The sequence below is a fragment of the Pseudopodoces humilis genome, chromosome 7, assembly GCF_049639895.1.
Source record: "Pseudopodoces humilis isolate 2021_Gansu_Grassland_sample_001 chromosome 7, ASM4963989v1, whole genome shotgun sequence".
In the NCBI taxonomy this organism is placed as follows: Eukaryota; Metazoa; Chordata; class Aves; order Passeriformes; family Paridae; genus Pseudopodoces; species Pseudopodoces humilis.
Window position 1 is genome coordinate 28,387,965 of NC_142206.1, and position 286,133 is coordinate 28,674,097.

At 40.5% G+C, this 286,133-nt stretch overlaps 5 protein-coding genes and 1 long non-coding RNA gene across 16 annotated transcripts; 3 read left to right on the forward strand and 3 right to left on the reverse strand.

Annotated features, from left to right (window-relative positions):
- Positions 1-2,112: 2,112 nt before the first annotated feature.
- On the reverse strand, positions 2,113-5,587 carry LOC148183995 (uncharacterized). Its single transcript, XR_015772933.1, has 2 exons — positions 4,246-5,587; positions 2,113-3,403 (listed from the first exon to the last, which is right to left on the reverse strand). It is a non-coding gene; the product is annotated as an uncharacterized LOC148183995 (long non-coding RNA).
- A 14,234-nt stretch (positions 5,588-19,821) lies between these two features.
- PCNX1 (pecanex 1) lies at positions 19,822-113,810 on the reverse strand. Of its 11 annotated transcripts, none has more exons than XM_088058301.1 (36): positions 113,737-113,810; positions 100,990-101,198; positions 94,970-95,075; positions 92,271-92,316; positions 91,336-91,425; positions 87,950-89,650; positions 77,365-77,497; positions 72,714-72,898; positions 65,505-65,595; positions 63,756-63,813; positions 61,401-61,618; positions 60,144-60,297; positions 59,361-59,393; positions 58,137-58,308; positions 54,546-54,656; positions 53,987-54,078; positions 52,599-52,708; positions 50,814-50,919; positions 48,935-49,027; positions 47,255-47,405; positions 45,554-45,695; positions 43,997-44,174; positions 43,508-43,616; positions 42,773-42,902; positions 41,649-41,707; positions 40,651-40,866; positions 40,010-40,263; positions 38,832-39,062; positions 37,424-37,524; positions 36,069-36,219; positions 34,175-34,405; positions 33,533-33,807; positions 31,624-31,862; positions 30,126-30,562; positions 28,623-28,763; positions 19,822-25,215 (listed from the first exon to the last, which is right to left on the reverse strand). In XM_088058301.1, the coding sequence occupies exons 1-36, from the start codon at positions 113,785-113,787 to the stop codon at positions 25,075-25,077; spliced, it is 6,945 nt and encodes a 2,314-aa protein (XP_087914427.1). In that variant the 5' UTR covers positions 113,788-113,810; the 3' UTR covers positions 19,822-25,074. The 11 variants fall into 11 exon arrangements, with proteins under 11 accessions (XP_087914427.1, XP_087914429.1, XP_087914426.1 ...); XM_088058303.1 differs by lacking the exon at positions 113,737-113,810 and adding an exon at positions 108,905-109,163 and having other exon boundaries at positions 88,982-89,650; XM_088058300.1 differs by lacking the exon at positions 113,737-113,810 and adding an exon at positions 108,905-109,163 and having other exon boundaries at positions 77,365-77,494.
- Positions 113,811-127,729: 13,919 nt separating this feature from the next.
- Positions 127,730-189,671, forward strand: MAP3K9 (mitogen-activated protein kinase kinase kinase 9). Its single transcript, XM_005522608.3, has 12 exons — positions 127,730-128,030; positions 133,018-133,431; positions 155,538-155,718; positions 162,950-163,098; positions 166,521-166,696; positions 168,736-168,976; positions 170,114-170,236; positions 170,989-171,142; positions 176,887-176,999; positions 177,655-178,470; positions 178,822-179,616; positions 183,708-189,671. The coding sequence occupies exons 1-11, from the start codon at positions 127,730-127,732 to the stop codon at positions 179,301-179,303; spliced, it is 3,150 nt and encodes a 1,049-aa protein (XP_005522665.1). The 3' UTR covers positions 179,304-179,616; positions 183,708-189,671.
- A 28,369-nt stretch (positions 189,672-218,040) lies between these two features.
- Positions 218,041-246,335, reverse strand: TTC9 (tetratricopeptide repeat domain 9). Its single transcript, XM_005522531.3, has 3 exons — positions 245,969-246,335; positions 224,322-224,504; positions 218,041-219,200 (listed from the first exon to the last, which is right to left on the reverse strand). The coding sequence occupies exons 1-3, from the start codon at positions 246,333-246,335 to the stop codon at positions 219,121-219,123; spliced, it is 630 nt and encodes a 209-aa protein (XP_005522588.2). The 3' UTR covers positions 218,041-219,120.
- Positions 246,336-263,543: 17,208 nt separating this feature from the next.
- MED6 (mediator complex subunit 6) lies at positions 263,544-275,336 on the forward strand. The gene is made up of 8 exons (XM_005522532.3): positions 263,544-263,644; positions 268,757-268,916; positions 269,933-270,024; positions 272,197-272,279; positions 272,998-273,106; positions 273,566-273,681; positions 274,422-274,449; positions 274,826-275,336. Exons 1-8 carry the CDS (start codon positions 263,623-263,625, stop codon positions 274,951-274,953), a joined length of 738 nt encoding a protein of 245 aa, XP_005522589.1. The 5' UTR covers positions 263,544-263,622; the 3' UTR covers positions 274,954-275,336.
- A 5,289-nt stretch (positions 275,337-280,625) lies between these two features.
- On the forward strand, positions 280,626-282,869 carry LOC102112178 (disintegrin and metalloproteinase domain-containing protein 20). The gene has a single exon (XM_005522609.2). The coding sequence runs from the start codon at positions 280,626-280,628 to the stop codon at positions 282,867-282,869; it is 2,244 nt and encodes a 747-aa protein (XP_005522666.2).
- Positions 282,870-286,133: the final 3,264 nt, after the last annotated feature.

Below are 286,133 nucleotides of genomic sequence, written 5' to 3' on the forward strand. Positions count from 1 at the left end.
CTTCTGCTGCTGGGAAGTCTGAAGAACCAAGTCCAAAAGGGTTTAGTTCACACCCAGCCCTGCAGTGGTTCACTCATTAGAAGCAATTTCAACCCAGTCTCCAACTTCATGCTGCCTTCTCATGGATGGCATGTTGGAGACCCTTGTCTTCTGCTTTTGTTTTTTTTGTGATCAGTTGATTGTGATTGCCAGCTCCCAACCCCAGTACTCGCCTTGCCAGAGTCCTGCAGGAATATCTGATTTCTTCCCAGCCCTGGCAACTATTGGGGGGCTCAAATCAGGCAGGTGGGCAGCATCCAGAGGACCTGCCTTGTGGGATAGAGACTAGGCTACAGATTTACATGGATAGCTTTCTAGCATATTCATCTGATGCCAAAGAAGGCATGCATTGTTTTCTTTAAGCACTTGAAGTATTAGGAAAAAGCTCTGGACTGTCTGTAAATATGTGCAAAATATTAATTTTTCAGCCTTGCTGAAGATTTTTATTTTTTTAATGTGTTATTCAGGGAGTAGCCCAGTTCAAAAACCTCTCCAGATGTAAAGAAATACCAGAACAGACAAGAATAATTGGTGACTTAGGCTTTATAAACAGTGCATTATCAAAACACATGGTAGGTCCTAGCCCAAGAGCAGCTGGCTATGAGTACATGCATGTTGAAGTGGCAGCTGCACACCTCACGAGGTGAGAGGTATTTGCTTGCCTTGTGCTTCCCTCACTTTGCAGATTCCCAATCAACACAATTCTGTTTGATCCCTGACCTTTGTAATAATCTATTCCATGTGCCAGTATCCACATTTGCAGATTTCTCTGAAGCAGGTATCTCTGCACCATGTGAGGTCAGGGTTTGTCAAGAATATGGGTGTCCTAGTTGGGAAGCAATAGAAAGACTGAGAGGGTTGCAGAAGGGAAGGTGTTTTATTGCCAGAGAAGAGCAGATCACAAAATACTCAGATTCAGAACAGGGCAAGGGTGAAAAATCAGTGACAAAAGGGATCTCTCTCCATGCAGACAGCAACTGGTGATGTACCACAGCCAGTGATGGAAGATAACCTTTTAGATACCCCCAAGTCCTCTGCTCTTCCCCTACAGCAATTCAGGGCATTCTGTTTGCATAAGTAGATTTGTAGGTAAAGACCAACTCTCTCAACCAGCTACTGCAGTGAGTGTTTAACAGGAATTCCTGGATCCTGAGACCCCTGGTGCCCTTCAGCCCTGCCCCAAGAAACACGGCACATGCACCACTGCAGGGATGTGTCTTTCAACACGTGCCAAAAGCATGTCCTCAAAGTATTTACAATCATCTACTGTGGCTTCTAAAGCAATAAAAATGACAAAGAAAGCTTTCCTGCTGCAAGCATCTTCAAAATGCTAGAGAATTTGGACTATTAACCTTCTTACTTTTGGATGCTGCAAGCATTTAAAGATCTGCCTGGCTAAGCAACCTTTCATTAGCTAATGTAGCTGGAAGTTAGTGGAGGTAGATGAACTAACTAAGCAGAATGCAATGAAGGACTGCAAAAAAGGTCAAGGTGGACTGCTAAAAACAAAGCAGCCTTATTTCGCAATTTCTCATCAAAGCTAACATTGATTGCATATGTTATTTCTCCAAAGGAAGCAAATTTCTCTGATTGTGCTGACATTGTTCTCTTTTTTTTTTTTTTACTGGGGTGTTTCACAGAATAATTTTTACTCTGTCTATGAGGTAGGTTCAAAGATTTGAGGTGCTGTCTCCTAAGCTGTGGGCAAAACTTGCATCACTTACAAACAGAAGACTAAGGCTCAAGGGGTTAATGCTTGTAACACAGTCCAGTGATGACAGGAAAGACCTGAGAGGGTTTATATGTTATGAAGAGCAAGGACACAATTAGCAAAATACACCAGGATAGAATTAGCATTCAAGGGTAAAGATAGGAAAGAGTTTGAGGAAGGACTTCTTGGTGGTGAGGTATACAAAATGATCTCTCAAAAGTAACGTGACAGAAGCTCTACTGCTTGGTACGTTTAAAATTAAGTTGGACAAAGCGATAGTGAGTGAATGAGAGATAACAGTTCTGGTCCAGCAGGAAGGCAGACTCAGGCTATTTTCATCCTCAGCTCCTTGGAGCTGGCTGTTAGCATGATTGTTTCCAAGCAGGAAACTAAAAGTGTTCACAGAACAGCAGATAGCAGAGAGCTATGCCTGTATCTACTACCAGCTCTGGCAATTATAGGACAGTTTGCCAGACAGATCTATGAAAAACAGGAAAAAACAGGACTGAGACTGCTTTTGAACTCTATGCTAAATCCTGAAATATAAAACACAAAACAAAATTCTGAAATAAAGAGTGTGTGAGAGAGAAATTTCAAAGTACTTTTTTACTTTGCTTTGTAAAGAGATGTGTCATCAATATTTTCTGGAGCCAGACTAAATGAGGCAATTTATTACAGGAGATGATGAAAAAAGGCTGTACTCTTGTGGCAATAGAAGAGTCAGGGCTGGGCTGGGCTGTGATGGGTTCTACCACTGATTTCCTGCAGGACCCAAAGTCACCTCCTCTACCTTCCCCAGAGCAACCCTGATAACATGACAGTGGGTGGGACTGTTTGCCAGGTTTGCTTCATCTTATATTTCTTGCTCAAATCCCTCTGAAGACAAACCTCTCCCATCTGGGCTAAATGTAAGTCATGCACAGAAACAGGGACTTTGCTGAAGTGTGGTCAGCAAAATCAGGAGAAGCATTGTTTAGGTACTAGTCTGGGTCTTGAGATCTTGGTCAGAGTCATCCCAAAGCTGTAGGATAACTTTGATCAGCAGCAGCTCCCAGGGTCCAGCCAGGTGACAGCATCACTGACCTTGCAGGGAAAGGACTGACAAAATGGAAGTGTATTTCATACTTGACAAATGGTTACTACTAACAGTGATTGTCATCACTTTTTCTCAATCCACACTTTGAAATCTCAGGCTCACATTGCAATCTAGTTAATGCTCAGAAGGGACAACCAGTCACCTGCACACAAATTCCTGTGTATTTTTCCGGGAAAGTCACACAGTTGCAACAGGAAAAACGGGACAGAACTGAAACATTTCTCAGCTACAAGCCCTGGCCAAGCAGGAGGAACTGAAATTATGGGACAGTTTTCAGGCAGAAAGGGCAGATCCCAGTTTCACGTTTCATACAAAACTAGGTTATGTAGAGCCCACTGTAGGCAACAGTCTTGAAGTTCAGAAGGCAAGAAAACAGAACAACAAAAAATTCACCATATACACCCCTCATTTCAATTTCCTAAAGTTCCACAAAACCATGCATGTGGAAGCCTGGTTTATGCAGTGGAGGCAATTTTGTCCATACCATATCTGTGCTTGTTCTCCTGGAAAACCATCTGGAAGTAGCTGGTACTGTGTTTTCTGCTTGGTTTTCATGGCTGAAAGAGTAAAAAGACATATTTGTCATATATATTGGCATTCTTATTACCTTTGCAATTAATCTCACTACCTCTCCTGGCTAAGCAATTGCTTTCTGAGGCAGCTGACTGTACCCAATTAAGGAATAAGCTGTATATATGAAATCATACATTCTCTCAGGAAAGGGGATTTTAAACTAAAGTTTCTATTAAGTGAGGCTGGAAGGAAATCTATCCTGGCATTTATCTTAATGGTCTTTTGAATGTCACCTTTCCATTTAGATCCTTTTGGGATAATCAGGGGCTTCCCACTGACACACAGAGGCTTTGGCAGCTCTTTTCATAATACCTGTCCCTTCTGGCAGTGCTCTAATTCAGGCAGTTTGAGTGTCTATGCAAAGAAAAGCGGCGCTTATTAAAAGGAGCACACAAACTTCATCCACTCTGAGCCTCATACATTAACCCCTGGTGAAAAGGATTTCCAGTTCCTCTTCATGGAAGTGGAGGCTTATGAATACTGAAAACCCAGTGGACAGTCTGTTAGTTATGCCATGTCCCCTAGCCTTCCTCTAGGACAATAGAAAGCCTCAATTAGAAACAAAATGAATCAGTAAAATATCAGACAGTAAAATGATCAGGCATCAAATATCTGTGTGAGAATTATTAATGATGCACAAGTAATTTCAGAGCCACAGAATGGGTCAGGTTGCAAGGGACCACAGTGGATCATTTGGTCCAACCTTAATGCTCAAGCAGGGTCATTCTAGAGCACAGGGCACAGGACTGCATCCAGGTGGTTCTTAAATATCTCCAGTGAGGGAGATTGCACAACCTCTCTGACACCTGGTACAGCGCACACTCACCCATAGAGTAAAGAAGTTTTTTCCTTTTGTTCTGCTGGAACTTGCTGTGCATCAGCTTCTGCCCCATTACCTCTTCTCCTATCGCTTCGGCACCCCAGAGAAGAGCCTGGCTCCGTCTTCTTGGCACCCTCCCTTCAGATACTGACAGACATTGATGAGGTTCCCTCTCAGTTGCCCCTTCTTGAGGCTGATCTGACCCAGCTTCCTCATAAGAGAGATGTTTCCATCCCCTCTTCATCTTTGTAGCCCTTCCCTGGATCTTCTCCAGAATCTCCCTGTCTCTCTGTACTGAGGAGCCCAGAACTGGACACAGCACCCCAGATGTGCCTCACCAGGGCTGAGCAGAGGGGCAGGATCCCCTCCCTTGACCTGCTGCCAATGCTCTTCCTGATGCACTCAGGACACCATTGTCATTCCTGGCCACCAGGGCACTGCTGGCTCAGGGACAGTTTGTCCATCAGGATCCCCAGATCCTTCTCTACACAGCTGCTTCCCAGCAGGCCTCCAGAATGAGGTACCCTTTCCCTTTCCAGGGACTAAGATGAGGCTGAATGGCCAGTAGTTCCTTGGGTTCTCCTTCTTGCCATTTGTGAAGGCTGAGGTGACGCTCATTTTCTTCCAGTCCTTCAGGAGCCTCTCCTGATTGCCACAAAGGTGATGGCAAGTGGCCCAGTATGGTATCTGCCAGCTCCCTCAGCAGTTGTGGATGAATCCTGCCCAGGCCCATGGATTTGTGGATGTCCTCCAACCCTCTTCAGCCGAGGGAAAGTCTTCCAACACTGTTTTACCCTGGGATCCCAGGTCAGGGTTTCCTGATGGCTGGTCTTGCCAGTGAAGACCAAAGAATTCATTCAGTGCCTCTGTTATCAGGGCCCAGCCTTCATTTGCCAACAGACCTGTGTTATCCTTAATTTTCCTTTTGTTATTGATGTATCTTTCCTGTTGTCCTTGACATCCATAGCCACAATTAATTCCAGATGGACCTCAGTCTTCTTTGTCTTATTTCTACTTATTCTGCCAGCCTTTCTATATTCACTGCAAGTGTCCTGACCTATTTATTTTCATCTAGAAGGGTGTATCCGATGCAGTTGCATGGAATTACCAGTCCTGCCTGACATAACCTCTCTGGACCTTTAAAAATTTTGCATTAAACTGCTTCTTAAAGGTAATTTTCTTCCTGTTCCTCCTACAAAGACAAAACAGCAGGTACTGCCTTTTATTAATGTATCCATTTTAATGTGTCTGCTACAAGATCCATTGAAAACACACCCTCACTGGTAGCAACAGTGAGTTAAAGCATCCTGCCTTAACCCTCCTCCCCATCACCTCCTTCTATGACTTCTGAAAAAATACAAGTAAGCAATGGAGGGTGGGCAGTAAATCCTTTTATACCTCCTATCCGATTTTCTGCCATTACAAAAACAAGTTTCCAGGGATGAGTGCTTACCCTAAAGAGGGCAACGAGGCAAAGGAAGAAACACACGTGTTACTCCTTCAAGCAATGGTGTGGTCAGGATGGCTTCCCCTTCCTTCTCTTCAGAGCCTCACCTGAGAGTGATTGTGTTGATCATTGAGAGCTGTGGGCAATTAATCTATCAGGGGCTTATTTTGGCAGCACTTTGAAGCACACAGCATTTGCAGGGCCCCTCACCCAGCATAAACTGATGTAGCTCTGCTGCAATGTGATGGTCTGGCCTAACACAAATGAAAAAGTAAGCGTGGCTGCATGTTGAATGGAGAGATCATGCTGAATTGCAATGTAATCCTTCTCTAATACTGATGTGGAAGCACAGTCCCAGCTTCACAGGGTACAGACAACCAAGAGCACAGAGTTGCTGATTAAACAAATAAACCAGCTCTGATGAGCAGAGAAATGCTGAACTCTCCCATCAGCAGTTCACTGAAGCAAGCTCTCAGCACACAAAAAACCAGATGCTAGATGCCCCCCAGAGCAGTGCAACGATATAGAGAAAAATTCAGGTGATGGATGGATATCTAAAGCAGTAAAAAAAAAAAAAATCTATTTCCTTGCACCACTTTAGAGCAATAAAGGAAGCACATCTGACACAAAAACTGGCCACCAACACTGGAATGTTGCACTTCTGCCTGCTTCCTGCCCATTTTAATTCATCAGCAGGATTGTCATGAAGGTCAATGCATTTTAATAATGTCATCCAGAGAACAAACAGTTTCCAAATTTCAGTAATTGCTCTGTAAAATCTCAGGATAGGCTTCCCATCCATTCAGAAAACCGTCATTTTGTGAGAGAACCTTAAATTGTGAGAGGTTTGATGATAAGCTTATGATGAAAACTCACAAGGCACAATCTTCATTGCTCTTTGCAAGGAGAGCAGACCATTTCCTGCTATTCCCACACAAAAGAATGCATGGGGTGAAGCTGGCCCTGCAGCACAGCAACCCTGCACTGCTGCTTTCACCTGCTGCCTCTCAGCCCTTGGGCTGCCTCATCCTGCAGCTCCTGTGGGTTGTCTGTGTGGAGTAATGAATGTATGGGCTCCAGTCCTGCACTTCTCACTGCACCTTGTGTCATAAATTATGGCAGCATGATACCACCCCTTCCTATCTAGTTGTGCCATGTCCTTTCCCAAAAGATTTATTGCCAAATGCTTTCCTTTTTTCTTAGCATTAACATGCTGTAAACATCCATTTATCAGAAACTGTCACCAGCATTTGGTCCAGCCCTTGGCATCAGTGTCTCTCTAAGAGACCTGCACTAAGTATCAGCCTGACAAGTTACTCTTTGGGGTTTTTGAAAGGGTTTTTATATGATTTGAGATAAGAATTACATGGGAAAAAGTGGTTACATCATCATGTCACCCACACGTGGCATAAGTATTTCAGTCACCAGTGAAGAAGCACAAGCTCAGTTAGCAAACCCAGGAATTTTACAAGTGGAAATAAATCATCCCTTTCCAACCTCAGCTCTCAGGAAAGCACAGCTATGAAATTACATCTTCAGCATTTATCCACATGGAAGACTTTAGCCCAACTTTCCAAATAAGCTGTCACCTTGGAGCAAGGGAAAGAAAAGCCTCTCACACCCTGACTGAGAGACACACAGACTTACTCACTGGAGGTGTTCACACCTGACATGTCCACATGGCCTCTGTTTTTCTTACCCACTGGCATTTTGTTACAGTACAAAACATGACAACAAGGATGAAAGACCCTGCATATTTGAATAGGTTTCAATCTTCCCAACAGATGAAACAAATGCATGCTTGCATAAGTCACATTTACAGCCCAGTTCTTATTCTTTTTATGAACAGCTTGCATTATGCTTACATTGTGTTTGAGCTACCCTTACGAAGCCTAATGACTTCACTTATAAGGTACTAGATACAATATTTAGTTTAAATTGACAAAATGTATATTAATGATTTACAAATCCTAATTCAACTACATGTCCAAGCTCATACAAATATTTCTCCATTAGCAGAGCCGTATAAGCATCCTCATGCACATTTTTCCCAACCTTTACCTTGTGATATAAGCACTTTATGCAAAGTGTATGCACATAAAGGTACGTATGCAGATGTATATGCAGATGCAGCACTGCTGACACAGGTTAGTTAACAGAGGTGCATGCATCTGAAAATTGCACAGGAACAAACTGAGAGCTTTCTGTGGTGCCATAATTCTTTCTCCTAGTGTGTGTCTCGTGGAACTCTTAATAAAGCAAAGATCTAATGGAGCAAAAAAAAAAACAAACCCAAAACATCTCTAACTGGATCGTTAAAAACGTGATGTCTCAGTGCACAGACAACATGTAGAATCCAGTCCTGACAGCTATTCAGCCTGGACTAACACCTTGTGCCATGCAAGACCAGCTGTGTTACCCAGCAGCCAAAAGCCCCTTCTCTAAGGGAATGAGAGTTCAAAGATGGTCATGGGAACCCTTCCCATCTCCCTGCCTGCCGATGGCTGTCAGGATGCGGGCGTGTCCCTCAAACTGCGTTGCAGAGAACTGCTGGGCAAGGCTCTGACTGGTAAAGTTGCTCATGTTGACATGCTTTCTGTTCAGCATGGAGCTCATGGTCATTGAGCTCATGGTGGGTTGATGTTTGAGCTACTCTGCTGGTCCAGAGAGAAGAGAAAGCTTTAACAATTGCATTAAGAAGACCCTAGTTTTCCCTCCAGCATATACAGTATTTGCTTTAGAGACGATGTGTCCCTACCCTCAGAAAGCACATTTGGTTTTGTAGGAGACCATAATTTTTCCAAGATATGCAAAGAAAAGCAGGGAAGTAGTTAACACTCTTAGTCTACCAAAGCATAATTGTATGGGGCAGGTGAGGGCTCGTTCATACTTGCACAGCACAGCTGGGAGCTTCTCAAAGAGAGAAATCACAAGAATGGTTTGTGCTGAAAGTGAAGGCACCCTGAGCATGGAGACTGTCATGAGACTGAACACCCATCCTTCAACTCAGCTTAGTTAAAACTCATTTACAAGCCATCAAATAAAAAAGGGAAAGTATGTTACAGCACTACACTAAGGAAATACTGGTTATACTCCAAAAGTGCTAAAGGGTCATGGCAGCAAAGTACAAAGGGCTCAGCAAACACATATTCAACTAAATTGCATCTGTGGGAAGGTAAAGAGGATGATGCCTGAGGGGCAGGATGCCATCCAGAGGGATCTGGATAAGCTCAAGGTGGGCCCATGTCAACCTCATGAGGTTCAGGCTGAATAATAAGGTTAAGTGTGAAGTCCTGCACTTGGACTGAGGTGACCCCCAGTTTCGATGCAGGCTGGGGGTGAAGGGTTTGAGAGCAGCCTTGTGGAGGAAGACTTCGGGGTGCTGGTGGAAGAAAGGCTGGACATAATGGACAATAGTGCATCCAGCAGGACCAGGGCAGTGATCATCCTCCTGTACTCAGCACTGGTGAGGCTGCATCTCAAATCCTGTGTTCAGTTCTGGGCTCCTCCCGACAGGAAAGATATTGAGGTGCTGCAGCGTGCTGAAGACCCCACCTGCAGTGCTGCCTCCAGCTCTGGGGTTCCCAGCACAGGAAGGACATGGACCTGATGGAATAGTTTCAGAAGAGGGTCACAGAAATGATTAAAGGGATGGAGCACTTCTCCTGTGAGGAAAGCCTGGAGAAGACATGGCTCTAGGGAGACCTCATTGTGGCCTTCCAGTGCTTCAACAGGGCTTAGGAAAATTATGGGGACACACTTTTATACTAAAACCTTTACCAATAGGAAAGATTAATGGTTTTAAACCAATGGAGGGTAGATTTAGGCTAGATGCAACAAAGAAGTTTTCTTACAATGAGGGTAATACACTGAAAGAGGTTGCCCAGAGAGATGGTAGATGTCCCGTCCCTGGAAATATGAAGTCATCTTGGACAGGTCTCTGAGCAATCTGATCTAGTTGATGTTCCTGCTTATTGCAGGGAGGCTGGACTAGATGACCTTTAAAGGTCTTTTCTAACCCAAGCTATTCTGTGATTCTATGACTTTGCTCTGCTCGTTTCCCAGCTCTGACTACAGAGGAACCCTCCAGAACTAGAGATCACTGCTCACTGCAGCAATCTAGTGGCTCATGCTGAGCTTTGAGCTTCACTGGGTAACCAGATAACCGGCTACTGCTGCCCAGAAAAAGCATGTTGGTGCCTGTGGTGTGTGGGGGAAGATGGGTCCTCTGATGTCACTGGGGAAGAGCCTGAACTATTCAATGCAGGCACAGGATTTTCTCCAGAAGGTCTGGGTTTTGAAAGCCTTCTGTAGCTGTCCCTTCCTTGGGGAGCGAAGGGGCATTCAGGGAGAAACAACCTCCTGGTGAGCAGGTTTCTCTGCTCTTCATCAATGCCTGGAGAATGTCTGTGTGCAAATAGTTCTCTCACCCAGAACAGGCCACAGTAAGCAGGACAGCTCGTTCTGCAGGCACTTCATTTTGTGCAGAAGAGAGTTTGTGTGTTGTAGCTTGGGCAGTTAATTAAGAACTGAGAGCACTTTTCCTGGGGCAATGTGCTTGTTCCTTAGAAAGGGTAGTTGATATTATTTATGGCTTGCATTGATCTAACAGCTTGCTGCCAAAGAGAGAAGTCCTACTTTTCCCTCCCTGCATTGACGCTAGCCCTGGCAGCCCTCTGAGCTGGCTCTGCTCCCTGAGCTGGCAGAGGAAACCTCCTTAAGGCCCAGGGGAGCAGAAACTGGGAGCAAGAGAACTCCTTCACTGGGAGCCATGGCAGAGGGAAGGAAGCAGAGAGCTGTTGGATCACATTGGTTCCAAGGTGCAAATTTCCTTTTGGTACTAAACAGAGGTGAGATGAAACCTGCTTGATGCACTGATCTGTCTTCTTGGCATACACAAATAACAATAAAGCTGTTTATGGCATTGTTGTCCTGCAGAACACCTGCATCATTCTCTAGGCAGAATGGGCTGTCTAAAACTCAGTTTCATTCACCACACAACACGAAGCATATTAGGCAAGAAGCATGGGCCAAAGAGACACCTAATTAAGTAATGAACCACCATTGTAACAAATAGGCACTGACTGTCAAAGTTAAGGAGGAAAGCACAACTTTATTTCTGTAAGTGCTTGAATTTGGAGCACTTCCGTTAGTAAATGCATCCTTTTGCAGGTAGATCTTAGTGTAAATTTGGTTTTACTATGAGAAACTGCCTCAAACAGAATGATTTGCAAAACCAAACCTATGCCCAGTTGTGCACAAGTTTATATGAGGGTGCATCACCATGGCCCCCTCTGTCTGATAAACAGTCAGGTGTTTTAGCTAATTGGTCTTGTGCTGCCTGCACCACTTTAGGGCCAAGGAGTTCCGCCAGCACTGTAGCTCTGGTTAATGGTTATAAATTTCTGCACATGTGCCAACTCAGCATCTTGGCACGGGTCTTGAGGCCTGAAACTTTGAACTGAAACACTTGTAGTGACCAGTAGTGTCATGTAAATACTTTTATGGATCAGATCTCTGCTCCTGTTCCTATTTCTGTGACCTAGAAAACATGAGTTTTGTGCACAGACAGCATAAGTGTATCGAGTATCAAGGTTCATTTTTTTTCTGAATATTTGGTATTTTTCTTAAATCTCTTGCCTGTGAAGGATGGGAACGTCTTAAATTCCATCAAAACCAAAAAAGTGTGGATTATTCCAAGCCTAACTTGGTTTGGTTGTAAAGAAAATCTCTCAGCTGGGGTGCAGGCTGTTGCCGCAGTAGCAGAAGGCACCACTCCCAGCACCCTCTCTCCCTCTTCAGCCACTTGCTGTACTTGTAACTTCAGTACCAAATAACACAAAGTGGTTTTAACACCTCGCACAAACCCAGGATTTAGCAGCAGGAACTCAGCCCATGACAGGAAGTACAGATTCATGCAGACACATCGTGGCATGACAGAACCAGGAAGAAAGTGGGTGCTCAGAGGCAGTGAATGGCACGCAGCAAGGCACCTGTCCCACACCTCTGCCCTGAGGAATTGTCCTCCTGGAAGGCCCCACAGCCCCACCAGCCAGCAGGACCTGCAGGCACTGGGTGTGGATGAGCTGGGAACCAGACAGCTGCTACAGGCAGCAGCAGGCTGTGCCCTGGGCCATGCAGATGCAGCAGCTCCAGATGTGCAGGGGTGCAGGGGGGCCTGGGGTGCACAGTGCACCAGTGCACACCTTTGCTGATGCAGTGGCTGTGAGGGGCCTTCCAGCTTCATCCCATCCCCACGGACTACACCGCTGCTGGAAAGCTGCTGCCTGAAGCCTGGTGCTGCACAGAAACCCTGACAGGCATCACCTGTACCTTGGTGCAGCTTGGATTTGGAAAAGCCAGATAGCATGGAATCGTGGCTTTGCTTGTGATCCTGATTTCTTGCTGCAGTGATGCTGAGTCTGGGGGCAGCAGCCAGAGGCTCTCTGAGAGCGTGCTGCCTGCACTGCCTGCTCCCAAAATCTCTGCCTGGCTCCTTGGCTGCACTGGCTTCCAACCGGCAAGGACAATACACGTCACTCGTTTTTAACACAGATGGAGTATTTATAGTTTAGGGCTTTTGTACTCTCTTCCATAGCTCAATTAGCAATATAATTTCCTGTAGCTCTCCCTGTACTTGTGGGAATGGAGGAGAATGGCAATTACTGTGGAAAGCCAGGGGCAGCAGGGGGAGAGGAAGGAAAATAGAGAGAGACACACACAGAGCCATTTCTTTGCAAGTGGCACAACAAGGAGATGGCTCTGAGCTGCTGCCAGCGGAGGGGACTGTCTGCAGTGGGTTTTTGAGGGAGTAATGACTCATTCCTACTTCAGGAAGGTTCCCGTATTGCATAGGAAGAAATCTCATACATATTGAAATAAACCAGCTTGAGTCTGCATTACCAGCACAGCCTGCATTAGCAATACTTTCACATTTCTTCACATTTGAAGAAAAAGGATCTAAACAATACTATAAAGGAAATCCGAACAGCTGTCAATACCTTAAAATAATCATGTTACCATAAGTGTTCAAAGGCCATATTGTCTAAGGAGCTGTACAAACATAAAAAACCAGATTTGTGTGCTGAATGTAGCCTATGGCAAAGTACAATAAGGGAGTTGAAGGAAAATATGAGAAGCAGTGATGCAGGGAAGGAGGTCCAGAGCAAAGAGTTCACGAGGCAGTGCTCCTGTGGTGAAAACAGCCTAAGCATCTCCCCTTCCCTTGGGCAGGTATTTCTCACAGAAAACCCTTTTCCTTTCTCCAGCCCTGTCACAGGCAACCTGACTTATGCTGGCACATGGGATGATCATTTCACTCCAAAAGCTTTTCTCCTGACCCCTGTGAAGTGCATGGGCTGCAAAGTAGCCTCCACCTCAGAGCTGTGGCTCTGCTACGGTAGGGAAAGGGGCCATGACTACAGATTGGATTTTCCCTGGGCATGGCAGCGTTCATGGAGCTGGGCTGCTTTCCTGGCTGGCTTCTGGCTAAGTGTTGACTGAGTTAATTCATAAATCCTGCCTCCCCGCAAAAATGAGAAAAATCCAAAGCCTCCATCTACATCAGTTTTAGAAAAATCTTCTAGCACAATGTATTTTTATATATATATATATATATATATATGTGAATTGCCTCCCACAACACTTCTCCCTCATGAGGTGGATAAAGCTGTTTTCATCTATGAGAAGGCATGAAAAGGGAGGTGGAAACAATTAAAATTAACCAAAAGTCACCATAGCAGCAGAGTTTTGACAGCAATCCTGCACCCCGTGCCTTGCTGCTCAGCTTCAACCTCTGCACAGACACCTTCTCCCACAGCATCCTTGGCCCCTGCTACAGCAGCTGCCAGCTGAGTTAGAATTCATATTTTAAGCAGTTCTTGCTCAAGCAATTATGTGTTTTACTTGACTGTTTTGGAATTATCTGCAGAACGAAGGCACAGCTCCCTTCGCTGCTGCCTTTCACATCCTCCCAAGTGTCATTTAGAGCTGCGAGGAAAACATTTAGAGAACAGTTTAGGAAAGGTGAGCCATCTGCATGTTTATGAAAGACAGAGAGACCTGGTAAAGCCATGCTTGTCCCCAGGCACTGTTTGCAAAACATTTTTAGGATGAAAATGAAAAGGCAGTTGCAGCGCAGGTGTGAGCGCCCTGTAGCAAATCCTCAAGCTGGGTTTAGGCAGGATCACTGAGATACAATTTTCTTCCAGCTTCCTGCTCATGCAACCCACATGCTCTGTGCCTAAATCTCTGTGTGATGCCTGGTTTGCTGCAGACATCCCAGGTCACGGCTCTGTAAGGCAGACTTCATTTCAGGAGTGTCTCTATAGATGCATATGCACACACATATGCAGAATAGTAAGGGATCGCTTTAGCAAACCTGGGCTGTCCCTGCACTACTCTGAAAGGTCCAAGAGACAAACCACAAGGCTGAATGATTGTTCATCCTACCCCAAATGCCTTCTGCAGCTGGGCAAGCAAAGGCTCTCTGCTTAAACACGCTACCCAGTTTATACTTTGCATGGTGTGTGTAAACCCTCTCTCCTTGTCCTCCATCCCCCTGCCCCTGACCACAAAAACCCCTCAGCCAGTGACACACTAGAGCTAGAGGCAGTTTCCCAAGGCACAGACAGGGACAGATGTGCCTTGGGCACATCACACATGGAGATGGAATTTGGGCATCTTTAAGCAGCAGCACTCAGGCTGCAGTTCCCTTTGCGTGGGCAGCTGGGCCATGGGTGGCCCACACAGCTGGAGGAGGGCAGGAGGTGATGGGGGTGAGGGTGCCGGGGTAGGGGCTAGGCAGCATTTTCAGCTCCCTTCAAGGCACTCTTTATATAGCTGGTTACATAAGGCTGTGTAATTTGGCTCCTGTTGGGAGAGAAACGTGGGTGTAGGAGTACTGGTACACCAAACCTGACTGTAAAAGTCATCTGTGGGGTTTGGGTTTTCTTTCCCTGTCATTCTCCACTAATCTCTAGAACAGCCACTGCTAAATAGTTAATAAAAAGAGAATACATTAGCAGTAAATCATGGTGTGCCTCCAAAACCTGAGATGGCAGCTGGAGAATGATCCCCATGCAGCTTTCCAGACATGACCATGCCAATGGCTCACAGGGGCAGCACCACAGTGCTCACCCCCATTCCTGCAGTGGGAGTACCAGGCATGGAAGGGGGTAACAATGAGCTCAGGGGGACCCATCTGCTCCCACCCCTGAGGAACGGTAGTAACCAGGGGTGAGAGAAGCAAGGGACTGTTCCCCTCCCTCCTTTTTCCCCTGGTGCTGACAGTTCCTTTGCCACAGAGAAGGGTGAGCATGGGGCTCTGGGCTTGGAACAGCAGTGGAAAAAGCACCACTTCCCCCAGACTTGACTCTGATATGTATTTACATGGGGCATTTCGTGCCCAAGGTGACGCCCAGCTCTGCTGTGCCACCTCGCATCGCTGCTGCCGTCTCCTTCGGGGAACGCATTTTCCATAATGGAAATCAATTGTGTTGAAAACAGGGAGCTGTGCAGTGCAACATCACGTACAGATGAACTCGTAATCGCGGCCAGTGCCGCGCTCTGAGCCAGTTCCTCATTACACGGGTCGCTTGCAGCTCTCATTCCACATGAGGGGCTGCAGAGCGCCAGGCGAGGCCGTGCAGCGGCTGGGTGCTCACAGGGATTGCCCAGCACACACTGAGGGCTCCAAGGGGCTACAACAGCAAGGCTGAAGTGGTGGTGAGGCTCAGGCAGAGATGTGCAGGGCTTTCACTCAATCACTCCTCAGGCAGGTCCTGCTTGGTTGTTTGAAATCAGTCTCGGTTGATGATCAGCTTTGCTGTTTCTGATGTCTAGAGCCCCCAACTTCTCACACCCATCAGGTACCTCATCTTTCATTGTATTAAGGGGGCTTAAAAGAAAGAGACATTTTACCAAGGTCCCTAGTGACAGGAGGAAGAGCAGGAATTTTAAGCTAAAGGAAGATAGGTTTAGATTAGATATTAGGAAGAAATTCTTGACTATGAGGGTGGTGAGGCACTGGAATGGGTTGCCTAGAGAAGTTGCAGATGCCCCATCCCTGGCACATTGGAGAGAGCTCTGAGCAAGCTGGTTTTGTGGAAGCGGTGTTGGATGAGATAATCTTTGAAGGTCCTTTCCAATCCAAGCCATCCTATGGTGTTACCCCACACAGGTACCCAACCGGTACAAGTTATCCAGGTGGAAGCTCTCAGGTGGCACCTAATCCTTACCTGGCCTGAAGGGTCCACATAACAGATGGAAGACCTGCCCAAGCACAGGGTGCCGACTTGACTCAAATATCACCAGTAGAGGCACTTTCATACGATGTCAGGGCTGTCTCTTCTCACAGGTGCTGGCTTCCTTAGTCCTAATGCACTCTGCATCACACCAAACCAAATGTAAAGGATGTCTCAGACGTCAGACGTGGCCCCCTGTGAGCTGGCAGCAGGGAAATGGGCTGGCAGGCACTGTGGTCAAGTGTGCTGGTGGGTAGGACAAGCAGAGGGGGCTGGGGGAGGTGGATACAGCATGTGCAGGCATGGGATGGGACAGCAGCAGGCTCCCTGGATGGCAGTGAGCTGTACCTTAGCCAGGTACTTCCCTGACAACAACTACCTTACCTTGAAGTACCAGGCCTTTTCTAAATACAACTTTTTTGTTGTTTGTTTGTTTGTTGTTTTGTTTTTAACTCATATAAGGTACCAAGAAAGCAGATCACCCAGACCACAGTCAAGAATCATTTTCAGGGATCATTTTCACAGATTCAGTTACAAAAGACAAGAGTGCTGCAGAAAGCTACTGCCCAGAGGTTTCCAAGCCTTAGGAAAAGGAAAGTGAAGAGCACTAAAACCAGGATGCAGCAAGGAGGTTATCTTGTTATTCATAGGAAAGATCCTGACAAGGTAAAAAATAGAAGCTCCGGGCTTTACCATGGCTGGGAAAGAGAGCTTGGGAAGGAGGTTTTGCAGCTCTAGGGCAGGAAACAAGCCCAGTCTCACTGTAGATATACACAACACTGTTGGACCAAAACTCTCCATTAGTAGCAAACAAGAATGACAAGAAGTGTGAAGCCGTGGTTTATAATTGCCCTGAATATATCTGAGCACTGCTTCTTCCAGAAACAGCTGCTGTCTTATTGCCTGCAGAGTGACGGGCAGAACTTGCAAATATGCCAGCAAGGACAGATGATGCAAAGGGCACTGGCTTTTTCCCTCAGAGGAAGTCAGAGAGCACAGAGGGCTGACTGCTGCGGGTGCTAGTAAACACAAACGGTACAAGAGAGAAAACATTAATGTACCACAGCAATGACAGTACAGGGGAGGGGGAGCTGGTCTGTTCCAAACCTCTGATACTCCCACGGTGACAAAGGAGGAGGGCTGGAAGGGTTCCTGTTGCTGGGGAACATCGCTAAGGTCTCTCCATCCCTGCCAGCCACTGCTGGGACATGTAAAATTTGCACCACTAGCAAGGTAAAAATTGTTTTCTACAAAGACAGTGTTGACTTCCTGGCAGCAATCTCCTGCCTCCCTTTTCTGACACCTGCATCAGATAGCACAGGTAGGCTAGCAGGAGAGCTTCACAAGTGCCCACATCCCAAGTATTTCTTTCCACAGCTGAAGTAAAAAAGAGGTACTGAACTCTGTAGTGACCTGTACCTGTGACTCTCAAGGTCACGGTACACTGCTCTGAGCCATCCTGTAACATCTGCCATGGCAGAACGGATGTGGGGTCCAAACAAATAGGAGAGGCTACTCAGATCCTCATCAGCTGACATTTCTACTGCAGTTGCAGTATGGATACTTATTCGGGTTGCAGGAGTTAGACATGCATTCCTAAGAACCACATATGGAAACAGCAGCCATGTCATTCCCAGCATCACGAAGGGGCAAGAACACGGTGCCCTTTAACCAAGGTTTAATTTGCAATTCTGCCTGAGCATGACAATGCATTATATTATATACAATACACTGAGTAAAATAAAGGTGTCCATTATGACTTATTTTAGTAGTTTCTAAGACTGATGTCTGCTAAATCAGAATTACATTCAAAATTAATTTGCACTTTTGAGGAATTCACCTCTGGTTCACTTTGACATAGGGGGCTGAAACATTATATTGGGGGTGCCTAATCCATCTGCTTCAGCTTCTGGAAAGACAAAAGTGGTCTTTCTCTTTCCTCATGTATCATTTCCCCAATATCTTTGTCTTCCTTTTACTTATTTATTTTCTTATTTGTTCCCTTCTTCTTACTCCCCTGGCCATGGGATCACTGATGTGAAAGAAAACAATTAGATGGGTGGTGTCTTCCTTTCTTTGTGATATCTTAATAGACATCATGAAATAGTTCCAAAAAATAAAATGGGGGGAAAAAAGTCAAATTAATTCATCCGTCGTTCCCTCCCGTGCAGAGGGAAGGACACGGGGCCGGGCAGGTTCTCGGGGCTGCCCAGCAGGGCGGTCTCACGGCTGGGGTTAGCGGGAACAGCTGGGTGCTGCGGTGAGGGTGGCGATTGAAGCGGCAGCACTGCGAGCACAAGCCCGGGGGCAAGGCCGGAGCGGAGGAGCGGAAAGGCAGGTGCGGGTCCCGCGGGGCTCCGCCGCCCCCGGCCGGGCCGGTTCCCGCGACACGGCCCCACGGGACACGACACGGCCCCACGGGACACGGCACGGCCCCACGGGACACGACACGGCCCCACGGGACACGGCACGGCCAGCCCGGGACACGGCACGGCCAGCCCGGGACACGGCACGGCCAGCCCGGGACACGGCAGGGGCCCGCAGCAGCAGTGCCCTACGGTGCTCTGTCACAGCAGCTCACAGAGAAACCCAAACCACTTTCTGGTGCACAGAGGAAAATCCACATAAACTGATTCAGCCAAGGAGATCTAAAAAGTGCTAGTACACAAATATCACCTTTCTACACAAGAATTATGGGTCATAGGAAGTGCTGTTAAAAATAGGATAGAGGAGCATGTCTGGCAGTAGAAGGAAGCATTCCATTCACCCAGACGAGGTGTGAGCTGTGGAAGCAAAGACACTGCTCCCAGGTCCTACACAGGCTCACAGGGATACATTGTCTTGGAGTAAGTAAAGTGAATTTCTCTCAGGGCAAACTATCCTACGAAATAGCCTCCAATCACTAACCAGGGTTCCAGTTCCCCAATTTTTACCAGTTGCAGGCCTTTGGCTGACACTGACAGTAATAAATGGTGGACTACAGCAACAATCTTACTCTTTGCCACCCCTAAATCAGTCTGGAAGCGCTGCTCCTCCTTTTTTGGTATTGCCAGCTGAAAGCTCAGCTGCTTCTTATAAACGCAAAAGTTACAGAACTTTTAATCTTTGTACTAAGAAGCACTTGCTCACATTAAAAAATAAAAGGAGCTGTTTTTCCTTAGGAACACGTGCTCTATTAGTGATCTCCTCTCTCATTCTTAAATTGAGGCCTGAAGCACCTATGGGTCAAGTGTAACAGGCAAGCAGAAGAAACTTTCCAGATGCTTTTTATACAAAGGAAACATCCAATCATCACTGTTTATGTTGAAAGTGATTTTTTTTTCAAACCCTAAGGGGCAAGATAACATTTCCTCTGTAGGAGTGTGAAATACTTGAGAGAATGGAGAGACAGCAGCTGAGTATTTTTCAACTAGTACCACTGTATCAAAAAGTATTTCATGTAAGCAAAGTCATAATGAGGACCACCCAATGCTGCACTTGGCTATCAGATCAAGGATGGCAGAAAATTAGAAATGACTGATTAAACCACGCTAGGTAAGGTATTTCCCAGTAAAGTACGACAAATGAAAAATTACTGAGCACAAAGACAGTAACAAGAGTGTTTAGGGCTTTGAAAAACGTTCAAGAGAAGTGAAATCATTGATAGAGAAAATGCTTTAACAAAGACAAAACATTTTAAATGAGGGCATGTAGCACTTATTTATGCAAAAGCATGAAAACAGGGATGATGCTGGCAGTAAAACAGGAATAGCTGAGGTTATTCTTTGTGTAGTAATAAAAGACAATTTTTAAACAAGAGAATCCTTCATTAAAGGATTATTTGAGTAAACTTAACAGTCCTTATAGGGAATTTGTGAGAATGACATCTTAAGAATGTAATCGTGCAATAAATGACAACAAGTGAAAAAAGTTTTTTTTATTTCTCAGTGTTTCTCCACTGTCAATACTGTCCTTTTGCTGCAACACGTTGCAAAAAAACTCTCTGCCTTTTCCATTTTAAACAGCTACAATATTTACAGGCTGTTTCCAGTAACACACGCAGACACATACACGCTCACAGACACTCAGGTACATATATCCCTATCCCTGGCAAGGTAACTGTTTGCTGGTAGAGGCAATATATATTTTCATTGTCCATTAAAAACCAAAGCCATCCTCTCATTTATGCTCTACTCCCCTCTCCATTTCCTAACCAGCAGCTATTGTCAAGCTTTCAGGGGCATCTGTGTAAGAAGTTACATATCCAGCTATTTGATTGCCATCTTTCAAAGTTGTGGCCTAAGTGTACTGGGCTTATCTATTCAAACTGTACATACCAGAAGTCATAAAAATTGCTCAAATTCAAATGTTCATGACCAAGTGATGTAGGTATACTCCCAAAATCTTTTGGGGCAGCCATCTTAATCACCTTTTTAGAAATATGCTTATCATGCTGGGGTGAAACAAGTCACATGCTTTACCTTCCACCAAGGTGTTATGTACCCACTTTTTTACTAAGGCACCAGGAATTACCTGTACAATTTCTGAAAGAGTCCAGCGCCACTGAATGTACTGCATTAGAATGTCAAACAGTAAGCCAGACAAGAAAAAAATAGATGCCTATATAATAGGTATAAAATTCCTTAATAAAATTAAGTACATAAAACCTGTGGTGGTGCAACCCCAAATCCAATATAAGTTGAATAGTATTGTTAATGGTAAAAAACACAATCTATCCAGCTCCATTTTGTGAATGGAGATCTGTAATTGAGAAAGGTCTTTAAAGTGGTGTCTTTGTTATCCACTCTTCTAGGTCGTATGGTGGTGTGTGCATTATCAGAGAAAGCTGAATCAATCATAAGGCATCTCCCCTCTTGCCCAAATCCAGACAAAGTTTTATGGTCTCTTGCCAAAGGGCCAAAGGCATGGACCTATGCCACAAGTCTTCATCTGTCATCTCACCAGTCATCCAGGCTTCTCAGAGAGTTCTTCAGTTCCCAAAGGCATTGAGGCCATGGGATGAGAAATGACTGCTGATAACTGCGCTCTTGACCAGAAAACTGACATCATCACTCAGAAACATGCCCAGATGTCCCAGGCAAAGTGGCTGTAGGACCATTCAGCATACATGGAATTACCTCAAGAAATAAACATCACCATCATCTTCCCCAAACTCTGAAACTATTTCACACATACTGGACCATGAGAGAGATCCCCAGAATCCAGCACTAGTATCATCCACTGCAAGTAGCACAGAAGTCTGGCTGTCATCACTGTCAAAGACAGTTTCAGGTTTTTGGTTTTTTTAATCAGATTTTAATTTTAGAAATCTGAGAGAAAGCAAATAGATTGGGATCTACCTGGAAGCTACAACAGTAGGGCTTAACTGGAATGTTCTTATGGAAAGAGACTATCATAATGCAAGGGGACAGAGGAAAAGCAAACATCTGTAAGGGTTTTCATAAAAGTCTAGAAAGACCTAAAAAATTCTGCTATATGGTAAGGTTCAATTTGGACTGACAGGACTAACTTGAAAATACCCATCTCCATCCTTACAACAGAAGAAAAATAGTACACATCAAGACAAAGGCCAAGAAAAAAAACCCAAAAGATGAAATAATTTCCACCTAGAACAGAGGTTTCCACAGACAGGTCTACCCTGTGGGGAGGTGTGCCCACATGGCCAAGACGACCAATGGCATCCTGGGCCGTGTGGCCAGCAGGACCAGGGCAGTGATTGTCCCCCTGTACTCAGCACTGGTGAGGTCACACCTGGAGTGCTGTGTCCTGTTCTGGGCCCCCCAATTTAGGAAGGACACCGAGATGCTCAAATGAATCCAGACAAGGGCAACGAGGCTGGTGAAGGGTAAATCCTGTGAGGAGGCTGGGGGAGCTGGGGTTGTGCAGCCTGGAGAAGAGGAGGTTCGGGGGAAACCTTATCACTCTCCACAACTCCCTGAAAGGAGGGTGTAGCCAGGTGGGGATTGGTCCCTTCTCCCAGGTAACCAGTGACACAGTCTTAAGCTGTGCCAGGGAAATTTAGGCTGGACATCAGGAAGAAATTCTTCACAGAAAGAGTGATTGGGCATTGGAATGGGCTGCCCAGGGAGGTGGTGGAGTCACCATCCCTGGAGGTACTTAAGAAAAGACTGGATGTAGCACTTCGTACCATGGTCTCGTAGTTGACAAGGTGCTGTTCAGTCACACATTGGACTCTAGGATCTGAAGGGTCTTCTTCAACCTAGCTAATTCTGTGTGATTCTGAGTTAGAAGAAAATACACATTTTTGTAACTTGCACACTGGAAACCAAAGAAACTCTGTACAAACCAACATACAATCATATGAATCTTAATGAGTTCGGGGAAAAACTAAAGAGTTAATTTTCCAAAGCCTTATGGAAGACTGAGATTTCAACTAGGTGGCTTCTGTTGAGCAGATCTGGAACAGGTACGAACACTATGCGAACGGCTTCACAACAGATGTTAGCCGAGTACCTGAAAGGAAGTGTTAACCTGTTAGCTGTCACACTAAAATCTATCTCCTGAAAGCAGCACACCAAAAGCCTTATGTTTTATAAAAAAATAGAAATATTAATAAATTCTCTTTGCCCTTAAACAAAGTCTCTATTTCCCTATCTGCTGTTTGCCAATCTAATTCCAGGCAGATACACATATGCACTAAAATTTCCACATTAACAAGCCATTAATTCCTGTCACATCTTTTACCAGCAATGGACATTGTCCTTACCTTGCCCCAAAGAGAGTGAGAGATGACGATTAACATACTGAAAGTTGTTTCAGTCAGCTTAAAAAAAACAACAAAGCAAAAAGCCTAAACTATATATTTTGGTTTTCAGTCATTTGTTTACCTCAAGGCTTCAGTCCAAGGAAAAAAACAACCCTGTGCAATTAATGTCAAGTAGGGGCTTATTTTCAAACAAACTTCTCCCTTTTAAATGAAGCAATGTTCCTAATGACACAGAAAACCTGGAAGGTTAATTAATTAAAGCAGTATTTACCTGAAGGGAAGGACACAGAATAAAACCTTAACTAAAAGGCCTTCAATTCAAGACTTACACATTTTCTTCATTCCTGATAGCAGTGTTACCAGACCGCTACAGAAGTTTCATCTACTGTACCACATTTTCACATATGCAGGAGATTAATTCAACCGTTCCATAATGTGATACACATGATAAATAATTTTGCTGCTCCACTTAGTTTCAAGGCTGGCAGATCTGCGCATTTATACCATGATTAAATGGGACTGTGTATGAATAAAGTGAATGGTAATATGCAACTTTTAGATGCACAGCATTTCAAGGACAAGTTTGCATAGTCTATGATGCAAGCAATGTCCCAGTATCCTTCACTGGGAACAGTAACTGGGATGGAGTTGCTACCAGGCACACAGACTTACCCTTTCATGGCTAGATGGCATATAGTGATGAGCTGGAATACCAGTGTTTCTTAGGTAGCTGTTTCCTCCTTTTTTTCTTATCCCATGTAATTTCACTCTCACATTAGGTACATAATGGACAATGTTTCTCTGATGTCAGAGAATTAATTATAATAACCTCTGTGGTATATCAGAAGTCTCTTCTAGTTACAACACATATAAAGAAAGTGGAGGTGACTGGGAAGAAGATGGCTGCTCCCAAAAGCTAGAACTGTAGGCAAATTCCCCACAGAGTCCTATATAATTACAAGTCAGAAACAGGAAACAATCACAACAGGTACATTTCTTTCTTACGGATTAAGAGAAGTGAGTCATAGGAACGCCAAGTCAAGAACAAACCAGTTTCCCTCTCACACTCCCATGATAGTTCTGAGTTACTTGTTTCCCTGAATACACACTTTTAAAAAAATACAATAAAACCTAGGATATGTAACACATGAATAATTCAACTTCACAGTTATAAATACTCAAATTACACTTACATAGAATATATAATCACAGAAAATAAAATTCAAGTCATAGAAAAGAATGAAGACTAAAGGGAAAGAAAAGGCAAGGTGGTAAAAGTGATACAAGTTTAGGGCTGTGCCTTCTATAAAAGATCATTAAAAGCAGAAGTCAAGTTTTGTTGGGCTCTTTTTTCATTTTGATTGGGGAGTTGTTGCTGTTTTTTCTTTTTAAATTGGATAGAATAAAAAACAACCTTCAAGCATCCGTGAAGTAATCATGGACCTGCACCTCCCACTACAACACTAAAACCACCGTGTTTGCGAGAGAAGAGCCAATGAAACAACACAGCCAGCTCTGAGTGTAAAGAAGCAAAGAGCGCATGGCTAGTGAAGGGAAGACAGATGGAAAGTCACATCGAGGCCCACTTTAAAGCTAGACGTGTTGTACAGGCTTGAGGTACCACTGCCACCACAGTAAAGTCTGATGTAGTACAGGGATACTCAGGTGCTTTTCTACACATTTGTTATTTTACCATTTATTGTGAAGAGGATGCAGCAAATGCACTTGTACGAAATACAGAACATAGAACCAAACCCATGGCACAGCCCTTACCATCAACATGTATATGGAGAGGGAGGGGATTAATCCCAAAGGCAATTTAAATAATGGTATTTTATATACTTATATTTATATATATAAATAAATGTTCTCAGCAATCTCAGGGTTGTTTTTAGTGCATTGCTGTAAAAAAATTAGTGCAGTTCTCATTAATGTTTAGCTCATAAGGAATAAGAATCTATACATCTGTTCAGTCTCTTCTTGCCACACCTGAAACCCTTACACTGTTTCACCAAACTGAAGGTTTGTAGTCAATGTCATTAAAATAAGGTGGATGAATTCCACGCACTCTGTGACAAGACATGGCAATTTTTGGCAAAACAATTAGAAAAATATGAGGTGCTCTGATCTTAGAACTGAAAAGTTTGTTGATTTAAAGCATTACGCAATGCATAACAAAATTTATAAACAAAAGATATGTCTCAACAAATCTATCCTTCATGCAAGTGTTTCTTCAGCAGCTAACAACTTAAAAAAATCTCTTACACTTGTTTATTTGGGGAAAGGGACTTAGACAAATCTGTGTTTCAAGTCCTTTCCTACAACCGGACCAAAGTTTTGTGTCCTGGGAGCTGCTTCTTCTGGACCCTTCTCTCTTCTGAACCATTGGAGAAGGGGAAGTTTCAGTCTAAAGAGATTTATACTTCAGCCCCAAGTTCAAGGACTCCAGTTTCAACAACAGCAACATATTTATCTTCAATTTGAACCAGCAGGATGGTTTTATCTATATGTGACCGACTACTTGGATCTCTGCTGCAAGGCACCCAGCGGTGAATCACCTGGGGGGGAAAAGAAAAAACCAAAGTATAATAAATGTAAGCTCCAGGGGGAGAGCTGTCATATCAAAGTTATGGCTGATAACTCAAGACCCTTACAGGGCCAAAGAAGCAAAAATACAGGTGCTATACTGACTTAGTTGCCCATTTTTCAATGACAGCATACCCACAGATCAGCTGCACATTGAAGTCTTCCTAAAGATCTGCAGCTTAAAATTACATTTAGGTCTTTTACAACCATAAGAGCAGCCAGTCTGATTTAGATTTGTGTAGGAACAAACAACTTTACCCAAATTAGAATCAAACAGTTCATCCAAAGTGAGCAGCAACTGAAAAAAGTACACACAGATTTGGGATGTTTTGATGCTCTATTTGTAATAATCTTAAAATACCTCAGTGATGTGCAGCAAAGAACTGCTGTTTACCAGGAGTCACGTGTAAACTACTTGTCTCTTGCAAGTTAAAGCTCTTGCCCTGATTTTGTCACCTATGCACTGTGAATTCAACATTGATCTTCTAAATCAAGTTATTCAAAGATAATTTTAAATTAAAAACATTACAAAGAAGAAGGGGTTCAGAAACAGTGCTACAAACTATTGTACCAAACTCCCTTGTATCTACAGAATTCAAGTAGTTTGATCTGCTAGTTCCAAGGATCCTGCCTGATATTGACTGCCAGAAGGTCCCTTTTTAATACCTTGTATGTCTCTACTCATCTGTCCCCTTAAAAACACACCCTTAACTTCTGGGTGCCCCAAAGGAACCGTAAGGATGCCTCATTAACATGGGTATAAGTACCATCAGTTTCACAGAAATCAAATTATCTTAAGTTTTCCAATTGTGGTAAAAGAACCCTTAATTCAAGACAAAGTAAGTAAAACTAATTTTTACAAATTCCACAGCAGTGAAGTTTTCAGGAAGGGAAAAAAAGGGAAAAAAATGTCAGAAAGCCACAATCTTCCAAAATAAAATCCAAGAGATTCACTTAATCTTCATTATATACAGCTGGCTATTTCTCTTAACATGGGGTGAAGGACATTTAGCTTTGTCCACTGCATGAGATCTATGCTGCATAGATACAGGGAAAGCATTTCAGCCAGGGAAGCATAGCATCTTTAGTTCCTCTTTGATGCAACAGTGTGATACATAAGTGTCTGTTCAAATCTGATTTCAAAGTGTGTCCATATAATTTTTACACTGCTTTATGGAATGAGACCAGGAATATCTTGTCCCCAGACACAACAAAACATTTTCCAATGAAGTCCCAAGTACAACACCCTTGCTGTCCAATTTAACACTGGTGCCTTTGAGATAGCTACAGGTGTCAATATCATGGCTTCTTGAAAACTGTGTATATGCAAAGAGTTGTACACAGATTAAAACTCATCACTGCCATATTGCCACAGTCCATTTTACCATCTCTTCTATCATGACTGGCATTTATTTGGTACATGCAAAATGATGTCATTAGGTAATCAGGAGGTGGTAAGAATCTCTTGGAGGAAAAGGCTTCTTCTACACCCCAGTATCATGCATCATAGACAGATAATGCTGGGCATACCATCTCAAAACCGGGAAAAAGTAGTTACATTCCAAAGAGAACTACTAAATATAATTTCCTTGAAGAAACCTTATAATGTCTTTCTGCCTTATATACACATTGCACTGCATACTTAGCAAGATAAAAAGCTAAGTTAGGAAAAAATATTTTTTTCTATGTAGCAGCAAAGTTTTAAACTACTGAGTGCTGAACTTCATACTGAGAGCAGACATAAGGTAAACTGCTTAATGAGCAGCAACTCAGCAGGTGAGAATAATTTCTGCCTATTTGCAGAAAGGACCACAGGCACAGGATCACAGAGGGAAAACTGTCCTAAGAGCTTTATTGATACTAGTATGTTTAACCACAGGCAGCTGAAGCAGGCAGTTGAAACTATGCCATCAAGTTAAATCCTTTCCTCCTAATCACACACAGGATAATCTGGTGCTTTCCCCCCTTTCTCGTTATGTTACAAGATGCTCTTCTAAAAAAAACTGCCGATATGTTGTACCAAAAATAGATGAGAAACATTCAGAACAACAGCTTATTCTGACCTTTGAATCCTCTTGTTTTAATCTTTCTATAGCATCAATCACTGTACATGTCAGCATGCTGCAATTCAGAAAACACTCACTAAAGCCTGAAAAAAATTGTCCAGTGATACCAGGGAAGAGGACATGTTTCGACATAACCCTTTACATTCACCATCTTTACCACATTCTTGATCTGCAACAGTATGTCTAAACCAAACATAACTGGGAACATTTACAACAGTATTCTACTCACAGGTGTTACCCACAACATAACCCTACTGTTCTAATCAACCCTAGTAGATTCCTTCCATGAATAATTGTGTTTCCAGGACCTTTTCTTCATGTAGATGCAACAGCAAGGTAGATACAGCATACACTGTGTTACTGGCATATCTCTACTCCTTACCTGAAGCTGGCACATATATCCACAGTGAAGTGGACTTTCAAATGGCAAAATCTATCCCTAATAGCAATTTATAAATAATGCCTCCAAATGAGTTAAGCAAAGAAATTTCTTCCAAAATGATCTATTTCAAATTAAAATACAGTTGTATTGATGAACAAATGCAGACACAGTGTCAGTGACTCTTCCCTCTATCACTGAAAGAATACTGGAGCACCTTTACAGACATAAAGATCTTAAAAAAAAAAAAAAAAAAAAAAAAAAAGGGTACGTCTCAGTAAAAATCTAAAAGCTTCAAAGACCACACTGGGTTTCTTACTCTTAAAAGGAGCCTAAATTGGGAGATAAGTTTTATAGCCAATGAAGTGAATGTTTGTAAACTACAGATAGGGAAGAAACAGAATTTCAAGTCATGGGCTTTCACAAGTTTTAGTTAGAACAGATTTCCTTCTTAAAGGAAACATCTATCATGTATCTATTATATAATAAAAAGACATCTAAAGACAATCTTATTTGGCTCTATTTTGATCAGAATAATTTAAAACCAAATACTGTTAATCTTTCAATTAAGGACTTGTTAGTAAATTGATCTTTATTTGTTCAGAGATTGAGTTTAAAGAAAGGAAAAATGAATGCTGGATGAATGACAGCAATGCCTGAGAGATCATGATGAGCTGAAAGAAGGCAAGGAAGGAGTGGTGTCTGACAACACTTGAAACATCATCCTGCATCTTTTGCACAGAGTTGCAGAAATAGTTCTCTGCCTCAAAGTAGGATTCTAGACCTGCTCTTCCAGCAACAGTGACTTTGAGGACAGCTGCTGATCTGACTTATCCCCTACATTGATCTTTGCACTGACACATAGGCAGACTGCCACAGAATCAAGACACTGCCTTTTTTAAGGTTAGCTTGTCAACTTCCAAGCAAAACTTACATGGCCTTCCATGCCTTCCTGAGGACTCCAGTCTTTCCAGCTGTTTCTTCCAGCTTTTAGCCGTATCACCTCATCTGGCCACTGCAGCTCTTTCCTTTTTGACACGTTGATCCCTTCCAGTACTTGACTGGGATCCATTAACTATAAGCAGGAATTGAGTTTTGACTGTTAGTTCAGCCAAAATTTAAAAGAAACAGATAAACTGTAACCTTTTGCATAATTCCAGGTAATTGACTTCAACCCACTGAAATTGATTTCTGACCAATTTCAAGGTTGGAAACTTGATGTCCAGGCTCTCCAAGCCCAAACAGCACTGAATTTGGAAATGATGCTGTGGTTTCAGACACAGCTGACAATATGCCAGTTCACTGAATCAACAGGTCTGTTTCCCTTCCCCACTTCTTTCAGTTATACTAGGTCATGGCAGGGTTGGGGAGCTGGCACAACAAAAGCATTGGTAGCACACAGTCTAGTAGCAGGGAAAAGTTAAGTGATGATGAGCTGTTAAAATCGGCTCATTACTTCTTATAGAGTATCTTAAGAAACTTGGGGAATTCACTGTCAGGCAGAAGAAGTATTTATCTACTAGCATGGTTAGTTGAGACCCACCCTGTGTTTTGAAGAAAACTAGCCTTTCCACAGGGCAAGCAGGAGAAAACTCCTGAAAAATTCTTCCTATTTAAGGACAGAGAGAACTTCATAATGTCCACTATCCAAGGGCACATACCCATTTTATCCTCCCCACAGAGGGGATTAGTAAACAGCTTCATAAAAGGGCCCTTGCCTGCAAACAAAAGCTACAGACCTGAAAAATTAATTTAATTTTGCCCACTGTGATGCAATTTACTAAGGATTACTCTCAACTGAGGTGGCATCAGCAATGAAATCATGTTCATTATGATCTAACCTCTTAAATACACTTCCTGAGGTCTCCCACAAGTATAATGCCAAAGAATGTGTGTGGGGCTAATAAAAGCTAAGAAAGCAAGAATACACATTTCTGGATTTTCACAGAGCAAGTAAGGCTACCATGATTAACTTAATAAATAGTGAAATATTTGCTGCTCAGTAAACCCTGAAGTGGATATAACCAAAGAATAAATACATATGAAAGTGAAAGCAAGTATTTTTACACTTACTTTTGTGGAAAATCTACTCGGCTTCAAAGAAAAAAAGCTTTCTATCCTGCAAATGAAGCTGTTTAGCTTTACCTACTATAATGTATAAAAGGTAAACTAAATATGAAGTGGAACTGGGTTCCACTGACATTCTCAGAGCTGCACTACAGCAAAACATAAAAACAGTAAGCAAGGAACATGCAGGAAGGCTGCTTGTCCAGAAAACCTTTCCTTTACATTAATTCTCCAAACACAGCTGCACAGAAACTGTGTATCAGATATTCCAGAATGTGCACTTGCAAGTAGCGATTTCAACAACACACAAAGGAACAACTAATAAAAGCATGTGGAAACATAAGTTAAGTTGTTCTTCTAGACTATTCACCTGGATTCTGTAAATAACGTCATCCTTTTTGGCTTGCATTTGATTTGCAGGGCTTGCACTGCCACCTGACTGAGTTTCAGCTGCATTACTCCCTCCTTCTGTCCCTAGAAAGCCCACAAGGGCATGCTGTTTACAGGCTGGGATGCTTTGGCTGGAGCTGCTAGAAGAGGGCAGTCCATGCTGCACGCTGACCCCAGTCTGGCCAGTAGGTTCCATTTGGTTCACCATAGAGAGGCGGGACTGGATGGATGATGGGAGGTTACGAAGGGATATCTGACTGGTGGAAGAGCGCCGGCAAGGCACAAAGCCCGTGGTGGATGTGCGAAGAGATGAATGACGGCTGCCGTAGCAATAGGATGAATGGCTAGCTACTGAGGCACGGGCAGGGGAATGTCTGACAAGGCTGGACTGCACAGAGTGAGAGCTGTGACTGGTGCCTAAAAGTAAAAGATACAGAATCAGGAAAGTTCGATAAAGCCTCCCCCACACAACAGACTGCCAACACATAAATGTTTTAGTGCACAGATACACAAAAGTGATTGGTCTAACGAACATCATCTGAAACAGATGTAGTGCAGAAATCTCTGCTGCATCTCACATAGCAGAACATTTCAATACATTCCATTTATCTTACCTCAGAATTTCATATTCTGTTCAATTCACAGTCTCTATCAGACAAGTATCTTGAAAAATGCTTCAGTCTTGCACTTTCTGCATTAACAGTTCCTTACTTAATATTATCACTTCAGTTTACCATACTTAAGGCAGTAAGACAGGTACAGATGCCCATGTTTCAAAATACTGACTATTCTTTCTTAATATGCTTGATTACACATTCAAAGTTTGTGTCAGAAAATTTGTTAGAACAAAAGCTCTTTTAAAAAAGTTGAAATTTAATACACTTAAAGTTAAAAACAGAAAATGCAGTTCATGAGCATTGGTGTAATTACTTTTCCCATACTAAATATTTGCAGATACCTCTCCTCAGCTGATAGATCTAATTATGTTCATTTAGTTACATACATCTGTATTTTCTTTGTGAGTAAAGGCAATGTTTGAAAGACTTTTATCTCAGCTTTAGTATTTTTCATCTCCTTAACTACAGATCACTATGGACGCTTGGGTAGATTCAGCTAGAATACTGTGCAAATAAGAACTTGTTTCACTGCACAAAATAGAAATATAAACATTCCCAAAAAATTATGAGTTTAGCATTTGCAAACAATAAAACAGAAATTAAAAGATCCAGTCTGTAGAAGCCTGTTATAAAAAGTTAATCTATTTTGTCAGCACAACTACACCCTTATTTATCAGATCTGTTTGTGAACCTTGTATTGCATAAAACTGTACTGTAGTTTAAGAAGAATCCAACAGCTCTTAACACAAAATCACGTCACATTTGTTTGCTTCTTCTTTTAACTTAGGCCAAAGAGCTGAAAGGCCTGCTCTGGCTATAGAACTGAACTTGTATGAAGTTGTTTCCTTGTTTTAACTTTACCCAGTGTGGAGGGATGAGTTGGTGGATGAGCTGCAGGAAAAGTGGGATGAGCTGCAACAGGAGGGTGCTGTACTGCTCCAGGTCCCTGCCCTGTAGTTGCAGTCCCTCCTCCTTGGGACATGCTGCTCTGTGACTCATTGATAGTTGCATTGTTACTTGTGCAAGAAGCTCCACCTCCAGCATCTGAATCTTCAATATTTCCACCACTATTGCAGCCAGCTCCACAGCCTTTCCTTAGTCTGGAAACATAATGCAAGTGATATATTAAGGCACACCTCCTAATCATTAGGATTCTAAGAAGTGCTTCATGACAAGCTTTACTCAGCACAATCCACAGCACTTTTTAAAACCAGTTAAAACTTGACTTTATTTTCTCAGAATATGCTTTGCAAATATAAATACTGCTTTCTAAGAGATTGCAATTTTCTTCATGACAGCTTCATTCAGTAACAGTTATTTATGACAAGTCAAATGCTCATATAACTTAGCTTTTTTAAAATTATGCCACCTCTGAAGTACAATGAAGTGATAAAATTCCAACTCAAATGCTCATAGAACATCCTAGCTATTTTGGAACAGTTTAGTAAAACTCATGCTACTTAACACAGTAGTCATATGTAACTGTTACGCGGCAAAAGCTTTGTCTACACAGACAAGCAAGGAAAGAATGTTTGCTGTATTTTTAATGTATTTAGTTTCTGTTGTGTTCAGTAATGCACTCACAGTAGTTTGAAGCACATACTGAACATTCAGACAGTAGGTTAGCCGCCATTTTCCAGTACACATAACCATATAGTTTTTTCATCACTTTGTTTACACTAATAAACTTCAAACAGACACAAAAACTACAGCACATTTCCTCCTCCCTTCAATTCCTACTTTTTATTTTTCTTTTCTGTCACACTCAAGTACACTGAGCACTCCTTTCCAATTTTTATTTTTTGTCCCAGGACCAGAATCCTGAAGCATAAACACCTTGGATTCAAATACTCGTTGGGTGTCATGCTTTCACCTGTTATTCTATTAAGTTGGACATGCTGATGGCAATAGGAGACAAACACCACAGACTGCAGTAAATGTGGTATTTTTGGCACTCTGGGTGAAGCAGCATGTTCTGTTCTGATACGCTATAGAAATCTAAGATAAACACAACTATCAGAACAGCTACAGGACTGTTCACACCACGGCACCAACCCCTGGAACTACTAAGAACTGCACATTAAGAAATGCACATTTCTGAATGCCACACAGCTGCCACTGTTGCTTTTGGAGCCACATTAATTGAAGGCCAGAAGTGCAGTAAAAGTTCTCACAGCCTATAAAACACAGCACAGCAAGAGTTTGTACTGGATTACCAAGGAGTCACGTGGAGAAATAACTGTATCATTCCAGTTACTTGTTCTGGCACTAACATACAGCATTATATAACATATAAGCATCTGTGAGATTTTGAACAGCTAAAGCTTGCATAACTACATATGAGCCTGCCCTAAAACATGAATATAGGCACTTTCATGCTAAATATCTGTCAGACAGGAACCCTACCAAACAGTCCTGATTCTGTAAAGATGGCATTATAGACTGCAGAAGCCATCACACTGAAAAACAGTACAGAAATTTCATTGTCTCTCAATATCAGACCTAACATTAGATCTGAAGTTGCAGCTCCTGCATCTAGACTTTGTCCTCTTTCCCCTGAGTTCTCATTTACATAGTTTGTGGTCTATTACTCAGCCTTGGAGATTAAACCCTGTACCAAAGCAGATGTCATATGTTACTGATGTGCCTAAAGTAAAAGTCAAGATTTATTTTGATGTGACTCAATATTATAAATTATGCTGTGCATGACTAATTAATGGAATATGAGAGCATGAACACATACTAATGAGAACCCATTTCCTCAGCTCACCTGTGCCATGTAGATACTATGAAGTTTCTGATGTTTCCTAAGCTGATGGCTCCCCCAAGAATGTCCTTTAGCTGTTCGTGACTATCTGAATAGGAAGTAGTCAAAGGAGAGACATAGATTGGGTATCCAATTGGCTGGTCACAAGAGGAGTTGATCATGTTCCTCAGAGCTTGTTTAGCGTTTTGGATACTTCCTCGTTCTGGATTACGATTACGCAGGAAGACAAGCTCCTGCTGTTGTCCTGCCCACAGGCCACGTACACACTCCTTATTGACCTGCAAAAGCCAAGAAGAGAGGCGGTGTCAGAAAGTGAAGCAACAAGAGCAAGTGGTGACTTGTGTTACACCAAAGCCTTTGTGAGCACTACAGAACTGCCAGCATTCATATGCAGTTCTTTTACAGGCTGAACTTAGGGACTTTTACAGGCTGCAACAGTGAGGATAAACAAATCTAAGAATGAGATGAGAAATAACGTTTTAAGTGAGAAGGAACTGATTTTCTGATACAATACTTGCACTGTATGAGATGAACCAGCCTGATTAATAGCAAACCAGTAAATATTTCAGTTGAGGCAGCAGTTTGGTATAGTTATTAAAATACACCCCAACTTCTGTCACATTGCAAAACGTACACAAAGCTCACCTTAATGACCCTGAAACTGAGATAGCGCTTATTGAGCATAATGATTTTATATTCATTGGTGCCATCATCCATCACGTGACGCAGAGCAAGAAGGGACGGAGAATTGGAAAGAACTGCACTCCGCCAAGCAGGGTCCCCTTCGTGTGCTATAACTAGATTTTCTTCGTGAGTTGTTATAGCTTCATAAAGGACAGAAGGATCATCATATTCATCTGGAGACGTGAAGTGATCCTGTTTCAAATAATGCATGTTCAATAAGGTATGATTAATATTTCAGATGTAACTACATATAAAAATAGAACATTTCACACCTCAAACTTTTGAAATGATCAGTGCATTACACAAAGTTAGCTATCAAAAGTATCAAACATCTACTTTAGAACACTGTTAAAGATGACTTTTTACAACAGATTGGTTCTGTTTGTGGGTGTTTACTTCTTTTTTAACTTAAAACCAAAATTATTAGTAGGACCTGCCTATCACTGATCCAAGTATGTTTCTAGGTGAATTTTACACTAGATTCATATCTATACTGTTGGCAGAAGCTTTTTAGTTTTACCTTCTCATAAGCTTCAAATTATAAAACACACTTAAAGCACTGATTATTCACTGAGACTGTACTATATGAAAATAGTAATAAGAAAAAAACCAATATTCACTATTAAAATGTTCACATTAATACTTGATGACAAACTTTTTAAGCATCAGATACTATCAAGACACATTACTGCCAGTCAGATAAAAACACAAAACCTGCAAATTCAATTCAGTATTGGGTAACATTACTTTCAGGTTAAAAAAGGATTGTGGTTAACAGCTAAATTTCCACACTGACTGAAGCCTATGTACATGCACTACAAGTGAATAAAATCAGCTTTCATAGACTAACAGAATAATGTTCAGAACTTTAATTTTTTCATAGTTAGCGTGATATGTTTTTTTCTCACTTTTCGTTCTCTGACTTCAATCAATCCCATTCTGCACAATAACCCTCTGAGAACACTCAGAGAGCTGTTCAAGTGGTACTTCTGCTGGTTTCAACAATGATTTGGTAATTATTCTGCTTTGCTACATGTACTCCTAACACACACATTCTCCTAAATTCAGAGAGTTTGTGTTACATGAATGAGTTAATTCAATCACTGCCAGTTTTGGGGGACTCCAGACTGCAATGAAGGCAAAAAAAAAAGAAACTTTAATAATAATTATTAAACTGCAACTAGGATTTGTTTACTTATTATGATTTTCAAGCAATATATCTTTCCTGAGTACCAACATTTCTCCTCCCTTATAGAGCGCTTATTACTAAGTACATGTTTTCTTGTACTCACTGAGTTAATACATGTGCTGGACAGGATTTGAGACCCTTCATCTTCACCTGCACTTCACTACAAAGACAAACTCTAATTTCAGCTTATGGAAAAGCAACCTTCTCATTCTCACCTGAAACCTGTGATTACAATACTTCAAAGCAAAAAGAACAAGAAAAGCAACTCCCGCTGGAGGAGAGGACTAGACAGCTTTGAATGCATAACCTTTTAAACCAATTACATATGTGTAGGGAGGGAAAAGAGAGGGAAAATATCAGAGAAGCTGATCATAAGGGAAATCTCTAGTAGGTATGAAATAGGGCTTGACATGTTCTCTGATCTACAGTTAATGTAATTTTCAAGCTCTGAGCATAAACAGCATTCCCTGTTCCTCTGTATCACCTTCCACAAAAGCTGTAATAAATCAAAGGACAAGACATGATACTCCCTCGTTTTCAGTTGTCAATTTCTATCACAGTCCTTTTATTCTCATCCTCTTTTTCCTTTCTCCCAGCCACTAATTTTTAAAAGAACAAATGGACAGAAGTAAAAAACTGGACACATCTTTCTGTGTCATCTCTCACTTGATGTAGCTTCAGTGACATCCGTATTCCAGGGACCACTACTTTCCTCAGTAATTCCATGTCAGCAAAGATCCATTCATCTCTAATTGAAGATATACGGAAGTCACCCTTAAATAGGGCATGCAGACCATACAAGAAGGATTCCAGGTTACTGTTGAGGGGGAAAAATATAAAAACAACCCAAATATTAACAGAAGTACAAACATATCCACAGTTATCACTGAAAATAAACTACTGAGCTGCACAGAAAGGCACACAATTCCTCTCTATCAAGGTAAGCTACAGGATAAGACAGGGAAAAGATGTGTGTGTAAGAAAATTTGATACATCAGATGTCTACCTGCACTGAACAGGTAATGAACAAACTATACATGCAACAAATTATTTACATGGACTAATGCAGACAAATATAAGGAGTGCCTGATTTCATTCTGAAGACTTTTAAAGGCAAAACTTTTCAGGGTATGTAACACAACAGACCAGTTAAAGAGAGAGGGTATGCAACTTCAGTTGTCCATGCTTTAGTACAAAATAAAAATCTTGTCAAATTTTCATGCTTAAAAGGCACTGTTTTCAATTACTAAGCTAACTTAAAAGTGAAAAACCAAATATGCTCTGATGACTCTTGCAACTCTATATAACAACCTTCAAGATGCAATTGGCTGGTACTTGGAAGAATTACTCAACAGTTGCACTGAAATTGAAGTAGAACAGGTTTTATAGTCAGCATCCAGCTGACCAATAGCTTCCACATCCAATTATGCTTCTTTTTAAAGACATCACTTTGTCATTTCCTGAATGTTATAGCTGTATTTTACACTTGCTTTCTAAAATTGAGGCTGTCAGTCTGCAAGAAAGTTGCCATATGACAACAGAATTGAACTAAAGATTTTTATAAAACACAACTGCTTCCCACAGGGCCAGGTAAACTGTGAAACTTACTACAATGGTCTCATCTAACATCCACCAAGACATATCAGGTTTTCATTTTAAAAAATTTTCCTCTTGTTCCCCTTACTTCCATACAGGACATCTAGCTGGCAGGAAATGAAGCTTTTAGAACTCACTCAGTTCTAAACTGGTTAAAACCAATCCTTACCCGTACCAGAACTCCCATCTTGAATTAGTTCAATAAAACAATATGTTTAGCTGCAAGTTCTCCCCAGTTTGCTTTTCTTTAGGTACATTTCACTGGCTGTTGTAATGAAGACAACTTACACAGCAAATCTGCCCAGTTTAAGGAAAGATGGTGTTAATTATCTATTTCTTCTATGAAAAGATACTCATCTAAAACTAATCTAAGAACTCAGAGGGATTTTGAAGATAGAAAGCTTACAGCAGCAACATTTTATTACCTAGACATATGATGTGAAGCTGTTCCCAATGCTCTCCGCCCCAGAACACACAGTCCATAACACAATGTCACTAGGGGTGAGTCTTTACTTGAATCCAGTGGCTTGTAATAACAAAAGAAAAAATAATAGGTGAACGGATTAAAGAAATGGCTACTGAAAAAGAAGATTCTGCCAGGAGGAGTAAAAAGACCCAAACACAGCATGTTTCAAGTGTGTGTATGTACCTACCACAGCAGTCACTCCTAAAAAAATCAATTCTTGTTCAAAGTCTGAGCAAGGGTTTTACACAAGTACCTAAAAATACTTGTAAAGGTAAACACACATGATTTGCAATAAGACAAATTTTAAGCTAAACAGATGCATGCTACATTCCCTATGGTGTGTATCTTGCAGGCACACTGCTGATTTGCTAAATATCAAATTTAGGGGTTTAGACAAAAGTATTTTCAGTGAATATAGTGGATTATCACTGGTTAGGAATATGTAAGCCTGATTTACCTGACAACTTCCCTGGTCTACGGCTTTAGTCAAGGGGTTAGTTAACAGAGACTAGCCCTCAGTTCAAAGCCAAAGTTCAAAAGTATAGCTAGGGTATATAATGCCCTAGCAAATGGCATCATTCAATTAAGTGATTAAACCTGATTTTCAATACATGTACAAAATATTTCATGTTCATTTCTTGGAGGGAAATAATTTTCTTTGGCTTTTGTTGGTCCTTTGATCACAGGACACTAAGTCTTACCCCTGTTAAAATGGGCTTTACCTGATCTTTTACCTCCAAAGCAAAACTGAACCCTTAAGTCTTGGATCCCTCAAACACAAATTCCAATTTAGTGTCCCTTTAATCTCAATCACTTTCTCCTTACTCTCAAACACTAATTTGATACAATTATTTGTTATAAACAGTAAAATGTCAAGGCATTCATCTACAAACATACTAATGCTCCTATTCAAAAGGTGGAATGATTGTGAAAAGAAGAAAAGGTTGAATAATGTATGACTGTTTTCACAAGCCAACAATTCCAGTGGTCCAAAGGAATGGTGTAACGTGAACACTGAGAAAGGAGTGAGTCTGATAAGCTGGAAACAGTATCTTGGGTTTCAGGGATTTTTGTTTTGATGTTTAAGTTAGGGTTGATTTGTGAATACTGATATCTAAGTACAAAACATCAGTTCTGCAGACATACCCTTCTGCATGTAGATAAATATCTAAGATTCAAGTGGTTGATTTGAGCTGGCAAAAAAAATTCATTCATGAATTGGTTAAACAATACACTACTTACAGAATCTATTAAATTTACACCTCAAAAAAAAAAAATCAGCATTAAACCTATCTGTAAGTCAAACCAACAGGAAAAAAAAAGTGACAGCATCCTAGAATAGTGAAGGGCTTTCCTCACATACTTACCTTCTCTCTTCGAGAGCAGCAATATTCTATCCAGTTCAAATATATCATACAGAAGCTCTCGCGTGAGATCCCTGCCAGACGGTGGTCATAATCCTCATCAATATTGGGGTTAAATGTTGGGTCTACATCCACATAATTGCGGTCTGTGCACAGCCGTAGTCCTTCCTGCATTGTCTCGTTAGCTAGCCATTCCTCTAGCTTGGGGGATGTTGTGACATAATAGATGATTCCCTGAAACAGTAGCAGTTAAAAATATGAGTCAACATTGCAATTAAAAAAATCCCGGTCAGCAATGTCAGTTGTTTCAACTTATTTGCATTATTTTTGTGAAAATTAATGAAAATTACACACATCATTTTATACAGCTCACAGGTACAACAGATTTGCACAGAAAACACTATACAGGTGGTGTATAGGAGTATTTTTCAAAGACTGTCAGGATTTCTGAGGCCTACACTGAAGGAGTAAGGAAAGGAAAAAAAGGATGGGATAGGATCCTCACTGTAATTTTTGCGGAAAAGAAACATAAAATTTTTTATTTAGTTAACATGGAGGGTTAGATACCAAATTTCTAAAGAACTCTAAATTAAAAAGAAAACAAAACACAAAACAGTTTAAGACACCTGTGCTAGGGAACGCAACTTGTGTGCATGTGTGAGTAAGTATCTTGGAAATATTTTAACCTGAGAATTTTCGGCTCTCAGAAAGAGGGTAGTTTATGAAAGATCTCAATTAGTACAATGATTATCCAAAAGGATCTGAGTCCTACAGTCATCTTAAAACTGGAGGAGAGGACTTGTTTCTTTTTTAAGAACCAAAGATGGGTTTGGACAGCTTACAAAGATCAAAGCAGCTCAGCTTTCTCTAAAGAAACAAACTACCCAACTTTTCATTTACAACAGAGCTACTGTATCTGGGTAACAGTTTTAAAGTTTTGATTCCAAGCTTCAGCTAGGAGGTGTCCTCTGATCTGGAGTGCAGGGTCATTGTCCTGCTCATGCACCAGAGTACTGAGTCATCATAAGTACAACAAACTCCTTCCTCCTCTTGTACATCTGTAATTATCACCTCATCCTATGATCCTCATGTGAGAGACAGTATGAGCTCAAGACAGTGAGCAGTTCCCAGGTGCAGCCCAGCTGGCCTCCCCCCACAGGCTGCACTGAGCCAAGCCACACCTTCACGTAGTAAGTGGTGAGAATTTTCCGGAGATCAAAGACTTGAAGCATGGAAGCTGCACTGTTGTCAGTGATGCTGTAACCCTCCAGAACATACTTCGTTACAAGCACTTCCCAAGCCAGCCAACGCTGCCCAAAGGCAGCATTAAAGGAAAGCATGTGAGGAAGGTGGCCTGGTTCACAGCAACAAAACCCTTCATCTTCCTCTACACCTTCAGTGATGGCCTCTACTTCTCGTTGCTGACAATAAGTTCCTTAGGAGAAAGCAGAGAAAAGAAGAAAGAGTTGAATGCTTTATACGATTGGTTTAATGTAAACTTGTGTTTGGAAGACTAAAATTCAACCTATTTCCAATTAAATTATTTTAACACTAAGTGAACTATCTGCCAACAAACACCAAAGATTTAGATAGCTTAATTTATCACTCTAGGATCCCATTTTAGTTACGTTTCTCTAACTAGTATCCATGTTGCAACTAAAATGGAAAGAGGGACTTAGCATCAAGTGACAGGAGCACTGAGACTCCCTGAAGCCCATTTTCAAAGCAATTTATTAATACGATAAAACTGAAAATAATTTCAGTTTCCAAAGCAGAAGCCTACTTTTTAGTGCAGGCAGCTAGGGACATCTAAGACACTCACCTCTGAATTCAAGCCCCCTCAGCTGGAAGGTGACCAAGCCATTTCCTATCTCTATAAGGTGTACTAGTGCATTGAGGTAGTCAGAGGCTAGGATGAAGCAGTCTCCAGTACTGTAGTTTCCCCAGCGACCCAACAACAAGTCTCCACATAAGCTGTGCTGAAGGGAACGGGTTAAATGCTCATAGAAGATAGAATTCAGGTTGTTATCATCTGAACCTGCAGGAAGATTGGATTTAGGTTATCTGAAACTGCAGAAAAACATCAAGCTTGAATGTCAATTTTTACTTCACATTGAATCCTATCTTTTTCTTGACCACAATGCTGTTTCAAGGTCATACTCTAACCCCCCACTTCCCCTTTTTTAGGGGACAACTACTCCAAAGGAATGTCAAGTGACATTTGTATTTTGAACCAAATTTTTTCTTCGTCACTCCTCCATTTTCCACATTATTCCTTTGGCTCCACTCATGCATTTCCCATCAACCTATTCAAGACAATGAAGTGCAAAAGCAAATGAGCACAGACATATCTCAGTGATGTCTGTTGTACCGGTCATTACCATGATATTGAGATACCCTCAAATAATACTCAGCACTGTTTAAATTATTCAAGAATAAAAAGCAAAACACTTTAATGCCTGCTACTTTTATATATAAAAAGTAAAGCAGTAACACAAACCTAAGAGTGAAATCAAAAAACTTATGGGAGAGCCTAAAGAATAAAGCAAGAGATGATGGAAGAAAAACTAACAGTAGACAAAGCAACAGAAATGTTGGGCATGGTTAGACAAGATTAGAGGGCAAACTGATCATGAATCCTATAAAAATTCAACGACAGCCAGTCACATTTGAAAAAAAAAAAAGCCACAATAAAAAAAATCACCCCTGAAAAAAAAAAGAAACCCACCAACCCACATCCCAAATGCCCCCCTCCCGCTCAACAAAAGTAACCCCCAAAAAACTCCAAACCAACTACCAAAATCCAGCTAGGAGAGCTACCTGGATTCCGATCCAGCTGTGAAGCCAGTCTAGTATTTGAATGATCCACACGTTTTGTGCTGAAAATAATAAAGCATAATTAATACAAAATATATTACTGTAAGAGTGTCTAAGGAAAGAAACTACTAATATAGTGTTAAATGTTTTGAGTGAAATAGTTTCAAAAAGTTTTTTTAAAATAATTTTACATGCATATTTGCTGCTCTTCTCATATGTAAAAATATTTTTATGTATGATTAGCATTTTAATGCCTAATAAAGTTTGTCCACAGTAAATAGCCATAGAATAATCTTGCACTTTAGATAAAAGTGCATAAATTTTCTTAGGTATCATAAAGGCTTAGCTGTGAGAAAAAAATTAGACCAGTTAAATTAGCACAGCTAACAATTCAACAGACTTTAGTGAAAGATTAATTTTTAGACAGTTCTTTCATTGTCTGAAATTACAACCATAATGCTTTCATCTAAGATTTGGAACAGTGCATTTAAATTGTTGTAATGTTAGATGGGAAATAAGAAATACCAGAAATATCCATTCAACTTGCCCTATGCTGTTTATACAATATTTTATTGATCTGATACACTACCAGCAATAGGGAGTTTCACAGAAAGAAAACAAGCAAGAAACAAACAAAACAAAAAGAAACTAATCTGGCTTGAAGATTCTACTACTCATCCCACCTTGAACAAAAAATACATACTTGGAAAGATTTTTGTATTAAGTTTAGCCAGTTTTGCTGTGAGCAAAACAGTAACTAACACAGGTAAAATACAGCTATGGAATGTTCCCCAAAATCTTTTTATACATAAACTCTCTTTTTGATTAAAATTGCACTTCACAATACCATAAATTCCATGTTTAGAAACACCAGTGTGGCCATACCTCTAAGTAGAAATTACTTAAGCAGCTGAAGCAAATGATCCTAGTGTAAAAAACAGCTGCTACAGTATTTCAGAAACAAGTTCAGTGAAAACTTTCAGTGCTTTATACTAGTTTTCTGAGGGAAAAAAATAGCAGAAATTTTCAAGTTAAAAAAACCCAAACGAACAAAACCCCCAAACCAACACTTCAGACATATCTATTCTATTAAAAACAATTTTTTTCAACTTGATTATTTCACCTACTTGTAGTCTCTTTCCCAGAATTTGACAGGCCTGGCATATGAAGTGATGAATATTGCACTTCCCAGAAAAGGATTCAGTGGAGTAGAGAAGAAAGCTGACACAGCTGCTTGGACAAACAACATGGCAGAATCTGTAGGATGAGAGAATTAAGGAAAGCAAAGCAACAACTGCTTTTTTTTTTTTTTAGCTTCTGTGATCGTGTTCAATACAGACAGCAACACCAACAAAGGGCAAAACAAGATCTCTATGAATTTCTATGCAGCAAAGATGTTTGTAGTACTTCCAGCAATAAGAGGATTCTTTTTGTTTTTAAAAACAAATAGATGGAAATCCAGCACTAAACACAACAGTCATTCCCAAAAATTCTGTTGAAAATACTAACTCAATACTACATTCAAAGCAGCCTACAGAAGTTTAAAATGCAAAACTCAAGGACTAAATTTATTATTAGTGATTCCTGTAAAAGGGAATGACCAGCAAAAGAAAAGCTGTTTGATTTTCAGGATTACTTCTGGTCCATGCTTCTTTTAAGTCAGGATGCTATTTCTACTATTACTATATAATTCATAGCATTGTAACAAGGCAGAAAGTGTGCACAGCTTCTTTGTAAATACTCACTAGACAAACCTGTTCTTTCAGCAGTTTTTAGCCCATAACATAGAATCCACTATAAAGCAGTACTCAGAAGTTATAAATACACCACCTCAGGAGAAAGTTCGCGTTTCCAAAGGATACGTGGCACAGCAAAGGGCTGGGCAAAAGCATGGAAGGCAGACCCCCATGTGATCTGCCAGGGAGCAATGTAGGTATATACAAATCTCAATTTATAAAAGAGTTCCCAAAGCTACAGGGGAAAAAAAGAGAAAAACAATTCAGTATTTTGGCTAACAATCAACATGTTTTGCATCCTGAGGAATTTGCTGGTCATCCTAGAGTTCTTACTGATTTACCAGAACCTTTGAGACTTAGAGAAAGGATGTAATCGTAAAAGCAAGTAACGTAACACACACCTCATTGTTCTATGTACAAACTCAGGAGATGTTGAGAGAGTTACATATGGTTTCTCAAGCCAACAAATGTTTTGGCAAGGAGAAGTCTTAGTTGTCTTATAGCATATCTATTACAGTACAAAAGACTGAGAATATGCAAGACTACATATCAGAGAGGATTACCCATTTTCCCCTTTGGATAAACTGAAACACCTAAAAACAGATTAAAAGTTACCTTGCTGAAGAGTATGGACATGAAGAAGAGATCTAGCAGCATGGTCTCAGTAAAACTTTTGTAATCAAAAGTAAAGAAGAGCACTGTGAAAATAACAGTGACATACTGGCACGTTGGGCTACTGAATGATGAACGCAGTAACTTCAAGCCAGCTATTGTGATCATTAAAGCACCCAACCTGTGTAAGGAAGCCACACAAAAGAGTTATTACCTGTTATCTGAAATGGGTTTAAAGACCACTTAAGTTGTGCTGTCATGCAATACCAATCTCTTCAAACGTTGATTTGGGTTTGCTTCTGGAATCTGGGGCATTGAGCGGGTGTGGAGGGGTGTGTGTTAATGATTTGTTGGTTTTTTAAAGACAACTTCAGGTTTCTTCTTAAAAAGGTTACTATCTAAATCTTTTCATCAGTACTCTCAAGCCAATCAATGTTCAAGAATTAGCATTATTTTTAAGTGTCAAAAAAAAAGAAATAAAAAAAATTAGAAGATGAAATATCCTTGTAGTCTGAAGACAAACCTGGTCTTTAATTCAGGCTATGAATACTAAAATGCGAAAACACTAGATAAATCATCAAGAGGATGTTAATGAACAATGGATTATCATTTCCTGCATGACTACAGTGCTCTAATTTCTGTTGAGGGAACTGCAATTTTTTTAGACATAGCAACTGATATATCACAGGGTTTTTAAAAAATGAAATTAAAGTAACATAATGGCAATATTCCCCTCAAAGGTCTCATAGTGATTGTGATAATGAACCCAAAGCTATAATTTACTAGATGCAGGAACTAAAATTAAGAAAGCCAAAAAGCCAGACACCACCCCACAAAATTAATCTAACAACCTGCCCCCTAAAATATTTTCTGCTTCATTTCAATGCTTGTACTCTCTTTTACTCTAAACAAATTGAACTTCAGATCCAAAAAAGACATCTGGTTACTGTTTCTTGGAGGCAAAAAATTCAGGGCCTATTATTGAGCTATCATTTGCTGAGACAGTCAGATACACTGCTCAAGGGATTATAACTAAGACTCAATTTAAGAAGCAGTGTGCAATTCCGTCTAGGTATGGATTATGCTTAGGGGCTAGGAAGCCTAGGGAATTCCTTGACGAGAGAAGAAAGTTACAGAGGGGCAGCACACTGGCACACCAACTCAGGGAACAAGTCTGAAATTTACACCTGATAAAATATCAGAATATATCAAGAGTATCTTGAACTTGCCATCTGGAAAATCATATTAAGACTTTGTAGCTCAACAAGCAAACTTATCACACTTCAAGGTAATTCTGCAACATGTCATCTTCACAGTATATGGTAGGAGTTGAATGATTTATCTTTGTGGAAGTGTCTAGTTCAACAGTGTAATACTCAAATCAGTTTAAGTCAGCTTTACACAGGCTTTCAAATGAAGAAAAGCTTTATTTATTCATTGCCTTACCCTTAAGACAATACCATTAAGGTGTTCTGTCTTCCCATTGACACCGGAAGTCACTATTTAATTTTCCACCAGAGCAGACATACTCAAGATTACTTAATAGCCTTTTATACTTACTCAGTATCCAGTTTCTTTGGACTAGCAATATTCTTAGCGCTGCTACTAAGCTCATTGAGGACTATCAGTGGATAGATAACATTCTTCTCTACAAAAAGGAGCCAAATGTGAAGTTTCTCAAACCACATAACATGGGCAGCATCTGTCAAGATTTATTAAGAAGAAGAAATCAGATGGCAGTGTCAAATCAAAAATCTCTGGTTACAAAACAAAGATTGTTCATCCAATTAACTTGGATTAACCATTTTTTCACAATGGACTTCTGTAGTTTTATTTAACCAAAATCAAGAGAAGCTCCTGTCAGTAGCCCCAGTAGTTTTTGCTCTGTTCACATAGCAACAGAAGAGTTTGCAAGCGACTTGCTTACTGTACACAAAAGGAAACAAACTGGGTTCCACCTCTTCAATAATTTCAATATTGCTATTGATGAAGCTGTTTAAAATGATGCATTTTCTCACACAAAAGGATGCTTTTCAACCATATTCAATCTGAAGGACTCCTGGTTTACCACTCTACAATACACAAGAGCCTATGTAACCTACCAACACAAATGTCTGTCACTTGAGCAACTTCTTTTCAACTGCTACAAAAATTGTAAGGTGTGCTTCAAATTAACGTAAATTAAGATAAAAAAACTTCTGCAATATAGGCTAGAAGATTTAATGTCAAAGGTTATGGTAAACATCAATGAATATATAAAGGGCACCAACTGTAGTTTTTCTAGTTTTACAGATTAAAGACTTAAGGCATACAGTTGCACTTTTCACTTCTCCCAGATAACATCTGACATTGTACTACAATTGCTGTTCATATTTATCCATCTTTACATGCAATCACTGGGAAAAAAAAATCCCACAGGTTAGACATCAATGAAAAGACCACATTGAATGGCTGCTACAAAGGCAGAAAGTCTGCAAATCAGTTCTGATAATCCTCTGCTCCTGAAAGCAGCAGAATGTTTTCTTGTTTTAACAACGATTTGAAAAGAAAAATCAAAATAGATTCAGTTGTTTCCAAGGCAGTTCAGACAGGAATTTCTTAAGCCTGCTTAACAATAAAAACATACCAACAGTGAAGTCCCCACAATCTATCACACCATTTACCCATTCTGGAAAACTGATAAGCAGTATAACTTCATTTTTCTTCATCTCTGGGCAAAGATTCCATGAAAACATAGGCTGCAAGCACAAGCTGCAAGTACATAGCTATACAGATCAAGTTGTAAGACTGGTCCTTTGGTGTCTTCATCCAGCAGTTGACCCCTTGCACTATTTTCTATTGTTAAACATGTCAAGTCAGTACCAGAATGAAGTCTCCATCAGCATTCATCACACCTAATCCTCTAAAACATCTGAAAATTTGCAATGTTGAAGAAGTACATGGTGAAACACACTCGATCACTATGAAAAATTCTTGAGGCAATCATAAGCCCAAACTTTACCATTTAAGATTTTGAAGACTATGTTTTAATGGAACTGCTCTGAGATAATGTTAACACTTGTATTACCATCATCAGTTAAGAGATACATAAAATGTCATGGAATCAAAGCATGAGGAACTGAGAAGCAAATACATTTACAGATCAGATATAATTAAATCCTCCAGTGGTGAGAATAGTAAAGAGATTAAGTATATCAATAGGTAACACAAGTAGGTCAACAACCACAGCAAGCTCAAGAAAGCGTTACAAACAATACTTACTCCGGACTTCAAACTGATGATATTCCTTGGTTTTCAGCAGTGGGTGGGAAAAGCAATGCCAAGGAAGCTGCTTTCGGAGTTGAGGCAGAACATAATGGGTCACAAAGCCTACCGTACCCACCAATGCATAGAGAACATAACTTAAAATAGGCTAGAAAGAAGAATTGAAGAAATTAAGATTTGTGTTTTACAAACAAAATAAAATATTACTTTGTATTTTCCAGCATAAGAGCAGGTGATCCTGCAATACTAATGCATTTCTTCATGAGAAACTGAACTACCAATTTTAAGATAAAACAAGAAACCCTGGGAGGAAAAAACCCCTTCATATCTAACAAATTTTCACTAAGTTGAAATGTACTTTCAAGTAAAAATAGTACACCAATCTTCTTTCACAGTCCATTGCTTCTGACACGTATGCATTTCATTTTATAAAGGTATTATTCTCTAAAGGCTGAACCCAATTTACCATTCCATCTGCTGGATAAAAGGAGGTATAAGCATAAGCAAAAACAAATCATTAATTTCATATTCACTTGGGAAAGTAAGAAGCCTCCCACAAGACCAATCACTTCCACAGAAGTCACAGAATACTGCAAAATTAACATGGGATGATGCTTGGATTTCACTATGCTTTCCACACATTAAAATTTTCTCTAAATTTCTACATAAGTCCAGATAATTGCAAAACTAGGATTGCGTTATCTTGCCATAAGCTCTTTGTGAATTCCGTGAAGCCCGAGCCTATAGAAATATACAGCTGGTGAAGAGCATATAGCCAAATCTCTCAAAGGTGGGAGAAAGCAACATTCAGGTGGAGTGCCAAAATCCAGCCATACAATAATAGACGAGATATTTTCCTCACAAAACACAAGTACACATGATTAAGTAATCTTGTCTTCACCTGAAGACATGAAGTTACCTAAATGCATATGCTTTTTAAAATTAGTTTCTTACTTTAACTTTAGGCAGTAGCAGGAAAGTAAAATCCTTCTAAAATACATGGCAGAAATTTTAATTTGCCTTACATAAGGCTATTCATAAGCTAGCCAATGGCTCCATAAGAATATCAAAATAAGAAACTCAGTAACTGTAGCTCTTGAGGGAACTGCTTTACTTCAATTCAAGCACATGATCTAGTCCCATGCCATTACCATCAAGAGTCACATATAGATATTGAAAGTATCCAATGCAGTAGCACTAGCTAGACTGACAAGTCAAAAACTTGAAATTCAAATGATCTTTGAAGTCCTGTAAAGGGATACTGCCCTATAGTAAGGTCTACAAAGAGCCATGCCAGCATGGAACTGCTGAATCAAGGCTCAGCCCCTCAAACTTTAATGGCTAAACATTTTTAACTTTTTTTTAAAGTTTCATATTTCCTTATTTCAAAATAATCCTGACACTACTTAATTGAGATAGAGAACTCAAAAGAGGGCGTTTTGTGTCAGAGGCTAAAATAGAAGTCTCGAACATAAGAAGAAACTAGGAAAGAGCTAGGGAAGATGATCTTCTGAGCACATAAAAGTGAAGACCCTCAGTCATGTACTTGTCACACTACATGTTTAAAGACCATCAGAAATTAACCAGAAGACTCAGTGAACTACCAGACCACACTTTATATCACACCAGAGTATTTTCACACAGAAAGCAAATTGAAGACATGAAGTAACACCTTACCTGTAAAACTGTAAATACTGTACTGACATGAATTGCAAAATAGAGGACACCAATGACTATACACACAATCAGGTCAGACTGCAATCGTTCACTCTGTGGAGACAAAATAAAATAATTTTAGAAAATACCAGCTTTGGTTGACCTCTTAGAATCATTAAAGTTGGAAAATATCCCCAAGGTAGAGACCAAACTTTTACACATTCTTTTATATAAAAATACAGTAACACTGAAACTGATTAAAGATTTAAATTATGCCAGTGTTAACTACTTCCACTGAAGTTTTTAGAAATTTCACAAGACAAATCTTACAGCTAAAGAGCATCAGTTCAACTAAGTGAAAGGAAAAGACACATACTTATACCAAATAACTCTCTAATCCTTGACTGTGAGGTGGTGTAAGGATCCCTTTAAAGAATCGATGAAGGGACAATCAAATTTCCCCTTTATAATCTAAGAATTTGTTTAAACTGCAAGGCAACTAAGTGCCCTGGAAGAGTACTACCTGGTGAAACAACCAGGCTCTTTGACCCTTTTCTGCCTTCTTTGCAGAAGGATAAAAGACAGCTTTGGAATGACCCCAAGGAACGAGTTCCACTACTCCTAAAAAAATGAAAACAAGCTGTTGATTACAAGCAACTCCCCCGCCCCCAAACTAGTAATGCCAGACTCAGCCACAAGGGGGCAATGCGTACTTAGGGCTGTTGCAACTCTAAGCCTCAAGTTTCGGCTTGTTCCCACTGCAAAAACAGCACCAGTACTTACAGCCCAGAAAATCATTAAAGGATTATCTGCTCCAAAATTGGCCATATAATTACACACGGCAATTAGTGCTGCAAAGCCTTAACTTCGGGGCTATAACTTAGTTTATTTTAAATCAGTTGTCTTTATTTTAAAAACCACTGTAAGAAAGACTATGAAAACCTCCAGCTCCTCTGCCACCTTGGAGACTAACACCACATTTTCAGAGCTAAAGAGGAGTTTGCACCTCCCATGATCACTGCCTCCTGCTAAATGTTAAAATAATTGCAGTTTCTCTGTTCTAAATATTTATTTGCAATTTCTACACACTGCACCTCATCATGCTTTTAACTGCTGTATTATCAAAAACCCAGCTATACAGTTCAGCCTACAGTTGAGCCCTACACAAAACAAAATGAATATTCAACCTTTTGTACAAACTAAACATACTAAAGCTTCTTAAGTTTCTTACTTCTTGCTACATTGTGTGAAAAATAATGTTTAAATATTACTACTGCCATAAATATTTAGATTAATTTGTACTAAAAATTCAAAGTAGCATTTAAGTAAATGTAGCAGGTTACATCTGCTTCCAAAGAAAGCAAAGAACAAAATAACTTAGACCACCCAAGCAAGCCACAAAGACCTCCAAAACACTTTGCATCATTTTTATTTTCCACTTCTGGAACAGCAAGCACAAAGCTCTTCCTCACAGAAACACTGAGTTAATATAGTTTTATTAGTATTTTTAGTTAATATTAGTATTTATAGTTAATATATAGCTAATACAGTTTTGCCACCATTAAGTCTTTCCCACTAACTTCTGCACAAAAGCAAGCATCATCTAAGATCATCCATGAGCTAAAAGAAGATCCTCAGTGATACTTCACTGAATCCACACTAGGGAGCTCCAACTCTCTCTGCTTTTAAATAACTTCAAATTGCAGTAAGAGCATTATATTCCTAAGTGTAGCACATGAGCTCAGCTGCAGATCAAAAGGAAACGCTAAGTGATATCCATTCTAACTAGAATCATGCTAAGTGACAAGTGTGAGCTAAGCAAGACCCAGACATGCTATATAAACCAACAAAACAAATGCTTAAATGGAATTTTAAAAAACATAATAAAAATCCTACTTACCACAGAATTTCTAAGCTTCTCAGGTAAAGGATCTTTTACTTCAGACAGAGGATCCTCAGGGTTTTTGTCTTCAGAATTAGGAAAAAATTTTGATTGCACTAAAGAGCTTAAAAGAAAGACAAAAAAAACCCCACTGAAAAGCATGTATTATTCTATTATTCTATGTGGTTTTATAATAACAAAGTCAGAAAGTCAGTTCTATTACATATTGATCACAAAAAATTAATTTGGCACATCACTGCTTTCACATAGCTGAGCAAACTTACAGAGATCTCAACTTGATATCTCTGTTGTACTATTGTTGTGACTATTAATGGTGACTATTAAAGAGCAGCAGACAGATGTTCAAACTACAGTTTCTCTAGTAGCAACACAGGAGTAATTGAACAAAAACTGAATTTTAAGCGAAATTTAGCCATCATGAAACAAAACTTGAACTCATAAATAACTGAGCGGAAATATGCAAAATTTAGAAGTTCTCTGATTGTCAATGCCATTTAAAAAAACATTAATTCTTTGGTTTCATTCAACAGAAACAACTAAAGAAATCTATTGTAACATGATTAATTAACAAATTAGCCATGCTGACCCAACTTCTAAATTCTTAGCCGCTCTTGCTGATAGTAAAGCCCCAAAACCTTACACTTAAGCTTTTAGAACTCCATGTGCAATGTTACTAGTCATAACCAGTTGCCTGGCAACCTCTCAGTGTATTTTTTTTTTTACAACAGCCGATACAGTGCAGAAATATTATTTCATTTTATGTACAGCAAGATCACTACAGAATGAGCCCCAGCTCTTCAAAGGAAATTACATATTGCAATGTATTACAGTGCTCACCTGTGCCACATCTGGCTAAACAGGTGAAAATGCAGGTCAAGCATAAACATCCAGACCTTAGTTTTTTGAAAGAACAAAAGAACAAGTATCTAGGGAAAAGGACCTCATATCAACTGAACTAAGTAATTGGACAAGGTCTAGTGATCAATCCAAAGATAAGAAATTTCCTCCCAGGTAAACATGCGTGAATCATTAATTTTGTTGTTCACAGAAGAGGTCCTTCACTACCTACCCCAGGCCCCCAGTTATCAAATTAATCCAACATTATGGCTACATTTAAATCCAAGCTCAAGCTCTGCCGAACCTAGGTATGTGGCTGAGCTATTATATAATATAACTAATATTGGCTATTCTAAGGGAGGTGTTTCTTCTATTGGAACTATTTTGTTTTACACATATCATTATTAACTGTATCAAACACCCTCAGCATCAGATCTCTACTCCAACTCAGAATAACATGAATACCTGTTTTCCCATGCTAGATGATTTAGCATAATTCAGCATAATTATCTGAACAAGTGTTTGGAGCATGCATTCAATGTAAGAACACATCAACAAATGAAGTTGTTCAAGATGTCTCCCTGTGGGCTTCAGCTTAAACCAGTGCCTCAAGCACCTCTTTAAGCACAGAAAGGGTACATGTTACTCCCAACAAACCCACCAGCAGAAAGATGGCACCTGACTGACATTTTGGAGAACATCAGCAGGCAGCAAAATTAGATTTTGGCATGTAAGTGATTTACCAGAAGCCACAAAAACAGTCAATGTTAGAGAAGGAACTAGATGCAAAATATAAGAATTTCTAACTCTTGAACCAAGAAAATACTATTTTTTATTAATGCTGGTGAGTACAAGTTCAAACAATAGTAAGTAGTAACATTATTTGTAATTTTTCCTTGCAACTTGCTTCTTCATTGTGGAAGAGATCCAAACTGAGTCACTTACAAAAGTACAGAAGGGTCACTGCTTTGTCTGCTGAGATGATACGATATTGCCACTAACAAACCACAAAATATGGAGAAGAGAACTGGAATATGCTGCCCATCCCAGGAATCCTGGAGACAGAAACAAAATGTTAATAAAAACGAGACAAAGCACACACCACTTACCTGACATACAAGAATTATGTGTATCACAGAGACCGGAAAAAATTAACTACAATTCCAGAAAAATAAGACAGGTAATTTTGTACAAAAGTATTATTCCATCTTTACCTATGTCTAACTATAGATCAGAAACTCTACCACAGTGTACATATCTCAAGTCTACACCATCTTAATCATTAAACAGACATCATTTCTCATAACCCTTAGGAAGCATTTCCTTCATTCCTTAAGACCACAGGCTCTTAAAAGCTGTATTTAGTCACTTGTTAATTTTGAATGTTACATGTATTTTGACTCAAGATTTATATTTTCGAATGTGCTGAATGCAGATTAAAGAGTGACTTTGTGTTTTCCTGACCTGTACTGGGTCTGCAAAGATAAAACAGTTATTCTTTGCTAAAGCTTGTTTGGCTTAAATGGATGTGTTTACAAAAAGGCTAATGAGACAAGTGTAGAAATTCACAGAAAGCTAATGATGTCCTGCAGGTGACAGCATCATGGGAGTAACTCCTTTAGGAACTTTCTGCTCTCTGTGATAAAGTGGAAAAGCCAGTCAACTCTGAGTTGGACCCACACATGCTACAATTCATTGTAAACTGAGCATGTCTGATTATTGACACACACCTGAAATGAATAAACAGAACCAGCATCACATTCCATACTGTTCTCAAACACTTCAAGTAAGAAAAACAGGCTATGTGTGGGCTGTCTGTGTGTCCCTTTGCCAGCAAACTCTAACTCTCCCCTTCAGATAGCCACACATCTTCACTTTGACACTACAAACTATTTATTAGTTTCTTCTCAAATAAATACTAATTAGAAAATACTGTTTCACTTTTGCAGCACCAGAAAAAAATATTTACACATGTGCCATTTTAAGAGGTTAACATACAAATACATGCTGACTCTGCTAGAAATAAGTTATTTGCATGATATTTTCAAGAATTGATGTAGGACAGAACTGATGGTAAATGCCATGTGTTTTCAACCAAAAAAAAAGCCTGTTAGAGCAGGCACAAATCACACACCTTTCAAAAGCAAAAACATCTGTTTTGCTCCTGCATTGCATCTCCTCTATTGACATCACAGCTGAGCCAGTATAAAATCCTAGTACATCAAGCTAGTATTTCTAATTCAGTAGTTGCATACTTTAGTTACTTAATACAGAAGGAAGCAGAGAACAAACCCCAAGACATTAATATTTACTGTGTATAAAATTTTTCTCACCTTCAGGGCACCATAACACAGTCCATACAATAATGCTACTGCCACAATACTACAGATAAAACTGTAAAGTGCTGCAAGCAGGCTTGTGGTAGCTGAATATCATAGAGATGAAAAGAAAAAAAGAAACAACATTGTTATCTTCTTAAATCAGAATACAAAATACTTCAGTTTAAGCTATCAGCTCCCCAGTTTCCTCTGATGGAAAAAAAAAAGGCAATTCAAAACAGAGCAGCTACTTCTGTTTTCCCCTAGAAGTGATTTTTATCAAGAGCATTTTATGTGGCTTTTATAATCTCCTTAGTTATTGAACAGCTTTACCATGGGAACAGTTAACTGCAATAGAAACCAGTTGAAGAAAGTGACAGACTTACTAGGACAGTAATTCTATTTCTCAGTAGTCAATCAGAAGACTCTTAGGCTTTTTAAAAATCCAATTAAGCACTATGTGTTTAAAGGGTAGGAATGAAAACAGTATAACCATTAATTTTTTAAACTAACATAGTGATCTTGGCTCTCCACATCTCATACGTTTGCTGCTGACACAAAACATATCACTCACCATTGCCACCAAAGACATGAATGTCCAGCTGTTCACAGAGATACATCACAAACGTATTCACCTGAGGCAGGAGACCAATGAAGAATACTATAGGGAAACATAGTGTAAACACTACAGGGGAAAAAAAAAAAAAAAAAAGAGTTGAAAAAGTGGTGAATATGAAAAAAACAGCATGGTAAGATATTTTTCAGTTTAACTTCTAGGGTATTACACACCCCATTTTAACTCAACATCACTAAAGTATTTCTATTAAAAATTTCTAAGGAAAACACACATTATGTAAAGTTCTACCTCAGTGACTCAGAATTGACTGAATACAGAGGTCATACAAATCAGTAGTACTTTCCTTTTAATTGCTGTAGACATGGACACAGGCCAATTCAGGCTTTCCATTTTTATTTAGCAAAGATCAGCCAGGAGTGTTTACAGATTAGACTTGTAAGTTTTCACTTACTGTAAGTGAGGCTTATCCGAGCCTAACTGCCTGTCTGGAGTTCCAGGAGCAACCCAACACCAGCCACTCTGACGTAAGGGAGGCCAAGCACTCCACCTCTAGGTTTTTTGCTACTAATAACACTGACAATTTTACTAATTTTCCCACACCACTTCTCAAAGTTCTCATCCTAAACGACTGGGTTTTGTTTGGTTGGTTAGGATTTTGTTAAAAAAGGACAGCTGTATGAATCATGAAAACACCTGCAAATTACAGGATTTCAGAATGCAAAGATAAATGAATGCCATCTAATTTCTATACAGAAAATGGTATGTCTCAACCTGTACGTATCATTTACTTTCTGTCTTAATAAAAGATGCAGAAATATCTTCTACATTCAGATATAGTAGTTCAGATCTAATGCACATGCAACAGCATATTATAAGTTCTAAGTTCTGAAGGTTAGAAAGATCAAATAACAAAAATAACCTTAGCAGACAAAATCTGGCAGTTTAGGGAGGATTTTCTATCATCTTATCGACTTGTAGCTTCAGTGACCAAAAGAAGAGACAGACTTGAAAGTATCTTCAAACACCACAAGTCTCATTTGTTTAGTTTTTATATGCACAGTGGTTGGACACTAAAGGATATCACATTAGAAATATCTACAGTGAGATAGATAAGGAGAATCTGATTTATTTTTTTTCCCAACTCCACAGTAATGCTAAACAACAATATCATTTAAAAATATGCAGGTTGCAAGCCCAGGAAAAATATGAAATTCTGTATTTTTTACTGACACTAATTAGGAAACATAGGACTACAGACCAGCTGTTCAATACCTGAAGAAAATCCTTTTTCAAAATTCTCAAGTCAAACCTCTATTTCAAATCATTACTCAAGGAAGCCAACATGGAAGGCAAATACAGTGCTCTTTCACTGACAAGTTAAAAACTTGATTTCCAAAAGTCTGCAAGTCAAACTATCTTGGGCCCATTGGAAACAAAATTCCTACACAGATGGTGAGGGGGGAATACACAATTTTTAAAGAGTAGTCCAGCAACAAGCCACTATTTTTGGTACTTTTACAGTGCATAACATCATTGTTTTCTAACACTGACCAACTAGGTGAAAAGATAAGGTAATAATTTTAAGTGTGGAGTAGATTTAGAGCAATTCATCAAGTGTAGTAGGTGGGACACAAAGCATTTATGCTAATCCTCACTTATCTGTTGGCAAGAAGACAACATTTACATTATCTAAACACAAAGTTTGCCTTGCTCTGCACCTGTGCTCTTCCAGTACTTTTGCCTGGGAACAGGAAAAAAGGCAGCTGAGATTTTTACTTAACAATGTAAGTTTGCTAGCAGCCAGCCTAAGTCTGCAGTACACACAACACTGAAACAGTGCCTCAGCAACATTAAGAGTTACTCCGAGGGCAAGTGTATCATGTGGGAGGGTTGGGGAGGGATGTGCAGTGCAGGTTGGTGGGGTGGTTTTTGTTTTGTTTTTTTTTGCTTAGGGTTTTACCATTTTGGTTTTTGGGGTTTTGTTTAGGGTTCAGTTTGTTTTTTTTATTGTTGGGAGGATTGTTTTGTTTTTTGTTTTTTTTTTAATAGGTAAGCTGTTCTGGTAATCTTGATTTTTTATTGGAAGAACTGCCAAGAAATATGAACCACATATGCTGCTGCAAGATACCTCAGAAGAACAGTAAAGAATAAAGTTCAAAGTCCACTTAGAACTCTTGAACTAAGCACCTTGAAAAGCTAATCCCAACATGGACATGGCCTGGTGAAAATGCCACCACAGAAAGTACCTCACTAGGCACAGAAGGACACACCACCACCATGTACATTTATGTATTATCTTATGGGAATCTGGGTATACATTACGGCAATGACTCCACAAGGTAGAATAGGGAAGAAAATACTTCCAAAACTGACAGAACATCATCAAGAGAAATTAAGCTAGTTTTGTATCATGAATGAGTCAAAAGTATCTTCCATCTTCTTTTTTTAGTACTGATACAGAATCAAGTATGCTAGTACATAAAGAGAACCAAAGAATTTGTTCATAAAGCACCTGTGAAAATGTCTGGACAATTTCTGTTCAAAAATATGCAGCTTAGACACTTTCCCTCTGGGCATTTAAATTTAAATACAAAATTATTAGCATAAAGTTGAAGGGGAAAGCAGTATGAGGCATAAAATACAGGATGTTCTTAATACCAAGTAATAACAACTAACACCCAAAATGTTTGAGTCAGTAATTCTTATTAATCAACAAAATTTTTACAAAACCACACTCAGACCAAGTTTTTATTTTTCTTGGACAGAAAATGGTCTGGGGGCACACAGACATAACATTTAACTGCTGTAGTATTTCACATACTGGTTTTCTGACACAACTGAAGAGCAACTGCATTCAGTCTAGATGAATTCTTACAGATTTGCTTACCCCACCTGAAGCAGTGATCAACAAAAGATCACCCAAATAACTTTGCTCCATTAAAGCAATGCACAAAGGTCCCATGATAAGATAGTCCTCAAATGTTTATGACTCTTTCTCTTTTCTCTGGGCTCTGTTTGAGACTACAGGGCTGTTATTCTTTTCATAATAGGGGAAAGGATTGTTACTTTGGGTTTTACGTTGTTGGTTTTTTGCATTAGATTTAGGGGGGTAATGGAGTTAAATGTCATCAGTATTCTAAATGCACCGTGCTGTTCAGAAAACAATGGGATTAGCTCAAAATGGAAGTACAGCTCAGAAATTTGTATTTCTGGTATTGTTGATAGGCCTGTTCTGTAAAGAGGTGCATTAAATAAGATTTAACCTGTGTATAATGTTTTTTTAAAATTGTATCTGTACTGTTCTGCCAGATTGCTAAATACAAACAACCTGAGAAAACTCCTACTCATTTGCCACAATATGCCACGCCTTCAGAGAGTGTGAAACGGTCAAAATCAAAACACATATGCAGGTCCAAGTTAAATAAGAATATTCAGGAATAAGGGCTAAGATATTGGATAATAAAAAATTTTAATAGTAGAAGGCATCTCTGCCATTTGTTACAGGAAAGCTACAGAAGGGGAGAATGTTCCCATAAACTTCTACTGTTAAAAAGCAATCAATTCAAATCCGTGAAAAAAGTCACTCACCTATAACTAAGTCCCTGGCTGAGAGCAGCAGCAATGGGTTGGTGAAAGCCATTCCATACAACCTGAATCTTGTTGTAGATATGTTTCTGCTGCCATAATCCAACAGCCAAATCAGACCACAACATAAACAGAAATATACAGGCCTACTATAGGCTATGATACGATTGTGACCCTGTTTAAAAATAAACCACAAAAACACCAACATTTGTTCATTATTAGTGGATAAAGTAACTTTTACTTTTCTGCTACAGATAGCTTCAGAACCAAAATTCATCACTGGTTATCAACTAATATACCTATACCTCACCATATCCTAAAGTTTTCTTCATAAAATCCTTAATACATTGCCTTGCAGTAATACCGATCTGTGCTTTTTGTGGCTTTGATAAAACAAAAATACAACAGTTCAATTAAGTTAGACTAAGCTATATATACCCTTAGTTTCAGCTATATTTTATGCTATGTTGAACTACTAAATGCTAGAGAAGCTCTGACTAGGCTTTGTAAGCAACTGAGAACAAATCAATTTTAAGGAAAAAGGGATTAAAGTTTATTACTCAGATACTGCTTCTGCTGGATGGGGGGGACAACCTCTATTGGTGTTTATCAAAACACAACTTCTTACACAAAATTAATGACTTGCTGCAGAGGAATAATGCTTTTATACATCTTATCTAGAACATAAAGGTAATATTTTGTCTTGGCAATCTAGTAGATGCACAACAGAATATAAACATATTGTGCAATACTAGAACATTAACATTTCCATGGTCAAACATTAAAGCTCACTAGAGCATTGCAAACTCAACTTATTAGAGTGAAAAAATAAAGCAGTGCACACTAGGACAACTGAATGATCTGCAAGACTGAAACAGAACATCAAAGATGTGTCAGTTCATGCCAGCAAAGCAAATGACAACATTAAGAATGCTTCTCACTGTAATTGCTAGAATAATAAAGATTCATCAAAAAGCTTATCATGACATGGCTCCCTAGCGAAAGCTAGGCTCAGAAGAAGAGGACATGATTTGCTAAATACAAAGAGTATGGCAGGGGAGAAACAGTATCAGTTCCCTTGTCACACACTAGGACAACTACAAGCCTTTTGTGCCTTATAAGAAGGAACATTGGAAAATTGCCATAAAAATCAAACCATAATGATTAATTCTCTGTGGGAGTTCTGCATCTGCAGGGTTAATACAGTGGCACATGCCCATGACTTACATGTCGAGGGGAAGAAGAATCTGGCTGAACGCTCTGAAAGCAAAATGAAGAGGGAAGTTACCCAACCTACAGATAAGTGTGTTTACCTCCCTACACACACCTTTTTGGTTGAAGTCCTTTTAACAACATCTACAATTAATTTTACAGTTGTCAAACCACATTACAGGCTTTAAATAGCATAAACCATGAAATCTATTTAAAGAGTAGATAAATCTGTTTAAAGAGTATATGTCTATAACCAGAATTCCAAAAACATCCCCACCACCCTTATTTTCAGGACTTTTACTGTTTTCAACAGTATTAGGAACTTTAAATTTAAATCTAATTTCCATCCTAATAGTAAAATCATAAAAAATAATCAATAATTCTTGGATTACAATAAAACATTAGTCTAACAAAAATTAATAATCTGATTAAAAATATATTTAGATGTAATTGCCTCAATATGAATGCTCTGAGGTGTAGACACTAGAAAAAATTAAAACCCAAACCAATAAAACTTCAAGTTTAGCTTGTAGTCAGTTTTCAACGAGTAAGAATGTGTTCCTCTTTATGAAACCAAAAAAAATGCATGAGAACAATAAAGGATTGTTTAACAAGCACAGGCTTAACCATTCTAGTGAAGTGACCTTGCATTACCATCTATCAAACTTTCCATGAGGCCAAGTTTACTCATTTCTTTATAAATGATAAGCATGCACGTTTTTCCTTAAAGCTCTAACCTACAACACCCAACTGGATTTTTATCTATTGTTTGCAGAAAGTAAAGAGAAATTAAAATACCTTCAACAGTGAGTACTGGCAACTGGCTATTACCAGGCAGAACTGGAAGACCCAAATATCCTTGAAAAAGCCCTCTATAAGAAGTACAGAGCCCAGAAATGCAACTAGAATAGCTAGGATGACAGCTAATACATTTTCAAGGATCTCACGATTCCTGTTTTAAAGGGAGAGAAAAAAAAGAAAAAAAGGAGTTAAAGGAGTTCTAGGCATAGTAAAAGCTAGCTAAGCCTAGAAAATGCTGCAAAAGAGCAGTTAGGGTCAAAAATTAACAACGGTTATGCTACTAGTAGCAAAGTAATTAAGAATAGATTTGAACTTGCATAGTCTACCAGCATACTGTCCTTTAGCTAAGCTAGGAGCTACCGGGATTTCAATGACAGCTGAAAGTAGTTAGTATCTTACAGCATTTTACTTTAAAAAGCAGAAGATAACTTCAGTAGATAATTTTAGAAATAATTCAAATGTTCCACCAGAAGCACAGTCCGTAACATAAACCTATACTCAAAGCCTATCCAAGATGATTATGAGCCTATGAGAAACACAAGCATGATAAGTTACCTGTGTAAGTAATCTGTCATTCACGATTTTCTAATGAAGAAACTAAAAATACTCTTGCTTGAGTAAGATATTCAAGTGGAATACAGATAATTCACTGTGATACAGCCAGTGCCTCGGAACAGAATTATGAGTACTCTTCCCTGGACAGAATCATGATTATCTTGTTTATTTCAAGGAGGTTCACTACCAAAATTTAAATACTCTACATATCTCAAAAGCTGGTAACTGGAGATCGCCTTAATTTTATTCTTCTTGGTAAATGTAGCAGGGACAAGAAATCACAGTATTAAATGACTGTTGAAAATAATGTTTTGAAACAGCAAGCAAATTCTTCCTATTTACCAAAACACTAACTGCATGTCAGGTTGTAGACTCTTCGAATTAATTTTCCTTCCAATCCAATGCCTAGCATTAAAGATTGGCATTAATCTTTCTATTTCACCATTCAAATATGGTACTGCCCCACTCAGGTAAAGTGAAGGTTGGTTGCCTTTTTCCGTTTTTTGACTGCTAGAGAGAAAAAAAGGAGAGTACTCTCCATTACTTTAGAAAAACTACATTCAGTATTATTCTTTCATTTTTCAGAGTACAGTAAATAAGTACCATTCTCTAAGGATAGTTTTATCATCTTTATTATAGTTTAGTAAATGTTTTCATCTTTGCTTTCTGACATCTGGTAATGCACAAGGATCTTCTCACCTATCAAATAAAGCCAGAAGAGTTAATCTATCAAAATTGATGCTAATCCAAAGTTTAGGCAGGATCCAAAAGCGATAGTACTGCTTGACTTTTTGAGCTGCTTCCTCTTGAGGTTGCATGTGGTCCTGAAGGTCAGGGCTCAGGTCAATATCTTGCTGCTCCAGCAGATCTGTATCCATTGTTAGCAGCCTGTTCAACCTGATCTGAGGAAGAGAAAGCTAAAAGAAAGTTAGTATTAACAAAAGCTTGTTTATATCAAATCACTATATTATACCGAAAATTACTTTAAAGAAAATTGCCAGAACTCTTTAGTTTCACTTTTGAGGAATTACATGTTAAGCACTGTCACAGGCTCCTAACTTACTTTTTCTGTCCTTACTGCACATGAATAGGACTAGCATACATAGTTTGCATACAACACACTATGGCATTTCAGCATATGCCTTACTTCAAATGAATGTGTCTTCTAAGCACATTATCCCATTTACTCTGAAAACTTCAAATTTGAAGACAAGTAAACTGATACATGGACAACACACTACAAGAATAATCCAATTATTAATTTAAATAAATTACAACACATTTCTTATAGTGAGCTAATCTGCATGCAAATCCATGCTGAATGGTTCTTTTTGCATGACAAAGCAACATACTCGTGCACCAGTGGTCAAATTCAAACTCACTGAATCCAGATACACTCAGAAATGAACCAAAGAAAAAGCTGTGCCCTAAACAGTCGAGTACTTTTCATGACTATACTTATATTTATGATACAAGTATTTGTTTAGCATTCTCACGAAAATCACAGTAATACTAACAACCATGAAAGATAATTAAGAAGAGTACTCAATGCTAATAAGATACTATAGTACATGTGTATTCTCTAATCCAGTTTCTAAATTCCATTAACAGGCCAAGAAGCACCTTGATATACTGGCCTTTATACTCAGGCAATGTAATTGTTAAGATGTCCTTTAATGAAAAAGCTTCACAAATGTGAAGTGCAAAGAGCAAAATTTCAATATTCATGCCACCTTCAAGTGTCAAAACGACAGGTTTAGTGTTTGGAGGGGCTTTTTTCCTACAATTATCTAAGTTTCAACAAACAGTCATCTAAGTTTCTAACATTCAGTTTCTTGATTTATATGATGTTTTCCATCACTCCTCAAATCATCAGTGTACTTAACTATGCTTAGGCAGCTTTTCCTTCCTAGAAAAATACTTATAAAAAAACAAGCAGGAACACTTCCTTTCTAAAGGCATTTCAAAAATACAAATCATATTATTAAAGGTAAGCTGTGTTAGGAAACAGGTCCCTTTTTGACCATTTTAAAAAAACTTAATTTCTTAAAAGGTAGAATCAGCATAACATGCATGACACTAATAATAAATTTCAGTTGAAATTTCCATTTAGGTGCATGGGCTGTGCTTTTACAGTCACAAATTTGCCTTAAAACAGAATCATTCCCTCCAAAGGGACTACATTGGCAAACCAAAAGAAAAGAAGTAATGCAGCCTCTTTTCTAAAGGCTACATGTTGAAGGGGAACTGTGGAAAGCAAAGTTCCTCTAGCAATCACCAAGTTTATAAAGCACATTCTTGATCAAAAGCATGGTCAGGCAAATGGAGGTCTCTTACTCCCCTGCCAAATCCTGAAGCTGTATTTAATTTTCCTCTCTTGATAAGGCCATTAGGTACTTCAACATACTTTTCTTTGATTTTCCATCCTAAGAATCACGACCATTTGCACTGTTTTCATAACATATGACTTCAGAATCAAGAGTACAGGTATGACTGGACTTGACAATAATACAGAAGTTTTGAGATCATAAAACTAAGGAATTAGAAAGCTATTTGCAGTATGAAACAGTGTAAGCTGCCCTGTTTTATCAGTCACTCCCTGCATATAAGTTTAAATTTTTTACAGCAGACTCCAATGACAGATTTCTAAATTCCTTTCAGGGAAATTACTCAAGTAAAATTTCTTTTGGTCAGAACACAGTATTTAGTCTTTCTGCTGCCTGCTAACCTCAGTAATGCATGGAGGAAAACTCCAAATTGTACACATTATCTCTGGAACTTTTACAAGGTATCTTAGAGCATTCAATTTCTGTGTTTTTAAATCGCTAGGTTTTAGATCAGAGGAAACCAATTAGGTTTTAAAGTGCTATGCAAAAAGATTGATTTGTATTATATATGAAGACACTACAATACTAAATATTTTCTCTTCATTAATCCAGACAAAATTCTTTCATATGAACAGAGAACTATCACACAGAATGATTAATCAGTGCTACAAAGTTGGATCGTCTTCTGGTTCTTTGCATGCTTTAAAAATAAGTAAGAAAAACTTACTAGATCATGCGGATAAAAGCGAACTGAGGTAGAACTCGATACGTGAGAGTCCGTGTCACTATAAGAACAGGGAAAATACTTCAGATTATAAACTACATTTTATTTCAACAGGTTGCTCTAACATTCTGATCTCTCAAATTAATTTTGATACCTTGTAAATTTTATGTAAATATCCTTAAGCTTTCCCTTCAGTCACTTATAAATGCAAGTAGCTTCATAGTCTCATGTACTGTGGTACATTCCACAGCTATAGTAAGCCAAAAGACTCTTGAATCTTACCCTTAATAACATTTTCTCAACACCCAGTCCCTAAATTGTTGAAAAAGAACTTCAATGATAGCCATTATTTCACTTGAAAAAACAAAAATATTTTATAAGCTGCTAGATACTGATTTGTAAACATACATCACATCTCCAAAGAAGTGCAGAGGCCGCTAGGTGTCCACATGCAGTTTCTCTTAACTCTATAGTGCTTTTACCAAGATCCCAAAACTGCCAAAAATATTACATACTTAATACAAGTAAAGTGAGCTACTTAAACTGCTTTTGAAAAACTTAACTTTAAATAAAAGTTAAACCTCTGGTAAGAAGAGCAAAATTACTTTGCAATTCCCATTCATTAGAGATGAAGAGAAATTTCTCTTACTGTATGAGAGTCCATATCCAACCATTGCTTTTTCCCCCAATTTTGGATAGCTTTTGGATGTTTGTTTTCCATGTAAATCACATGGTTGTAAGACTTGTATCAAATTTATGCAACTTTCCTTCAGTTCCTTGCCTTAAGATAAAAACATTCTTTGTTATCAATTTTACTTCACTGAAACTCAAGTATTCTCTACAGCCAAGATCTGATTATCTGAAGTGGCCAGTTTGTTCCTTCCATTAGCACATACAACTTCAGAACAGCAGCCATCAGCAAAGCCATTGCATCTGGAACATGCAAGCAGCAGAGGCAGGGATTGGCAGCTTTGTGGAAGGAATGCAGAACTTTTTGTCAAAGTTCAATTCTACAAAAGGCACTTGCATCCTCTCACAAGAAAGATTTGAAGATGGGACGTTTTATATTCATTACTCCATAATTCCAAGAGCTACACCTACATGTGGTAGGAATTACAGCATTCAGCACAGCGCAATAGCTGAGCAGAGCAATTCTACATAGTGAAGTAGATTTGGGGCACGTGGAAAGCCACAGGAGGTTTTGGGTTGATTTTCTTTCTTCTACCTCCTATCCCTTCAGAGAAAGGAAGGACATCTTTCCCACAGTAGATGAACTTCCCAGTATGTAGCTGGCTATTTCAGCTGCAAGTCAAATTTTAATCTCAGGCATGTTAACACTTCCATGGTACTGTTTGATGTCATCTATGAACTTGAGAATAAATTTATCAGTTTACAATGGCTTCACAATTGGAAGTTCAATAGCCATTACGGTCAACAGCCACCTACTTTCTCAAAAATGGGTTACATTCTTTAACAAAGACCTTCTATAAGCCAACAAAAAATGCATTAGTCAAGTTCTCAGTTTGGAAGTGTACTGCTTAAGCTAATAGTAGTCTTTATATTCTGAGATAATAGTTAACTTAATGTCATCTTCTAGTAAAACTCACTTGGGTCGCAAAAGTGTAAGTATATGGTTAAGGTATTGTATTGGGTTTTTTAGTAGTCCAGACTAAATAACCTTTTAAAATTAAAATAAAATATTGGGTTGCAGTAAGACAAGAATCATCACTCTTGACTGGCCTTCACACACACCAGATGTTGGATGCTCTTCTTGCAGCTGGCTCAAAGTTCACAAGTGACATGTCGCAGCCCCCTGTCTCGTAGAGCGTAGAACTGAACTTACCTATTAAAGAAAAGTTCAAAACCAGGTCAAAATTTCCTCATGTTTCATCCCATTGGCAGCAATTTCTATTCATTAACTTACTACAGAGATCAATTCAGATATATGTATTTACATCAGTGTCAAAATATAAAATGTGATTACACATGAATGTGTCACCCGTGCAGAGATTAGCTACAGAGTTCTCTTTTGTACCATTTTACGTAACATATACACTGTAATTGCAGTACCAAATTAAAGAATTTGTATTTACAAGATACCACCATTAACATAACAGGACAGCGTAAGCCCTTTTTTCCCCTTGAAGAATAACCACATGAAAAACTTGCAGTGACCAGTTTCTTCAGCTCTTCCCCACCCCCAAGAGAACCATCAGTAAATGATTCACTATCAACATTTAAGAACAGTAACTACAACAGAGATAACCCAAGTATCCTGAAAAAAATTATTTTGAGAAGTCCATGTCTATTTGAAAAGTAACACAAAGACTGAAAGAAGTGGCTAGAGATGCTTCATAAGTTACCTCAGGAAACTCAAAAAAAGGAACATAAAACAGAGATTTATTCTACAAGCTAGAAACAAATGCTTCAGTGTAACAAAGGACTGCAAACTAACTTCTTAGATAAACCATTTGGACTTACTTCCAAAACACAAAACTTTAAAAAGTGGCCGAAGATTATAGCTTAAATGCTTAACTACCTTACTCTCAATCTTTTCACAGTACCCTCCTCCCAGCATTGGCCTGATCAGAGAGATAAGCATTGCAATTTTCCCTGAAGGCCAGGTTCAATATATTTCAGCTCCAAATGCAGGGAACCCAGTTTTGAAACTGATCTCATGTGAAATTATCTGCCAGCTTCTCCATATCTTCTAGCTTAAAACCCCCTTCTTAAGTCATGATGCAAAACATGCAATATTCCCAAGATCAAGATTATGTAAACATAAGAAAAAATCCTACTGTGGAGCATGTGAAAAAAACCTGTATACACCTCTCAGCTGTATGTCTTGCAGCTTTTCCTTCTGCTGATACAAGATACCAAGCAGCCCCCCCAGAAATACCTAACAAGATGAGAGCTTCAAATCTTTCCCATTTCTGTGAGAATGCAACCTGCTTCTAATACCATGGATTTTGAATATTTTTTTTAACACAATATAATCCTGCTCCAGCTTCTCTTTAGATCCACAGACAATTAAGTTGGATTCAGAAACATTTGAATCTTAGCAGGTTAAATCCCTCAAACTAGATGCTTAAAACCAGTGAACCAAAGCAAAAAATACTGGTACATTGAAAATATCTTCATAAAGCTTTCTACTCTCAGAAGGAGCACTTCAGATGAACCAGGCAAATACCATAGATGTGCTCAGAGCCATCATTATGACAAGACAGTCCCCTTCAGAGCTCAGGAGGCACGAACAGCATGCGCCGGAGCTCAGTAAAGCAGCAGCTCTCCTCGATTCAATTACATATGCCACAGACATAAGGACAAAGCTCACTTGTCAGGTCTTTTTCCTCAATGGATAAGATTTTAACAAAGTCCTTTAGCTGATTATCTTTTGGTTTTTCAATGCAGGGTATAGTACACAGTTGACACTGAAGCTTCCAATTTAAGCTATTAGGCAACACTGGAATCTTCCCACAATTAATAAAAAACCTTGGTTACAAAGGTTTATTTCTTAACTACATCAATAAAGAAGTTTCAAGAGCAAACATGGAGATACTGGACAACACAAATACACTTCAGGTTCTATTCAGGGCAAAAATGTGCATAAATTATTATGGATAAATCTCCTGGGCAACCAGCCCTTTAAAAAAAAAATAAATCTGGGTTAAATTCTTTATAGTTTTGCATTACTGAATAGAGATACTGGAAATTAAACTTTTTAATTCTTACTTAATGAAATTCTAGTCACAGAAGTTAGAATATACTACTTGGACATGTAATTTCCCCTTCCCTTGAGCTGAGAAAACACATCAAATATTTATTTCAGAAGTTTACTGAACTATTATACTCTCTCATATCTACAGTTCCCTGTCACCCAACTTATCTTTCAATCTGTCAAAATTTACTGCATTTATATTGCTCCTCTAAGTACTGCACTGAGATATAATGAACCTGATTAATACAGGTAGCAAGCAAACAGAACACTTAATTCCCATGGTTTATACACTAACTACAAAATGGACTCAGGATATGTCAGCCTTGCAATTTACCCACCTACTTAAATACACTTCCTACTGAAAGTTAGCTCCCTGGCAAGCAAAGCACAGCTTCACATTAAACCAAAATCTTTCTCTGCCCCCTTTTATTGTTTTTCCTTCCCCATTTTTGATTTGCTTTGGTTTTGTTGTTCTGTTAGGGTTTTTGGTTGGTTGATTTTTAAAAGAAGATTTTTCAGAAAAGCCTCAACTCATCTCAGTAGAAAAGCTGACTGGACTGTTCATTGCTGTTGGTGACACAAACTCCGAAGTGCGACTGGAGATAATATGTCTGTGCTACAAAATCCGTAATTTTTCAATTCTGTGAGATAGGAACAGTTCCCTCACAGCACACAGATTCTCACAAAGAATTTCAATACTCAAGATTCAATACATATGGATATACCCAGCATTTTTATTTACTCTAATGACTCTCTCCTATTCCTGTCTCCCACAGCATTCTCCGTGGGATACTTGGAACAGCATCACATTGAATAAGCCTAAGAATGTATTTTCTCTCTCTGAAGCCTGTAGCTTTATCAAGCTGTGAGCAAATGGGAGACACCAAAGATTATGTTGCAAATCAAGAAATATGATCAATAGCACGTTTGCCAACTCAACATAAATGTCTAACTACTCTGGACACAAAAAAGACATGTACGTTATTAGCAAATTAAAGTCACCCCAAAAATATTCAATTTGGATCAGGTTACAATAACGAACAAAGACACTGTGATACTCAAGCACACAAATCCAAAACACATCTTCATTCTGGCATGGAGAGGAAAGACAAATAAGCATTCTTTGAAGCAAAAGACCAAAATTCCTCATCACCACATCCAGACGCAACCATGTAACAGTTCACACTGTAAAAACTCATATTCCCACAGTTAAGGGCATCAACAGGCAACAGCAACAGGCTGATAAGCTTACACAGACAAATCCTGGAAGACTTAAATGGCTCAGGATCTAACTAGAATGGTGCTCTGATGGTTCCCTCAGCTAAGTTATCTTCAGTTTGCTTCCCAGTTTTACATCTAATAAATACTACTTTTTTATTTCAAACCTCTCTGACTACTTCACATGCAAAGTCTTACAGATATGTTGAAATTACATCATCATTAGATCAATATATATTTATCTTCTGCTTCAGTTGATATGTTTTAACTCCTAGTTAGCAAAACCAAAGTAATCAGAATTTGACTATTTGGTAGACTGCTAGGAGCTTTATTTGCAAAGTTCAAAATTCTACTGTTACCTATGGTATGAAGACGTACGTATTTTTAGTTAGAACTCTTCAAAGTAGTTCATTTTTTGTTCCAATATGAAGTTTGTCAAGAGCAACTTACCTATTAGACCAAATTCCAGACCACAACATAGATATTTTCCACAGGAATAATGGGAAGTGAATATTTATTTTCTACATGGACCTTTGCACATGCTCCTACATTCATCCCAAATAAATTACAACAATTTAATTATCAAAAGATACTGTGTAACTCTTCTAAATTGGTTTTAATCAAATAAGTAACCAGGGTATACATTTATCTTCACATAAAAGTTTTGATATTCTAAACCATTCAGCTGCCTTCATAAATTAAAATACTTGAAACTGAAATATTATTGCTTGTTACAACCAGAAGTCCACCATAGCACCATAATAATCTTGTAAAGCTCTAGATGAGCAGTTCTCTTCAAGTACAAAAGCAATTAAAAAAATAAAATAATCTAGCTAAGGACAAGAGTTTGTTATTTTACCCCAGCTTCAGACACTGGGCATCTATTCTACTAACTCAGTACCTGGATTCCTAACAATTTGACAAATTCTAATTGAATTTAATCTTCACTGCAAGGGCTGAAAAACCCCACTTACCTGTCTAAAGAATCAGATATTAGTGAGAACAAAAAGCATCAATACTGCCACACTCCACTCTGAAAACTGTCATTCATTTAAGTCACAGCACATGTTTTGCTGCTTTTGAGATTTGTATTACATCAATCCTGCCTATAATCATGGCATTTTGTTTGCTACATTTCCTTTCTGTCCTGCATTCCTTCTATGATTTAATACATGTTTAATGCTCCATTATCAAGCTCCTTTTCCATCCTTTCAAGTTCACCCCCCCCCCCTTCAACCTTCCAACAGTATAACTGATAAAAATCTTCCTCCTTTGAACCTGGAAGACTGAAGATAATGCCTCAAATGCATCTCTTGCATTATTCCCGAGGCAAACCCCAGTTAAAGATAACTCTATCGTCACCAGACCAAGTGTGGGGCAGGTATAATACAGTGAGCCTCATCCTATGTAAAATAAGTCACCACAATCAAATTCACAGACAAGAAACTTTAAAGCAAACAAAACCAAAAACTGTGTGTCTTGTTAAGTGCTGCAACTTGATATCAACATGAAAAGAAAAAAATGTAGAAGCAGACAGTGCACTGGTAAAGGAAAACATGAGCCCTGTAAGTGAGGGCTTTTAAAGTAAATGAATATGTGCCCTGCCTGCCTTTCCAAGAGGATCTGAATTAAGGAAATTAACTCTTATATGCACTGAACAGAGATATATAACCCCATCTATGTTTGTCACTGATATTTTGAGTTGGTGAAAACGAGGTTTTGTTTCCATATATTTCCCTAGCCACTATTTTCAAGATTTTTTTTTTTTTTTCCCCCTGGGCAGTCACAATGATTTCCACAGCAAAAATGGTCATATCTCCTTCATTGCTTTGATTTTTATTCTGATGCTGATCAAGAAAAAAACAAACTACTACCTTCTCCCAACCCAAACCACAGACAATCTAAAGTAACATGGTCATGTTTCACAGTAAGATATCTTGGGATAACCTAGCAAAACCAAGAGCCTTAGACTCAACAGAAAGAGAAAAATAGTCTTACTTCATCCCTGACTGAGGGTGTAAAAAAGAAAAAAAAACCAACAAAAATGCCCCAAACAAACTAACTTGAAAGATCCTTGAAAGATACTCTCTTGTCAGGCCTGGTTAAGGAATCTCACACACAAAAGCATGCACCATTTTGCCAACTATTTTGCTCTTAACAAACAATAGCACCTGTTCCACAAAACCTGCTACACAAATTGAAAAATTTGATTTTCCTAAAATAACCCAAGAAGATCCTGCCTGTAATAGCTCCTCTCTCTCAAAGGATTCTAAACTAGATGCTCAAAGTTTCAAAATGGGAAACAAATCCCTATTATACATCAGGTTTCTATCTAGCAAATCCTGGAAGTTTTGTGCCTCCCAAAGACAACATGATGTCCCATATAACTGTAAACACAGTACAGGAAAAGTTACAGAAAAATGGATTCATATGAATATCTGAAGACTCTAATGTACAAAAAATGCAATGAATATGCCTTTTTCGAGAGCCTGAATGCCATGCTGAATTTTATCTATGATCTACTTTGATTTCTGCCAGAGCAAATAATATAAACTCTTAAATAACATAGACCTAGATTGTATATTAAATGACAAATTCTACAGAATTCAGCCGTGTTATTTCAGGTAAGATGAACCAAATTCTTCAAATAAATAATGGCAGCCTCAAGAATACAGCTCAACATTAACCTTGGACAGATATAACCTGTATAGCAGTTTCAGAGTTATATTTGAAATATATTTTTTCCAAGTAAGAGTCCAAATTAAATAAAGAAAATGGGTTTTGTGTGACAAGCTTTTATAGTTGAGAGAAACATACAAGCACTGAAATTGAAATAATAACTTCTATCTAGAAAAAAGTAAAGCAACAGAATCTACAACAAAAATTATTAGATAACTAGATCATGTGTATTTTTTACATCTGCAGTTAAGTCTTATAAAACATCTCAGAGTAGGTCAAGGTAGCTGTCAGTTTTGCTTGTATTCCATTTTTCCTTATACCGCAGCTAGACGATGCAGAAGAATGAAGACTCAGTCAAACTCATATTTAAAGGGTTACCACAGACTGGCAACTCACGTAATCTTCCCCTCTAGTGAGGTAAGAAGACAACTCATTTATCTTTTAGTACTGGTTTACAGAAAAGTCCGAAACAAATGTTTTGTCAGTGTTCTGATCAAACTTGTACTTTCAGGTTATTACAGCCAACAGCTGCTCAAAATCCCATCACTAATAATTGTCAGCGCTCAAGATGCCCATTTTAATAATTCAAGGAAGACTTATATATTAATAATGAAGTCATAAGTAATTAGGGCCATGTATAGATAGCTGCAAAGATCCCTGACAGGAATTTTTCCAAACCTGCCCCCTGCACTATGTGGCAGATCAGTCATTTATTAAGACCATGTTAACTTCTTCCTAGCAATTTTATTAGCTGCACAGGAGTTAATTAAGAACTTAATAATCGGGAATATTACATAAAACGGACCATGAAGAATGAAGAAGGCACTATAAAGCATAAAATGATGATGTTTGACATACCAAAGAGTCCAGATTTACTTCCAATACCAAGCTCTTAAATTAAGGTGTACATTAAAAGCAAAGCATTCATTTATGTAAGTATTTCTTTTTCGAACAACAGCTAAACAACTCATCTAAAAAAGGTAAGATCAAGAATTCCTAGAAGCCATAGCAAGTTGTTTTTTTTTAAGAACCAGAAGATGTCCAAAGTCTGCTCAACTGCCTGCAGGACCACAGGGAAGATTTATTGCTTGTGTTACATTACTCAAATCAAGTTCTCACATCATCATTACTTGCATCTATGCCTCCATATTTCCCATCATTCATTTGTTACAGAAAGTACCTGGAAATGTGATTGAAAAAGGCAACAAATGGATGAGCAATATGGCCTTCCTAGAAACACAGCTACAAGATTAAGAAACAAAGCTCTTTTCACTGCATATTGCATTTCCAATAAATCTGCCGTATTAAAACTTCCATGTCACCAAGGTTACATAAGGCCTGCATACCAAGTTCATCGTGCAAACTGCTACCGCCTACAGCAGATGCAGTGGCATGTGATGCTTCTAAGTGGACACTCCCATTTCTCACCAGCAAGGAGGCGCTAGCGCCGGGCACAGCTGCCTGGGAAGGGGGGCGGGACTGCACTCTGACCTGGGAGGAGCACTGCTGGCCTTGCTGACCATCTTGAAGGCTACGAGAAAACACGCATTGGGCATACATTACCGGAAGAAGTGAAAAAGAGCCAGAAGTGAAGTAAAACAAGATTTTTCAGTTTAAAGAGGAAAACTTTTTTTTTTTTTTTAAAGTGTATAGTAGCATTAAGCAGCCAACAGTTAGGGTTAAAGTAACCCCTAAATTTCGTGTAACAGTGTTTAGGCCCTAGTTACATCATTAATCTAGAGATACTGTTCCTGTCAACTTCTTAGAAGTAGTACTGCTTTCAAAGATCTCCCCAAGTCACCCAACAGGTATGTTCTTCTGAGTCTTAATTTGTAGGTGCAAAAGCAAATTACTGCTGCTTAGTTTAAGTACAGACTAACCAGAGGTATCACCTATATTTACACTGACTATTCCAGTCTTCTCACAATAGCTGGGGTTCTTTTTGCTTATTCAAGTATGACCTGATCAGCTGTTTAGGGCTTTTTTGTTAGTCACAGAGACATGACCCTTCTTATTATTAATCCACACTAACTAGGAAACATCTTTAGGCTTTGTTGATAGCCATGTACTACCACAGACCTTGTAGATAACTGAAGTAATACATTTGGATTCAGAATTACTTCGAACATATTAAGACTCTCTATAGAAAGTTATTAATTGGCAAAAGTTGATTCTGAAGCTACTTTGAAGATACAGAAAAAACTTTATTACTCACCAAAACACAGGTTTTAAAAGTCAACCTGGCTTTCAGAGAAATTTGTACATTTATAGGCATGAGTAGATAATGTTTCAAAAATGTTAATTCTCCTCTTCACAAACTTCCAATGCAAAATTACTTTATAAAGCTATTTACCAAAGTTAAGATTTCTTAAACAGCTTGTTTAATATTAGGTATGACAGTGTCAGAGTACATGATGTTTACAGCTGATATCATATCATCTTTGCAAGAGCAGTTTTATCCTTTATTTTGTGTATTTAAAGAAGTTACATTATACAGTCATTAGCTGAGGCATTATCTTAGGTGAAAGATTTTGTATTTTAAAGACTGGAAAACAGCTTAAACACTGTTTTGAAAAACAATATGTATCACCTGTTGCTTTTAACATTTCACTGTTTACAGCATGATGCTGGAGTTGGCAAATGAGGCAACTAAAAAAACAAGATCTTACTAAGAGTTGAAGGGTTATATCTGATGTACTTGCTTTTAACAGTATTTTCTACATCATCTACTTTTCAGTTCTTTTGTTAGAGCATCACTGGAAAACAAAATATGGATATAAGAATAGGTGTTAAGAAAAGCTCATGCAAACTAATGCAGACATGCACACATATCAGGAAGAAAAGAACTGCAATTCATTATTTATTGTGTTCTAACATTTTAATCTGAGATTTAAATTCAGTATTTTGCTGCAGTATACAAGGTTTCCAGTGAGCTATGCAGCAAGAAAAGCCCTAGGGAAGGTCACAGATGTTCCAACCTTCACTGTCTTCCTTAAGCAACACCAAACCAACTACCAGTAACCAAGAGGTTATTACACAGCTGCCCTTTGAATAGTTATCCACATCTGTCACAACTAAAAAATCCCACCAAAAAATCCATGGCAACCAATTGTAGAATATGCAAAAAACATGTTTATTCTCTGCCTCATTATTCTAAGAATAAAATTCTGCTTCATACATTCACTTACACACATGCATACACCATTGACTACATGGGATGCCAATGAACACTCATTTTTCAAGTGCCCAAAACACTACTGACATTTAGACAGGACAAAAGCAGGGGTGGACAGTGTTTTATGGTGCATTTTGGGTTTGCTTTTTAGGTTACCAGGCAAAATAATCTTGTGTCTAATTTAGCATCAAACCAGCAGAATTTACTAGACCAGGTTTGACTTTTCTACCACTGCCGAAGACACACATAATGTCATAATGCCAATGTCTATTTACGAAATATTTCAGAGAGGAAGTGAAAAGTAATTGGATAGAAAATTATAAATTATATCAGGTTTAACTCAACAGGTCCTAGGGAACATTCCCCCAACATCCTGTTTTATGACAGAGTTACAAAATTAGAGATTAAGAAACACATAACATCAGGGCAACTAAAGATTAGTAAATCTAATATTCTTAGAAGTTTAATATCTGAAGTCATAGATTAGCAATATCAGAAACTAGACTGGGGCAGCTCACCAACAGCATACAGGAGTGATTTCAGTACAATTGTAATGATATTTTGAAAACTTCTTAGTGGTGACTGGCTAAAAATGTCTCTATATTTCATCACATTTGCTCCTTAGGCATGATTTCTTCAAAATCTTTCTTAAGGGTTTCCTTCTTCCAGTAAAACAGAATTTACATTAAAATTAAGATACCCATAAAGGAAAGGGGGTTTTCAGGCTGTTCACCTAGAAATTAAAATATTAATACATATATTTTTTTCAGATACATTCTACAGTTGATAGCTCAAACTGAATCTGTGCCAAACAAATATGAAACACTTAGCTGTTTGGTTAGACTACGGCAATGTAACTCCACTCCAAGGGACAGTCATTTAGCATCATGAAAAGTACTTTGAGTAAATTAACCTCACTAAGTATTCAATTCTGAATACATTTATATTATAAAGTATTTTTGATAATGTATGTCATTAAGTTAGAGAAGTAAAGCGAGCCGTTTTGGTTGTTTTTTCTAATTTAGAACAGAACAAATTTAGATAACAAAGATGCTTAGAGGAAATCCAAGGCTAGAATATTTAATCTGCTTTTTTACCCTTGAACATCTTGCCTGATTAAAGAGTTACTCCCACTTCACAAAGTGAAATTCATGATGCACAAAGTTCATGAAGTTACTTCAAAGTCTGTCACTGAAGTCAAGCTTAAGCCACGGGAACCTTAATGACTGCACTAGCCTGTGGAAATGCGGCAGCTGTCAACCAGTTTAAAACAGAGTCCTTTACTTTCCTTACTTTATACCTACATGAAAGAAAACACTGTTTTCTAACTAATACACAATTAAGAAGCTTTCATTAGTCTGCACAACCTCTTATGCTGCAATACACAAAGCTGCACTACCCTCCTTTATTAAAAAAAAAAAAAAAAGGAAAACAAAAACTCAGAGGCAAGTGAAGGCAATCAGGTAAAGCAAAAGTGATCTGAAAGAATGCAAAGTTTTATCATCCTTCACTATGAAGCAAATCACTAGCTTCAAGTTTAACACCCTATGTTCAGCAAGACCAAAAAAGAAAAATCTGAAATTACATAATTGCTACTTCATACTGCACTAGTCACTAAAAACACACCTAACTAGTTTCAGTCCTTGATATGATAGATGTCAGTCCCTCATCTGTTAGATTTCTAGGTACCATTCTTGCACTCCCCCTGCCTGAGGAAAATTTGCAAACATAGTCCTCAAATATTTTAGTGGTGTGACAAAGACGACAATTCCTCTGCCATTCTCGGCTGTAAAGTATTTTCTTTTTATTTGTTCAGTTTCTACAGCTTTTCCTAGTTCAAAAAATTACATAAATATTCCCAAAACACAAAAACAGTTTAACATACAAAGGATGGTCATTGAGAATATGTAACATATGCAGTTACTCCTACGTATTTATCATGTAACTGAAGGAAGAATTACTTCAATACTGACAGGGGACTGTTCCTTCTTCTACAGGCCATGTTCTCCTCACAGATTCTCCAATACCATAAGCAACTAAGAAAGACTTGAAACACAAGTCTAAAAACTTATTGTGGCTGCTGTTTCTACTGTTCAGGCTGATCGATCAAACAGAACTGCTGCATGTAAATCACTAGGCTCAGCATTGAAAACAAAGGGGCTAGTTTTCAACTAGAGGGGGGACTCCCGAGATAGATGTATACAGTACATTTTAAACATTGCCAAGGCATGCGAAGTGCCACTCAATCAGATTTAATACTAAGCAATACTGGGCATTTTACTCACTTCATTATTTCTCTTTTGCTGTAAAAAGCTGCACAATCTTCATAAAGGTTTACCTGTATTTTAGATTTGTAGCCTATGTATGTATTAGCTCTTTATAAATGTCTGTCATTTTGCTTATCTCCCACAATCTACAAATGTGAAATGATCACAGTACTAGTCCCTAATACTTATATTCTTCAGGAAAAGAAAACAAAATGGGGGTGCTGATACTATTTTCTTGGGTTTCTCTTGTTGATTGGAAGTAAAAGTTTCTAAAATTTTTGATAAAAACCACTGAGGCTAAATTTGTTAGCAGTAGTTAATTTTTATATCAATCTGAAAACAGCTGCAAGATGTTAGAGACTGACTATCCTGTCCATTTTTAAAATAGTGCCACATATACATGCACAATTCAACAAGCCCACAGTGACATGCAGTGACAGCTCAAGGTTATGGTGGGGAAAGAAGTAAAAAGTGCTTTTCTGGCAACACTGGTGGGTGTGGGGAAGTGGTCTGCTGCATGCATGCTAAATATGGTGGAACATTTAGATACCCTACCTGAGGGGTGATCCGATGAGCAATGTAGGAGGGGTAGGGTTACTCCCTGCATTGTGCCGGCGTCGTACTGCCTGACGCCTAAATGTGCTGCGTTCACGGCGAAATGTGACAGTCTCCTCGCTGGCTTGTGCTGCTGCATCAAGACAGACTTTAGGTCAAATAAGAACCCATCCTAGTTACGTACACAGTAACTTAAGTCTCCTTTCTTCCCTCTGACCCTCCCCAAGTTAATGAACTTGACTCACAACCACAAAAGTAGCTTATGCCCTAACTGTTCAACTGTTCAAACAGGCTGCCTCAACACAGGATCACAACACACAATTATTAGCAAAAATCTTTGTGGTTGGGGAAGTGTTCTTGAATATACAGCTTACTTTTTTTTACCCCACAGATCCAAACAGCCAGGTTGCAAAAGAAGTTGGATATCCCAAATCTTTTCCGTTTACACATGGCAGGAAGAGACATCTGATCTCACCCTTTATCTCATTGAACAAATAATTAAGTAGCCTGAAGGACAACCTAGCAAAGTTGTCTACCACTTCTCACCATAGTCTTCTCAATTTTGTAACTTCTGCCAAATAGGTAGGGTTGATGTTAACCTCATCACAACTCTTTCAGGGGACAAATAAAAATAGCTTTTTTTTTTCCTCATAAGCATCAACAGATACATGTTGCTCCTTCCAGACTTGTTACAATATAATTTACAGAGGTAGGAGACTGAGAATAAGTGAGAGAATAACTTCTTTTTAAGGACCGATGGTTTTGTATTTCAACTCCCCAAACAAAAGGTTTGGCTCATTTATAAAGCAACACTGTAAAAAACAGTTTGTATCTACTCAAGGGATTAAAATATTCATCCACACATTATCCCCCAAAATCCACCTGGGGTCCGTAAACTCTACAGTCTGAACAGTTTCAGATTTGGACTGCTTCATGGTGTGTCTATAATCTGAGAAATCTTCCTCCTGCGCCAAGCGAGCTCCTAGCCAATTTGAATGCAGAGCACTAAAGAGCTCAAATGAATGGGCCACAGAGAAAATAGTTTTGGCAGGCAAGTAGAGGACAAAAAAAAATAAAAAAAAAAAATGACATGAAGTCAGTGTAAGAGGAGAATCATAATCTTGACAGGGAAGTCACAACTTTGTGGCCAAGAAGCCTGTTACTAGAGTGAAAAAAACAAGAACTGTGTCAAACAGACAAAAAACAAACACCTCCTCTCTCCCCCCATAAAAAAAAAACCCCACAGAGAGCAATGGCAGGAATACTACAGGCAGAGCAGCCCGTATGCACTTCAGCACACTTGAAGTTACAATACTGCTGCCATTAAGCTTTCAACACTTCCAGCAAAGATTCTAATGCTGGTCTACAGGGAACAGCAACCTATTGCAACCTACTACTGTTGTGTACTACTGCCATAGCTCAAGCAATAAAGGCTGAAACAAGAGTTTCATTCACTCATGAACCACAGTTATCAAATGAACTCTGTATCTGAAGCTTCAATTTATAGCTTGATTTAAAACAAAACAAGCTACATAAAGAGATATACTTTAACACCAACATTCAAGCTACATGCTTGGTAATTTCATTACCAAAACTACAGAAGGGCAACCCTAATTGAGTTCTTTCCTGTACTTTCAGGAAAACCAAGAGTTTGCTTGTTCTCTCCTCATTCCTCCACACAAGTGTTTTTACAACTCTAAGCATCAATAGATTATACTACCTTTTCAGGGTATTTCAGCAGGAATTCAGTAAACTTCTCCTGTGGGTCAATATACAGCTTTATTTTAATACACTGCCTAGTTTCTTTAAGCATTTCTTTGCAGCTCTCATACTTGAAGAACAAAGCAAGTGAACGACTAAACAAGACAGACTGAATCCTGACACACAAGGTAAAAACTACCCATTAATTTTGGGTAACAATTTCTAAAGCTCATTTTTTTATAGGATAGACATCAGCATAAAAAAAAATTTGTATTTACAACATAGCTTCCACTGAGTTCAGATGCAAAAGCAGTTCAGGTAATCAGACCATATATTTAAACACTATGAAATAAGGAACAGTGACTAGTCTTAACTGAAATGCAAATATCTGAATTACCATTAAGATGGTAAACATCAACACTGCTTCTTAATTACTACTTGCAACTACTTAGCAAAAGCAGAATTCAAGCGCAATTTTTTAAGGTAGCATACTTAACACTGACAGATATCTGTTTTTCTTTAGCAAACCTCATCTTCAATAACTGAAGCAGAGACTATGAAAACATGATGGGTCCTCCCTATATAGCTCAAATTTATCACTAAAGCAACTCTCGTGAACTAACAGAGGCCTGTCCTGTGAGGAAACTAGATATACAAACATGCTTGAAGATAACAAAGAAAATTTTAAAAACTAATATATACCTGGGGATTCAATTCAAAGCTGTACAGGCAAACAGCTTTGGCATTTTCTAGTCTTATTTCATTTTAACTTTTAAAAGCAGATTTTGGTGTAGCTTTCTGCCTGTTTTACCACAAGAGTGTTGATTTATCATCTTGAAACTTTTGTTCAATTCACATATTTTATACACATTCCTCCTGAACACAGGTGGTGACATTCAGGGTCACTAAACAAGACTACAAGTTCTTTTGAAAAGGCTGCAGGGCTTTTCAGACCAACAAGCTCCAAGTCTGCTAACATTACACAACATTGACGAGAAAGTACATGTAGAAAACATGACTAAAGTAGTTAAAAAAAAAAAGCTAGCTGAACAGAGAGGATTACGATGAAGTGTGGAAATCCAAACTGGGAAAAGTTTTTTTTTGGTTGTGAAGGAACATCAGGGGGGTTGTGGTTTGGTTTTGTTTATTGTATTAGCCCCTTGGGTTTGCTCAGTCTAGGGGAGGGCTTTTTGGTGAGTTTTTGTGTTTAATATCATTTCACAGAAGACAAGCAATTTAAAATACATACATACCAGTATGGAAAGCTCTTTATGTTAATCTGTATTATTTGTGTTTCTACTTGCCTTTAATGAGAAGGAACAGTGCAACTGCTTGTGAGTTCACCAGCAGGAAGTAAGACAAAGTTCCTAACTTACCCTCTACCATGATCTGAAAGCAGTTTTATCATGTTTCAGTATAAATAAGCTTTCTGTAATATTTATGATGTCACATACACTTCTCCAATACTGCTACTTAAAACAACTTATCCTCGTCTCCAGAAACGTAAGATCCAACATCTACAGTCATGTATAAAATCCAGATGTAACAGGAAGGGATAACACAGGTAATACTTCTTCAGTTCCTGCTTGCTTCAGTTTAACCAGGAGAGGAAGACAAGCTTTTCAACTTATAGAATGTTTGTTAAAAAGTGCTCTGTTTTTTTTTATTCTGTACCTCTATGCTGAATCACTATACTTAATATCAAGAAATTCAAGTATTTCCTCTGCATGTTGTCACATTAATGTGAGTCCCCAGCATTATTTATTCTCAAGAACACAAAAATCATATTTGAAGTTCAACGTGCACAAATTACAAATACAAACCTACATCCCAGAGACCAATAAAATAAGGAGACCTAGTGACAACCTTGCAGCAAACTTAACCCCTCACATGCCTATTCCCAAATACAATACAACTATTTTCAAAATAATGACACTTGTATCTCTTAATGAATATATGTTTGCATGCACAGTTGCATTAAAATTAACTTGTTTAACACTTCTGATTAGAAAAAGAACCAAATTAGCAGTTACATGCTTAAAACATCATGACGATATCATTTTGTCATCAGACACTTGGAATGATACTTTACATTGAACCTTTTTATGCTCACCTCTATAGTTTTACTAAGTTTTAAACAGAACCAAAGACTCACAGTTTTACACTACAACTATACAACTATTGTGTAAGACATCTAGTTTTAAGAAACAAAGTGCAAATATTTTCCTCTGAACAGGAACATTTATATAAAAATAAGCCAAAACATCTCCCTGCACCTATTTAACGTTTCCTTTAACCAAAACTTAGAAGATTGAAGCTTAAGAAGCACAACATGAAAAAGCAGAAAAATTTTATTGCATCAGTAAGACTGTTTCATTTTGCTACAAACAAATGCTAAATCCAGTGCCTTAGATAAATTCTGAAACACAGAAAAATTCTTCATAAGAAGATTCCTGGAGAGATGTGGTATGAAACTAATGCAAAGGTGAAGGTTATCCATGTGGAAAACCATAAAGTTCTTAGGATAAAAACTGCAATCAGTCTAACTAGAAAGCAAGCAAGAAAAACCTACCACAGCAAAAAGTGTCCCACATTCTTCTCAGGAAAAAAGGAAAAAAAAACCCACAGCCAAAAACCCCAACACCGCTCCCCCCACCCCTTAAAGCCTAGATGGTTTTGAAAATTAGTCAGGTTAAGCATGGTTAAAGGTGCACACAGACCCTGAGCAATGCTTGGACATGCCCTTTCTCACCCCATCAAATGGGAAACTGATCTATTTTAAATCACTAATTACTAAGCCTACACGTTCTCAGCAAGAGCTGGAATGAATAGTTTATAGCTCATGTACTCATATAAGCAATGAAATCTGCAAATGTAAATAAGCAATTAAATTCTTCAAAGACAGAATGTACTTTGCCAAACCAAACAGCTGAAATGTTGCTCCTCTGTATTGAACATCTATATCTCATTTGTGTTTGAAACCTGAGAGCTACTTCACATCCATTTATGAGTTAGCAGTACCGTTCTCCTCACAGCTGAGGCATTTATAGTTTATTTTCACATGCCCTAACACTATATTAAAAACCATACTTGAAAGCTACCTGAGTAGAAAGAAGCAGTCTGTTCAGTCCATACCTTCAGTATGCAGTTGTTAATCACCATACGATTATGCACCTTAATAAAACCTACAGCTGCAGGGATTACTTCTACTTCTCTGATAAAAAAAACCTCAAAATATTGGCTCAGTGTATTATAACTTACTGTGGATATTTAATAAAAAATATCATTAGTGACTGTTTCTGAAGAAAAGAGATGTGGGCATCAAATGAGAAATAATGAAGAACAGAGTGATATCTCCAAGTTACAAACTTTTGCTAAAAAATAGTGCAGAAGAAAACAACACACAGTTCAGGAAAGAAAGTAAAGCCCAAGACTTCAGTGTTGTGGTTGCATTTATAAAAAAGAAAAAAAGTAAGTCTGAAACTAGCCTGAAGAAATATTAACAATTATGTGAAAACAGTCACTACAACAACCTGAAAAGCAAAAGACAATCAAGGAGGAAATAAAGCAGAACAATAAAACCATCTGGCTTGAATTCTGAACCAAACATTTTTGGTTCAAACAGACCAGCTTGACAGTAAAATTTTTATACTAAGGCCAAAGGTAAAACTAGGAGTCTTATTCTACTTCACTGTACTTCCTACTTGAATTATTCCACTTTTAAAAACATTAGGCTGCTCACACAGACCTCTTGAATATAATACTGATGTACTTCAGGTCAAAGACCTAAAGGTAAATCCCATCTGATCCCCTGCCCAATACAGACCCTATATCCCAGGGTTTGTGTACCAATACCTAGTATTATGTTCATGTAACTGACAAATGTTCATAATTGACATTAATGAAGTTAGTTCTGACTTTGTGTTTAGATTTATTCACTCTAAGGAAAAGATGCTGTAAATCTTCAGAACAAGCATTTCCAGTGTATGTGGCATACTGTGTTAGCGTATCATACACAGCAAGTTATGGTTGCACTACACAGTCTTAACTAAAACACCAAACGTTAATTAGTGGCCAACTTCAATACATGAATGAGTTTTATCTCACAGCTACATTATGCAGCAATGTGAGCAATTCCATCACAGCTGATAAGAGTTTTTAGAACTTCCTTAGTTATTTGCATACCAATAAACCCAGGTAAATCTACAAGCCAGCATGAAGATACAGCATAATTTTTATCTAATACCAAAAATTCCTATTCAACTCCTGTTTGAGATGAATACTTAGCAAATACATGAACAACACATGTCAACAAAATGGAACCATTCTTCCCAAATCAAGCAAAAGTCATCTAATGAAAGCCTCTGTATTATCCATAAATACCAGAAAGGGGACAAAACACAGGACTGAGTCCCCACAAAATGTACTGAAATTTTACTTTACTAGGAAGTGGTTAACAATTAATAGATGCTAGACTCATTCCAAGTGTTATTTCACTGGTAAATTCCAAAACTGTAGAAATTCCCCAGCAGCTTCATATATCATTCCTAACTCTGCCTACATCTTTAAGTGTTTAAAGGAAGCAATCTGACTTCTATACTGAGATGACAAGATATCCAGCATCAGAGGGAATTCTGTAAAACTCAACCTTCACACACAAAAGCTGTGACAGTACAATAAGATGTTTATGGGCCCTTTCTACTGCTGATCTGCTTACCTGGGTCCAGTTACAGCGTGGTTCTGCTGAATACACGAATAGAGACAGCCAACATACATGCCACCCAATCACAGGAACCTTACACATTTTTCAGTTTCTACCATTTCTAAACTCCAACTTCTCATGCAAAACTGTTTGGTTTAGTAGTTTGAGCATGAACTGGCGGACACAGAAAACAAAATCAGAAGCCCCACCTTATGTCATAATATTCATTGTATCTGCTGGAAAATGTAGCAAAAACTAAAGCCGTCAGAAGCATGGAACAGCTTTGCAAAACAGGCAAATCAAGTCATGACATAGACCATGTGCAACATCAGCACAGTAGGAAAAAAGTAATATATTGCTAGCAGCTGCCATGACCATTGGCTGAGTAACAGAGAACTGTAATAATTGCAGGCAGACACACTAAGCATCTATGTACAAATACACACAGACTGAAGAGCTGAACAGGTTTCCATGTGTCATATGAAACAAGAGTAATCCAAACTCACAAAGCCCTATTTTGCCTGCCTATAGAGAGGTAATGCAGACCTCAAAACACGAAGAACAGTATGAGCTGTTACTTCAATACTGATATGCAATGCACAGAAGGGAAAATGCATCACACTACATGCAGTTTTATCTACAAAAGAGTATGTATCTCACAAACCCAAAGTAAATAAACCTTAAATTGCAGCAAGCTGTAAAACAGAGAAGCAACTTAAAGGGCACATCTTTTACAGTAAATATAGAACTGGAGAGAACACTTGACTTTTCAGGCCAGCTCAAGTTTTCCAAAACATCACTGTATTCTATACAGCATTATGGTGGTTCTTTAAATGGTTACAAACAGCAAATCAGAAACAGCACACATCTGACAGAAACCAGGCACACAACAGTGCAAAGGGGGTATTTCCAGAATATCACTAGACAGAGGAGCAACTTCAAGTAAGCCATGACTTATCAATTCACTAGCTACTTTTGGAGTCTGAATAGTCGAACAGGGATAACTACTGTAAGACATCTTCCATTTTCTTGTTATACATTGACCACATACACTTAATTTCTGCATTTTCAGATGCTGTTTCTCTACATTTTAATGAATTGCAACTTCTATTCAAATGCACATACTAGCTCACAGCAAGTGAGTCATTCACCACTTCCTGGCATAATAATATAGAAATGAAACTACTAAGCTGTATCTGCAGAAGTGAAATATGCACAAGTTTGTACAACATCCTGCTTAGTGGAAGATTAGTAAAGGCCATATCCATTACAAAATACATTTTAGCAGCTACACAAACAAGAATGTACTTCTAGTCTCTACAGACTGAAGGATAAAATGAAGTTATAATTACTGATTTAAGTCATATGTAAAAATAGGAACTGAAAGCTTCTGACTGGAAAAGAAGAGGTGGTATTAAAATCAGTCCTTTAGTTATCCTGTATGCATCTTTTAATTATTTGTTTCAGAAAGTTATCATAAGCAATCACAGACATTTAAAAATATTTGTATAAAATTACAAAATAATCCTTTCAGCAGGAGGCTGGACCAGACTACCTCTAAAAATCACATCCAACCAACATCCTCTGATCTTATAAAAATCCAAACCAAGTTTGTTCTGTAAATCACCTGCAACAAGTAAATAAAATAATTTCTTATTTTTCTCCAAAAAATACTATACATGTATACACACAACATGTATTTATATCACACATGTATGTCTTTTAAAACCTCCCAAAAGGTGAAGATAGCTCCATAATAAGAAATACTAGCCATAAAGCACTTAGATTCTAAAGAGTTAAAACATTTTCTCTCATTACTATTAGTCATGGGTAAGCCTAAAGAAGAAAGCCACAATTAAAGATACAGATGTTACAAAACTTGTAATATAAGCTATAAATTTTGGAGGAAAAACCCCAACAAACCCACAGAAGAGAAAAACCACTAAAGGACACTATGAAAGAATTAGTCAGATTGATCATGAACAGATAAATGCAATGTAATTACTGCCTTGGTGCTAGACAAGACTGAATAAATATTTAAGTAATGCTAAAGGAAAGTAAGCCATAATTTCATTCTGCTTTAAAAAAAGAAAAAAAAAAGCAGAATGACATTAATTTCTTACAATCATAAAGCAAATACTTCCTTTTCTCTTGGTAGGAAGAAACAATACACAGCTAGTGTTATTAACCATATCATGTCACAAGATCTGGAGAACTTGATTTCAGGTTGCTTCTTAAAGACAGCCTGCAACCCATAGAGAAGAACTTGGCTACTTGACACTTACTAAAAATACCAACATCTTTACAATGACCATCATGTAAAATTTTAAACTGGAAATGGATCAGGCCAGCAAGAATGACAGCAAGCTAAGCTGCTTTCTTTCCTGCTTAAGCTGCTACAGATTCATACCTTTAAGATTGCTTTGAAATGTGTTGAGTGAAATGGTGGGGAAGACAAACCTTTTCAAAAGAGCAATCAAAATATTTCATAATATTCAGTATCTGTCTTCCGTTAATTCTTTCAGACTACTGACAAGTAGTAAGCACATATGAAGTCTGACATGTTCTGAAAGGTAAGGTATGTTAATCCTCCTTTGCACATAAAGGGGGAATCTTAACAGGTTTAAGCAGTGATAACACAATGAAAACAAAATTAAATCAAATTTTGTGCTAAGGAAAGCACAGACTCAAAATGGTAAATACATAAAGGAGACCTTTTATTAGTAAAATTACTCTCAGTAGACATAAAGAGCTGTCACTTTAACAGGGCCTTGGGAAGAATGTGTGTTAAGTGTTTAGCTTGTAGAGTTAGTACTAGAAGAGCAACCTGGACTCTTTTATTAAAGCTACTGCAAAAATCTGTAAATAGGAATAATAGAAAAAGTAAAAAAAAAGAATAGATCTGCATACATCAGTAAAGTGAATGCATATAAACAGGTCTGAACTAACTGTAAACCAGTCAAATTGGATCAATAATCAATACACAGATGAATTTCAGTGTGGCACACTTTCTTTCCCACCCTAGAGATTAATTGTACTGATTTATGCAGTTCTGTTGTTGATATTGGGGGACACACCACAAAAAAATTCCACAAAAAAACCCCAAATAAAATCAAAATAAATCCCCACTATTGGTAAAACATTATCTTACTGTGAGCTGGAAACCTCTTTTCAAGATGAACCACTATATTTTGTTTAGGCGGTCTATAATATAAACAGTCAGATTTGCTATAGTTTGTTAAAAATACCTGTTTTGACCTAAAATACAATTTTATGAAGTGTTTGTCCACCTAGATGTAAAGATCTAGATTATCTGGCAGGTATTGGCCTCTGAATATTCCAGAAGTCAGACTGAGTTAATTAGCAATCCCATATTGTTCTGAAAATGTATTTTAAGGATACTTATCTACCTTGACACAAAAAGCCTTCCAGTTAAGGCAGTCAATATAGTTAACCAAGAAAAGAAACAAACATTATAACAAGCAAAAAAAAAATAAAAATTAAGAGCTCCAAATTTTGTTTTAAATGCCACCATTAATCTGTATTAATAACAGCTACTCCAGGTAGCTTATTGTTCACATTACACCAAGCAAAACAATAGTTAGGGAAAATAAAAGGAAACTACATTCCTCTCCAGTGCTGTAAGGTTATTGTGTTCACATAATGAAGACAAAAAAGCCCCAAAACCCCAAAGTAAACAACACTGTCTACCCAGCAATGGCAAGGCTAAGCAAAAATCAATTCCCTAGGAGAATTCAGCTTAGTAACTAGACCATTGTAAGAATCCACAATTAAAACAGCATGGTAAGGGTTTGGGACTGGTTTTATTTCTTGTTACCACCTCAAGCCATGACAGAGAGGCTGCAGTAGTTCATATTACTCAATACAATGGAGCAGGTTTGATTTTATCACAAATAATAATTTTAAGATACAGCTCTAATTAATGAAGACCGCTGGTAACAAACCCCTAAAACCTCTATTTATAGATTTTGTAAAAGCTGTTTGGATTTGACACCCATTTCAGTAGATCTTCCAAGAGATTATGATGAAACACTTTTTCAGTTTTACAGGGCAAGAGTGAAGAAATAGGGAGGATGCTTAAGTATAGTTTTAATTTAAGTCATAGATACTAGACTCATTAACAAAATACAACAAGGTACTTCTGGTAGGTCATTTACTTACCTCCACTTGCTGATTCTTGCTCTTCCCCTTCAGGAAATGTAGCCTGGCTTGGTAAGCTATTCCTAGAACGAGTGACTGACTCTAAGTGTGAAGCCCTTCCCAACAGAGATAGCTCATCTAGCACCTCTCCTTCTTTGGCTTCCAAATCAGATTTTGAAGTGGTTAACTGTTTTATGTTACCTGGTGCCATTAAACTATTTGGGTCATTTAAACAAGCTACAGTACCACTGTCCAGGCTTAACACTCTGGCACGATTCTTGGCACTGTTTGTGCTAGAAGTCCGTCGTGTAGATCTTTTTTTGCTAATTCCTTCAGAGCTTACGTGGGTTTTGTGAGCATTTTCAGAGTCCGTGCCCCCACGGTCTTTAGAAATGTATTTGGTCTTTAAAGCACTGTATTTTCCCTCAGGAGACTGGCATGAATGGGAGGTGGTGCTGGAAGAGCTATCACTGCTGAACTGGTGAGCTGACTGCATGCTTGATGTCCTGCTCAAGTCACTTTGATCACTGGAGTCCTCATCGTGACAAAACACAGCACTGTGAGGTTTAGTACCAGATACACCTCGGAAGGAAACATATTCCCTGTGCCGACTTGAATCAAAACTACTAGCCCGCTTTTTTCCTGTCCTTCGCCGGCTGGACTTGTGAGTAGAGGCTGTTCGATGTATTAAACTAGAAGATTTTGGTCGAACATCTCCTTCTTTTTGTTTTCCACTAGTTTCTTTAGAAGCTCTCGAATCTACTAACACAGCTATTTTCTCACTCTGCTCATCTCTTTGTTCAGCAGCCTTCCCATGCGGCCTGTCAGCTTGTGTAGTCAATTCATTGGCATGTGGGTTCTTATTGGCCTCTTCTGAAGCAGAGGCACCAAGACCTTTCTGGTTGTGCATCTCATCAGACACATTAGAACCCTTTACCTCTTGAACACCACCCAGAGGACTCACTTCCACAGCAGTCCTTTCGCTACTAGTCCTTTTGTCAGTAGTAGAACTACTGTCATCCTCTGAGTCAACACCACAGTCTTTTTTCTTACCATCCTTTTTCTCTTCTCTAGGAGACTCCTCCTCGTGCTCTGACAATACACTTTCAATATGTGTTGAGCTAGTATGTTCACTTTTATAGCTACTGATGGTGCTGTTGGTGTCACGATCAGTCCCGCTGCAGTAGCTTTCTGTTGAACCACTGCTTCTAGTACTCAGGCTTCTCAGACTGTCCATACTTTTGTCTGCTTTCAAGGATTTGCTCTTCCCACTCTTAGTCAATGGTTGAGGGCTGCTACTTTTCAGAATATCATCTAATTGAAAAACTCCTGAAATGCAAGAGTTCTCACCCAAAGACTCTCGGGATCCAGAAGGGGGCTTGGAAGCTTCTAACTCACTGACAGGATCTAGTCCTCTTTTTTGCTGATAGAGGGGGAAGTCATTTAGTGAAGCATCTGGAAAAGCAACAGCAGAGCTAGAAGTCCTTGGTACACCTCGTGGTCTATGATCCTTCCTATAGGAGTGAGAATGCAGAGTTACCAGCGAAGCTACTTCTGTGTCACATGCACTGTTTTTAGACTGGTCCACAAGCTGGTTGTTCGAGAGGCACACTTTGTCACTGCTGTCCCTTGGCAAATCCTGTCCAGAGGACAATGAAGGTTGGATGGAGACAAATGAGTCATTTGACACCAGACGAAACAGCTTCCGATCAGTTGCCAAATCTGTATAAGTACATATTTAAAAATATTAATGCAGAATGTTCAAGTAAGTTACACAACTTGCTTTAAATCTGTTAGTTTATGTTGGACAAAGTAAATGAACTAAAAAATCCAATTGCAAGTACTATGAATTCATCAAATATTTTATAACATCAGGGAAAACCTGACAGGCTTTTTTTTAAATAAAAAAACAAATCAACAATATCAGCTTATCCCTAGCAAATAATAAGACAAGGTAATTCTGACAAGTCCCCAACCTCCTCTATTGCTTACGTGTCTCAGACTTAGTATTTTTACATATCCTGAAGTTTCTTAATTATAAAACAGTAAACTGCCTTTTGTTTTGATTCCCACATGCAGTAAACAAACTTTAAAGCTATTAGTGAAAACACAGTAAACCCCATTAACACTGAAGTCACCAAAAAACCAACAAAAATCACCTTTCCTACCCAAGTAAGCTCACAGTTAGCAAGGATGCAGTCACTGTCACAGGTCGTTTTGTACTATAATGAAACTCCCTATGAAGTCACTGAGTTTTACTACCTCTAAAAAAACACAAAAACAAAAGAGGTGGTTTTTGCTGTTCAAGCAAATCCTGAGGATTTACTGTTAGCACTCGGTTAAAACAATCATTCCTGTTACCCATCACAAGCAGTCTCCCGGAAAGTGTCCACCTGCAGGCAGTACTAAAAGTCAGTTTTCCTGTTTGCTTTTGTCACTAAAAATAGAAGATCTGGAGGCCAAGTTAAGTTACATTTCTACAGTTGCTAAATTTCTGTAGAGTATATTTGAACACGTGCAACTTAAAGAGACTTCACAGTCTCTTTATTCAGCTTTATTTATACATCATTCAACTGAAAGTAGCAGAACCCTGTGGCCTATTACAACAGCATGGCCACCTGTGATGCTCCTTTTCAAACACACTTTCTGTACAGAATCACACAGTAGTGATTGAATCATCCATCTAATGGCTCTAATCACCCATTAGTGATTAGACTGGCAAAATGAAAGGTGGTATTCTCAGAGTTGACTTCCTCCTAATCACCAGGTACTTGAAAATCAGCAAACAAATATTTCCCTTTGGTTTTATGCTCTCTTTTAGTCTGAGCAGGTATTTTCCTGGCAATGAAGCTAAATGAAAATTTGTCCTGTTTTGTTTCAGAACACAAGCTAACAGTTTCCTCATAGATTAGAAAAAAACTTTAAAAAAAAAATTCACCAAGCTGATAACCTGTATCTTGGAAGCAGTCTATAGCTCTAAGAACATAGAGCTCTGTATGGTGTTATTTACCTTTTAAAAAAGCCTGCCACATTTAGATTTGTCTGTACTTGTAAGGAAAGCAAATTAGTCTACAATGAAGTCCATTATTTCCAGGCCACCTGTAGTCTAAGAGACACAGTCTACAGAAATGTTAAGTTACCTACCCCTATCTTTCAGCAGTAAGGTGACAGTAAATATTTATTACCTGAAGGAAGATGTCAGAACAAGGAACACACAGTCAAAGAATAAAGTTATCAGCAATCAAATTACACTTCTCAGAAGCCTGAGTAATTAAGAAAGGAAACAGGGAACTCCAAGATAGACTCCAAGAAAGGGTATCAACAAACTGCATGAATTTATTTAGCATATTAAGCAAAGGGTCTCTGGTAACAAAATACCATGTTTAAATATGGAGAAGAAATTTTACCTTGTTCTTCACTCCCTTCTTTACATAGGCTAGAACTCTGGCCAAGACTCAAACTGATATCATCAGAGGTCTTGGCCGTGTCAGTATCACCTGCAAATTTTAAGAAATAAGAGTATTAGTGCTCTAAGTATTAACATATACATCTACATTCTCAGTTGTCATGAAAGACTGTTGCTTGTATTTCTTCATCTAGAGGTAATTAACAATTACATAATCATAATAACACAAGATTTCTTTTAAGTAAAAGTATTGTCTACTCTTTCTTTCATCTTCCACAGAACTCAATGGTAAAAAAGATTTTTTTTCCACTTCAAAGCATATCTATTGGAATATTTCTTTTTGCATGGTTGTCTATAAAAAAAAGGAGGGTAGACTAAGAAAATACTTGTAATGATCAGAAAAGCAAGGAAAAAAAAATAAATCAAGGTGACAAAAATTGGCATACGATTTTTGTTTCAGCCTTATTATTGGCCGGATAAATTTGCAAGAAAATACTCATACTATGCAAAATTGTTATCTTTTCATCTTAGAGGAGTTCACAAGGGCTGAAAAATACTTTAGCTAGATGTCAAGCAACGAGAAGCAATAAAGTCAGTGATACACAATACCAGAAGGGTAATTGGTTGCACTGAACTCAAAACAGTGAGAAGTCTACCCCAACCAACCCTTCGGCTTTGCATTTTGCAGGCAAAGGGAAAATCTGTCATTACATGGGAAGTAGAATATAGCCCCAGAATATACTCTCCTCATGTTTTGGTCATATAATTTGCATGTCCAAATAAGACTTCCCCTAACTAGTAAATGCTGTATTTTGCTAAAAAAAAAATAAAAAATAAATCAAGATGACTAAGGCAGACAGTATTTGGAAACAACACAGTAAGCAATAGCGACTTGAAGCGTTTCTGCAAGGTAATTTAGGTAGCTAAAAATCTCACCTTTGATGGTTGCTGCTGTTCCCAGACGAGATAACCCAGATCCAACCTAGAAAGGGGTAATAATGTAAAAAGCTGTACACTTTCACAAAATAAACAATTGTTATTTCCTATTACACATGCATTTGCCTATACACGTAGAAGTGGTCTTTAAAGGCACAAAAGCATCCAGCAGCACAGTGCTTAAAATTCTGACTGTTTCCACTGCCAAGAGATGAAAAGTCATGAATGTAATTAAGCATCCAACTACATCACAACACTACTCTATTCAGAAGTCTGCACTCATGGAGACTTTACTATGCTGATTTTAAAAAGTTTCTAACCTAGGAATTCTCCTTACTTAATGTGGCAAGAAAGTACAAGTGCAGTGCTACGCTAATAACTGCTGTTGTAAAACTGAACATTTAATGCAGTGATCTTGGTTGTCTAAAATTCTTAAAGAAAACACAATCTTAGTATAAAACTTATCTGTTCAACAAGTGTCTTGCTGTCTGTAAACACCAAGCTAAATCCAAAAACTGCTCCCATGTGAAAAGATACATATTTTTCCAGTTAATTTCACATTCAATGGCAAACCAGAAGGCATGGTACCTGCTCATACAAAGAATTTCACTATTTAGGTTTGCAATCTACCCTTCCAAATATATCCTATAATGCACTGGAGATTACTTTGCAGACTTGCTAAAGAGAATTTGGTGTTTCCTTCAATTACATTTTCAATACAACCTCTCAACTATAAATAGCATACAACAGTGCAAGTGTCAGATAATTAAAACACTCAAAAATGAGATAGAGGAAGAACACTCAAATGCAAAATCTGAATCTATAACACATAAACATGATGGCCATTTGACTGATACATATATACTTACTGGGATGGTGTTTTCCAAAAATTCCTAGTTAAAATTCCTAGTATGCTCTGGGGGAAAGAGCATAGTTCTACTAGTTATTTTCTGTAAGCACAGCAATTTCAGGTAACCTGAAGATACGTGCAGATCCTATTGAGCCACAGCACAGAGGAACAACGGCTTTACGTGTAATGTGAAAAAGCAGCTAGGAGTTTGTTTAAAACATTTTCTTCACAATTGTCACACACACTTTTAGTTACTCATTTTATCATGCTTCAACATTTTTCCATTCAATAATATGTTTTCCTGAATGCTGTCACTGAACACAAATGCATCATCACAGAAAAGCTACTTCACAGAGAAAAACTGAACAGAACTCAGATGCTTACTGTTCATGTTCCATTTTGATGCTGCACATTCAACCACAGGGGACCAGTGAATACTAATTTTATTAGGACAAATACATTCTAAACACTATACTATCTTTCACAGTAGCTTGAACTTCTTCACACGATTTAATATTATAACTCTTATGTTTGGAACATATTTTTTCCAAAGACCAGTCAAAGAACTAGTCTGGGCATCATGTTTCTATCTTCCTACACGGACCATCGCTTCCTATTCCTCTGAACATCAGCAAATGCCTTCTTTCTTAAACAAAGAAAAATCTCTTAAGAGTATCTATACTGCATAACTGAGCATGATTCAGATAAAACACCAACATTGCATTTGTATACCATTGCACTTCCTCATCTACTGCTCGCTCAGAGCTAATTAGAAGAACCTGATATTGTAATACCATGCCAAGGACTTTCACGGCATTTGAAGACAAGTCCTGTGTCTTTACCATGATGCTGCATTGCTCATTATCAACATAACTGTATAGCCTGGGCAGTTAATCTACTTTTCCTCATGAAAGACTGATAAAAACTAGCCACAGCTAGCTAAATGCCACAAGCCAAACAAAAGGAACAGCACATCCAACGCTATGGAATCTGAACACAAACCTAGCAGACATAATACGGAAACAGAGCAACTTCTCCAGTGAAATTCAAGGCAACTAGAACATAATGAAGTTACATTAAAATGTAATAAAGCCATGTTCTTCGCTTCCATCTGGCAGGAGTCCCTGTTTATTGCTTTCTTCCCAACCCTGCTGAACAATCTAGAAAGTGAAGATTTTGCAGAGGACATCCAAAAAATAAACAGTTTTACTTTTCCCGTTGCTAGAAGTTTATCTTTCTTTTTATTTTAGCAAATTAACTTTTTTGACCACAAAATCTGAACTATCAGGAATAGTAACCTGCAGAAAGCAAATTACAAGAGATAATCAGCAGTGAATACATTCTAAGGTAAGTTAACAGAAGCCTCCTCCAATACAGCATTGAAATTTACCAATTAAGCTTTAAATGGCAGAACAAACAGAAGTAAGGAAGACAAAGCTAGAACATAAGGATAAAGATACAATTTGAGCTATCTAATGGCTCACAGATACCCAAAGGAACAAGGGAATCCCACCACAGTGGGTTCTTAGTACTTAGCTCACCATACTCTGAGTCATTTTGATTTTTTTAAATCAGAAGAAAGCTAGCTGAGCAAACAGGAATACTTTCTGATGGGACAGTAGGTTCCTTTTCAAAATCCAGCCATTTCTAATTTACATACAAGATGGGATGAGAGCTATGCTGCTGCGAGGATGCAATGCCTTCCTAATAAAGCAGTTACACACAGAAAGGAAAATTGTTTAACCTAATACAAATACCAAAACACCCTGGAAAAGAATAGGAAGATGTTGTCTACAGACTGCAAAGCTAGCAATATTAAAGCAGCAACTGCAGTAGCTTTAATTCTTACCTGGTTGTTTGGATCTATCCCAGCATAAGAATTGCGTGAACTACAGCCAACAGGGGGAGTTGCTTCTCGTATGAACTCTGACATCTCAATCCCTCCACCAGGGTCACTGAGAGAAACATTAAAAAAAACCCAACATACATTATCCCACAAGTTAAACAAAAGTTTGTCTATGTTGAGTGCATATTCCAAACAAGTTCTCCCTTCTCAAAAATCAAGGGCTCACATATATCCCAGTATATTGGATGAACACTGGCTGTTTGACTCGGGAAGCTCAGTCTGAGCCGGAGCACTCTATACACGGTCATAGAAACTGCTGCCACAAGTCTGCTGTCACCAGCCAACACAAACTGTGACAACTTAGGTGCTTGAAAGGCATTCCAAAATGCTGACATATTAAATTACCCCTGTGTATATGTGCAGACATGTAACTTTTGGATCAGCTGTTCAACTATAACACCCAGAAATTCACCAATAGAAAAACATACTACATAGAACTCAGAGCATGGAAAGGTCTCCTGGTCTTTTCCTTAGATTGAATCTGGGAGCAAAAGCTAGGATGGCAAATGAAGAAAGCCATGTGTAAAAAAATCTGAACAGGCAGAGACATACAGGGCCATAGTGTCTCTCCCAGGGATGCAAATCACATCTTTCTACTCAAAAAGAACTTCCCTTCAGATATTTTACAGACCCTACCAAGAAATATTTTGAGGTACAACATATATATCATTGCATCCTAGTGATTTCACCCTTTCAGGATTAGTAACTATTGGCTTGAAAGTATTTCCGAGAGCAACATCATCAAACCGTAATTCAACAGAATTCAGCTTGTCAAAGGCAGATATTATATGAAACAAAAGCAAGTTGGATTCATCCATTAGGACAGTGGGGTCTGAAGTAAGCTGAGGACTAGAACACATGGGTCCAACCTAGCATTGATTGTTAATTGCAAAGAGGAAGCAGCTGAGGCACTCTTTCTATTCCATTATAGCCCTCTTCAAGCACCTTGATCCAGGAGACTTCGAACAGAAGTGCCGAGTAATTTGACACTGATCCTCTCTGCTTCTTCCCAAATACAAACAACAGCTTCCCAACAATCAAATTCCAGCATTTTGCTGAGCACTCCTCCAGCCAGACCAAATACACTGAAGACAAAAGCCCTCTGAAGGGGACAGAAATGGACAAAAGCACTGCTGGGCTTACTTAACAGATAATCTGTCTTATAGAAAAGTCTTACACAGTAAGAACAACACCTAATAGGGTGGCCTGCACAGAGCCAGGAGTTAGAATCAATGAACCTTATAGGCCTCTTCCATCTCAGCATATTCTGTAATTCTAATAATTTTTGAAATATATGGACATCACTTGAGGATATTGTAAACAAATTGTCTGTAAACTAAAGGACTTGACACGTGATTCATCCTGCAGCATGACATATCAAGCTGTTGTCATCTTGGAGAGGTGTAAAGGCACAACCTCAGGAATCACTCTAGAAAAGAAGCACATCATTTTTCTTACATCAGAGGTGAACAAAAAAAACCAGACAGTTTGAAGTTAGGAATACATTCTTTTAGCAAAAATAAGTTAAAAGACAACCAGCCGCTAGTTAGCAGAACAACTATGGTCCAACTCCAGCAAATTAAAAAAAGAAGTGAGAAGCCACCATTTTGTTACAGCTCAGCAATGAAACAGGCATACTCTTGGAGACAGCTGTTTACAGGGCCCTGTCTGGTCTAGTATTATCCAACACACTAAGGCAGGTAAGGAAAATTAATTTTAAAATATACACCACCAGCTTCAGCCAAAGTATTCCTTCTGTAAGCATTTTAAGAATATATAAGGACATAACATGAATTTAAAGATTAAACTGAAGAATTCTCACAATGTTTAAGTTCAGCATACATTATGATGACAACTGAAAATCTAACAGAGAATGCCTTTCACAAAAAGATGAAATTCCTTTCCTGTTTGAATAATTCATTGAGAAGCACTGCACGTGATTAAAGTACATGCTATGAAGTAGAAAAAAAACTCATTGCAAATAAGCTTTCATGCATAGAACCAGATAGCTAGCCAAAGAAGACAGCAATTTTGTCTAAAACTGAACCATCAGATATCAGCATAAGCAACAACAAAATCCATCACTGCCACTCTACTCACAGCTTCTATATTCTGTGATAGCACACACAAACCAATGGATGAACAAAAGCTAGTAACAAGCATCAGCAAATAAAGCCTGCAGGAAGAAGCAGGAAATACAGATTTCTAGGATTGATCATTCTATGCCTAAGTACCTGGACTTTAGCAACATCCAGAGTTCTTTACATTGAGACCTACTTGATGCCAGTGCTATGGCCATGCCCTCCTGATATGAAATTCTACAATCTGTTTCTTACAGTTTGCTGTCTTCATTCCTTAAACCAAGTGTTACACTCTTCAATTTGCAAACAAAATAACTGCAGTGAAGCTACTACACTAATCAAGAAGACTGAAAAAATTACACCCAGCAATGGAGATTGCTGTGAAAGAGGCACCCAAAGATGACACAAAGCAAATTAAAACTATTATTTCTAATTATTAGTAACTCTGAACTAAAGTTAGTATCTGCAGGTATATCTCATCAGCATGTCAAAGACTAACTAAAAGTATGAAGAGGCTGTAAGTCTACATGAATTCAAGCTGAAAATCTGACTTAGGCTGATTGACTAGAGAAATCTGACATTCAGACCAGAACTTCAAGAGGTCACCTGGAATAAGTTACTTTGATTTCTGCACAAAGCAGAGGAAGAATTTGTTGTTTTCCTTTGAAAATCATCATCTGTCCTTAATGTCCAATAAAAGAGTAGGGTAACTAGTCAGGAGGCTGTCCTCAAAATACCTAAGAACCACTGCAGGAACTGCAAATGCTATCAGAGCAGATTCAAGTATTAACAGAAATTTTCTTCAAACTGGAGTCACTAATGATGGCCAAAAATAAAAACTAACTAACTCCAAACTCAAGAACAGGTCTGTCAGCCACAGAAAACTGCAAGGAGAATAAATAGCAAAGGCAAGGCAACAGTTTTAGACATCACCTTTTTAAAATTTTATTTTTCTTGCTCATATTTAAGTAGACTGTAAATACTTCAAAGATGCAACATTCTCCAGCTACTAGCTTTACTTGGTAGAAGTAAACACGAAATTTATGAAGGATCATTATTACAGGTCTCCCATGCTGATGGGGATAAGGAACAGCTGTGTCATCAGGTGAACACTTTATGATACTTTGAATCATAACAGCCACTGACAAGAAGCCATATTCATATATCCAAAATGAGGATTGACTTAAGCATTTTAAATCATTTATGTGGGTCCACTAATACCCAAAGATCATGCTTGTACTGCTTCTTCTGTATTTCTACAAGACCAGAAGCATATATTCCCTCTACTTGCTTTCATGAAACCTCACACAAACATTACTATACTAACACCTGAAGTATGAAAACAGCAACTCACATTCCTTTCTCTAAATTAAGACTTTCTTTCAAAAACATTAACTACAGAATTTCAGCTTTAGAAAGAGGACAGCAAAAAAAATTAACCAAGGCACTTCTAAAGGAATGGTAAATTGTTCTTTGCTTAAACATGCCAAAGTTTCATGGAAAGGAACCCTCATCCACAAACAAAGGTTAACTGAAGATAAATGAGCAGTTCAAGCAAGCTTACAAATGATAGCACATAATTTGTTAGATACCTGGAAGCATCACTTTGAGGATAAAAATCTTCAGGAAAAAAAAACCCCAGCAGTTCTTAGAAGTTAAACAGAATCCTGAACACAACCACTACTTAATCCTGCAAATATACTAAGATTTGTATCTAAAGTGGTCTCTGTGAGTGCATATGTGGCAGAGTGAAAACTCTAGGATGGCTTTGCAAACTATACTATGTGCATATTTATTTGGTATCACATTCTGTAGGCTAAGCTATCAAAACCAATATTCTGATTATGCAAATATTTAAGATAGTATCTCTGCTCAGATCTCCCCTATATCCACCTTGTATTAGGGAAGTAGAGTTTAAAAATCAGAAAACCCTACACACACACACACACGTTCTCTTTCCAGACAGGTTTGGGTTTTTATTAGTGTTCCAATTTAACTTACTAAGAGGGTTACAGCTCAATATTAAACACTCATTCTACATCCCATCTACTGTTTTGAATGCTACCCCAGAGTTCTTGTAAGCTTCCAGGCAAAGATTAGTATATACTGTACATCCCACTTACCAAAAAGTAACTCCGTAATTTCTGCATTGACCTTGTTCCCAGTTCTAGTTAAGAGACCTGAAAGTGGGAACAAGGATCATATAAAAGTTAATGAAACTTTAGTTGGCAAGCAGGACACACAGCATCAAACTAACCTCTACTTCTGAGCTCACAATACTTATAATGTAGTACCTCGTCCCATGTCAACTGCTCCCTAGACAAAACAGAACTGAAACATCCAGAAATAATTCACAACACTAGTAGGAATTCCCTTACCAACTTTGGGCCCCTGTTTTGGAAGCAAAAGCTACCTGGCAAAAATACCCTACAAAAAGAAAAACCCCTCCAAAAACCACTCAGACTAAACACCTGAAGGTCACACCTAAAACATGCATTACCAAGGTTGCATGAGAAAGAACAGACCACTAGTTTACTTCCATGAATTTTATTAATCAGAGTAAGCATTAAGATACAATTAGGGAAGCAATCTGCCAAAATACCTCAGAGTACTATTTTAGTAAGGTATAGGGTGATCTAAACAGAGTCACAATTAAAATCAGCAGCCTCAGTTGCCAAACACATCATGGAAAAAGGGTCAGGTTTATAAAAGATTGATAGAAGTTACTGTGTATCAGCTTCAGAGGAATCTAAGACACCGTTTTTGCCAATACCTGAGCTGAGAGAAGACACACAAGAACCTAGGACATGAGAAGCTACCCCACATATACACGGTAAAGTCCTTTTACTTCTAGGCTTAGCATTTTAAAGGGCAGCAGTTTAACACTTCCTTTCTTTAAAAGCATCACAATAAACAGACTCAAGAGGCTTCTTTCAAGTACATTTCCTCAGTAAGACACACAACCTTTTAAGAGTCAGGACAGCATACCAATCACCTCACTTTGAAAACTACTCATGGCTACTAGTACCGGAAACTCAGAGACAAGAGATAGGTCATCTCTAAAAGCTAACAACTCAAGGCTGATTTATTTCATACAGTTTAACTTTTAGATGGCCTCAATTATCTAAGGCAGGCACAGGCTTTGATACTAGAGCTCGTAACACATCCACAGTCTGATCAAACTGGTTAAGCTGGCCTTGCTGATGAGTCATCTTTTGCTCTTCATTCTCCAAGCAGTCTGTCAGAGGAGGAAAACCTCTGGTGTTTTTTATATACCGGCTACAAAGGAGATCTCTGGAAAGGAATTACCTCCTATTGACAGTACTTCAGAATCATTATCTTCATTACTGAGCAGAGCAATTCCAGAATTTCCAAATTCACAGGTCAGCATTCTCCTTAAAAAGACTATGACTGGAGTCAAACATTGTATCTGACTCCTGTTTTTGCAACACTGAAATTGAAACCAAATGAGACACACCCCCAGTGATTAAAGAATTAGCATATAGTATGTGGTCTCTAACAGCTAGACTTTTAATATTACATCTACTACTGAAATAAGATTGCTTGTACTAATTATGTTCATTAAGCATTCAGTGACCTAATAGGCTCACATTTTCCATTATATTGTTTCCAGCATATTCAATATTGTTCTTGAACTCCTTTGGGAGAGGAACTAGGAAATTATTGTGAATCCATCATTTCAAACCTAATATATAAATAAGTCTGCTTTTCAAGGCCAGACAAAATTGTCTTTCAGAACTACAGAAATCTGTATCTATATTCCTCAGTGTTTAATCTCAATCCCCATTCCAGTTACACAGCTGATGAAAACAGGACTGTTAGTCATTTGAAGCAGGATGCAAACATCAGCAGACAACTTACCTGGGCCCATTGCTGTCTTTCCTCTTGGCTGAAACATTGCTTTGTTCTGCTTTTGCACCTCTGTCCATATGCTCACTGGCATTCCTCTCCACAATTTCTCCCTCATCCAGTGCCCTGTGCAAACGGTAATTCACCATCTTCAAAACGATAAAGAGAGCTGCTATCACTGGGCAGTAGACAGCTACTATCATCATGGAAGAAGGAAGAGCCTTTCAAAAAAAGAGTAAGAAAAAGTTAATGAACACCAGGTTCAATATCCATAAGAACACTATCTAGATTTTAACAGTTTGTTTCATAAAGAAAAGATGATCATTCTGAAAGCTACACCACCTACAGCCAGTCTTTGTGTGAAAAATGTTAAGTCTTGCAACACAAAACAGAAACAGTTGGGCTACCGAAGATATTAAATCACCACAGCATTGTGCTAAATAAACTTGTTTGACTGAAGCTTGAGAACCAAGTTCAACTCTCATTCTCTTCTTCCAAGTTTTTGAAATGCAAGACCTAGACTAGGAAACTTAGAATTAGCATATGTGACACCCAACATTTTTGATTAACTGTTATGAGTAAAAAAAGATTGGAAGATTTTAAGCACTTGAAAAATCAACCAAGCATGGGGCGAGATCTTATTTCAGGGCTAGTACACAGCACCAAATCCGTTTCAGAAAAACTTGATGCAAGTTTGACAGCATGGCTGGATGGGAGAAAACCTCCTTAGATACCAAACACTGGTGTTTTGACTTCGCTTGTCAGCTTCCAAACAGCTACTGCTGCATGAAAAGACACTGATCAGTCACACAAGCCAAACTGTTTCCTACTTGCATACATAAAGAGGCTGCTTACATGTGTGACTCACACACTGCGCAGTAGAACACAACCTGCAAGACCACAGGCAGCAAAGATTTGTGCTAGATCACTGTATGCCCATGGAAAGGTAGCCAATGCATGTTCTGAAGAAAATTTTTCATCTGCATGAAAAGCAGCCAGAAGCCACATAAAATAAAAAACCCTCAGTCCTGAATTCAACATTTGAAATTCCAGTCTAAGTTAAGAGTTGCCATGCAACTCCTGCAGAGGTAAATAAGGCTTTTAGAGATCAATCACTTCAGCAATAGGTATTGATGAAGTCCAGCCTGACAGCCACTTAGAAGTGTTCAAAGTACTGGTTAAACTTCAAATTTCACTTCAATGCTTTCATCCCTCTAAAACATACTTTATTTGTGTTTTTAAATTTTGCCATTACCCTAGACAGTGACTAAACAAAATGAGTATTAAGTCTCAGTATTCATCCAAAAATAGACAATTTCTTTTATGAAAACAACAAAAGTTTAGGTTCTGAAGTATTTCACTGCACCACTATCCTTTACCCTGCTCATGGTATAGTTTGAGATATACCTCCAAAATACAAAAATACATACAGACATATGACAATCAGAATTAAACATCTGATATCCAGCTTGAACTGTCTTTTTTAGACCTCATGGCTGAAGGACAATTCCAGCTCATTTTCATACCTCCCTAGAGAGACCATGGGAAGAGAAGAGTCATCATTGATAAAGAAGTCCCAGGAATATCTTGCAGAGTCAAAACAATAATCAGAGAAGAAGACAGTGATGCCTCTCTAACCAGTGCATAGAAACATTCTGAGTCATTTAAAATTGATTGGCTGACAACATAGTGTAACATTATGCAATGTAACAATCTCCTACTTACAATTATTCTCCTGAATCTTAGAAGGATTTTAAGTAGCACAACCTAACCACAGTAGTCAGCCAAACAATTTTAAGGGACTTAACCTAGTCATATGTGCTGAAGAGAGAGGCCTCCTTTTTCTCTACTCATTTTCCCCTTCTGACTCTTCAAGATGTCCCTGGAACTTTATCACCATGATGACTCTTCATAACCTAGCAAAGTATTCCTCCAAAACAAGTCAAGTCTGACAACCATCATCAACACCTACCTTTTCCTCCAAAACAAATTAAGTCAACACTAACTATAACATTTGAAGTAGGCCAGGCAAACTGAGCTTAAGTTTGCTAAGTTTCATTTTGCATGCTGATCTGCATAACATCATGATAAAGAGAGATTCACTCACCAGGCACCAACTAAGGAAGAAACCAAGCTACTTAAAACCAGCATCAATAAGCAAACGCGATCCACAATGATATGGCATCCCTACAATCCCTGAAGCCATGCTACAATAGCTTCCTCAAGAAATTAGGTGCTTCTACTTCCAAAAACTTTACAGTCAGCTCCCTGCAGGCAAGGGCCAGCCTGTTAACTTCAGAAAAACTCACGAGCTTCCCATACCTGCTAGGCAGTCTGCTCCAATCACATATGGCTTGAACCTTCCTCTCCTTTACAATACCCAGTGTTCAGAAGTCATTGCCAGAAGAGTCAGACTAAGGCCAGGTAACAAAAGCTACAGTTACTATTTAAAAAACATACCTGTAACTTTTCTGTCTAAAGAGCTCATCAATTTTTCCCCTCTACTCTGTCAGCAGTGAGGTCATATTATATCCAGTTTATCTTTCAAAATCTACACATCCGGTTTTTCAAAGGAAAGCTTTAAGAGTAAACACAAGAAAAAAGGCAAAACACCTCGTGTAGCTTGCAGCAAACCTAGCAAGGAATTCAAACTTTTTCATCACATCCTGTTTTCACAGGATTGCAGAAATTTTTTTAAAAAGCTAAGGTAACTGACTACCTTTCCTTCTTGATATTTGTAGTAGTTGCTCATCTCAGAATAGGGCATATATTCTGGAACTAGAAGGCATTTTAGCTAGCTTAGTCTGCCATATGAACACACTTGATGTCAAGTATCATGCTGTGGTGCAGCACTGCTACCCATGGTACCAGCAATTTGTCTGCAGTACAGCCTCAAGAGGAAACTTACTGCAGCCTAAAATAAGCCATTTGCAACTTTTGTTTTACTTAGCCAAACTTAGAAGTACTCAACATAAATTTGGGGTCTTCTCCCCACAAAACAAAGTAAGTTAAAGTGAGATTACCATTTCCAACTGTGCTCAGCATTTTACCACATTCGAGGAGAGACGTGTTTTTCATCAGCTTCCTAAGACCTAAGACCTTCAAGACTGGAACACAAATCTAAGTCATATCAATTTCCCACTAGATTACATCTTAGCAATATCAAAATAATTTCAAATACTAAAGCATTTTAAATGAGCCCAGCACACAAACTCTCAGGCTAGAGCTTGTTAGTAGACACCAGTTGCCCACAAGGCTACAGCCTCAACAGCATTTCAGAGAACATGCCTTTTTACTGGCACACTTCTACTCACTTACATTAGCACCAAAAGAAAACATACTCCACAGCACTCATCACAACTGAAAATCTTGTACAATATTAAGTGCTACATAGAACAGTATAAAAATTGTGTACTTTTAATTACGTTCTGTTGAAAACTTCAGTTATCTAATGATTGAACAAACCCAACTATTAGATAAACTCCTACCCAAAATTATTTCCCTGAGTCTTAAAGGGACACTAAGTAATCCTGTCAAATATGGGGGGCAGAGGGAAGGACACTGATTTTCTACCACCTTTTCTACAAGTTACTGTCCAAATTTAAATCTTTCAAGTCAACTTATTAAATGCAAGATATATATACAGACAAAGGTAAGATACAGGAATGCATAGTTAAGGAGGACTATCTCTTCTGAAACACCTTGGCTGTTAAATCAGCTCACTTGTATCACAACACACCTTTTCTAAAGGAGAAGGTAGAAAAAGGTTTAAGCACTCCTAGGTTCCAATGGTCAACATAGAAAAGAAAGTTCTTACTAGCAGTTACAGCACTAAAATATTTCCATTCAAATTACAGAAGGTCACTGTATCTTGAATGTTTCCAGTACACTGGAATGTGCCAGGAACCAGAGGAAACTTCATTGATCACAGACTGTACAACATCCTTATGAGGAAACTAACACTATATGGATCCTACCTAATCTGATTACCTAGCTTTAGCTAGGCCCTACAGATATAATGAAAATTCCAGATGATTTTCAAAAAAGAAATGCATTGCTATGAGTATTTCCAACAGCTAATAGCTAGGTTTTCAAAAATCAAACCAGACTGCAAATCCCTGCATGAAAGTGTTATCAACTACACATTAAGATGTCATCTTGTAACAAGACTTAGAAGTACATATGTTTTCAACCCAGTATTTTATAGAAACAATTTTACTGGAAAAAGGATAGACCACGAAACAACAGACATAGTTTTGTCCTCATCTCTCATTTATGGACAATCAGAGCCCTTAAGAACTGCCGTCATCTGGAAGAAAGTCCAGCTGCAAGTTATCTAGCTTTTGCCTGAAATCTCAAAGCCTACAACCAAAACTTGAGTAGCCAAGAAACTAGAAGCATCTTAGAACAATATAGCATACATGGGATTGCTATCACAGACTGAATTTCAGTTATTTAAAATCTTAGTTTAAGAAACAGGACATATTTCAGAAACTTCAGTGGCAAAAACTTCCATGTGAAGCTACATTTATACGACCTACTTCTATAACTATGTATACAAGTCAATAAATGAAATGAACTGTTGTCTAAACGAGCTCGACTTTGACAGACAAGTTCCGTAGGTACATATGAGCCCATCACCCCAAGCAAGGTACAGTCCTGGCTCCTCTTCAGTCACTGGCAGAATTCCACAAGTGCCAGAGCCAAGACTTCACCCCCTCATGCGCACGTGGTGGGGCTGAAACAGCATTCCGACTAGGGGAAGCACTTTGGCAGCCTCCTCTCTTTCCCCTCCCCCCTGCAACACTGATGCGTAACACTGGCCTCTGCATTCAGGGTATTTTTTTCAACTCTTACCACTAGATTTCACAAAGTGATTGGACAGCTTCCCCATAGAGAAAGCACACTTTCTTCTCCCAATTTCAATTCTGCATTAGAGTAAAAGCAGGGATCAGCTCATGCAACAGAAAGGCACATCAACAAGCACAGTTGAGTCTGTTAGTGAATACAAATACGCAAACAGGATAGATTTAACTAGTCTAGAAAGTAGAATTTTTGTACATGTACTGCCAAGCCACAAATCCAAGAACAGAGGTTCAAGCAGCTTCCCTAAAGCAGGCATATCTTGCTCCAGACCCCAGTTCCTTCATTATCTACACATCTATTTTTGCCCCATTTTCAACAAGCGCAGTTTAAGTGTATAAATACACAAGAAGAAGTATCCAGATTGGCAAAATAGGTACATTTAGGTATACATCTGTCATCTTCACACAGGTACAACACTCACTTGCATGTGCTTAAGCTCAGAAGGCAGATGAGGGACCAAGGACTAAAGGCTGGTCATTGAATTCTAATGCTAATTTTTTCAGTAGGTTTGTACCACACATTAAATCCATCAACCCTAACAGCACGGGCATACACACACAAAGGAACACACATATTTATGGCATCACTTGCTGACCACAACTATTACCAGATTGCATTCTGAAAATACCAGATTAACAAAACAAATGCACAGAAAAAAAGAGTAGTAATGTTGGGTGCACTAAACCAAGTCTTAAAACAGTAAGTGCACCTAAATTCCCATACTGTATTCCTGTTGGATGCTAAATAACATCTGGGGGAAAAAAAGTGATTAGCCTACTGCTAAATGCATTCAGCCTTGAGAGTCAGCTGCAAGCAAAGTTCTTAGGGGATACTTCTGTTTTTGTTGCCATAAAACAACTTAGAAAAAACTAGTTATTGCTCATCCAATGCATAAAAACAATGCTATAATCTTGCAATTCTTTACATAAGAAAGTTTTATAAGTAACATAAAACCTGTCAGTAGTCTGTCTTTCTATATACCTTGATTTTTTAAACACACAGGGTTGTCTGCCAGCAACAAGTCACTTGAAGCTAGCTTAGAAACTCCCTCCTACACACCAGTGAGCCATGCTCAGAATTCAGATTACAATTACCTAAGACTTTTTAAGCAAGTTCTGCTTATTTATGTATGTCAAACAGCAATGCAACTCTTATTGCTTTTTTATCTGAAAAAGAGCTTAAGAGATGCTAAAGAGCTAAGCTGACCAACACAGTTCTGCCTGTTTAGTTTATGTCTAGACAACACTTAAACTGTAGAGGGTGGAAAGAGGGAAAACAGCCAAATATGATTCAATCTCCTTTAACTTGTGACTAATCTCCCTACTTATTCTCAGGGAAGTTGGCACTTGTTGCATCTTTAACTTGTCCAGAGCCATGAAGCAAGAGAATTTCCCTGACCTCAACAAAACCCAAAGCAGCTTACTGCTGTCTGTCTTTTCCCTTTACACAGGAAAAAGTGCTTAAGCAACACTGAAGTTTTCCCCATTGTACAGGTAACTGAAGCTTACCTACTGCTTTAAGAGCAGCAGGAGAGTCAAATGTTGGTCCAGATTTACCATTTGTCAATAGACTATGTGCAATATAGATTAGTCCCCTTTCAAAAGTCTCCTGTACATGCAGGATACAGTTGTCCCCACAGGTGTATTCAGCCTTCTCAGCAAGGCAGTACTAATTAAATAGACTGCTCTGTCAAATAAAAAAAGCAGTACTTTTCGAAAAAAATTGTAAAGCCGTATTTGAAACCAAAAGGTGTCTCCTCTTCCCATATTCTGCAGAACTTTCAATAGATAGATTCATAGTTCTCATACAAAGTATCTGCTTAGTTAAGTTTTATCTAGCTGTTCTCACGTAACTTCATTTTAAAAGCAATTTGTCTCAGCCTTTAGTTTCACTACCAGGAGCCCAGAAGTTTTCAAATAAAAAGCATTAGAGCTGCCTTTTCCAAGACACTGTAGTATAAATTAAAAACCATAGAGTTGTAACCTCCTTTCCCACATTAGCTATTTCTTAGTATGAAGTGTCTCATACTGCAGCCCTACAAACTGCTTTTAAACAAAGCAAAGGCCTGACCTCAGAGCTCTCAACTTCTGCAACTGCACTTGCATATGATTTTATCTCCAACATTTCAATCACTAACTAAATTTTCACAAGGCAACTCCAACTTTACGTTGTCACAGCATCTGGCAATCTTGCAAATGATGTTCTACCTCATGCACACAACTGGTCAAAACACACTATTATGATCACACTTCTCTACTGAAAAAAACAAAGTAAACTATTAGCATTTCGTAAGTTAAACACAGCTTACCCAGGGCAAAAAACTACTGGCCAACAGGAAACCGCCCCCTTTTCTTGTAACTGATCACACCTTCCTCTGTGTGTTCCCAAGTCCAAATGTCAAGAAAGTTTCCAGGTTTAAAGGTTAGTATTTTAACAGCTTCGATTGAATGTACAAAGATATATAGGACAGGAACTCTCGCAAACCAAGTACACTGAAATCTGGACACAAACAAAAAAAACCAGACTAACTTCTTGTCACTAACACGCTATCCACATACACTGCCAGCCAGCACACCACGCTACATGCAAATAAAACTTCTAGGTTATGGAACCACATCCCTCCACCAGACTCAAAAGTCAGAAACTGATACTGCTGCCAGCCAGAAACACTGGTTAAATCTGACACCTCCTGTAGAAACTGCTTTTTACTGACCTACCAGATGATCAGCAGCGGAAGCTGCCAGAGGTATTTCCAATTTTGTAGAAAAGTAAACAGAAAAACGAAGGCAAACTGCCAGCGCCTAGAGCCCCGCCGCGCCCCGAGAGCGCCCACCCAGAGATTCCCAGTAACGGGTGGGTGCTCCCGAAACGCCGCAGCCCCGACCGCGGGGCCCGGGCCCGCCCGCAGCGGAGCGGGGGCCCGGCCGCAGGGCCCGGGGCCGCTCGCGGGGCCGCGCCGCGGGCAGGGGGCGCGCGCGCGGCGGCCCCTCCCGGCCCTCCCCCCCACTCCGGGCCCCGCAAGGCCCGCCCGACCCCCGGCACAGGCCGGGTCTGCGCTCACCATGTACAGGGTGAAGGGGAAGCCGAGCAGGAAGAGCCACAGGTAGAGGTGCAGCGCGTTGACCCCCGCGCCCTGGTGCGGGTCCTGGTACCAGCCGCCGCTCAGCGCCGCCCACACGCCCTGGCGCAGGATCTGCAGCACCTGGGAGCCCATGGCGGCCCCGCTCCGCCGCGCCGGCCCCGCTCTATCCGCCCTGCGAGCCCGGGCAGAGCCGCGCACCGCCCGCGCTCCGCGACAGCCGCAACCGCCGCCGCCGCCGCCCCAGCAACGCCGCCGCCATCTTATGTCCGGGCCCGGGCCGCCCGCCCGCCCCCGCGCCGCCGACGGACCGGCGGCCCTTGCGGCAGGGGACGCGCGCCGCCGCCGCCGGGGGGCAGAGCTGCGCCTGCGCGCGGCCTGCCCGCAGCCCCGCCCCCGCCTGCCCGGCGCAGCGCCCCCTGGCGGCCTGGGACGGCCCCCAGCGGAGGTCCCGCCTTCCCCCCCGCAGCGGCCCGCGGGAGTCCCGCCTGCTGAGGGTGCTGGGGAACGTGGAGACACGCTCTTCAGAAATGGGACCTTCTTTGGAACAGTTACCGAATCAGTTCGGTGGGAAAAAACTCTGAGATCATCGAGTCCGAGCTACGACCACCGTATCAACCACACCATGGCATTATCACATCCAGTCTTTCTCTGAAGGCCTCCAGACACGGTGACTCCACCACTGCCCTGGGCACCCCATTCCAGTCAAATCGCCCTTTCTGTGAAGAAATTCTTCCTGATGCCCAACCTAAACCTAAATACTGCAGGAATGGGTGCAGATGCACTTCAGCTATGCCATCTCCAGGCTCACCTCTGAGGAGCCCAGTCTAAAGTCCTTTCCCCTTCAAACCTCCTTTCTTTCCCCCTCCCAGGGCTGGACTCCTAGCAAAGTGCTGCACCCTCGCCTTGCAGGAGGACAAGAAGACATTTGTCTAGCATACACTTTTAAGGCTCCAAATTTACAGCAAGATAATAACATCACCATTTTTTGAGCCCCCCCCCATCCCCCCATTTACTCTCAAAGCAATGTTACCAAAACCCTGGCTTGTCTATCCCCACCACAGGATTAGCTGTAGGTTGCAACACCTGAAAAACCAGAACCATTACAGTTTACAGAGAGAAAACAATACAGGCCACGGGTGCACCACAAGTCTCTCACAGATTTAAATTTTGACTTCCACATTCACCTATCTGTAGAGGTCAGCAGTTCTCATCAAGTGCCAGCTTTTCAAGCTTTCCCCTTAGACATGCACATCCCAAAAGCCACATGTTATTTAGAAAGGGACAGATTAGGGAAGGGATTTAGACAGTGCTCTCAAGAAGGGTTGAGAGGAATCCTTTTCCTACAAACACTATGGGCTCCAAAGATCATGGGACTGGAATACCTCTCAAGGAAAGGCTGAGGGAACTGGGCCTGTTCAACCTCAAGAAGAGATGACTGAGAGGGGACTTCATCATTGTCCATAAGTACCTGAAGGGAGAGTGTCAAAGAAAGGAGCCAGGTTTTTATCTGAGGTAGCAGGCAATAGAACAAGAAGCAGCAGACAGAAATGCACAGGAAGTTCCAGTGGAACATGAGGAACAACTTCTTTCCTGTGCAGGTCACCACACACTGAAGCACAATGTCCAGAGAGGTTGCAGAGTCTCCCTGATACTCATGATATGTCTGGATGCAATCTTCTGCCATGTGCTCTAGGAGGTTCCTGATTGAACAGGGAGGTTGGACCAGATGACCCACTGTAGGGGTCTCTTCCAACCTGACCCATTCTGTGACTCTAGGTCTCCACTGCAGAAAATCTGCAGGAATGAAATAACCCAAGCACTCAGCCATGACTCATGATGAGCATGCATTTGGGCTGGTATTTTCAAGAGGCTGCATTAATTCCTCAGTCTCCGCTGTCTCCCTGACAGTTAGTGAGCCAATGGCAGCATTTGGCTATTCTTGGAAAACCAGAAGACAGAAGTTACTGACTCAAAGCAAATGTATTTCATCTATTTTTTGTTTCCCCAGTGAGAAAGTAGGGAGAAGGGATGAACACAAAGCCTCATCCACATTAGCTTTCTCCTCAGTATAAAAGAAATAAACCTTTTTTGGATAGTGCATTTTCAAATACAAATCTGGGAGCAGTATTTTATGAAAGAGCATTTTTTCACTCTGTCAAACAGGATTGAGATATTAAAGGAAATAAAGATGGGGGGAAGGGAAAGAATCAACAGTGAAAAACTACAGAGGATTATCATGGATGAGGAGGGGGGAAGTCCCTTTATCCTTTTGCATTAAAGCCAAGCATGATGAGCCTCACCAGTTATATTATGCTTAGAAAAAAAAGTGTTTCAGCCACAATATTTGCCAAAATACAGTTAAAAACCAAAATTTTAATACAGTTGTTGAAAGATGAATTTGTTAGATTGTGTTATCCATACATATACTTTGATTCTGTGATGATCAGGATTGTGAAGCGTTAGATCTTTCAGCAGCTGTTGTATCAATGTTACATAAAAGCTGTTCACCTTCACAAAGGGAGGCAAGAGGGATAACATTCATTAATAACATGTCTGAAGGCTATGGTAAATGCTTTAGAAACCTTTATGCTCCTGTTTAGGAGCCCTTGATCAAATTTGGACAGATTAGCCTCAGCATCCTAGTAATGATTCTTATTTAACAGTGCCTCTGTGTAAGAGGCTGAATGCAGTGGAAGCATCCAGCTGTTTCCCCAGCCCCACTCCTAGAAGTTGTTGGACCAGTGGGCCAGTCATGTTATAAAGAGGGGTATTGGATGGGGGTGGGGAGGGATGGGGGTGTGGAAGTTAGAAGCAAAAAATAAACAGAGGAACCAAAATATCATATATATATACATAAAATACAAATAAAATTACAGACTCAACTCTGATCCAAAACAGCATAACCTAGCTTCACACAGATAGCCCTGTCCAAGTGCACATCATCATGGGAGGGTCTAGTCTGCATCCAGTAAAATAAAGAAGAGATTATCACATGCTTGAGAGGACAATTAAGATTTCATTGTTTAGCTATTTAAATACAGACAGATTGAAAACATTAGGACACAAGAGGGGGAAATAATATTTTTGGAATCCATCCATGCCCAAAAGTAAAATTGATTTAAAGTCCAGTTGCAGGCATCGTTAACAAGGCAAGAAAAAAAGAAATTATTAGCTTTCATGAGGGAACAAACAATTGACACCTTGATAGAAAGCAACAGCAGTAAATTCAATCTGTACATGCCAACAAATAAGGAGTTTATCATCTGCACTGTACTTTAGCCTTACAGTTTTTCTTCAGGATGGGTACAGGAAAAATAGTTTGGTCTAGAAAAAACAGCATGACAATTTATTAGATAAAATATTTAAGAGATTGAGCATTAAATCAAGTGATTTGAGACCAACCAACATGTGATATTGCAAGAAGAGGAAGTTAATCAAAACAGTAATAAAGCACTGTAATTTGTCACAAAAATGCTTCAACACATTGCTATTTCTAAGAATAATACTGCGGCATTCTTTGCACCATTAGAAGTACATTAGTATCTCATCCTCTCATTCAGGGAATGAGGTTCTACACTTTCCCTCCAGACATCGTTCACAGGATACCCAAAATTATAATTTTTAAATTAATTATAAAGAGAATTACTAAGTTTTATGAGAACATAACTCATAATTAGGACAAGAGATGAAACAGAAAGTTAAAAAGAATATTTTGCCTAAATTGGACAAAAACTTATGTCCAGAAAAAAAGCTTGTGACTTTCAAAGTGTTTGTTGCAGTAAATCATCACTGTATGATTCCAATCTGTGAGCAGCTAATAAAACAATCAGCAGAAAACAAGAAAATCACTGATTTACACACTTTACAGTTATGAGGGGTAGCACTTCTCTCTGTGCTGGATAAAGTATCTATTCTTAGATGATGGTTGACAAACTAGGCCTTGGTTGCTCACTACCAACTTTTGTATGTCTTCCTATTGATCCCTTGACTTAGGATTTGGAGTTAGGCACCAGCATTTCAACCCCACTTTTTGCATCCTGCTGACACAGACTACTCTGTGAATTGCATGCAGTAACCAAAGCAACACATTTGCCTAAAAAAAAAAAAATCAATTTTGTATGTAACTGATCAATCTAGGAGAAAAGTGCACCTACTATTTGCTTTTCTGAAGAAACAACAGTAAAATGTGTACTTGCTACCAAGGAACTAAACCTTTGTATAATTTTATATCTTGACTTTTTTCCCCTACCATTCCCTATAATTACAACCACGTTAGCAAATGTTTTATATGAATTTGAAACATTGTCATGAAGAGCAGTGATGTGTTTTATTCTCTCACCTTATATGAGAATTAAAAAGGAAACTTATTTCTAAGGGTGAGAGAATGCAGAAAGTCATTCTACAATAATATTTGCTACCCTAATTTCACTGTAAGATAGCTAGTTTTCTTATAAAGCCTGTCAGGAAGTTGTTCTAGGTTAACTTTTAATTACAGTAGAGTGGTTTTTAGCAACTACAGGACTCTACTTAACATGTTGCCATGACATCAGCAGCAGACAGCAGCCTATCTGCTATTTGCACAGGTTTTAAACAAACTTCTAAGCATAAACCAGATCCTCTCACAAACCTCACTTCATTTCTAGAAGCCACGCAAGATTGAGCCTTGCATATTAAGGGATTGCTGTGAAATTACTTCACAAAATCTAGCCCTATATATTATCCTGACTCCCAGCCAGAATACAGCCTTTAGAAACAACACAAAAAATATGCCTATTCTTTAGTGTTTTACTACAGGCCAGAAAGGGATTTACTAGCAGGAAGGTTCCATAACAGGAGACATCCACTCTGTGTTGTACTAGCATAGACCGTAGACATCATATCCAGCAGCCCCAGCTTTATAGCAGGCTACTCTCCACACCTGCTTTATTGCAGAGAGCCACACCACCAATCACACTCCCAGATCCACCTGTGCTTTCAGGATACACCCTTCCCAGCATCTTGTAGGAAAGCCAAACTATTCCCTCTCAGTGTGGGAGAACATTGGTCTTACCCTCACAATAGAAGAAAGAGGAAAAAAAAGGTTTAGGTTTGGTTTGTTGGGGTTTTTAAAATGTCTTTTTCAACTATCACTGACTAATGCATCCCTTCATATTACCTTACAGTGCTACTGAGGAGGAGATAAGTCACTGGGAGGAGGATGCTAATTACTCATCTGCAAACAGCTGAACTGTGGAGTCCATAGTCCCACTAATCCTGCCCTTGCAGGATTTATCTCAGCTGCCTGCTGTACCTTTTGAGCATGTAGGCTCTATTCATGCACTGTCTGAGCCATGTGGTTTTCTTAAGACAAAATAAGAAGACCAAAGCGAGAGTCTTTCCAAATAAGAGCACTTACATAAGTTTCTTATTAACAGGGAGAGCTGAAAGGGAAAAACTGTTTAAAATAGATCCACACAGACAAAGAAGTCTCGTGACAGCTAATAAAAACAAATTCTTACCAATGTGTTGATAACAGCTTTCTGTAAGTTGCCACTTGAACAGTAGTATCTTCCATTCCTTTTATTTCATGTTAGAATTAGTATTTATGCATCTTTCTGCTGTACACTTTTAACAGCTATGTAGGCCACAGTCTCCCTATCCTAACTTGTTGCAGCTGCTTCATCATGGTTGAAAAATCAATCAGAATGGCTTAATAGTCCCGTTGCTGGAGAAAGAGTGGTGTTCTATATGTATTTTCCTCCTAAAAATAGCTGTTAGTGCTTCTTACAAAAAAACTGTAAGGGCATTATGCACTTTTACATTAAAGCACCTAATTGTGTGAATGTGTCCATACAGAAATCACAACAAGAAGCATCATCAATGTCCCAGTGACCGTGAGGTCTCTGAAAAAGAGGAATTTGCTAGCATTTCTGGTACATGAATTGCCTAAAAATGCCATGGAGATGAAACACAATAAACAAGGCTAAAATTAGACTATCCAAACACTCAGCTGACAGTATTTTAGCAGCATTTATACCACATTCTTTAAAGTACAGCACAGTGGTGCCTCTCTGTAAGAGATTTCTACCAAACAATGATTTGTGATGTCATTAGGATAAATTGCCATTTAAGATGTTTGTTTGCAGTTAAACTCCCTGTCTGAAGTACAAAGCTCCCATAGTAAGATAATGAGCCCCCAAGAGAATCTTCTCAATTTAGAAGAATTTCATCTCTCTTATGGCTCTTCTTAGCCATTTTTCTAAAAAAGTTCAGCCTTTTGAATTGGTCAGTCCCTGCCTAGGAAACAGTTCTGATTTAAAGTACATTGCCAGAGGCAGAATTACAACATACATTAAATGCCTATCAATTTCAGGGTACTGAAAAGAGGCAAAAAAATGAACTTTGAGGAGGAAATGTGGGCAGAGTTTGGACAATGGTGTTAAGATACCTGTCTTATCAACAGGGAGCTGTGGAAATCTGTGGAATAACTAGTGGCAGTGCAAGGTGGGAGTGTTGAAGTGAATATAAGTCACAATTTCATGCAATTGCATTTCTTACAAGGATTTGCTTGGGAAAATTAGTTGACAGGTCCTGCAAGTCTTAGCAGTTTCCCTAGAACTTTCTTGGATTTTAAATTCATTCTGAATAATTAGAAAAGTAACTTCATATTTCTGTCTGATTTCAACTCCTTTCCTAACTGTGTATGTAAGATTCCTCACTGAATACAGCCTTGTCTGAAGTGGAACATGGCAGTGACTGTGTGCTTTAGTAGGAGGTGTGAAGAATAATTTTGACATTCAAGACTATTGGAAACAGTATGTAATTCATTGCCTTGAGATGGAATGCGGCCATAGTTAACAACCTGAATTTGAGAAAAGAGCTGCAGAATCTCACTTTTAAATCCCTTTTGGAAGGTAGCATCTCTACTCATACAGTGCTTCAGTGCCAATATAGGTTGGTCACAGAAGAAGCAGTGCTATTTTTTAAACAACCAAAGTTTAAATTCCCAGAGATGTTGCATGATTTATATTGGCAAGAAATCTCGGCTGCCTCACAAGATCTGCCCATTCCTGTACTCTTCTTTCTGTTCTCTGGAGGTCTCCCAGACAAATACTGAGCAGGTCAGACCTGTTTAGTGTAGAAGAACAGATGAAATCATACCCTGAGGTGTTGTGAATACTCTTTTTTGTATTTGGTTGAATTGGCAGTGCCTGGAGATATAGTTGACAGATTTCAGAATGTGAAAATTATTAATCGGGGGGGGGGGGGTGCCCTGAAACACTGCCACTTTATGGCAGATCTAAAATAACTTGTGTTCCAGCAATCCTTTGAAGAGGTATTTAGAAAGAAAACCCAGATGAGCTACCCAGTGATTTACATTTGCTGTCATAGACAATTGTTTCTTCTTCCCTAGGCCATGTTTTCTCTAAGCACAAGCTGAAGAAGGCCATCATCCTAGTTGCATTGCTTCATGAACTAAATGAAATCGAGCATAAGTACAGCAGAATGATGGAAGCCTGAAGGAGGTGTGATGAGAACTTTCTTAGGGAGGACATATGGCCTCTAAAGAAAGGGTCTTTGGCAGCCAGCTGGAGATGGCACAAGTATTCATCAAGGAAACAGCAGCAGCAACAAAGGTCTTCTTCTTGTGTTGGATGGATAGATTTGTTATAGCCATTCAAGGGGCAACTGGTTTTGGCCTACCTCAAAAAACAGCCTTCCAGGTTAAACTGATGTGGGAGGAAGCTCTTAGTGTAAAAGAAACCCATAGCTATAGAGAAACACCTGCACACTTCAACTTGTCTCTCCTTGCAGCCTCTGCCTTCAGCCAGCTCTCTGCTGTAACCCAATAAGGTAATCCCTGTGAATAAAGAGCACATGTACGTGTATATATGGACCTGTGTGTTCATGCATATGTATAAATACACCACAGGTTTTGAGACAGCATAATTTTTCATGCAAATCTTCTTTCAGCTGCACGACCTGATAGTCTTCAGCCTCTTCTCACATCAGACTGGGTGTCGCTTCTTTTATTTATCTTTGTGTCCATGAGGTCTGACATCAGAATTCTTTGCCACACAAGTAAAGCCTGATGATACTCATCATGAGCAGTGTCACGATAGCACCAGATTGATTAGAGAACTTTCTGCAGCCAAGAAAAGTGGACTTAGAAATAGATTAACTCTTCGCAACTCAAAGTTATCTGTTAAGTGGCACTGATACTAATGCATGTTGGATATATTTTTTTAATCTCAATGAAAGCAACCTGCAAAGAAGGTATCCTTAATTGCTTTGTACAGATGTTAGAACTGTTACAAAGAGAGTGATCTGCTCTGGGTCATGATGTAAATCACTGACAAATCCAGCACCTAGATCTCCCAAGTCTTGATCCATTAAACAGAGTCAGGTTTTACATGAACATGTCATCTGCACAAACAGTCACAGCTTCTGCAGAGTCAATGGTAGATTTTGACTGCAGAGGCAAAAGTGAGTTTTTTCTTTGTTCAGAGACAAGGCAGTGGGATGAAACTAAGGCTATTCTTTCCCCTATACCTATTAATCCCATGAGAGTGTTTTCTAGCTCATATCAGGAGCAGATAATGACCAGCACAGAAGTGGTGAAATTCAGGGGCCAGAGAATTACAAGTGGATGAATTCCAGATCTCAGCCAGTCTAAACAGTTTTCTACAAACATTGCTCGTTTGTCTATCCCTTCTGTGGAAAAACCCACAGGATACTCTCTGGGAAGGTGCAAGCCTCTGAAGTGTTTCTTCCTGATCTTTTGCTCAGAAATGAGGGAATTCACGCATCATGGAACAGCCTGTAAATCCCTCATGGCACATCCTTAGGAATTCTCAGGCAATCCAGAGAGCACTTCCCAACACTGCTTGCATGGGTGCCTTGTGCAGCTGCTGTGTTCTTCACTCCAGAACCCTGTCCATATTGATAGCACTAGTCTTGGTGCATTTTTTATTAGTCTGCAGCATGGAAAGATATATTCAATCCTTCGGGAAATGTTTGATGGATTAATTAATGAAAAATGATCAGGGAGAGAACTGTTAAAAAACAAAGGAATTAGTTGTAGGTGAAGGATGCTGATGATAGCTGTGTATTTCTGACCACATCAGCCAGGCAAACATATAACCTCCAGTTTTTCATTGTCCTTTCCAGAGCAGTGGTGACTGCAAAATGGTCTGGAAACACTTTTCTGGAGATAAACAATGGAAATGATCTAACATTAAAAATAACCCTAAAGGCAAAAAAAAAAAAAATTAAAAAAATCAGAAACCACTTTGAAACAAAGGAAGGGTGGAGTAAGCAACCCTTTTGGAGAGACTTATACTCTGTTTTGTGCTGCTTACAGAACCCAGAAATGCCACTGAAGGTTGTGTCAGAAATCTGTAAGCCATATGCCTATAGCTGTTATGTAGTGTTCTAAATGTTACAGAAATTAGGGATCATGTTACAAAATTTACAGCAGTTAAAATTAGTTTGGGAGTAATTTATCCTTTTGCCATTGTTTCAGCATGTGCTGTGACATGAAAAGAGGAAGTTTTGTTGCAAAAAATATTTTCACCACAAAAAGATATTTTGCAATAGAACAAGTGTTCCCAAGATTTAACTCACTATTGAGTGAGACATAAGTCATAGGAGAAACAGTTCACTGTGGTAACAACAGAATTAAGTACAGGTAGCTAAAGTAATTTGACTCTTGGACTGCATTTTGAATTTTTTCACAGTTAGCTTGTAACAATGCAACTAAATGCTTTCTTGTAAATGACAGACATATTATGGAAAACAAGAAAAACAGTTTAGAATATTTTTAAGTCAAAGCTTCAGGTGTAATTTTGAAAGCTCCAGATTGAAAAGCATCTTTATTCACAACTATTACATCTACTGACATCAGGAAAACTATGCATATCTCTACTTTTCTTTTAATGCAGAAAGTGTCTAGGATCTGAATCTTACAAGTAAACAGTTCAGAACTTCCAATTGTCCAGCTTTTCACTGGCCTCCCTTCTGCCTTACTTCTTAGAACTGATCTAAACAGCACATACTTTCTCAAAAAGACTTCTCTATGACTGGCAGGCCTGGCAGGAGCTTCTGTCAGATGGTATTTTTACTAGCTAAATTCATCTCCTGGTTCTGTGTACCTTCATCATATTACAAACTTTGAGACAAGTGCTTAAATTGTCAGATTTGCTCATAAATACAACAGAGAAATTATGAGGGACTGAGTTTAATGGAGTGACGGATGAATATCAGCTCCAGGCTAGAAATGTTTAGAAGGAGGGGGACTGATGTCTCCAGAAAAATCTATCAAATTCAATTGGCTAGAGTGACCTTCAAGGAAATTCAGTAGGAAGCGGCTGCACAGTCTGCATGTGTGGCCTTGTGGGGTCTTCAGGAAAAGTAGAGATTTCATTACTGAAGTCTTGTCCTTTATCGTAACACCTCCTCTTTCCCCCGCCAATGCAATAGCAATGTCCATTGTGTTTGTGACCCATCTTTCTTTCTAACACTCTCTATACAATATAATGGGTAGAAGTGAGCAGAGTTAGTCAGGCTTTGAATGTACAAACCTGAACACCTGTCACATTCTCTGAATCCATCAGTAGCAGAGCTGAGGAAAAAGTCTAGACGGAAGTCCTAGATGTGCATGTACAGTTACAATTGAATTAAGACTATTCAAAGCTCAAGTGAAAGTTAGTTAACCTGGCTTACCTCCTGCAGAGTTTTTAAGAAAAAGAAACAAGATTACATCCAAAATGCATGTGTTTCTTTCTTTCCTCTCACTCTTACATTACCCTTGAGATTTGTAATGGCAGCCCTATGATCCACAAAAGTTTAAAAGGGATAAACTGGAGAACAGGAAAGAACTGAAATCAACCCCATTTTCTGAGCAAAAAAGACCTTGTTTGAGGGAGAAGCTGGAGAAAAGTATGGTAAGACCATAAAAAAGGGGTCTTCCAAGGAAAAAATGGGTGTTTAGGGGAGCCTGTGGACCCAAATCTTCCAGACTACCTTGTGGACCTAGATGAGGCTGGTGGTGTTATTCATAATGAAATGAAGGTAAAGAGAGTCGATGCTTTTACTGAAGACAACTGTGATATGGTTTCTTGTTTATGCTAGGGAATTACTTGATGCAGTTCTATTTTCAGTGCTGTGACTCTGGCTAGGCTTACTGGTTGTGGGATGTAAGCAGGGCCTGGCAAGTTCCCTCCTGGATGGTGCTAACTTCACCAGATGAAGTGCTTATGAGCGGGATGACTCACACTACCTAATTTCTTCATTATTACGCAACTTGCTTTTTTTTCCCACAGTAAGGTTTTCTTCCACATTTTTTTCTCAGGTGGTTTTTTTTTTTCCCCTTTCACTAAAAGCGCCTGCCTTTCTCATGATTTCACCCTGAAACAGGCAAGGGAATTCAGTAATGCAACCTGGCAGGGTGTCAAAAGTCTATTTTCTCAAGAGGAACAGGAAAAAGGTAATAATGGTTTGAGGAACTGGAGAACAAATACGTCCTATGTAGACTACAATTGGTTCATCTAAGTGAGCAAAAACAATGAGCTCTGAGCCCTGAGGAAACAGCGCAAGGCTCCAGCAGGGACAAAAATAGCCCGGACGAGAATCCCTTGGTTTTGAAGCGCGGAGTGGCCGGAGCCGCTGCGGGGCGGGCGGGACCGCGGGCTCCCGGCGCCCCCCGCAGGACTCCAGGGGCTCCACCGCCACCGCACCGGGCCAAATTTTAGGTCCTACCAGCAGTGGAGCAGGGAGAGTTATGGTCAAGCAATATATACGTGCAAAAATTCTGTCATTCGTACACTAATCAATCTTATTCTTACCGGCTCTTTTAGCAGCATAATTCGGAGGAGAAATACAACACCACGAGAAAGAAGTCATGTATCCTTCGTCAGTTAGTTATGTTTAATGGTACCTTTTGGAAACTGCTCATGTACCAATTAGACTCAATGACACTGACCAGTCTGTAGCCTGGGACTTAATTGTCTAGGTTCACTCCACGAATCACATTTCCCTTGTCCTACAAAAACTTCAGCTGTACAGTGAACTGTATCCTTGATTGTGGACAGGACCAAGCCCACTAATTAAGCTCACCAATTTGAGAAAGAAAATAATGTAAAGAGATAACACAAATTAATTCTGGATTGTAAAGGCAGAGTTCTTGACATGGCTTCAACCCTGTGATGTGAAATCCCTGCTCAATGCATGTTTCTGGCTGTCTGTGGATCTGGTGCTGCCAGTACTGAGAGATAGCATCACAATAAAAACATGATGTGTCTCTCTGCCCACACTTAACTAAAAGATCAAAACAGACTTAGGTCTACTTTCATGTAAGTATGAGGAAATCTCCCAGTTTTCTTATGAAATGTAGAATGGATACAGTATCATATCTGAGCTTAGTCACCAGGCATAGAGTAGACACTGTTAGGGGAAATCAAGACAAAAAAATTTCCAGCACTCATCCGTTTTTTAAAAGAGTCTTCTCTAACTAATTATGCTAAGGTTTTAAACTGGGATTGTAAATAAAAGGAAACAGCAGGGAAACGTTGCCTGTTCTCTCAAGACAATGTGTCAAAAAACAATTACAATGAAGACTGAGAGAGAAGAAAGGGCTGCGGGTGGACCTTATTGCAGCCTTCTAGTACATAAAGGGGGCTCCAGGAGAGATGTAGTGGGTCAGCTGACTAGGGCAAATAGTGATAAGACAAGGGGTAATAGCTTTAAACTGACAAAGGGTATGTCTAGATTAGATATGGGGAAGAAATTCTTTAGTGGTAATTGACTAGGAAGGTGGTAAGGGTGGTAAGACACTGGAACAGGTTGCACAGGGAAGCTGCGGCTGTCCCCTCCCTGGAAGTGTTCAGCACCAGGTTGGATAGGGCCCTCAGTCATCTGGTCTAGTGAAAGATGTCCCTACCCTGGGGACAGAGGACAGGGGCATTGGAACAAGGCAGGGGAGTTGGAACAAAATGATCTTTAAAGTCTCTTCCAACCCAAGCCATTATATAATTCTATGATAATTACTACTGCACTAACCTAGTTGGTCTTATTTTAGATGAATTTTATTATTCTGAATAGTAACTTAACTCAGTAAATACAAATTAGGGGAAAAAAGACATCAGCCTCAATCGACAAAAGGCTTGTGCTACTGCAAATGAAAAGGTTTTCTATTCTATGTCCATAACTTTATAATGACAGATTTAGCAGAGTGATGATTTGGGTATGAAGCTATGATTTACATATGAACGTTGTTATCTAATGGATGTTGTGTCTCCATATGTTTAGAAATGAAGTTTGCATCCATATGGTTTGAACTCAGATGCAGGATTCTTAGTTTTTTGTGTTGTCTTTCTGAAGATATTCAAGGGTGGCTTTGGTGATCTGAAAACTGACCCAAAGGCTTTGTTTGACAAACCCAAACCTAAACAAAATACATTGTTTTCCTTCTTGGTTTTGCTATTCCCAAACAAAATCTCATTTGCCCTCAAAAACAAGGGAGACTTTGTCGTTCCACGGGCAGAAGGCCTTGAATGGGAGACGATGTGCCAGGGGCAGTGCAGAGTGCTTGGAGTGAGTGCTGCACCATATGCTGGCCATGACGCTGCAGGGTAGTCTGCTGCTGCTTTATTTTTCACAGGAAACATGAAAACAGAGATCAAGGCTATCAACACCTATAAAGATTTCAGAAACCTGCAAAGTTTTCTGTAGTGTCTTTGCTGAACCCTGGTGAGAGCATTTGCATTGCCCTAATCACAGTTCTGCAAATAAGTTAAATATTTGTTCCGCACATTTGCGAAACTGTGGCACAATGCTGCCAGTGTGGCAGCATAGCTCCGATATTCCCTTACAGGAGCAGCAACTCAGTCTATGACTAATTAAACAAGAGCTGTATGTGTGGCTTGGATTGAGGTAATACACAGTGTGCAAATGTTAATCATTACTAAGCTAAAGTTAACCATTACTTCTGTTAGGTGTGTAATCTTATAGTACAGACAGAAATCTCACTTGAAAGTGTCCTTTGTAATATTTTTCTTAGAGGGATGCAGATGTATGAATTATTCATGTTGCATGTGAAATTATGCTGTGACCTATAATAATAGCCATTGCTATATTTTGTTATGAAACCAGATCCATACTAAATTTAAAATCCAAGCCTGTCTGCTAAAATCTACTGCAAGCTTCCAGATTTTGGCCCAGAATTCTCACTCTTCAGTGTTTTTAGGCTTTTATTTTTCCAGGTCATCTGTTTTATGGAGAAAGAACATATAACCATCTGGGAGATTAGCATATATATTTTATGAAGCAGAGTAGAGCTCTCTCTTTACTGACTCAGATGCTGAAGACCCAGATTTGCAGCCTGCCTCTTAGCTAGCACAGCACAGTTCATAAAGCTTCTGTTGCCAGTGGCTTACCCCTCTCCCCCTCATCAAGAACAAACCTACACTAAAGTGATGTTGTCAGAGCAGTACTGTTCTAAAGTGGGGGAAAAAAAGCCAGTCCAGCTTTACAGCAATGTAGAGAGGCAATTTTTAATGATAGAATAATCCATTTGTCAGTAAAGCTTACGTTGTTTGAGTAGAAATTATCAGCAATTGATCAAACCTGGCTACTGGAGTGAGATTCATCTCCAGAGTGGCATATATGGCTGTATCTGGGGATACTGGCATGGAACACATCTGTGGTATATCCTCTGAAATGTATAAAAGCCAAATGAGAGTGCTGGGTTAATTTAATATGCAATATAAATTACCACAGGATTTAAAAGGAGTGAGCTGCAATAAGGTGTGCCAAGGGGCATCTCCTTAATCTTTTATATTTTCTTACAGTGCTGGTAGAGATGTGCTGTCATCTCTATAGCTATAGTTGGAATTACAGTATGTTTCTAGTACTGTGGTGTAGTTGGATTGTGCCAGCAGTCTTTCCTTTTTTTTCTTGACATTCTTCTTCCTTTTGTTTTTTAATACCATTCTATTTTTTTTTTCCTTTACAGATCACAGATACTAGAAGCCTAGACTGCCAACATTTTGGTATCCAGTGTAGATTTATAACTATGGACTGCCAAGTTTTAATAAGTTTTAGAGCTGAAAAGTCCAGTGGTAGTCTGCACAAGCCTCTAGAAAACATAGGACAAAATCTGAGATCAGAATCCTAGATTTGTATTAATAATGATACTGAATAAGCAGAATACTTTCCATTGCTTCTTAAAACAAAGACAGGCCAATAGATGGGCTTTTTTGTTTACCCTCTAATAATTAGTTAGTACTTTTAAAATGTAGATGCAAAAATGAACCTGAATTAAAAGCTTTGGCAAGTTCTCAGTTTGAAGAAAGTTTGAACTAAATTCAGGGTATCATCTGCATCTTCTTTTGAAACACATTATAACAGAATCCATGACAAAACTTTAGAAAGTGAAGAGTGTGTATTCAAATACAGACTTTAAGAACTGGATCTGTTATGTCTAGAATCTAATTTCCATTATTCAGGTTTGCTGAATAATAATGGGAACAGATACAGTTCTCATCTATTATCTTATCTACATTTCTTATTTGAAAATGCATAAGAAGAAACTTTCAATATAGGATTTGGGCTATATGTTCATCCAAAAGGCATGCACCATTTCAAAAATCTTTCTGTATTTTGCCAATGCTAAAATGTCATCTTTTAAAGACTGCACACAGACAGTCTTTAACATTCTTTTCATCTACCTTTTGCCAATTATTGGAATATGAATTTAACATTTACTGACAGTTCTATTTACCTTGATGCTAAGAACAGCCTACCCAATCTGGCCAGATCTTTTTGTTCAAAAACCAGTCTCTGACATGTCTGGTAAGAGATGCCAAGAGAAGTCTGTGAGAGTGGGAAAATCCTATGATGGCTCTTCAGAGTATTTCCCTGGACACTCTCCCAGGTCCAGACACAAGCGGCTTCCTGAGCCAGTCACTCCACTTCTGCAGAAATAAACATATAATCATGGGAAATAAAAAATAAAAAAATATAAAATAAAAAAAATTAAAAAAACCCAAACAAGAACAAAAAAAGAAGAAGGTGTCTTTTAAAAGCAAAGCTGTGTACTCTGATATCAAGGCATTCCACAAGATGGCAGGATTCTGTCTTGGCAGGTCACTACAGCAGGCAGCTGGAGCCTCTACAATAGCAATTTTTTTCCTATGATAGTTTTCACCATCAGTAATATAACTCTACTTTAAATCTATCAGAGCTCTATAGCAGTGATCAAAATAAGTGGCAAACAGCTGAAAGACAGGAGGCCTTTATTTTCTTATGTCTTACTCACATTTTTTAAATTACAACATTTAAAGCACCATATTCACATAAAGCATAACAATTTCTCACTGTGTGACTTAAAGAAATATTTTCTTTTTCCTACATAAAATTAGAGAGAAAATTATTGCATGCAACTGCAATTACTTTAACTAGGAACATTAACAGCAGTCCTTCATATTCCATCTCAGTCATCTATTATTTGAACTCTAAAAACCATGAATACAGCTATTTGTTACCCCTTGTCTTCATGATCAAGACAAGGTAACCTAAAGCTGGGATGCTGTTGAAAAAGACAGGTGGCTGTCCCTTTCACCTGTGGTGCTTCCTTGTGCTGGTTTTAACATCTGTGTGTACAGTCCTAATGCAAGTCAGATCAATCTAAAAAGCTGATTGAAAGCTAGCTGCTTTTATTCAGAGGCTTAGCTTTCAGCTAGATAAATGAGCTGAAATGACTCCACAGCCACACAGTCACTACAGTTCCAATCAGGAAAGCAGGTCAAGCATGTGACAAGGGGCAGGAAAGTCCCTTTCAGCAACAGTAGTATTGGATAAGCTTACACTAATTGTGAAAACACCTCCTTAAGTAACAAGGGAATAGTGGAGAGGATGCATCCTCAGTTCTGCCCTCACTGACAAGAGGCAATGGAGAGAGAGGAGAAAACCTAAAGCTCAGTTCTTAGACAAGTTCCATTGAAAGCTTGTGCTGGAGCGTGCCTAAATCTTGCATACGTCACAGTGAAATGTTAGTTCTGACCTCAACTATACATGTTTTGCTCTCTATCTGTAAAATAAGGAAACTAATATATCAGCTCTTTCTAGACCATGTTGGTTTGGTTTCTGTGAGAAATAAAGGCTCAGAAGTTTGGGGGGGGAAAGAGAGAAGATAGAATAATTGTAGTCCCCAGTAGGGTTCTCTGTAATATTTGTTACTAAGGTTCAGTTTTGAGTGGTGGTGTATTCCCAGAGAAAATTTAAGTAAATTCAAATATTTTACAAAGAATGATAAGGATTTTGAATGAACTCAGAGCATGTTATGTTTAAGATCTTAATCATCCTATTAAAAGCCTAAACCCTGGTGCTCCCTATAAAGATGCTACAGCATAATGCTAATGCAAGGATAAATAGACAAAACCCTGACTCACAAAATTAAAGAATTACTAGCAGCTACTCTGTACATAAACCAAATCAAAGGCCTCACTAGGGGATGGAGATTTTTTAAAAAAATCTCTCCATCTTGCAGAAGAATTGTGTAATTGCATTTACTAAACACTAAAGAGTAACTAAGCCCTACACTTTATGTATTAGTGGGAAGACATCAGGTGTGGTCAGGGTACTTGGGCTTCTCATTTGGCAACAGTGGTGATTGACAGTGGTGATGATAACAGTTGTTATGATGAAGCATGAACATAGAATTTTCATTTCCAGTTTTACCACTGAAATTCAAATGAGTATTTAAGTATTTAAAAAAATAAAAGAATGGAGTGAAAATGCAAAGAAAATCTCCCAGTAATATCACCAAATGCAAACAAATTCCATTGACAAGATCTGGTGTCTCCACAAGCTGTGAAAACGCGGTAGCAGGGAGAAGGAATTTGGATTTTCACGATCGAGCGGCTAACAAGCTGATTGCGAGAGTGAGAAGTAAATTCTGTTAGTTTTTAACAAAGGCATTCAGCAGGGATACACCCACGATAACCTCGTGCAGAAACCATCTAACACCCGTGCATAAGTTTGGGCCGGTTATGGCAGACCGAGGCCTAGGAGCAAACAGAGACGCTGCCCGGTTGCGGCGCTCCGGGCCCGGCAGCGCGGTCCCGCCGGGGCCGGGGGGATCCCGGGCTCGGGCCGGCCCCGGGGGGCGCCGCCGCCGCCCGCCACCAGGTGGCGCCCGCCCGCTCCGCCCGCTCCGCCCTCGGCCCGCCCCGCCCCACCCCGCCCTCGGCCCGTGTCATGCCCCTTTCCCCAGCCAATGAGAAGCCGTGGAGAAGGCGGAGCTCGGAGCGCGCGGCCCAATGGGAAGCGAGAGCTGAGCAGGCGGGGGCCAATCGGAGGCGCACCGGTGAGTGCGCGACTCCGGGCCCGGGGGCCGGGCGGGGAGGGGGCGCGGCCAAGGGGGCGCGGACCCTCAATCAGGTGAGGGCGGTGCTGACTGGCGGCGGCGGTGGCCAATGGGGGCGCGGGGGCGGGGCTTTCCCTGCCCCCCCCCCGCCCCCCCGAGGCTGCCAGAGAGTCAGGTGGCTCCGGGATGCGCGGCGGCGGCGGCAGGAGGCGGAGGCGGGTGCGGAGGAGGCGGCGGATGGGGGGGATGCGGCGGCTCCTCCACGGCACACGCTGCCTGGTCTCGCCCCTGCCCGCGCTGGGCTGAGGAGGCCCCGCGCCGGGGAGCCCCGGCGGCGGCGGCAGCACCTGGTGCCGGCGGGCACCGGGCCGCATGAACAATAGGCGGCGGTCCCGGCCCCGCCGTCCCCCGCAGCGCCCGGCTGCCGCGGGCGCCTCCCCCTATGGAGCAGCCTCGCCATGGAGCCCCTCACCGAGCTCAGCCAGGAGGGCGCGGGCGGCGGGGAGCCGCCGGGCGACGGGCCTCTCTGGACGGCTGTCTTCGAATACGAGGCGTGCGGCGAGGACGAGCTGAGCCTGCGGCCGGGGGACGTGGTGCAGGTGCTGTCCCGGGACTCACACGTGTCCGGCGACGAGGGCTGGTGGACGGGCAAGATCGACCAGCGCGTCGGCATCTTCCCCAGCAACTACGTGAGCAGCGGCGTGCAGGGGGGCGGCCCGGAGCTGCGCGCCCGATACCCGCCGCCCCCCGCCATACAGCGTAAGGGAGCCCGCGCCCGGGGGCTCGGCGCGGCCACTCCGCCGAGAGGGAGGGGGCCAGGGGAGAGGCTCGGTCCTGCCCCCCTACCGCGGGCTTGGGGTGGGTAAAGGAGCGGGGACGAGACCGGCGGAACTGCCGAGGTTGTGGGCGAGCCGAGGCTCGGCCCACCCGGTGTGCCTGAGGGGAGGCCTGGCCCGGTCCGACTGGGTCCTGTTGGAAGCCGGTGCTGCCGCTGAGGGGGAAGGGAAGGCCCATCCCGGTGGCCAGCGGCCGTGGGAGGCCGCGGGCCCAGCCGGCGGCGGGGGGCCTGCGATGGCCTTCGGCAGCGAGCGGAGGGGCTACAGCGTCTCAGTCTCCCCCGCCCTGGGGCCTCCGCAGGCCCCGGTGTGTTTCCATTCCCACCCGCGGAGGTATTCCTGCTGCTCCAGTGCCCTTCTGTGTTCCAGGCTAGCGCGCCGCTCCCTGGGAGGCAGAGCCTCCCTCAGTGTGTTAGCGTTTCAGCGACGCCGGGAGCAGTTTCCCATTGTTAGGACCTGTGTTTCCAGGGGCTGATAAATTTTCATCAAGCGACAGAATCCTAGCGGCTGGGCAGTAGTGGAGTCACCAGGGCTCTGGTCATTCTGCCTTTAAGAATATTCTTAAAGAAATGTTGCCAGAAGGGAAGCAGTTGTTTTCTGAAGTGTTGATTCACTGCTAATACTTGATCAGTCTTACCCTACTTACTAACTAAAATCTTATTATTTCTGACTGAAAAAGTCCTAAATTGACTTGTGCTACCAGGTTCTTCTGCTCTCTTACAAATTCTGTCCTAAAATACCTGTGAATGAATTGTATCCATGTTTGGATATCTGGGCCTGCCTGAGGGTCATTTGACAATGTTGTGATGCTGAAGGCACTGAGGCATTGGTTTGTTTCCCTGAATTTCAGTGCAGTATCAAAGCCTTTGTTGGAGATGGAGAATAGGGCTGTTTCATCTCTACATTTTTTTAGTCTCTGTGTACAATGTGGAAAGAGAAACAGCATGGAATGACTTTCTAGATCTTGTTTATCACCATTGGCAATTCAGGCAAGGTGCTTTTTTTTGGAGGGGCAGAGAAAAATCTTCAGACTAGTAGGCTTTTCTAGAAAATAAAGGAGTGGAAAGATGCTTTGTCCTATCTAGGCCATATCTCCAAGGAATAGAACTAATAGCTTTTTGTCTTACTTTGTATTCTGCTTGAAAGTATTTAGGTAAAACTCAGTAATTTGTAGCATTGCCCTTGGGCTCGTGAAAGGAGTAGGTGCTGTTCCTTTCTTTCATGCTGCAAGTAAGTTATTTTTCATGCATGTAAGTTATTTTTTTTCCCCCACACACAGAAAAAGCTGTGGATTAATGCTTATTAGGTTTTGCTTTTGAGATACCTAAAAGAGCCATTTCTATGGAGAACTAGTTCTAAGACACCTTTTTGAACCCTCAGCTTCCATTCTGTTTTGAGTGTCCATGTATAGGCTGTGTAACTGTGGATTCTCCTGTCTTGCTGCCATGCTTTGATAGTTCACAAACAATTGTGGAGTTGTACCTTCCCCCTTCGTCTTTGCCTTACTCTTCCCGTACCTCAGCAAAGCTCCACTACTTCTCCTCTGTCAAGTCACCAACCATATGTTCATGACAAAGTAGAATTTATTGCCCTCCAGAGGTTTGTATAATGCTTAAGCAGTATGGGTTTCTTTAAAAGAAACAATGCTGTTTCGACAGGAGTTAAAATTGGTTGCCATTGAATTGGATTTTCAAGTTGAGTATTAGAAATCCTTTGCAAGGAACGCTATCCACTTTTAGAGTTGATGAGGTTAGTTTGATAGCTGTTTGGAATAGGAATTACTGTCTACTGTTTAATACTTCATAGTCCAGTAAGTCCAGTTTTGCGGGAGTGATGCAAAGTGGCGTTCTGAACATGCACATTGGCAGAGAACCTATTTTTATTTGCTTTCCTAAAGTTGATCTATATATTCAATGAAAATCTGGAAGTATAAGTCTTAGAGATTCTGGTTCTACTGAGAGCTGTAATAGTTGAGCTAGTAATTTTAGCCATCAAGCATGTACTGCTTCAGTCTTGCTTTGGTGAGGATATCGTGAATGATAAAAGCCTGTAGAGGCTGCCAGGAGTGGGCCAACTTGAGTGACTCTTATCTGTGCTGTGGGCTCTTAAACACTTCAGACTGAATTGAACAGTTTAATTATATGGTCTAATAAGGACTGATTAAACAGCACCTACTTTACAGTTATCAACATGGCCACTGGTTCATGGTGTACAGGCTCTGTAATTCTTTACTGGCCACAGAGGAATGACAGCACTTCAGTTCTTGAATCCTGCACATCTGCCAAATGACACCAGAGTTAGTTTAGAAATGTGAAGAAAAACAAGTGTTTTGTGCCCTAACATAGCTGTATAACTCAAACTATGAAAATTAATAAACTCATTCAGCAGAAAATACCTCTTAAAAACCCTGAACAACATTTTTTATTTTTTATTTTTTAATTAGTTTTTTTTTGAAGAAGCTACCTACCCACGAGGGTGAGCTGGTCAGTTTGCCATATAGAAATACACATTTTCAAACTAAACTAAGGTCTTACTTCCAGATAAAAGAACATTCAATGTCACACATTAGATTTTATATGAAAGCTGAAGTGTCTCGGTTTTACATCCCACCCCTATTAATTTGTGTCTCCAGGAGGGATGTGCTTTTTCTGATGGCGGCACACGAAGTGCTCTACTTTCCAGCCCTTCGGTTTCCTTTGCCCATTTTCTTCTCCTGCCTGCCACCTTCCTATGGCGCTTTTTCCCAGCATCGGGGCGGGTGGAGGGGGGAAGGCCGAGGCGCTGCCCTTGGGGCTGTCCCGTCCCGGTCCCGTCCCGTCCCCGCTGCCGCCGGAGCTGTCCCTTCAGCACCTGCGGGCCCGCGGGCGGCTCGCTCAGCTCCTCGTTGATGTCCTCTTAATCCGTGAAATGCCCGAGCAGAACACCCGCTGCGAACAGCACCTGAATGCTGTCTGTCCAGAGTTGGCAGGGCAGGCAGTCACCCTGGCGTTGTGGGGTGTGTGTTTGTTCATTTTCAGTCTTTTAGGTGACGGGTTAATTGAGGATTCTAAGAGTGCTGAAATTCTATTGATTGAAGAGATAGGACTCAACATCTGATTTCTTTAGGTCTTTTATTAGTGAGAAGTACAAGAGTGACTCTTCGTGTATTCTCAGTGACAGGGTAGTCTCACGTCTGGAGTTATTGTCATTATAGTCTTGTTTTAATTCTGGTCAGAATCTATTCCTTTCATGTTTTCTAGTAATCTCTGTCTCAAGCATTTGAACACCAAGGTTGCTATTGTAGTACTGAAATCTTCTTTGTTGTGCAAATCCTTGAAGCTCAGAGTGTTACCCAAAATATGTATTCACAGTAGCAGAAAAATACTCTTTGTATTCTGGCCTGGGAGAGATCTTTTCTCCTTCTGGCAGACTTTCTTGGTCAGTTTTCTGTCTTGTTTCCATTAATCTTTTGTTCATGGAACTCTAGGAAAAGCAGCAAAGGCATCCTTTTTAAACTAACTCATAGGCTTGAGTAACTTACAATAGGAAGCCAACTTCTAAGAATCATATTCAGGAAAGGTAGCGCTCAGACAAAATAAAAGCCTGCAGCTGTGGACAGAAGAGTTTTTAGTAACTCCCTAGGGTTTTGTCACAGTCTTATACTATAGGCTTATACATAGGAAAGGAATTTAATTTGTATAAAGAGACTAGTTTATTTAAGTGGGATCTAACCTGCTCCCTTACAAACTTAATTTCCTGTCTAATGTCCTACTAGACAAAGCAGGGGAACCATGTCAGATTTGGCATTTCAAATGCAAGAAAGACTCGGTGACTTTTTCTTTAAATCTTGCATTACTCTTCCTTTAAAACTTTTAAAAATTTCATTGACTGTAATTGGTAACCATGCAAATGTCAGACAGAGTAGCATCAGTAGTAGCCTATCACTGCTGTGAATTAAACTGTGTCAACACGTTTTTGTCAGTCAGTATGTGGAATTTTCATTCTACATTAGTCAGTGTTGGATGGGTTCTTTTGGCCACCCATATAAACTGTGTTTAGTGTGCAGCTGTACAGGATACATTTTCTCCTTGCTTTTGCTCCAGGTGCGATTTGTGTGCTGAATTGAGACAGCTGCATCTCTCTATTTTTTTTTCCTATATGATGTCAATTAGCCACGAGTCACTGTGTCAGTCTGTAAAGTGTAGCTGTCAGTGTATGGGACTAGGAAGTTTTTGTAACAAAAATACAGTATGCATTAACCAAGAAATATTTTTCTTATTGCTTGCTCTGTACACTTAGTATGTGGTTTGATCCATCTGTTTGTCACACTGTTGTTGGTAACATCAGAACTGGTTAACAGATCTCTTGTGGGGAACAAATCTGCAAAGCCTGGAGAGGTGTGGAAGAATAAGTGCGATTTGGGAAGGACTAAAAGATTGTCATGGCAGTTCAACAAGAAACACTCAAAATAAGGGACAAATGGAGAAGCAGATGCGTTTTGTGTTGAGTTTTAGCTATTTTACATTAAGCACTGTATTGTGAACACAGTGAAGATTAGTTGGTGAGTGTGTTTTTCATTTTCATAATATTGTACTGTCACTGAGAGCTTATCCTTAAGGGGAGTAGGGGTAGGGGCAGGAGCATCAGTATTATAAGGATTTAACTGTGGTTAGAGGAGGCTATTTTATTGTTTTACTATTTATCTTTTACTATTTATGTCAGGTCTTATGACACTGCATGATCTGTTTTACCATACTATTCGGCACTAAAAGGTTGACAGAAAGGCCCACTGCTTTCCTTTGTATTGTTTTGGAGTGAAAATTGGCCCTTCCTCCAAGGGAAAGGGTGAGGTTGCCCAGCACACACCTTCAGCTGATATACAGGCTGCGTAGTTGCTAAATGCTTACATCTTTTTTTTCCTTTTTCCCTAGTCCTAGAGATCGACTTCTCAGAGCTTGTTCTGGAAGAAATCATTGGCATAGGGGGCTTCGGAAAAGTGTATCGAGCTGTATGGATAGGAGATGAGGTTGCTGTCAAGGCAGCTCGCTATGACCCTGATGAGGACATCAGCCAGACCATTGAGAATGTCCGCCAAGAGGCCAAGCTCTTTGCGATGTTGAAACATCCCAACATCATTGCCCTCAGGGGCGTGTGTCTGAAGGAACCTAATCTTTGCCTGATCATGGAGTTTGCCCGCGGAGGATCGCTCAATAGGGTGTTGTCTGGTAAAAGGATACCTCCTGACATACTGGTGAATTGGGCAGTGCAGATTGCCAGGGGAATGAACTACCTGCACGAGGAAGCAATTGTACCCATAATTCACCGTGACCTCAAGTCCAGCAACAGTAAGTGCTACACGGTGAACAGTCAGGGTGCTGGGATATGGTTTTGGGGAAAAAATCATACAAAGAAAAGAGGGGAGTAATGTTCATTTAGTGACCCTTTCTTGTGAACCACTGTATCCTCTAATTCAATTCCAGAAGGGTTTATTTTTATACAGTATAATGCTTCAGATCACAGGAAACATGTAAATGCTTTCACTCTGTAGAAGCAACTTAAATGATTGGATGCAAAAGCAACTGTGAATGAAGCATGCTTTGCTAGTAGTTCATATTCATATAGTGTCTAGGTTTTATTGGCATTTCAGTAGACTTCTGTATGTTAAAAAGCCTTATTGAATTTAAAATGTGTATTATTCTTTCACTTTTTGGAAGAATAAATGCTTCTTTGTAAAGGTAAATGCTCCTAAGCTTTCATTATACTTGCTAGATTTTGCTGTATAGAATAGATGCAAGCCTGTTTTTCTCTTGGGAGATTTAACGCATCACAGCTGAATTGGATCTTCTCTTTATCCATCATAGAGCTGGTGTTGACAGAAACATTAACTCACTTGAATAAAATGTCCTTGTATACCCAGGACTTAGCTGATATTTGTGGTGCTTTACATGGTACAGCTCACCCATTAGAGAGCAAGGGGGACTCAACTTTGGTGGTTAGGTTTGTGTAAATCACGGTGATTTCGGCTGCTCTGTAATACTGACAGCATTACTATGTGTTGCTTGGGTGTTGTTCTTGTAGTGTGTCTCTTTTCACAAACTTTAACTTCTCAAAATCAAGCACACGTAGAACATTATTTATGAGTGCGGGAGCAAAGTGCTGCAGTGGTTTAAAGATAATCTCCTTTCCTGATGCCTGTATGCTGGTGTTTAGCCTTTCTCTCTGCTTGTCTTTGTCTAGATGGCAAGAGCAAACATGGACCTGAGTGTTGGCTGTGGTGGTTTAGATTGGTATGTTAGTGTGAACTCATTGTCATTTATGGCTTGAGTTAATAAGAAGCTTTATGAACTGGATGGCTGGGATGCAGGCATACGTTCCCTTTTGCTTTGAGGGCAGGGGCATTAGCAAAGAGGTCTGACAGATGCGAATTTTAGTATTTTAAATAGATTCACTAGCACTAAGCATTGCAATGCTGTAAATTTCCAGGCCTTGCACTACCTTCCTATGTGTTTTTGGCCTCAAACGTTGCGACCATGAATTTACTTGGTTGTGAAAGAGTAAAAAAAATATTATTAGTTCTGGTTGGTGAGTTTGCAAATAGGAACTATAAGAGCCTTCAAGTTAGTTTCTACAATATTGTTCTTATAGTAACAAAGTTTCCCATTTTGTTAGAGTAGGGCAATCTTAATGTCGATAAAGACTTCCTGCTATCTAAACCCTTCCCTTACAGATGGCAAATATATGGGCATGTTGATAAATGCTGTAAAATTAAGGAATGATTTGCTTAGTTAATGAATGTGTGGCTGCATCTGTGAAGATGAAATAATTGCCTTTCAGTGTTGTGCCTTTCCTCCTTACCTAAGAAAATATTTACTTGCTTATTTTGTTAACAGGCCATTAAGATTTCCTTGCTAAGCACTAGTTGAACATTTTTGAGGTTTAGAATGAAAGTTATTTTTAAGATAAAAATCTGTTTGCTTCTAGTACTTCACTGTTTTATTCAGACCAGAGACTTATAGTTGTAAAAGGGAAAAGCATCAACAAGAGAATCAGCCCAACCAGAGGGACACCCAGTGCGCCATCCAAACAGATATGGATGCTAGAAAATATCTGGACTGTCAACAGCAAGAGTAAATGTCTCTTGTCACAATGAATCAGCAGAGTATAATTGTGCTGCACTGTGAATGGTCAGTGACAAGTTGCTACATGTATTACTGTAATTTCCCTCATTTGGGAGGAAGCAATAGTAAAGAAAAAGGAAGGATGACTGGGAATGTCTCTGAAAGGATTCAGAGATGTTCTGTGTTTGAAGGGGTAAGATGGAGAATTTACATGGTGGTCGTGACAAAGATAGCATCAGATCTAGTAGAGAAATTATGGGTATAGGAAAATTCTATCCCAGAATCTAAGGCTGAAGCAAGCAGTATTACATTTGGGAAACTAAACAAATGTAGGAGCTGGTACTGGAGGAAAGGACTTAAGATACTTTAAGGAGAAATTATTGGTTTGTTTTTCTCTTTTGAAGTAGGATAAATTAGTAACCTCGGGTATGGGCTAGACATATTGCAACAGCTGTTTATTAAACAAAATGGAGTTCTTTGTTCTGTGCTGTGTGGTTGAAGAGGAATTTAAAAGAATATATACTATTTTAAACATCTGAAATACATGTTCTTTTCTGAGTGTATCTACAGAACAACCATAATAAATATTAGATTATGACAATGGTGGAGCTTTTTTATGGGGATAAGGGATTGTAGGATAAACAACTTTGAGCTGGCTAAGTCATGTATTTCTTGATTACTCTGTCACTGCATTGCTGAAATCCCTTTTCTCTTATATATAATAAGCATCTTAGGAATTTTTCTGCTGTTTCCTGTGGAAGGCTTTTTATTAGTTTTGTAAAGATTAGTGGACTAAGTATATTATTGCATCCTGATTAATATATAGCTTGCATATTGTCTGTTTTTCTGATGAACTTAGTTTTCTCAATTAGTGTGGATAATGGAGAGCAGGTCATCTCGTTAGCTTTGTGCCTGTAGAATTACAAGGATGTAGCATTTTCTTTGCACAAGTTACCACCCACCAGGTGACAGGCGGTGATATCTCTGTGGTGAGGAAAGAGCTTCTGCTTGCAAGAACTTTGAAAGGATTCTTGCAGACACATTTTTTACATATACTAAACATCTATAAGCACTGTAGAGATGACATGGGAGCATCAGCTGTATTGATCTACTGATTGGTACTGCCTACGTTGAGTAATAGATCGTGATTCTTGTACATCTCATCTTGCCTTCAAGCACCAGCTGGGATATACACTGTGCATCTGAAGCTGCAAAATGAGTTAGTTTGAGAGTTAGGGAACAAGATAAGGCAGTGGGAAAGAGCAGGATTGCCTTATTTAAAATCGACTTTTAGACTAGAATAGAAGAAAATCAGAGAGTGCCTTGTTGTCGGATGTCTGCTTATATTTAGGCAGGCACAGAATGCATAAGGACAGTACTTCATGATGAATCTTTTAAGCAGGTCACATTATATTTTGAACATATCAAGTGGGCGCTCTAATGCAAGTCTGAGAATTACCCCATTATATAAGGATTTGGGAAAAAAAAATCCTGTTTTGATTTAAACTATTGCAGCTTGGTGGACTCTGATAGTATGTACCAAAACAATGCTCAGAATAGTTGTCAGCATTTCTGGTAGTGTAATAAAGACCATAGGGTTTTGATTACTTTGGGAGATAACTTCAGTTTAGTTCATCTGAACTGAACTTCAGGTGATAATTTCAAGGTTCCAGTAGGTATCTCTTTCTTGAGATACTCCTCATCAAGAAGCACTCCAAATCAATTGTCTGTTATCCATCTTTTTTGGTTAAAAGAAGGAAATCTATTCTGTTCTAAAGTTTTCCTTACTTTTTTTTCTTCTTTACATTTTCATATCTTTACATTTAATGCTAATACGTTTAGAGTGTAGGAAAAGTGCTCTGTATGTTTAGTACCATGTTTGTTTGAGGAAGATTTATTGTAAATCTTGGAGTTTCTGTGGGCTGCTTGTTTTATTGCTTTGGGGATGCAATCAGGAAGTGAATACGGAAAGGTCATTACAGAATGAATTGTACACCTGTGATTTAGTTTTAGAGACCCTGAAATTATTTTGTTGAGTCTGAGTTCAGCTGGCAGTAAGTCTGGTAGACAAGTGTTCCAATGGCATTACCAACTCATCTATCAGTCACATGAGAGAAAAAAAAAATTAGGAAACTAAATTTTTTCTGCTGTGTGAGGAGATAAGTATTTTTCTTTTTATTTTGGGAATTTAAGGGATTAAAGTTATTCCATATGAAAATTAATCTTATTAATCTGACAGAATCCTCAGTGGCTGCTGCTGCTTCTCTTCATCTGGTGATATTTCCAGCTTTTCCTTCTTCAGCTGCATGTTGGTGAGCCATTGAGCATATGTTTATGCAGTCCTTAGTAGGCCTTTCCCAATGTGAAAGCAGCTATAAGTAGTCTAAATGTTAAATATAAATAATCTAAATATAGTAATAAAATAATAGTATCCATTAATAATAATAATATCTATAAATAATCTAAATGCTGAGCTATAGGAAAAAAAACCAGCTAGGAATGCCCACTGAAGTCAACATCACTGCACTTAGAATAGCTCTTAAAATTTCCCTGTTCTTTTACCTCTCATCTGTTATTCAACACTTATTTCTGGCAAGAGAAAAGCTCATGGCATATAATGCTTAGGATCAAAAAGGGACAGTCCTGTTGGTTTTAGTGAAGTAGTGTAAATAACAAAGTTGGTCTGTCAATGTTAGTCCTAGCCAACATTACTATAGGAATAAAGCCAGTAATTAACACTGTGGAGAAATAGCAAAAGCATATTTGATTTTCTTTTTTACTATCTCAGCAAAACATGTTTGTTATTTGCACTGCATTGAAGATTTTTCTGAGGGTGTTCATGCCAGTTAGCAAAGTGCTTTTTAAAAGTCACCATGGTTGTGTTTCACAAAGTGGCACAGAAGATTAGCAGCAAAGTGACATCACCAAGGTCAAAGAAAGAGGAAAGGACAGAGGTCAAAATATACCCCACCAATTCTGATTCAACCAAGTCAGCAGTTCTTCCTTTCAAGTTATTACAAGTCTTTACCTCTCCTACTTTTTGGACCACCAATGCAAGCTTGTTGTGTCTTGAGATTCAAAGCTCTTTCTAAAAGGATTCCAAACTCTGCTCTAGCTTTGATTATTTAATGTAGTTATGCCTTTATCTCTCAGTAAAGATGCCAGTAGAGCTGATTTTCCACATGGTCTATGGATAACTGTTCCTGGGACTCACAATATTTCTAGTGTTTTTATTTTAATCCAGTCATATCTGGCACCCTTCTGCTGGTCTTTTCAGAGAAGGAAAAGTATTTGTAAACCTCTTCCTCTGTCTGGCAGAGGGGTAGAGAATTCTTCCAGGGTCTGCTGAACAGATGTCGGCAGAGTAGTTTGGAAGTCTGCACTGTTATTATTGCTGCTTCTGGTACTCCAGTGTAATTTGCTGACTTACTCTTCAATGTTGTACTTTCTATCAGAATGGATTTCCTTTGTCAGTGCAATTAAATGAGTGAGTAATGCTTGTAGATTGCAGAATATAGTGAAGCTGTTTCAGTGATATCGCTGGGTGAATATTGATCTGGCCTTAGTTGGGTAGTCCCTTGGCCTGTAAGAGGAATGTGGTGAAAAGGTGAATTTTCTGGGGACGGAGTGGTGGTGTGAAAGATAACAGCTGGGAGATGAATTTTCATGGAGCAAAAATTCCTTTTTTTCTTTCCTTTCTTCTAAGTTTAAAATACGTGTACAGTGGAAATCACGGCTTTCAAACAGCCTGAATATACTCCTAAGGCTGATGGAAGATGACTTCAGGTTTGGCCCTTATGCAATTATAGCTTGTTGATAGAATCAGATAAGATATTGCTGATGGGTCATAACTCCTAGTTCTGGTTACTCTGCTTATATTTCTCTTTCTCCCCAGAGTATAATCATTTGTGCTGATATCCTGGTCACTTGTATTGGAATTAAAAAAAAAATTCTAAATAGCTATCGTTTTTTGCGTGTGGTAATATGGTGAGGAAATGGATGCCATTAATACTACCCATTTGCATTGAAAAGAATGAAGAAAAAATTATGTACTTTTAGTACAGAAGATATAAATTGTGCCGAAAGTGTTGTTAATTTTTAAGATGTTAAAACATTAGGAATTCACAGAAGTAGGCTGGCAGTTTTGTATGTCGTACTTTGTTGGGTTTTTCCTTCCTTAGCTTTTGTAAGTTAGTGCAGCTATTTTCCTCTGAGTGGTTTCATGTTGCAGTCTTATTCTTGTGTCTTAGTAGATTTCTAAGAATTCCAAAATGAAATGCATGTTCTGTAAATGGTTTGTTTTAGTTGGATATGGATTGATATCTTCACTGTTAAGTGCAAGTCAAAAATATGAAATCTTTATGAAATAAATTTGATGTCCACAAGAACACTTTGGTATCCTCCTGCCCACACTAAGTAGTTAAAAAGGTGACTTCACAGATGGAATCTTTTACCTTCATAAACAAGTATAGAAAGAGTGCTACCTCTTGTTTTTAAGAAATTAAATTGTGTCTATTACATATGAAAACCTAGCTAATATCCTTTTCATGTAATTGAGCCACTGTGTTCATTTTTTGCAGGGTTCTCTCTGCTCCTAATAAAAAATAACTTAGAGTTGTGGTGTTAAGCACTTTATTCAAATTGTGCATATGAAAGCACAGAACAGACCTAAGCACTGTCATGCAGCAGGTGTCTGTAGGCATCCCCTGAATTCGCTGTCTGACCATCTGCAACAGAGTTGGGAAAGACCTGCATTTTTCTGAAATTTCTAAGGAGCCAGTGAAGAGTGAGAATAGCCTTGTGGTGTTTCTGGGAAGCTGGAATAATTCCTTGATTACAATTTTTTGGGTGTTTCTTCCACATCAGTAAACTTAATTTTAATTTTGACTGACTTCTGTCAGGAACTTCACGTTTGCCTTTCTTATCAAGCAATTCCATTCAGAATTTCAACATATCTGAAACTTGCTCATTAAACATAGTCTTGCTCTTTGAAGTGGCGATTCATCACCCAAGATGATTCTTTAGTTTTAGGTAAGATAGCATTTTGAAGACTCTGTATATTTCCTTATGACAGGACAAGGGAAACCTTAAGCTATTTGAAAGAATTTGGGATATAGCACATGGTTTTAAGTAGCTGCTTTTTTGTACGTTTGCTCTTAGATTCTAGGGTAGTTTGTCATGTTGGTGTAACTTTGATTACCAAAAGGTTGCCAAAGTTGATTGGCATGTCTGCTAATTGCTTAGTTGTCCAACTGCTAATGGAAAGTCTTCCTCAGACCCAAGCTTGTTGCAGATATGAAAAAGAAATAATAACAGAACCTCATGCACTAAGAAGAGAAACTATTCCAATGCATAACAATTCAGAATTATGTTGTTTGGTTTCGTCACTGTTTCTTACGATCAAAAAGAAGAGCTCTTGCCCACAGAACAGTAAATCTTTGTGTCTCAATCTGTAGAATAATCATTATGGTGGCAATGGCAACGTGGTGCAGCATCACTCAGGGTCCTCTTGGGAAGGAGGTAGCCAGAGGACACACAGCCTTCCTATAAATCATTTGTATTACTGCCACACACAGCCTTTCCACTTGGCTTTCTAGAAGCAATGTTGTATTGCTTATGCCTTTATTATAACGCCATTTTTTTTATTAAAAACAAAAATACCCTCCCAAAAGAAAAAGTATTATCTTGTGCACATATGGATTCCAAATTGTCTCTGAAATTCTGTATATGCTTTGAATGCTGTATGTCTTACGTCTGGGATAATTTTTACTCTACAAGCCAAGCTCCCAGTTTTCTGTACATCCATCTCTGATATGTTGTGAAACAGGCTCCTGGGTTTTTCTTTAGCCATTGAGAAATATTAAGATCTCCTGTTTGTATTATAACTGGAAAAATCTAAAATGCAAGCATGGTTTCCTCTTTGCCTATGTATAGACTAATTGTTGAGATGCGTAGCGAATGATAGTGTGCCAGAAGCTCTACTTACAAATTACAGGTAAATACTTTTACCACTAAGATTTTGTTTATCACAACAATTTCTGTGCTGAAATTGGGGATTCCTGGGAGGTTCCTGGTATACTATAAAGAAAAGCAATTATGAATAATTGCTGTAAGGATGGTACATGTAAGGTTGGTGGGATGTATGAGAATCAGGCCATGTGGTCCACCCACCACAAAAAACATTGCATTTCCTGTTTCTCCTTTGAGTATGAGCCTATGGAAAGATGTTAGAGAATACTCTTTAGTTCCTTTTGACTTTGCATTGTTCAAGGATCCTGAGAATAAGAAAAATCCCCTAACTTTGATTAATAGATCTCAATATGCCTAATTCTGCTTGTTGAAGTGTTATCAGTCTTGCTCTGGGTTTATTGATTAGCTTATTCTTATTTGATGTAATCAGTCCCATAATGTGTGGTTTTGATATGATTATGGTCATCTGGTAACCACAGAATATTCCTAACACTTCATCAGGTTATTGTGTAGTTAGAATCTTTCATTACAGGGTAAGCTGGGTCAGAAAAAATCTAACAGAAATGTAGCACATCAAAAAGTGAACAGCTTTTTGATAGCTCTATTGAATGAGTTGTTATCCTGTGTGGACTTTCATGTACCACAGTGCAAGAATGCCCTCTTTCTCAGCAGCTGGCAACTTGTTCTGCTCACCTTAAAGTCAAACTGCAGTATTCAAGAAACTCTTTTGACTGTTGTCAGATGTGGCTTGGTGTTGATTGTGCATCTATAAGAGCCTTTTAACATTTGTTCTGATGAATGGAAATACGTCTCTCTACATTTTTAAAATATTTTAAATTAAATCTGATTTTAAAAGCCTCATTAAACACCCCAGCTTCTGGTGTGGATCATGCTGTTGCCTGTGAAGTTCTTCTGTCTTTCTTACCGTCTAGATTTTGGAGTACCAGCTTATTCCATGAATGAGTTGGTGTTGGTGTTATTTACTGTTTCATAAAAATGTCTTAATTGAAACCAAAACAAAACCGTTTGGGCTGCCTTTTTCCATCATGAATTTCATGTTTATATTTGCCTGGAAACAGCTCCCACTGAACCATCATTATTATTAAAGCTCTTTTCAGTCTCGAGTGACGAATGATGAATGTTATTCACGTGATTTTATTCCTCCCTTTCCTTTTGTGTTGTTACCTAATACAGTTCTTGATTCGTTGCAGGCTTTCAAACTGACATGGTTTGGCAATGTCCTGTGTTGAGTACAGATGTAATTTTTTTTTCCCTTGGAGCATTTAACTGATTATGAAGAGTACAATAATCCATGCCTGAGCTATAGAGGTTGTTCCAATGTCAGCAGTATGGTAGGATTTAGTCTGAAACCAGAGCTGAACAGCTCTATTTTTCCCAGAAACTCACCTGAACATTCTCCAGGAGCATTCAAAGTGTTTTGTACAGATCACTAAAGCGATAAGACTTTTTACAGCCTGGCTAGGCGAAAGGATCGATTCTAAATATATCGGGGCTTTGGAGGCCTTTCCTCTCCCCTCCCCCATTATGCATTAGCTCTTTAGAGATACTGTACTGCATGGCTTAAAATTCAAGAACTGCTGTGCTGTCACATCCATCACCTCCTCTAGGTTGATAGAAGAGGACAGTCGTGCAGCTTTATGGATTTGCTGAACCCTACCTCATACCCAGTAATTAAGAAGGTATTGGTTCCAAGGTGAACATAGATATTTTTTTAATGTACTGTTGCTGAATGGTTAGTTATAAGAGGGAAAATATTTGCTTATTACTAGAGATGATATTTGTGGGTTTTGTTTTTTCTTCTAAGATGTGACATTTTGAGTGGGTCCTAAATTTTATCCTCTCCAGGATCTTATGTAACACTTAGCCTTCTGCACCTCAAACAGATATTAGAGATGCAGTCCTACTGAAATGAACGGCAGAATACCCAACAGAAGGTAGGTAAAGGCTACAAGCGGAAAGCCCGGACTTATTCCATGTGCAGATCTGTTAATCACTTTAAGTACTTTGAATGCAGGATCAAGAGCAGATTGCTCATTATCTGGATACTTGTGAAGCAAAGCTGTGCTGGCTGACTATGGAAGGTAGAGCTAAAATTGCAAATTAGATTTTGGTGAACTGCTAAAATACTGTCTCATTTTGGAGCAAATTTTTGAAATCCTTTCCCAAATCCTCAAGACAGAATGCCAGTGTACTGCCAATAGAACTTAATAATTAAAAAAAAGGATTGGCTGGCAACCTCAGTCCCTTGTTCCATTTGTAATAGCACTGCTTTTTTTGACTTGTTAGGCAAACTGCAGGCTTAGTATTTTCTGTCTCTCTGGGACAATGCAGCAGTATGAAGCAGTATGTTAAGGCTATCTTTTCATCTAACATTCAGTATTTTCCACCTCCAGAATCTGAGCTGACATGTATATTGGGAAGTTTCGCTTATTTATAGGGGGAAAAATAGATTTGAAGCAATCAAGAGTAAGTTCATCCTCTAGGAAACCATCCTCTAGGCAAGAATATTTTTGTTTCATCTATGAATACTTGTCTCCTTTAAATAAGGACTGTTCAAAAGCTGGAGGAGAATGGTTAATACTTGTATTATTATAGTACCTTCTATAAGAACCCTGAAGATTTCAGAATGCATTGCATTTCTTCACAGTGGAACTTACAATTATTTTTTCAGATAAAAGCAAGTAGAAAAAGTAGTAATTGGCCTATGCAAAAAGCAGAAGATGCTTATCTGATTTTTCTGAATTAGTCTTAATTTAAAAATATTAATCCACATTTGCATGATTTTCACAGCCTTGCAGTAGTTGCAAGTATTTGGTCTGGAAATAGATCTAGAAGACAGTGAAAGGGATTTGTACAAAGTGCAGATTATACCTATATTGTGGGGAGATGAATGAAAAACGTTCTGTGGGCTGAAATTGTCTGTCCCAGTTGTGAAATTCCAGGGTCCATGTGTGTCATAGAAGAAATTAAAATTAAAATAAAGCTCCTTTAGAGCTCTCCTCGCTTGCCTAAGTATTCTGTGGTCTGAAAATCATCCCTTAGAAAACATATGTGGTTGAATGAAAAGATTCTTTGTTCAAAACAAAGTTTCCTGTAACAGATTGGCTCGGTTTTGGACATATTCTGCCGTGGGTGGATGGCAGAGTCTGGATCCTCTGATATTACTCAGTCTTTTATCTGTTCTGGCAAATCTTCGACTTCAGTAAGCCTTTAGCTTTCTTTTGAAATTTATATTAAGCAATTTTTTGATAAATTTGGATTTGTTTGGAAATAGAAATATTTTCTGTTTCCTTCAATGCTTGCATTTGAGACTTCTGTATTGGTGGCAGCAAGAGGTTTTAATGGTAGCACTTCCCTGTATGGGCCTGGATTGCTCTTAAATCATACCACAGAAAAGACTTGCATTATTTAGAACTGAAACCTTGCTCATGTTTTGCATTTAAGGATCTTGAAGTGAAACAGCATTGGTTTTCATAAAGGTTTTACTTTGTTCTTTCATTAAGTTCCTGTACCTGGGATTTGGTGGTCTCAGTAGGTGATTTATCTCTTTCCAGTACCTGAATTATCTAAATAGAGGAAGTACATGGGCTGATGCTTATTCACCATCTGACCACTTTTGGTAGTTTGAATTTTGGTCAGTAAAGCCACAGTAGGCTGTTCTGTTTACATGATGGAGGAAGAAATAAAATGTGTCCAATATTCCCACCCACAATAGTACTCCATCCAGCCAGTGGTCTTTCACATTCCAGCTATGATAGGGTAAGCATTCCCTCCTTTATGGTTTCCAGTTGGCCTTAGTGATGTTGAAAACAGTGATTGTACAGTAGCAGATGAGCAAAAGCTTGTGGGGAAAAACATCTGGTAGTAGGCTGTTGTGTCCATTGGTGCTTCAGTTGCTCTGGAATGATCTGCAAAAACACCCAACTGTGTCAGAAAAGTGTGGTATTATTCTGGGAGAGAAAAGTCAGGCAAAAATAATGTAATTTCATGTGAGTTTGACTTCCCTTGCCATTTTTTAGCCTTTGAGGTCATAACTAATGGTCTTTTCACCTCTCTTCAATCTTAACAAAATGACAACAGATGTGGTGAAGCATTGGAAGTAAAGCAGAAACCTTATTCAGAGTCCAGATAAAATGGGACTTTACCAAGTCCATGCAGCTAGTTAATGATTTAAATATAAGAATTTAATGTTTCTACTGCAAGTAAAATAACAATGACATTTATCTTATTTATAGTCCTTCCTGTTGTCACTCCCACCCATCGCTGTTGCTGCCGTCTAGCTCTTGGCCTATGTCAGCAGCTGATGTGGCCCTAAGGAGACAAAAGCACTACACAAAGTAGTGGGTAGTGGCTCCTGGGAATGGATGTGAGATTGGTGGGGATACATTTACAGGCTGAGTGCTTTTGCTGGAGATTTTCCTCTTGTTTTGATGTGACTGCTTTCTGCATTTGTACAATGTTGGGTGGCAAAGCATTTGACCCACAGAAGTGCTAATGTTGGTGGAGACTGAAACAGAACTACTCAAGTGCGCTGACACTTAGAGGTGTTTGGGTATTTCCAGCACTTTACATCATCCAGGTGCTATGTCTGTTTGGTAGCCAGCAGTCAGGCCCTCACCTGGGACATCCACCACTGGCTTTGTGTCCAGGTGCAGGAGCTCCCTTTAAGCTCAGGCTTGCTTGAAGTATCTTTATAGTCAGTTTTTTCTTACATTTGTGGCAAAAGAGCTTCTGATAGTTTGTTCTCCAAACCTATTTCAGAGCACTGATACCCACCCTAGCATGCAAGAAACACTATTAAATGGTACATGTCTCTATGAAAAATTGATAAAGCTTACAAATATGTGATAGTAAAATACATGAGTTAATGTTGCTTTATCACTAGGTAGTAATTTTTTTCATGGTCTGCCTAGAACTGTTGTCTTTCAATAAAAGAATAGTAGTTACTCTGGCACTAAAATCTGACCGTATTGTCTCCTCTCGGGAGAAGTGATATGGAAGTTGAGTATGAAGTCAGCAATCATCCATCAAGTTAGAATTATATCCTGGTATACCACAGATGACAAATCCATCTCTTTTCCCCCACAGTAGGTTTCCTTGTCTTCTAACCTTCTTCCTTACATATTTCTTTCTGTATGCTTTCAGTTTTCATTATACACGGTCCTGCTCTTACTTGTTTTTGTATTTCTCCTTCACCTAATTATTGTGACCATTTCCATCAAGCCTGACATTCATTAGCTAATAGCTTTCTATTCTTGTGTGCCAGGTTTACTGAGTAGCATTACGCACAGATAATTGACTTGGTGTGAACTGTGAGCTGGACTGTACAAGAGAGATTTTTTTGCAATTTTTTTCACATTTCTTAATACACACACATTCTCTGGACTAGGAAATAGAGCATGAAGTTGTTGATACAGCTGTTGTCATGAAGTACAGAGACAATGGGCAGTTTAGTGGTTAGCTCTTGTGGTGGTATTGCTGGGTAATCCTAATTTTCTTGGTATGGTTGTTACCACCCTTTGCCTTTCAAGTCGGGAACTTCTTTATTTTCTTGGTATGCTGTGTGTCAAATAAACTGGGAATACAACAGCAGAATAGTAAAAAAAGCTGAAGCCAGCTTTTGGTATGCCTGTCCATTCATACTATTTTGTGCAGTAGACAGCAGCCCCTTTCTCCTACTTTGATAAAGTGGAATATTTTTGCTGTGGAAGATCACACTGTAGTAGTTCCTTCCCAAATGTTGTCCTAATTCTGAAGTGATGAGTCAGCTTGTAATACAAGCAAAGCAAAGGAGTATTCTGTTCAGCACTGAACTATGCAGATTAACCTAATCCTTTCTCTCGGCTCAGAAACCAGAAAAAGGCAATTTTGACCATGTTTTGCTGCCTTGACACTTAATGTTGACAGCTGAGAAGCCATTTTCTACCAGTTCTTTGATGATATTAGTGTTGCACTGTATTAGGAACGGTGCAGTGACGACACAGACTCTATAGCCTTGGTTGCAAGAGAGTAAGTTTTATTTTTCCAGATCTTTTATAGACAGTTCCGAGAAGGTCCAAAAAGATAAAACTTTCATTGGTCATCAAACTAATGCATCACCATCATTGGACAGTTGGGAACAACACCCCTCGACTGTTCCTTGCAAGAAAACAACAAGGCAACAAACAACACCTGCAAAGGTTGTTTTCCTTCTCTAAGGACTGTTTGGATTCCTCCTTATGATTTCCCGGGCCAGAGTGAGGAAGTTTTGTACTCAACTTTCCCACAGGCTCAAGCTAGTGCCTGAAGCCTAAAAATCTCTTGTTCAACCATTGTCAGTTCCCACATTGCTAGCAACTGGATCAGAATATGTTAAAGTGCTTATTTTTTCTTACTTGCTGTTCCCCATTGCATTGCCCCACTGGGTGCTAAAAATGTTGTCCAAACTGTTCAGAAGCATATCTGAAAACTAAAACAATCATTCCAAAAGAAACAAGCAAAAATCTGACAGTGTTACTATCTTCCAGGGGGAGCATCTGTTTGTGAAAGGAGGTTATAATAAATTTTCTTATTCTGCTGGTGTAATGTGAGCAGAACAGAGAATTAAAACAGCAGCTGTTAATTTTGTTGCCAATTTTTTTTTCTTAATTTACCTTGTGAAAAACTTCTTTGGTGAAAGCAATCTACCTCTTTCAACTATCATTTTTGTGCATACTGGAGGTACTATAGCATTGGATTAAAAATAGGAAGCACATGACTGATGTTTTGTAGTGACCAACTTGAAACTTAAGTAAAGATCCATTATATTTGTTTTAATGATCGGATTGAAAGATTTGCTGCAGATGGTTTTTCTGTTTGTGTAGGATAGAGGAGCATGTTTAGGATGAGAGTAGATGGGTTCAAGAAGAAGAAAATTGAAGGAAAGGGATAGAAATGTATATTCTGGCAGAAGGAAAGAGATTCAAATTGAGAGGTTCTAGCATCATTGGAAGGAGGAAAAGCATTGTAATACAATTAAGTTGGGTTAGGCAGAATGAAGAGTTTATCAACAATGAGTTACTTGCATTGTATATATCAAAGTTCAAAATATTCCCAAAACAAAATTTGCTCAGCAAAGTTCCCAAGGCAGTGGCTAAGAAGTAGAAGTGATACATATTAGATGTTGTTTACCCAATCTTTTAGGGTGTTTTAAAACACAGATATGAGTTGATCGAAGGATATATATATATAACTTTATGTCCCTCCGAGGTTTTACATCTTTATCCCCCTGTCTTTATCTTGTTTTGGTGTATTGGTATATCTGCTTTTGCGGCTTTCTGCTAGATACATGAGTAGTGGAAACACAGCTGTATAATATCTGGAAATGACTACTTTTGCATTAAGGCTTTGGGTGTTTGTCAGTGATGGTCACCATTGACTTTTCAACTTTGATGATTATTAAGGTGAATGGTGCAAGATGCAATGAGAGATGATCTTCAGCTGCCTTTGTGGGCAAAGGTACAGTTATACTTCAGACTTATTTTATAGTAGTACCAGTTTGGTTTACATTAGCTGTCATACTAATAGAACAATATATTTCTGACAACTTAATTTTAAAGATGTTTAGACCACTGAGGGAATCTTGGAACAATAAGTAAATTGGTTTTCACCAGATGTCTCTCTTAACATCTTGTGTGTAGGAGAACTTCTATAATTGAAATAGCTTGTTTATACCAGACCACAGAGTTACGTGGCTTGAGTAAGCACTTAGCACAGGTGTACCTCTAGTCATGACAGGCTCTTGTGGAGGGTAATTCAGACATGTATATTAGACTTATTCTTGGAATCCCCTTCTGTAGGGGCTTTGTCTTTTCTCTGACTGTTTGGAGCCTGGGAAGACTGCCTTCTGAAATGCTGTGGCTTGGTTTCATGTAAGCCAGCTTTCATTGTAATGATCCATGGCAATAGAGGGGGGAGAATGGGAAGGAGAAGACATTCATTCACCTTTTGAACATGTGAGGCTGTGGCAGGTGTGCATCTGTTGCAAACATGCAAGACAGAATTTCATCTCCATAGAAATGTTTACTTACCTCCAGGGCAACCCTTCTGTAGTTTTATCGACTAATTTATGGCAGAGTTGTAACTTGGCTAGCATTTAAACTGTTAATTATTGTATGATCAGTTTGTATTCCTTCAGAATTCATTTAATCATTTGATCTTCTGTTTTGCTACTTAGAACTAACCAATTGTTTTGGTACCGTACACGATGTCCTTAGTAACAAAATTTTGACGCTTCAGTTGTCAGTGTTTTCACTGCAGTGATTTCTCCCTCTGAAAGACATCTATCTTCATAGTAACTTGTGATGGTGAGACAGAACTGAAGATTCAGCAGTGGGAACTACATGAAGGCTGAAGGATATGATGGCATTTTAGAAATCTTAACCAAGATGTTTTTTGTATTGCTTTGAATACTAAGGCAGATGTTTTTGGTCTTTCTAGTAAAGCATAATAACTTGGAATTCGGTGAAACAGGAGGAAGAGCTGACTCAGTGTCAGATAATACTGTGTCAGTCGTACTTTCGTGGATCTGTTCCTTTGATGTTTGTTTTCAGTACAAATCTTCATTTAAGCAACAAAAGCATCTAAGTTGGCCCTGGCTCTAGAAAAGAAACCCATTCTTCTTGAAACCACTGATACACAACTGTGGCTCATGAAACTGAGAATCAAAACCTATGAGATCTGTTATCACTAGGATCTGGGTGCTTCCACAGGCTTAATGAGTTCCATTAAGACTGACATTGGAATCTGTGGAAAGCCTGCTAGCTATTAATGTACATGCAGAATGGTGCTAATACTGGGGAAGGTAAATTGGCTTCACCTGACCTCAAGAAGTTGGTTTCCATCGCTTTCAACTCTGCTAGAAGAGCTGCTAGCTCAAATCACAGACAAGCATAAGAGGATCCTGGGTACATCATCTGTTCATCCATTTCCATACTAAGTAAGAAACCGTCTTTAAATGGTACAGAGTTAATGCCCTGTCACTCTTTGTACAGACTGAAACTGGTATTCCGTGCAGTGTTGCCTTTCCTCTTTGTTACTGCAACTTGTTTTGGCCAGAGCAGAAGCCAAAGCATGACATGGATGGAAACATCTATCAAAAAGTACTGAAAATATAGCAATGACAAATTAGGAAATTTTTCACAAGAGTCTGATAGCAAAATACCTTGATGCTTCTTGTATTGCACCAAAGATATTCTTGAAGAATATGGAGGAAGCCCAGGAAACATTTTCATTTCAAAGAAAAAGGACTGTGTCATCATAACCTAGATAAGAGGAGGCCCAGTATTTAATTTCTACCTTTATATCTCAGCTTTCTAACATGCCTTGATTGGCTGTTGTCTTTCAGCACTTGCAGTCTGCCTGGGTCTCAAGGAATAAAACAGTGGGGTCAAATCAAGGGTCAGTAATGACTCTTGAAAGTCCATGTGGTAATAAAGTTTCATTAATCCTGTCTTGCTGGACAGAATTTCTGTGAGCTGTAATTAATTTCTCATTGTCAAATGCTTATTTTCCATAGGACAAGTTCCAAATCTTTCGGGATTGCAGGAAAACATACGTGAGCACTAATGGATTATTACTCCTGTAAGGACACGCATGCACAGTACACTTCACTGAAGATTGCTGACAATTTTAGTGTTGCCTTAAGCCACCCTGCTTTCCTTTGCACTTGCACTTTCAAAGAATGTGATGATTTCCTATGTTAAGTTGTTTTGCTGCAGCATTTGGATGGTGAAAGCTGTTTGAATGTGCTTTTAATACCTGATTTGGTTCACCAGTCCCCTTTGCACACTGCTGGTTGGTTTTTACCATGCTACTTAGGATCAGCTTTTAGCCTGTGCTACAGAGGAAAAAGAGGAGCAGTAGTGCATAGCAGACCTTCATCTACAATTTGGCTGGCTCTGTGCATGCACACAGGAAGAGATTTCTTGCATGAGCCTTGCTGAAACCGGGAAAGGCTGATCCGCCCCTAACAAGCTGACACACGTTCTTCATGTTCCTGCTCGTTTGGCACTTGTTCTTCCCTGGTTGCTTGCAGACTAGGTCCAGTGTCTTTGCTGCCAAACAGTCTCTCTTTTGAAGGCTAGGAATATGAAAGATTTTCTATTAAATTTTCTACCTATTTTAAACCTCTGTATCATCCTGTATCACTCACAGAGCTTTAAAATCAGCAGACAAGATTGGTATTTACTTCCTTGGTATATTGGCTCTTCTTTGGTACTCTGTATCTGTGCCTGAAGTTGTTTGGTAGGTTCAGCCTGGCTGGATTTCAGGCACCCACCAAGCCCCTCTGTCAGTCCCCTCTGCACCTGCACTGGGGAGAGAAAATATAACATATGGTTCATCAGTTGTGGCAAGGACCAGGAGAGATCACTCATCAAATACCATCACAGACAAAAACAGACTTGAATTAGAAATATCAACTTAATTTAGTAGTAAAAAGTCAGAGCAGGATAATGAGAAGTAAAAGACCTTAAAAAAACCCACATCTTCCCTTCTCCCCAGCTCTATTTCCTCTCCCCACCAGCACAGGGAGACAGGGAATCAGGGTTATGCTCAGTTCATCACACATTGTTCCTGCTGCTGCTCAGGGAGAGGAGTATTTCCACTGCTCTGGTGTGGGGTCCCTCCCACAGGAGACAGTTCTCCATGGACTTCTCCAGCCTGAGTCTATCCCACAGGCAACAAAACTGCTGCAACATGGGTCACTCTTCCTGCACTTTTCCCTCACAGGCTGCAGTCCTACAGCCACAGCATGGGTCCCTCAAGCAGTCACAAGTCTTGCCAGAAAACCTTCGCACAGGTCTGCAGGTCCCTGTCAGGAGCCTGTTCCAGTATGAGCCTCCCACAGGGTCACAGCCTCCTCAGGCATCCACCTCTTCTGGAATGGGTCTCCTCCATGTGATACAGGTGAATCTCTGCATCCATGTGGTCCTCCACAGATGGTAGAGAAAGCTCAGCTCTGGTGCCTGGAGCATCTCCTCCCCTTCCTTCTGCACTGACATTGGTGTCAGTTGTTCCTCTCACATATTCTCACTCCACTCTTCTCTTGATGCAGTTACATCTGCACAATAACTATTTGGTTTTTTAATTATTCTTTTGAAATATGTTGTCACAAAGGTGTTACCATCACTTCTGATTGGCTCACCCTTGGCCAGTGGCATATCCAGCTGTGCTGGACATGGGAAAAGCTTCTAGCATCTTCCACCCTCCTACTACCAAAACCTGGCCATGCAAACTCAATGTAGTTAGGACAGATATTGATCATCTGGCTCTTGTTACCTCAGTCCTGAGTGATCGAAATTTAAAAGAGGGAGAAGTTAACTCTCTCATTAACTCTCTAAGTGTAGAGAACATGTTGCCTGTTTGTTTGTCATGGACTAATACAAGTGCAGAAGTAGTACTTGCAGAAGAGAACTTGCACTGAGAGTATTAAACAAGGTGTAATAATTGTAGGTAAAACTCAGAAGCGAGACCATGTTGATTAGCATAAGCAAAATGCTTTCGCAGTGTCCTAGCAACCTTCCATGTGTTCTGCATAAAAGATTTTTTTTTTTGAGGAGGAGATTGAAATTAATTAATATTTCACCTATTTACAAGTTCTTCATTGAAATTCAGGCAAAAACAAGAGGGGAGAGTAAGGTTTTTGGTTTTTTTGGTTTGAAAATCTGACAGATGGACAAGGGTGACTCCTGGCAGTTACAAGTGAGCCCGTTGATACTGAATAACATGATAAAGAGAACTGAAACAGATGCTGGAAAGAGATACCATTTTTAAAATTAGTTTTCAAAAATTTGGATTGTAAGATTACTATCCCAAGCAGTTATTACAAAGAAATAGAAAAGGGGCCAAGGTTGTAACTAAAGAGTCAAAGACTTGCAATAACTCAGTCTCTTTTGTTGTCCTTCTCAGTGGTCTTTTGTCATGATAATTTTTCTTACTACCCTGCATCTGACAAAACAAGTTCTGGATACAAAAGATCTATGTAAGTACTAATTATTTTGTTAGAACAGAACACAAATCATGGTAATTAGATTTAAATAGCCTCTTACCAGGAAGGTATGTACAAAGTATGTATCAGCTGTGATACATGGTGCTCTGTCCTGCTATTGAGCTCATTCAGACAGAATATGATCTGTGAACAATAAATTTGTTTCTTCCTCATTGTGGAACAATCAAATCATAATGTTCCTCATTTGTTACGGAGGGAAGCAAAAAAAAACAACCCAAAATCCCCTAAACCCATACTTTCTTGTCTCAAAGTTTTACTTTACCTTTACAACAACACTGTACATCTCTAAATTACTGCATTTAAATTTCAAATTACATTTTGTTATTCTGCCAGTTCTTTAGGCAGAATGGGTACAAGCTAGAAAAATAAACACTATATACATTCTAAGAAGCTTTTCACTTTGCAGTCAATGAGTGACTTGTTAGCAATTCCTTTTAGCACTTGTTCATCTGCTAGAAAGAAGTAAAAAAGTTAGACTTATTTGAAGAGGCCCAAAGGAAGGAACCTTCTGTACCTTGGTTTCTTGTGGTGCTTCTGTTGTGCACTGAAGTATTGCTCTAAAAATGCATATGCTTTTGCCAAAATGAAGAGCACAGTAACTCTAGGCCTCAATCTCTTTTCTCTGTGATTAGGAAAATGAGGCATTTGGTCATGTTAAAAATTTTGCAAAATAAGCAAGAACTGGGAGCTTAACCATTGGTCTAATTTCTTCCCACCTTGAGCTGTCCCATAAAAATCTTTGAAGTAGTATTTTGTGAATTCTGAAGCCCTGTAAAAGGGTAAATGATTTTTTTTTTTTTAATTTTCAAGGAATGAACAATTTCTTTATTATTGAACTAAAAGCAGTATTTTAACATTGTAAATGTGTGTTGCTTATAATGCAGAAGGGTTCAAATAACACTTTTGGGTTTTATTTAGTGGGAACCCCCATTTTAGTTATTAGAAGGAATGATTCTCCCTGACTCAGATAAAAAACCTGTGTTAGCTTGAGGCTGACACTTGAGTCTTTTCATGGACTGCTGAAAATTGTCCTGAAGATTATTTTCTGTAATTTTTGCAGCACGTTTGCCTTTTATACATTTTGTTATAATCCATGATTGTTTGATTACGGAAGTTGTGGGGTTTCTTTTGTCTGGTTGGGGTTTGGTTTGGTTTGGTTTTTTTGCAATTGATGCATCCATAGAAAAAGAAGAATGTTTTCTAAGAGCCTCTGTCTGTAGTGTCTGTAATGACATTAAAAACAGAGTAGCTGCATAATGATGGTATGTAACTGGCTCGGTGATTTTTGATGTGAAGTCTTTGGAATAATAGTAATACAAATATTGTTTTCCTTTAATAGTAATGCAAATATTTTTTTTTCTTTGTGGTGCTTTACAAAGTGGGTTAAAATCAGTCCAGGGGCTTATGGTTCCATTAGTTCTGGAAGTCTAATGCCCTCATATTCTGTAGCTTTATGTTGCATTGCTGGTGCAACTCGTGTGTCACTTTGCACTAATATAAAGAGAGAGGATAATTAGTTGCTGCTAAAGCAGGATGTATACTTGTGGGTTCTGGTTTACACTTGGTGGTGTAACAGTACAGCTTCCCAGCTACAGAGGAATATGTCTTATATCACAGCATTCTTGAGTTCTGCCTCAAGGTGTTTTTAAAGTTCTTGGGTATTTTGGTTCTTTTAAAGTTCTTTGGACTCCTTTGCCACTGAAACAGAGCAGAAAAAAGTAGTTTAATAATGATGGGTGAGGGAGTCTGTGGGGGTCTGTATGCATTCTGGAATTGGGCATGTTATTACTGATCAAAAAGATATTTTTTCAATAGTAACTTAAAAAAATTGTGCATAGAGCTTCTAACATATTTACATGAAGGGTATATCCCGCCTATGTGTGTATCTGGATTTACAAAAAAGTCTTCTAAGCAGTTCAAGAAAAAGCTGCTATTACTGGCTTGCTGAGAGAGGATTAATTAGGAAATGTCTTCCCTTATCTGGATTTCTAGAAGTTACAGTGGTTCACTTCCTCTTAGCAGAGCATTATACAGAATGACACTAGACACTATATTAAATAATGATGTTATTACATATTTCTTCTCTGGGGCTTGGTACTTCGGTTAAATTTGAAGTTATTTGCTAAAGAACTGTTCAGCTGTCAGATGAAGGGATCAGCCTGAAATAATATGTAATAGAGGATGGTATGTTTGAATAACAAAAAGCCAGGGAAAATCTTGAAATTTGGGGGATCTCCAGGAAAATCTTTTTTGCATAAATACTAGCTTTACTCTGCATACCTTTTATTCCCCTTCCTCCCCCACTTTTCTCCAGTACTGATACTCGAAAAGGTGGAAAATGGAGATCTGAGCAACAAGATGTTGAAGATCACGGATTTCGGCTTGGCCAGGGAATGGCATAAAACTACCAAAATGAGCGCAGCTGGGACATATGCCTGGATGGCTCCTGAGGTCATCCGCTCTTCCATGTTCTCCAAAGGCAGCGATGTTTGGAGGTATTGATTTGGCATTAAGTGATTGGAAACTAAAGAGTAACTAGACCTGCCAGGAAGTTTCTTTTATATATAAGAATGAGTAATAGTGAACCGAATATTAAAATTCAGGTCTTAAGAAAACTTTATCCACCAGCTTTCCGTCTGTCAGACTTGCCTCATTGCTGTAGAAAGCAAGTGGTGGACCAGCTACTGCATGCTTTCAAATTTTTGTTGTTCTATAAATTTTCATTCAGATTATTTTGGAATTTATAATCCAAATCTCCTCTGCTTTATCTAAACCAACCTTTTTGTGCTTATTTGGCTATTAACTGACATAATCAAAGGCCATAATACAATCTGAGAAGTATTTTATTTTTTTACTGTTTTACATACAAGATAATTCTGAAATATTTTGTTTTGGTAGTAATCTGTCACTAATGTATGTGTACACAAACACACTTTACTTAATTGAATTCTCCTTGCTGTTTCAATCTGAATACTATGTTTTTTGCTTTTATAATAATTTCATTAATTATTTCATTAATTATTTCCATCCTTCTAGCCTTTTACATAGGATAATCTCTTATCTGGGTCCATCTGAGTATGTAATCCATAAATAGTAACTTGCATGTATATATTGTCTTTTCCATTAATGCACTGGAATTTTTGTGAATGAGCTAATTACGTGGGGAGGAGTGTAGGGGTTGGCCGGTATACTTCCAGAAATTGAGTTTGAATACCACTGTTAAGTGGATTGGTAAATACAGAATTCAGTAAATGGCTCCAGGACGGTGACTTTTCTGGATGCTGGATGACTTAGAATTAGTACTGAGCATCTGAAACAAATGAAATAGAGAGAATTTTGGTTTCTTTGTGGTGAAAAAGGTGTTGAAATGTCAGGATCTTTGTCTTAGCAGTAAGATTCTGTCACTGGCCACTAATGCTTCTCCACAAGTGAGTGCATTCTGTAAAACCTGTCAAGATAAACAAATAGCCCAGCTGGTAGACTTGTCTAGCTTTTATGGCAGCTATTTGGTGTGGGAAATTTCATTTTCCTTGTCCAGTTTTGCTGAATAGATAATGTAGATAATGTATTGCCCTGTGACAAGTTTGTGAACTTGTATTTTGCACTCTAATAGCATGGATAAAATTCTGACCGTGTAATTAAATGTAGTAGCTAATCTGAGACAAATTGAGCAAGAACTGGGCTTTTATTTGGAGTGAAGTCTGGCAGAAATTAAAATCTTAAAGCTGTGCACCTTTTCTGTGCACGTGGTGATGGTACTGGTTTTTACACAGCTTGTCAAGCTCAAACCTAAACTTGCTGTTCTCTGAAACAGTGCCAGGAAGGATCTTTAAGGGTAACCTGAGGGAAAGGGGGAACAGTTTTCCTGAAATTGTAACTTTACTAATCCAGGCATGCTATGAACAGATCAGTAAATGTTCTGTACCAGTATGGATTTGTTTTAAGAAGTTAAGAATTATTCAATTGGTTGGTGATTTTCATGAAGGTAACACAAGTGCCTCAATACTTGTGCAAAAGTACCAATTTGGTCATTGATTTAAGGACTGTGAATCACTTAAGGACTGTAACTAACTGAAATTATTTGTTCATTTTTCAGAATATTTTATTTCTGCTTTTAAGATTCCTTCATCGCTTTCTCTTGTTAAAGTTACCAGTCTTCCCTTGAAAATCAGTTGAGTTCCTCACAATACTCTCCCTTAAACAGAGTTATCACCATTAAGAGAACTTCTATATTGTCTCTGAATAAGCCTTTTCTTTTTTGTGGCTAAAACCTCTATTCATAGTTAAACAAGCTGAAAAGAACATGTATGCAGAGAACAAATGCTTGCCAGTGCAATCACTACTAGTCTGTCAATGATTGTAAGCCCTAGATTTTACAAAAGCAGTCATGGACTTGTGTAATAAATCCTGTCCCCACCCAAGGATGCAACCTGAAATTCTTAACAGGATGAAGTTTTTTATCCTATTAGACTTGCCCCACCTCTTGTCCAGTTCAACCACTTGGTTAATCACTGGAGTCACAGGGTTTCTTTTTTGCCTGACAACCTTCCATTTGGTCTATGCAGCATCAACAGAATTGTCTCTAATGTTCACAAGCCCTTTTATTTCAACACCTTTTCTTTAAAGCTTATTAGAATTATACTGCTGGCTGAACTGTTGCCCAGCCTTTGAACAAGAATTTTGTTCTGCTTGCGTTTTCACTGCACAAGCAGGTGAAGAAGATGCATGCTAGGACTGAAATTTCCTGAGTCAGTCTTACCGTAACTGACTGCTTCATCTTTTCAAAACATGTTTCAAGGTCCATTTAAAAAGGTCCATCTGTTTACTCTAGAGTAGGGTTGGCAAAGAACTTAAAAAGAGTGAGGAATGGCCACACACAGTATTTATCACCAGGGTCTGGGCCACTGTGAAGCTTGTTCATAGTACCAGTGCTTAGTAAATCTTGCTAGTGAAAACTTGTTGCTGTGAATTTTGCTGTGCTGTACCCACAGGCTCTAGATGTACAGTAGAAGCCTTGTGCTTATACTGCGCAGAGGAGAATGAAACTACAGTTTTATTTAAATAAGTCCATTCCTGTAAATCTGTTATGTGTTTGTATTTGCTTTGGATTTACAGGGATAAAGTTGAAGCATGGGTATTGCAGCTCATCTGGTACTGTACGCTAATGTTAGCAGGCATATAAATAAAATTTTTCTGTCATTTGGCAGTTTAAATATATTTCTTGTTTGCTGCACACTTATATTTTTTACTTGTGCTGCTTAAAAGACAGTCATATTGTCAGTACTATTGGTATGTGGAATATAAATGCATCATACAACCTTCATCTGAGTTCTCTATGGTCCTCAATTTGGATTTTTTTAAGCTATATGTGTTCTGAGACCAGTGAAATAATTGGGAATTTAATTTCCATTTAGGAATGGAATACCAGCTAAAACAATCAGATTAGCAGATGAGGAAGTTTCAGGCATTCAGTGCTGGGTCTAGAAACTTCAGTCATTAGAATAAATAGTTTTAATCTAGTGTTGGTCAAGCACTTCCATCCACAGCTGACCACTTGTAGGCTTCTGTAGTTTTCTGTGTGTAATGAAGCACTGGCAAGACTTCAGTACCTGACAGATCAGTGCTGACTGGCAATATTAGGAGAAACTCACCTGGGAGAAGCACATGCTACTGATTGTTGTGAAACAGGCAGGAATGGTCATCTCTGGAACTGTCAATTCATTAACATGCAAAATGCCAGCTGTTAATAGATGTAAAAATGTAATGAAGTTCGGGGTTTTTTTCTTAATGAAAGTCATGTTCTAGTTTCTGTTGGAACTGGGATCTCTTTGTTGGACTGATAATTCCTTCCTTATGGAAAGTGTTGAGCCTGGGGAAATGGATAAGAGAAGTCTATGGTACAAATACTATGGAACAGTACCAGTGAGAATAAAAGACTTGTTTTTAAAAAGCTGATAGACTAACAAGGGAGGTGGCAAAATCACATGTGAAATCCTGCAGACCTCCAGCCTCCCTTGCCCTGAAAATCCAGCGAGTAGGATTGAACCTGATGTTAAATGGCTTAAGGGATTACTGGATCACTGAAAGATGGTTAATTATTCACACAAGTGTCAGTTGACTTGGATGCATGGGTTGTGTCACATGGTTCATTTCGTAATTGAAGTCCAAAAATTACTGCTAGGTGCTGGAAAAATAAATGAACTTGATCACTTTTTCCCCAGTGAGAATGAGTAGAGGCCCTTGTTTCTTTCTTTCTATGCCTTTTTTTCGTGAAGTCTTCTGATCTAGCTTTTTCCTTTGTACTTCCCAATCTTCTGCTTGAGAGTTAATAGGAAAACACTCTGTTCAGCACCTCTCTTGGTGTTTATTCACTTGGGATTATTGTTCAAGTGCCACAAAACAGTATTCCGTAGTTCTGTGGAAGCAGTATTCTCAGTAATGAACTGTAAGTATTAGTGGCATTGAGTTTTGTCAAAAGTAAAGTGACCTTTCCTGCAATATACACTTCTAGTGTCACATTAGAAGAAACACCAATCTGTCTATTCCTTTTTCCTTTAAAAATTACCCTGCAAAAGAAGTGCTTTGAGCACATCAGTAGTGCTTTATCCGATACTAGTGTTAAAGTAATAATACAGCTTTTTGGTAGCTTTTACTACCTTTTACTATCAACAGTTAAATCCAAACAGAAGAGTATCATGAATGATCAGTCGGATTTAGACAGTCCAAATATACATTCAGTTCAGTTTTCATTTTCTTCAAGTGTTCTATAAATCCTAGAAGGCCAAATAGAAAATGGGAACTCCCTAGACTCTATATTTCTTTCAAATAATGGTCTTGAGACAGTAAGAAGTAATAATTTATAATACCAAGAGTGTGAATTACATAAGAAAAAAGCAAAAGATCATGTAGGTCAAAAAATACTATCATCTGCTTAGTAAAGTAAAATAGCTGTGTTAGCAGCAAAGGTTGGATCTTTAGTGATTAAAATCCTTTATCTAAGTAGGAAAAGTGCTGTTAAGGGTGTCCAATTAAGGTAGCAGCAGCAACTTTAACACTGAGTCTTAAAGATGTGACAGGGTGGAAGGGAGATTGCCAGAGTTTGTGATAATGTACCCCAAATGGATAGGGAAATTGTTGTTTTGAAACAAGAAAAGCTTAATATTTTAGCTTCAGACTTTTCCATGGAGCAGCTATTTAAGGAGCTTGTAGGAAGAGAAGCAGTTTTTCATTTGGTCTTCAGGTGTGCTCAGGAGGCCTTCAAGGTTGTACAGTAGGACATGGTCCAAATATATATATACTTAGATTTTATATCTTTGCAAGCACAATTAAGAAAAATTAGTCCATTACAGTAGTGTTTAATCTCAAGATTATTGTCAACAATGGAAATTTTGTGTGAAAACAGCAGAAGGGGAACACTCAACACAGATATCTTTCAAGGACACTTTTAAAGCTCTGAGTGAATGTATGGGAAATCCTTTAAAAGAACAAAGAAGACAGTGTAGAAAAGACTACTGAAAGACATCTTTTTAAAAAAGTCTGTATCCAAATGAGGAAGATTATGCATTGACTTGAGCTCTGTCAATTTGAACATAAAACGAAGAAGATAAAAGGGTTCTGAGGAGAGTCTTCTAAAAGCATAAAACCAAATCCCTTGCTTTCAAACACAGCACAGGTGAGAACCCTGCAGGAGAACATAACAGCCCAGAGGTGAGCAAAATGCGGGAATGCAGTGAAGATAAGGTTATACCAGGAAAAGAAACTCAGTGACTTGTGTCTGCCAGAATAGAGTGAAGAGGCGTTTTAAAGCTGAAAATTTCTCTTTAAGGGAGTCAAGCCTGGAGGACGTATCTTCCTGAAGCAAAATTCACAGAGGTGTTAAAACTGACTGATTAAATGAGCAGTAATTATTCCTGAGATTTACAGTAATATCCAAGATTTCTACAAGAACATGAAAATCAGCTGAGTTAACAACTGTGCTGTTTAATCTGTTGCTTAAAGCTGGTGTAGTACCAGAGAAATGGAAGGCAGCAGATGTGGTGGCAGGTCTTAAAAGAGCTTCCTGAGGATTAGTAAGTATGATCTGGAGTTCTTCTCAATGGTAGAAGCAGCACTAAAGAGCAGGGAGCTGGTAGAACTGTGAGCATATCTGGGGAGGAGTCAACTTTTGTAGAAGAAAATGTAATACCTTGTAAAAAGTGAAAATGCTTGAAGGAGACACGGAATATATGGGTAAGTGGTGAGATTGCTTATGCTATATTTGGATTTATAGACTTAAAGCAAAATTGGTCATCATAAGCTTTTAAATAAGGTAAATTGATGTGGGAAATGAGGGAAAATCTTTTCCCCATCATTTAATCAATTCTTAATTACTAAAGGAATAAATATTTTTTCTTGGTGGGGAATTCTTTGTTCAACACAATCATAAGTGATTTGGAAAAAATAAATGGTTAGGTAGCATGGTTGATGATACAAAGTTATTCAGGATAAGAAAAATTAATCTACTGCAGAGAGATGAGGAAAAGTTTTACTATAATAAATGCTAAAATAGATGGTACTGGTAATAAATACAAAGTAGTACCTATAGGAGAATTTCATGTGTACAGTTTATGGGCTCTAAATTTTACTATTGCAATTCAGTAAAAACACATTGGAGCTACTATGGATAACTTATTTCATTTTTGTATTTTGTAAAGAGTAAGAAAGGCAACTGGCAAATGAAAATTTAATAGGAAAGAAACAAAACACGCAATACCATTTATGCCTCTTCCCACATCTTTAAAACTTTGTGATTTTGCTGGTATGAGCAGACAACAGAAGATGTCAAGGTCAGTGAAAGATATGAAATGGCTTCTGTTCAGGATAGTGACTAGATTAGAATTTAGCTAGATTAGCATTTGGGGGTCTGGAAAGATGATGATTTAGGCAGGATGTATGGGAGCCTGTGAAACCATGGACAGCATGGAAGGAGCTAATCGGGAACATATGTTATACTTTCCTGTATTGAAAGAACTACAGGGAAGCCAATGAAATTACCAAGTGACAAGCTCAAAACACATACACAGAAGTGTTTTTTGTCAATGCATCATTCAGTTTGTGGAGTTCGCTACCACAGAACACAATGGGTGGTAAAAGTCACCCCAGGACAATGGGTTCACAAGAGAGTAAGAACAATGGAAGAAAAAACTGTCAGGTCACCAAGTATGAAGAAGCAGTTTCTCTTTGGGGTTTCCTAGAAGCAGAAAAAATATTCTGAGGTTGTGTTTTTCATCATATACTTTGGGGGATAACAGTCCTGGAACTATTTCCATAACTTCATAGGTAGTATTTTGTAGAACATCTTAAGATGACAACTTAATTCTGAAGAAGTATTTTTTACTTTTAGAAATTGCAAGCCACCATTCAAGCCTTCTTCATATTTTTGGGTGTTTTGAGAGGTCCTGGTTTGAAACTAAATTAGAAGATCTATGGTTTTCAGATTGTTCCCAGTTTCAGAGAGAAAATTATTTTTGCCTAAAAGGTGAAAATGTCGTCTTATTTCATACTCAAAAAAAAAAAAAAAAAGCAGGTAAAATAGGGCAGATCACCAGCTTGGCATTCATGATAAGCTTGTCCTGCAAACTGCAATTTCTTTAGTATACCAGACTCCCAGGTTCAGGTACCTTGTTGCTTAACAAAGGCTGTGTTAAAGTCAAACACCTGTTCTCCTTTTTGTTTTCTTCCCAATAGTTATGGTGTGCTGCTTTGGGAACTGCTAACAGGAGAAGTACCATTCCGAGGAATCGATGGTCTTGCAGTAGCGTACGGTGTTGCTATGAATAAGCTTGCCCTTCCGATCCCTTCCACGTGTCCTGAGCCTTTTGCCAAACTCATGGAAGGTAAGCCAGCTGTGGTGTGAGTGTGGTTTGTGCTGTTTTAAGAGTGCTGTTGAGCATGGCCTCTTTGTGTTCTTCTGTTATCTAAGAGCACCGATCTTTCCAGTGGCTTCATTCAGTGGTGCAGGTTATTGTGGGAGCCAGGCCTGGCTGTTAGTGTGCTGTGACAGTCAGTCTGCTACCAGAATAATGAAAGAGATTTTTTTATCAACTGGCTTTATAGGAAAAGGGGGGCTATTGCTGTCATCACTTAGCTTGTTTTCTAGTGGTGCAAACTCGCCAACACCAAAACCTCACATATTTTGATCCCGTTTGAAGTCTTTAACTTGTTTTAAAATTCATAGCTCAAGCATCTTACTAGTAGTGGCAGATTGGTTTGAAATGAAACTTCATCCTATTGATATTTGAGGGAGAGGGTTTAAATATGGCTTTGACATTCCAAAACAACCCATATTTTCAGTCAGAATTATGTGATTTTTCTGCTTTGTCTGTGGAGGTATTTCATACCCAAGGTGGGCTACAGAGAGGTGAAAAAAATACAGGAGTTAGTCATCAGAGCTGCCATAGTTACTGAAAAGGATCGTGTGAGGTAGTTTTCAAGTGTACTCATGTGACCTGGTCTGCTGGCCATTGAAACTACTTTTGTGTGTCCTGAGCTTCAGCTGTTCCTTCCTCCCTTTCTGCCTTCCTCTCTCCTGCCCTCTCTCTCTCTTCCTTACCTTCAGTATTTTTGTCAGTGTCCCTGTTCCCAAGGATTTCTAGGTGTTTATATATATATATGTGCTAAACATTTTTATATCTATCTGGCAGAAAGGAAAACAAGATAAAGAGAAATCAAGCTTGGTTTATAGTCTTGGTGAGCAAAGAATAAGTCTCGACATAGAACTGATACTCTGTGGCCTCTGGTGGTACTTTTAGCCTCAAGAAATGAATAAGAATCATGAAGAAAATGTTTCTGATGGATTTTTTTTCCTGCTTTTGGAATGCTTTTGCCTTTCACTGGTCTTTTCTTTAGGTTACAAGCTTCAGTTAATTTAAAGTAAAAATTTATTGTATATTCTGCTGAAAGAGAAATATCTTACTGGATAGTAAACAATAGAGTTGCAGGTAGAATAGCTTGGAGGCAGTGTAAAGTGAGAAACTACATCGGAAAGAGGTGATGAAACTACCAGCTCAGTGTTGTGCCAGGTAGTTTATTTTTACATGGTTTCCTGGATTTCATAATTGTAAGTGAGGGTTTCAAAATGATGCCCTCTATTGGGAAAGTTAGGTAGAGGCATATGGCCAGTGCCTGAACCCAGCAGCAGAGGGGTGAGCGCCCACGTGGCTTTGGAATACTTGGCTTCTCCCTGTGCAGGGCGAAGATGAGAACAAAAAAACCCAATTACTTTCTGCCCCTTCACCAAAGCTGTTTTTCAGACAGGCTGTTTCCCATCTCGGGTGAACTCTTCTTCCTCTAATGCTGCTTTTACTTTTGAATTACTGCCATGGTGGTCTTCACTGAGACAACAGAGCTGAACTTTTGCTCTTCACAGAAAAGAGTTATATGTTACAATGTCCTCATTAGTGCAAATAATGGCTGATCTAGGCCTGGGAAAATAAAAGCCACGGGCCACCTGCTAGTTATCCTGTTCACTCATTCATGCGTTTGGCTGGCTGCAGCATTTTGCTTTACTTCGGGTCATGTTTGCTTTGCCATGCTTAAAACCTGAGGTAAAGAAACAGGGATTATGGCACTGACAATCCAGCTGTAACACCCATTGCTACTAATTGGCCAGCAGCAGGGGATCATCAGAGCATTCTTCAACATCCTCAGTTCTCTGCTTTCATAAAAGAAGCAAATTAAAAGCCATAAACACAAATGTGTTCCAGCATGGAACCCACAATTTTGAAAGCACAACTCCCAAATGCAAAATCTCAGTAATGGTAAAATCCAAGAAAGGAACTGCAGAACCAAGCCTTGGCTGTTGCACAGGTTTTGTGAAGTGATTTTTATTTTTAATTACAGCTGCCCTTTGGTGTACTTCAGTCCACAAAACTGATGAACTTTCATCATGCCTTGATGAATGTCTTTTAGGACATCATCTAATATTTTTAAGAATGTTCCCTTTTTTCTGACTTCAAGGTCTAGAAAACTTTTAGAACATTTTTATAATTCCTGTCTTGTGCTGTAGTAATGTGTGTTTTAAGTCCAGTGACCATGTGGAGCAATGCTATATGATGAGAGAGACCCACGTGTTAGTTACTTCCATTCACACAGAAAAGCTGTATTCCTTACGTGTGAATATGAAGCTTTTCTATTTGGTTGCTCTGGAATTTTGGCATGCAGGCATCCAGCAGTACTAAAGAGAATAAGGACACTTGCTGAACAAGAACCCATGTAAATGCTGGTACAGGACAACACAGAATGAGAAAGTGATTTTTTTTCTGCTGGAGTAGAAATGAGGGGAAAGGAAGAGATAGGACTGAATGAGTGCAGATTTCCTATTCAAAAGTGTTGTTAAATCAAAATGGTTTGGGGGGTTGTTTGTAGCTTGAGGGGTTGCTTCATCCTATTTTCTGTTTCTGTTTTCTGTGCTCAATTCCCATCACTGTAAAACATTGGCTTTTGTACTGTTGCTCATTGAGTTGCCTTATGTGGTAAGATGGCTACCTTCATTTCTGTGTTTTTAGAGCTCAGTAATTGGCTGAATAATTACATTAGATTGTAAATTTAAAAAAAAAAACTTGTTTATCTGTGTTTTCTCCTAAAAGCAAAAGAAAAATGTCTGATTCATTTTCTCTCAAATAATAAAAAAGAACCTGTAAAAATAGGAGAACTTCAAATGCACAATTGGATGTCTGTATTTACTTGAATCTCCCATTTTCACACAAGTTATGCCCAGTTTGCTTTGCAGGAGAGGTTTTCCATTCTGAGAAAAGATTCATAATGACTCAGCTTAGTATTAGAATTTGGAATTAGAATTAGAATCAGGAAAATCTCTTGATAGATATCTTCCTACAGTATGGCTGTTAACTCTTATTATAAAATAAGTATTTGCAAGAGCCTTGCTTAGTATTTCTACTCTGTGAACACACGTGCATCTTAAAGCAAAATATTTAAGGAAGTTACTTGTTATTTTTTAAAAAATGCTTTAAGGTGTAACCTGTAAAATTAATACATCTGTATTTTACTTGACATATTATTGCAGTAGAGCCTAGAGACCTAGGTAGTTAGGTAGTTCAAGATTTCAGGTGCTGTTGGATATTGTACAAGCATGAATTCCATACTTGACGATAGTGCAAGTGGGCAGTGGGAAGGCGAGGGTAAGACAGGTAGTGTGTATGCCACTCTTAGCCACTGGGGATCAGTAAAGCATTACCCATCCTCTCAGACCTCCATACTTAGAGATGCTTGACAGTTGTTTGTCTTTATTCTCTTCTAGATTGCTGGAACCCTGACCCACACTCACGACCTTCCTTTGCCACTATCCTAGACCATCTTACTGCCATAGAAGAGTCTGGTTTTTTTGAAATGCCCAAAGATTCCTTCCACTCCCTGCAGGAAGACTGGAAACAAGAGATCCAAGAGATGTTTGATCAGCTCAGAGCCAAAGAAAAGGTAAGTAGAGAGCAATGCTCCTTGGTTGTGCTGTCTGGATTGTAATTTCCCCATTCATAGTTCAAATGGGGATCACTGTTTAGTGTATCCCAGAGCTAATTTTGTCTGTGCTTTATTGGAGCTTGTATTAAGTCCCCAGATTAATAGTAGGTTATGATACACACAAGGGTAGAATCATGAGAAAAAGAAATATCCACGTCCTGAGCTGCTACTTCTTCTGATATTGTCGTGAGCTTCCATTATACTCTGTGCAAATTGCTGTGATGAGTTGTTTATTGCATTTGGTAACTGTTTAACTATTCACATCTTAATTGAGAAACCAAATGAAAACTATTAACAGGAAATGTGGGAGGGGTAGTTTCAGCATATGTATACTCTAGGTAACATTGCAGCTTTGGTTCTGCTGGGTTTGTGTTTTCAATGTTTTGATCACAACCAAAATGCACAGACTATAATAATCATGAGTGCTACCAGGGGAAGGGTCCAGTAACTGCTATAACTGAAGTCCGTCTGGGCAAATAGCAGGAAACAAAAATGCTAGCAGGAATAACAGGAATGGTGACCATGAGCCTCAAAAAGAAGATGTGAAAAAGCTGAAGTTTTATTCAAGCATGTTTGCAGAAAGCACAGCTTGCTGTGTCTAATTTAAGGTCCTAACAGAGTTTGTCTTTCGTTGTTGGAAAGAAAAACTGCAGCAGAACCAAAATCACTAGTGCAAGGATATATTTGTAAGTTCACAGTCTCTTGCCTGAAAGTAAACTCATAATAAGCAGCTGTCTTGATCTGGGTTCAGAGGTTGGGTTTAGGAGGCAGAGAGAAGGAAAAGAAGACTTTGAGTCAGAGGAAAGAAGTCAACTTCTACAGAATACTTAAAACATTTCTATTCACCTATTTTAGTACCTTTTGGGAAAAATAAATTAGCTGATAGGCATTTCCTTGCTACCATTGTCCCATGGCGTAACTGTGTAGGAACAGTTTCTGAAAACCAGAAACTTCAACAGACAAACAGCTAAGCGGTACTAACTACACTGCCCTCAGGCTGAGTACTGTATTCCTCTTTAGCAATGGGAAAATAATTTTATGTGCTGTTCACTTTTTGAGTAAAATGTATCAAGTCTCCCTGGTGATGAGCCGGGTAACAGTGTCATTATTAAAACCATCTAAATTAAAATCTATCTGATTATCTATCTGATGTTTAACTTGAATTCTTCAGTTTTTGCCTTCTGCACTGGAATTGGCTATCTGGAGAGAATTATTCTAAGTGCAGAATTCTTTTGTCCTTGTGGTGAGAGGAGAGGAGCACAGTGGGATTTTGGGATTTCAAGGACAGTTTCAATTAATTTGTTTTGTCAGCAAGGGATAGATCGAAAGGTTTGCCTTATGTGCTTTTGCCAGGACCATGTCGAGATGGCTTTTGAATATCCCCAAGGAGAGAGACTCCACAGCCTCTGTGGGCAACCTGTGCCAGTGCTTAGAATGCAGTAAAGAAGTGTTCAGAGTGTTCCCTGTGTTTCAGTGTGTATCTGTTGCCTCTTGTTCTGTCACTGGGCACTGCTGAAGAGAGGCTGGCTTTATCTTTTTTCCACCCTTCCCTCAGGTTTTTATATACACTGGTAGTATCCCCCTTCACCCCACCCAAGCCTTATCTGTGCTAGGGTGAACAGACCCATGTATCTCAGCCCTTTCTCGTTGAAGAGAGATGCTCCAGTCTGTTAATCACCTCCATGGCCCTTCATTGGACCCTCTCCAGTATGTCCATGTCTGTCTTGTACTGGAGAGCCTAGAATTTGACACAGGATTTCAGGTGTGGCCTTACAAGTGGTTGTGTCTGAATTTTAATACTGGTACGAGGGGCCTTGAACAGCAAGCATCAAAGTCCTTGAGGATTGTTTTTGGCTCTCAGCTGAGCCTTTAACCAGTGATGTTTTCGGTTCTGTGGGTACAAGCCATTGAAGTTCTGCCTTCAGAGCCGGTGATGTTAGTCTTAACCCACAGGTCACACAGTAGGCTTTTGTTTCTACTTTCTTATCTCCCTGCAGGAGCTGCGCACATGGGAAGAAGAGCTGACTCGTGCTGCTGTTGAACAGAAGAACCATGAGGAGCTGCTTCGAAGGCGCGAACAGGAACTGGCAGAACGTGAGATTGACATCCTGGAAAGGGAGCTCAACATCATCATCCACCAGCTGTGTCAGGAGAAGCCTCGGGTCAAGAAACGCATGGGGAAGTTCAAGAGGAGCCGGCTCAAGTTAAAAGATGGCAATCATATCAGCTTGCCTTCAGGTTGGTGATGTGTTAGGCTGTGCCAAGTGAAATGGGAGCAAACCTGTGGGTTTGATAATTCCTTACTACTAGACCCCTAGACATTAGAAAGGATTTGATGTACTTCAGGAAAAATGTGGCTCTTTGAGATCAATAAACTAAATTTTAATTTTAAATTCAAATCTTGTGGCTAGCATTGCCCAAAGTTCCAAGATGAAGGCCAGAAGTAAATTTGAAATGTTATGTGTTTGTTAGCCATTGGCTATATATGGCTTATTGTAAAAATGTGATGTTGCAGTTTAACATGTTAGTACTCAAAATAATCAGTTTTTTAAGGATGTATGTACAAGATGATGGAGGTTCATGCTCAGGGAATATATTACATAATGCTGCAGGAGAAACTATAATCTACTGGATTTTTTGGTGTAGGAATCTAAAAATTACCAAAAATACATTGATAGCTGTGAGACTAAAGCCCTAGATTGCTAGTTCATAGGTGAACTCCTATTAACACAGAAGCGACTTCTGGAAAAAATGTTAAATATTAATAAGGTGTTGGCAAAGTCACTCTTAAGAGCTAAGATGGTGATGTTCAGAAACACTGAATCCTTAGCATTTCTACTGCATATTCTTTATGAGATTCAAATTTGTCAAAAAAACAAAAGTGTGGGATTTGTAAATCACCTAGTGCTTATCATTGCATCAGAGATGATGACTTGTACTATATTCTTTGTTTTCTGGGAGACATTAGCTGTTCAGAAAATAAATTATGATTATATGTGTGTTACTTGTGCCTTTGTTTAGGTCTGCAAACACCTATCTTTGGTGGTGCTTAAGTAACTGAGAGGTAAGGTGCAAGGATTCATACAGGGATGTAATTTGGCATGTCAGTCAACACAATGTATGTGTATGTGTTTCACACATACACGCAGAAGATACATTTTCAGGGCTCTGAATGCACATCTTCATTCTGAGTTCTCGGTGTGTACAATGGGCAAATAGCAATTAGCTCTAAAACTTCACTTCTACATAGATCCTGTAAGTTGCACTCTTTGAAAGTTAACATAAATTATTATTTCTTTCTTTCTTATATTAAAAGAAGAGAGAATTTTAACTGTCTTTCTGCTTTTTTTTTTTCTTTTTTCTTTTGCTAAACAGATTTTCAGCATAAATTCACTGTGCAGGCTTCTCCAACGATGGACAAAAGGAAAAGTTTGATCAGTAGCTGCTCCAGCCCTCCTGCAAGTCCTACCATTATTCCCAGACTCAGGGCCATACAGTGTAAGGAGCTCAATGTAGTATTGAATTTGGGAAATGTGCGGTCTGTCAGCGTGTTAAGATGCCAAGATTCCATATCTAGGACAGGACTGTTAAAGAAAGTACCTAAAATGTTTGCCTTGTGCCTTGCATGTATGCATTTAGAGAGAAAAATGGGAGTGTCGTGGTGATGAAGGGAGTATCACCTCCTTCAGAGTTAAAACCACGCTTACCCAAGTTCTTGAAATACTGCTGTTTCTATAGAAAATACATTCCTTAGGTGTACAAGTTAATTTTAAGAAATAGTTATTTGCAGAGTAGATCTGTAAGCATTGCTGTAGTGTATTAAGTTACCGTTTTAAGGAAATGAGAACAAGGGCACTTGTCATGCAAATAGTGTTCCCATAATAACACAGAATTAGGCAGACATGCATGTCTTAAAATTATGAAAATTGTGTTAACTAATGTTTAGTGTTTGTATTGGATATCACAGCACTTGTGTGTTTGGTTTCAAAATGGTAGTTCTAAAGAGAAACCAGTGATAGAATAAAGCTACTCTATGAGAGGCTACCTATACTTGAAGGATTAGGGAATGCTTAATTTGGCATTTGGTTGTTAGATTTGTGTTTATAAATGGTCAGAATTATGGGAATTTTTTTTGTTACTATTCCTGTTCTGGCCTATGTTTTATTCTTTATGCTGCTGTGGAATCAATTCTTTTAATTTGTGTATCTGTTTTTCCTTCCCATTTTCCACTGTTCTTTCTGCTTGTGAAGTGACACCTGCTGAAAGCAGTAAAACATGGGGACGAAGCTCAGTCCTTCCAAAGGAGGAAGGAGAGGAAGAAGAGAAGAGAGGCCAGAAGAAAAAGGGACGCACCTGGGGACCAAGCTCACTTTGTCACAAGGAGCTAGGTGCAGGAGAAGAGGGGTAAGAGAGGGACTGGAGGAAGACTCATGTCCAGGTTCTAAAACCGGTCATGAGCTGGCTCACAGGAGATTTGCCTACCTGCTTACAAACACCTTTCTGCTCACAAACTTCTTTCCTGTACCAGAGATGTTAGAGATTCAGAGCAGTTTACAAAATTGCATTCAGTTAATTTGCTAGCAACTGATGTTTCACTATCTGCTATTACACTGTTAGGTGTATTTGTGAGCTGTCAAACTTCTTAGCTGTGCAAAACTCTCTTTAGTAGGTTTTCTTTATTTCAAGGCTCAGCTTTCTGTAGTTTCAAATAATATCTGAAACTGCTTCTCTCTTGTGATTCTCAGATATGCTTTTTCTTGTTTTAAATGCTAGTATATAAAAAGTATCTGATAAAGCCAAACAAATATCTTCTCTTCAGTCTTTTGAAAAGGACATGTACTTTGAGTGAATCAATCCTGAAAGTGACTTTTGCAGAAATACAGGTTGTACCTCTGTTTCTATAGGTTATTTTTCTGTGGTGTTTTTTTGTTTGCTTTTTTTTTCCCCTCTTTGTGTGTCTGAATTATTTATTCCTGGGCTCCAGTGAATCATTGCTGGAATGCTGCTTTAAACATAGGGCCGTTTTGGCCTTCTAAAAGAATGCTTGGTAATTTTTAGTGGAGTTTGAACATTTTCCCCCTGATAAATTGATGGTCTGACTCTTGCCATGGTTTTTATCAGGGAAAATAAAATAGCTGGTTATAATCTTTATCTTTCCTATTGTGTGTTCAGGTGTGAAATGCGTGAAAAATTGATGTTTGCATAGTGCATCACTATTGTAGCCCCCTGCAAGATGGCCTGGATCTACTAAAATATGTTCTCTCTCTAAGACACTCAAGATAGGTTGGCAGGACAATATGGAGAAAGCTTCTTTGACTGCTGCCTGTGGTTTACCTACTGTACAACTGAAGGATAGGATAGCATTCTAAGGAATTAAAACAGATGTCACACTTTACAATCCTTATTTATGTAAAAGGGTGGGAGATCACTGAAGCTGGAAGAAAACACTTCTACCTTGAAATCAAATTCTTAGAATTCTGGGAATAGACCTCTTCCATTTTCTGTTCATTGCTGTACAGTCTGAAGCACTGATTGTTTTTGGGCACAGACAACAGGGAAGGAGTTGCTTGCAAACTGTGTTTGCTCATGAAGCTCCTGTTCTCTCTACAACTGAGATGTTCTGTAGTACTCAGAATCTCTCCTAGGAGACTCAATATGGATATTGAGTTTTGCAGAGTATCTGAAATGTAAGAGTGTTGCTGAGAGGGCAGTCTGGCTAACATACAATGAACCACTCCTTGCTGAGATCATGCCAGACTGCAGACTTTAAATTAAGGGGAGCAGAGTTGCAGTAAATATTAGTGACTCAAAAGATAGTTCTTTATATTTTTTAGTATTTTTAAGTTCTAATTTTACAGGGTAAGGAGATAAAACTTCATTAAATATTTAAGGTTGGGAAGGACCTTTGAGTCAAACCATTAACCTAGCCTCTACCATGTTCACAAGTAAACCATTTCCCAGAGTGCCACATCCACACACCTTTTGAACATTCCCAGGGATGATGATTCCACCACTTTACTGGGCAGCCTATTCCAATGCCTGACCACATTTTAGTGAAGTAATTTCTCCTAATACTTAATCTAAACCTCTCCTGAGGTCTACTTGAGGCAACTTGAGGCCATTTCTCTTGTCCTGTCACTTGTTACTTGGATGAAGAAGCTGACACCCCCCCCACCCCCCCGCCTAGACCCTTCTTTCAGGGCATTGTAGACAGTGATAAGGTCTCCCCCAGCTTCCTTTTCTGCAAGCTAAACAGCCCCACCTCTCTCAGCTGCTCTTCATATGAGTGACTTTCTAGACCCTTTCCCAGCTCCATTGCTCCTCTCTGAATGTGCTCCAGCTCCTCAGTGTCTTTCCTGGAGGGTCCCAGAACTGAACATAGGATTTGAGGTGCAGCCTCGCTGGCACTGAATACAGGAGAATAATCACTTTACTGCCAGGATGCCTTTGGCTTTCTTGGCTACCTGGGCACACTGCTGGCTCACGTTCAACTGCCTGTTGACCAACATCTCCAGATTCTTTTCCCCCAAGCAGCTTTCCAGCCACTCATCCCCATTGATGGGGATGAGTAGCATTGTATGGGGTTGATGTGACTGAAGTGCAGAACCCAACACTTCACCTTATTGTGTCTTACACAGTTGGCCTTGATTCATCATCAATGCAGCCTGTCCAGATCCCTCTGCAGAGCCTTTCTGCCCTCCAGCAGATCAGCACCTCCACGTGACTTTGTGTCACTGCAAACTGACTGAAGGTGCTCTCAATCCCCTCATCCAGATAATTGATAAAGATATGAAACAGGGCCGACACAAGTACTGAACCCTGGGAAAACTGCGGTAAAATGAAGAGCTCAATGTAGGATAGAGAAGTCCAGTTCAAGTATTCTCTATAAAGCCATTCTGGTAGCATAAGTGCTGCTATTACTGCTGCTTGTGGGACTGGACTTAGTGATCCAGGGAACTTTTATCTTCATAATTTTTATCACTTTCCATGTATTCTCCACGTTTTTTCTAGAATAGCATTGTGAGCCTCAGAACTGGTGATGTTAGTCTTAACCCAAGTTAAGGCAGTCATGAAAAGATGGTGCAGTGATTATTCACACTTCCCTATTTATGTTTGAACATAAAGAATATGAACAGCAGCTGAAGGGTTTTGTGCTGAATTGCAGAGATTGGATGAAGCTTTATGTTGGGCTAGTTCTGTGGCAGTTCAGTTGTGATCTTACAGTATATTCTCAAGGATACACTGTGAAGTTTGATTGTCTTTAAACTTGGCATTGGTTAGTCACACACTATGGCATGGGTGATGGTCACCCTGCTTTTCACACAGGTTACTAATTTTATGGAAGGTGATAGTGAATGTGACTTAAAATCCTTTAGCAGTTATCTCTTAAAGTCTTGCAAGCTAAATAGGGGTGAGCCTGGCAACAGACATTTTTTTATTCACTGCAGTATTGTATTAATGGCTTAACATGATATTACAGAATGGTATTAAGACAACAGAGATGCTGTCTTAGAGTTGTAGGGAAGCTTTTTGCAATTTGCTGAGCAAATAAAACTTTTCATCTTACCATTCCTAAAAAGAGGTGCCTTTGACTTCCCAGTAGAAAAAGGCAACAGAAAAGTGACTTAGTCATAATATAGCAAAGTAAGTAACAACCTTCTGGTTAGTTAATCTGAATAGATTACAGGTAAGAAGTCTTTAGGTTCCTGAGTTATGTTGGTGATTGAAATACAGTTTTAGGACTAGTGCTTTCAAATCGTTCCATTTTCTCTTTCCTTAGGGCAGTAGCAGACAATACTGCTCTAGCAGGAACATTCTCTAAGTCAGCAGGTTTTGAATTGTTTTGAAATGCACACCACTGTCTAATTAAAATGATGTGCAGCAATTTTCTGGACAGGTCTTTGAGGTCTGCTTGTAATTGAAAGAGAAGGATTGTAATTGTAATGGAAAGAGAAGGAGCAAAAAATAAAAGAGAAGGATGAAAATTTTATAACCTTAAGGCAAAAGTAGCAGGTCTTGAAATTATTCTGGTAGCTATTTATCTTCCTGTTCAGATTGAGCTGCACTTTAACAGTAACAGCAAACCTTCAGTCTGTTCTTTGCAAGGGAAGGTTGTTCTGAGAAACTAAGTTGAGTATGTGTTTTCCCAGTTCTGTGGAAATTTCATCTTCCTCAGTAGTTCTCTAGCTGTATTGTAAGAGCTTTGAGATTCAGTTTTGGAGGTGTTCACACTGCTAACATGGTTCCTTTTCACTCACCAGCTTTCCCTTAATATGCATCTCTGTTTATAGTATGTACCCTAGGTAGGCATGTTGTGTACCTGGGTAATTTAGATCCAACACACGTTATTTGGTGTGTTGTGTTATACAGTTGAGTATACCAGGGAGGGAGTAATTCAGAACAGACCCACACACTGAATGGCATGTCTGTTATAAAACCCTGTGGTTATTTGCCTTGACAAATAAGGTTCAGTGCTGTGCTGCTTGGATTCAAGATTGCAGCAGGGTACTGCATGTGCCAGAATGGTTAATGGGGATGGACTTGCAATGCAATTGAGGACTGCAGGGGATGCTTTTGGTGTAATGTCTGTACCACATTCACACAACAGTCATCAACCAACTGATCATGTGCTGAATCAAATTTAGGTCCTGTGGCCTTGCTATTGCTGCAGTATAGTTTGGTGACAAGTATCTCTAATTGGGTAGAGAGCAGAGGAAAAACTCATACCAAGGCAAAAAAATACCCCAATATAATTTTTGAAATCCTGGAATGGAAGCTGTCTTAGAAATGCGGAATGATTCTGGTGGAAAATAAGAATCATGAGAGGTAACTTACATATGGTTGAACTTCCCTTTAAGGGAATGATGGTAGTTAATTACATGTCTTAGCAAGAACAATGCAAGTTAGTAATGGTTCTGTAAGAGATCTTATCTCCAAGTTTTCTGTTCTTTCAATAACAAATCAATGCTTTTGTGTGTCCAGTTGAAATCATTCAGACTATCTGCAGATCTTTTTATTCCTTCCATGTAATTTCTGCCTGTCCTAAGTGTGTAGCTTTTCACCAATACTGATGTTTCATGTTGGAGTTTGTGGAGAAAGCCACCAGAAATTTTCCAGTTCAGACTATGTTGATAAATTAATAATAAAACTTTGAATATTGATCTATCAGGATGTTGTGCTGCTAATCAAAGTTATTGACATGTCTGATGTCATGAAACTAGTGCAGGATGATGATAATGAAAATCTGTGACTAGAGATTACTAATAAGTTCAGGAGCCTAATAACATATCTTTAGATACAGGTCAAAGCAGGGATTTGGGTTTGGGTTCTTCTCTTGGGCTTTATTCTCCATAATCTAGAACTTATGCTTTTAACTGTATTTCAATAAGGCATTTTCTTTGTAAGAAAAGTATTGGGGTTTATAATACAGAGACATGGCTTTTACAGTGACTTTAGCTTATTATTTTATTTGTCCTAGTGAATGATGTTTGAATTTCATTGTTCATTTGTGTTTCACATGAAAACATTTTTGGAGGTGTTTTGCCTTCCCCTTGCTGAACAATTTATTTTTTACCTGCCATGGTAAGATTGATTGCAAAAAGAAATCAAGATTTAAAAAGATTATGCCTTGATTTAGAAAGAAAACGTTTCATCTGAATTTTGTAGTGGTGCCTTCTATTATTCTGCATTCGTAGCTTGTTAGTTATCAGCAGAGGCCTTTTGACCGCCACAGTGTAACAAACAAGGAACTGACCTTTTTACTTTTTTTTACCTTTTTTTTTACCTTTTTTTTTACCTTTTTTTACCTTTTTTTTTTACTTTTTTTTACTTTTTTTTACTTTTTTTTACTTTTTTTTACTTTTTTTTTACTTTTTCTTACTTTTTTTTACTTTTTTTTTACTTTATTTTACTTTATTTTACTTTATTTTACTTTATTTTACTTTATTTTACTTTTTTTTTACTTTATTTTTTATTTTAAAGTGCTGTAAAGACATCACAAAATTTCTTGTTGTGGGAGAACTTCAGATCTATGTAGTTAAGATGGATACATGCATACTCTTAAGTAGATTAATAGAGAATATATAAGGGGAGAATGGAAACTGGTTGTGAGCATGGTACATTTTCTCACATCCTTCTACTATTTTCAGTCTGAAAGCTCTGGTAGAAGGATGCAAGCAGTGGTCATCCAGTGCACCAAATCTTGGGAAGATCCAGAGAACTGCACCTGCTTTCCCAGGATTCACCAGCTTAGCAGAGATGGGTAAAGGAATTCCCTGAACTTGGTACTCTCATCCCCACTTTCATTCACATTTCAATGAGCCTCTTTCCTGACCTTCACATTACAGCAATTACAGTTTTCATTTTGTTTGGTATCTGCTTTTCTTTTATTCTTTGTCAAGTGTTCACTTTCTCCTTCATGATTTTCTGTTTGTTCTCCTCACTGCTTGTGCTTCTCCCTCTGTCAAGCTAACAAGCTTCTGTTAATTCTCCTCTAGCTCCATGCTGGCTCTCAGCTCCTTTCCTGAATAATGATATTTACATGTGCAGCATGCTTACACCTTCACTTACAAGGAGCAATCCTTAAAATTTTTCTACCTTTTGCATCTCACTCACAAACACAAATTTACTCTAGAAGTTACTGAGGTGTAAGTTGCCTTTGAAATGCTGTTATGCAGTTAATCCCAGCTGGATGAATGCTTCACTAATTTCTTTCACCTTGATAGTGTTTCCAGTTACTTCTCTCAGCCTATCTTCTTTGGAAACAATAGACTGTATTTGGGAGTTGATGAATGATGTTTATGAGAACAGTTGCATCTTCTGAGGAGAAGCTTATTTTGAAGTATATTTGTGAAACAATGAAATGTGCCAGTAAAATGTTACATTGACACAAACCCTTATTTTCATTTGCTTTCCAGATGATGAGGACAGCGAATGTTTTAATGGAGAGGGCAAAGTGCACCCTTCACCTGTGCACAATCAGTCATACCTCTGCATCCCATTTCAGAAGAATGAAGAGTGGGATGGCCCTTCTAGTGATGCCAATGAGGAATCCACCCCTGTAAACTCTGCTACAAGTACCCCACAGCTGACACCCACCAACAGCCTCAAACGTAGCAGCTCCCACCACAAGCGATGTGAGGTTGCATTGCTTGGTTGTGGAGCAGTGCTGGCTGCTGCAGGCCTGGGTTTTGACCTGTTAGAAGCAGGGAAATGTCAGCTGCTGATTGAGGAAGAGACAGAGGTGCCCAAGGAAGAGAAGAAGAAACGTGATAGCATTTTTCAGCGAGCTGGACGCCCACGCAGGAGCACTAGTCCCCCTTCCCGGAAGATCTTCAAGAAGGATGATCCCCTGTTGTTGCTAGGCGAGCCATCCACATCCCTCACCCTTCTTTCCCTGTCTTCCATTTCTGAATGTAATTCCACCCGGTCCCTGCTGCGCTCAGACAGTGATGAGATTGTGGTTTATGAGATGCCTGTCAGCCCAGTGACAGTCAAGGCTCCCTTGCCAGCCATTACAAACCCACTGGTCAATGTCCAGATAGAGAGGTTCAAACAAGACCCCAACCAATCCTTGACTCCCACACACGTGACACTCTCTTCCCACACCCAGCAAAGCGGACACAGGCGCACACCTTCTGATGGAGCCATCAAAGGGAGTGGACTGGTTGTCAATGGGTGCCCAACCAGTGGATGCCCTTCCAGCAGCTGTTTAACTGGAGCACTGGGAGCAGGTAGGTTTTCAGCCATCTTCCTTTTCGTCTTCAGAATAAAGATAGAAGCAGTATGATTACTGGTTGGTTATACATTCGTTGAGATGACCAGATTAATTCAGCCCACAAGAATTGCTTGTGGAGGTTATTTTTACACAGATAGTTAACAGAATAATGCAGTAATGGTTTTGGTTCCAGCATCTTCAGATCGCCATAATTGAAGATACAGAGTTTGTAGATTATGAATGGAGGTCTTCTGCTTTGAATATGTTTTTGCACTGTATATACAATAATCTAAGACCTGTAGGAACCACTTAGCAGTGACATCTAACATGTTTTTCCCTCTTCTCTTACACTGTCTGTTTTGGGTAGGTGTGTTAAAAACACCTAGTCCAAGCAGAGATCCCGGTGAGGTCCCTCGCCTGCCAGACCCCAACATTGTTTTTCCTCCAACCCCGAGACGATGGAATGCACAGCAGGATCCCACACTGGAAAGACCCAAGACATTGGAGTTCCTGCCCCGGCCACGTCCTGCAGCCAGTCGGCAGCGGCTTGATCCCTGGTGGTTTGTGTCACCCAGCAATGCCAAGGGTGAATCTTCTGCCAACAGTTCAAGTACTGATACTCCAAGCAATCTGGACTCTTGTTTTGCTAGTAGCAGCAGCACTGTAGAAGAGAGACCTGGACTGCCTGCACTGCTTCCTTTCCAGGTGGGTCCTCCTGCAGAGGAGCGGACACTATTGGACATAGATGCTGAGGGGCAGAGCCAGGACAGCACCATTCCGCTATGCAGAAGTGAACTTAACACACACAAAGCTGCAGCATATGAACTCAAGCAAGAATTCTGGTCTTAATATGAAACCACTGGGGGCAGTGAGCCCCTCTAAATTCAATCCTACTTTTTGCACTGAGAATGCACTTTGAAAACAGATGAGATGGAGGGATGCTACAGAGATCATATGGTGCTGCCTCTGCTGAAGATGTGTTGTCAGCTGCCTGATTTTTGTCTGCATTTGGGTGAAACTTGGCTACTCTGAGCTGCTGACTTTTGCTGTGGGGTTTTTTTGTAGTCTTCCCTGCCCTCTTATTGCAGCTTGAATCTGCAATGAGCTTAAATTATCATATCAAAGTCTTTTGTTACTGACCTTGTAGGATTTGGCACTTGCAGTAAGTATATTGGTATCTATCCTGGTATTAATCAGTATTTTCAAATAATATTCAACTATTACACTACAGCAGACATCAGTGTTTGATGTTTTCCCAAGGAATCCAGAACAGAAACAAATAAATATCTGGAGACTACCTTCTCTGAAATACATTCAGATCATTAGACAGGCCTGGGAATCATCATACCCCCACTGGAAGAGCAGAAGTAGCTATCTTAAGACTTGTTTGTCCTCTTTTGCTCATGTGATAGTGTAAGGTGGAACAGATGGCAGGGGAAGGGCATGGCGTCTCCACCAGTGGAGGTCTTTGAGAGCAGGTGAACCAGACTGTTGGAAACAAGTAGGTGTAGTTGATCCTGGCTTCAGGGTAGGTTGGATGAACTTCAGTGGTCTCTTGAGGTCCCTCTCAGCCCTATTTTTTTTATGACCCTGTGCTTTCAAGATGAAGGCCTATAGCATAGCTGTTTAGCTTGTTACTTTTTTTTTTTCAGACTTTCATTCCATCAGTCTCTTTTTTTCCCCACCCTGTTTCTCAGGCTCATAGTCAAGTTGCCTCAGCTTTGGGAGGGGAGTTAGCAGAAACTTTATTTAACGATGTGTTGGCTTGCAGAAGTAAATTATGTGTTTCCAGATCTTTTTCTTTCTGTTTTTTTCTCCTTTCTTATGCCTTGTAGGAGTGACCCATGAAACCCAAGACTGTTCTTATGCACACTGGTACTTGTTTAAGGCTGTTTTGAAAATGAGGGTTGTTAATAGTTGGATTGTGCGAACAGGAATCGGAACATCTGGATTCTGTTTTATTTTGTCACTGACTCACTGTGTGACCCTGGGCAAATAATGTAACCTCTGTGCCTGAATTTCCCCATCTGTAAATAATAGGAATAATACCTACCTCACAAGGGGAGGGGTTGGGACATATATTATAGGTATAAACTCCTTTGAGATCTTTGAGTGAAAGGCACTACAGATATGTAGAACTTTATTCTTGTTCAAATATTTAAAACACTCCTAGATCTGGAGCAAGAACAGACCCCTGTCTGGAAGGAGGAAGTCACACAGATAGGGTGTGCCTATGCTCAGAGTTTTCTGTACAAAGACTTCAAGCGTGTCTGTGCCACTGCAGGTATGTCTTACTGGCTGTAATGAGAGCTTCAATCTTCCCCAAATTTGGCATTATATATAAGGGATGTGGCCTTTATATGAGTGTAATAGGGTAGTCTGCTTTATTGCAGGGTACAGCATGTCTGTTCACTGTTTTTGTACAGATCAGTGCTTGTTTTGCAAATCTGCTGATTTGGTTTGGTTGCAAATAATTGTTTGACAGTGCTGCCAGTGCAGTGCTGCCAGTGCAGTGCTGCCAGTGCAGTGCTCAGCCTGTTGGGGCAGTCCAGTCCTTACAGGTTGTTCTGTCACAGTCCTGCTGTGAAGGCAGTAGAGCTGAATACTTCCTGCTGCTGTCAGCACAGTGAACCTGTGTGTTTAGATGTTTGTAACCTCATTTTAAAAACCAGCATGTGTGGGGAAGAGAACTGTATGTGAGGCTTTTTAGTTCTGTGTGAGGACTGAAACCGCCATGTTCCCATTAGTCAAGTGCCCTATTTTTTTCAAGCAATTACAGTTTGTTTTGTTTTGAAAGGTCACATATTTCTTGTTTCTAATATTCCATGGAAAATGCTTAATGGCAGAATTACTTTCTGCTGTCCTCCCTGTTAAATGCTCCAGAGCTAGCCTTAATGGTGCTACACTAGATATTGAAGCTGGTTTAGACAAGGTATTATAAGGCAAGGTGGGATTCAGATACTTAAAGAAAACTTACATTTCTTACTCTTTTGTTAAATTTAGACCTTTAGCATTATTGATTTCTTAAACATCCTTTTGCTTTTCATTCCTGAAAACTAAATTTGTGATCCAGACACTAGCAAAAAGACAAAATTCATGCAACGGATTGCTAATTTTGATTGTGCTATAAATCAGCCTTAAGGTAATCTGATTAAGAGGCTGTGTCAGAGGGATTTAAAAGAAGGACATTAAAATAATCTATTTTTTATAGTCTTCCTTATAATTTTTAAAAGTCTGGAACAAAACTGAATCAGCTGTTCTGAAATGTAATGTTTTCTATCCGAAAGGTATCATTATAAATGTCATAGGGAGTATCGTCTGCTCTGCAAAGGCATCACCTGAAATAGCTCCATTTGAACAAAAATATTTAAAATCCATTTATTTGCATGAAATGGGGGGCCACCTTTCTAGGTCACCTGACACAACTCAGCCTGCTAAACTTTCTAATAGCTGGCCAGTTGATTTCACCACATGAACTTCTAAGGTTTCTGTCAAGTTCCCAGGAAAGACAAACATAAAGGCAAGTTGTTCTGTCACCTTTTTTTTTAAGTTGAGGATGAAGACTTAAACCCCTCCTTGATCCTCCCCCTTTTATATAATCACTTGGTGAAGGTGCTATGTAGCTGAACTTCGAGAAGTGTTTTGCTTCAAAGAGTATCTTCGCTAATACCAAGTGGACGTGGCTACATCAAATAACTTGGTAGAACAGATGACAAGAGTCAAGGATCCAGGTCAGGGTTACCAAACTAGATACTGTTACTACAAAGCTGCCAGACAGACTAGTTAGAAGCATATTGGTTGGTATGTGTTTGATTCGTGGTTTTTCTTTGAGTTTTTCTTTAACCTTTCTTAGATGCAATTATCTTCATTAAATCATAAATAGCATGTGAATTAACCTGAAGCAGTCTTTGAGCATCCATCCATAACTGTCTTCCAGTGGCCAACCTGAGGTATCAGGCAAGAGGAGTTAGTTGTGGGAACAAGGCTCCTGACTTCAGTAGTGGTGGTGTATTCTCTGGCAGGCAGAGAGGGGGTTCTCAAGACAAAGAGTTGTCAGGTATTTTACCTTATGCACTCCAAAAGCTTTTGCAGCCAGTGTCCTGAGGCCCAGAGGCTGTGTGCATATTTCATCTAGGTCAAGACCTCTCTCCATATCCATCTGTCCCATCCTGTCTTGAATTCTCTGCTTTCTTAATCTGTTGAGGTTTTCCTTCCCAATTGTGGGAGCTGAGGTTCTCTAAATCTCCAAAGGAGTGGCCGACTATAGTCCACTAGACAGTTAGAAGGTATGGGCCTGTCAGCTCAGAAATCTTTTTTTTCCTACTGGTTTCCAGTATTCCCATTTGTCTGGGAAACAACAATGTCAGAATATTGGTCATTGACCTGCTTTTCTAGTAGTATTCTTGAGGAAGATGGTGAAAATCTTACTTTAAAAAAATTCTAATAAATGTATTGTTTTCTAAATGTCTGAATAAGTTGCACTTTTATTTTGTCTGAGAAAATGAGAAAAAGATCATGTGCAAGTCATTGAGCAGTCTAAAACAATGACAGAAGAATGGAGAAAAATGTGTTTGAATACAGGCCTTACAAAGAGGAAGTGGCAGTTTTTTAACTGATAGTAATAATGAGATTGTAGTGGAGAGAAATGTTTGTGGTTTAGAAATATATTTGTATTTTTGTTTAGTCAGCTGGCAGTGAGTATCGCTTATTTATGTAATTGATGTGCTGATTTAGGAAATAGAAGTTTGTCAGCCCTTCAAAGTATGCTGTCCTTGTAGCCTGTTTAGTTTTCCTGTAATGTTGGGGGGAAGGCACAGACATAGCAACCAGTGCAAAAAGTGACAAATGTTTTGATAAATTTCTACTGGTTCCATAGAAATTGAGTGTGGGACAAGTAGAGAGAAGAAAGCTTTTGTATCAAAACTAAGGTGATTAAATAGTTACAGATTCTTTTTGAATACTCTTGCTTCTTACAGACTGCAAAGTGGTCTGTTTAACCAGCAAATAGGTCTTAATCTCCTCTCAATCATTTCAGAGGTGCAAATGTAACTTTTTATACATATTTTCTCTCCAGTTTATTATTGCAATGGGTTGATACTCAGTATGAGGCAGGGAACCTTGGTGAAAATACTCCTTTTGTAATAACTTTTTAACAAAATGAGTATTTTAAAAGTGAATTTTTTGTTATTGATGAGGAAAGACCTATTCTGGTTTGGCATGGTTTTATGATGAATTATTTTTCTGTACCTCTAGGAATGGGAGTAGTTGCCTTCCTCTTCATAGCATGCTGTTATCTTAAAGACATTGTGGACAATACTGCGTAGAGATGTTGCTTCGATATGTCACAAAACAGGATACCTCTCATTCTGTTGAAGGTGAGGCAGTAATGGTTGAGTAAAGAAAGGTCTTTGCCTTTGGAATGTTTTGTTAAATAAAACATGACAGGAAACCTCCGACCTTGAGTCGCCTTTCTATCTTGAGGTTAATTTTTATTTGAAACCTAATTCATCTCTGTGGGATGAATATGGGACCTGGAGTCTCATTGGATGTATGGAACCAAATCTATTCCTATGTCCCAAAATTCTATGATAGCCTGTTATTTTTGCAAGTAATTTTAAGCTAATGTATATAGGTTTGTTTCTTTTTGGGTTTTTTTTAAATGCTTCTTGGAAAACATGCTTATTGCTTTCTAACCTTTTCCATGTATTTTGGAGATACTCTCAAGAACTTTTACCAACTCTCGTGAATAAGAAGGGTCATATCTTGCAGAGTGATTTAAATCCTCCTTTTGGCTTTGTGGTTTTTGTTTGGGTTTTTTTATATGAAACAAGAGCATTTACGTTTGGAGAGATTTCTGATCCTTATCCTGTCACTGAATAAGTTTCTTAGCTTCCATGTTTAGAACTCATTTAAGATTACAATTTGGGTAAAGCTGGACATTAAAAGTGAGGAGATAGACGTGTTAAAACATATTTGCAAACAATCAATAAATACAGCAAATACAAGAACCAAAATATACTCTCACCGTCATAGAGTGTAATGTTTTGACTTCATGAATCTTTGGTTGATGATATAATTAAGGTATCTATAGGTAAGAATGCCTTCTTATGTTTTTTCCTAAGTTTACTATTTTTGTACTAGAATACAGTGGTTTGCACAACCATCTAATATGGTAGCTGGCCAGACAAGAAGGATCTTAAACCAAATTTTGTTTTCTTTTCCCTCTTACTTTCAATCCAGTTTTTGGTTTAAATTTTACTTTTTCTCTTTTTTGGTGTGAAACAAACAATACAGTCTTAAGAAGAACTTATTGTTAATAACCTCACTTTCACAGTTTCATGAGAAATTATGGAAATTAATCTTTGGCTTATTCTGGTGCTCCCTCTATTGAACGCAATAGTAGAAAATCATGCTGCAGTTAAAATGTGCATTTGCTTTTGGTTTTTCCCATGCTTGGCTTTTTTAAAGAGTTTTGTCACTGGTCAGAGGTGAATACAACTTCTGAAATTACCTTCATCAACTTTATTTTTTTATATTGGAAGTAGTCACTCCCAGACTAAGAGCTGTGTGCGTGATTAACAAGTAACTTGCCACTGGTTATTGGGTCTGATGTAGCTACTGGAATTATTATTGTTCCTTTCTAACAAGGACCTCCCATTTTTTGCAACTGGAAAGTCTTCATCAACATTTGTATACAAGAAATACATTTTAGTTCTTTTTGTACAGAAGTCAAAAAAACTTCCTTTTTCTGATCAGGAACATTATTTTCCTACTGAAAATGGCTTCTTGAGCTTTGTGGTTTTGTTTGTTAGTTTTCTGTTTGGGGATATTGTTTATTTTAGGTTTGGTTTTTAAGCCTCTCAAATACATTATATATATATATGTGTGTGTGTGTGTGTGTGTGTGTGTGTGTGTTAGGTGCATCCTGTATGCCAAGGTGCCTTCCATCTCACATGTCTCTTTGCTGGGGCTTGAGGTTGGTTTTTTGGAGGGACCTCCTAATTGTAGCTTTCAGTACTGTGTTTTCTGACATGAGGCCAAATACCATCACAGGAAATATTTTGTGTCCTCCCATTTACACCCCTGTGTTGAACCGTGTGCTATCACTGCCTCTCCCTATTTCTCCATTAGGGTTTCGGCCCCATCCCATCTTTGTTGGTTATTTATTCTTGTTGCCATACTAACAAGTGTAAGGCAGAAAACCATACACATTTCATTTTGTGCTTTGACTTAAAAGATTTCCAAGCTAAAAGCATAAGATACAACTGGGTGAAGTGGAAGTGGAGGTTGGCAGGAAATAAGACAGTGAAATTATCCTTCTTAATCTAAGTCAGAGGACAGAGGGATATTAGCTACTTGGTAAACTGTTAGCATCATAGGTAAACTGGGTCATAAAGAAGAATTTGAGGAATGTACAGTTACTTAATTTGACAGAATGGTTTGGGTTGGAAGGGACCTTAAAGGTCATCTAGTTCCAGTCCCCCTGCTATGGGCAGGGACACTTTCCACTAATTCAGGTTAATCAAAGCCCCATCCAGCTTATCCAGTTTCTGGTTGGTTTGTTTTGTTTTACCCTGGACTACCTCATTTGTAGAGATAGAATGGGCAGAAAGTCTAAGTTTTGGTAAGAATTGCTTTAAACATACAGTTAAAGTTGGAATGAGATGGGAAGGCAGAGGCAAACTTGTATGTGGCTCTTTGACATGCAAATACCTGATGGAAAAGTAACACCAGCTATTCAGTTTATGAAGTTAAGATTATACTTGCTTTAGATATTTATGTCTCCAAAATAAACAGGAAATGACAAAGTGGGGCAATTTTCTCAACGTTTTCTAACCCATGGAAGAGTTGATTGTCCAGAGACATAAAGGTGGAGATTTCATATTGGTGACTACTGCATTTAAAAATGATAGTCTCTTTTTTCCAAACTTTTTTTTTTTTTTTTATAATCTCATGTGCTCTTAAAGTGGAGCTGTACATGATCCTGATGTTTTTCCTGTATTTGCAGTACTGTTTTCTTAGTGTATCAGCTCCTAATACAGTCCTTACTGTATCTGAATGCTAATAATGTGCAGGCAGCCCAATAGCATTAATATTAAGGAACACATTTTTAGTGTGCAGTATAGTGGATTTATTAACCCAGCTTCAAATGGGCTACTGTCTGTAGCTGATGGATCAGATGGATGCACAGCTAGAAAAAGGGGGCTTAGAACAAACCTGCAGGAGCAATGCTAAAGTTGTATTTGCTTAAAATAAGCAATTTGAAAAATAATCACAGAGGGAGGCAGGGGGAAGGCCCTTCATTAATCAGAAATAGATCTATAAGATCTTGTCCATACTCAAATTCTGGTTGCCGGGATAGCTAGTGAGAATGTACATTGTGTTCAATGTGGCTGAAACCTCAACATTAAGACAAGAAAAATTAATTTTATATATGCTATTTCAGACTGATTAACACTGTCTCCCATTCTACCTTGACTGTTTCAATTCAGCATTTTCTCAAGAACAGATGTTGTGGCTGGATAAAGCTGGACTCCTTGTCTTGGAGAGGCATATAGGTCTGAGAGAAGAAACATTGCTCTTGATCTTCATCTTTTGTGTCTTGTAATCTTAGCTGGAGAGGTTATAATGGCACAGGAAGAAATGCTGGTTTTTTTTCCAAGCTTCATTGATAAGAATGCTCCTAGCAGCAATTGAATTACAGAACAAACCTGGCCTCTGATTATTGTTTGACATAGCTCAGTTCCACACTGAGTTTCTTGAGTCTAACTATATGGAGGTGAACAGAGGTTCTTCCTTGGAATTTGTGAATGTGGCCAATTCTCAGCTTGGGTAATTTGTTTTCTCCTAGGCCCAGTCAATGTCACAAAATCATTTGTCACCCTCAACTGGTTGTGCAGATACTCATAGTAGGCTTGTTCTGTCTTGCATGCTTTAGTGAGCAGTTCTTACAGTGTCAACAGGGTTAGCATTTGTATCTGAGCAGAGTAGCTAATATCTCTGAGCTGACTTTTTAACACTGCATCTCAAGCAGTTGTTACTCCATCAGTTCTGCCATTGCTCTATTTTCAAGGTTATCTTGACAACTATATTATCCAGGTACCCTAGACTGTAAAGAATATAGCCACAGGAAAAGTAAAAAAGAAAGCATACTTAGGAGTGTTTGCCAGTTGAACTGCTTGAATTTGGCCAGTGATCTTGGCAGAGAGTAGGATCGATTCTTTTGCAACATAGATCTCTTTGGGGGATGGCTAGGTTTGAACTGCAGAATTTACCTAGATCCACCTAAAGTCCATAGGCACCAGTTCCCATCACATTTGGCAGTTATAAGAAGATACCACATAAACCTACGAGCATTTAGTAATAAAAGTTTGTATTAAGGGTAATTACCTTTCAAGTTAAAAGGGAAGAGGCCTCAATTCAGAAAGCTCTTCATCAAATACTTAAACATCATTGAAGTCAGTGGAATGTATTTGTGGGTCAAAATGCACAAGACCCCAGTTGAGCAAAACTCTTTTACTCTGAAATGAGGGATTGTCGTCTAGAGACTGATGGTGAAGGACCAGGTTCTTACCTTGATTGTCAGAGTAAGGAGTCAGTTAAGCTGAGGAAAATGTTCCTCAACAAGTCCCTGGGTAAATGCTGGTTTGATTGCTGACTCTTGTGGCCTTTCCATGGCTGCACATGCCATGCCTATTACTGCTACTTCTAACCATAAGCAGGGTAAGCTTTGCAAATGTTTTCTGACCTGGGGTGAAAGAGCGACAACCTTCTGCATTAGCAGATTGCTAGCTGTAAAGGGACAGTAAGTGGTGACTGGAGGCTGTGTGTACATATGGCAGTTTAACCTGAGGCCTATTCTCAAGTGTTTCTTCTCAATTTACAAATGCATCCCTCCAGGCTGGTGGACAGACCTGACAAGTTCAGCAGTGATCAATATCCACCACTTTTACTAGAGTTCCAGGATTCTTGTCTGTCAGCTGTTGGCACAGCACATTGTGCTGCTATATTTGATTTCTTTGTCATAAATTCAGGACAGACTGGAAATATGAGATATTTTGCCTGACTTAAGTTGAGGGGCTTATATGGAGTGAGCAGGCAACAGTGGTGGAAAAATCAGGGAAAATACCTGTGCTTTTAACAATGTCTGTTCTGTGGCTTTGAAAGTCCAAGAATTTCTCAGCCGGAGAATGTATTTCCTCCTTCTTTTTATAAGCTACTTCTTTCTTTTGCCTTATTAATTGTGGATTTGCTCCTGCTACTATTTCAAACCAGATGCAAAAATCGGTGACCTGACTTTCCTAGGTACAATGTTGTAAATCTGAATAACCAGGTGAGTAGATTTCTGTAGTGTAAGATCATGCCCCCATGTCTGATCCTTTGAGAAGTGGGATAGTTCCTGCTTGTGTTGAAATCACTGTGTGGAGGGTGTTGGGTACTTCATAAGGAACTCCAAACTCTGTAGGGCTGGGATTCATCTTACAGCTCAAGTATTTCAGTCTGGTTTTGGAGACCTCTGTATCAGTCTTCTCTTCTGTTTATGGTGTTCGAAAGTCTGTTGCTATGGAAGTAGCACCTGAAGGTATGTTTTGCCCGAAGAACCTGCATTGAAGCAGTTACATTACCAAATGGCAATGAACCCCAGAATTGAGTAAAAAAACAGAGGCCACCAAGTTTTTCTTGTTTGTGTGATGAAATGTAGTCAAATTAAGTGATTTGTTGGAGCCTTCCTTTAACTTCTGTACAGCAGTAAGCTTAGAGGAAAAGAAGATTGCATTATTTTTTAAAAAGCTTTATTTGTGACCTGGACTTGTTGCCTCTGACCCTCTTGGGCTTAAATAGTTAAATTATATTAATGTCCAGTTTGTTTCACTGTAGGTAACACATCAACTGAATACTCTTGTGCATAATCTACTGTATCTTTCCTCTGTTCTGTGTCAATGTATTATGTGTATTTGGATTACAGTTCTTTTTGTATTAAATTATTTTATGTTATAGAACAATATTTAAGTGAAGCAAAGAGCTAATGGAAGTTGTTGATGTTTTGGGATCTCTTTGCTCTTTGCTCTTTTTTTGGATGTACTGTAAATTGTAAACCAAGGATGCCAAGCAGGCTTGGTTCAATGGCTAAAATTATTGTATTACAGTGTAATGCTGATCTAGGCCTTGTCTCAACACTAGAGCACACAGACTTGAATAAAACTGTTACAAAAGTGATTGTCTGTAGGCCTTGAGTTCTTGGGTTTGTGCTCCAAGTAATTTCAAGCAGATATTTAGAATAACAGTGGCATTACCTTGTTCTGAGGATTTCAGATTTTTTCCCAGTACAAGAAGTTGTTTATTTTTACTTACTAGGTAACTCAGTCCTGAGCAGCTATTCCAGCTCTGGGTTCTCCATAGGGCTTTTGAAATGTTTTTGCGAAAACTCAGGTCTTGGCACACAGTATCTGTCTGCTAAGCCCTTTCTGGCTTTTCTCTGAACCAAGGAATTAATTGCATAGCATTTTTATTAAGGCTAATATTTCTGTTCTGTTAGCTTGAGGTTTTTCTACTCTTTATTTAGTATCCCAGCTGGAATATGAATCTAAATGCCTGGATGTGGAGCTTATGCAGTAACATGTTTTGTGCATGGAGACATTTAACAGATGGTTTAGATTCACTTGTGATGCTGTGCCTTTGTCCCTGCCACATCATTCAGTGAGACACAGTACCATGAACAAGGATCTTTCCAAGCTGTTTTCATCTGCTGTCAGCATGAAAGCCAGAACAAAATGGTTTTGACTCCTAGGTCATGTATTTGAATCCTAGGTTATACTTTTGCTCTTCTCTGCCACAAAGCCATTGCTTCACATTTTTCTGCTTTAAGAAATGTAGCTGTACTGATGAAGGACAATGCACTACAAGAGCTCATATTTCATTATTTCCTTTGAAAAAAGATTTTTTTCTAATGCAGGTACATGCAAGAAATTCTTCACCCTTCCACCAGATATGGAGACTGAACAATGCATAGGTAGGCAACCTTCAGGTATATATTCCATTCAAAGCATTGTAGTGCTCTGTTCTGTGATAAACTAGGAGGAAAGTGAACAGGCAGTAAATTAAATTTGTTAGAAATAATAGCATGCAAGATGAATTGCTTTTTCACTTGTTTTAACAAAAAGTATCTTACAGTGTTTTGTTTTTCAAACTATTTTTTCACTCCTCCCCAAATCTGGGCTGTCTCAAACTAAAACAAATATTTCTACCTCCTGCAATGTTCTGTAAAATTGCATTTTGTCCTAAAAGAATCAGATTTTCTAACTGAATTTACTCACCTGTCACAATGACAAGGTTACGCTAATATTTAAGCTGACCTCATCAGCAACAGAAATCTACATGCATCATGGCAGATTGATTTCTGCCAGCAGCTGCAGCCTATGCAGAACATGGCAGAAGCACAAATAATTGGGACAGAAGAGGAAAATAAAATAGCAGTTTTCTAAGGAGGGGAACTTCTAGCAGAGAAGGAGCATCTTAAATGAAAACTGGCAGAGTCTGCATGGATGCAGAACAAACAGATGCTTTAGGCTGAGCAACTTTAGTTTTTCATTGCTTGATGTGTAGGCAAGAGTTGGGTGTACAAATTCTACAGTGACACTGCAAATCATATGTGGCCTTTAGATGTGAATGTGCTTAGGTGAGGAAATCACCATGTATTATGTTATATTCAGATGGCACATGCTGAAACAGTAAATGTAAGCAGTGCTCTGAAAGTCCATGGCATACCTTAATAAAACTTCTAGTAGACTTCCAAGGCTATGCAGATTAAGGGAGAAGAGGGCAGGCTTTCCTCTATCATGCAGCTCATATAACTTGATTGATTAATTAATCTTCTGTTTCTAGTGAAATGTTGACATTTTTGGCCCTTCTGACATGGAAGGAAAGGGAGAAGATGTCCTACTAAAGCTAGGCTTAACAAGCTTAATTAAATGTAACTAAATGTAATTAAATGTAATTAAATGAAAAGTTTGTAGGCATATTGCTATCAGGCTCAAACAGACCCAGCTTTTGAAAAAAAATCTGGAGTGAGCATGACAATTACATCAGAGTATCTTAAAAAGAACTAACAAGCTTTGTCTTCATGCTTGGGCACAGTGGACACTGCAGTTCGCTTTGGCAGGGAAAGGAAATAATTGTAACTAAGGATGAACAAAGCTCAGGTGTTTTCAAGTAGACTTCAACATGCTTTGTGCCTCTTTGCTGCTTCATCTGAAATCTTATTAAATGGCATGTGATTTACTTGCTGTTAAGTCCTCATTAATTTAACAATGAACAGATCTGAGTGGAATGAAAAGAGGCAGGATCAACTGCACTCCAACACAAAGTAGAACAGAACCATAATCGCTTTACTAAATATAACCAAAGTCTGTACACTTCATGCCTGCAAAATTTGCTCTGAAATGTATTCTTTTCTCCCCAAATCATACTCCAGTATCTTAACTTTATAACAAACCACAGGTTTTGAATTTTTTTTTAAAAAGCCTGAATGGGGTTACCTGTCACAGGTTGCAGCCAGTATTAAAAGAACCAGCTCTCGTGGGATATGAACGTCTTACACCATCCTGTTCTCCAGTGGGGCCCTGAGACAGTAGTTGGAGAGCTGCTCATTGTACAAAGAGCTTACTATTTCTGCAGCAGTCTGGCATTTTTGCTTTTGGTGATCTTCCTGCAATTGCATCTGGCTATTTACTTTTGCTACAGGTACCCCCAGATCTTGCAGGCCTTAGCTGAAGGTAAGAGAATCTTCTAAGCTGGTGCATTCTAATTCTTCTTGACAATGATTGTGACTGGAACTGCTCTGTACGGGGAGATGAACTGGAGCAAAGGGTGACAGTAGGGCAGTGGCCTCATGGATACAGTCCCAGAATACCTGAGCAAGGTGAGCAGGTCAAGTGATAGTAACTGGGGCCAGTCACAGTCCAGTGACCATCAGGCAAGTCTGTAGGGATAAGACAGGTCCAAGGTCAAGCTAGGAAGGCAGAATGGGGCCTGGGTGAGCAAGGTACTGGGCAAGTGTAACCTTGCCCAGTAAGTGTAACATAATCATAATTTAGCCCAGGCAAGGATTATGGGCAAGAAAATGTTGCTACTTGGTGAAGGGCAGAAGCTGTGATGAGGTTTCTCATAGCTCTTGTCCCAGCCACAGCCACACAGCTGTATATGAGCTGACCATGAGTCCAAGCAGCCAAACTGTAGAAGGGGCTGTTGATACAGAGGCTGTTGGATACTCAGTGGGGCAGACACCTATTCAATGGCATAATCCATTAAAGTCTGTTATTATCTTTTTCTAGTTCTTCAGTTCAGCATTGTAACCAAAGTGTAGTTAGAGAATGAGAGGAGGGCCCAGAAGATTTCACCACTACTAGGGATTTCAGAACCTCAGCTTTTGCTGAGTCTGGTGGAAGAAGCAGCTCCTCAGTGCTTTGTATCTTCAGTACAAAAAGCTGAGATTCTCTGCTGGCCTTCTCCTCCTCCATGCAATTTTCTGTATAAATCTAATCTTCTTTTCTGCAATCACATAGCTTTCTCTGGGGCAATCTGTCATAACCATGTTTGCCAACTGGTTTCTCACCTGCATTCAATTCTGACATTAGGACCACACTTCTTGCATCCACATGTCATCTCTTCAGGGTAAGCCTGAATTATTTTTCCATTCACATGTATTGGTTATTACAAATTACATGCATGATAGGACAGACACTTTTTTCTAACCAGTTACACACATACCTTTCAGCAGTACTATTTCAAGCAATGTCCATCACTGTCCCCCTGCCTAAAGACATGGATAGGGAACCAATATTATCAGATCTTAATTCTGAAATGACATCACAGCCATTTAAACTTTAGGGTTCCTCAGTTTAGCTATCAGAAAAACAGATGTCTGAGTCTCAATCACAAATTCTTTTCCATCCAACTAAAGATGGAACAGATTTTTCAAAAATTGCTGTTGGACAGTACACAGCTGAAAATGTCTGGTGGAGCGTAGGAATTTGCTGCAATAACCTGCTCTTTAAGCAAGTCCTTTCTGGACTTGAATCTACCTTGTTTTAAAGATGTGCTACCTAATATCTCTCAGGAACAACAGAGCTTTTGGGACTAGGGAGGGCCAGGCAGAAGCTTCTATGAGAGCCTTTGAGCAACAGTATTGTTAAGTATGGCATAAGCCACAGCTAAGGGTGTTGGAAGTTGTTTTCCTTTCATCATCTAAATCATGCAGTGGGTGGCTGCACACAGTAAGTAACAGTAAGTTTGCACACAAGCTAAGAACAGAGCTTCAGAACCATGTGGCTAAGGGAATCTGGGGGCCTGACCAGCTCTGTGCAACTCCTGTTTTGTCTCATACCACTAAAGATTCCCCTCAGGCTGTATGGCACATCCAGACTGCTTTATTTTGATGCGGTGCTTATGACCTTGGGCTCCATCTCAGGCAGTCTTAAACTTGTGTCAGACCCTTTGTAAACTTAGTCTTCTCCAAAGATTTTGGTGTGCTTTGGGGTGTTGCCTCTACATAATCTAAATAACACCAGCTGAGAGGAATTGCTCATGAGCAATATCCCCATCAGCCCCTCTCTTATGACTGAAGTACTATGCCAGCCATTACTTTAAGTGCCAGGGGCCTAATCTTGTAAACTGAGCCATTTTCTTTGCCAATGGGTCTGCTTCAGTTTGCTGATATTGACTGCTGTGATCTGCCATAGGAAAGCAAACAGAAGCTAGACCTTAGAGCTGACTGAGCACTTGGATTAATCTTCCCAATGTGTTTCCTATATGGTTCACTACACCCCTTCTTTAACTACTTTTAGAATGGGGATGTTGATTATATACATACATCTCCATAGGCTGCAGTGCACAATATAAAAGATTTTTTATTTACTCTGTGTGTGGGAGTAAATGTGATTTAGATTATGCAAGGCTCTCAACTTTCTTCAGTTTTGTTTTTGTTTTTTTTTTTCAATTTGCTAAATTGACCAAGATGATAGTTGAGTATGTCTCTTGATGGGTAGTCAAAACAGGTTGGTTTGTGTCCTGGGATGACTGTGCATATGGGGAGAGAAATCTCTCTGATGGCAGCTGGGAAGGTTTTGTGGATACTGCCTGCATCTACCTTTATAGCCAGGTACCTGGTGGACGTGTCTAAGCTTCTCAGTTCTGGCAGGGGAGCAGAAAAGCAGCAGGACTTGTCCAGAAATGTTTGGTAACCCTGGAGCAGAGCCCTTATCTTAATCACCCTTCTCTAGCCAGAGGTGAGTCAGAAGTGCACAAATTCTTGGCATTCTGCTCTGTGTCACTCTGACACCAGTCTCCTGTCCCTCAAAGATCTCATTTATCCACACTTAGAGTTGGGTTCCCACCTTTGGCTTTTAATACAGCTCAGTGGATGTTCCATTTATTTGTTCAGTGATAGGCACAAACAAGGTATTCCTCTAGGTCCTAGCATCAAGCTGGAGTTTGAGGGACATATAAATTCAGAGTTAAAAGGACCGACGAAATACACGGATTTGAACATGAAAGGTGTTCAAGATTCTTCACCAGCTATGCTAAGTATGGATTAATTTTGTCCTTATGACATGCTGGGAAAAGTCAACACTTCATCTCCCTGAAAGCCACCATATGGCCTGGCTAGTTTTCTTCCTTTCTAGAAGGAAGGGTTTTGGCAAACACAGTGCTGCTGCAGCTGGGAACAGTGCTTAAAATAACACCAAGGCTCCAGCTCAGATTGATAGCCTTTGGCAACTGCACTATGGATTGCCAGGAAGAAACTGTTTGCATCCTCAAACTGCAGGGGATGTTCCTACTGGTGCAGAAATATTCATTGCTAAATGCTTTGTGCTGTGACAGGCTGGTAAGGGAGGTGGATTTACCGTAAAAAAGCAACCCAAGGTATAGACAGCAAGTTCATGCTGCTGTGAGGCTGCATGACTCAGGATGTGATGGTCTGTGTTCTGCTTAAGAACTTGAAGGACAAAATTTGCTGCAATGACCATTTCATTTCAGCACTTCAATGCCTAAGAAAGTTTACCACGTCTGCATCTCAGTGCTATGCTGTGACAGGCTGAAAATAAAGATGTTTTTTATTGCACGAGCATTGGACAACATGGCAAAGAAACTTTTCTCAGAGAGGTCATTGGGTTTGATTTGCTTCAGGTCCTGTGGTAGCCAGCAGCCACACAGTCCTATGCCGTAGAGATTTTCATTCCCCTTATCAGTCACAACACAAGTCACTACTGCACTCAAGACCTGTTGTACACCTGAAGGAATTCTGGCATTACAAGCAGGGCATTGCACAGACCTGCTCCCAGCCCAGCCATGCAATGGCTTGGCAATCTATGGTTTGCACATGGATTGCACATGCTTTGGTTTTCCTTCTTGTCAGAAAAGGGGTCCTGCTCACTCCCAGGAGGCTCATGAGGACTGACACCTCTCTGGGAGTAGAGGACATTTTGTATGAAGCCCTTGCCTTTGCTGGTAGATGGATTGGAACTGGTGGGTTTTGATTATAGCTGATTAGGTGCTCTTTTTGCTGCTAGTTGCCTCTCTCCCAGGCAGAACAGGAGGACATTGCCCAGAGAGGCTGAGGGCACCTATTCCAGGGCTGAAAACTTCTTGTCTCCAAGATTGTGCATTAACTCCAAACAGCAGCACAATATGGATGTGAGCAGCACCTTACATAACCTTTCTGGAGCGTGTACAGGGAACACATGTACTTTCTTTCCCATTTGATTGTTTTAGTTCTATTCCTTGCCCTGGTCCCTCATCTTTAAGAGTACTCAGCCCTTTTTAAAAAATAGATTGCAGGTTTCTTGCAGGATTACTAGGCAAGAAGCAGTGATGATGTGGCACATTTGGTGCCAGTTCAGAGCAGATGAAGGGGAAGTGGGAAGAACCACAGTGGCACTGACAAGTTGCAAGGGTCCCCACGGGTGTCACAACTCCCTTTCCATTCAATAGCTGTTGTCAGTCATCCAAGATAGGTGGCAAAAAAGCAGGGCTGTGCCCAGGGTGTTAGGTGAGGCAACTCTCGGGTTCTGGGCAGAACAATGACATCACCCTGGACACTGCAGGGTAGGGGAACAGTTTGGGCTCTTCAGAGGGCCACACAGCACCATCCAGGCAGATAAGGGCTGGGAACAGGAATGAGGCTTAAACATGCCTGTATCCCTGATGTCTCTGGCTGATAGACTTTCTGATTGTTTTCCTGTGAAGATCCACATGCTTCTTTGGCAGCTGAAAGATAAAGGGGCTTCTGTGGATAGAAAGGAAAACATCCAGAGCTCCCATCTGGGTTCTGCAGCATGAACCACACTGGAGCAGAGAAGAGATGATGCCATAAAGGATCTGTGGGATGGATTAGCTGAGCTCTGGCAGGCTGGGGAGCTGTGGGTCTGTGGGAAGCAGGTATGTGCTATGTTCCTGTACCTTGCTGTTCTCCCCTTGTGCAGCACACCACTTGTGCAGACACCACATTTCACCAAGGGCTTGAATTTTACAGCAGGCATTCAGTGACTCAACAGCATGCTGTTAGTACCTTCAAAAGCTGCTTTCTGAGGAACTCCTGGGCTTTCAGTGTTCTTTGCCAAGCTGCCTTACACATAAGCCAGGAGTGAGTCGTCAGATATAAGGATGCCTGCACATCCAAGTCTGCTGACTGAGCACCATGAAACCCTGTCTCTGGTTGCTAACTCTGGAGGCAATGACCCCCATATATCCTTCCTTTCCTCCTGCTGCCATTCTGTTTCCCAGTTCCCACCTGACACTCTTGGATGTGTTTCCATAGCCTCATCTGCTGGCACTGTTTTGCAGCTTATGTAGCTGTGCCTTTTTCTGTATTTTTGAGTGGATGAGATACTAATTGGTGTAGAGCACATATATTTCCAGCTGAGCTGACTTTTTGCATTTATAGGTGCCAATCACAGGCTAGTAACAAGGTACAAAATAATAACCAAGGTGAGTGTATGACTATCACAGAACTGGGCTTAGTTTGTGCAGCTGTGTGCATTTGATTCTGTAATTGCTTCTCAGATTTTTTTTCTCCATTTTCTGTATATCAAGGCTCATCAACCTTTTATCATTTTTGTCCCAGGTACAGGCTAAGGCTTGTGCTGATTTTATCTGGCAGTGAACATCATGATTGAAGTGCAAATTATGTGCTTCCACCTCCCCAAAATGTCTTCCTGGCTGGCACTTCTGGTTTCTTTAAGTTGTTCACTGGCTGAATTACTCCAGTGAGCTGTGAATTGTGTTTTCCACATCTAGGTGGTTAGAGCCATAACACATCTGAAAAACCAACAGCTTTTACTTTCTCTGTGCTCAAGGAGGGAGACAGATAAGTGAAATGCAAGTACACATCAGCACAAGGTCAGAGCCTCTGACTTTGCAAGGCCGTGCAGCATGTCCTCACTCCTGGCCTTGGGTGCAGGAGCTGTTGGAAGTGAAGCAAAGCCACATACTGGTGTGCTGCAGGCAGGACAGCTGAGGCAGCAGTAAGGACATGAAACCACAGCAGTGTATGACTGTGACCTCCTTTCTGGCTGCGTGGCCTGAGGATCAGCAGCGCTTGGCAGCTACACAGAGGAATTGTGCAGCAGGCATTTCTAACTCATTTGCTTTCCTTTAACTGCATTACAGGGGAAATTATCATCACCTCGCTATCTTTCCTGTTAGAATGGCTTTCCTAACATCCACTGAAGATGTCTCTGGCTGCAAATTGAGTGCATATAACAGCCAAAAAGGAGGGTGTCTTGGTTTGAAAGACAGGTGTCTGCCAAGGAAGGCGGGAACCTCCCTCGGAATGGAAAAAATATGAACCCCTTCCCTCCAAACTATTATAACTTTGAAATTAAGGGGCTTTCAGGTAACGATAGGGGAGAAGGAATAACAGTTCTTTACTGGTATGCATAACAAGGCAAACAAACAGCCACAAACCCAGTCCCAGCCTCTCTGGGCCGCAGGTGCTCTCCCCTCGGTGCAGCTCCGGGCCCGGCCGCCAGGGGCGCTGCTGGCTCCTGGCCGGGCGGGACGGATGTGATGATTCCTCCACGCCGGCAGGGGGCGCTGTGGCACGGGGCTCAGCCACGGCCCCCTCACGCAGCAATGGCGGGTGGGGTGGGTGGCACCGTGGGCTCTAGCAGGAACCTCGGAGCAGCGACTGGAATGGCAGGGATGAGCAGATAGTGTAGCAAGCGAAACGTATCAGAAACTCCAAAGCTGTAGCAGGAGTTGAGGGCTGTCCTGGCAGGCAGGGGGTGCAGGGCTACAAGGTACCCAAAAACTACGGAGCAGTGGCAGACAAATGGTGGGGCTAGGCAGTGGCAGCCGGGTTCCCCAAGGCAGCCAAGAGAAGCTCCCTTGGAAGGAGAGTTCCCCTGGAGCACCCAAGCAGATGGTGAGTGTCCTTTCCAGTGGGGTAGGGCATTAATAAGGTCCCAGGTCAATGGCTGCTCTTACGAGCAAAGGTGCTCCCACAGTAAGGAAGAAGCAGGACAGGGCTGGGCCCTAATGGTGGCAGTGAAATCTCCCCGCAGTCAGCAATAGCACCACTGTTCTCCTCCGATGCTGACAGGGAGAGAACCAGAGGAGGCAAGCCCAGCCCCTCACCCCACCCCCTGCCAAAATCTCATGGTATCCCTGCCCTTCCAAAGAGAAAACAGCCCAGGTAGGAGAGTAAGCAGCTGCACCCTTCCCTCGCCTTGGCCATTTCTTTTGTCTCTTTAACTTGTTGTCTCTTAGCAACAAATCAGAGAAAATTCCCTAAAAAAAACAAGAAAAGAAAAACAAAAAAGAAGGAGAGAAATCCTAACTCCCAACAGGGAGAAAACTTATAAGAAGGAAAATTTCAGCATGGAGAATGGAAGAAGGAGATGGATAAAATTGCCAATTTAGGTTTTAAAAATGGTGCAATTAAGGGGCACAGGAGGTGTGGACCAACTTTTTTGTGAGTGCACTTAGTACTTTAAATCCAGGTCTTCATGGATCATTCAACAGTTTAGAAACTGAGGCAAAAGGAGGTTAAAAAAAAATCTTTCCAGATGTGTAAGCTCTAAGCAGAACTGGAAGTAGATCCTAGGAGTCCTACCTCTTAGTTCCCTTCTCTGGCCACAGCTCTCTTCTTTGATTTTCTGCAAGTGTTTTTCACTGCAGGTGTACATTAGCTTGCTCTCTTGGACAATTGCATTCAGCTGTTAGCAAGGATAATAATATTAAAACAAAATGGCTGGATGTCTCTAGACATCCCTGTGCTATGGGGAAGCACAAGATGCTCTAATAAGAGCAGCATTAACAGGAAAGAGATAAATGCTATAGCTAGGTATGGAGTAATGTAGCACAAGAATGAGCCTTTAAATGCTTGATTAAGAAGAAAAATTACATACAGAAGTTGACACTATTTTTTCATTTTGGTAATTGTTTCTTAAGAATATGTTAGGTATACAATCTACCCAGAGGATCAGTCAAATGTTTTATTGTGAGTTTTGCAGGCTTTAGCTAATAAAGAAAGGTTTTTCGTGTGTGAATGCAGAATGATAAAGCATTTCTCTTGGTCAAAACTTAAAACACACAGTGAGTGTCAGCATCCCTCAGTGGTGGTGGACACTACTCAAAGCATCACTCAACAGCAGGGCTGAGCCCACACAGTGCGAGCCATGGGTGCCCTTATGCACGCCACCATAGATGGTGTCTGAGCTGTGTTTGTTGTCTCCTGACCTATTGGGGATGGCAGGGTCTCCCAGCCCTTCAGAGATGTGCATTAGCCTTCCTGAGTCCCCCAGATCCAGGGATGCAGGCAAGTGCTGACAGTCAGTGGCAGACAGTGGTTATCTGCCACACAATCTAGGGGCCAGGAGAAACAATCCATCCTTAACACCAGTCAGTCCTGAGGGGAACCAAATCATTTGGGGATCAGAGTACATGGGGTCTTTGCTGCTTCTGCTTTTCACTGTATGTGCTAATACTTTTAATCCTTGTTCCCATTCTGGTCATATGAAAACAATCAAATCTTAATGCCAGAGTCTCTTCCTCCCCTTTTGTCCCTTATTTTGCTCAGATTTCAGAGGGACAATCATGAGCTTAGAGGAGATGCCTCTGCAGAAGTCAGTATTGGTACACCTGCACCAGTGGGTGTGGAGACAGTGGTTGGAAGTGTGAAAAACGAGGTTCACTGTTTTTTGGTATAATTTTAAAAGTTTAATAAAAGGACAATTAGGAGACAAAAATAAAGCAAAATGAACAAATACAGCTGAGTGCCTCAGCATTCAGCCAAGAGCACACCTTACTAACAAAGGATTGTCCCTTAAAAACACCAATCTCTTGCATATTCATAAATTCTTATGCATGATTCAAACATTCCTCTTAAGTTTTAGATGTTCCTTTGTTTAGCTTCAACTCCCCCATACCCAACAGATCAATCTTCTTGGCTCCGTTGAGTCTCACACTCCCCGATAACAGAGGTTCAGTAAATTCCTCCCTTGGAGCTCTGGTCACTGCTGTCTTCATCTGGATAAGATAATCTAAGAATGCAGCGGGGTTTCCTGACTGTCTTTTCATTTTCTGGGTTATATGAACAAAAGCAGTCTTTATTTTAATACCATACTGCAGCCTGAAATATATATATATGTATTACACCACTATTTCTAAGTTTCATACAGCAAGGTTTTCCAACATTATACATATAATATGTATCTATAACATAGATGTTGCCATAGGATGTATAGGGAGAAGATATAGAATGTCTGAAGCTTTGCTGTGGAAGAACTGTCATTTTCCCTTTTAGTGCCCTCCAGGAGGCCACCTACATGCCTTTCATCCTCTTCCTGCTGCAGAATGGCCTTTTGTTTGATGACATCTTGACAAGCCTGGGCTCAAAGTGTCCTATTTAGGGCAGGTACAAGTCCTTCAGTGTATGCTACTGGGTACTTCTTACAGTAGCATGTTGTGCTGTTGTCCTGGGGTCAGCACTCAGAACTTCTTCTGAATAAGCAATACTTTTAATAACTTGGGTAGAACTCATGTGATTGGATATCATGGGAGATAAGGAACTGCCTAGCTGGGCATCTCAAATGCCCATTGCAAATATAGGCTGGGCACATATTTTAATTGAGAACATCTTCCTTCCTGAGGATTTCATGCAGCTGTGATCAGAGCTGCATAAAGGACAAAGCTGGGCAACACCAGCATTTGAGGGGGCAGGAGAAGTATGTAGATATAAAATCTCTGAGATGCAGAAAAGGCAAGGAATCGACAACCTGAGGTTTGTTGAAACAAAGTGTGATTGAATGTTTTGACTCCATGCAATACTTACCACTTGCAGTACTTTGTCCCAGATACAAGCCATGATCTGGAGTTATTCACAGGCATTTCAGAATACAGTTTCTATGAAAGATGCCATCCAAAATAAAGCTGTATTGATTCAAAGGAAAGGAATAATCTTTACAGACATGAAACAAGAAAGGAAATGCTGGTTGAGAATCAGAACCTCAGAAAAGGATCTGAGGCTGGAAACAGAGTTGCCTGTGGATTAACATCAAATGCTAACATAAAAACAAAAATGGCAAAATAACGTTTGGTGGGAGAAAGGAACAGAATTTTCCTCATAACTAAAGGAAGAAAAGTCCTGGTGTTCTCTCTACCCCTTAGGACCCAGCATAGCAGTTGAAGGACATGAATGATGCAGGAGACATGGACTGAAGTCCCGAGGTGTCATTGTATGTTACTGTCCTCCACTGAGGGAGAAATGAGTGAGGGGACAGGAGCCCAGGGAACTAGAGGTGCTTTTGCCTTTGTGCATCGAATATCCTGGAACTGCCCTCACCCTGGGAGTTTGTCTTTGATGCTCTTCCACTCCTTTTACTTTGTGAAGTACCAGGTGTTCCTAACAGCTACTTGGTGCTGATTTCTAAGTCTTATTCCCATTTAGTGACCTTCTGATTGGCATTGTGGGCTGAATACATCTTCCTCATACACAGTCTTTGGTGTTCTAGCTCCAGTGGCAGACAAGGAAAGTAATTTCTGACCTCCCCTAAGGTAGGTGTTACAGATGACATACACTCCTGTACAGATAAGAGATGCAAGTCAAGACCTTGACACAACTTTAAATTCCTTCTCTCCTTATGCTCCTGCCCTTTCCTACCTATGTGTGGTGAAAAAGGACAGATGATATTCTGGGCATCACTCTAATAAAAAACCTCTTTGTACCAAAGAACAACAAAATGTAAAATCTTTTACATGCAAGTCATATTGCCTGGGGTAAGACTGAGAGCAAGATGGTAATAGCTGAGCTTGTGAAGAATAGCCGAGGAGGGATGTGATTTTCTGAGCTGGCAAGCAGGTGCCATGTAAGAGACCAGGGATACGTTGGTCATTAGGTCATCTATGTCAAAACAAAAATTTATGAAGTTAATCTGCAGGAGGGGAAGTCTGATGCAGAATTAAAATCAGTTTCAATGAGGGAGAAAATAGCCAGGGAAAGGCTGGAATAGCTATGCACTGAGCTTCAGAGGCTATTATTCAACAGTCTCCTTTGGCAAGTGGGATACGGTTGAGGGAAGTATAAAATTCCCCTGAAGTGTGTATGTGCCTGTGCATTCATGTCCTTTCTCACTCAAATATGTGGGCATTCATGCACCCAAGTATGTGTGAGCTGGGGGAGGCCCCCAAAACCAGCTCAGAAGAGCACATCCATTCTTTGTGGTTTCCAAGAGGGTGTTACAGCAGCAGCAGCACCTGGAGTACAGCACAGAACACCTGTGGTGTGCTTCTCAGCATCATGAAATCAGGAATTTAAAACCAAAACATCTCCCCACTCCTAATTATATTAGCACTCTTACTAACACTTGTTTGTTATGGAATATAGTTCTAAAAAAAGGGGTTTTACTTGTGCTGAATTATCTGCAGTTCTAAGGAATATCTGGTTTTAGGCTGTAAAACTTGATTTAGATTAAATGGGATGACAAATAAAAAAATAGAAGTAAAACATTTAACTGTTCTCTGGATCATACTGCAGTAGGTTGCTTTCATGAGATAGCAGGTCCTCCTATAGCTAAAAAGGTGCTCTGCAGAGAGGGTATGATACAAGCTAAGATGAATTCTCCACATCTCCCTTGCTCCTCCTAGGTTAGTAGGGTTCGGGCTGAGCTCTGGAAATAAAAACTGCCGTCTATTTTTGTGATCAATTGTTGATCCAAGACAGAGCATGAAATCTGGGAAGGAGGTTACAAACCTGATAGAAAGCCCAAGGTGCCTTTCCCTGTAAGAAATCCTCCAGCAGTGAAAGGAGAGCTTGAAGGCTTTTGCTTTAGGAAGGAAAGGGCTGGCACTGTAGGCAAAATGTGCAAGGGACCCAAAACGTTTCTGTTTGAATGAGGGGTGCTCTGAGAAGGCACATGTCAGGCTTTCTGCCCTCAAGGCTGCGGGGTGCAGCATTTCAGGGAGCACAACCAAGCTATGATCAAACATATTCCTCTTATTGCAACAGATCACAAGACGGTTTTTCAGCAGACATTCAATTATTGCACAAAATAGATGGTTGAGCATAAAGGGAAAGTTCTTTTTTTAGTCAAAGCTACTCTTGCCTTGGAACTCCTGTAATCAGAAAATGTATTTGTAGTACTTTGTTATTCCTGCCTCTGCAGGCTTTTTGAATCTACATCAGACTTTCAAAGGTACAGGTTTCTTAAAGTGTCTCTCAGATACTGGACTCTAATGTCAGACTAAAGTATGTAAGGTATTGCAGCACAGGTAAATAATAAATAGCACCTTTCCAATGCTGTCACCTTCTTAACAGGAATGCTAAAATAATGGTGTTCCTTTCCTGCTAAATTTATCATCCATCAGTGACTGCCGTGAAATCCATTGATTATATACAAGGAGTGACAACTTACACTCCCACTATCCCTTTCTCCTTGCCTCCTGCCTCCTCAGCTGCTACTGCCAGCCTGGCTCTCTGCCCTGGGAGCAGCCACCATCCTGGGGACTTTTCTCCAGCACTGGAGCTGCCATGCCAGAGCAGCACACCCTCTGTTGCTCTCGACACTTCAGCACAGTCTGTGCGCTTGTCAGTCACTTTCAGGCTTCTCTTTAAATTTGGCAGTGGCTCTTCTTGTCATGCTGAAGCCTCTGATTCAGGGATCTGTGTCCCTGTGCTTTGAAGGTCACACTGGGATTGCCTGCCTGTGCTGCTCCAAGGGGACACCCTGCTCACCTGCTAACCCATCTCTGCCCTGGAAGAACCTGGTTAGAAAAATGAAAGAATTAACTGTTTATTGGTTGTTTGGTTTTGTGGACCTTCTTTTCCTTAAGTATGTAGTTGGGACACAGGGAATGTCCAAAACCTTCATGTCCCATGAAATGTTCTATTAACTTCACTACAAACCTGCCACGGATATGCAAATCCATGACTAAATGTAAGTGGGAATCGGGATGAGTAAGTACAATGACAATGCTGAATAAGGCAGATCCTTATGTTGATCCAAGAAAGCAAGCCACCTGCAAGGTTCCTGTGTCAAATGGTGACGTGTTTAAAGTAAAAGTTTCCCAAAAAAGTACCTGAAAGAGAACTAATGCAAAATCTTTCCAGTGATGGAAAATACAGAGGTTCTTGAATTCTCTCTATTGTTTGTGGAATTCAGCAGTAGATACCAGGTGCAGCGTTTGCATGGAACTGAAATAAAAGATATTTAAAATATCTTTTATAGTATAGTATAAAGTATACAAGTATATATCTTTTATAGTATAAAGTGTGCAAGCCAAATCAAACCAGATTATTCATCATAGTTATCATGCAAGTATATATGTGTGTATGTGTGTGCCTGTTTTAGAACATACTGATAATACCTGGGATGATAACATGAAAAAATATCATTGCAAAAGAAATCTCACTGCAAAGTCAATGTTTGTGTTCAACCTGAAATATTTTGTTCTGTTGATAGACCCAGCACTGGCTGAGTAGACAGTTCTACAGCTGCTACTCCATGTCTGTATAGCTTCAGTAGTGCTACCACACAGGTACAAAATGGGCTGTCTCATCTGCAGCCACCCTGAAAGACAGATTGGGAAGTTAACTTGGGTTCAAGTGTCAAGGAAATAAAACTATCACAGTGTTTCCTGAGGCAGGGGCATTGCAGGCAATGATGTGATAAGCCAGTTTTCTGTTGTCTCAAAGGTGACTATAAAAATGCCATCAGAGGGTTTCTGGTTTACTTTTTCTCACTCTCTTTCTCAGAAGGTAATGGTGGCAGGATGGTACCTCAGAAGGTGAAAACTTGGTCAATCTGTCTCTGTCATAAATAATACAATTTCTGCTGTCATTGCCTATGTGACGAGAAAATGGAGCAAAATCAGCTGTTGGAAAGCTAAGAGTCAGTTTGCTGTGTTGCTGAGTCTACCTCTGCTTACTGCTACTGTACTGATTCCTCTAGGCAGAATCTCATGGAGAGTTGTTTGGATCATTTCCTATTTAAACACATATGCAGGTAAGAGTAAATGGAATGGATTTTCATCCTGCAGAGCAAACCCATGCCTGCAGAAGAGCCTTTTCTTTCTCTGATATCTAATCCTTTCCTTTGGCAAAGTAAATAATGAGACACTTCTACAGATCTGATTAAGCCCTGAGTCCCTTTTTAAATGATAGAAGATCAATACTATTACTAAAGCCATTAAACAATTCTTCACACTTCAGTTGTGCTCTCTCCAGGATGTATGAGAAAGAACAGAAGGGTATTTTGGCTATTATAAAGGAAATGCATGATAAAGCCTCCTCTTGTGTTCCACTTTCTCTCCCTGGCTCTAAGCCATCCATATCTTCCAAGCTCCCCATCCTTTGAATCTGGCTCAGAGGTCAGAAATAGACAGAGACCTGGGATACAGGAGGGATTTTGTCTTTCAGTCTCTTAAGCCAGGTTTGAATCTGTGAATAGTATCTGGAAGTTCTGGTTGTTTGTTTAATTCTGATGACAAATTGGCTTAAGTAGGTCTCGGTTTCTGGTTTAGTTTTTTATTTAGTGCCTATTTTTTTGCTGATGCTCCAGCCTTCTGGTCATCTTCATGGCCCTCCTCTGGACTTGCTCCAACAGATCCATGTCCTTCTTATACTGGGGGCTTCAAAGCCAGATGCAGTACTCCAGGTGGGGGCTAAAGAAAGCAGAATAGTGAAAATTCATTTTCTTTCCAAGACAAGCCAGAAGGAGCTTTTCTTGTGTGATTTGATGAAGAACAGAGACAGCTCTAAAGCTCCTACACTGCAGGCTGGGCTCTGTGAATGCTGGTATCTTTTTGCAAGCAGCAAACTGAGGCACAGAATCTCCTTCCAATTTTCAAAATCTGCTGCAGAAAGTTTTGGTGTCCACAACATGACACATCTGTGGGGAATTAGCAGCTCTGCCCATCCTCCTGTCAAGAAAACCAGTACTGATGTGACAGGACAGTGCTTCCCAGTTAGCAGCACTTACTACTTCTAGAGCCTTATCAGTAAAGGTAAGTACTAAAAAAACCAGGGATACTGAATCCTCTTTCTCCAGCAGAAATGGTCCTTCCAAATGAGGTAATCTCAAAGGTTAAAGGCAAAGCAATACAATAATTCAGAAAATGAAGTATGCAGCCCAGCACCCATCTCTGCTTGTCCATGCTCTGATGTCACCGGCAACCAGCCTGAGAGCTCCATCTGCATCCTGCTCTCCGCAACCACTCTGTAATTATGTCTCATTGTACATCATTTTTGTTCAACAACTTGCTGGCTGTTTTTCACATCAAATGAATTATTCAGCAGCAGATTCTGCTCTTAATCCTAACAACAGCAGCAGTAATACTTCATGCTCATAGGGTCCTTTCAAAAGTGTGCTGGAAATGTTTTATGTTGAGTTCTTCCATACTCTGCAACAGAAGACGGGGCTTGTACAACGGAGTGAGAAATGGGGCTCAGCACAGCTCTCTGACATGGGCTATGTGAGAGTGCAGAACTAGGAGACAAGTCCAGCCCCTACTGCCCCATACAATTTTTCTTCCCCTCTGAGCCACTTTTCAGCACTGTACCGAATCTGTCAGATCCTCAGCTACTCTAATTAGCATTATTTCTTTCAATGCCTTGGTGAGATACTGATATTTGTTTCTTACATGTTGATTAAAGACAGAACACTGGAATGTGTGCATTCTAACTCATGACCTACCAAGACAAGTCCTTGGCTGCACACATTCTTATGCTAGGAAAGTGCAAGTCAGAGATTCAGAATGTATTTCTGGATGTCACTGAGCTACTCACTACCTCTGAGTACAGAAAAAAAATGTATGGCGAGAAGCCAAGCCATAATCTTCACTGGAATCTGTACAAATTTCAATTAGCATTTTCTTTCTTTTTCTTTTTTTTTTCCTCTATCTTTCATCCTCAATTTTTATTTCTGCTGAGCATCACCTGGCTTTCTATTCATGATCAGGTGCATGAACTGCTAAAATAACCAAGACACACAGGAGATTTGGTAATTCAAATATATGGGCTGCTCTGCCTGTGACCTTTGCTTAGAAAGTTTTGAAATAAACATGAATCTTCTGTCTAACTGGGGTATGCTGGGGAAAGAGCTTGCAAGGTGTGGTGAACAGCACTTGATTTTTGTACCATTTCTTCTTCAGTGTTCTTGCTCAGGCATTATTAACCCTGTTTATTCTGGAAGATCTGAATGTGCCTGACTCTGCAACATAATTTAAAGGAGCAGGGAGTTGCTTTGCATGATGGAAGACGCTGTGAGTGATGATCCCAACAGCCTGTGACTCTCAGCTCAAAGTGTTTTTCATAGCTGCTAAAGCACTGCTGAGCTTATGCAGTAGCTTGTTAACAATGGTACAGAAGTGGAACAGGTTATTGATTTTTCACCACACAAAAACTGTTACTTTATGCTGAATTTTACTTTTGCTTCTTAAAATTTGACCACATGCATCCTTTAAAAAAGAGATGCAGATCTGTTCTTTCTATGGAAAAGAATTGTGATGTCTGATTTTGTGGAATCCAACTGTTCCTCAGCTACATGGGATGCAATTCAGTAAGGAATGTTGGCTGCAGAAATACAAAAGGACATGACAACAACATTGAGGAAAAACTGGAGTGATTCAAAGCAGTCTGGAGTGAGACTTGAACATGAGTCAATAATGTCTTGCTAGTACAGCAAGTGTGTTAGGAGGCCTATTATATATCAGAGTTCTGAAACAATGCTTCAGCTCTGTCTTGTGCTGGAAGGCCATAGCTAGAGAACTGTCCTGCTTTCAGCACTGCACTCCAATAAAGATGTAAACCACCTGGAAGAAATCCAGAGGAGAATGAGTGGAACAAGCAAGGAGCCGGAAAACTTGCTGAGTTGAGGAAATCTTGATGGAAGCTGAAAGATCAGTCCTAGAGAAGAGCCTTTCACAAACATAATGACTGCAAAGACAGAGACTAACTTTTTGATCATATCTCCTGTAGGTGAAACAAGAAGTAATTGGTTTAAATCACTGCAAAGGAGATAATTAAAGCTGTAGTAAGAAGTCTCTTAACTTTTCATCTATGAAGGCAGTGATATTCTGTCACAGGAGGCTTTTGAGAACAGGTTAGATAAACATCTCTCAGGAGCAGTTTAACTTGATCTCACTTAATTGCCTTAAGGTAATGTGGTGATGTACATGCTCTCTTGAGGATCTTTTCAAGTCCTATTTTCAGAGCTGGTACTTCCTCAGATTTATAGTATGAGATGAGGTGGCTTGGTTTGACTTGCTCATCATGAACAGAGTTGTGAACTCCCTGCAGGGGCTTTGTGTTTATACTGCTGATGAGTATAAACTCATGCTGAAAAGGAGAGATCTCATCTTTTATTAGACAGCCAAATTTCATTAGTGAAGTGAGTCCATCTGACATCACAAAGATATAAACATCTGGGATCCCTAGTGTTCCACATCAGTCTGTAGACTAATAACAGGTGGAGTGGGACATGGCTGTCTCAGAATACTGAAAATAAGAGGGATGTCTCTCAACAACAGCATATGTCTTAGAAGGAGATTCATTGCTTGAGAAGAAAAATGGAGCTCATTTTATAATGGGAACCAGGACTGATGATACTGCAGAGTTATTTGTTTTTCTGTTGATTTGAATTTTGACTGTTTTGTGGTTTAACCCCAGCCAGCAGCCAAGCCCTGTGCAGCCGCTCACTCACTCCCCCACCAGTGGATCAGGAAGAGAATTGAGAGGGTAAAAGGTAGAAAACTCATGAGTTGAGATCAAGACAGTTTAATAGGGAAAGCAGAAGCTGTTCACACAAGCAGAGCAAAATGGGGAGTTAACTGAGTGCTTCCCATGGGCAGGCAGGTATTCAACCTTCTCCAGGACAGCAGGGCCTCATCACATGCCGTGGTGACTTGGGAAGACAAACACCATCACTTCAAATGTTCCCCTCTTCCTCCCTCTTCCCCTCACTGTATATACTGAGCATGATGTCACATGGTCTGGAACGTGCCTTTGGTCAGCTGGGGTCACCTGCCCTTGGCTGTGTCACCTCCCAGTCTCCCATGTACCCCCAACTTCCTCGCCAGTGTGGCTGTATGAAAAGCAGAAAAGGCCTTGGCTCTGTCTAAGCCCTGCTCAGCAATAACAAAAACATCTCTATGATATTAACGCTCTGTTTAGCACAAATCCAAAACACATCCCATACCAGACACAATGAAGACAATTAACTCTACCTCAGCTAAAACCAGCACACTGTACATGCTGTAAGTTACAGGAGTTTCCAAACTGAGAGTGTTGTGTTCCCAGCCACTGATTGATCTGAGAGTCAAGCTATGCAGTTACCTGTAAACTGCAGATTCAGACTCTATTCCTGTGTACAGCTTTTTGTTTTCTGTAAAATGGAAATAATTTCCCAGACATCAATCAAATCTCTCAGACTGACAGCCGGTTGAACAGCAACTTGAGCTTGCCAGGTTGAGGGGATAACTTGAGTTTGGGTTGCTGTGACATGTTGGTGATGGTCAAGTCAAGGTTTTGTCTTGCTTAGCCCTTCCCTTTTGCTGGGCCATTGACAAAGTAACTATTTTTCTGTGTTTATATGGAAACCCAGGCCTGTGTGATACAACAGCAGACAGACTTGCCTGCTACAAATGTTGAGAAGTGATAAGCTGAGCCCTTCTGAGCTCCAAAAAACCTCATGGATTTTTACAGTTTATTTGCTGATGTTTGGAGTCCTTAATACTGAGGTTTCTTTAAAAGGTTTCCTTTGGAAAGACAGACCTACCTCTACCTCAGGGTGACAGTGCAGGCCCAGCACCAAAGACTGGGATAGTCAAAACACGTGAGGGTTGTTAGCAGTGGGGATGCACCAGTCAGCTGTCAGCTCTGGCTTTGTAACACCCCCCTGCAGCTTGGGGAGCTGATGTGAGGGCCTAGCCTCTGACCACAAAAGGGTCACACATCTGTTCTGCTCAGCTGATGCCAAGATCTTGGTTTTTGTGACCACCTGGGCTCAGCACCCATATCTCACTCACCTAGAGGCCATCCAAAGGCCCCATGAAAGGGCTGGCATCTTGGCTTGTGTCCTTGGGCTCATATGCTCTCCCTGAGTCAATGCTCAGAGCCTGCCAAGAGGCAGCTGAGCCTCAAAGGCAACCTACTGAATTCCGCAAGCTGTTAGTTTGGATCTAATTCAGCCCCAACAAAATGCGGGAGACCACCTCTGAGTGAGGAATATGCCATTTGTATGTGGCCATTTCTCTAACCAGAAGTTTGTAGGAGGTAATATGAAACAGCTGGGGGTTTATCTGCTGCCAAAAGTTCTGCTGCAACCCAGTACTGCTGCTGTGTGAAGTGGAAGAAGCCTGCAGAGGCTGTAGCTCTATCACCTGCTTTTTTCAGGGAGCCAAAAAACACGGTCCATCCTGCACATGGCTTTCCCCTGAGGCTGTTCCAGGCCATGCTAAGCTGCTTTCTTTGGGCTGCCATCACAAAATAACACTGGCAGCTAGACTGGCTGCCAACCATCCATTGTTGGTTAAGTGAAAATCCTTTGTTCCCAACTGTAAATTCCCCAGCTATCTTTGCTAAGCAAAATCAGAGAAACAGTCCATCTGTTTCATCCTGGATAATTTGAATATGTACTTTTTTCTTGTGGCCATTAAAACACATTTTAATTTTAGTATCATATGCTGAACAACATTTAGAACATGAGTTAAAGATGCTGCTGCAAGAGGAACCAGGTACAACTACATCTGAGTTTGGACCAGTGATGAAGCAGAAGCATTGACAGCAATAGCTCCCCCTACCAAACTGGAGCAGCAGCCTGCTTTTATGGACAACTTTGGCATAAGGGCTGGAATTTGAAGTTATCAAGAAAATATCAGCCTTGGAAAAAAACTGTCATTTGATTTGTTTCAGGGCTCAGAATAACTGTCACCAAAAACTTAATGGAGGTGGCTTACCACTTCCAGCTAATATAGGTCTTAAAATGATCCTCTTATCCCTGTCCCCCCAGCCCTGATGCTGCTGTCATGCGTTAAATAAATCAGGGTAAGGAATTTGTGCTGTCTTTTAGTTCATTACATTGAAAGTAATACAAAGGCAAAAGAAAGGTATCAGCATTTAAAGATCCAGCAGACAGCCACTCCTGAGGTCTCTTCCTTGTGTCCTCTCGCCTCACTTTTCCTTGCTCTGCCTCCAGAGTCAGAGCTATGGTAGGGTCTGGTTACCCAGATGCCCAAGTTGTGCTGGGGTGGGAAGACTTGCTATCAGCTCTATCTTTTAATTTTGCTACCATTTTTCTATTCCCTCTTGCATTTCACTCTTTGTGTCTCCCATTCAAAAAACTCCTCCTCTGCCCTTGAGTCAGAACTCCTGCCAGGTCCTTCAGACTTTCAGGTATGGGTATCTATGTCTCTCTCCCGTGTTCCTTTTCCCACCTAAACTGTCCTTTGAGATACTCTCATTCTGCTTTCTTGCTCAGACAGGATCCCAGACACCAAATTGCATGTGCTTTTATTGATTTGTCACGGGAGTTTTCACTCAGGCTGGCTTTCACATTCAGTGAAACTCTTGCTTACCTTGGAATACTTCTCCTTCCTCTCTCTCCATGAGGAGCATGTGCAAGCCTTTACGTTCATGGCAGATTCATGGCTAGAGAAAAGCCTGCAGAACTGGTAACAGCAATAATTGGCAATCAAGTATTTGCCCTGCTCTCATTTCAAGAGAGTCAAGTAATTGGGAAGAACATGTCAGGACTGGTTGAAGTGAAGCATGTCCTGCTGTAGGATGGACTGGGCAGCAGGATGTGGTCAGGTTCAGCTCTGTCTTGTACATTTCTCCCCCTAGAGCTGCACTCCACCCCCTTGTGCACCCACCCACACACACATTCACATATGCATAGACTGAGTACTTCCATAAATGTAGGGAAAAAAATAACTGGTTGAGATGATTTAATATTAAATATCACTTCTGTTATTAGTAACCAGGTATTTTTCCTTTTGTTTTGGAGTAATTTTTTTCTTGGCAGAATTCTTTATAGAAAGCTGTTCTGTCATCTTCAGTGTTTCAATGCATTTTGCATTTTAGATGTCAACATTACACAAAGTTAATACCACATCTTTACAGTACTGAGGTAAGCTGGGGTCTAATACCAAAAATGTACAATTTCAGATTAATCACAGTTTTGATTTGAAGCTCTTGACAATAGACAAGAGAACATATGCTCAAATGCTTCTGTTAGCTCAGCTGAGGAGAAAATAGTACGACACAGAGAGTACAGGGGTGATTCACCCTTCCTCTGAGCTCATCTGCCATCTCTATAGGCTGTGGAGTGCAACAGGGAGCTCCGTGTGTGCCAGGACAGTGGTCCTGGGCATTCTGTACCTGGGCACATGGAATCACTGAAGATCTGGTGGCACTACTTCTATAAGAATTTGTGTTGGCTCCAAAGCCCCAGCCAAATTCCTGTTCTTATTTCCTGATGCCCTTGCCAGTTCCACCTGGCTGCATTACAAACCATTTCCTAACCAGTGATGGGGAGCTGCCAGAGGTACCTAATTGCTGGCACAGGCTCATGTTCCCTCCAGGCAAAATGTGGTGAAGGAGAGCCCTCTGGAAGGAAAAGTTGTGGAATTTGGTTTTGTAGAGCTGCTGCTGTGTGTAAGACCTGGCTGGCAGTAAAGGAAAAAAGGAGGCTGTGATATGGCCTGTGAAGCCTCTCTTGGAGAGCAGCTTCATTCACCATGGCCACGGCTGAATAGTGTCATACATTCCCCCTTGTCTGTCCTGTAACAGCGAGTGCTTTCCAAAGGATAAGGAGTGAGCATGAAGGTAGAGTAAGAAGGTAATTTACTGGGTACTACATAGTCAATTTATTTCCTGATTCTACAACCGCTACTGGAAAGAGTTTCTGTAGGCACAGAACAGTGTTCTGGGCTGAACAGAGTTTGAGCTGGCCCATGCTGCCACAGAGGGAGCACCTGTCTCTGGGAAGCAAAAGAGAGGGAAGGTTTTCCCCTCCCTACATCTATGGGACCACTTACATGCCCTTCTACCTCACAAGCTGCTAACTGCCTCAGCCCTCATGGGTTTCTTCTTATGTTCTTATCATGTATCCATGAATTTACCTTGCTTCAATTACAGCTGTGGGAGGAGCCAGGATAGTGCCTTGTCTTTTAATCACCTTCCCTGAGGCAGCATCGAGGCTGTTGTTGGGGGTGGGGGTGGTACAGCCTGCAGCACCTTAGTAACCAAGGAACTCCTAAAGAACAATCTCTGGAATCCACTTCTTACCAGCTGCAGTGATCTTAGTAATTTGTTATGCAAATACATGGATAGTATTAAGAAACCTGATCATTTACTGCACCCTCCCAAGCATCCCACCTGGGGGACATTAGCCCACCACAGTTCTTCCTTATTTAAATAACTCCTGCCCAAGCCTCTAAAATACTGTGCAGATCAAGAAATTTCACTATAGAAACTTGGGAAGAACATCAGTGTCCATCAGTGCAGGAGGAAAGGTGAATAACCAACCAGAGAACATGGATAGTCAGCAGGACCTGTGTAAATTTAGCTTGATTTCACCTTCAGCCAGTGCATACCTCCCCCTTCTCTTCTCCTGCTCCTAGGAAAAAAGCAAATCAAAAGGGTATCATCAAGGGACTGAGCATAAAGAAAACAGTGCAGATAAGCCCTCTGGAGATGTTATGTGAAGCATGAGAACACAGCCATTCCCAGGCCTGCTGGCTGTATTTTGTGGAGAACATTTCCACAGATGAGGCTTGCAGAGGAATTCTGCTAAATGGAGATGCATTGCTAAAGGGGTTGCTCTTCACTCAAGAGCCTCCTTTTCATCTTAGATAGATTTCACCAGTAAGCAAGAATATCTAGACCTTTGCCTTCCTATCAGCTCTGGGAACTAGTCATACCCTCTCCCTAATTTCAACAAAGACTTCTCCACCCTGTTCAAGCCACTTTTACTAAGAGCAACTGTTAACATGTATTTGGAAAACTTCCATAACCATCAGTTTGTCCTCTCCTTGCACTTTCAAAAATTATTGTTTTCCTCATTGCAGCAGGAAGGAAGCCTCCCCCTCTTTTTCCCCCTCCAACTGGAAAAATCACGTCTAATCTTGCTGTCTTTTTTCCCTGCTGTGTATCCTGCCAAAACTGGCTGTTGTTATGAACTGCAAATAGTGTGTCTAAGCCTTTGGTCAGTTTTTTTCTAGTTCAATTATCATTCTGCCCATGAACCTGGGTTTGTCTCATATTTTGCATCCCATGATCATCTCATCCCTCTCTCCTTTCACCCTCAGTTCCTGCGTGCTGTCCTACTGCTCTGCCTGGCACCTGCAATTTTATTCCTGCTATTTTACCATGAGATGGATGAATGGGCTTGCTTCTCATTGCACTGGGGACATTTTTGCCCTGTTGGGTATAGGTGTGTCTGTGTTCATTCCCTTGTGTACTGCATATTGACATACAGATACACCACCCAGCTGAGCTAAAGCTTTGTTTACTTTTTTGGGGTTCCAGGATGTATGTCTTCACATTGCTACTTGACTGCTCCACAGACACATACCATCACCTTGTAGTGGACATGGCTACCTCCAACAAGGTATCTACAACTCCCTACAAGGTCTGTGTAACTTGGGTGGAATTGGGTGGCCTCTGCCCACACTTCCACATCTGTCTGCTAAGGACTACTCACTGGAAAAGCCATGTCCATAATTCTCTCAGACTCAGTGTCACTGCATGAAACAGTCCCCAACTCTCTTCTCTCTTTGGTGACTTCCTTCTTCCAGCCTCTGCTGCGAGTGTCACTGCTTACAGGTGTTCTGGCTGTCAGTGTATGTAAGAACAACAGTTTTCTGAAGAAAATAGGTTGTTGTGTAGCACCTGAAGGCCCTCTGAAATATTTTTCTTATGCACATTCCAAAACTTCCCTCTTTCCCCCACCCTTTGCAGTGCTTCTGGAAGGAAAGATGTTGAAAACTGAGACTGGAGCCCGCTGTGCCCTTTTTATATTAATATATACATGGCACTGATGCAGTGACAGTACGTCAGTGAAGCCATTGTGAGGGCTAAAATTGTACCCAGAGAAAATGACAGTCATGGCCTTACATCTCCAGTGGCTGGAGAATGCCCTTTCTCCTACATTAAGGTCATGAGTAACAAGCTTGTCTCTGCTTGCATGAGCTTTCCTGGGGCAGAGACTGTTTGCGTAGGTGGTGTCCCCTTCTGCATTGCCTGCAGGATGAATCCTCATTTCACTCCTAGTGAAGAGACATATGCGGCTGCAGGATGAACTGTCATCAGCAATATGAAGTAGGGGAGAGTCACCTCTATTTGAATTTTTTGTGTGCTGTGATGTATTTAGGATATACAAGACTGCATGCGCCTGAGAACCAGAACCTTACTAACACTGTTTTTTATGCAGTACTAGGAACACCTTATATGCACCCAAGCACATCTCTGCCTAACCTTTATTTTCTTGTCTGGTTAACAACCACTTACAGAATTTCTCTCATTTGTCCTCCCTGTCTTTAAATCATCTTCCTAGCAGCTGTAGTTCCATTTATTGCTTAGATATCTGTAGTGATGGGCAGGGGCACTATTTGTGACCCAGATGTGTGAACCAAGGGCCATCTGAAGAAGGTGACTGTGCTGCCTCCCGCAGCCCTTTCCTTTACAGTAGCTGCACACTGTTCCCAATGTTGGGAAGCAGCTGCTCTCTACCACCCACCTGAGGAACATGAACTTCTGGTGCCATCCCAGCTGATCTTAAGTTTTCCACAGTTCAGGTAGATCTGTCTTATTTCAGGGACTTATATGTCACTTTTAGGTGGTCTCTTCCCCAGCCCCAATGTGAGCTGGATGTATTCCTGTACTAAAGAATACGACTGAAGTTTTTTTGGAGACAATGGCAGAGATGTCATAAAATCATAGAATCATTAACATCCTGAGCTGGAAGCCATCCACAAAGATCAAGTCCAACTCCTGGCCCTACACAAGGCAAGAGTCATACCATGTGCCTGAGAGCATTGTCCAAACGCTTCTTAACCTCTGTCAGGCTTGGTGCTACGACCACTTCCCTGGAGAGCCTGTTCCAGTACCCAAACACTCTCTGGGTGAAGAACCTTATCCTAATATCCAACTTAAACCTCTCCTGATACAGCTTCATGCTATTGCCTTGGGTCCTGTCACTGGTCACCACAGAAAAGAGATCAATGCCAGCCTCTCTGCTTCCTGTAGTGAGGATGTTGAAAACAAGGTCCCCCCTCAGTTTCCTCCAGGCTGAACAGACCAAGTGATCTCAACTGCTCCTTACAGAGCTTCCCCTCAAGGCCCTTGACCATCTTTGTTGCCCTCCTTTGGACACTCTCTAGTAGCTTTGTATCTTTTTTATATTGTGCTGCCCAAAACTGCCCCAGCACTGAAGGTGAGGCTGTCCCAGTGCAGAGTAGGGTGGAACAATCCCCTCCCTTGCCTGGCTGGCGATACAGTGCCCAATGTTCCCCAGGACACAGTTGGTCCTCCTGGCTGCCAGTGCACACTGTTGGCTTTTATTCAGTTTGCCTTTTCTCTTGATGTTTCTCTAACAACTCTCTTGAATTTTGGCTGGAGAAAAATGTGGCCAGATACCACAGCTGGAATGTGGGATGCCATAGTCAATTGTCTGCAGATACCATGTGTTCTGGAACCAAAGCACACAGCAATTGGCCAAACTTTGTTCAGCTCTGTTTCAGTTTCTGTGTTTCAGCTGAGGGCCAAGTGAAATAACTCTGGCTATGCTCACTTAACACTGACCAGCATGGGATGAAACCATTCATGTATATCCTGCTACTGGGAACACGTCCCTGTGGGCCACTGCTGGGCAAGTCACACTGCAAATATGTTTGTGGCACTTACTGATCCCATTTCAGTTTCTGAAAAGGACTTTTGAGCCAAGGAGACAGCTCTCAGAGAAGATCAAACTGCTGGAAAAGGTCTCTGGGCTGCCAAAATAGGCTCCAAAGCTATTGGTCCTGCCCTATTATCAGCACCACATTCTCCTATAAAAGAAAAAAACAGGACACAGGAAGCACCAACACAAGGTGGGAGAATCAAGACCTCAATCCAATGTACTAATAATACTTAGCACTGTACACCACTGTACTGTTACTTACAAACATTAACTGATACATCCTCACAACACCCCTGCGAGGTAGGGAAGTAGTATTATCCCTAGTGTACAGATAGGGAAACCGAGGCACCAAGAGGCTAAAAGTGACTTGCCCAAGATCACACAGCAAGGCATTGGTAGAGCCAAGGTAAGAATGGAGACATCCCTTGTTTCCCACCCCATGCTACCCCTTCCCTAGCTAATGTTGTCTGTCTGGACACAGGGAACCAAAGAGGCTCCTTTGAAAAGCAATGCCCGGACTTGTTGCCTATGAATAATTTTTATTTGCCTTTAATGAATTATTTCACAGTTTTTCCCTCACACTGTACACCATGCTTTCACAGTCCGTTCAGCACTCTGTGGTGGCCCACAGCCTTCTCCTCTGGCACTGGGACAGCTCTGCAGGGGGTTCATAGGGTACTCTGTGCTTTCATCAAGAGGATGTTTAGAAACAGTTTTCACTGACATTAGACTGGGAGCATGTGAGCTCTCACTGGAGACCAATAATACACACTGGAGAAGCAGGCAGAGGGAACTGATGGTAAAAAGGCATTTGCTGTCCCCTGTGGAATGACCAGTGGCTCTCTTGGTTTCTTAGCTCTTCCAAGCTCCAGTGATCACTCAGAGCAGAAACCCTCTGGCTCCAACTTGCCTGGTCAGGAAGTTGTTGTTCTAGGGGTTGCTTCCTTAAAAGGTAAAAGGCAGGCAGTTCAGGACCAGACAGGTCCCTCAGCATTGCATACTCCAGGTGTGTGACACTGTCTGGGAACAAGGCTGGCTGTAGTTGTTGTGCTCTTTTGCCATGGGGAAAGGGTATTACCATGGTTGGCAAGCAGCCATATCCAGCGTCCAAGTCTCTTTCATTTCAAAACTGGTATTCAATGAAGAGCAAGGGAGAGTGGATGGATGAGATGAGGATGAGGATGAGGCAGAGCAAACAGGAAAATCCACCAAACGAGCTTCTACAAAGGAAATGTTCCCCCTTGGGCACTTCAGCTGAAGTGGCTTCATTTTCACAAGGTTTCCTTCTCCCTCTGGGAACATCTGCTGAGCTTCATCTCTGTCAGCTGGATGTATCGTATGACATTGGTATCTGCAGGGAAAGAACACATACACAGGTATGGTGGTTACACAGCTCCCTGTGGCACACAGACAGAATGCACCTTCATCCCTGGTGCATCATAGGGGAGCAGCACAGCTCTAGCACTGTGTGCTGGAACAGCATCAGTTGGAAGGGGCTCTGAACTGAACCTGGAACCTTTGGTTTTGGAGAGCGTGGTCTGAGTTGCACACACCGTCCCTGTTCCTCACAGTCTTGCCTCAGCTAATTTTTACCTTCTCTCCATTTACTCTTGGTTGGCACAGTTGAACTCACACAACTGAAACTATCCAGGCCATCCTTGCCTATACTTGTGGAAGAGCACACCTCCATTGGCTTTTCTTCCTGCAGTACCCGCATGCAAGCCCCTAAAGGCATTTTGTGTACAGTTACACTCTGCCTTTTTATTCTCCCACTCTACTTACAGCCTATTCCACTCTTTTCAAGTTTTTCCATGATGAATAGAATTTGGAAGAGCATCCTTCACATTGTATTTGTACCCCTTCACCCCTAAAATTTTCTGCTTGGATGTCCTTCCACCATGACACTCTTTCTGCGATTTTGTCATATGCTATATGCTGCATACTGCCTTGTCTATCCTGTCTAATGAAGTTCCTAGGGGCACAGAACCACTGATCCATCCTAGTAGAAAGCTGTGATATCCCAGCACTGTGCAGGTGATAAGCTGAGCTGCCTTCTTCCTTCTAGCATTTCAGAGCATCAACACACCACACAGACTACAAGAGTTTGGCTTTATCTCCAGCCCTGAGGGAACCCATTCACCCTGAATCACAGGCTGATCTAAATGAGTATGTGTCTCCAGACAGAGCCAATGATTCTGCAGTCATGGTCAATCCTCTCTTAAACCAAGTTGATTTCTATCATGAAATCATTAGGTAACTTCACACCCATGAAGTGGCAAAAGCCATGTGGTACAAGAAGCAAGCAAGTAAAAACACAGCCACTTTCACTTCTGTATCGATTAAAAAATGGTTCTTTGCTCAGAGCCTTGTTCTGACAGCCATCCAAGGCCAGCTTGGTCCACTAAAGTTATTAGACCCTGAGACACCAATCAGAAGTGCAATAGAGTCCAATCAGAGGGCAATCTCATCTCCTCCTCATCCAAACTGCAATGTGTTCCACAGCAGCTAGGGAAATGAGAAGTGCTTCAGCTTTCAAAGTGATGAACAAATTACTGGGAATATGTCCAGCACTAGTGAGTGCAGGTATTGCACCCCCCCAAAGCAGTTGTGGGTGCAAATCTTCCTTTAAAGATGAGGACATCTCTACTGTGCCCTCTGCCAGTGCTGAATCAGTGACAGACAGATCAATTTCCTGCCACACAGAGCTATCCACAAACATGCCACGGGGCATCTGTGGGCCATGGCCATGCTGTTGTGACTTCTCAAGTTGTCTCTGGTGAGGTGGGTCTCCCTGCTGAGTCTTCTGCAGGCCCAACTGCATCATCCTAGGCATTCCAGAGGGTGGGATTCGATGACTAAGTTACTTGACCTGTTTGGGACATTTTTAATGAGCTAAGAATTCTGCTGTTGCTTCTGTCAAACAAGATGCACCAGCATCCTGGGCTGTTTATGCATTAGTACTTCTTACCAGCCCAGCAAATTTTAAAGCAGCTTTTTAAAAAACAGAATTATTTTAGTTGTGCAGCCTCCTGGAATGAAGAAATTCAGTTGAGGGGGTAGCTCTGAATTTTAGCCTTAAAATTAAATGGGTGCAGTTGGCTGACTCACTCCAGTGCAGGGCAGGACACACAGCCTGAGCAGGGTCCTGCTGTGCTGCCTGCATCTCACTGCGACCTCTGCTCTCTGCTCTTCTAGGCTCTGATGGGCTATGCTCCAAGTACACATCCCCACCACTGAGGCACACGCTTAGAAGGCCTGCCTGGTGTAGGTGAGAAGGGATAACTGCATGGGCATGTCAGGAAATCCCACCTGCCTGGGCCCACAAGGACTCAGCATCTTGCTGAGGGGGCAGAAGTGGGGTCATAATTGGGAAAGACTGCCAGCCTCCTTTGGCTTTCAGGTAAGGTAGTGACTGCTGATGGCACAGCTTCACTCACCTGGGAGATTTCCATATGCCTGGGAAGCCATGGGCAAAATAATGTGCAGCCTGACAGAGGGTGGGAAATGCTCCATTGCAAGCTACTTATAGATCTCTCAGGATGGTTTTGGCCTGTTTTGCTCCCTTTGTGAGGGCCATTGTTTTACCAAGGAAAAATATGGAGAGCAACACTGTTTACAGGAGTGGAGCTCTGTCAAGTTTTTTCTACCAAATAGTATTGCACCATACTGCACTGCCTGCAGAAGTATTTCAAAGTTATGTGTAAATGTTAATGAGAAGACTCTCATCTCTCAGTGGAGAAATGATTCCCTTTGGCTGGTGTGGAAATAACAAGAAACAACAACTGAGATGAGGGGTCAGACCCATACAAAGAGGTACTGCTAGAGCTGCAATGGGAATGTGTTTCCTGGCTCTTAAGACTGTGCCTCTGTCTCTCTGCAGAGTGGCCTAATGCTATTTTAAAGGTCTTTTCTGCTTCCCCTATAGCTTCAGAGCCCAGTTGCTTATCTGCTGTGCAGACACCATGGCCTGGGTTTTGTTCCCAGGACTTCTGAGTCACAGGGGTGCAGGAAGGCAATGCCTGAGTGCAGCCGTGAGCCTGCACAGCACAAAAATTATCTGGTCTGGGCAGCCTGCAGGACGCCTGAACGTGGGCTCCCAGCACAGGGATGGCAGAGACCATTGCTTGACATTACCAGGACATTTCCAGCTGATGGTCTGGTCTATCCCAGTCAGTCCCTGCCCAGACAATGCAGCCCCAGGAGGAGAGGGCTAAACAAGGCTTGTAGAAGGTGCATGTTTGGCTGCCTATGCTGCACCAACCTCTGGACACAGAGCTCATGGAAGGTCCATGCATGCTTTACATGACTTGACAGCAGCTTCCCTCTTCCTTAGTAGGAGGGTTATACAACTATCTCGTGTTATTTCCATCTGCTTTTGTGATTTTTCTTTGGAGGTGGCACAAGAAATCAGGCCAAATCCAACCTTCCTTCACCCTGGGCAGATAGTGAATAGCCGTAAGGGATCTGCTGTGCTGACAGCCCTTTAGAACACTAAACCCCTTTGCTAACTAATTCCTCTTTACCATTCAAAATCTCTCCCACCAAAGAGAATAACTGCCAGTAATTTCTGCCAAAACCATTCCTTATTAGAAAAAAAAAAACCCCAACAAAAAAACAACACTGAACATGACTGCAATAATAATCAGTGAGCCTGGTGAAACCTCAGATAAAGGAAAACAATCACACTTTGCAGATGGAGATATTTAAAGTGGAGACACTGACTTATTCCAGGTCACATAATAATTCTTGATAGTGCTACCTGATTCCTATTACTGTGTTTTAACAGTCACATCCTTTCTTACTGTACATATTCAATTCTTTCCCCCGAATGCCCTTCAAGTTTTCCATAATCATAAATAAAACAGTGGAACAACAGCCTTGAACGGTCTACAAATAACAGGAAAAAGTCTGATGCAGAGCTGAAGGCCAGAACTGGGTTTTGTATACATTAAGGCCCTTTAGGGACACTTTCTGGTATGTTTTTGTAGCAAGTGGTATTTGAAGTTGTTGCTGTTGAATAAATTAGTATTTATGTCAAGAAGCAATGAGAAATACTAAATAAATAGTATTACAAGGAGGGGGGTGGTAAGGGAGCACAAAAACATATTTAAAAATGGACGCTAAGTCGTTCAGCTAAAATAAATTTTTCACATCTGAGCCTGGTCAAAACTTCAAGGTTAGTATAACTTCTTTTCCACTGACTATTTTTCTCTTGCATATGCTTCTCCATTTCCTGGTTCTGGCAAGGGCTGAAAGCAGAAGGGCACACTGTAAACTAAAATAGGCTAAACTGAGCTTTTAGACACATTTGCTCTGGGAGTGTGGGGCTCACAGCTGTGCTGTCAGACTGCCCGGAGCCCATGGCCAAGCACAGCAGATGGGACCAAGCACCCTTAGGGGAGGTGGAAGAGGAAGGAGACTCCCAGCACACTCCCAAGTGTACCCTCCCTGATGGTCCTCCAGGGCACAGCCACTGCAGGAGCCCTGCAGGGCCAATGCCTGTAGGACATCAAGTACAGCCAACTCCAACAGCCTCCCTTCCCCTCCTCTAATTCAATGAATATCAGCTCCACCATGCTCTGCCAGGACCCAGGCTTGCCCCTGTTTCACACCCAGTTCTCACTCTTTCCTCTTGGATTCATATGAAGAGATGCTCTGTAGGATTTTCTTTGCACGTGGCTTCCATTTTAATTTCCTGAGATTCTTTAATTTTGAGTTCTACAAAATTCCTTTTTGTTTAAAACCACAGTGTTATATCCCTATGATTTCTGAAAAATAAAAGCATCATCTCTGCCTCACCCTCATCTCTGGCCTGTCACCCACCTTCTGAGGATGGGCAGGTTAGCATGAAGATGGTTGCTCTGGCAAGGCTCAGTTATTTGGATATACAATTTCATTGCTGTCCCCAAATGAACTGTATGGTTTTGACAGATGGATGACAGATACTTAACAAGCAATTGGCTGGTTTCACGGCAGAAGTTGAAGCATCCTGATGAATTCTTTGTGGGTAAATGTCTGTCTCCTTGATCAAAGCAGAATACTAACTCCTTACCGAGAATGCAGAAGGCTACTGAGGATGACAAATAGTCTCCTGGCATTGCTAAGGGGAAAAAGCTTTTTCTCAAAGAGTCAGAAAATTTAATGGTTGGGGTACACTCTTTCCCCACCCTGCTTTCTTCAAAAATAAGTTAGTGAGGAAAAGAGAGGCAGGATCCTCTCCACACTGACAGCATTCCAGCGGTACTGTCATCTTCCAGGTCATGCTGCAGCCTTGGCAGCAGTTAATCTTTGGGAACTGCAACCTTGCTGCACTCCCCACGAGTGCTTGAAGGGGAGTCCAGGCAAGGACACACAGTGAGTCACGCTCATCCCCGTGGAAATCAACGCAACCAAGTCAGGGACAGATGACGTCTCATGGAAAGAAATACAAAAGCACTCAGTGCAAAGCCACATCCCTCTCCCTTCCCCATACCTGTCGGCTGGCGGGATCTTGCCTCTTTCAGGTAGTAGAGGGCCTTGTTGAAGTCACCCAGGTGGTAAAATGCCACTCCCGATCGATAGAGCGCCTTGAAGTTCTCGCCTTCCTTCTGCAGCACTTTGAGGCAGTACTCCTTCACCCTCTCGTAATTCACCAGCTCGGCCTGGAGCAGGCAGGCTGCAGGGCATGGAGAGGATGGCAGACAGACAGACAGGAAAACATTAGTGCTGGATTTCCCCCTGCTCTTGCAATCTGCACAGGAGAAGAGAGCAGCTTAGGTGAGGGAAATGACTCAGCCCCGTGATTCACAAAGGGTGCAGCCATATGGATTGTTTGCTAAACCCGATTGTTCGCAATTTAAATACCAATGCTTCTATTTTTAGCATTGCAAAGCAAAGGGATTGTGTTTACTCCTGGGACACACATAGGCACGTGAAACACTGAGGGAGAGAGGGAGAACATAAACACCCCTCCACAGCTCTGGAATGCCACACAGTCTCGTGGCAGTGGCTGGCTTCATTTGTTGTGAAATCAGCTGAGGGCTGGAGCTCTGGAAAGTACAAAAAGGCAGACTAACAGTTATCCCACAAGGAAAAAGGGGGATAAATTGGATCAGGTTTTGTATTTGGCTTAATCCAAGACTCTTAGGTTTAAAAATAATACGTAATTGCCTTTTATCCAGGAGATCCTGTATGGAGGTTTGCTATAGGAAATGACAAGGGGCTCTGCCCTGCTGGAATGTGCTGTCAGCAAACCAGAGACACCTGGAGTTGTGGTACAGGGAATAAACATGCTATGCTGCCTGCTTCCTGCTAAGCACTGCAACACAAGTTCATTCCCAGAGGTGAGTTCTGCAGACTTCCGAAAGGAAAAGGCAAACAGTAAATAAACATGTTGAGGGTTCTATGTGCTGAAGGACAATTGTTGCATAAATGTCTAGGAGCTGAAGAAATTGCCTGTTGCAAATTTCCCACAACTAGGAGTGAAATAAGAGGAAAAGGGAAGATCCCTGAGCCTTGCTTTACAGCTGTGCTCATGGCTTTCTGTAGTGCTTGCTCCAGTGGGCTAAACTTTATACAGGTGACCTGAGCACTAGGAATAGCTTGGGGAACACTGACAAGAATAGGACATGGTGCAGTCACAGTTCCAGGGAAATAAAGTTGTGCTGCAATCCAGTGCTGCAATCCAAGGCAACTTCAAGAATGACAGAATTTGGGGGAGGAAGGCAGAATGCCACTAAAAGGATCACTTCAGAGGCTGGCAGTGTCAAGTGCCAGGGCATGGAGAGAAATTTCCCATGGCAGGTGGTGTTACTCTATGTGTCTCTGGCAAGGAGGAGACTCAGTGCTCCTGGAAATCCAAGTCATCACAGGTCAGGTGTCACCAATGAACAGCCAGACTTCATTTCTTGCATGGTAACTGCAGCTGAGAGGATATGGTGTTGGGTCAGAAATATGATGCAGTTCTTCACTCCCTTTCCCCACACCCCTAGAGTAAGCCCTACAACCCTTTCTGTATCACATTTTACTTCATGAGGAAGCTGGCTAGATGACTTCCAGAGATTCCTTCCAACCTAAATTAGTCCAAATCCAGGATCACTTAATGTGGACAGAATATATTTTTGACCCAAGTACACCTTCAAAGCTTAAACAGCTTGCTGGGAACAATCATAATCTCCAAACCATCGGAGCACTGATGCTAGAGACGTGTTTAACAAGGACTGCAGGACTAGTCCCACTGCTGGTATGTTAAGTGACAGAGCCATTACTAACAAGAGCTTTGTCCCATTTGCTTAAATACTGAAATGTCAGTATATTCTAACAGCTCCTGCCGTTACGTGCATAGGTCTTTTGAAAGCTTCTGATAATTTGTTATTTGATTGCCAGTTAAAAAACACATATATTTCTAAAACCTTAGTGGCATTTCTTTATCCAGAGTTTGTCCCTTCCTATTTGTCATACATTGATTTTTCTCACTCTGTTTCTAATGGAGCTTGAAATGACTGTGCCTTGTTTTTCTTTCTTTTTTAAAGCTATTGAAAAGATGGCTGTGTAAATTTACTGCTGGCTTCACTGCCTGGAAACAGGATTGCTTTGTTTATCTGCTGACCAGTAGCATGTACAGCAGTGGCAGCAGCTTTCTGCACATTGCCAATCAGAGCCAGCTTTTCACGTTCTGTGGAACTGCCTTCAGAGCAACTAGGGGGTGGATTTCAGTCTCTCTGTTCATTTGCTACTTTGTATTTTCAGTAAGAGTCACAGAAAGGACTCTGAAAAATGACAGGCGGTCTATTCATGTATATTAACTCAGTAATTCCATAGTGGACTTGCTTCACGTATTGGTTGAAAAGAAAACTCTCCTAGATCCTGCTAATTCATAAACCCAAATGGGTTTCCAGGTATCTAGTTGGATTCTTTCTGTGACTCATATAGTGAAGCTTCTGCAGGGCATCCCTGCTAACTGTGCACGTGGCAGGGAGAAGTCAGCACCACATGGCCAGCAGGAGAGATGTGTATTTATCTGAACAAATGGAGCAGATGGATGTGCAGGAAGCAGTTCTGCTGGAAGAGTTGGCCACTTGGAGAGCCAGTGTTGGAAGCGGCTGTTGGAAATGAACCTGAAGGGAGTATCTCCCTTATAAATATTTAGACATGCGTGCTTCCAGTTCTTGGTGGCCTAAAATGATCTTAATCTACTGTGATCCAATGAAAATACTGGAGTAATTCAGCTTTCAGAAATGGAGGAGACACGGAATCTTTGTAGTTCTTACCTAATTCAGTCAGAATTCAGGGAGAATTGTTTTGGAAATGTGTTGTTTTCCTAAACAGACGTGTAACTCTGGGTAGGAGTGTTTCTTTACCACATCAAACACCTTATCACATTCCTTCTAAGTTCATAATAGGCCCCTGGTGAATCCCTCTGAGGAACAGAGCTCACTCAGAGAGACCAAATCTAGAGGTTTATCTCGATCATCCTCCTGCTTTCTCAAAACTGAATGGGCTTGATCCTGCACAGCACCATCTCCAGTAACTCTGCTGATTAGAAGGGTGCTTTTTACTTGCAGAGGCAAACTATAGTCTCCCATTCCCTGCAGGTCTCATTGTCACTGTAATACAGCACCTGGTAATCACATCTCCCCCACTCAGAAATGTTGCTTGCCCTGCTTCCAGCAGCATGTGGTGGTTATCCATCATATTTGGTTATCATTCTCAATTTGGCAGCTGATTCATTGTGTCAGCTTAACCAATAAGTAATTCTTAAATTTTAAGCCTGTGTAAGTCACATAGTGATAAAGAATCTCCATCAGTTGTAAAATAAAATCAAATAAAATAAAACAAAACAAAACCCATCTTGAAACTACTGGGTGTAATGTGCCTTGGAAACAGGGAAAAGGTTAATGCTATTAGCTCCAGAGGAGGGGCCCCGTCCATCACACTTCCCAACTGACTGCTGATGTTTAAGCAAAGAAATAGGAAATTTGGCTGTTTTTCTTCACAAGAGTAATGTTAAGACTGCATTTGTACATTTTAATTTGTGAATTCAGATCTATGCCAGCCATCTCCATTTGAGAGATGCAGTACAGATCTGATAGCAGTAGATAACTGAGCTGATTTGTATAGCCCTGTTCAGCACAAGGTTAAGCAAAACAAAGATTAAAGCACCTGTGGAGCTGAAATATATCTACACCTTTAACCTTTACCAGAAGCTGTGGTTAGCAATGATGGAAAGTTGTAACTAAAATCCTGGCAGTTGAGGGGTTTGGATTCTACTTTATTCCAACCTGAAATAATTTTGAATTTCAGAGTATCTTCTGGGAAGCTGTCTAGGCTTGACAGGAACCAGTGAGAAGGGATCCATGACAGCTTTTTTATTCCAAAGGCTAATAACCTTAATTGTTTAGGAAACACCACAATTGTTTAGGAAACACCACTACATTTAATGCATTTAATACATTTAATACATTTATACTGATTTTTTGTTTAGCTTCAATTTGATAGCCACACAGTACCCTGAAAAGCCTGTGTATCCTTGTTGTGTTGATATTCTGAGACTCTGATCAAGTCCTTCGTCTTCTCTTCATTAGCTTGCATAAAGTGGCATCTGGAATCTCTTACTAAAAAAAATAAAAACACCTTATTTTTCAGCTTTCCTTACTTTTATAGCTATTCTCTGAACCCTCAAAATGAAGTTCAACTGAAAGTGCTGTCAATTAACATCTTACCACAGAAAATTCTTTTCTGAGAATACCTCTGCAGCTTACACAAAAAACTTAGTTTGGCCCTAACTTTTGGCCTCTAATTTTGGCTGAGCTAAGAACTAAGTCTGGGAATAGCATGTCCAGGTTTTAACATGGAGATTTTGAACAACAGTATCAAGAGCCATGCTTAGCTTGGAAATTTCAACAAAGGGCAAATCTTCATTCCAGAAAAATTGTCTGGACACTTTTTATATCAGTGGCTAAATTCCCATTTTAGGTAAGGCTCAAGGCCTATCCATGTTACACAACACTTTAAAGAGTGGGCCGAATTACTGTGCAAGCAGCATTAGGGCTGTGCAAGCATCCCTACCCTGTGGCATGTTCCTTGGGCTCAGCACACTGAGATGAAAATGCCTTTGCCTTACAGGAAAATCTTGGGTTGCAAAATCATGTTTAACAAACTCCTGTTTTGTTTGCTTTCACTCAGGTAAGCTGGTTGCATTGCCTCTTTTTAGGATATTATTGTGCCTTTCACTGAAAGAAAAAGTCAGCTGCTTATAACTTTGCTGGTCATTTAAGTTTATAAGCTAAAATATTCCATGTGCAATATCTGCCTTTGATGTCTGCTTTCAGAAAATGTCGGACAAGACTGTTCAGGTATCTTTGAAAAACAGACTAGGGAAACATAGCTTATTTTTCCCTTATTAAAGATTTCTGGTGACTGCCTCTTTGGATGCATCTCATGCCCTCATCGTTTGGCTTTGCAAAAGGAAATCTGGCAGGTATCCTTTGAGTCAAGCAAGTGCCTTCTGTTATCCCCAAGGTAATCTTGAGCTGGCCAACTGATAACCTTCTGAAAATAAAACCAGTATGGTACTGCATATAGTACTCTGTAGAAATATGCTTTAGAATATGGTACCCAAATCCTTTCAATAGTCAGTCCACCCTGGGCACAATCTGATCTAGAAAAATATTGTGATCTGAAAACATTGAGATCACAAAAATCCTCTTTTTGGCTTGCTGGTCACAGGAATAAAGAGCAGAAAGTAGAAACCAAGCTAAGCAGTGTTGCTTCAGCTATGACAGAAAGATGGGGGGCAGAGGCACAGAAAGGGGTTTCTGGTAAAAGCAGTGTATAAGTGATAGCTGATGTCTATTGGAGAGGTAAAGTCTGGGTGGAGATGTGAAGTTAAGAGTTTGGGACAATGTAGCACATAGTACACAGTGCAGGCAGCCTGGAGACAAAGAGGAGCGTTTATAGCAGTGAAATCCAGGCAGAAGAAAACAGCCTCCCTAGCTGTGTATGGCAGCAGCAGCATCTCTAGCAGATCAGTTAACCACAGTCACATCCTGGCTCTGAATCACCTCTTTCTATGCTGAGATATCACCAAAGGACACTAACTGGCACTGCTGAAAGGTTGCCCTTCCAAGTATTCCCTGGAGACTAGAGCAGGTGTCCTGTACAAGAGTTAATGGTAAGTCATGTGGTTGAACCACTCTTATATACCTGTGCAGAAAGGTTTGAATCCAAATGACATTTATTTTCAACCCTTAGAAGGAAAAACCAGCTCGCATTGATTTGTTTAGTTGCAATGCAGAGAGAAGTAGCTAAACTAATTACTGCTTAAACCTGAAGTAGATATTCCCTCTTTACTGTATTCTTGACTCTGCCACTAGAGTTTAACAACATACGTGATTGTTCCTCTTTAGCAAGTGCTAGGCACTCCAACCACTACAAACTCAACCTGTATTTCATAAATTGACAGTGTCATTCCCAGAAATAAGCACAATTAAACTCTGCAAAATACTTTGCTTTCGGATGTGATCTCACCTTAAGTATAGCAGCCAGCAGTTCACTTAAAATCTATTTAATTGCAGGAAGATGGTTCCTATTCTTGCTCTGGGGTTCTACTTTGGGAAACATGATTGATAGTTTAATATAACTCCTTCAGGGTTTTATTCAGACATTTGATTAAGACCTTCATATATCATTGAACAGGCTTTGTTTTCACATCTCTTTAAGACTCAAAATAACAGGGCAGACTAAGAGAGTCCTGTATTTCAGAAGGCTTGGTATCCTCCATGGTGATGTTCTTCCTCAGAATAGAGAAAACATGGTAGTGATAAATTCTGGTTTAAGCATTTGGGAAGAGATATTGTTGGAATATAACAACAACAATAACAAAACCCAAATCATACAGGAGGCAGCGGGGGGGATGGGGGGGTGGGGATGAGAAGAAAAACTATTTGTCTTGGATTAGACAGCAACCTTCTAACCATGCCACTAATGCATGTATCATTAATGTGTTTGCTGCAGACTGTGTACATGGTGTTGCCAAAAAGCACATGGAGTTTAAAATGTCCACTGGAAGAATTAAAAGGGATACCATTACTATATGAGACTGAAAATGTCAGTCATATGTTAGTAATTTGGATATAATTCACTTCTAAAATAAATCAGATAACTTGTGACTCACAAGATGATGCTGAAAATGTAAAGGGTTATTTTAGATTTAAAGTCACCTTGGACTTAAATACTGTAATTTTAATATACAGCATAAAAAGAACTTCTACTGGAATGCTTATCCAAATTTCTCTGGATTTATTGATCCTGAGTTTGTAAACTACACAGGCTACATGTAGAAGGCACAGCCCAAGTTTTAACCTATGTTTTAAGTCGTGTTGAATTTTCAATAGATTGGCACTAAAAGGAGCCATATAACGTGTGAATGTAAGAAGTCTGTAGTAGAGGAACTGAGAAAAGCACCCATATCTCCACAGAGCTCCATGTGTGCTGTGCCTTTCAAGAATGCAAACCAGCATTCCTCAAAAGAGGATGCTTAAAGTATCTTTTTTTTTTTTCAGAGAAATGCTACATGCAGTTTCCCTGCTAGACTGAGACATTAATTAGGATCTACAGTTTCCAAACAATCTCTTCCATTAAATATTTCTCTTCTTTCTCTATAGTCCAAGCTTGCAAACAAAGAGGATTTTCTGGCTTCTCACCAATAAAAAGCTAATTATAGACAGCTTGATAATGTCTGGCAATAATCTGATCAGCTGACTCCTAGTTCCCAGACAACCTTAATGGGATGAAAAGGGAATATCACAATGACAGTACAACTTTCCAGCCAGTGGCTCTCATTTATTCCTCTCCAGGTACCAAAAAGGCCTAAACATGCCCGTATGTTTCTGCTTGCAGGGAAATGGGTGGAAAATTAAAATCCAAACTGTATGACAGGTTGCCTCTCTCCATAGGGAGGGATTAATGCTAAATGAACTGTGGATCCACAAATGTTTGTAGAGCCCAAAGTGAGCCACCTCTTCCAAACAGCCTTCCTCTTCTTCTCAGCCTGACTCAATTTGTGAACAGATACCAACTGTTCCTCCCCCTCCTGCCATCCTGGCAGTGCTTTCCTTCCAATACATAGCATGGTCTCTTTCAGTTCTCTGCTGCTCCTGAGTCCTTCATACCCCTTCCAGAAGAAAGATCCTGACTTCATCATTCCAATTAGCTCTTCTAGGAGAGGGAGAGGCAGTAGCAGTGACTGAAGTATGCTGGTGCTTCCACCACAGTACATTAAAAGGTATTTAGTAGTTCTCAAAGGAGCTGCTGAGCCTGTGTGTCAGGCTTTTTGTAGCTGGCAGCCCACCCTAGGACTAATATGAGCTGTCAGAACAGATCTGTTTAACTTCAGTCTGTGACAGGGTGATCAATCTTGAAGATAAAGGAAAAATAGTAGATATCTTGGCTTTTACGCTAGTTAAATGACAAATTTTAGTGACATTTTCTTAAGCAAGTTGAAGGAGCCTAGTCTAAATGAATAGACTTAATTCTGTTAACAAAATAAAAGGCAACATTAAGTAGAGTTTGCACGGACCTGTCCTAGGCCCCATGGTACTTGGTATTGTCAATACAGACCTAAATGACAAACTGCAGACTGTCTTGTCAATTTGCTGGTAACTCCTTGATGTGAGGAGCTGGTATCTGTTGGAAGGTAGGGGCAGAATTCCAAAGGATCCCCACAAATTGGTGGTGGTGTTCTGATAAAAACAGGATGCAATTTGACAGGGGCAAGTTAAAAGTCCTATAGATATGCAGGAAAAAAAACGACTGTGTAAGTTAAGCAGGGGAACAAGTAGCTGGAAAGCAATTTTTCTGAAAATCCACAGGAGGACCCTGACAATAACAAGTGGTCCAGAGAGGACAGGGCCTCACAAAGACAGTGAGGGAAGAGAGGCTAACCCTTTTCATCCACATAAAAAGAAAAAAAGCAACTCAAATGCAAAGAAGGGTATAACCAGGAAACCATCTGTTCTGCTCTTACTCAAGAAAGTAAGAAGAGGGCTTACATTTCAGCAAGGAAAAACTCTATAGCTGTGAAAAGAGTAAACCTTTGAAAGAGACTTGTGAAGGTTCATAGCTTTGCAAATACTTAAGAACAGCTTAAGCAAATGGGATATATGTCTTATCTGTACTCTTGTACCACCCATGGGTATGGATAGAAGACTCCTGACAGCTCTTCAGTCCCTTTCTTGATTGTCCTGAACACGCAGAGCATGAACAGTCTTGAGTTGCCCTTGACAGCTGCCATTTAGTTTTAATTCCTGTCAGAAGGTCCCGTTGGAGGATGTCAGAGCAACATCCTGGCCAGACATGGGACCAGGTAAGCATGGCTGCTAGCCTTTGCTATGTGTTTATATTCTGCTGTCTCAGACCTCTGTAGGTCTGAAGAGCCTATTTAAAAGTGTTCATTATTTCTGTAAGATGATTCTTAAGCTACTTTAAGGTAAGTTTGTAGTGATTTTTGCTTCTTTTTGTCACAAATTAAGTGATGTAATACTGCAGTTTTCCTTCAAAGGGCCAAGGCTTTGAGAAGCAAGGAATTTCAGCCAGCTTGTCATCTGATCCCCATAGCTTCTGTTTTGTAAGAGTATTTTGGCCTGCCACTTCCTGTAGTTACTAGTCCTTCAAATCAAAACCAGAGGCTTACTGAAATTCTTGGCTGTGATAATATTAAAGCAGTAGTTAAAAACTAGATTTCAAGCAAACAAGAATTTTCTGAAGCCAAAATCTGCCTCCAGCTGTGTACCAGCAAATCTTTATTTTACCAAAATAAAGAGCTTCACATGGAGATGATCTTCTAATCTTCATGCCCTCGTTTTTCTCAGCCAGGAGAGGCAGGAGTAAAGTCCTATCAAAGCACTGATAGAGCAAGAGATTCAATCAGGTTTTAACTGCTACGACATTCTCATTCTATAAATACTAGCTCTTAATGCAGCCACATTAGAAGAGGTGGAAGTTCCTTCTGTTTGTTTTTGCCAATGCTGTTATTGTTAATCTGCCAGGTTAAACAACCTGGAGGTTTCCTCCTCTATGACTGTCTCGTAATCTTTGACCTGTCTTTATCTTTTAGAATCAGTGTTCATCTAATCCAGTCTAGTCCAGTCAACTAGACATGCTTGGCCTTCAGATCTGTTCCATTTGCTATTTATTCCACTGCCTCTTTGTTGCCATTTGCTTTTGCTCACTTTGTGTTGCTTTACTCTCTCACTGTGGCACCTTCCTTTCTTCCTCACTCTACCCTTTCCTCCTCTGGCCCCATATTGCTCTTGACACCCACTGAAGGAATCTTGTCTCTTGACTTGTTTTCACAAGGGGAAAGTACACAGAATTTAGCAGAGATCAGCAACACCGGACAACCATCTAGTAAATGTCTGGTGTTCAGCAGCAGTCAACTCCAATAAGTGCTATCAAATATTTATAATTCTTACTGGAATATATTAAACACTGAAATTAAGGTCTTAATGGAATGATGGTATTTTTTCAAAACCCATATGAGACAAAGAAGGACTTCTGTAAATAGGGAAGCACTCTGGAGGACATGGGGGATTTCAAGCTGCTTTCTCTGCTGAAGAGAAAAGCATCCTTTGCTCATGGTAGTTCAAACAACTGACAGTGGTACTGTGAAATGCAGTTGAACAGCATGAAGGTTGTCCAATGAAGTCACAGACAGTTGTGCCTGCCACGATGGCCTCAAGCCTGGCTTACCACAGCATGCTCAGTTTGGGATGAAAGCTAGCACTTTATGCTGTACCATGAACAAGGCACAGTGATGTGGCTGGATAACATCTGTGTGTGCTGTGCCCTGTGGCAGCTCATGGTTCATCTCCCAGGACACATGAAAGAGGTGACCATTGCAGAGTCTGCTGAGGGGTGGAGAGGAGGTTTACCACGTAAAATTGATAGGGACTGAAATGCTTTTGGATTTTCCTTGAACTCTCCCTAGCTGAAAAGATTCCTCTGGCAAGATGGAGATGTCAAATGAGGAGGAATATTTCCTTCATTAAATTAATTACTCATTCTTATATTTTATCCAGGTCCAGTGTAGCCCAAAGCCTTTCCATTTTAATGATGTTCTGAAACAGAGTGAAACCTTAATGGTATTTGTGTGAGGGATGGAGAGAACAACCGACAGAATCAAAGAGGCAGAGAATGCCTAAGTCAACTGTCTTCTAACTAACTGAAGAGAGGTGTAAAACAAAGTCCTCAACCTTATTTTCCTTAAAAATACATTGAACAAACTTACTGAGAAGAGTGATTTGACAGCAACAGCAAACTAACCCTGCCTGTGCCAGGCTGTCACCTGCCTGAGCTTTGACAGACCACATAGAGGCAGTTTAAGCACCACCCTCTAGTGTCCCTGCTTCTTCTCTATCCTCCATTTATACCATGTTAATTTAGTATTGTTGATACATCTGTCTTCCAATCAAATCGAGCTGGCCAACAGGTTTGAAAGTTACTGAGAGGGGACTGACAGGCAAGCAGAAAACATATGTACTTATGACTCATTTCCTTTGGAAATTAGGCTGAAAATGAATAAACTAAGGACCAGAGGGATGATTCAGAATATTATTTGCTTGAAAAAGTCAGGGTTTGAACTATGCAGAAGCACAAGCCAGTCCTCTAATAAGATGTCTGCTCTTTAATACAAGCTGTGGCAAAATGCTTCAGGTAAAAATCTCAGATCATTCCCAAAGCCTTCACAAACCACATCTGTGCAGTGAATTGCTGGCAGTGGAAGAATGAGGTAGGACTAAGTCTCTGGGGTAACTTCCACCCCGATAGAAGCTGTGTTGAGGCACCAGAGACACCAAAATCATTGTACTCAATACAATTCTCTGTCTTGCCTGTGCCTTTTTGATTAAGCTAAGGAAGGGGACGATACAGTGTAACAATTATGTGATGAAATGGGTTCTGCTGAGAAGGATATTGGTCAGAAGAGATCACTAGTAGAATATCTCAGGAATAATTTCAGAATGGAGCTTGTTTAGTGTTTTATTAATAGCCCTATGCAAAAGTCAGAGTGACCTACTGACTGTCAAGTTCAAAGATGCTTCAAAAGGGATGAGGATGACAATGTGATATATAAACAACTACATGACCTGGTGCACAGAAGCAAATTTATTTGCAATAAAATATTGGAATAAAATAAAAGACATACTCTATGGGACTACTAAGAATTTTTGCTAGAATTTGTGAGCTCATGAGCTAGAAAAAAACAAAGAGGAAAAGGATGTGAATACACCAGATGATCAAAGAATGACTGAGTCACTTATGTGACATGGCTATAGATGGGAAATGAAAATCTTAGAGTTTATTCAAAAATTCAAACCAGTTAGTGGTTCTCAAGCATGAAAATGTAATATTTGCTTTTCAGTTTTTATCCTATTTAATAGGACAGTGAATGTTCTGATTAGCTATATGTATAAGCCTTCTTTTCTAACCTTATTAGGTTCTTTAACTCCATGATACCTTCTGGCACTGTACTCCAAATTAATCAGACCTGGGGCTTAAAAATTATTTTGTATTAATCTATTAATTTAATTTACCACCCCACCCCATGAGCAAAGCTTCTCAGCTGCCTCAGTTTGAGCTCCATCACAGTAGTTAGGGAATGTAAAAAGGAAAATCAATCCATTTGCTTTGTACTTCCATTATAGGTGAGGATCTTACACTGCTCTGGTTTTCTTGCAACAAGAACACAATACTGTGTCTTAACCAATTAATCACTGCAAAGCACATAAGAGGACAATAATCTAGGATTTGAATTATGTTAGTATTAAAAATATATGGTGGCTAAAGGAGTTGAGGCTTAACTTTCCACCAAATTGTTTGATGAGAGAATGATTGCTTCAGGCATGGTACAGAGATTCTGATTTGACCCTTTTTTGAATCACTAGACAACAAAAAAAGTGCATTTGCAGAACAACAGCTAGGGCTGACTTAGGATGGTTTCCCAGAACACCCTAAGACACTCCTCTCATTCTTTCAGCTGACCTTGCAGTTCTGCTTCTTCATGATCAACTGGGTGGGGTGATGATCTCCCTGGGCAGCTCCTGTTTGCTTGTATTTATTCTCTGAAAGTGTGGATGAAAAAAAATCTTTCTGCCCTCTTCCTCTCTGGAAGCAGGAGTGGAGCAGAGAAACGTGAATTCTTCCCTAGAGCTTGTTGAAAGATTCTTAGATTGTCCTTTATATCATAAAGATGCGTTTCATATCACAGTACATTTCTGGATTTCATGATGACTGCAGGGATAACACAGCACACCGGGGGTAGATGTTTGTTAGTCACATTGGTCCAGGAATAGACAAAGCAAGCAGTAAAGGTCTGACGCAGATTTTCAAGTCCCAGACACATCCTCTGCTTTTAATTTACTTGCAGGAGTAAATTTCCTCTCACATACACCAGGGAATGTGCGGGGCAAGGATACCTCACTGCTTATTTTGTATTCTTCTCTCCTTCTGCTTCAGGTAGCAGTAAACAGCTTTGCTGTCTGGAGTGGAGTCTTTCAAGCTGGAAAGGGCTGAAGATAAGCAGCATCCAACTGAGCTGATCTGAAAGTAGTCTTTATGTGTTAGGCTAAACCTTACAGACACATCAGATGGGCAGCTAATTTTCACCACTGCCTGACTGGGTTCTACCAAGAGGGCCCTGAACCCTCTTGCTTTACTGAATAAGGTGACTTAAAGCAAGAATAAGGTGACTTACACTCAAGGTAACTCATCTTAATTTTATCAGGTAGGAAATGAGCTTTTTGTCAGCTGTCTCTGATGTGGCCAGGCCAGAATAATGCCAGGGGCGTGGAAACTGACAGTTGTAATCAGGGCATCAAAGAAGCTTCGGAATCAAAATCTGAGGAACACTACTTTGGTGTCTCTTTGCTGGCTGACCCAGCTGTTTCTTACCAGCAGCTCCCAGGCAACTGGATCAACAGCTAGATTATTAGAGTTTTGCTGTCTGCCACTCTGATATGAATGGAGTAGCTGTTGCCATTGATGCACAACAATCTACATGAATCTACAGCCCCCTGAACTGGCAGTAAGTAAATGCAATGGACAGTGGTCCCACTAAGAAAGAAAGGGAATACTGAGCAGTGGCTATAAAAGTAGTTGCTTTAGTAGGGCAGAGATTTGACCTGTGAAACACAGATGTGCTGGAGAAGGAAAGATGCTAGCCTTGCAAGCAACAATCAGTGTTCTGGGTCTTGAAAAGCTTATGAAGCAATGTGAGGATGGTTGTCCTCTGCACCCAGGGACATGTACAGGGTTGCAGTTCCTGCCTCATTGATGACACATGTGAGTGAAAAGGACTGAGATGTCATCATAGTCAGGACCCTGAGACACAGGACTTGTCAGGCAATTATGGTTTTTCTGGAAAACATGCACAACTACTAAAGATGCAAATAGCATGGGACTGATTTTTTCCCCCAGACTTCTGTTGGGAAAATATTGCAGAACTAATCAGTGATGGTGACTTACACTGCCTAAGGCTTTCAAGTTAAATATGTGCTACCATAATGGGCAGAGTTGTGGTCATGGCCACACAGGACAAGCATGTGTTAGAATTCATGGCCCTGATTGGAAGAGTTGGGAATTTTATCAAGGTGAGTGACAAAGCATGTAAAGATAGGGAATAGTCTCATGCTTGCACACATAGTCTGTTGTAGAGAGGTGACACAAAAACAGGTAGCCAGTGCCAACTGACTGGCTTCCTGTAAATGTCACATCACCCACCAAGGGGATGAGAGGACCTCACTGGCAGAAGAGAGATAGGGGGCATCTGGGAAGGAACAAAGCTTTGTGTGGGAGTCTGTCAAAAAGTCTGACATAGCTGTGTTGCAACTGGGACAGTGAGGAAAGGAATTCAAAGGGTAGAGGCACGGACTGTGCAAGCAGCCCTGACTTATGTGCTGAGACATATGATGGGAGAACTGGGTACACAGGACAAAGACAAGGATGAGCAGATGGTGCTATCCAGCCTATGAGCCTCAGGGCAATGGCATGTCAAGAATTTTGGGAAGTGGGGAAAATGGAGCAGATTTTGAAGTAAAGATCATGACATCAAGTTACTGCCTATGCATAGTAATAGATGAGTTCTGGCATGTCAAGCTATGACAACTAAAGACCAGTGCTCCCAGCTGCCACTTTTGCCATAGGTTCTCGGAGAAAAAAACATGACTGTTCCTAAACCATTTCCATAAACTGTCTTAGTGCTGTTTCTAGCACTGTCCTAAACTCCAAATGGCTATCCTGAGATGGATATTTCTGCTCCAGCCCCACATTCAATGGTTGCCATTTTCAGCTGCCTAGGCAAGTGTACAAAACCACCATTACCACCTCTCAGCTTCAGTCAAGCAAGTGTGCCCCAGCTGGAGTTATATTCAGCAATTCCAGCAAAGCTTCCACAAACTGCACTGACTCTAAAATATTTGTTAAAGAGAATGGAACAGTAGCACTCCATGCCATCACAAGAAGATTTACCTGCATTCATCCATCAATGTCCTGAGCCTACTGCTTCCCATCCAAGATGCAGTGCAGAAATGAACAAGAGAGATTCCTGAGCAGCCATTAGTAACACCTTTCTAGTTAATGATAGTTAGTTCTGACTCTTTTTCAAAGCATTTTTAACCATCAATATTAGTCACTGATATGATCATCTGAGTAAACTGAAACCAGAATTAATAAACAGTTGTCTTCCTTCCCTATCAGTTTCTCATTGATGCATCAAGAGAACAAAGAAGCAAATAAATAGCCAGTAATTTTTCTCAGAAGTTTATAAAGTATTTTCTCTTTCTTCATTTTGTTTCCTCCATTTCACAGTCCCTTGTATGTTACTTTCTGAGACACAACACAATGTCAAGACATTGGCATCAAGAAATGGCAACATTTAGACCTCCCTTCTTATTTACATGGTTTCCTTTTACTGTTCCTTTCCTCACATCAGCTCCTTTACCATCCTAAAATCCTAATGTGAGAATTCCTGATGATCCTCCATTCTTGGACCATCCATTGCAATGCTAGAGGACAGTGACAAGCAACTTGGGATGTGCTCCTGAACTCATAAGCACTTCTAGGAGAAAGGCTGGAGAAAGAGGTCTGGAGCTGGGTTAGGCATTTCTGGGCCTGAGCCCAAGTGAACAGCAAAAAGAGAAGGATGCTCCACCAGCTGAACCAGAAGTGGCCCACCTCCCAGAAAAAGTGGTAACTATGGAGCTCATGGGTGCATTTACCAATTGACTGGGACCCAGCTTTAACACTAGGTTTTACTGAACCAGCTGAACCATCTTCAGCTCAGCACTGATGGAAACCTGTGGAGGTGGAAGAGGCGTTACTCATTGCGTAACTCTTGCTGGAGGAAACTCTAGGACAACATTTCAGAAGAGGATGGAGTAAAGCTGGAAGGATGTGCTACTACAGAACTCTGAGAAAACAGCAGTGTTCTCACAGTGGAAAACAAGCACTGCTCTTTAGGTAAACAAATTAACCACTCTGTCATTGGAGAAGCTTTGTGATTTTTGGTATCTTCTGTTTCATCTCCCATAGTAAGCTGTAGCTAAACTTTGAGGGATCTCAGGTCACCAAGACTGCAGCTCCTCTGGACAGTCTGGCTAGGGGATTCTTCTCAGTTCCCTGTTTCAGGCAAATGCTGACAAGGTCAGCTGGGACAGGCTTCTTCTCAAGCAAAGGGAATTAAACCTGTGATAGAAGTGACTGCAAAAAAACCTGCAACCCACAGAGCCTCAAGTTTTGAAAAGGCTTGGGATTAATAGTGAAATATATGGAGAAAAATACATCTCCTGCCTCAGCAAGAGATGCTCTTAGACACGTATCACTTAAACCAAGGTTGGTGTCAGCGTGCTATCCTTTCTCTTTCCTCCCTCCCGCCCCACGGCATCTGGATGTATTTCCATCCCACCCTTTCAATACACAAGAAACTCCATGAAGAGGGGAGATATTTATTATCCTAAATAAAAAATGAATAGGTAAATGCTGAGTATTTCTAAAAAGCAATTAATGCCAATGGCTTTAAATTCCACATCTTTCTTAAATACATGTCAGAGTTTGGGCCTGTCACTGAAAAACCACACAGCCATTGGTATATATGTTGCACCATCCTGGAGCAGTAATTGTATCAGTCCTGTAAAACCAGGAGTTCCCGAGCACTCCAGGCTGGTCAGATGATCTAAAGCAAGAATGTCAGGAAACACCCCTTGCCAAGCAGTGAAAATGCAGACCACATCCTGCTGCTCTGTTTGCTGCTGCCCCTCTTTCCCACTGTATGGCATCCTTACAGAGGGTGCTTTTGTTGATGCAGCACATTAAAAAAAAACATCACATCAAGCAACAATCCAAGACTGCTTTAACACCCACAGCACCATGTGTCCTGGTAGAGTCTGTACTTGCTAACGGCTATATACTGGGATGGGCTTTTAGCAGAGATTCCTTTTGACGTCTCCTAGTGGGTGGTCAGTGGAAAGTTTTACCAGCTTTTCTTGTGTTTAGTTACATTTTTACTTGGATTACATATGGTAAGTATTTTTATTTGGATTTCTCACTGGAACTACTCACAGAAGACCATGCAAGTGGCAGTAATTTGAAGTAGTACCTACATCGCAGCCTGAGGATGATAGAAGGTTCCTATGCTGCTGGAAGTGTCACATTCTGTAGGACTGTCACCATGACCTTCACACAGTCATTGGAATGGTACCAGTGCAAATTTCTGCTACAGGAAGGCAAACATCATTTTCCAGATTGAGATGTATCTAGGAGAGCTAAATTTTTAATACTCTGTCCAGGCATTTGTGCCCTTCTGCCAAGGCTCCTATAGTAAACTACAGGTACCTGAATCGGTCTATAAATACACTATATTTATTTTACATTTGTGTAATTAACAGCTTTACAGTACTTCCAGGAGGTCAAAAATGCAGAGGGATAAACTAATGTTTAGAAAAGATTTGGTGAAGATAATACAGCTGGTTAGCACAGAGAGGGAGGATTAGCAACCAGATCCCCCAGTGCCACACGTCATTCCCAGATCTCTCTCTGGTTCCGTTTCTCCTGCCAGAATTAGCTCTAGAACTTCTGCATGCTTAGGAAAATTCAACAAAGGTTTGCTTATCACACTGCAACATTCCCTCACCAGAAAAGCTTAAAACTGTGCTTACCCTTAGCATTTTGCTGCTTTGGAATGACTAGGACTTGTTTCTCTCTGCAGAGCAGACATAGTGCTTTTAATCCTGTAAACGTTTAGGCAGTAATGGTGGAATAAAATAATCATTGCATTTAAATGGTTGCATTTGTAGTTGGTAAATGATCCCCATCTGCATGCAGTACATAAAGCATTTGAGCTTCTTCTAGATCAAACATGCTGTACAAGTGGAAGGGAGATCAAGATCTGAGGTGTATTTGGCCAGTTTACTTTTCCACAAGCATTCTTTGTACATCCATTTTTTAAAAGAACATAAACCACTAACTTGTAGAAAACTCAGCTGAATGCACCATCAGGATGAGATTGTGGTCCTTGTTCTTTATTTTTCAACAGGGCTGAGAGGCAAAAAGAGGTCAAGTGACTTCCTCAAGGTCAGAGATCGTCAGTGAGTCATAAAGAAAGGACTGTTTGCCTTACAACCCTGCATTCATTCTGCATGGCTCTATGCTGCTGGTAGGCTTTTGTCTTTGCCTACCCTAGCAATTTCTGGGAGCCTTGGCCATGCTGCTGCTCTTTCCTCTGGTGACATTCATCAGAACGACTTGTGGTAAAATGGTGGGGTATTGGCAGGCCCATGCAAGAATGCAGCAGCACAGATGTGAAGGGGAGTCCCTTTAAAGCAAAACTCTTGGAGCTTAAAATGAAGCCCAGATAGCAGCTTAGTGAAAGAAACATAAGCAGCTCTGCCAGTGGCAAGTTCTGAAAATCTTTGGCTGATTTAAAATAGTAATTTTTAAAAAAACACAAGAACTTAAAACCCAGGATCTGGGATCCTTTGAAATGGGCTAAATAGTTTAGGCTGTAGGTGTGCCACACAGCTCTACAACAGCAGACCTTGGGAAACACACCAAATATTGGGGGGCTTTTAATAAATATGAGAGCTGGCCACCCCATCTTACAGTAGAATTGCCTTTTGAAGGTGCTCTACAAAATAAGTGGACCTAAGCAAGAATCTGTGTGCATATATCTGCCTAAATTTACCTTCGGCAGGCAATGACAGGTACTGACAACCGTTTAGTATTTGCCCACACGTGCCTACTCATGCAATTGGTCAGATTAAAAAAAAAAAAAAGCAACAAAAAAAAAACCCTAACAACCGCAGCCTTTACTCATGAGATCACACAAAATCCCCTCTGGGTGTATTTCTCACCTATGTGCATATTTACCTGTAGCTGATGCTCTCCTCTGACTCTCTTGCTGCATCTAAACAAGTCAGTGTGTGTGTGCATCTGTAGCTGTGATGCAAAGCATCTCTGACAGGTGGATGTGTGGTGCCTACATGAAAAACGACAGTGCAAAAGCAAGGTGGGCTTCTCAAATGCCAGGCTTAGAGAGTAAGCGGAGGTGCTAAAAGAACTTGATAATAAGGACACTCAGATGACAGCTGGTAATGCTACCGGCTGTACTTCAGAGCTAAGTGAAAAACTGCCTTCTCCAGAGTTAACATGTACTGCTGCTATGCTTTCTGAACTATACAGATTTATTTATTTTAGAAACAGCTCTAGGCGGCCAGCAGTGCTCAGAAGCAAAATTCCGTGCATCTCCTCTGCTCCCCATGTCAAGTAACACTGACTTCAGCTGTAACAGTACGTGCTGGTGCCTCTGCTAGAGCCCACTGTGTAAACAAACTGGTGTCTTCTGCTGCATCACACTTAGAAAAAATGAAGTCCCACTTCTACACATCTTGAAGATGCTATTAGAAATATATACTGACTATTGTTAAATTTCTGTTAAATTACTGTTAAATTTTAAAGAAACTCCCTCTCCTCTCTTCTTTCCTCTTTCAACATGAATTCACTGATCCTCCTGCTAGAATGGGAGCTCTGTGACTGGGCTAGGAGTAAAACCACTGCAATTCCAGTTTAACTGCACACTCCCCTCTCCAGTATGCAGGGCATTTCTTTAGAATTGCTTGCAGATAGCTCAGCAGACACACACGAAGCTATGCATTTCTGAGACAAATGCTGTTCTCTGCTCTGTGCATGCCATCTACTGAAAACATGTGACAACCGCCTGTGCAAAATGACAGCTTGACCTGCTGTGAGGTTATCCCAGGAAAAGCACTGCTTGGAAGTCCAGGGTTAATTATACTCACCTCCTCCTGTGTTCATACTGGTTAAATTTAGGAAAAAATCTGTTCATATCTAGAATAAACATGGAGAATATTTCTCACACCAATTGCTACTGCTGATCAAGATCAAATACAACCAACAGTGACAAAAATTCCTTGCACAAACATGAACCTGTAAAACAATGAGCTGGACAATGACAGTGACACAGGACAACTCCATCAGCAAGAGTCAAGACATTTCTAGCAAGTGGAACTTGTGTACTGGCAGAAAGCGCCTCAGAAGCAAATTCCATTCCTCTCTCCCACTTCATTTACCTTCTACCTACCACATCTCATTTGTATCCAGCAGAGATAGTGCCTGTGAGCCCTTTTTCAAGCCCAGGAACTCACCAAGCTATATTGTTCAGAGTATTATGGGCTCTTTGTGTAACCCTGCCAATCTAAATGATCCTTGCCAAATACAATAGATTTTAATAAACCTGTGAAAAGAAATTTGTAGAGAGACAAAATTACATCTGTGCAATTATGGTATTACTCTGAAATCTCACTTGCCTCTCCACCTACAAGATTTCAATAGGCTTTTGAAGGAAGAGTATTTGGAAACATGATGAAAAGGAGCTAAATTGTGCTCCTCATTCCATCCCAAAAGGTATGCTGAATGTCAGAGATTGGCATGCATTATGATGAGACGATGCTGGCTTGGTGTTTCAAACCATTCACTTTACACTGCATCTTTTCTACGACTAGAGAACAGGAAACAAAGCTAACCAACTCTGTCTAGAAAGCCAAAAGGTAATGTCCTGATTTGCACCATTTTTTACCCCCAAGGATAGAAAGGGTGGTAAGTGACCCTTCATCCTTCTGGAAAACAGCAGAGCTTTTTAAATGCTGTTGTTTGGTGTATCTTGTCCAAGTTATGAATGCTCTCTTCACTGTATGTAACTAGGCACAAGTTTTTGTTGTAGAGATGCTTGCAGGCTTGGAAAGAAAAAACCCGTGTGCTGCTGGGGACTAAAAATAACATCTGATCCTGCACTTGTTTGGATAAAGCTTCTTGAAGTCAACAGGAGTTCTGTTTCTGTAAGGACTTCAGAATCAGACTACAAAGTAGTTAAACCCCCCCACCACTCCTCTCCATCTTCCTGCAGCACTTCTAAACAGATGGCAAGGAGCAAAGGGAGTCACGATCAAATGTCTACTGACCACAGTGATGACTGGCAGCTAGTGAAAAGCCAGGACCGTATTTGCTTTCAACTTTAAGTGCTGAGAAGCGAAAAAATTCTTTTTATATCTTGTAGAACTATTTGGAGGTATTGCAGTTGCGCCCAAACCCTTCCCCTTCTTTACATCAAATGTGGTAGGAGTCCGTCTCTCTGTAATACCGTTAATTACAGGCTCCAGAGCTGTGGCGAAGGGACTGAAGGACATCTCGGGCTGAGGGTACAGCGCAGCAGGCAATCTTGGCCATTTCACGAGCCACGATTTCTGCCAGCCGGAGCGCCCCACGCACGCACCGCCGCCCTGCCACCTGTCTCCCGGGGGAGGAGGGCACGGATTCATCGGGGGCGGATGGAGCCGCCCGCGGGAAGGGCTGGGGGTCGCGGGCGAGCCCGAGCGCCAGGAGCGGCCGCGCGCCCCCTCCCCAGCGCTGCCCGGGGCAGCACGGCTGTGCCCAGCGGGAGCGCGAACGCGAAAATGGAAGCCAGCGGAAGGGAAGGAGATGCGGCGAGCGGGGCGGCAGCGCTGCTCTGCGGAGGGGGAGGGAGGTGTGCCCGGCGCAGGTGGGGACCCACCGCCCCCCGCCCGCGGCCCCGCTGACCTGCCAGGCTGTTGTAGCAGTCGACCTCGATGGCCTCCACCGCCTGCCGCTGCTCCTCGCTCAGCCCCGCCGCGGCGGCGGCGGCGGGAGGGCGCTGCCCGGCCGGCTCCTGGCTCAGCAGCAGCAGCAGCGCCTTCAGCTCCAGCAGGGCGCGGTGGTACTTGCCGATGGCCTCCCGGAATTTCTTGTCCTTGTAGCACTGCGCCCCTTCGCTCTTGAAATCCAGCGCCCGTCCGATGAGCTCGCCCGGCTCGGCGCTGCCCGCCGCCGCCGCCCGCGGCGGGGCACCGCCGGCGGGGCCGTGCCCATCGCCCGCCCCACGCCCGCCGGCGTTCAGCTTGCCCGCCGCCGGGCTCGCCCTCTCCATGGCCGCGGCGCCGCCCGGCTCCCGCGCCGCCCTACGCGGGCGATGCCGCGGCGCCCGCCGCCGCGCTCCCGGCCTTGCCCCCGCGCCGCCCCGCGGCTCCGCCGCTCGCTCCCATCCTCCGGCGGCCGCCGCCCCTCCCCCCTCGCCCCCCCCCCCCCCGCGCGCCCGCCCCCGCCCCCCCCCCCCCCCCCCCCCCCGCGGGGGCCCCCCCCGCCCCCGCTCCGCTGTGACCCCCGCCCGGCGCAGCGCGGGGCGGCGGGGGCGAGCCCCGGGCGTGGGGATGCGCCGGCTCCGCTCCCCGCTCACCGCATCGGCCCGGCAAGGGGCGAGCGTACGGCGGTACCCTCAGCTCCCCGGACTGGCCGACCCCACAGGCCCCCCCCCCGCCCGCCGTCCTGCTCTCCCTGACACTGGGTTCCCTCCGGCCCCCACAGCCGGGTCCCTTCTGCTCCCCTATGCCTTGCCACGCCGTACCTGAGGGTCTCACCTTCCTGTCTGCGGGCTGAGATTCCACCTCCTCCATTCCCCTCGTCACCCCAGTTTCCTGGCTCCATCTCCTCTCCCAGATCCCACCAGTGGCCATCCACCATCAACACCTGTTCATGGTCCCTCAAAGTGTTTTGCTGTGTGTACTTCATATCACTGGGCAAAACAGTGCCAGACCATGAAATCTCCCGTGTCCTCTGCATCAGGGCAGCAGAAGCAAAGGCCCAGTAACTGCCCCGGCACCAGTTACTCAGGGACTTTGATTTTCCTGAAACAGATTTTCCTATGTGCTGCTGAAAAATGTGTCGATGTTCACTGATGCCTAGAACATGTCCTGGTTTGGGGGTATCAGTGGGAAGTGACTCTCCTGCTGCAGACCAACAGCAGATAAAATGTGCGCAGCAAGAGGCATTGTTTTGCTAGGCCTAACACCATGTCTGCATTGAATATTAGAGCAGTTGGATGTATTTTGGCTGCATTGTTGTGCCAAGATATTTTTTAGGTCTTACCTCGTGCTTAAAAACTAGACAATGAATGAAAAAAAAAACCACAGCAAATTTTTTTTCTCAATAATATATTGGGATGCATCTTTTCATTACCCACGCAACTCTTACATGGCTATTAAGGCTGCAGCTGCGGTGCAATGTGTTCAAGCTTCTCTCTGCAACCATGAAGACATTTTAAAATGGAGACTTGAGTTTCTCTATGGGGTATGTACAGCCTACCGTGGTGACATGTGGTGTTGCAGTGCTGGGCAAACTGAGATAGCTGTGTGGCAAAGCTCCATGTAAAGTATTAATGCAGCTCTGGGACTGGTGCCTGGATAATTCCTTGTTAGAAGGGCCAATGAGTTGGGCTTTATTCATTGGTAATGTTAGTCCCTGCTGGGGACTAAGTTAACTAAGTTTCTGGACCTTGTTGAGGCTGTGGTCAAAGTGTGGGACAGATACACATCTACTCACTTGAATCCAAAAGCCAGAGCCACAAGGAGAAGCAAATAGCATTGCACTTATTATGCTAGAACTACAATTTTGAAAATGCTTTCACAAGAGAAATTATAGCTAAAGTATTCAGCAATGATTATATGACTTCAAGCGCTTTTCCAGGTGCCCTACTAGATATATCTTCAAGAAATCTTCTTGTATGAAAATGGATGCTGTCCTGGGGTGACTTTATGATACTGGTATCCCCAATCGTCTGGTTTATGTTATATATTAAGTTCTGCACCTTTAAGACTGGCTTTGAGAGCAAGAGAGGGGGAAGAAGAAGCGCGCAGTTTGTGTTAAGGAAAAACATCACTCCCACACATCTCGCTCTTGGACTGTGGTGTCTGCAGCACGGACAGACAGTGGGATAGAGCTTCTCTCTGGCTTTTAGTTAGTTCTAGCTAGCTGAGGCAGAGGAGTTCCCTGGACCTTTGTTTTTTTTCTTTTTTTCCCTTTTTTCTTGGATCTGTGCAAGCCTGCTCTGGACTGAACACCCAGCCAAACCCCGGGAGCTCACGCCTGTGGCCCACCGGGGCCTGGGCCTCGGCACTTTCCAGCGCCGGAGGGACTGATAAGAACCTGAGCGAGCCGAGCTACACCACATGAAAAGGACTTTTTTTTTTCTTCTTAGACTTGCCATCCCATCGAACAGCAAGAGGTTTTATTATTTAATATTATTCAATTTCTGTTAAATAAACAGCTTTTTCCACTTCTCTCCAGAATTTTTTTTTCCTTTCCCAGACCAGTTGGTGGGGAGGGGGCATTTCCCTGGAGAAATCCCATTTAGAGTTTTCCTCCCTAATTTGCCCTCAACTAGGACAGATGCTCAGCATTTTCAGGTACCTCAAGCCAAGAGTGAGATTAATTACTTACAAATCTTGCTCAAAGTACATGTGATCTAAAATCAGGAAATCCTGGGAGGCGGGTGTGGTGGTGGTGGATATTAGTCACAGTAGCTAGAGTGGAATTGATATGTAGAATCTAAATATTAAGGAAGGAAAATTCCTGTTGGGACATTGTTTTAATCTGTCTGCTAGTCACATTACACAAAGAAAGCTGAAGAAATTTCAGAGGTTTCATTTTACCATTATTGATTGCTGCCTGGGAGAATTCACAAGGACAATATATATCTCTTGCGCTGGAACACGACTTTGCCAAAGGAAAGGCGATTGCCACAGAGGATTAATTGCTGAGATCTGAGCAGCTGCAGAAGCTATTGAAGAAGGTACTGTTTTCTTGGAGGGTAATGTAACAAAATGACATTGGGAGTAGTTGCTTCCCTTTTTCAGTGTTTGCCGGAGCCCATGGACCTACATGGCATAGGGGGCACTGAGACATAAGTGACTTGTTCTCCTCTCCCCCCCTCTGCTTAAGGGATCTTTGAGATTTCTTCCTTTGGTTACTGATCACCAGTGGTAGTGTGAAACAAGCTATGAAAAGTGTAAATTTTCTTACAGAGGAGTTTGGCAGTGGCCACTGGCATTATGGGTGCAGATGTGCAAAATAGCTATAAAACTGGGTGGTTCTTGCATTATGAACTATACTGAATATACCAAATTGTGGCTTAGTCCCAAACATTGCCTAAGCACCCAAATGAGTTTTCCACCTTCTTCCAGAAATGTCCAAACTCTCTTCCTGACATTGCTGGTGCCTGTGAAGGTGAATGCCACAACCTTGTAAATCCCAAAACAGACCATAACAGAAACATCTGAATGATTGCTGTTTATTGGCCAACTTAAACTCTTTTGATGGCAAAGAGAATCCCTCAGCTGAGAGCTGGATCTCTCAGCCAGAAAATTCAAAGCTGCTGTAAGATGTGCAGGATGACTGGCAAAGGTCAGTTTGGTCCACCATATCCTTCTTCCTGGAGAGGAGTTAAGTAGTACTGGCTGTACTAAAATATTTAGGAAAAATCACACCAGTCATTGGGTCACCACACTGACCACAACATAAGGGACTACTTTTGTTTGCTTGCTTGCTTTTCAAGAGGAATGTGGTGCTTGGAGGAAAACATGAGAAGTTGTCACCTTTCCAAGTCAGACAAGATTTGTGCTTGGGAGATACCTCACATTTCATCTAACATGATTTCAGCTGTCTCCGGCCCACTAGACTCACCATCTAGGCTTGCCAGTGGTCAACACCTTTAGTGATATTCCGCTTGAAAACATGACAGGGACCTGAAAGCATCAGAAAGAGGAAGTTTATATATTATATTGATGCTCTGAACTGTGAAATAAAGCATACATACATTAGGGCAAAATTAAGCCAGTTTGTAGTCATTACCCATGTGCCATGAGATGAGGTCATGATATCGGTCAGTATTAGCTGTGATGCCTGTCTTTTGTCCAACAGTGAGGGATTTTCTGTCCATAGAAGCAGAATGTGCTTATCTATCCCATTCTGTAATAGATGGGGTGTACCTGTCTGTCTGGATGCCCCCAGGTGCTGTGAGTATCTAAAACTGCCTGTCTCTCCTCCTCCACACTGAGCTTTCCTCAGCATGTTCCAAAACCATACACTTGCATTGCTTAATTATTATTAATAGTAGTATTATGCAGAGGTCACATGCTTCATAGGACATTTTAGGATCTGTGACTCACTAAACCATAATTTCCTGTTCACAGGTTACCTGAAGAAAATTGTGTTTGTGGAGTCCTGTTCATGGCTGGAAGATGTGAGGGGAAAAGGGTAAATATTGAGAAACATACTGGATCTTATATATCTGTGAGCTGTCCCAGCTTTCTTACAGGTGCAATTGTTTCTGCCTGCACATAAGACTATTAATTTACAGACATATGCAACAGATTCTCTACATTTCAGGATACTGCTGTAAGGAAACTGGAAAGGTTCCTGAGGCAGTTGAGAAGACTGCGTAGTTGGGCTCTGGTGGGGCATTGAAGGGCTGGAGAATCTTTCCTATGAAGACAGGCTGAGGGAGTTCGGATTGTTCAGCCTGGAGAAAAGAAGGCTTGGAGGGGGGGACCTTATTGCAGCATTTCAGTACCTAAAAGGGGCTAGAAAGAAGTTGGAAAGGGACTTTTAACAAGGGCAGGTAGTGTTATGACAAGGGTAGTGGCTTTAAACTGAAGGAGGGCAGATTTATTGAACATAAAGGAGACATTTGTCTATGATGAAGGGGGTGAGGCAGGTGAGGTGAAGAGGTTGCCCAGAGAAGCTTCTAGAGAACAGATCCCTTGGAGTGTTCAAGCCCAAGCTGGATGGGGTTTTGAGCAGCTTGGGATAGTGCCTTGGCGAGTAGGTTGGAATGAGATGATCTTTAAGATTCCATCCAACCCAAACCATTCTATGATTCTTCTAGATGGATGTAAATCCACTGTAGCATTTATACTGTGAGCTTGTTATAAATTGGAACTCTAAGGGCCGCTATGAAGAAGCAAGTTTATATAGACTGAAAACCAGATACCCATTTGGAAAGCATATAAGGCCTCAGTCCAGTTCTTGTGCATTCATTCATGTTGATGGAACCATTGAGCATGTGAGAGTTGTTTCATCAAATCCTTCCTGCCAAAGCACAAGCCTCACCTATTTCCTGTTGCGATGAAAATGGTGTCAATCCCTTGTGAACAGAAGAGATCCCTTGTTGCTTCCATTCAGCTGCAGAATTCCCAAACAGCAGCAAGCTTCCAGCATACACAGCTGCTGCTGCGACAGTCTGTCACCAGCTTAGTCAATCATCTATTATTTATTTCCAAACTGTATGTAAAGCTCTGCAGCACAGCCTTTTATGTCCATATACAGGGAAAAGAAGAGAAAGAACTTCTGAAAAGCCAGGAGAACAAAACCAGAGATGCCTCTGAAATCCTTTGTTGGAGAAATTGTCTTATGTAGTTATATCCAAGGAAGAGAGGAAAGGGGAATAAAATCACATTTAAAAGAAGGTGCCATCTTGGTACAAATTTCTTTGATTTCCATATCACTTGTTGCAGTCAACAAAATTCTTTTTAGAACATGAGATCCTTTGTTTACAAGTGTCCATCAAATGCAACACACTTGGAGAGTATTGTGCATGTCCTCGTCCACAGTCTGCATTCTGTGTTGGGTCAGTTCATCCTGCAGGCTGTTTGATGCCTGCTGACTGCCTGGTTGAGAATGGTTAATCAGGACTACAATGACTCTCCCAGAAATAGTATACAATCAAGGAAAAATAGTCCACAGAAATGTTTGTAGACAGAGAGTCTCTGTGACAAGATGTTGCTCATGTGCATATATGAGCAGCATCTTTGTCAAAAAAATGCTTGCTGACAATACTAAGGGGTGGATGGTTAAACAGAGCAGCTGTTCAGAATTAAAACAACTGTTCCAAATTCTGGTTTTAGCATTCTGGATTGTTTCTTTCTTTTTCATAAATGCACAAACAAATGGGTAAGAAGCTTACCCATGAACCCTGGACAGGTCAAATCAAAACAATTTAACATCATTCCCAGTGTTTCTTTTTGTTCTTCAATTAGCAATGAGTACTGTGATTTGCAGAATAGTCACACTGGAAGGGAATGCTGCAAAACAAAATGGTTTGAAAAACACTTTTAACCACTTAAAATCAGCTGTTGACATCCCATCTGCAAGCTGCAGCTACAATCTCTCAAGCAAACCCCAGTATTCTGGGTAGCTCTTGCACTTTACTCAGGCTGGACTGAAGAGCAGCAAGGTTGATTCCTCTGTTGTGTGTGAAAAGAGTAGATTTAGGGAAAACCACACCCGCATCTTGCATATCAGACAGATATTGAGAACCACAAAGTAGGCACTCCTATATCTTTCAGCCCACATTTTCCCTCTATCTTATCTTCCAGCATCCAAAGCTGTCCTAATTCTGAAGGCACATCTATGCCAGGTAAAGGAGTGTGGTGTGAGGTTTTTGAGTTAGCAGTGACCTAGATCTGACTTGAGAACAATGCTTTTTCTGAGACCCTAAGGAAGCAGACCCTCGCTCCACTGTTAGTTGCTACTGCCCCAGGGAGACCTACAGAAGTGCCTAATGCTACACCACACCATTATGGGCTCGAGTTACTGTGCATCAGCTGTTCCACCAGCCTGGCAGGCTGCCTGTTCCAACCCTCCATGGAGGTGAAGGCACTCGTTCCTGTAATGCTGAAAGACTGCATATTGAGCAGCATTAGAGGGGAATAAGAGACTTCATAGAAGCAGTTACTGCAGGTCTGCTCATGTCTGGCATCCTCCTACTGCCCAGGTAAATGGCAAGTAGTTCAATGTTAGTAAAGATCACTTAACTCCAAGAGTGACCAGGTAACACTTGGTGTTCAGATATGTACAGGAGTGCAGAATAAGTCACTTGGGTTTGAGTCTAATGAGACAGTATGTGGGTGTAACTGGAAGCTGAATTACTGAACAACACAAAAGAGAATCCTAAAATGCACTGACTCCCCATGAACTTTGAATTGCTGGTGCTCTGAAGAGAAATGCCATCCAATGGTCCCCCGCAGTGAAGCCTGCTCAGTTTGTGTGTCCACATCAGGAGTGTTTCCTAGTCTTTACACCACACTTACATCTCCAGGATCAAGCAGTGATTGCAATTCCAGGATAAGTGCATATTTATTGTTACTTGCCCCTAAAGAGCTCACACCCATACCCTTGGATTCAACTTGCACACACAACTGTAACTCATACAGCTGAATTCTTCCATTGTATAGACACACATCAAAAGTGCATCTAACTACCTCTAAGCTGGAAAAACCATCTCTCTCTCTTAGTTTGTGGCTTAGTCTTTTTTATGAGATTAAAAATGACACATGGGAGCAAATGGAAATGCTTGTGCTTCTAATTGCTTGCTCTGTGTGAGACACAGCTATTCCCAACTTCAGCTGAACTGCAAGAAGAAAACTACAAGCAGTAATTTTACAGAGCAAGCAGACCTGCTAGAGAAGTGTTTGCTTTTTTGTATATCTGGTCTAGCAGTATGTGAAGGAGTTAATATCTCACAACAAGCAGAATTGTCTGGAAAGATCCTAGTTTGGCAATGTCTTTGAAAACCAGGGCTTACATGAATTGTCTTGCATATCCCATCTGTTTTCATTGTCTTATGTCATGGCACAATCTTCACTTCAATGCCTACTAACTTTGTCATTCCTGAGGGGTACCAAACCCCCCAGTAGGGAGGGGCCTCTGGGAAGGCTCTTGCTGTGCTAGACATACTTGACTGAGCTGATGTCAAAGAAAGAGTCTGTGCTGTTTTCCTGTCTGGTCCCTGCAAGTTGTTGATGGTGATCAGAGTGGCCTCTGAGGAGACGCAGGCTATTTCAGGAAGTGTGGCTGATGGTACAGTAAATGGTACTGTCCCCCTAAGAGAGCACTTAGCCACTCCATCGGCAGATTGGCAGGCCCTGCAGCTCAGTTAGCTGTGCTATCTTTGGAAGAGAGGTGAGACAAAGGTGTTTTATGGTCCTGACCTTTAACATGCCTGTGCTGTTATTGAGTTTGAAGGGTAAACTGCAGGGCCTGGGTCAAATTTCATTGTACGTGCATTTGTATTTGCTTTTCCAGTTGGATGTAGTTATTCTGCTTGCTTTTCTCTCTCTCTCTCCTAATATGCTGAGGGTGCTGCAGTGCACAGCTAAGCAGATGGCTCACTTCATCCTAGAGACAGATCCATTTCTGAGCACAGGGATTCTTGTATCTAAAGAAGTGCTCAAGTGAAACCATTTGAGTAAAAGCTGCATGGAGATTGTTAAGCTCATTTACCACATATATGGGTGATTTAATTACAAGAAAAAGGAAGAAAAACTGTGAAAGAGGAATGCTTCTTGCTGTATCTCCAACATTCATCGTGTAAGCATATGGGGTTTTCCTGAGGACATGCATTCCCAGATTTCCAAACAAATTTGTGAGGTCTGGTGAGCACAAAGCCCCAGGCAGTGTGGTCACAGACTTACCATCTGTGTGCGATTCCAGTAGCATCATCCCTGCAGTTTATATGAGGTTCTCATCTTTCAGATTTTGTTGCAAAAATGCTTCTGTTCCCCATCCAGACAGCTTTCCAGGCCAGGCCTCATCTTCCAGGACACTGCAGTGATGGAAGGTGGCCAGCATTGTGTGGTATCAATGAAACTGTGTGTATACTGAGAGCTTAAATGAACTTCGAGTGAGGAAACATCATTGTTTCATCCTACAAAGAGAAGATAAATTCTAATGGACCTTGATGTGGGAAAGACTTTCAAAGTCATTTAGAGATTAGTACTATCCCTATTTAATTGAAGCTCACTGAAGATTTCACTGCAGAAAATTTATTTAGTGGTTCCTGCAACACACTGTTATTGCATTGGTAGGCTATTTGAAAGGTATTTCTTTCCCCATAAGTTGTCATGCACAGCTTACATTAACAATATTGCCCTGAGGAGAGCCAGATGAGCAGTCCTTATGGACCTACTTCTCTGTGCACACCTGTCACAATAATTTCTTAGCCCTGAGCAGGAGTGTCCTAACAGCTCAGGAAATAAAGATTTCCTGGTGTCGAGGAGATTGAATAGAATCAAAATGGACTATTTTCCTCCAAAATGAAATCTGTATTAGTATAGATTTTTTTTTTAATTACTCATTGACCGTGCCTCTATTTGCTTCTCTGACTGCATGTCCTGTCAACTAACTACCCAATGACTGCAGTATCTACACTTCATTTAATTCTTAACCCATTGGTTTTCAAGTAAGTATGGTTTGCTTATGAGGATCAGCCCAGATAAATCTCTCATTGGGCTGTTTCTTTCCTCCCTTCATGAAGTTGCACAATTATTTGACTGTTTTCATCACAACTCTAGGCTTAGAAATAGCAGCACTAAAAAATGCTAAAAAGAGTAATTAGAAGAATAAGCTATGCCTGACTTTATTAGCAAGATTGCTTATTCTGTACTGAGAGGCTTCAGGAATTTTGTAAATTGTACTGAATAGATTTGGTTAAAGAAGACTATAAAAGAGATAAACACATACATTTAAAAAATTAAATTCATATAGAAATATGGGATGAATGCACTTTCCATGTCCACTTTTATAAGTGTTCAAAGACAGAGGAGACATTTGATCTGCCATAAAAGCCAGTCTGGATAAGAAAGTAGAAAACCCATGAGCAACACAAAAATTCAGGCTACTGCTTCTTGATACTCACCTGAGTTTGAATCAGTTTGAAGTGATCAATTATTCTGCCCAGAATAGAGTCCAAGGTTTCATCTCAAAGGCTAGTAAGTCATTAGCCATATAATGTTCCTCTCCACTCACCTTTCCTTTTTAGAAAGGAACAAAATCAGTGAGTTGAATAGATGAATAATATGGATGGAAAAGATATTGCAGTAATCCTGGAGCTAAAATCTCCACAGAAGATGCTGATTTCACCACAGGTCTGATAGTGGATTTACAAAGGCAAGAAAACTCATTTAACCTACTCTACTTTAAATCCAAATCTTGTTATGACTTGGAATAAAAAAAAAAATAAAACTAACATGATTGAGAGACTTGGTAAAGTGTCAAACACTAAAACAAGGGGTTTTTTGGGTCTGTACAGCTATACAAGACTGCACAGCTTAGTAAGGCTCAAGCTGTCCTTTTTCAGTACAGAGCCCCAGCTGATTATGTAAGGACATTTCCTGCTGGGCAGAAATGCAATTTCCCACAGATGCATTTTTTTACAGATGCAGCGCTTTATATGTGAACAAAACACTTTGCTGCTGGTTTGTCCCATAGTGGGGAAGCCCACCCTGAAGAAACAGCCCTATTTATGAAGGGTGATCATTGCCCTGACTTACGTTTTTTACCCCTCAAACAACAGTATACACTTCATGGCACTGAATCAAGCTGTGAAGGACAGTCATGTGGTGTATGCTGATGGTAAATGTTAATTTTTGACATACTTGTAGGACATACAGTTTGTCTGTATTCATTTCCTGATGTTCCCATTACCATTATTTATCACTGCATCACAATAGCTTCTGAGTCCCAGTGCAGCCCCACTGTGCTAAGAACTATAGAAACACATTCCTGGCTTTGCTGGTTTGGCTTCACTCCAGTAGATCAACTATATTCATGTATCTCCTGCCTTGCTATTCTAATTTTTTTCCTGTTCAACAAATGGAATGTTTAAAACACTGGGGAGAAGAGACTGGGGGAAATGATCAAATAAGATAATTTGATTTTTAATCCATAAGTGTTCTTGCTCCATTCTCTATTGCACTGATAGAAAAACATGACTAGTTCATTTCTGGATGTGCAAAAATCCCAGCATGTTCTGTGAGTTGCCTCCTGACTTCAGTTATGACCTGTAAAGCAAAGACGTGCTATGGCTCTTTCCATTATACAGATGAGGCTCTGGTATCAGTGTGGGTTCATTACTTGTTTGAAGCAGATGCTGAATTAATTTAACCTACTCTTTCCTACCAAAGCATGGTGTAAAGTATTTACATCTGGCTCACTCTTGGCTGATGTGGTTGAGAGAATATTCCAGATGGAGGATTCTCACGAGTGCAAAAATGTCCTGGACAGTGCCCTGTGCTAAGCTACTTTGTCCCAGCTTTGTACATCCTGAGCTCAGGGTCACAAGTGCAGGCTGTGGAAGTTTCTGTGAAGTGCCATAGTAACTCTGATCTCTGTTTCTGATGATGGACAGTGCACCAGCATGATGGGCTGATACTGTTCTGATACCCAAGTGATCTACCTAGCTTCTTTGGGACCCTACTGATGACCTGTATTTGGGTAGGGAAACCTGGAATTTTTTAATGTAGGCTGTGATAAGAATTTTGTTAGTCCAGCAGAAGAAGGGATAGGTTCTCCTGAGAGTGGGATTTCTCTATCAGCCTATGCTGATCACCAATGCACTATTAATTTCCTACCCCATAGAGGACCTTGCACCTTAGAGACTATAGGGCAACAAAGCGAAGCCTATAATGAACCCCCTGCAGCCACTTCTGAAGGGAAGGGAAGAGGAACACACACCTTCTTAGCCACACTTGCAGTGACCAAGGAAATCCCCTCTGAAAATATCTTGATCAGACTAAGCAGTCAAAAGCCCATGTAACTGTTGAGATAAAAGGCCCCCATAAATTCATGCCACCTCTACCAAACTGGGCCTTTTCTCTCTCCAAAACAGTGTCCACTTACCTTTGATATAACCTTTGATGTGTGCAGTATTACCTAGCAGGGAAGAACACTTTGTTATAGATCATTTTTCACAGGCCCAGCAAATAGGCCAGGTTGTCCACCTTAGGCATTAGTGTTAAATTCCCACTTGCTCTGGGGAATGAGCAGCCCTAGCTACGCAGCCATTACCTGGGTTCAATGCTTGGGCCACTTGCCTGCCTTCAACTCTGCATAGTGTGGAAGCACAGATGAAGAACAATGCAGCCAGGATGGAAGTAATGTGGTTTTTTTCTGTATCTGTTGAGGTGGGGACACGTAAAATTCCTGTGAAGGAAGCAAAGGTGTTAGGGTTAACAGGCAACCAACAACAGTAAAAAATAATGCAAAAGGAGAGCAGGGAAAAAGGGCTCTGATTAAAGACCTGCCTGGCCCATTAGGTACCTGAGACAAGTGATGAAGTGTGCACACTAAAATCTAATGGTAGGTGAGGATATCTGTTTTAGATAGATGGAAGGTGCAAAGAAAAAGCATTTTTGACTCAATGGACAGAGCAGAAACGAAAATTCTTCAGTGAAGTGAAATAGACCCCTTTTAGCATCATGAGGCCTGCACTTGTTGAAGCAGAGATACTGCTAGACAGTTTCATTAATGTTCTGCCACCATTGCTGCTTGCTGGATTTTGTAGCTATCTCCAATCTTGAAACATAGAAATTAAGTGTTTCTTTTCACTTCCTGATCTGGTCAGCCTGTCTGTGTTTTGCATCCTCTCACTGGGAAGCACAGGGCTTACTGTCAAACTGGTGTCCTCTGTTTTTCAATAGAAAATACAGTAAATTGGGAAAACAAATCTTGATTTCTTCATCAGACTAGAGAGACTCTATTTTGTCAAAGAAGTCTTTCAGATCAGCCAAGTGCCTGACTTAAAGACATAAAAATCAAGGGCTTTGCAATTTTGCCATATTTGAGGTTACAAAGCACAGTAAAGTGATGGCATCCAAGGCTTACTGAGAGGTATACGCCAAATGCTGAGGCTGTGGTGCAGTCCAGAGATTGGGAATATTAGATTGCTAGACATGTGCAATAAACAGGATGTATGGTGAGAAGATTGTTTTTCTTTTCTCCCCTTCCCTGTCCTGGGCAAGCCTTCATTGCAAGCAGACACTGTTTGCTCACTGGCAGTGACTGGGCCAGGGCTCTACTCCAGGGCCCTGATCTGCCCTTTGGAAACTGGGTGGAAATAAAACGTTGGTTGACTCCCAGTCCAGCAAACAAATGCACACAAGTAGAGCTGTATGGGACAGAGGCCGTGCTCCAGAGTTGCCTGACAGCTTCATCTGCCTCTTGCCGAACACTGGCCTGTATGAGATCTGTGCAGCTCTAGGGACATAGGGCAACTTCTGTGTCTCCCACCAGTCCCCTCTGGGTGATCCAACACCTGTAGAATGAACTTGGTGCATCCTTCTTTGTCATGGGCTTTTGTGTTGATAAAGCCAACGCAGCAGCAGAGATGCTAAGGTCAGAGATGTCTGCAGAGACACAAAAGTCAGCATCTGCAGTTGCTGGTTTTAATACATGATCATATGCAAGATGACATAGTTTGTGCTTCTTTGCTTGGAAGCTCATTTCCCCTCCTGCCTGCAGTTGTTAGCAGCCATGTGGCATCCTGACATTTCATCTTTATTAACTTCTTGACAGATAGCCTTTTGGGGCTTACTGGCAGATTAATTGTTTTCAGGAAGCTTTTAGACTGTTAGCAGGGTTTCATCTTTTCTTTCCCCATTCTTTCAAACAGGAGACTGTAATAAAGCACTATGAGAGGTATTTAAATGCTCTGAGGATGCCAAGAACATTACTCTTAGTGTCCCCCAGTTCCTCTGCTCTTTGCAGGCCAGAGCTGAGAGCAACAAGGTGGGGGGGACATGGTTTTGAGCAGAGTACCAGCTGCAGCCATCATTGCAGCCATTTTAGTTAGATTTTCCCAATGGCATTCTTCCAGGAAAAAAAAAAAGAGCTTACAAGCCTGGCTATTTTTTTTTATAGTCAATGCATGTGATTAGCAGTATTTATAAAAACTGTGCAGAAAACAGCATCACAGGAAAAGGAAAAGAACACGCAGATGCACTGAGCGAAAGGAGAAATTAACAGACTTTGAAGTCAGCAAAAGTGCCTGATTAAGGATTTAAAAATCAGAATTTTGCAATTTGGCTGTGCTGTGGGTTTCTAAAACACAATTCAGTGATGGCTTTTGAGGCCTACTGGAAGCTATTTTGTAAATGACTGCATGTGTAATGCCACCTGAAGATACCAGCAACATGAGTGTTTTTAGGGTGGAAAGAAAGAAACTTCACAAGCAAAAAATGTTAAAACAGAATACAGGTGATGAACTCATGGTAGTCCCCTCAAACATTTCCTTTCCCTCCTGAAAAATTTTGTGATTTCAGCATTTTCTTTGCATTGCCTATACGTTTCTCTTTCTGGTTTGTTTACATGCCTTTCCCTCAAACCATGAGATAAGGATTTAAAAGAATATTTCCCGAGTCCCATTTATTATAAACCAGTAGCAAATTTTTCATTTCGTAAGTAATTCAAGCCCAGCAATTTTTCATTAGCATAAGAATTTAAATTTCCCTTGTGCTTCACTGCAGGACTAGGTTTACTAGAACACAGAATGGGACTTAGAGATACTTACTATTAATCTGTGAGTTCAAATGCAGCGGGCAGAATCTGAGGTGCTGTGATGATATCCTTGTTCAGGAGTCTCTATTATGTTTTGGAAACTGCCCAGAGTTTAATGATAAGGATTCATAAACAATACTTTTCACCCGATGGCGTATTGCTAGCTTATTTGTTCAGTCTTTGCAGAGTGTTAGAAATGTACACAGAGATGGTTTTCCGTCCTTTTATAGATGTAGTCCTCTCAGTTTATCTGTGCTTATTTGAAACTATAAAGGGACTCCTTGGTAGTCTCCCTGCTGTACCCATAATGCAGTTTGGAGCACTCAGTGCTCCCAATCCTGCATCCACTGGAGATAACAAACATTATAAATTAGGGACAGTCTCTTCTGTTACATATAGTGGAGCATAGTAGCATGAGATTCCTCATTAGCTCTGACCACAGAAATACAGAAAAATAATTCCACTGCAGGGAGAGTGACATCTGAACACCAGGACTTGAAAAGGTGTCAATTTTTATCCAAGAGTTTTATGCATTTTTAAAGCAAGCAAATGAAATGAATATGTCTAAATATTCATTGCTTAAGGTGCCTTTCTCTGACATCAAAAGCAGTGTGCATAAATTCCTCATTTTATGTGATAGCTTTCATTATCTCTCCATCTGTAATCCACACCTCCTGCTAAGAAGGTCAGAACTCCAATGCTCATTAGGATTCTCCCTCTAGAGGAAGCCAGGTGAAAAAGCCCTCGTCTTTTATGCTATAGCAGAAGGTGAAAATGTTACCAGATGAACAATTCTTTCCAGCAGTGCTTTGGCTAGTCTCACCATATAATTGAAAATTCATTGTACGCAATCAAGCCCCATTATTTCTCACCCAGGACTCTTTACTTTTTAGCCCCTTGTTCATCTGAAGGCATACTTGCTGAGAAGAAGTGCAGAGTCAGCAGGAAAGATGGACAACATGAATAATTAAAATAGAGGTTGCGTTTTCATTTGCTACTGAAAAGAAATGGTTTGCACAAAAATAGAATGAAATAGGGTATCAGAGATGCTCCAGAAGGATAGCTGTTGTGTCTGGTGGCATTTCTCCCTCCAGGAGGATTGTTCATGACAGGGATATAGAGGCATTTGGTTTAGAATGGCAACCTATCATAGTATTATTTGGAAACATTCTGGTGTGGATAACACTAGAGGGATGTGTTTGGAAAAGATAGAAACTGCTAATGAGTCACAGCTAACTAATGAAGGGGCATCTGCAGTCTGCACACGTGAGAATTACCCCATGGAAAAGCACATATTACACAAAATATTCTCTCAGTGACAAAGACAAGCACCTAGGAATAACGAAATTGAAAAATTAAGGTTAGATTTGATTTTTAATCTAGCTGTGCTATTAAATAATACCAAGTACTGTGTTTTCATGGCTTTCTTCTGAATTCAGTGTTATAGTTGGGCACTGCTCTTCTGTTCAGTACTTTTTCTTCCACTGTTCAATCTTTTTTACTTATTTTTACTTATTTTTCCAATTAAGCAAATCTTATTTTGAAGAAAAGATTCATTTTCTCAGAACACTTACCATCCCAGCCTCATATTTCTGCAGATACATTTATTTTCATGAACCACTCAGAGCCAAGGGGCCTGCTATCACCTCCCTTTTAGAGATGGAGCTGTGAGGCACTGAGATTTTACAAAAATCTTTGAATAATTAAACTGTGAGAGATTTTAGAGAACTTAACTTCTCAGTGTGCAGAGAATTATAAGACACACAAAACATGAACAGCATTACTTTATTTGTGTGGAGGGCTCAGCGCATCTATAAATCAGAGTCTGAAAAAACTTCATTAATCTAATGTATGAAACCAGCATTTTTCTGTCTGGCCTTGTCACCTTCATTTGGTACCTTCACAACTTTCAACACCTGCAACATGTAAAGCAAGTGTTCTGCAGGCACCTCTTCTTCACAGAAAACAAGCCCAAAATATTCACAAACGATATAGTGACTTTAACATATTGAATGAGACAGGAATCCTGGGAAGAAAAAAAAAGGGTATGTGGTTTTGCAATTACAGTCTGTCTCTTAATGCATTAGTATGAGAGGACTGAATGAAGAGTAAATACAGCATCACCTCTCTTTTGTTCTAAGATTTTGATTGGTCTTGTACAATAATAATATCCCTTTCCCATACTTCATACACAGTAAAGTAGTCCCGATACTTTTTTCACTCAGGCCTGTAATGGAAGGGGAAGAGGTTCCATCACCAATTAAGATCATGTGCCATCAGCAAGGTGATGACTCCAGTCTCTCTTGGGCTTTGCTGCTGCCAGTGAGGGGATGGCTGATCTTGGCAACGAAGGCTCAGGCACGGTCAGTCCCTGGAGGTACAGCTAGCATGACAGGGTATTGGACTCTCTGTACAGCAGATTGGTAGACTGCAGTTGTCAACCTAAATAAGAAGCTTATTAATCTTCAGTGTATGTATATTCTACCATCCACCGAGTGTTGCTCTTCACTCTATAAATGTCTGATGACCGATGATTTCACTTAAGAGCCAAAATACCAAGGGCCATACCTCAGGACAGGAACCATACTGTGTTTTGATGATGTGACCTCAAAACATCTATTATTCTCACAGGGCAAACTAAACCTGGGCTACCCCAGCCAGCTCAAGCTGGATGGGTGTGATGCTGAGCAGCAACCTGCAGCCCACACCTCTTTCACTCTGAAAGTGACGGGCAAATACCAACGGGCCAAGGGCAGGTGAGAACGGCAGCAAAACCCTCGTCTCTCCCCTTTTGAGCAAGCAGCTCCGAATGAGCGTGTCGATTTTCGGCACTGGCGCCGTCGTTCCGGTTACGCACCACACAGGTGAAGCGCAGGTCACTCCGATTTGCGGCGGGGCGCTGGGGCAGCACGGCCCTTCGCTTTCAGGAAGGCGTTTCCCTGGCCAGCGACCGCGTGTGGGGACGAGGGGCGTTCCCCGCACACTGCTCCCGCCCCGCTCCAGGGCCGCTTCCTGCGCCCCGCCCCGCTCGGGACGTGCGCCGCGCGGCCATGGCGGCTGTGGACATCCGAGGTAGGCCCGGGGCACCCGCGGGGCGGCCGCAGGAGGGGTCGGTGTGCTGCTGTGACGGTCCCCGGGAGCTGGAACGGCCGGGCGGAAAAGCTGACCAAAAACCAGCTTTTTTGGATGTGCGGCAGGCTGGGGGCGTGTGCTCGGGGTCGCCTGGGGAAAACAAGCTTCTTCCTGGTAGACTCTGCCTTTTCAGGGGGGATAAGGAGGCCCTGCGGTGAGATGGCGACGGAAGGGAGCAGCTAAAAAAGAGAGTTCCAGCTCTGAAGTGTGGGGGAAAGTGGGAAGCGCTGGCATGTGTGTGGGACCAAAGCAGCGAGTGAGGCTGGGAATCTTAAGAGCACTTGAGGTGGATGTGGTAAGGCAGGCCAGGTGTTAGGAAAGCCGGAAAGAAAGCTGAAGTAGCAAAAAACAATAAACATTTGGGTGAGAAGTCGGGGATATGAATAAAAAGAGATTATGTTTTGAAGAAGAAGCGATATTTGAATGAAGTGGTAAAGAATATGTTGTAAACAAAGTAGAAGTTGTGAAGAATTTGAGCTTTGAGAGAAGAAGCAGGGGTTCAGAGGCCACAGGAAAGGAAGGTTTTTTTTCTCCATAAGAGTGTCTGAATGGAATAACATCAGAAGCCTGTGTTGTGGAGTCTCAGAGAATGAACAAGAGCAGGTATTTAGGGAAATTTCATGAAGGGTCAATTTTGATAATGCCACAGAGGTTTTCTCCTTTTTTGTCTCCAAATTATTAATGATTGTGTGTAGTCCTGTGTGTTTTTCTGACTGCCTTGTGTGAGATTACACGAAGGAACTATGTAGACAATTAATGGAGGAGTGCTGTATTAAGTTATTAGCTGATCTGAAAAACTTCGGCCTTACTCCAGATCATTTAAGCTCCCTCAAAGTCTTTTATCTAATATAGTTCAATATATTAAGTAAATTTTGAGGCATACTTCTATTTCTAATCTAACTGCAGTAGATGAACCCTGCCTAGGTGCCAGGTACCCACTAAAGCCACTCTATCCCCATCCTCAACCAGACAGGGGAGAGAGAATATAATGAAAGGCTTGTGAATTGAGATCAGGGCAGGGAGAGATCACTCACCAGTTACTGTCCTGGGCAAAACAGACTCGATTTGGGGAAATTAGTTTAATTTATTACAGATTAGATCAGAGGAAGATAATGAGAAATAAAACCAAATCTTAAAAACGCCTTTACCACTCCTTTCTTCCTGGGCTTGACTTCAGTCTGAAGTTCTTTAACTTCTCTCCCCCAGGCAGCAAAGGTGAACTGGGAATGGGATTGTGATCTGTTCACGCATGTTGACACTGCCACTCTGTCCTCCTCAGCAGGAGGACCGTGCACTGTCTTCCACCGCTCCATGGTGGGATCCCTTTCACAGGAGACAATCCTCCATGAATTTCTCCAATACTGTTGTCCTGAAACAGGCTTTTTCAGCTGGTACAAAAAGCCCATCCACACAACAGAGTTTATGGGTTTATTGCTCTTAAATCCTGTACCAGCCTATACTTCTGAGAACAAGGCTTCTTTACAGGTATTAAATTCATATTTATACTCTAAGCAGCAATCTGTACTGTGTCCAGGATGTTATTTTCAGGCTCCTTTAAGGTCTGGTTCATTGATAAGCAGATTTGAGCTTTCCATGCCTTTTTTTGTGAGATGCATAGTTATACGCAGTTCTCAAAAAACGTTGCTTGAGCATTTAGCTTGCATGGTAAGTTTTGTCCTAACAATGGAAGGGGACACTGGCATATAGAAGCTCTGCTGTTGGTCAGAAGTCTGTTCTTTCATTCTCTGGTTGTACTGGAGCTTCAAGGTCTGCTAGGAACGCCTTGATATTTTCCACCAGTCCCCTCCTCTCACAGTCAGAAATAATGTTTACATCGAATTGTCCTTTCCTGCCTACAAAGAGTACATTGATTCAGGCCAAAGGGTGGGAGCCCTTTCAGACCTCAGGCTTCCCCCCCCCACCCACCTATTGCTCTCTTTTCACCTTCTTTAGTAACATTCTCTTCTGCTTCAGGGTAAAAAGGAATTCAATATAGCCTGCATAACTTCCCCTGTTAGGGTTATTAGTCAACATGACAGCTTCCAAAAGCTGATACATTCCAGTAAAACAGATTTAAGCCTAGCCACTTTGGTTAAGTATTTAAAAAATGAATGGGACTTGGATAAGGGTGAAGCTGATAATTATATTCCCTGAATTTGGGGAATGGAAAGGTTAGAAATTAAGGTAGAATGCTGGATGATCAGTGGGTCTACCTGTGGAAAACCATCCCAGATTTCTCTGCATGAGTCATCAAAACCAGTAGTGAAAAATCCAAAATTTTGCACCTCTGAGAAATGGAATTGTTGGTGTAATTTTACTGTGTATCCCTTTGGGCCTACCATCATGTGGAGCTATCATTTAAATTCAAAATAGATACTACTGAAACTAAAACAACTGCATTTTCACCAATCGAAGAGTATTAGAATATTTTACCTCCACAAATTTTTGAAATCAGGCCCTGTGTGATCTAAAATACAGGTCATCAAGAAATTTTTAATGCTTAATCCATCTTGGTCTCTGAAGTTGGCAAAATTAATAATGCAGGTTGATATTCAGCACTTAAACTAGCCTGCTTACAATATTTAAGTACCTTCTGTGCAGGATGGTTATGCATGTAGTCCCTCACTTTTCCAAAATTACCAAGATCTTTGCAGCCCCCAGAGCTGGGTCAGGATGGACAAGTGCTCATTGTCACAGTGAGCATGGCCTCTGACCTGCCCTGCTCTCTGGGCCAGCTTTGGGGCTGCTTTGCCCAGGTGAACGTGACCTGGCAGCTCTGCAGGGCCTGGCAACCCATGGGGCTGCTTGGCGTGGCTTGTATTGCATTCTGCATCCAGAGAAATGTGAGCTCCAGTGTGGGTCTCCCACAGGATCACAAGTCCTGCCAGCAAACCTGCTCCAGCTTAGGCTCCTCTGTCCAAGGGACCATCAGGAGCCTGCACCAGCGTGGCTTCCCATGGAGTCACAGCCTTCTTCAGGCATCCACCTGCTCCAGTGTGGGGTCCTCCATGGGCTGCAGGGGGACAGCCACCTCACCATGGTCTGTGCTTGGCTCTGTAGGACATGTGGAAGCTTCCAGCAGCTACTCACTGAAGCCAGTCCTGTATCCTCCTTACCAAACCTGGTCAGGCAAACCCAATACCCTGTCAGGCTACTTTGCCATTCCTTTTGGTTTCTCAAAACCTAGTGCTGGGCTACCTGGCCAACAAGGCCATGTTCAGCACATGGTGTAAATTACTCTATTGCCATGGATTGCTGGCTTGTCTTCCAAATTGTCTTGAAAATCATGACAGATTGGCAGTATTGTCACAAGCACTTTACTTTTGCATCTGTGATGCAAATTCCACACGAAATGCTTTCACAAGATGTCCTATTTTTGAAAGGAACAGGGAAGCAGGAACGCCATCCTTTCTTACACCCAAAATAAACAGTACCCTTCAGTATAACAGTCATGTCAGATTCACAGTTTGTTTTATTCTTCCTCTCCTTTTTTCCAAGAATAGTTAAGAGAACAATCTTGCTGGTTATGAAGGCAATTATAAATACTGGCACTAAGCAGCTGTGGATAATTGAGTCTTAGAGTCCAACTTTATATTCCATTTTATGATACATTATCAGTCCATATACAGCATGATAGCTCTGTATATCTCTCTAAAGCGTGCCTGACATTCCTCTGAGAAATGCAGGTGTTGTTAATCATACAAAGAATAAAGAATGTTTGTATTTAAATTATAATGTGAATAGAGTATGAAGTATAATGAGAAGAATGCAAGTCCTTAAGATTCTAAGATTTTTTTGAACAGAGAGCTCTTTTGGATTTGAATGGCATTTGGAATAAACAGCACTACCATCACTTCTGTGCTTAATAATGGATCTTAGTGATGTGTTGCTGAGATTTCCTTTTCTGTTGTGAGGAGAGAGAATGGTCAGTGTGAAATAACATGATTGCCTCTAGACTTCTCCCTGCCTTTCCCCACCCTGCATGAAACAGTTGGGCTGAAAATTCTGAGATTAGCTAGGAAAAATGGTTTACATGTAGCTATTTCTGTTTCATTTTTCCTGGTTTGCTAAGCAAGTAGTGGTACTTTATTAACTCCTCAGAGAAGCTGCTAGTAGTATACGAGCTGGCATTTTTGAAACTGATCCAATCATGCTTGAACATGCTGAATTGTCACAAAAGTAAAACATTCTCAGTGAAATGATTGGTGGGAGTTCAGGGTATGTATATAATGTGTGAACTTCAGGGAGTGGTTCCCGTGAGGAGGGAATTTCAGATCTTCAGTCAGTCTTCAATGATGTCTCATCACTCAAGCTTTTTTTAATCTAAACAATGAATGTCTCTTCCTGCTTTCTTGTGTCTTGGGAATTCTGTTTGCTGCTCCTGTGATTTAAAATCAATGAATTTCAGGGTTTTTTTTTCAAGGTTCCTCCTGGATCTCCAATGTTAGCAAATTTGTTGCCTGTGAAACTGTTTGTTGACACTAGTTACTTTGATGAGCCTGAGGAACATTTTGCTGTAGCGTGATAACAAAATGCAGGGACTTTAATTCATATTTCCCTAAATCCATAAGAATTTAACTGGCCTATTATGACTTGTAAGTTCTAAAGCATGTTAATTTAAAAAGCTTGCTTTTTTTATATAATTGTTAGTGTTCGATAGTTAGATATCTGTAATATCCACTGGGTTATGGAACAAGTAATTTGCTGCAGGCAATTTGGCAGATGAATTTTGTTGTCAGGAATAGAATTTCTTGTTCAAGATTACTGGGAAGCATCTGCCCAAAGATAGCATCTTTGTGTTAGCTGTTGGTTTTCTGGTCTTTTTTGTTTGTTTGTTTGTTTGTTTTTGTGTACTGCTAAGAGACCTGCAGAAGGTTAAAGGTTATCAATTATTATTATTTGAACTCTATGAAATACTTCTTTAATTTAACTGGTGTGTTTGTGTTCCATCTCCTTTCTCTGCTATAATTGTTAACTGGTGGCAATTTACTCTTGGATGTATTTGTAGTGTTTTTGACTGCTTTAGTATTCAACGTAGATTTATTTTCCCAGATAATCTGTTGGGAATTTCCTGGGTCGACAGCTCCTGGATTCCAATATTAAACAATGGGAGTGTGTTGGACTATTTCTCAGAGCGAAGCAACCCTTTCTATGACCGAACATGTAACAATGAAGTCGTCAAAATGCAGCGGATGACCCTGGACCATTTGAAGTAAGTTGTAATTTGCAACTGGTTCCTGTGCAGTATCCCTTGTCCCTCCATTCAGAGGCTTTGGTGATTGAATGGAAGCATGCTGGAAAGCTGATTCTGTGCTTTTTAGTCCCACCGCTTTCCAGGGAGCCCAGATTTTTCTCTGTTTGGATGTCTTCTACTTCTTCTTACGCCATCTCAAGGAGGTGTTAAGCATGAAGAGTTCTGTGTATCTTTTGAGGTTCCAGTAAATCACCTTTTAGATATTCCTCTGAAATAGAAAAGCTGTCTTCTCTCATCCCCCCTGCTCAACAGAACCTGAGTTATGTAATGTAGTTAAATGGTTTTTTCTGTGGTGAATAGGGTTTATGTTAGGGGATACTTTGAATTCATAAATAGTTTGTGTTTCCATATACTACTGGCTGTGGGCCATAATTAGTACATAATTCCTCTGAAGAGCTGGCTTTTTAGTATGGATAATAAGAGTAGTGAGTGTTGTAAATAAACTGATCACATATGGTTGTGTATTGAGATTGCATGTGCAAGTTAACTTTCTTTTCAGTTCTCCATCTGCTCTGCTGAGCACAAGTGAGTAGTTTGAGAACTATTTAAAGATATGATAGGGAGTTTGCAAGCAGAGCTAGAAGGCCATTAGTAAAGTTACTTGTTCTCAGATGTGATTGCAGAGAGGCTTTTACATCAGACAAACAAATGGTCACATTGTATACCAGTTCTTTGTTGCTGTATTTGATGTCATATAAATGATATCTCCATGGTAATAGATTGTTACCTTTCTTGCTATTTATCTGTTGCTAATATGTTCTACTTGTGTTGTGTCAGGTTGTTATAACTCCCCTTGTCACACAGGGTTTGGTAGCTAGTCAGGAAGTCCTTTGCCTTTATTTACTGTACATTATAAAGAAGAGCTTTCAAAGCATCAGGACTTCTTTGCTTTATTGCTGGGCCTTTTGGTCGCTCTTCACATCCTACAGATTTTACTTCGAGGAAGATACTTACTCTGGTTGCTTCTTTTTCAGCCAGATGGTTGGAGTGGAGTACATCCTTCTTCATGCTCAAGAGCCCATTCTTTTCATTATCCGAAAGCAGCAAAGGCAATCTCCAACACAAGGTACAGTCACTCACTTCTTGCCCCTGTTGTGAAGCCAAATCAGTCCGTTGTCTTTTTCAATTCCTAATCTGTGTCTAAGCACTTCTGCTTCCCCTTTTCTGTCTTAATCTCTAGTCTGACTGGGACGGTATGCGGCCTTGTGGTGGGGAGAGCCTTTCTCCAGCAGTTCCCTGCAGTGTGCCAGCAGCAGGGAGTGCCATCTTGTGGGGAAACGGGAACAGCGGATGAGAAAGTGCTGTCCTGTGCTACATTTTCCTACAGGAAATTGCTAATAGCATTCATTCCATGTATTTATTTGTTAGGCTGTGCAAGAGTGTCCATTTCTTGTTGTGATGGCACCTCTCCTTCTTACAGTGTCACTTTCCAGTTTTTAAATCAAATACTTTAGATTTTTTTCCTATCAGCATGCAACTAGCTGGCTTCATTATTCCTTTTTAATCTTGAATTTGTGTGTGTGTGATTAATCAAATATGTAGCCACATTTCAATAGTTATTGGACTGTCTTATCTGTTTACTGCATGTTCATATAAAATAATTTAGGTTATTTCAGAGTAAGTTTTGTAGGAAAGAAAGGTGGGGTTAGTGCTAATTATTTCTTAACTTATTTTTTATAGGGATTTAGATTTTGTATATAAGTTTTAGTCTTGTACAGGACTTTGCCTTGTCTTGTTTGCTTATATCAGATAATGGTCCGTTTACACTGCAGTTCCAAACTGAGAAAACATGTATGATTGATTCTTTAGTGACTTGTTTGAGTTATTTCTTTATTAGAGATTTTGAACATAGCTTCTAAAGTGAGTATGGAATTATCATACAGCCTTTAAGTTCTGGTTTTGACACCTTTCAGATAGAGATTGGAGTTGGAGCTACCACAGTGTGTGTGTTTAGACTTGTGCTGTTCGGCAGGTATATGTTTGGTGGAACTTAACTGGGACTTGTTTAGTAACATTTTTCCCACTGTGACTGTAAAGTTTGTGCTGGGTACCTTGATTGAGTTGCATAGTTCCCTAGGTCAGATGTTACCATGTCTTTTATTTCATTGGGGTACAAAAATTAGTGTATTTGAGACATGGGAATGAGGATGTAAAACTGGAATTTAATGAGTTCATAGCTAGTGTGGAATACTCAAATACAACTGATGCAGGCATGTCTTATGACTTCTGTGTGTTTTGAAAACAGATGTATTTATATTTGAAATTCTTAAAGACAAGTTTTTGCTTATTTGAAGTGATATTAGAAAAATCTTTAGATCAATGGATTAGGGACAGTTGCGTGTTTAGGAGAGTAGGCCCTGGTACAGAGCTGTGAGACAGTAAAACTGCTGTTCTGTGTCTTGCTCCATTTATAAAAAAGGGCTAAGCATCCTTTATCTTTTGAGAAGTGGGTACTGGCTGTAATATGCACTCAGCTGTCTGAGATTGCTAATTTAGGCAGGTGTCCAAGCTTCACAAAATGCAAGTACTGAGTGAATTGTTGGAGATGGAGGAACTGGAACACATGTGTGCATAGGTAATGTCTTTAGGAATGTGAAGCTGAGAGCATTGCTCAATTGAACAATGTTTGGCAGAGTTACAGAGGCAGCTGTAATGTTCCTCTGCACTGCAGCTCTAATGAACAAGAATTTTTGATTGGTCAGTAGAGGTTCCAAATCTGATTTAGCAAATGCCTTTGGAAGGTAGTCTTTTTTTGGCAGAATGCTATTAATTTAGAAAAGCATACTCTCTGTGTGCTTAACTCCATTGGGCCTGGGAAATCTAGCTGAGAGGACTGTAGAAGTTATAGAAAGCTGAGTCCAGAAGAATGAGATCTTATATTATTGTAGGTTTCTACTGGTAGCCAAGGCTAGTGGAATTACTTCCAGAGCAGTTCACTTGACTACTAGTAGCTCTAATGTACTCTGAAAACCCCAGTTCTGTGAGGCAAATAATTTGCTTGCCATAGGACAGGACTTCTTTTCTATCTGTAAAGCAGACATTGTTTTTTCTTCTCCTTATCAGTCTGTGCCAAAGGTGCAAATAAAGTACTTTGAAGGAAAAGGTTAACAAGAGAAAAATTTGTGGTAAGAGAAGTACTGCAATTTCTGCTGCTACGACTGAAATTCAGCAACAAATACACAGTCTTCAGCCAGAGCTTTAAATTGATCCCGTGTTTTTCTTCTTTTCCTTCCCACAGTTATGCCATTGGCTGACTACTATATTATTGCTGGAGTGATTTATCAAGCACCTGACTTAGGGTCTGTCATTAACTCCAGAGTTGTAAGTGTTCTGTGCATTTGATGTATACTGCTTTATATCAGTTTTTAAAGCATTTGGTTGTCCCTCAGGCTGTTAATATCCCTCCTTCACTATTTTGAGGGAAGATCTTGTGTAGTAACGGTGCAGTAACTTAAAACAAACCCCAGTGGTTAATATTGTGTGCATCCCACGTGAAAATGCAAGATCCTGTGAGAATGCAGTATTGCCCAGAAACTAGAATACATTGTTTAGGGATGAAGGATCAGAATAACTGAAGCTGAACAATTGGCAGAACAGTATGAAGTGTGAATAATCAAAATTTTCAAAAATTATTTGACAAATACATATGAAATAGTAATAAATACATAATCAGTGAAGGTTGCTTTGGAATGTTAATGTTAAGCTGTTGTAATATTTATTTTTAAATGAGGCTTATGTTTTTAAATTGATGTGGTATTTCTTCTTAAATTGGATGTCCAAGTTTGTTTTGATTCCTTCTGTTCTTTTAAACTATTGCTTTTGCAAGTTTTTCTCTGTCAGTTTAGAAAAGCAGTTCAGAAGAGCCTTGTGAGAACTTGTGAAAGAAATTACATTCTCAGTCCAAAACTGGATGTTTCAAGTTCCCTTCCCAGAACAAAAATGAATATAGAATACTAATTTTAAAATACCCACTTCCAAAAATTTATGTTGTGTTTTCTCCTTGAGTTTTGAACACTGCCTTACATTCTTGTTCTGAAAGCTCACTGCAGTGCATGGAATTCAGTCTGCTTTTGAAGAAGCTATGTCCTACTGTCGCTATCACCCATCCAAGGGCTACTGGTGGCATTTCAAAGATCAAGAAGAACGAGGTATGTTTACTAGTTTCTCCTGCATACTTTGGGAGAGGAAAGGAATGTAGGGAAAAGCTTGAAGCAATGCACAGTGATGGTGGAGAGGTGAGATGAAGTGTCTGAAGGGTAAGTTAGGGGTCTCTGCCAGGTGAAAGGAATCTTGCCCTTTTGTGCTGGTGGGAATGAACCAGCACAGAGGCATGGGTGAGAGATGAAAATAATGAACTGTGTGTCAACAAAGTGAGCAACTCTTAAACCCACTGGGGATCAAAACACATTCTCAGAAGCCAAACCAGCTTGTCAGGAGGGGAGAATCATCCTTAATCAGTCTTCCACAAAAAAAAAACAACCTCTGTCAGTAAGAAAATGTAGGTGAAGTTCAGAGGAGAGACAAATACCAACTTGTCATACAGCAAAGAGCTGTTAAGAGAAAATAAATTTTAATACATCTTTCACTGATATTTTTGTGACTTGCAGAGAAAACTAAACCAAAAGCCAAGAAGAAAGAAGAACCAAGCTCTATTTTCCAAAGACAACGGGTAGATGCTTTGCTTTTAGACCTAAGACAGAAGTTTCCACCCAGATTTGTTCAGGTATGACACTGAAAAGCCACAGTTTTACTTTAAATTAGAACTTAAAAGAGAGTCATAAGTATTTAAACAGCTGAAACTGAATGGGAATTTCATGTATTTCTGCAATAGTAACATGGATTAGATAGTGAACTTGACATGGAAGGCTCAGAGTGATCTCCCTTTGTAATCACTGGAGTCGTTAAGATCTTGACAAAACTATGAGAGTGAATTTTATTATACGCCTTCCTTATCTGATCACAGAGGGTCTGTTCTCAGCTAACAGATGTTGCTGCTGCTCCAGTTTTCTGCTTGTGAACTCAATCAAGACATCACAGTATTTTGTTTTAGTTACTCCATTGTTCTGGAGACTCATTAGTTAGCATGGAAATTCTTGGCATTCTGTGAAGTTGTGGTTACCTCTGATTGTCTTTGGTAGCCATTTGTTCCACCAGGTCTTCTGCTTGGGAGCAAAGGAAATTATGTTTACAGCATCTCACAAAAGTTCTCCTCAGACAGTCCTGGGAAAGACTGGCTAACTGTATAGTTTTGTCTTTAGTGTTTTTCAGTTGTCAGAGGAAAAATTGGATGTTATAAAATGTTAACTGGATTTTGTTTGAAGCGTATTTAGTGACCCATTCTAATCTCACCTCTTACATATAAGAGTGCATTGCTTGCATTTTATTCCTAAATTATTAGCAGGAAGGGTTGAGAATTACAACTTTGGTTCTACTAATGTGTTGGGTTTTTTTCTTCCCCCACAGCAAAAGCCCGGAGAAAAGCCTATCCCAGGTAAAACTAATATTCTCATAAGACTTGAAAAATAGACTCTGTATGCAATATCTTTCAGTTGCCATGTAAGCTCTTGCTTCTGCTACTGTGAGGTGGTTTGGAATTCTGGCATTACCTAATTGTGCAAAGTAATGGATAAGAGTGAAGACTGAGTTGATCATAAGCAACCTCCAAACAGGAAAGGCATGAATTGTATTGCTTCAATCTCTTCCACCTTTTAACCAATATAAGTACGAATTTATTCTCTGCTTATTATTCTGACACCTTTGAAATTAATGTTGTCCTTGTGACATTAACAATATTTTCTAAATATTCTGAAGAGTGCTTTAGGAATGAAAATCAGAGGTTTAGCTTTCTTTTACTGTTATATCTTTAGTGGATCAAATCAAGAAGGAACCAGAACCAGCTCCTGAAGCTGTCAAGACAGAGGAAAAAGAGACTGTCAAGAATGCCCAGAGTGCTGGTGCTAAAGGACCACCTGAAAAACGAATGAGACTCCAGTGAAGAGAGAAGCTATTACACATCTGGATTAGTCAGTACCTGGAAAACAGGAGATTCTTGCTCCCTTTTCTTTATATTTAAGCTCTTCCACTGAGACTGACAATTCAGGGACTGAGATCCCTGTAACAGCTTTTTCTGTAGAAAATTCTCATGCAAATGTTAATGCCAGAATGTGAGCTGCCCCAAAGGAGGTGTTTTCTGTCTTCATCTTATTTTGAATGCGGGCTTCTGAGGATGGTTTTTACATGGACATGTTCAGCAGCCTCCTGAAATCATTACAAACTCTTGCATCCTTTGTCTAGGTTTCCTATGTAAAAAGAAAAAAATCCTTTTATATGTAAAAAGGAATTGGAATTCTTGGCAAATAAAACTCCTGGCTGCTGGAATGCCTTTCTTAAATGTATACTTTGTTATTAGCAAATATGTCATATACGCTGGCAGCATTTTTTTTTTTCTTGGACATTGGAATATATTGTGTTCTATTTTGAGGAGGAAAAGTTAGGTTCCCCACTACAAATTGCTGTGCCTCTAGTGTACTTGGGATAAAGATAAAAGATTTGATAACTGGACCCTCAAATCCATATAGTTAGATGTCAGAATGGTCTTTGTTTCTAGATATTCTTGGACACTGGTTTAATTAATGGTTAAGCTGATAGTTTATTACAGAAGTTAGTGTTTTGGGAGAGAGATTTATGACATAAAACAGGCTAAAATTTCTTGATATTGCACACTCAGTGAAGTTGTTTATATTTCACTGTAACTCAAATATATCAATCACATCTCTTCCTCTGTGCTCTTAGCACTTCCTTGCTCCTTCATTAGACGTGTCCCTTTTAGATTTGTGGAAGAGTGGAAGAGAAACATCACTGACACCTGTACACTTAATTCAGCTTAGTGCTTGTATAAACCTTTTTTTTTTTTTTTGAAAAATTAGAAATCATCTGTTGAAAAGAAATTACTATTAGTTTGGTTTTGGTTTTTCATTTAAGTAAGGGAGTGAACCTTGAAATAGTTTGTTTTCTTTCCACAACTGTTACCTGCTTTCACGCAGTAAACTGTAGTTAGCAAGAAAAAGGTTTGTACACAGCAACCAAAAAAAGATAGGCAGAAAGACTTAAGTATGATTAGATAGCTATGTCAAATTTATTTTCAGATTACAAGACATTCTTTTTCAGTAACTTAGCTCCAGTCAGAGCTGTTAATTACTGAATGACAGAAAGACCTGTCAGGGCTATTTATTACTGAATGATAGAAAGATCCATGTCATTTTTGTTGTATAATCCAAAGCCATTATGTTAAAAGATGTAGATATGCCAATAGCTGTTCTCAGTTAATGCAGATCCAGATCTGAAATTCCTTTATTCATGTACTTGGGTGTGTATTAAGTTTATTTCATACCTGGATCAGGTTTGAACAGCCATTTCTCAAAATGTTGTTAAAAGTAGATAAGAAACTAGTGTGAACTATCAGATCAAGTGAAAATATAGAAAGCAGTTATTCTGGGTTGCTCAAAACCAGACAAGGTGGTGTGAATATACTTAGAAAAAAAAGAGTGTTGGTTCTTTCTTGTATTATAGAAATTCCTCTGGAAGCAAGTAGTGAAAGAAGCATCAAAGCCATTGCCTCATCCACCCCCATGAAGGATAGCTAGGATTTCCAGAAATGAGACATGAATTGTGAGGCACCTCAGCAGTCCTTGCAGTTGATGGCCAGAATAAAGTCCTTGGAAATGGCCATTAAAGGAGCTGAGAACCTGTATGTAATTTGGAAAAAGTTAGCCAGACAGATGACAGACTGCACTTAATGAAGATTTAGGGTGTTTAGCTTCAGTTGTGTGGGGGTTTTTTGGTGGGTTTTTTTTGGTTTTGGTTTTTTTTGGGGGTTGTTTTTTGTTTGTTTGGTTTTTTGTTCATTTGTTTGGTTTGATTTGGTATTTTAATGGAGAAAAAATATGTACTCATGCACCAGGGAAATATCTAACACTGCTAGTAGCAGAAAGCTTGCTTATTGCTGAAGGCGCATAGAGCTGTGGCAAAAAATGCACACTAGAATATAGTATGAACAAAATATTCTATCAGTCACTGGACTTCACCTGAAATAAAGTGTGTTGTTTAATTCAATGTCTGAAAAGGAATTTCCCTAAAGTTATAAGGGTTTGAAAAGGGCAGTAAAATGAGTAGGACAGAGTTTCTCCTATGATGGCACTGAGAAGACAAATACTGCGTCTTTATAAAACTGAGTAGTGAAACAAGTAGGAAAGTAGAGGACTCCTGTCTTGTAGTACAAGAGTAGAGGGACAGGTAAATGACAGGTAAGTTCATTGCTATGAATTGGAGTTACATTTGGACTGAACTATTATACTCCATGCTCAGAATTTGAGCTGATCAGAGATAAGGGTGGAACATGAAGGGGCAGACTGTCCTCACATCTATATCTCTCAGCAGCCTTTCTGCCTTCTGCAGAAGTACCTGGTATTGGTTGGTGTCAAAGTACGTTAAAAAGGGTGGATTCCTGGTCTGATCCCATCTGTGTTAAAGTGCCAGCATCTAAGCTATTGAGAGGATAGCAAACAGCTTCCATTCATTAAACAAGCATTTAAATGTGATAAGCCTTTCTCAGGGGAATGACCTTTCCCTGAGCAAATTACATTATAAAGCAGTAAGGGATGTTGCCAGGGTGTCCATGTCTTAGTAGCTGTCCAGTGCTGAAGTCCTGCTGTATGAAGGACTGAAAGATCTACTGATCCTGTTACTTGTTGACCAGATATTCTACAATAATTTCATCAGTTAAGCTGTGATATTAATTTACTGAAGTGACATTATGTCAGGTATTACTGTTGAGATGTTAAGCAGATATCTTGTAGTCAGTAATGTTTTTCACTGCATGGGTGCCTAAGGGTGCCTAAGCCTTTTCTCTCTTGGTTTAGAGTCTGACTGTGAAGTCCTAAGTCCTTCCAAATGACATTCAGCATTTGTAAATCTTGTAGTTGAAAGGGAAAAAAGCAAGCACTTCTGAAATTTGGTTGTGCATCACTTTCTTCCGTATAAAGGAAAGATTTGGTTGAACAGGAGAGCTAGCTCTACTTTTTGCTCTTAAATAATAACCTTCAGACTTCAAAAGGGCTTTTCTTTGCCTAAATCATGGGGTACCGGGAGCTGAAAATTACCTGGGACTCCAATATAAACAATTCTCTTCAGAGCCTGAAAGTACAGATAAATGTTTGCATACCCATGAACAGCTATGCATATTTGTATGTACATGTGTGTGTAGGTACACATGCATGCAAAAATCCAGCCAGACTGTAGGAAGAGGGGCATTCTAGCTACCTCAGTTTACTGTGTAAAGCTAATGGTGTCTCAGGGGCAGCAGAGACTGTCTTTGTCATCTTTTCATTAAGTAAGGTCTGAGCAGGGTATATGTTGCTCTCACACATTGCTCTTTGCCACTCTGCCCCTATACTTCATATTTTGGTAACCTTTTCCTAGCAAGGAAAGTTAGATGCCATTGTTAGCCAGAGTGAGCTGTTCTTGGAGCAAGAAGGGTGCAGGCAATAGGAGGGACAAGGCAAAAGGGATAGATTAGCTTTGTACTAATAGTTTGAGACCTGAATATTTTGTAGTCTTAACTGTATTGCTATATTTATATTAAAAGATAAGTAGTAGGCAACTTCAGGTCAGAGGGATGGAAGGGGTGGTAAGACATGACTCTTGCAAATTGGCAGAGTGATTTAGTAGGGTCTTTTGTCTAACTTAAAGAGCAATCACACAGCAGAAGTATGCATTTTAAAATAGCACTACAGACTGCATGCAGATTATGTAACAGGATTTTTTTGTTACTGTGCTCTGGGTTATATATCTTTGAGGAGACATAATCTGGTGTAGTTCACAGTACTGAAATGCAAAGCTGATAATTGAAAAGTAGTGGACAAGCATTCAACAACTAGCTGCACATAAAAGACTTACCAAGAAACAGTTTTTAGAACTTTGAAACTAATAAGAAAATAAATCTAAGGCTAAAATACATAGGTCATGAGTTTGGATGGATACCTAGAAAGATCTTCCTAGATGGATGCTAATAGCAGCAGGCATCCTGTATTCCTTCCTTTAATCTGAGGTAGTGTATTACAAGGTGTTCGCTGCTAATGCTGGCCGTGCTCGCAAGGAATGAACAAGGTACCAAACCACAGAATCTGAAGCATTTTTGGACAATAGTTGGTAATGTCCACAGCTGTTAGACCTGGCATGTGCCCAGCGTAAGGTGCCAGCCCAATCAGGACTCTGGGGCATGAGGCAGCAGAAGGAGGCTCTGAGCATTCTGCCAGCTTCTTCTTTCTTTCTTGCCCAGCCTCCTGAGGGGAAGTGCCTGTTTCTAGTAGTTTGAAATGTTGCTGCTTGTGCCAGGGTGATGGTCAAGCACACAGAAGTTGGTGACAAAAGGCAGGATTCCTGAGATCCATATGGGATGGTAGAAGGGGACACCTTCTGCATTTGAGAAAGATAAGGGCCATAGCAGGTTGGACTTCATCCCAACCATGCTTGCAGTGCTGAAAGTAAAGTTGTGAAGGGTTCCCAAAAGGTAACAGCTGTGGCTATATTGAATCCCAGCACTATATGCCAAAAAACCAGCGTGCATAGTTGGGTTGTGCAGGACATCCTGTCTTACCACTATTCAGATCACTGTCTTATGGTTGTGTCTTGCCAGAGCTGTACTCAAAATGGGGATGGTAGCCAAGTGGTAGAGGTACCTGTAAGTGTTCTTTTTCCATTGCAATGGAATCACAGGTCTTCAGAAAGGACACAATGTGGAAAAATGGCTGCTGCGTAAGTGCTGTCTGTAATTAAGGTGCATTGCTGTAGGTATGTAGCAGCTGTGGTGTAGTTTGAGGCTTTTATACTTTGGTACTGTTAGTTTGCATCTATATTATAGAATGAAGGGGAAGTGAATTCCCCCCTGGTTCTACCTTTTTTCTTGGGAGGTGTGTATGCCATAGTCGCTATAGTAAGGGACATGCTAAGATAACCACAGAGGGTATTTCTGTATTTATTCATTTCAGACTCTAAGCCTTTCCAGATATTTTCTTGGGCTGAAATAGCCTGTTTCTGATGTCCACTCACAAATTATCCTGTAATAAAAACAGCAAAAAACCCAAAAGCCGACCTATGGAGATTTTAAAACAGATTTTCCCACTTGTGGTCTACCCAAATGATCCCTTAGCTCAACACAAACATCTGTGACAAGGAGTGTGAAACTGTACTGGGGGCTGTCCTTTCTATATCTGCTCAGAAGGAGAAGTACCCATTAATTTGAAATTAAATTAAGATGATAATAAAATTTAATAATGTTAATAATTAATAAATTAATATGAAATTTAACAATAAATTTAATAATGAAGACTATTAAAAGCCGGGAACGTGTTTGTGGGAGGCTAATTTACTGGTTCCCTCTCCCGAGAGCCTCTGTCCTGGCTCCAAGAGCAGGAGGCGCCCGGGCAGCGCTCGGCGATGCGCCGCGGCCGCAGGTGCCGTTTCCCGGGGAGCGGGCGCCGCTCCCCCGCCGGCCCCGGCCCGGCCCGGCCCGCACGGCGGCGGTTGGAGCCTCGGGACGGTTCCGCCCGGGCCGGGCCCTTCCAGGTTCTATCCCAGCTCGGGCGGGGGCGGCCGGTGCCGGCGGCCGCGATGGGGGCGCTGCCGGGGCTCCTGCTGCTGCTGCTGGGCGTGGCGGGGTGCCCCGGGGCCCGGGGGGCCCGGTCCGCCGAGTGGGTGACGGTGCCGCGGCAGCTGAGCCCCCGGGCCGGCGGCGACGCCACGGCCCTTTCCTACTGGCTGAACGTGGCGGGGCGGCCGCGGGTGCTGCGCCTGCAGCCCAGGAGGGGCCTGGTCTCCCGCCCCTTCACCCTGGTCACCTACGGGCGGGACGGGGCCCGCCGGGAGGAGCACCCCTCCGTGCGGGACAACTGCTTCTACCAGGGCGACGTGCTGGGGAGCCCCGGCTCCCTGGTGGCCCTCAGCACCTGCGGCAGGGGCCTGAACGGCGTGCTCTGGGTGGAGGATTATACCTACCAGATCGAGCCCGTCCCCAATGATCCGGCCTTTCGGCACATTCTCTACCGCTTGGAGGAGGCCAACAACCCCGAGGGACCCAGCTGCGGACTGACGCCGGAGGTGCTGCAGCAACAAAAGGCTGTACTGCCGTGGTTCAAGGCTCCCAAGGCAGAGGAGGAGAACGAAAAGCTCAAGGACTGGTGGACACACGTCAGGTATGTGAAGATAGTAGTGGTTGTGGACAACGTGCGGTTTGTGAAGTCAGGCAGGAGCAAATCCGAAGTCTTGAAGCACATCATGCAAATCATCAATGTTGGGGACACTATGTACAAACAACTTTCTGTCCGGCTGTTTCTTACAGGACTGGAGATCTGGACCGAAAATAACTTAATAAATATTTCCAACTCTATTCCCCACGTACTTACTGACTTTAACAGGTGGAGAAAGTCAAACTTGTACAGTCGGCTGTACCACGATGTTGCTCACTTATTTGCATTTCAGAGGTTTGGAAGCAGCCTGGGACTGGCATTTATAGGGTCAGTGTGTGATTACCATTGGTCATCTGCTGTTGTTTCCTTCACTGAGAAAAAGTTGTCTGGAATTTTTGTCACATTTGTCCATGAGCTGGGCCATAATCTTGGGATGGTCCATGATAAACCAGGGTGTTATTGCAAACGCAAGACATGCATTATGTATGAAAACAATTCTGAAACTGATAAGTTCAGTGACTGCAGTTACAAAGAGTACTTTGAGCTGGTTGTAAATCGTGCTCGGTGCCTTCGTCAACCACCAGCACCAGGCAGTTTCTACACCGGGAAACGTGAATACTGTGGTAATAAGGTAGTAGAAAGTGGAGAGCAGTGTGACTGTGGTTCAGCAGCAAACTGCAGAAGGGATCCTTGTTGCCGCGCAAACTGTACGTTTTCTGCAGGTTCAGTCTGTGCATCTGGAAAATGCTGTAAGAACTGTCAGATCCTTCCAGCAGGAACACTCTGCAGAGCAAGTACTGGCAGATGTGACCTGCCAGAGTATTGCAATGGGATTTCCCCTCAGTGCCCACTGGATGTATACCTACAAGATGGAACCCCTTGCAAAGAAGGTATTTATTGCTATCAAGGAAAATGTTCTTCACACAGCGAACAGTGCCGGCATCTCTTTGGCAAACAAGCCATGGTTGCCCCTTTAGATTGCTTCAAAGCAGTGAATACTCAAGGTGACCGGTTTGGGAATTGTGGTATTGTTGACAATGTCTATTTTAGAAAATGCAGTACTGAAAATGTCTTATGTGGTAGGATTCAGTGTGAAAACGTAGTCAGAGTGCCTTTCTTGCAGAACCATGTAACACTAGTCCAAACTCCTGTTCACAATAAAAATTGCTGGGGTCTCGACTATCACGTGGGGACGTCAAGAGCAGATGTGGGAGCTGTGGAAGATGGCACACCATGTGGTAGTGATATGCTTTGTATCAACAGGACGTGTATGAGTGTATCGGTGCTGAAGTACGACTGCAACGTGACAAAGTGTAATAACAGAGGACTGTGTAACAATCGCAAGAACTGTCACTGTAAGTATGGCTGGGCTCCTCCATATTGTGAATCGGAAGGATATGGAGGTAGCATTGACAGTGGACCCCCTCCAGCCAGGAAGATTTCTCAGAGAACAAAAGTAAGAATAGCACAATTTGTTTTTTTTACTATGTGTATCGTTGGAGTAGCCCTTTCCATCCGTTATAGACATGAAGTAGAGGGATGGCTTATGAAGAGAAAGGCCCAGTTCCAAAGAATACTGCAGTTGTTTCAAAGACTGAAAAAAACAGAAGTTCCTAAAGAAAACTCACCTGCCAGTGAATCAAAACCCACCACAGATCAAAAAGCATAGCTTTGGATGCTCTTGAGGAAATCACCCTTTAGCAGAGCCATCTGATAACTCATCAAAATAATTCAATGGATTCTGAACAGCTCTGATCTCAGGTGATATCATTAAATGCAGAGTAAATGTTATCTCTGAATATTTTCTTATAAGTTAATAACTGCAGGCAGTAAGGCATGAATTACTTTGTACCCCGAGCTCTTAAACTGATATAATTAAGTAAACTTCAGGTATTGTGATTATGCTTCATATCAGCAGTTTTAAAATGCAAACTTCTTAAAACAGGTGTAGATAAATTACTTACTTCAATTTCCCCCTTCACCTAATGTTTTCTTCAATTCAGTGAGAGATGTTTGTGAACATCTTCTGTCATTCATTAAGAACCGAAGAGAAAAAATTGCACTTGCAGTCTCCACTGGGTTCCTTCCAGACAAACCATTCTGTATCTCTGTGATTTAATTCACATCTGTGACACACAAACAGGCAAGGAACAGGTTTTGCAGTGAGATACAGGTGTCCGTTTCACAAGTGCTTCCAGCTGTTTATGGGGAGCAGCCCTTCAGGAGGAAGGTAGACCATAGGGAACATGGTCTTCCTTTTGTGAAAGAGTAGAGAAGGATTGTCCAGATCACAATCAGTAAGCACTGCATTTCTGAACCGTAATATTTATGTCAGCAGTGTAGTGACACCGAATCTAGCACTTCACAAGAAAAAATTGTTTTTATTTCCTGGGAATTTTCCAGTGTCTTGACTGGTGGTTGCTTCTGAGAAGTGCTGTGTATTTTATTGTCGCCAAGAGAAGCTGTCTGTGGGGGTTCCCCAAGATAACTGATCTAAAGTATTTGGAACTATTCTGCAAGTCTCCCCTACCTGAAATTCCTGCAATATTTGATAGATACTTTATCTGACTATCTCAGGGGGTTTCTCTTGGCTTAATCTGTGATTCTTTCTTTAGCTATAACTGAATGTGTCCTTGCAGCTCTATGGAGTGCCACACAGAAGCATTGTAATTTTAATATTTTTTAACAAATCATAAAATATATCTAGCTTCTGAAAAATATTAGGGACATGGAAATAGCATTCAATAAGTTTTATTGTTATTATTTATATTACAGCAGTAACCAGACCGTTCTATCAGATCAGCATGAAAAGGAGTCTAGTCCAGATCACAGTGAAAACCGTTTTTTAAAGGTGTTTCAGGATAAAGGGCTATAATGCACTTGTCTGCTAACAAAAGAATTATTTGTATTTAGAGAGAAAAGAGCACACTTTCAGCAAACATTCTGTAAAGGCAGAATAAGTACCCCAACACTTGGGAACATTTGGGAAGAAAGATGCTGGTGACTACAAATTATGATGGTCAACTCTTGCTGCCTCCCAAATATATAATTTATGTTTCTAGAATATGCATTTTCCTGTAATTTTTTTATGTGTATTTTTTTTTTGTATCCTGTATCCAAAAAGAGCCAATTACGTTACGATGGGATGTGAAATACAAAGCATGTGATTCACAGTTTTTCACAGCTTTCTGTCTAGAGCACATGAGTCCTTAAATAGTTATCTATGCTGTCTGCAGAAATGAGGCAATATGTTGTTTGTTTAGGCTGTGCTTATTGTCATGATAGAACATGTAAGGTTTTGGTTAGATGTTGAAAACTTAATCCTGAATTTATGTCAAAAGGCAAGATAACTGCACCTTGACTAACACCACAGATTTTTTCCTCATAACCAGAGACCTTCTTTGGGGGGGTTCGGGGGGTGGGAAGGCTGTCCTCTGAGAAGTAACAATTATAATTCAGGTGTTGCAATCAAGGGATAGGAGACAGACAAGGGAGATGTGGATTAATTGAAAGACTGAGATAAAAAAAAGCACTACATCCGGCACCTTCCAACTATCTATGCACAACTAGTACCTACATTTTTATTTTGCTTTTTTAATCCAAAAAGTGCCAGAAGTTTCAGGTTGCCATCTTGATGGCCTGCCATTGTTGATCAATAGTATACTATAAATTGCCAAGTACAGATCTGAGCTGAGACAGAGAAACACCAGAGTCAGGGGGTTCTTGTTTACAGACCTGCATACTGAAGAGGCAGAAGTGTAAATGAAAGCACAGCTTAGGCTAGAAAGCTTACTTGCAAATGCAGTTTTGGGAAAGATAAAGTAATAAAATGCTGTAGTTTTAAAGATTGATCTGAAGTACCAGGACTTAATTGGGAGGAGGCTTTCAGTGAGCTTTGGATGGGAGTATTTCTGTGTATTTGTCTCCCATTTCTTCTTGGACCATATAAGCAAGACAAACATGCATCTCAACAAACCTAGTCAATGTTTTATAAAATGTGTGAGCTCCCTTTCTGAGGTTTTCTCCTTGAAAATATTGTTGTTTCTGATTTCAACACAGCAATGAAAAACTTGATGTTTCTCATGGTTTGTTAGAAATGTCCCGCTACTCTGCAGGTGCTATGGAGGTGCAAGTCTGAGTTCAGTCCTAATCTTTCTGATTTCCCTTTTTCCCCCTCCTGGTTCTAACAGCATTTTAAAATCCTTTAAATGGATGAGAGAACTTGGTTAATATGTAAATCACTCATAGATGAAGAGGCAATTTGCAAATGTTGCTGCACTGTATTCCAAGAGATGTGGGTTACTGTAGTACGTGAAATGGTGCGGGAGGAAATAGGAAGGCATAACCTGGACTAGTGGAATGCCACCACAGGGTGGGGTGGAACTAGATGATCTTAGAGGTCCCTTCCAAACCAAACCATTTTCTGATTCTGTGAAATGGTCTGTGCCAGTGCAGTAAGGGTATTAAGTCTTAGGTAGCAGTTAATATGTGGCAGGCCAGTCTTGATAGGTGAAGCCTGGAGCTGCCTAGGACTAAGTTACAATATACCCACATTTCTTGTTTGAAATCTCTTCCTGGCTAAAGAAAACTTTTAAAAGCACTTAATATTGCAGTTATCTCAAATCAAGATAAAATTGGTTTTGTTCTAAGCCAAGACTGTCATCTCTAAGATACATTAAATTGCTCCTAAGGAACGCCGTGTATCTTGAAGGAGTTTGCAAAGTACCTTGCCGCTGCTTGCTCACTTTCCTCCCACCCCTCCCAGTGGGAAGGAGATTCAGAAAGAAAAGGTAAACCTTGTGGGTTAAAACCATTTTAATAATTGAAACAACTAAAAATAATAACAACAACAACAATAATAATAATCACTGAGAGTAGAGAGTAACAGAACCCAAGAGAAACAAGTGATGCGCAGTACAATTGCTCACCACAT

Bases quoted from the DNA above. Each gene is read 5' to 3' on its own strand.
- PCNX1 (XM_005522530.3), bottom strand. From the start codon at position 109,057: ATGGGCTCCCAGGTGCTGCAGATCCTGCGCCAGGGCGTGTGGGCGGCG. The intron at 52,709-53,986 runs GTGAGAAAAATT...TTCTGTCTCCAG, and splicing joins TGTGTTATGGTGCCCTGAAG to GATTCCTGGGATGGGCAGCA. The intron at 50,920-52,598 runs GTAAGTGACTCA...CTTTCTTTTAAG, and splicing joins AGTGACCCTTCTGTACTTTT to CTCTTTAGTGCAATCAAAAT.
- MAP3K9 (XM_005522608.3), top strand. From the start codon at position 127,730: ATGGAGCCCCTCACCGAGCTCAGCCAGGAGGGCGCGGGCGGCGGGGAG. The intron at 133,432-155,537 runs GTAAGTGCTACA...ACTTTTCTCCAG, and splicing joins TGACCTCAAGTCCAGCAACA to TACTGATACTCGAAAAGGTG. The intron at 163,099-166,520 runs GTAAGCCAGCTG...ATTCTCTTCTAG, and splicing joins TTTTGCCAAACTCATGGAAG to ATTGCTGGAACCCTGACCCA.
- TTC9 (XM_005522531.3), bottom strand. From the start codon at position 246,335: ATGGAGAGGGCGAGCCCGGCGGCGGGCAAGCTGAACGCCGGCGGGCGT. The intron at 224,505-245,968 runs GTCAGCGGGGCC...CATGCCCTGCAG, and splicing joins CTGCTACAACAGCCTGGCAG to CCTGCCTGCTCCAGGCCGAG. The intron at 219,201-224,321 runs GTATGGGGAAGG...CTTTCCCTGCAG, and splicing joins AAGATCCCGCCAGCCGACAG to ATACCAATGTCATACGATAC.
- MED6 (XM_005522532.3), top strand. From the start codon at position 263,623: ATGGCGGCTGTGGACATCCGAG. The intron at 270,025-272,196 runs GTACAGTCACTC...TCCTTCCCACAG, and splicing joins AAGGCAATCTCCAACACAAG to TTATGCCATTGGCTGACTAC. The intron at 272,280-272,997 runs GTAAGTGTTCTG...TTGTTCTGAAAG, and splicing joins CTGTCATTAACTCCAGAGTT to CTCACTGCAGTGCATGGAAT.
- LOC102112178 (XM_005522609.2), top strand. From the start codon at position 280,626: ATGGGGGCGCTGCCGGGGCTCCTGCTGCTGCTGCTGGGCGTGGCGGGG.